Below are 288,358 nucleotides of genomic sequence, written 5' to 3' on the forward strand. Positions count from 1 at the left end.
GGTATGTGATCTTTGAAAATCCCTTCACTCTGTGAACATGTAGGTGGAAAGATAATACCTACCTGATAAGGGTGTTATAAGCATGAAATTCTCCTTTCATTTATGACAACAAATTGGTAGAATGCCTGACGCAGAGCAGGCACTTACTAAATGATAGCCGCCAATATTAGAAAGCCTCAACCACTACCTGCTTGATAATTCATCATTTCAATTCACATCAGTACTAAAAATAGGTAGTGTTTTCTACCACCAATCAATTTTATGGAAGACATCTATCTGTAGATCTCTTAGATAAACATATATATGCATATAAATCTATAGATGAATATCTTATATTTAGTTTTTGATGCCTCGGAAGGTTGCTGAAGGCAATAATATTTGTTAGTGAAACAAAGAGCATGTTGGTGAGAACTAAAAGGGAAACACTGTCAAGAGATCAGAAGTGGATGTGTGGACATGGTGAGCAAAGTCCAGTATGGGCTGGGGTATCAAGAGTGACCTCTTGAGTTCTTGGTCTTGGTCCCTATAGCAAGAGATATATAAAATAATTTACATTTCATCTGAGGATTCCTTGAGGACTATCTTGCCTGCCTTATTCCTGTTGGCCAGATACTTTAAATCCCTACAGACCTGGAGCAGGTTAAAAATCAAAGGACACAGATGAGATTTATGTGACAGCCTCATACATCATTTTTCTCACCTCAGTGACCTTAGTCCCCGGAATGCCATTTTTTTGTAAAGTGCATCAACACTAAAGAATTTAACAGGTTGTCTTCATTTTGCTTATTTCTCCAAAATCCTGCTCTACAAACTTTTTGGCCTTTCAGCTACAGAAATTATATCTCAGGGATACATAAAAGTGTCAATGTTACCAGGCGGTCTGATGATGCATGGCATACTTCTCGCTAGAGCAAAGGCGATGGAGAAGGTATTGCCTTGAATCAAGCACTGACACGGGGCCAAAAATCATGGCCGGTAATACATTCTCCGATGGCATAGGTTACAAACGTGCAGCAAGTTGTGATGATGCATGCGTGAGAGGTACACCACACACTGCGAAGGCCAGGCCGAGCTTTATGATGAGAATTTGGAATTGTTCTCATGCCCCTGAGTTGGACTTTGGAGCTAAAATGCATTGTATCCATGTTTGAGGCACTCAGGGGCAAGAATACAGAAACATATTCCTCCCTCATTTGGCTAATTCCTCTCTATCCTTTAGAGCTCAGCACAGCAATTACTTCTTCCAGAAGCTTTCTGTGATTCCCTGCTGCACCCTTAACACCACTGCCCAGCACGGTGACCACCGGCATCATATTTGCCTCTGTTGCCCACAGCCCCTGTCACCACTGCAGCCTGGCCAGCTTAGGTAATCCTTGGGCATGTGCAATGAGGCAATATCACACTACATTTAATTGTCATCTGCCACTTCCTTGCTAGACTTATTTTTTGGCATCAGGAACTGCTTTTGTTGGACTTGTCTCCCCAGTGCCTAAGAGAGCCTACCTACGGTAGGCACTCTACAGTAGGCACTCAACAAGTATTTGCTGAATGGACGAATAGACCGAGAAACAGAATTACTGTTCAGGAATGCTTGCAATATGGAAGGTCTTCTTTTTTCACAAGTAACTGCCAGATTCTCACAGTGCAGTGGTAACTTCATTAATTCATTCCGGCCGCTAAGGAGCACTAAAGAAGCAATTTACTGAACGATGCTCTAGTGACCAGAAGGAGGTAATGTGGCTAATTCCAAAAGTAATTTTCCGTACGGAGTTTACCCACAGGATAAGTATGGCTAAATACATCTTCAGACCACAGGTTGGGGAATAGTAAATTAAATCAGCAGGTTATGTCTTCCCAGACTCGTTGAAAAACCAGTCGTATATGGTGGGTGTTACCTGTTGGAAGCCAGTTTGGAAAATCTGTCATTTCCCACTCTTCCATTATCTTTATTTGAGACTTAGATGGACTTCCACATATGGACATTCATGCTGGACTCTAACATGGATTGTCAAGCTGCTCGCCAATGACCCTGGAACAATAAAGGAGGGAAATCTGAAGTTACTTTGTTCAGCTCCAAAGGTTGTGTTGTCATCTTTGGAAAACTTGCACCTATTTTAAGGATGATGGAAGGAAAAGAAAAAGTTCGGTGGGGGGGGGGGGCAGAGAGAGAGTTAGGAAGAGAAAAATGGGAAAGCTTTAAAATCTATATATTTATAAACCCAACATCACATCAGTCATTACTGCCAAAACCAGTATAACTTTGAGTCCATATTTTTTAGTAATATGAAACTCACTTGCTCTCTCTGGTCCTAATTTTGCTACTAACTATGTGATATTAAGGATATGACTTTGACCTTCGCTCCTTTTTCCATAATTTCAGAGACTAGTGTTGTTTACCCAAAGGTCCCTTCGTGTTCTGTGATGTTATAAATGTATACAAATATGGGATGCCTGGGTGGCGCAGTGTGTTATGTTAAGACTCTGCCTTCAGCTCAGGGTCATGATCTCAGGGTCCTGGGATTAAGTCCCGCATCGGGCTCTCTGCTCAGCAGGGAGCCTGCTTCTCTCTCTCTCTCTCTCTCTCTCTCTCTCTCTCTCTGCCTGCATCTCTGCCTACTTGTGATCTCTGTCAGTCAAATAAATAAATAAAATCTTTAAAAAAAAAAAAGTAGAACGTTTGGGTACTTATTTGTATAAATTTATTTATTTATTTATTTAGAAGATTTTATTTATCTATTTGGCAGAGAGAGAGAGATCACAAGTAGGCAGAGAGGCAGGCAGAGAGAAAGGGGGGAGCAGGCTCCCTGCTGAGCAGAGAGCCCGATGTGGGGCTCAATCCCAGGACCCTGGGATCATGGCCTGAGCCAAGGGCAGAGGCTCTAACCCACTGAGCTACCCTGGTGTCCCAACATCCTACTTTCTTATCTCTCTGCTTGTCTCTTAGTTAGGGAACCAAAGGTTCATGTAAAAAAGAAAAGCATTACAAACAAGCACTCACCCGGGATCTCAGAGGTTTATTTGGTTTTTGTTCACTTGCACTGGGAAGGTGCAGTTGCTTTATTCTGCTGCCAAGATCAAGGAGAGTTATTGGCACAATAACTACGTTTGAATATTAAGTGCTTTATCAATCAAATTCCCCCAGGGCTGATCTCATTCTAATAACTCACACCCTCCAACAAAAAGAAAATAAGAAAGACAGACAGACCGACGGCATTACACGGCTCTCCTGGCTGTATTGTCACATATACTTTGAATCAGTGTGTTCCCAGAGAAGGGATAAATACAGTCCAGGAAATAAATATGTGCAATAATAAATAATAAAATATGTGCAAGTCTCACCTATCCATTTATTTACCGTCCAGCATTCTATGAGAGAAACTCCGGCCAACCCTCACTGCAGCCCTTTCCTCCAATCAGAGAACAAACGTACAGGAAGGTGAGGAAGAAAGCAAGGATGATTTTGCTTTTCTGCTAAGCATTATGCATAATGCATCACCATCATTTTCTGATTTTTTTTTACTTTATTTTTGCTTTTCTAATCGATGTTATTAGTAAAAGTTATTTCTTTTAGAGTTCCAGCCTATTTTACAGAGCAAATCCTCTTCTAACATCTCAGAAGTTAGGAGCATGGGGGAATGACTCCAGAAGCTGTGCTGAAGACCTTGGACAGTGAAGGAAGTCAGCCCCTGCATTGGGACTGGCTGTGCTTTCCTCACATGGGTGTTCCTTTATAGACTTGCCCTTCAAAGCTGATTTTCTGCAATATATTAAATAACTTAAAACTCCTACATGTAGAACTTTTTAGGCATTCAGTTCCCCTATTAAAATTTGATCAATTGTAGAGTAAAAGTGACAGAATTAGGAAGATATCAAAGCTGTGAGACTTAATAAATTCTTCTACTGGTACATGTATCATTCTCCATAATAATTTTTTGAAATAGAAAAATATGAATACATTCCTGATAATATTGAGGCTTTAAATGTTTTATCTCTAAGAGGGGACGTTTCTCATCCTATCTCCCCAAATAAGCACAGGAACTCTAAGGACCCTTCACGAAAATAATCCAGCAATAAACCAGTGGTATGCTGGTCTACCCTTCTCTGATTTGTAGTATTTGCTGTAAATACTTCTCTCATGGCTAATTTAAAGCTAGCGATAATTTAATGAACAGCTTGCAAATACTTTGTTATTTGAAAATTGACTCTGCAAGTCAGCAAGAGCCAGTACAAGTGGGCTCCCGCACACCAGTGTCACATAATTAAACCGAAAAGTTCTTTGCAGAAAGTAAGCCATTTGTTCAAATAACGTAAGTCAATCAGACCCTCAGTTGTCTGAAATTGTTTCATTAATTGTGGGACAATTTCCTACTTCTAGATTGTTAGATACTGACTTCCTGAAAACGTCTCCAGAACAACCTGTTGAAAGAACAACATTGAGTGTATTGCTTAATGCAGTGCAGGAGGTCACATCTTTGAAACATTTTTAGTAGCACTTCGGAGGGAGGAGAGCAAAGATAGGCCATGCAATGAGGCTTTAGGGTACTGATTTAGGCAGGTTTTTTAATACAGGTAGATGGAGGGGAACTTGATTAGGATAAGTCAAGTTTTTGACATAAAAGTTAAGGATTGGTGAACACACCAAAGTAAGGTTTTCAAAGTGAATCTTGGAGAATAAAGTCATTTGACGTTATCTATCATCCTGAAAATATATATATATGGGTGGATATATATATATATATATATATAGTGAAATAGTGATGAGGATAAATTGAGTAGTCTAGTGCTCAGACTAATGGATTTGGGGAACGTCCCTGAAAAAAACAACAAAGTTATTTGCAATTTTATCTTCCTGGGCAAGAGTTTCCTGAATTCTTAAAATTCATTCTATTGAGTTTGATCAAACAGGAGAATGATGTTCATGAACACAGCCAAATAATAAAGTTCTGTGTGGTTGTATCAGGTTTTGGTTCCCAGAAGCAAAGGTGCATGAACCTGGAGGTTTCTCTGCAAGCAACTGGTGATTTTCTTGTCAAGACTGGGAAGGGGCAACTGGTTCTCCTCACACCTCCCCCACCTCTGCAAGTCATGGGGATAGAAACAGCTGATTACTTTGAAGACACCTGCAGAAGCCTGACAAGTATTCTAGAGCTCCAAAATATAAAAAACATCAGAGTATAGGAAGGTTAGGTATTTGCAAGCCTGCTGGAATTAGAGGATTTACAAGTAGTCCTTCCACAGAAGTGTTTCAAAATATTCTACAACTGCCCTTTCTCCACTTTGTGACATATACTAATCTCCTTTAAAAATACAGATTTCTTGGGGCGCCTGGGTGGCTCAGTGGGTTAGAGCCTCTGCCTTCGTCTCCGGTCATGGTCCCAGGGTTCTGGGATGGAGCCCCGAGTAGGACTCTGCTTGGCAGGGAGCCTGCTTCCTCCTCTCTCTGCCTGCCTCTCTGCCTACTTGTGATCTCTGTCAAATAAATAAATAAAATCTTAAAAAAAAAATACAGATTTCTCAACGCAGAGTCCCATCTAATATTTTAGTGTAATGAGTCATTATTTCATTCATTGGTTCAATCTATTCATCACTCAGTGAAAAAATAAAGTGCCTATTAACTTTCAGACTGTAGCAAGCATGCCATCACCAAGATGAACGCAATTTTTCTTGAATACCTCAGCTAAGAGGGGAAAATAGGGGGTACAGAGTATTACTCTCATGTGTTATAGAATCTCCATTACTCATGAACTTCAAATTTTAAAACTTTTTCATATGTATGAAAAAGGGAAAAGCATGTCAACCTCTCCCTCTCTTACACAATGGTTATAACTTTTATTTTAGAATAGGATACTGCATTTGCATTAGCCATGGTTGTCCTTTTGATTTTTCTTTTTGATACAGGATGATCTATCAGTATGAGTTTTTATGTAGACCTTGTTAAAAATTTTTTGTAGAACTTCAAATTCTTTTTAATTTTATAGGATTACCATCAGACAATATAACTTCAAGGATATCTATTATTCTTTGCTTTTTTTTTTAAGATTTTATTTATTTATTTGACAGAGAGAGATCACAAGTAGGCATAGAGGCAGGCAGAGAGAGAGAGGAGGAAGCAGGCTTCCTGCTGAGCAGAGAGCCCGATGTGGGACTCGATCCCAGGACCCTGAGATCATGACCTGAGCCGAAGGCAGCGGCTTAACCCACTGAGCCACCCAGGCGCCCTATTCTTTGCTTTTTTGAATTTTTAAATATTTTTTGTAGCCAAATACATGATCAATTTTTGTCATTGTTCCGTAGATGAAAAATATTTTCTCCGAACTAGGCATGCTTATTAAGTGTATTCTTGAATTATCTGTGTTCTTATTTCTGTAATAGGTGTATTGAAGTCTTCCACGCGAACGGTGTTTGCGTCTTTAATCTTCTCAAATTTCCAATAGTTTTACTTGCTGCAAAGAAGTTTTTAAGAGCTATGCCTTCCACATAAACTGTGCCTTTTATCAGAGCATTTTCCTGTTTTTAGGTTTAGCACCTTTAACATTAAATTCCACCTCCTGGGGCACCTGGGTGGCTCAGTGGGTTAAAACCTCTGCCTTTGGTTCAGGTCATGATTCCAGGGTCCTGGGACCAAGCCCCGCATCTGGCTCTCTACTCAGCAGGGAGCCTGCTTCCTCCTCTCTCTCTGCCTGCCTCTCTGCCTACTTGTGATCTCTGTCTGTCAAATAAATAAGTAAAATATTTTTTAAAAATTTTATTAAAAAAATTTTTAAAAATCCCACCTCTCTTGTTGTTAATATTCCAGTTCTGCTCCTTTTTCTTTTTTCTTTTTTTTTTTTTTAAAGATTTTTATTTATTTATTTGACAGAGAGAGATCACAAGCAGGCATAGAGGCAGGCAGAGAGAGAGAGAGAGAGAGAGAGAGAGAGAGAGGAGGAAGCAGGCTCCCTGCCGAGCAGAGAGCCCGATGCGGGACTTGATCCCAGGAACCTGAGATCATGACCTGAGCCAAAGGCAGCGGCTTAACCCACTGAGCCACCCAGGTGCCCTCTGCTCCTTTTTCTTTGCATTTGCCTGATAGTCTTTGTTTGTTCTTTATGTTCAACACTCATTTTCCTTAAGGATATGTCTTCTAAGAGTCATGTGGCCACATTTTGGGTTTTAATTCAATCTGATAGTCTCTCTTTTAGTGATAGAATACAGTGCATTTATACTTAAGTCAAATAGCTGATATTTTTATCTTATCTCTTCCAACTTTCTTATATACTTATTACTAATTTTTCATTGATGTTACTTCCTTTTCTCATTTTTTTCTGATAAAATCTTATTACTACTCATTCCACTTTTTCCTTATTAATTTGAGAGACCTTCCATTTACCTGCTCTCATAATCAAGTGCATTTGTCTCTACTGATATTTGAAATCTGATACCAAACATTATCCCCACAAACATGTTCTCCAGCTGAATAAGAAGATACTTCTACACTACTTCCTGTGCCCTCCCCTTGCCCCATGAGACATTTGAAATGCTTTTACTCTGCTCCCTCTAACCTAATTCTTGCTTTTATTGAGATAGTTTGCTAAATTTTAGTACATTTTGCTCAAGACTATTATTTGAATTTTTCTTATAGTAGGTTCCTCCCATTGCAGGAGACCTGATTTAAGCTCTTACATGCTTCCAGACAACCAATCATTTTGTATTTAATGGATAATTTAAATTGGTTCTCACTGTTTTCTCTCTTCATCTTTTCTTATTTTACTTTCAGACGTGGTTTATTTCTTATTTTATTGGAGTCTTTTATCAGGTGACATTTTTGAGAAGTAACACATGGCAGATAACAGTCTTTTTATATAAAACCAAACCTTGTTTATGAAAGGTGGGTATGTCATGCCTGATAGAATGACATTTATTCTCAGATATGACACTACATGTATGGACTCAGTTGCATAATCAATTTGCTCAATATTATTCTGGCCGAAGGAAGACAGATTTTTACTGAACCTATGCAAATTTTTTAACTATATATAGTTTTTTTTCAACACTATATATAGTGTTGAACATGAAATAAAATGTTTCCAAATTTTGAGGGTCAATAAAAATCAGATACCATTAAAATATTTACAACTAAAAAAAACAGAGTTTACTAAATTGAGAGCTAGTGATAATTTATGAACAAAAAGAAAGAAACTGCTCATATATCCATTAAAAAATGGAATGGAAAAAATAATGTTAATGACATTTCCATTATTCACAATTTAACTTTCCATATCAGTTTATTTAGTCCCAAGTAATTCATTCTTGTTCCACTGGACCTTGGACCAAAAAAAGTCTGCCTTCCTCATGTATATCTGCTTTAGGACTAGAAAGAGTCCTGAAATTCCTCATGTTGTCCATTGATAAACTCTGAAAGTTGTCTAAGCAGTGAAAGCTCAGAAGAATATATCCAACTGTCTATTCTTTCAAGTATCCACAGAATACCTGGTACGGTCCACCCCATAAGGCTCTGAAACTGTTCTTCTTTGTTGAAATACATTTTACTAACTAGTAGCTTATAGTAGAGCCTTCAGGCAAATACCTACCAGAAGCTGAAATTTGCTTAATAATGAAGTTGGATGATAAGGGTCAACTAATTACAGTGACCAATAGTATCAGGATGGAGGTAAATAATATTTTTTAATGGGGCACAGTACAAAACTATTTTTGTAAGGGTTTGATCTATGCTTTTCCTGAGAATAAAATTAATGATAAATCTCAAGGGTCTTCTCATAAAATGTACAATTTCTGAAATTTTTATATTAATATTTTATCTATACAAACTTAACAAGAGAAGATGGAGCAAGTCTTCTGATTTGACAATTATTCTCATGTAGTTCTTAAAATAGCATCAAACTAATTGTGAAATATGGAACATACCAAACACTCCTAATTATTTCGAACATTCTTCTTTATATGGTAAAATAATAAAACTTTTAAATTTTCCATGGACCCCTGATTTTCTCAAAGGTAATTTTAGCTGCCAAAGACATGCTGATTTTACTTTTCTGATTTTGGGGTCTGAATTTGGGTAGGTAAAATTGAAAGAATTATTAGAGGAGATTTTATCACCTGGTGAAGATACCATCATAGATTCTGAGACTAATACTCAGTTATCTCTATAATCAAAGTCTCAATAAAGTACCTTAAAACATATTCAACAAGATAACATGCTTTTAAGAAATTTTAGCTCTTTCACAAGTGAGAAAACTTTGCTCTGTATTTTTGCTTTTTAAAAAAAGGAAGGACATCATGAAAGTACAAAGTAGAAAAAATTATTCTAATGAGATATGAAGTCTCCACTATCTGAATAGATTTCACAGAGGGTGCAGAATAATAATTTACTACCCCTTATTAGAAGTTCTTAGACTAATTTATCATTTTAACTAGAAGAAAACTAGAATGTTTTTCATTAAGATGATATTTGGCAGTAAAAACTTCACAAGCTCCTTTTTGTTCCTTAAATTATCATGAATAAATTCTTCAAAACAGGAAAAACTTTGCCAAAATTTTAATACATTACATAGCTTCTTTTCAGACTTAGTTATTATAATTCAAGTCAAATGAAATTCTCTTGCCTTAAATTCTCTACAACTTGCTATACACACACTCAGATTTTATCCCTCACTATTTTCTCTTATATTCTGGAACAAAGTGACATTTAACTTAGGATAAATCACTTTTTTTTTTCTTGAAAAACAGAAGTACTTCCATGACTATATTTCCCTCTCGCTGTGGCTTCCACTATAGTCTCAAGCACCCATATTAATTATAACTTCTAACTAAAATAACTTCTATTTTGCAAAGCAAACTAAAAGATAGAAATCTGAGAAATGTATCATATTTAAAGATTTTATCAGTCTACAAAATTCATGAATACTGGTAACAAAACTTTCTCCAGCTATACATACCTTTCACACCTTCAAAACGGGCAAAAATAAAATGTTCATTAACATGAAGATCACAAAGATATAGCCACTTTTTGGTGTATCAAAATCATATACAAAAGGATATGAACTTGAAATTATGTTTAACAATTAAGGTTTTAGTATCAATACTTATAAATTATCTGTATATCCAATGATTATCTACTGATTAATGGAAAATTTTAATTCCAAGGTTTTAAGTTGCCTACAGATCTTGGAAATGATGTTCAAACATAAGTTCAAAGACTTATAACAAATATAATTATTGCTATAAAAATGTCCTCAGAGATATGAAGACAAATTTACATTTTTATAATCTTAAGTACTATGTATCTGCAATGTTAGCTTATTTGGTTAGTAAGCCAAAGCAGGAAGTTTAGGAAGTTCATACCATTCACATTAAACTAGTCTTCTCATGAGAAAACATAGTCAAATCATCTTTTATATATATATGCTATATTGAACACTGATAAAGAAAATTATTAAACTGGTCTAACTTGTAAAGAGTCACCTTCATTATGTGAGCCTGGATTCTTATTATGTCCTGGGCTAGCAGTTTATATAATGATATTTTTTTCCTCAAAAGCCTAGTACATTTACAATAAAATTAGTTTCAAGGCCTGAAGTCATTTGTTTCATATTTGCCATGGTTCTCACATTGTGGAGAATTCCACAGTGTTTGTTTCATGAAGGTTATATCTACTGCTATTCACCATATTTGCAATTAAGGTGGCAGTTTAGAAAATCCATTTAAAAATAATAAACAGGTCGAGAGTCAAGATGGCAGAGGAGTAGCAGACTGAGATGACATCAGGTCACAGGAGTTCAGCTAGATAGTCTTCAAATCATTCCAAACACCTACAAACCCAAGAGGAGATCAAAAAGAAGAAGAGCAGCAATTCTAGAAACAGAAACTCGACCACTTTCTGAAAAGTAGTACTTATGGAGAAGTGAATCTGAAGCAACGGGAAGATAGACCATGGCGGGAGGAGCCAGCTCCCAGCAAGTGGTGGATCAACAACAGAGCACAAAATCTAAACTTTTAGAAATCTGCTCCACTGAAGGACATCACTCCAGAGGCTAAGCAGGGATGGAGCCCTTGCAGGAGCGGTGTGGTCTCAGCTACTGCAGAGTCACAGAAGGGTCGGGGGTGTCTGAGTGTAGCAGAGCTTACAGGTATCACGGCAGGAAAGCCGACTACAGAGACAAAGCCAAGGAGTGAGCGCTCAGCTTGGGGTTACCTTAAACTGTGATCCACGGCACTCTTTGAGCAGTGATCCCACAAGTAGCAGATCTGGGGAGACCCACCTTCCTCCACCAAAGAGCAGAGCAGCATGAATCTGCTGGGTTTGGAGACTCCAAATGGGGCTATGTGCCAGAGACAGAAACAGTCAGTCACAGGCTGGGTGAGCTCAGAGTGTGGCCAGAGACCAGGGTGACGTGAGTGATTGAGCACTTTTCTCTGAGAGTTCACTGAGGAGTGGTGCCCCAAGCTCTCAGCAACTCCAGGCCAGAGATTGGGAGGTCGCCATTTTCATTCCCATCCTCCAGAACTCTACAGAAAGCATTCAGGGAAAAAAAGCCCCCGAGTGAACCCAAGTAAATTACTTAGCCCGGCCCCTGGCAAGGGCAGTGCCATTCCACCTCCAGCAAAGATATTTGAGAATCACTACAACAGGCCCCTCCCAAAGAAGATCAGCAAGAAAAACCAGCCAAGACCAAGCTCACTGATCAAGGAGAACAGCAGAATTCCAGAGGAGAGGAAAGCAAAGCATGGATTTCATGGCTTTCTCCCCATGATTCTTTAGTCTTGCAAAGGTAATTAAATTTTTTAAATTTTATTTTTTTCTTATTCTATTTTTTAAACTTTTCCTCTTTCCTCTTTTAATGTTTGTTAACTAGTTTATCTTAACAATACCTTTCTTTAAAAAAAAATCTTTTTAAACCTTCATTATCTTAGTCATATTATATCTAACCTTATTTTTTGTTTACATATAGGATTTTTTCTTCTAAAAAGTTTTGGGATACAACTTCTTCTAATAAATCAAAATATACCCTAAATCAAGCACAGGGCTTTGTTCTAGTCTCCAGCCTGAGCAAATTCTCTCCACTTTCTTTTTTTTTCCTTTCCCAATCAACTTATCAATTCCTTTTTTAGAATTTTTTTTATTTCATCTTTACAGTCATATTCTATCCTTTTATCATGTTTACCCTTATTTTTGTGTATTTCTTTCTTTAAAATTTTGGGAGGTAGTTTATTCTAAGAGACAAAAATACAACCAAACAAGTGGGTGGCTCTGTTCTATTCACCAGTCTAATATATATTTTTAATTTTTTTCCCTTTTTCTCCCCCCAATTTTGGGTCTCTTCTGACTTGGTTGACATACATTTTTCTCGGGTCTTTGCCACTCTTGTACTATTTTATTCTCTCGTTCAGATATTCTTATCTGGATAAAATGACAAGGTGGACAAACTCACCACAAAAAAAAAAAAAAAAAACAAGAGGCATACTAAAGGTTAGGGACCTAATCAATATGGCCATCGGTAATATGTCAGAGCTAGAGTTCAGAATGATAATTCTCAAAGTGCTGCCAGACTCAAAAAAGACATGGAAGATATTAGAGAGACACTGTCTGGAGAAATAAAAGAACAATAATCTAACAAAGCTGAAATCAAAAAAGCTATTAATGAGGTGCAATAAAAAATGGAGGCTCTTACTGCTAGGATAAATGAGGCAGAAGAAAGAATCAGTGCTATGGAAGACCAAATGAAGGGGAATAAAGAAGCTGAGCAAAAAAGAGACAAACAACTACTGGATCACGAGAGGAGAATTCAAGAGATAAGTGATACCGTAAGATAAAACAATATTAGAATAATTGGGTGAGATTTCAGAAGAAGAAGAAAGAGAGAGGGGGACAGAAGGCATATTGGAGCAAATTATAGTAGAGAATTTCCCTGTTATGGAAAGGGAAAAAGCATCAAAATCCAGAAGGGACAGAGAACCCCCCTCACAATCAATAAAAATAGGTCCACACCCCGTCATCTAATAGTAAAACTTACAAGCCTTGGTGACAAAGAGAAAATCCTGAAAGCAGCTCAGGACAAGAAATCTGTAACATGCAATGGTAAAAATATTGATTGGCAGCAGACTTACCCACAGAGACCTGGCAGGCCAGAAAGAACTGGCATGATATATTCAGAGCATTAAATGAGAAAAACTGGCAGCCAAGAATACTATATCCAGCTAGGCAATCACTGAAAATAAAAGAGATAAAAAGCTTCCAGGACAAACAAAAACTAAAAGAATTTGAAAACACCAAACCAGCCCTAAGGGAAATATTGAAAGTGGTCCTCCAAGCAAAGAGAGAGTCTAAAACTAGTAGACCAGAAAGGAACAGAGACAATATACAGTAACAGTCACCTTACAGGCAATACAATGGCACTAAATTCATACCTCTCAATAGTTATCCTGAATGTAAATCAGCTAAATGCCCCAATCAAAAGACACAGGGTATCAGAATGGATAAAAAAAACAAAACCCATTAATATGCTGTCTACAAGAAACTCATTTAAAACCCAAAGACACCTCCAGACTTAAAGTGAGGAGTAGAAAACAATTTACCATGCTAATGGACATCAAAAGAAAGCTGGGGTGGCAATCCTTATATCAAATCAATTAGATTTTAAGCCAAAGATGATAATAAGAGATGAGGAAGGACACTATATCATACTCAAAGGTTCTGTCCAACAAGAAGATCTAATAATTTTAAATATCTATGCCCCTAACATGGAAGCAGCCAACTATTTAAGCTAATTAATACCGAAATCAAGGAAACACATCGGCAAAAATACACTAATAGTAGAGGACATTAACACCTCCTACACTGAAATGGACAGATCATCCCAGGAAAAGATCAACAAGGAAAGAAAGGCCTTAAAGGACACACTGGACCAGATGGACATCACAGATATACTCAGAACATCCCATCCCAAAGCAACAGAATATACATTCTTCTCTAGTGCACACAGAAAATTCTCCAGAATGGATCACATTCTGGGCCACAAATCAGGTCTCAACTGGTACCAAAAGATTGGGATCATTCCCTGCATATTTTCAGACCACAATGCTCTGTAGCTAGAACTCAATCACAAGAGGAAAGTTGGAAAGAACTCAAATACATGGAGGCTAAAAAGCATTCTACTAAAGAATGAATGGGTCAACCAGGAAATTAAGAAGAATGAAAAAATTCATGGAAACAAATGATAATGAAAGCACAACTATTCAAAATCTGTGGGACACAGCAAAGTCAGTCTTGAGAAGAAAGTATACAGCAATACAAGCCTTTCTCAAGAAACAAGAAAGGTCTCAAGTACACAACCTAACCCTACACCTAAAAGAGCTGGAGAAAGAACAACAAAGAAAGCCTAAACCCAACAGAGAAGAGAAATAATAAAGATCAGAGCAGAAAATCAATAAAACAGAAACCAAACGAGCAGTAGAACAGATCAACAAAACTAGGAGCTGGTTCTTTGAAAGAATTCATAAAATTGATAAATCCCTCACCAGACTTCTCAAAAAGAAAAGAGAAAGCACCCAAATAAATAAAATCATGAATGCAAAAGGAGAGATCACAACCAATACCAAAGAAATACAAACAATTATAAGAACATATTATGAGGGGCGCCTGGTGGCTCAGTGGGTTAAAGCCTCTGCCTTCAGCTCAGGTCATGATCTCAGGGTTTTGGGATCAAGCTCCGCATCAGGTTCTCTGCTCAGCGAGGATCCTGCTTCCTCTTCTCTCTCTGCCTGCCTCTTTGCCTACTTGTGATCTGTCTGTCAAATAAATAAATAAAATCTTAAAAAAAAAACATATTATGAGCAACGATATGCCAACAAATTTGACAATCTGGAAGAAATGGATGCATTCCTAGAGCTGTATAAACTACCAAAAACTGAACCAGTAAGAAACAGAAAGCCTGAACAGACCCATAACCAACAAGAAGATTGAAGCAGTCATCAAAAATCTCCCAACAAACAAGAGCCCAGGGCCAGACACTTCCCAGGGGAATTCAACCAAACATTTAAAGAAGAATTAAAACCTATTCTCCTGAAACTGTTTCAAAAAATAGAAAACTATTTGGAAAATAATGGAAAAATTGGAAAATAATGGAAATATTTTGGAAATAATGGAAAACTTCCAAACTCATTTTATGAGGCCAGCATTACCTTGATCCCAAAACCAGACAAAGACCACATCAAAAAAGAAAACTACAGATCAATATCCTTGATGACTATAGATGCAAATCTGAGAATTACAGACCAATATCCTGATGAACACAGATGGCAAATCTTGCCATTTGCACCAAAATACTAGCCAATAGGATCCAACAGTACATTAAAAGGATTATTCACACAATCAAACAAGATTTATTCCAGGGCTGCAAAGTTGGTTCAACATCCACAAATCAATCAATGTGATATAATACATTAATAAAAGAAAGAATAAGAACCATAGGATACTCTCAATAGATGCTGAAAAAGCATTTGATAAAGTACAGCATCCTTTCTTGAGCAAAACTCTTCAAAGTATAGGAATAGAAGGTACAAACCTCAATATCATCAAAGCCATCTATGAAAAACCCACAGCAAATATAATTCTCAATGGGGAAAAACTGAGAGCTTTTCCCCTAAGGTCAAGAACATAGCAAGGGTGTCCACTAACAGCACCGCTATTCAACATAGTACTAGAAGTCCTAGCCTCAGCAATCAGACAACAAAAAGAAATTAAAGGCATCCAAATTGGCAAAGAAGAAGTCAAACTATCACTATTTGCAGATGATATGATACTTTATGTGGAAAACTGAAAAGACTCCACTCCAAAACTGCTAGAACTTATACAGGAATTCATTAAAGTGTCAGGATACAAAATCAATGCACAGAAATCAGTTGCATTTTTATATACCAATAGCAAGACAGAAAAGAAAAATTAAGGAATTGATCCCATTTACAATTGCACCCAAAACTATAAGATAACTAGGAATAAACCTAACCAAAGAGGTAAAGAATCTGTACTCAGAAAACTATAAAGCACTCATGAAAGAAATTGAAGAAGACACAAAGAAATGGAAAAACATTTCACGCCCATGGATTGGAAGAACAAATATTGTGAAAATGTCTATGCTACCTAAAGCAATCTACACACTTAATGCAATCCCATCAATTTTTTTTCAAAGAAATGGAACAAATAACCCTAAAATTTATATGGAACCAGAAAAGACCTTGAATAGCCAGAGGAATGTTGAAAAGAAAAGCCAAAATTGGTGGCAATACAACTCTAGAATTTAAGCTCTATTACAAAGCTGTAATCATCAAGACAGTATGGTACTGGCACAAAAATGGGACACATAAATCAATGCGACAGAATAGAGAGCCCAGAAATAGAACCTCAACTCTATGGTCAACTAATTTTTGACAAAGCAGGAAAGAATGTCCAATGGAAAAAAGACAGCCTCTTCAACAAATGGTATTGGGAAAATTGAACAGCCACAGGCAGAATAATAAAACTGGACCATTTGCTTATACCACACACAAAAATAGACTCAAAATGATGACAGACATCAATGTAAGACAAGAATCCATCAAAACCCTTGAGGAGAACACAGGCAGCAACCTCTTCAACCTCAGCCGCAGCAACTTCTTCCTAGAAATATCACCAGGTGAGGGAAGCAAGGGCAAGAATGAACTATTGGGACTTCATCAAGATCAAAAGCTTTTGCACAGCAAAGGAAACAGTTAACAAAACCAAAAGACAACTGACAGAACAGGAAAAGATATTTGCAAATGACATATCAGATAAAGAGCTAGTATCCAAAATCTTTAAAGAATTTATCAAACTCAACACCCAAGGAACAAATAATCCAATCAAGAAATGGGCAAAGGACATGAACAGACATTTCTATAAAGAAGACATCCAGATGGCCAACAGACACATGAAAAACTGCTCCACATCACTGGGCATCAGGGAAATATAAATCAAAACCACAATGAGATACCACCTCACGCCAGTCAGATGGTTAAAATTAACAAAGCAGGAAGTGACAGATGTTGGCAAGGATTCGGAGAAAGGGGAACCCTCCTACACTGTTGGTGGGAATGCAAGCTGGTGCAGCCACTCTGGAATACAGCATGGAGGTTCCTCAAAAAGTTGAAAATAGAGCTACCCTATCACCCAGCAATCACATTACTGGGTATTTACCCTAAAGATACAAATGCAGTGATCTGAAGGGGCATCTGCACCTGAATGCTTATAGCAGCAATGTCCACAATAGCCAAACTATGGAAAGAATCTATATGTCCATCAACAGATGAATGGATAAAGAAGATGTGAAATATATATATATACACACACACACATACATACATACAATGGAATACTATGCAGCTATCAAAAGAAATGAAGGGGCACCTGGGTGGCTCAGTGGGTTAAGCCTCTGCCTTCTGCTCAGGTCATGATCTCAGGGTCCTGGGATTGAGCCCCACATCAGGCTCTCTGCTCAGCAGGGAACCTGCTTTCCCCTCCCCCGCTTCTCTCTCTGCCTGCCTCTCTGCCTACTGGTGATCTCTCTGTCAAAAGAAAAAAAGAAAAGAAAAGAAAAGAAATGAAATCTTGCTATTTGCAACAACATGGATGGAACTAGAGGGTATTATGCTGAGCGAAATAAGTCAAGCAGAGAAAGACAATTATCATATGATCTCCCTGATATGAGGAATTTGAGAGGCAGAGTTGGGGGTTTGGGGGGTAGGGAAGGAAAACATGAAACAAGATGGGATTGGAGGGAGACAAACCATAAGAGACCCTTAATCTCACAAAACAAACTGAGGGTTGCTGGGGGGAAGGGGTTGGGAGAGGGTGGTTGGGCTATGGACATTGGGGAGGATATGTGCTATGGTGAGTGCTGTGAAGTGTGTAAGCCTGATGATACACAGACCTGTACCCCTGGGGCAAATAATACATTATATGTTAATTAAAAAAAGAAAAGACCCAAAGAAGAAAAAGTTAAGAAACCAGAAAATAGTTCCAGGAGTTCCAATAGCCATCTAATGAGAAAACCAAAGAGAAAACAAAGAAAAAGTGGGAGTGAGTGGTTAGAGAAGTGGTTAACAAAGTAAGTAAATAATAAAATTTCCCAGAAAAAAATAATAATAAACAGGTTAACATAAATAGAATTTTAAATTTTAAATGACTCTATTTCTTATATTTTTTCTAAAACCAAAAAATTAGAAGGGTGGAATTGTTTTACAGTTTTGAAAATATCTGGCTTAAATTTTTTTTCTAATTTTAAAAATATCTGGCTTTGAAAATGCCTGGGTTACAAGAAAACAGCTGAGTTTTCATACTTGCTTCTACATTCAATCCGTTGAGAAATGTTCTGATTGAAGCATATGAGGAAAATCTGGCCTATACAGGTTAGGAAGGAGAGGACCTCTCAGAACTCTGGAAGGGTCTTCCTTAGACCACCCTTTAACAACGGCAGATTTCAAACAGTATATGTTAGCCAACGTCATTTTCCCATCCTAATCTAGTACATACGTCACATATAAAACTGAAATAAATATTTCACATAAAAATACTTCCTTAAGGAAAAACAAAATTCATTTTTTTATTTTCTGTGAATTCTGGGAATATTTAGTTTGTATCAGCATCTTATATATGCCTAAAAACCAATAAGAACAGGTTTCTTTTAATTTAATAGACCTGGCAATCTAATTTATTAACTGTCCAGAAGCAAGAAGGTATTTCATAGTCACCCCCAAGAGATAAAGGTTTTTCTGAATCACAAACACACAAACACATAACTTTTGGCCCAGTTGTATGACTTTAGCTGCAGACAAAAGTAAATCCAGAAACACAAAAACTCACCAGTTTAGATCTGAAAAGCTGCTGTCTTTCCCAATGGTCACAAAATACTTTTCAATTTTTTTTTTTTTTTGAGCTCACAAGGAGGCAAACACAAAAAGATGAACAAATCAAATTTATCATACTCCACCCTTCAGAGTCTAAATCTCCATCATCCATTTGACAGAAATCACCAGTGGTCAGAACATAAAACCAAATTCCCAGCTATTGCTGCCACCAATGGGGCATGATTTTATTGACCATGTAGGAACCAGAGAAAAGCAAAACCACAAAATCAATACAGAGAAAGAAAGAAACGAGAAACAGAGCATCAGCCAAGTTAAACTTCCATTGCTGCTTGGCATCTACTCCAGGGGGCCAATAAAAGACAGCCATGAGTGAGCATAAGCAGCTCATAAGGTAACTTTTCCAGCAAAGCAGGTCTTCAGTTGAGTGCACTTGGGCATTTCAGTGGATGATCTCCAAAACTATTACAAGGATCATTTTCAAAATGGTAAAACCATGATTCTCGTGCAAGTCAACATGAGCACTTGTCAGTGATTTTTTTAAACTCCTTAAATAAGGAGAAAACCACTAAAATATGTTTTGTAAGGTTCAATGAGAATTCAAGAAGGTAAGTATATACAGGTAACTTAATAAAGGAATGTTCAGATAAAATTGCTGGGTATATTAAAAAGAAACCTGTTTAATGTCTTACAGTACCCTACACTGTATCCTGTGGGGTTATGTGTTCTATCACACAGAAATTACTTTGTCTCTCCCAAACAAAAATCAACACCTCACCCTCAGCCAGTACAGACATGTAGAATAGCTCAGTTAAAAGAAAGTCAAGCCCAACACTGCATGGAAAAATCACCCAACAAACTCTTCTACCCATTTTCAACTTTAGGACTATTTTTTTCTGACAGTTCACACCATGCCTCGGTACATCCTTTTTTAGGCACGCTACTGGACCTGGTGAGCCCTTTCAGTGTGCAGTTGGCTCTCTTTTTCAAATTTGGGACATTTCATACTACTATTTATTGACTCTCTTTCTTCAGTTCCTCTTTTTCCTTCTGGAACTCCTACAATGAATATAATGGGTCTTATGGATCCAACTTTCTTTTCCCTAATGATTTCCTTTTCTTGATATTTTTCTACAAATTTCTATCTCAAAAATTATCTTCTCCTCCAGATCTGCCATTGAATCAATTTAGTTCTACTTACAGAGAGTCTTGTTTGTGCTACTCTTGCATCTCCTTAAATACTCTGATTTTTTTGTTCTTGCTTAAGTTATCTTCTGTCTCTTCCTACAACTCTGTTTTGCCAAGCAAGCATTCTATTTGTACTGACTACTCACCTTTCTTTTGCAAGATCCCTTAGATCAGCTGTTATTTTGTTATCATTGTTGATTCATTGGAGGTCATGTCTGATGCTCTCCCAGCTTGCTGCCTGGGAAGACTCGGGCCACTCTTTCAGCTAATTCTTGGCCTGCCATGGGCTGGAATATCTGGCATATTTATACAAAGCTGATCTTGAACCTCCTTCTCCCTGTCTGGCAGAGTGTGAGGGACACAGTCCTCTGCAAGCCAAGCTCTTCCCAAGAGCCACTGCTTCATCAGAAGGGTCTCTGGTGTCGCTTTCCCAAGGGCTTACCCAGCCCACAGGGAAGAAAGGCCCCACCCACTCTTCTCACCCGGATTCCCACAGCCCCAAGACCTCACTTGGATCCAGCAACCTGTGAGTTCTACCAACCACGTGGTTCTGGAGAGGCAAACAGATTAGAGTTGGGCATGGAGGCCAAGGAAGTAAGGATTCACTCATCTGAATCAGGATTCAGGATTCAGGATTCACTCCTGATTCTTCTTCATTGATGTTACCTGTAACCCCCCAAAGCTGCTGCTGATGTTAGCCCATGACGTTGTATGTAGCAGTGGGGAAACGGGGAGGAAGCAGTAAGCTGGAGGTTGTTCTTAAAATCAACAGGAAGCCTGGGAAAATTAAACTGTATGGAACTAGGAAGGCCAAACTGTCTTTATTAAGCTTGAAAGAAGCAAAGTGGTCATGTCTAGATTCCCTACATTGCCAAATCTCAGGCTGGCATTAGACACTACCACTTGTGTATCAGTCAATGAACTTGTTAGCTTAGGTTCTTTAGTTATTTTTGTTGAATTTCTACACTTAAGAGGGTAGATTGTTTAAAGAAAGGGTCAAGTCTAAAGCCATACTGAGCCATACTGAGCCAGGACAGACCATTTGGTGAAATGCAGGAAAGTTAAAACAGGCTTGCACAGAAGGAAGAAGCTGTTCTGGATTCATGCTATTGGAATTCTTTTTGAAATTGCTTGTCTTTTTCTCCTGTGCATCTGTTGCAAGAAAAAGGACCTGGGGCTACATCATAATGGACGGTCCTTCTCCCAAACCCCTCCCCCCAGCAACCCACAGTTTGTTTTGTGAGATTAAGAGTCACTTATGGTTTGTCTCCCTCCCTATCCCATCTTGTTTCATGGATTCTTCTCCTACCCACTTAAGCCCCCATGTTGCATCACCACTCCCTCATATCAGGGAGATCATATGATAGTTGTCTTTCTCCGCTTGACTTATTTCGCTAAGCATGATACGCTCTAGTTCCATCCATGTTGTCGCAAATGGCAAGATTTTGTTTCTTTTGATGGCTGCATAGTATTCCATTGTGTATATATACCACATCTTCTTGATCCATTCATCTGTTGATGGACATCTAGGTTCTTTCCATAGTTTGGCTATTGTGGACATTGCTGCTATAAACATTCGGGTGCACGTGCCCCTTTGGATCACTACGTTTGTGTCTTTAGGGTAAATTCCCAGTAGTGCAATTGCTGGGTCATAGGGCAGTTCTATTTTCAACATTTTGAGGAACCTCCATGCTGTTTTCCAGAGTGGTTGCACCAGCTTGCATTCCCACCAACAGTGTAGGAGGGTTCCCCTTTCTCCGCATCCTCGCCAGCATCTGTCATTTCCTGACTTGTTCATTTTAGCCATTCTGACTGGTGTGAGGTGATATCTCACTGTGGTTTTGATTTGTATTTCCCTGATGCCGAGTGATATGGAGCACTTTTTCATGTGTCTGTTGGCCATCTGGATGTCTTCTTTGCAGAAACGTCTGTTCATGTCCTCTGCCCATTTCTTGATTGGATTATTTGTTCTTTGGGTGTTGAGTTTGTTAAGTTCTTTATAGATTTTGGACACTAGTCCTTTATCTGATATGTCGTTTGCAAATATCTTCTCCCATTCTGTCAGTTGTCTTTTGGTTTTGTTAACTGTTTCCTTTGCTGTGCAAAAGCTTTTGATTTTGATGAAATCCCAAAAGTTCATTTTTGCCCTTGCTTCCCTTGCCTTTGGCGATGTTCCTAGGAAGATGTTGCTGTGGCTGAGGTCGAAGAGGTTGCTGCCTGTGTTCTCCTCAAGGATTTTGATGGATTCCTTTCTCACATTGAGGTCCTTAATCCATTTTGAATCTATTTTTGTGTGTGGTGTAAGGAAATGGTCCAATTTCATTTTTCTGCACGTGGCTGTCCAATTTTCCCAACACCATTTATTGGGGAGGGTATGTGCTTTTGGGTAAATTGGAAGGCATGATGAACCATGAGAGACTATGGACTCTGAAAAACAATCTGAGGGGTTTGAAGTGGCGGGGGGGTGGGAGGTTGGGGTGCCAGGTGGTGGGTATTATAGAGGGCACAGCTTGCATGGAGCACTGGGTGTGGTGAAAAAATAATGAATACTGTTTTTTTGAAAATAAATAAATTGGAAAAAAAAATAAAATAAAATAAAAGAACACTCCCTAAAAACACACACACACACAAAAAAAATGGACGGTCCTCATCCTAGAAGGCCTGGGTCCAGATGCCATAGACCAGCACTTCTTCAGGCCTTAGAACAAACTCTTCTCCTCTCTGATTTTAGGACAGTCATACTTGAGTTTCTTTCCTCTTTTTGCCCACTGTGTGCTGAAATCCAGTGAGCTGGTATTAGTGTGTGGCTTAGGGGACACCAATAAGGTCTCTTGGCTATTTCGTCATGGTCGTTGTGGGTTTTGTATTTATTACCATGTATCTCAATGACTTAGGTCTGACTCCTCTGGATTAAAAACATCTCATGACATATTGTGTTACAGCTCAGCTCCCAAGGAAACTAGATTTAAGTTTGGAGTTAAACTTCCAGGATTTATAGGCTTTCTGTACCTGAATTTCTCTCTTGCACATCACCCTTTTCACTCTGATGCCATTAGAAGACCGATCACAAATTATGGTCTACTTAAGATAATAAGCCCTGCTTTGTAAAGGTGGGGAATGACATATCCTTTTGGATTACATAAGGCAACTCTAATGGCCCTTTAAAGATTTTATAGCTCTGTAAAGAAGAGACAAACCTGAAGCATTATCAATATGATTAGTACCTAGAAATGGGTTCAGAGACTCTATTGCCTTGTTCCCATCTGATGTCCACATCTGATTATTCACAGATGCAATAAGAAAACAAACCTGGTTGAATATTTGAACAGTACCTGATTCTGTTTTTCACCTTTGTAAACAGAAAATATTGCTTGTTTTTGTTCTAATTGATTTGCAGCTTTAATATCTTGTTTATAAAGATAGAAAAACAAAGAGAGAATATAAAAGTCACCCATGGTCTCAATAACTAGTTAACCTCTGTTAACATTTGCAGAATTCACTTTTAGTCTTACATATATATATATGTCCAAAGAGCTCATTTATATCTATATTTTCATTTTATTTAATTATCTGAGCAACCTAGAGCTAATTTTTCATTAACAATCATTTTTTTCAAAATCATGTGAACTAATATTATTTTCTAATTATAAAATCCAATAGTGGCATAAATATTAGTTTAATGCTCTTTTATTTCCCAATCTTTGCCAGTAAACCCAAGAATACGCACCTGAAAAATCATGGTATTGTTTTTTGTCCTTTTATTTTTTTGTTTTTGTATTTCATTTGGGTACCAATTTAAAACTATTAGCTGGGCCCCACTTTACAAATGTGTCTGACCTCAGTATTCTCATCATGGTCCTTTAGGACAATCTGGGTTTTATAACCTTGCAAGTAACCTGTTTGTTTTTCTTGCTTGAAAACTTTAAATTGTTTTTATACTAGAAATTCACATTTTTTTTAAAAGATTTTATTTATTTATTTGACAGAGAGAGATCTCAAGTAGGCAGAGAGGCAGGCAGAGAGAGAGAGGAGGAAGCAGGCTCCCTGCTGAGCAGAGAGCCCGATGCAGGACTCAATCCCAGGACCCTGAGATCATGACCTGAGCCGAAGGCAGCGGCTTAACCCACTGAGCCACCCAGGCGCTTGAAAACTTTAAATTGTTTTTATACTAGAAATTCACATTTTCACCAGTATATATGTAAGACTCCCCAACTTCATTTATCCTGCCTGGAACATTTTCCTAGGTCTATAGTATAAGGTAATTTTTTAGATCCAGAAACTTTCTTTATATATCTTTGGTTATATACTTAATTACTGTTTTTACTCTTCTCATTCAGTCTCTTTCTTAAGGGCACCAATTATTCATAGCTTTATATTCTATCTCCCAATCTATCACTTCTTTTTATAGTTTTCTTTTTTTCTACACTACATAAAAGATTCTGAATTAACTAACTCCAATACAGATTTTAATTCTGCAATGGAGTTTTAATTTCTATGGTTTTTTTTTCTTAATTATGGCCGTTCTCTTTTGATCTTTATCAAGACCCCCTTCAAATACTCTTTCATAGATTTTTTTTGTCTTTTAATGACTCAAAGCATGTGCATCCTAAATTTCCTTCTTTTACTATTATGAACATTCACACTTTTTTTATATAACAATACAAATTTATTACCCTTCCAGTTTCTGTAGGTTAGAAGTCTGACATGGTCTCGTGGGGCTAAAATCAAGCAGAGCTGTGTTCCTCCTGGAGGCTCTAAAGGAGAACCTGTTTCCTTGACTTTTCCAGCTTCTAGATACTGTCTGCATTCCTGTCTGCATTCCTGCATGGCTTTTCCATTCAACTTCAAAGCCAACACTGTAGGATCTTCAAATGTCTCTTTCACCATTTCACTGAAATTCTTGCTTCCTTCTTTCTGTCTCTCTTTTCTTAATTTGAGTAGAGTTGACACACAATGTTACACTAGTTTCAGGTGCACGACATAGTGATTCCATGGGTCTATGCATTATGTTCACCACAAGCGTAGCTGCCATCTGTCCCCATACATCACTATGACAGTATAATTGGCTACTTCTCAAGCTGTGACTTTTACTCCCCTGACTTATTCACTCATAACTGGAAGCCTGTATCTCCCCCTCCCCTTCACCCATTTTGCCCAACCCCTTGTCCCCACTTCCCTCTGGCATCCATCAATTTGTTCTTTGTATTTATAGGCCTGATTCTGCTTTTTGCCTATTTGTTCATTCATTGTTGTTTCAGAGTCCACATATAAGTGAAATTATATGGTACTTGTCTTTCTCAGTCTGACTCAATTTCACTTAGCATACTACCCTCTAGATCCATCCATGTTGTCTCAAATGGCACAATCTCATCCTTTTTTATGAATGCCTAAGGTTCCACTGTGTACATATACCGCATCTTCTTTATACATTAGTCTACTGATGGACACTTAAGTTGTTTCCATATCTTGGCTATTGTTAATAATGCTGCAACAAACATAGAGGTGCATTTGTCTTTTCATATTAATTTTTTCCTTTTCTTTGGGTACATACCCAATAGTGAAATATTGGATCACTAATATTTGTTGATATTTCCATTTTTAGTGTTTTTTTTTTTTAGGAACTTCCATATTGCTTTCCACAATGGCTGTACCAGTTTGCATTTCCACCAGTAGTGTAGGATTCCTTTTTCTCCACATCCTCACCAACACTTGTTATTTCTTATCTTTTTATTTTAGTCATTCTAACAGTTGTAAGATGATGTCTCATCGTGGCTTTGATTTGAATTTCCCTGATTATTAGTGATACGGAGCATCTTATCACATACTTGTTGGCCATCTGTTTGTCTTCTCTGGAAAAATGTCCATTCAGGTCCTCTGCCTATTTTTTAATTGGAATGTTTGGGAGGTTTTTTGGTGTTGGGCTGTAGAAGTTCTTTATGTATTTTAGATATGAACTCCCTTATTGGATATATCATCTGCCAGTATCTTCTCCAATTCAGTAGGTTGCCTTTTTGTTTTGTTGATGATTTCACACCTTTCTTTAAAAGTACTTTGTAGCAGTGGGTCTTATTTATATTATATACGACTTTTGTAAAGTTCTACATGTTTGGTGTTTTTCCCCTCTTTACTTACACATCTTGAAAGAGGAGAAATTTTAACCATTTAACCAGGTCTAGTGATCTCCAAGCAGCAGGGGCAGTTTTCCCTTTGTTCCCACTCAGTGTTCCCAGCTCTGACAGTGTCTCCCTGTCAGCCCTTCCTCTGAATGTGGATGAACACAACCTCTCCACATGTTTATCTGAGAGACTCTGCAGAACCTCAAATCCTCTACCTAAACTGTATTAATTCCTGAAGAATACGACCCTGTGTAGGTCTCTTATTTGCACCCAGAGAAAGTGTGTTTGTGTGTGTGTGTGTGTTTGTGTGTGTGTGTGTTAAACCTATATTGAACAAGTATGTTTCATGATGTACTAAGAAGCCAGCAACCACACATTATCCCCTTTATTTAGGGTTTCCATTTTAGTTTCCATTTTTAGTCTCCCCTATTTAAAATAAACTTTTAAATTGAAATGTAATATACATAAAGTTTACAGATTTTAACAGCAGTCTGATGGATTTTTACATACTGGATATGCCCACATATGCACCAACTAGATGGAAAATTAAAGCATCATCAGCACCCAAGACACCTTCCTTGTGCCCTCTTCCAAACATTAATCCCACCCAAAGGTATTACTTATATCATCATGGATTAGTTTCCCCTATATCTGAAATTTACCTAAATGGAAATATGCAGTATGTGTTCTTTTATATCTAACTTCCTTTGCTCAAGATTATATTTCTGAGATTCTTCCATGTTGTAAGTAATCCACGTATGAACATACCACAATTTATTTACCGCCCCCCCATTGATACACATTGAGTTGTTTCCAGTTTGAAGTTATAAATATGTTTTGGGGGTACATATGCCACAAGTTTTATGTATACAGAGTTTTAGCAAATTCTGCCCCAGAGTTTTTGTAAGCAATGGATGGAAGTTTCAGTTACTCCAACTCCTTTCTAACTTTCAGCATTGTCAATTTATTTTTTTTAATTTTATCCATTCTTATAGGCCCATGGTGATATTTCACTGTTTCATTTGCTTATTGACCATTTGAATATCTTCTTTTATAAAGTGTTTATTCAAGGACTTTCTATTTTGAGCCATCTTTTCCTCATCGATGTGTAGATCCTTTTTATATATTTGAATATAGTAAATAGCCAGATAGTTGAATGTAAAATATCTTCTCCTACTCTGTGACTAACATTTTACTCTCTTATTGGAGATTTTTAAAATATTTTATATTGAAATAATTTCAGTCTTCAAAAGAATTGCAAAAATAGAGAGTTCCTGTGTATACCTCATTCAGCATCCCCTAATGTTAACAAGAACATTTAAATAGTTTGATTAGAGAAATCAGAGTCTTAACATTGATTTAATACTATTAACTTATCACAGATCTTTAGCAGAAGTTTACCGAGAGCCCCACTAGTGTTCGTGTTTTATTCAGGATTCATTGAAGACACCAATATTTGGCTATCATATCGTCTGGTCTCCCCTGGTCTGTGACAGTTCCTTAATCTGCCTTTGTCTTTCATGATTTGAAAGTTTTAGAGGGAATATCACCAGTTTTTTTTTTTTCTTTTAATTACCTTCAATTTTGGTCTGATGTTTTCTAATGATTAGATTGAAGATATGCATTTTTTTAAGGATTTTATTTATTTATTTGTTAGAGACAAAAAGAGAGTGCACATAAGCTGGAGAAGCAGCAGGCCCCCTGCTAGGCAGGGAGCCCCACGTGGGACTCAATCCCAGGGCCCTGGGATCATGACCTCAGCTGAAGGTAGACTTTTAACCAAATGAGCCACCCAGACATCCCAAGGATACGCATTTTTGGCAAGAATATCAAAGAAATGATGTTCTGTTTTCTCAGTGCATCACATCAGAAGATATATAAGGTTTGTTCATACCATTGGTGATATTAACTGATTATTTGTCTAAGGAGGTGCTTGCCAGATTACTCCTCTATAAAGTTACTATGTTCCTCTTTGTCATTAATAACAATGTTCTGGAGAGTACTTTCAAACCATGCAAATATCCATCTCTTCATTATACTTTCATCATTAATTTTAGCATCCATCGATGATTCTTAACAGCAATCATTATTATTAATTTCTATATCTGCCAACTTTGTGCATATACATGTATATTACAAATCATCAGTTCATACTGACACTCTGGTATCTCCGATATCCACAGTCTCTTTAGCTTTCTCAAGTAGGCATATGGCACAGTTCTCTTCACAACTGATCCTCTTAAAGCTCCCTCTCTAGGCACAGCGCTCTGCCATCCCCAGACTAGGGGAGGAACTTACACCATTCTGACACATCAGTTTGGGCAGATCTTCAGGGCTCCCTTGGCAAAATCTTGTCCGAAGAGTCCAGGAAACGTGGAATGCCTTATAAATCTATCTCTGAAGAAGCTTCCTCTCACACTCACTGTTGCTGCCCTTAAAATTGAGGCACCAAAAAGCCCAGACCGATGGTTTACACACAGCCTATAGATTTTCCCAAGGTCCTGACTGAAGACAAAGGAATAGCTTCAGTCACATTAGAAAGCAACCATGATCTGGGTCAGAAGGCGTCTCCCGTCTGTGACAGTTGTTTGAGATAGAACACAGCACGTGGACAGCTGCCTTTTTCCTACTACTTCCTTGCTGGTGATACACTGATCAACATTTTTGTTTGTTTGTTTTTCCAAAGAGAGCATTGCTCTGTTTATTTTATTCCATTTTATTTTACTTTGTTTTTTAGTTTTATTTAAATTGAATTAACACATAGTTTATTAATAGTTTCAGAAGTGATTTATCAGTCTATGGCCATACCACCCTGAACACGCCCGATCTCGTCTGATCTCGGAAGCTAAGCAGGGTCGGGCCTGGTTAGTACTTGGATGGGAGAAGTGATTTATCAGTTGCATAGAACACCAGTGCTCATCACATCATGTGCTCTCCTTAATGCCCACCACTCAGTGACCTCATCCCCCCACCAACCTCCCCCTCTCCAGCAAGCATCAGTTTGTGATCACACAATAGAGACAATTCCTCCAGATGTTGCCAAAATCAGAAAATCATTTTTAGGTTTCCACAACACTCTGCCTCAGCAATGGCACGTACTTTCATAAATATCTCAATGGGAAGGTTAGGTGGTAAATAAAATTTAACTAGTTGATCACTATCACACATTAGAAATCTCTATGTATTTTCCCAAACATATATAACTTTTTTTAAAAGGTTGTTTGACGTTGCTGTTTTTAAAGATTTTATCTATTTGACAGAGAAGGAGAGAGAGAGCACACACAAGCAGGGGGAGCTGCAGGGGGAGAGGGAGAAGGAGACTCCTTGCAGAGCAGGGACCCTGATGCAGGACCCAATCTGACGACCCTGGGATCATGACCTAGGTCGAAGACAGACACTTAACCAACTGAGCCACCCAGCTGCCCCTGTTGGAGGTTATTTTTAAGAAACATCTTCAAGATGGAGTAGTATAAAAAGAGATGGAAATAATATCAAAAACAGGCATAATTAACCAGATTTTATTCTCTCCTGGGTAAATTCATCAGACAAAATGTACAACTGGTGGATGCCTGTGTGGCTCAGTCAGTTGAGTGTCTGACTCTTGATTTCAGCTCAGGTCATGATCTTGGCGTCGTGGAATCAAGCCCCACATCGGCCTCTGCACTCAGTGTGGAGTTTGCTGAAGACTCTTTCTCTCCCACTTCCCCTGCCCCTCCCACCTCTCACCTCTCTCTCTAAATAAAATTTTAAAAATATATAACTGTTCCAATTTCTGTAAGTGGTTTCTTGCAACTTTTTTAATTAAAATAAGAGCCAGTTCACTCAATACTTTACCACAAATTAGAGGACAAGTCCCAGTGAGGAGGGGGAGTCGGCTGAACATCTGGGGGCTGTCAGGATTAATAGAATCTCTACAGTTTGCCAGCTTTTTGGTGATGATGGAAAAAGCCTTGTTCCACACAAACAACAAGATAGGATGGCAAACACAGTTACCAGTAACGATTACAAAGGCCAACAGTAATAAGAAAAACTGTTATTGATGATGAACTTTGGTCTTCCTCTCTTCCCGGTGGACCGAGTTGCTAAAGGATGAGCTCAAACTTCTGTCTCCTTAGCTTTTACCTTGATAGACTTTCCCTCCTCTCCTCTAAGCAGCCCCTCTCCCTCATTTTCATCATGAATATGGTGGGCAGAGGAAAAACATTATCTAAGTTGAATACACACAGAGTATATTCTCTTTCTGACTATATTCTTATGCACAAGAGCATGACTAAAAAGCGTGATGTTCTAAATAGAGATGCTAAGGCATTGACGAGCTGTTTACTTTCACATGTCATCAATTATCATAGCCAATAAATCAATTGTACTGATTGGCTCCCTACAGCACGGGGTAGGATGTATTTCTTCATACATTGGTACATTGCCAGTTATCATTACTCTTCAATTATCATTGCATGGCCACTTTCCAGTGCCCAGTGAATTGGCAATGCTTCAAAAGTGAACTGGAATCAAATTTTCCTGTATCTATTTTTTTTATTAATTCACTTAACTAACATAATTTCCATTTACTAACCTTTATTCAAAGAACCCCTGTAGGCTTTGTGGTAATTATATACAGTCCTGGCTTTCATAATAAAACAGAAATAAATATTATCTCAGCTAGTGTTTACAAAATGCTGTGCAAGAAACACGGTAAAATGACAGAGTGATACAGAAGTAGAAATACTTGTTTCTTAAACTTTTTAAGAAAAGTTTCTTAGAGTTCTTAGTATCCAAGCTTCTCTGTAAGAGTAGGTAGATTTTGAAAACATGATATTGGGAGATGAAAGGACACTCCTAGTAAACGGAATAGCATAGAAAAAAAAAATGAGAATATCCAAAGACTGGAAAATGGCTTAATTTGACTGAGGGATGGGGTACGTAAAGACGAAGATGTAATTTTGGAAATGTAGGCCTGAACCAAGTCAGGGAAATCTTTGAACGCCAGCTAATAGGTCTGGATTTTCTCTTGCAGTCTCTTCAGCAAATAAAATCAACTTTCAAACTTTATTTACTTAAAAAATTCTGACTGAAGATTTGCCAACTACTATATCTGAAATTAGTTCTTATTTTCAAGAAAAAAATTGTTCTCAAAAGCTACAGAGTTCATGTCTTACAATACCAACTGGGTGATTTTTTAAATAAACTGTAATCTTGTAGTTTCACCAAGTACATTATATGTTAGACAGCGACACCTAATGGTAGTATGTGACTTTACAGCCAATTCTAGGAATCTGGAAGAACACCAACAAAAGGCAAAGAATGAAGGGTCCTCCCAGCAGGAAGACTGCCCAGGACCGTTAAGTGACGAACTTAGCTAACAACAGTGAGAAGAGATGCAGGGTGATTGGGAAGGACTCAGAATTTCCTGAATTACTAAGTTCAGATACAGCCCCAGTATCCCTCAGCACCTGGGACTCTCCATGACCATGTTCCCTGAATCTGCCAGATGATGACATGCTTAGAGCATTTTTGACTAAGGATGGTAAGAAAGTGAAAAATTCTATTTGGCTCTTGCAGGTCCCTGGGTATCAATGCATGCATGCCAACAAGACAAACCCCAGCGTTCCTTGTTTAATACCACACACAACAGAAATGTATAAGAACTGTCTTATGTTCTTATTACTGGTGTCTTTCTGGGGGAAAGAAAGAAAGAAAGAGAGAGAGAGAGAGAGAAAGAAAGAAAGAAAGGAAAGAAGGAAGGAAGGAGGGAAGAAAGAGAAAGAAAGAAAGGAAGGAAGGAAGGAAGGAAGGAAGAAAGAAAGAGAGAGAGAAAGAGGCCAAGTGTCATAAAATGCTTCAGTCTCTTTGTCACCGTTCTATCACTTTCCAGTTCAAAGGTCACTGCAGCATCTGACTGCCGATGGTCACAGATGTGTGTTGGAAAGCCTTCTCTTCTGATTATGTTGTACAAAAAGTGTGGGGAATGATCTCGCTAGGTTAGACTCTCCCGAGTACATATCCATGACAAATCCAACCTATTAAAGAGGCAGAGTCTGTCACACTCCTACATGACTACGATAACGTTCAAAGCATACGTTCCCTTGCTCACCCTTTAATACTGGCAAACTCAGGAAGAAAATGTTCCCTTGTTTCAAAGAAGGGTAACTTAGTTGTCACTTACTCTTTGCCGGTATTTAATATGAAGATCTGCCATCACTCTGACTGCGACTCCAGGCTGTGATCCAATGTATCCTAGACTGGAGGAGAAAAAGTAAAAGTTAGTGCAAAACATCTAGGTTATTTTAGGTTTTCAGTTTGTCAACCTCACAGCCTTCCACTCACACTTTCAAGCACTACAAAAAAAGGAACACAAAAGAATCCTCTTTGCTTCTATGATTCTAATTGGGTACACTTCATTTCAGCTTTTAGCTCAAGTTTTATAATTTTAGCTCACACAGCTTTGAATTATTTTTCTAATTAAGATACAGCTTTCTGGATATAATTCATTTCTGTAAATGACATCAATTTAATGCCATGTATTAAATATCTGTTCCAGACCACCGCAGACTTAGATCCAAGGAAAAGGCTGACAACAGGCATACTTCGCTTCCAACATCAAATGTTTGTTTTTCCACTGCATTTGCATCTTAAGAAAATACTTTTTTTTTAAAGATTTTATTTATTTGAGAGAGTGAGAGTGAGTGGAAGGGAGAAGGAGAGAGACTCTGAAGCAGACTCCACACTGAGTACAGAGCCCAAGGTGGGGTTCGAGCTCCCCACTATGAGATCATGACCTGAGCTGAAACCAAGAATAGGGCACTCAACTGCCTGAGCCACCCAGGCAGTTTATTTATTTGAGAAAGGATGAGAGTGAGCAAAGGAGAGAGAGAGAGAGAGAGAGAGAGCATGAGCAGGGGGAAGTGCAGAGAGAGAGGGAGAAGCAGACTCCCCGCTTGATCTGGGGACTCCTGGATCATGACCTGAGTGGAAGGCACATGATTAATGGACTGAACCACCCAGGTGCCCCTCCTAAGAAATACTCTTATGCACCTTCCATTTACTCAAATTTCTTACTTGACTTATGATAGATTTGTATTATTTAGTGGCTAAAGAATACTTCCAAAATTTTCAATTCCTGTTGTTGTCTATACCACAATCTCTGAAGAACATACATAAGTGGGGGAAACATCAGAGGAAGAGAAGGTTTCATATACCAGGTCTGTCCTAAGGCATGTGGCCTGAGAATGGACTAGCAACACAAATGGAAATCATGTGTTGTGTCTGGAACACTCTGATAAGAGTAATCAGGGTAGATGAGCCCTGACTGCTTTGCCCTGCCCCCAGAGAGAGGGCGCTAGTGTGGGTAGAAAGACCTGATGTCTCCCACAGGGACCCTGCCTGCTAATGGCCCTGCAGGGACAGGCCCCTCGGTGGGCTGTAAAGAGACTGTCAGGCAAGATAAATTCTCCCGGGGAAGGAGCCTACCAGCTGCCCCACCACTGGGTTCTTTCCAGCTTGTTCAAAGTCAGCCTTCTCCACAAGACAAATCCTAGAGAGACCAATTTTCCATTTCTCTTTCCTGCTTCCCTCACCTCCAGCATAATAATGTTCCCAGTGAGAATCACAGAAAGATAGTGATGCCCTTTGTTCACAAGGCTGTTCATTTCCTTTAGCATGAACCCCAAGCCCAATCTGTATTCTACTCCAAAACCACAGCTTGATAATATCCTTCATAAACTTAGATAATAAGCAGCTACATGAAGTCCATACCACATGACTATCCTGCATCTTCAAGAACTTTGCAATCTTTTGGGGCCACTTTATATGGCATGTATTTCTTACAGAAAACCTATTGTATGTTTTTTAACTCATTCTGAACTTTTCTGTCTTTCAGTTAACGAATGTAGCTCATTCCCATCTTACATGACAGTAGATATACATACTTTGCCCCTTTCGTCTGATTTTAGGTTTCCTATTTATTGTTCTTTGTTATGGATCTATCTGTCCATAGTGGCTTTCCAGCCACACAGTGGAGAGAAGCACCATCCAAAAGAACATTCTGTGATGATGGAAATGTTCTAGATCTATGCTACCCAATTCAGTAGCCCCTGGCCCCAAATAGCTATTGAGCATTTGAAATTCCATTAGTGCAACTGAGAAATTAGAATTTTTATTTTATTTTATCTTGGCTAATTTAAATTTAAATGGTCACGGTGACTGGTGGCTCCCCCATGGGATGGTGCAGACTAGAAGCTTTTGTCAGGTCGGGAGCTACGCAGGAGAACCCACTTCAGAGGCAGATGCCTGGAGTACGGGCTGGTGTGGCTGAGTCCGGCCTGCTTTTTTGGCAGCTCTGGAGCAGAAAAAGGTCTCCAGATAGCAGAGAGGAAAAGAAGATTGCCATCCCGAGGAGGCTCAGAGTCATTTTCCAGGTGTCCTCGCTGCAGATTCATGTCATCAAAAGCACTGAAATGCCTCATATTCAGGACTCTGAAGGTTTCCACAGCACCAAAAAGCTCTCTCTGGCTTCAATACTGTAGGTCCTGGGGAGCCTTCTAAATTTCCTCCTTCAGTAGTTTTAATATTCCATAAAAGAATGGGAAGAGTAGCTCTCAAAGCTGTCCTATTCCAAGACTCACATCCAAGAAATCCTCTGAAAATGTTGTATCTTGGCAATGACTTTGCAAATGACTGCACCAAATGACTAGGAAGTACTAAAGGCTAGGCCATTTTAGCCTGGGTCCCAGAAGCCTGTTCACCCACAGTTGGCCGGAACTTTTCTGAAACTTAGCTTTTCTTACATTCCACGTAAGGTAATCTTTGCCACCTCTAACCGCAGAACCACAGGGGACCAAACTCTGCCCTCTGTGGCACCTCCCCGCCCACCCTCTTTTTTTGTTTTCACTTTTTGGAATATGCCCCATTTATTATGAACATTTTAGAACTACAAAGGGACTAAAGATCTTCTAGTCTAAGCCCCTAATCTTACAGGGGAAGAAAAAGAATCCCAGGAAGGACAAAGAGAAGGCACACACCCTGCCACTCTCCCTTCCCACACGTGTGGCAGAAACCACCATTCAGTTCGAGGAATTTTTTCTACCGAACCTGGAGGTGTCCTTAAACTCGAGCTCAACAGAAGGCTCCAGGCAGCCTCTTCGTATTTAATCACAAACATGATTGGCATCACACATTAAACCCATTTGTGGATGCAGTGTTAAATGATGTCAAAGTAATTTGTGGCAGAACAGAAATCGAGACCTGAACCCGTGTCGCCTGTCTCTCAGGCCACTGACCTTTCTGCCACATCACAGTGCTGTGCCGACGTCCAAATGTCATGCTTTACATTTTCCCAGCAAATATTCCATTTGGGTGTAAATTTCCCAAAAAAACATCTAATCACGTTTTTGGCTTTTAGCTTTTTTTCTTCTTGATTAATATGCCTGCAGGGCTTAGAGACCAAAGCAATATAAAGGCGCACCCCGAGAAGTCATGGTGTCACCCTGCTTCCATCCACCCCATCCCTCCACTTTTATTAGTTCCCTGTTTACCCTTCCAGGGTTTCTTTGTGCAAATACAAGCAAATTGAATATATATTTTCATTTTCTGCCCTGGTATATATATAGTATATACAATTTTAGCACCTTGTTGTGTTGTTTTGTTTGTTTGTTTGTTTTAACTTAATATATTCTGGAAATGGATCTCCCTCGTTTTTGAGCAGGTACATAATCATGTCACCTTTGACATTTAGGTCATTCGAACAAGATCCAATCTGCAGTACATGTCTTCTTAAGCCCCACTTTTGTTTCTGCTAGGATTTCTTGTCTTTCTTCGGGCAGTTCGCACCTGAGTCCTTTCTATTTAAGTGTAAAGATCATTCATGGTCCCCCTCAGGATGTAGGTGAAGTTTTTCTATTATCCATCACACAATATGGCCAACATTTTTTTTTCCAATTTATTTATTTTCAGAAAAACAGTATTCATTATTTTTTCACCACACCCAGTGCTCCATGCAAGCTGTGCCCTCTATAATACCCACCACCTGGTACCCCAAACTCCCACACCCCCGCCACTTCAAACCCCTCAGACTGTTTTTCAGAGTCCATAGTCTCTCATGGTTCATCTCCCCTTCCAATTTACCCAAAAGCACATACCCTCCCCAATGTCCATAACCTTCCCCCCTTCCCCCAACCCCCCTCCCCCCAGCAACCCACAGTTTGTTTCGTGAGATTAAGAGTCACTTATGGTTTGTCTCCCTCCCTATCCCATCTTGTTTCATGGATTCTTCTCCTACCCACTTAAGCCCCCATGTTGCCATTTTTTTTAATTAACTTATTAAAAACACCACCCCTGTTGAGAAACATTTTTTTTTTTTTTTAATCACAGAGACACCTATAAAGTATCATAAGGGCATTGGTCAAAGCTCAGGATTTTGGAGTTGCCAAGTATAAACATGGAGGCTTTGAAATAAATTTTGAGGACTGAGCCCTGGTTATTGGCTGACATGCTGTCCATCCCACTATTAGAAAGCCAGGGACCCCTCTGGCTCTCAGGGCCTTGGCAGAGACCCTTTGAATCTGTGACCACCCTAGAACTGACCCACTTAGACTGGGCTCTGATTAAATGGACCCCAGCGGGCTGGCCCACACTCCTGTGTCAGTTGCCCTAAGTGAGCAGGCCTGATGTATCAGAGGAAAGGGTGCAGTCTGGTCTGGGCCACATACGTGCGCTTGATCTTTATTACCTTCTGTAAAGGTACGAATCACCAGGGTGCTTTCCAATTCCTTTCAACTGCCTGATGATAAGGAATGATCCTCCTGTCTAAGGAAGCCAACATCCCTATGGGAAAACAAATACTGAGGAATTTATATAAAGGAAATATTGGAGGATACAAAGCCTCCTTCCCTTCACAGTACTTCCTTGGATGGCAAATTTCATTGGAAATTTTAGAAAACCAATTTCGGCACAGTGTGGATGGAGACAATATTCTGCAAGACGTTGAAGCTTGCATTTTTGAGGCCAGAAAGGTGGAGACACCATGTGGAGACTATTTTTGCCTTTTTCCTACCACTGGTCCCTGGAGAGTCCTGTGAGGGGACCACACTGGCAATGTTGCCATGTTTGCAGCCTGCAGGGCCCAGGGCAGGGCAGGGCCTGGTTAAGTCCACCTAAATGCTAGACAAGAAAATTAGCCCTAACAGCACTAATTAGTAATTTATTTCTTCCTCATACAGCTGAGCACCTAATGACCCAAATCTCGGCAGGGAATAGGGTAGTAGTAGTTCCTTGCCGGACAATCCATCTTGACTTTAGAAGTTGCTATTGTTTTTACATGACTCTCAAGTATTATCATTAGGTGTGAGCAAAACCAATTTTCTTAATCATCCCCAATCTCCCCAACCTCCTCCACTAGAATAATATCATCAACTAGCTGTACAAAGCGGGCATCTGAGATTTAGTTGAATTAGTAACACCTCAAAGACCATTTAAGGCTGCAGCAATCAGCCTCCAATTTCATCTAATTAGAGAGCAAGATGATTTCCCTAAATCCTCCCTAATATTTTGAGTTGACAAACAATGAAGCCATCCCGATAAGGAGAATAAATGAGTTTCATAAAGCCGCCGCTTTTTTGCTCCCTCAGTAACCTGACCTATATGTCGCACGTGCGTATTTAAGTAGCAAAAACAGAACAGATGAGCATCTGTCACAACAGTCCTTAGCCAAGAAATCTCCAAAGAAACTCCCCTGAATCATCAGAAACACTTCAACCCTGGGGCCGCCGTCCACCAGGAACCTTGCTACTGCTTTTGAGCTTAAGTTCTTAACCACTCAGGGACAGCGACGAATCTCGCTTGGTCCCTTACCATGAGACTACTGAAGTATTTACCAAAGCTAATTTCTGCCAATAAATTACGGCTCATTCCCCAGAGATGTTGTTTCTTGAAGATGCTAAGCAGCATTTAAAAAGAGCGGTCAATAAAATGTTACGGGGAAGTGGCGACCTGACGAAACCTGCTCTCACTTGGTAAATGACAACTTTTTCCATCTGAGACAACATTTGTAGATATGTCTACTTTGAGCACACATAAGGATATTAAAATAAACACAAAATTGTGGACACAATGTTGGTGAGTGTGCTCTATGGAACAAGACGGGAAACACATGCGGGTGGAGAATGGAGACAAGAGCAGAGAGGGACGTGAGCGGAAGGACGGCGGAAATGAAGAGAAAGGTTAAGGGGGAGAGAAAGGGCTGAGGTCGGCCTGACGAATGGCACGTGACCACTTACTGCTCCGCGGGGGAACCTGCTAGGTCAGGGCTTGGGCTGACTGAGTGTCCTGGGAACGTACCTGGCTTTGTCCCAAAGCTCTTCCTGCGGTGACCCTGGCAGGGTCCTTCTCCACCTCAGCTTACCTGGCAACATTCTAGAAAGAAAAGAGAAAACCTGTATTAGAGAAGCAGTATGGAAAGGGGTGTCCAGTAGGATATCGGGAAATGCTGGGTTTCCTCTCCTTTAACAGGACGTCAGGCAGTGTCCCCTTCACATGTGTCCTCAGCAAAATAAAACATGCCACGCAGTCCTGCCACTTGCATCAAAAAGAATACCATGGGCAGGATTTGCAAAATGCTTTCTGGAAGCTTAAAAGTGTCTCATAATTTATTTTCAAGTGAGTAACTCACTTGGAAGTGTACAAATTTCTATTTCCTAGGAAGCTAGGAAAACAACTAACCCCCTTGATTTTCTGAGGACCAGCAGTAAAGCTTATGAAGGCAGAGGTCAGCAAAGCAAAGAGGGCCTGTCTGTTGTTTTCTGCCCCCACCACCCCCAGGGCCAAGAACATCCCAGCAGGAGTCTGCAGACATGTTTGCTTTCAACCAACAAAGGCGATGGTGCTTAAATGGAGGGGCCACATCTGAGCTCCACTGTGTGGCACTCTCTTGGCTTCCACTCTTATTCCCTGCCCTCTAAGCCACACATCAATCAGTCCTCTGATGACTTACTGAACCCCATTTGTCAAATTTCACAGATACTTGAGAAGTGACAAGATGGGGGGCCGGGGGGTCATGCCTTCCTCCTGTTGACGGGAGGCTGGTGGGCTACCCCTGCCTTGGGTGAAGCAATCCCTCACTTGGGGAAACAGAGGATTCATTTAAGAGCTAACCTTGATAAAACACCTTCCCTAGATGCCAACAGTGTTCTCAACACTGCATGTGAATCAGCTCTTTTTAGCACAACTATTCTAAGTGGTTAGCCCTTTTACAGATAAGGAAACAGACTCCTAGAGAGGACAAGTGGCTGAAGGCCTCCCTACAGGTGAGTGGCGGGTGCCTGAGTGTGGACTGTGGCTCGAGCCACAGTCTGCCTGACTTCTCTCTCTCTCTCCTTTCCGAAGCTTGCTGATGTTTCTTTAAGCTCAAAGCCCCAAATACTTGGTTAAAAAATGGTTTAATATATTTTATCATTGTCATCTTCTACTAAATTTGTACTTTTTCCCAAATGTTATCATGTCTTTCCAGTATTTTACTTTTTTTTTTTTTTACTTAAAAAAAAAGGTTCATGCAGGATGCTATAGGATCTCCCTCTTTCCTACCACAACCTATACACATAGACAACCCCAGAGACAGCCAGGACTAAAGGTTTGGGGAGGTGGTGTGCATGATTCTATGTATTTATCGTATTATATCTGTGTACCATCTGTATTTATTTATTTAAATACACACACACAAACCCCCACGCATACACACCTTTTTAAGGTAAAAGGATTACACCCAAGATACAGTTATGCAACTTGTTATTTTCAGTAAACAAGAGGTCTTGAAGTACTTCTATCTCCTCTGTGTGTAGATATGTTATTCTTCCAAGAGAAGCAAATAGTCAAATGTCACCTTATCGGTGGGCACTCCCCACTATCCTATATAAAACAACACCCACTCACCTCAGTCATTCTCATTCCTTATTTGGCTTTGTTTTCTTCTTAGCTTTTGTTAAGCCAAGATGTATATTGCTTTGTTTATTTTCTACCTCCCTCCACTGCGAGAACAGGATGCTGTGTTTTCACAGTTCTATCCCCAACCCATAGAGTAGCACTGCACCTAGGAAGCACTCAAGACATATTTTTTGAATGAATGGTATGAGATGACCCTTCAAAAAGACTTTATCAGATTACATAACCACAATAGTGTATGCATGTCCACTGATCCGCCTAATGTTGCATATTATACAACTTTTTAATTTTTGTTAATCCGAGTTTATTTTAATCCACATTCCCAAGAACTTCTTGAATAAACTACCTGTTCAAATCCTTTTTCCTTTAGCAATCAGATTTGATGTCTTCTTATTTACATGGAAGAGCTCTTTATACACTTGGGCATCGATCTTTTATATCTTATATGCTGAAAGCATTTAGTCCTATTCTGTCCCTATGTGTCCCTGGTTAGGCACAAAAGCTTTTGGCTGGCTCCCCAGGGAGCCCCACTTCTAGGTGGAGACCAAAATTCTAAGGACTTGACACCACCACAAATTGGCTTGTTCTGGATTAACTGGACCTTCCAGAATCATTCAGTCGGTATCCACCATTCACTGAGTCCTACCCTGAATAAGGAAGGTTCCCCAATTTTGCCTCCTCTAAAGCCTCGCACAGTTGAATTAGTTGCTGTCCATCTCTCATCAAGTCAAGATGAAATATTTAAGGAATATGGCTGGAGAACCTGCTGCCCATCCAGGCCTTTATCTATTCTATCCAGCCTAATTATCTGAGAGTTGAATTCTTGGCCTCTGCTCTCCTGGAGTCAAACTAGCTGACCTCCACTTATCCAGCTTGCTGATTAACAGATGTTCCCCTGTTCCCTCTGAAAATGCACCAAGGAAAGCTCACAACCAGCTGAATGCTAGCAGCTAGCAAATCCAGGCATTTCCATCTCCCTGGTTATTTGCTTGCTGGGGCTCAGTTGTGTTTTCTATCAAAGCTATTTATACTAGTTACTTTCATCATTATAATTTAAAATTTGATTAAATATGATATAAAGTGATCAAAATGGGGGTGAAAAGAAATCAGTTGTTTCTGTGAAAATTTAGTTGATTGCTTCGGATACGCTCAGTAAACTAGGTGCTAATAATTGCTGTCATGCTAGTTTATACAAGACAACTGTAAAGAATAGGGAAATTTCCAAAAATGCCAAGTTTGGAATTCAGACTGCATTGTAAAGAAAAATCCCTGACTTTACATCAAAAATAGCTAAATGATGGCACCATTAGTTAGAATAAAATGAATATCGTATGCATCTCTTTCTGATTCCCTGCTTTAATACCTTTCTCTAGTAGCTGACCCAAAGTGCATACTGCAGCCTCAGTGAAGCCTATTAACAATGCAGGACGGCAAGCCCGCCCAGCACCGCTGATTCAGGATCTGCATTTTAATTAGTCCTTCCGTCACTGAAAAGCCCCACCCTGCAGAGTGTTTTTCCTCTGCTTTTATAAGGACGTTAAAATAAATCCGTGGAGGTGAAGCATTTTCTACGCACGGCTCAGCCCATGTCAAAAATTTATTTTAAATTTGATGCTAAGAAAAGCTTTTAGAGCTGGTAGTTTCTTCCCTGCAGACAGTAATAACTATAAAATCAAGCTTGCTTTCCTTTTCGCTTTGACCACAAGGAAGCTCATCCACAGAGCTTTTACTCTGCTAGATCACCTTTTCTCGTGTCCTTTTTTAATTTATACTTCTCCTTGCATGGTAGTTTTTCATTGTGTTTTATTGTTTCATTGTATATGTTCCTTGAAATTTATTTGCTTTATGCTTTCCCTAATATCATTTTTGGAGAAAAGGGGAAGATAGAGAGATAGACACTCCTAAGTCTAGCCCTGAGGAACTGAATTTAACCTGATCCTTACCTACCTTCCTGAACTCAGCAACTGCTCCCCACGCCCCGCACCCTGGACACAAACAGCATATCCTAACCCAACTATTCACCCCTTTCCATTACCCAGACATTGGCCTTTTTTCTTGAACTCTCTGATCTTCCACAGCTCAGCCCAGAATTTACACCTCTCTTTTTAATGGTTTTCCCTGGTCATCAGCAGAGATTTTTCCCCCTCTAAGCTCTAAGGAGCACTCTGTTAGTATCCCCCAATAGAAATTCACACTTAACCAAATATTGCATACATGGCTTACAAGAATACATTAAAGAGAGGGGACACACATCCTTTGGGTACTCTGAAGAGCCTACTGTGTGGTAAATGCTACCTTAATGAATGAATAAATTCTATGTGTAATATAATAAATAAAGTACATATGACAAGAATTTCATTTGGTTTAAATTTTTTTAAAAAATTGACAGAAGTGGAGCACCTGAGTGGCTCAGTGGGTTAAAGCCTCAGCCTTCGGCTCAGGTCATGATCCCAGAGTTCTAGGATCAAGCTCCATATCAGGCTCTTGGCTCAGCAGGGAGCCTACTTCCCTCTCTATCTCTGCCTGTTTCTTTGCCTACTTGTGATCTCTGTCTGTCAAATAAATAAATTAAATCTTAAAAAAGAAATTAACAGAAGTAGCCATTCTGAAAGGTAAAATAACCCATTATTTTTACATTTTCTGATTTATTCATCATCTGAAAAGTTTACTGAATATTTGTGAGATAACAAGTACGAATGATGTGAATTTTAAGTCAAGCCAAGTAGGTATTGAGATGGCCAGTAGAGTGAGTCAGATGTCCAAGTGACAGAAGAGATTTGGATGAGTGCTAGAAGGGATTTCCATTTTTCTCCAACCACACTGCTCACCTGGGGCTTCTGGAACCATTTCTAAAGACTTGAGAGCACTTAGCCAAGAGTTTTAGGGCCAAAAGTTCCCCACAGACTGCCTTACAAGGATCTGCCAGGGAATAAGGTAACGTTAATTCTATGCTGCAAGGCAGAGCAACGCAGCAGCAGACAGACAGCCTGGCACCCAGCCATCCAAGAAAATGGGACATCTGTGTGTGAGCCAAAACATCCCACTGACCTTGAACTGAAGGGATGAGCCTCTGGCAACGACCATTAAAAGGCTCAGGCTCCCTAAGCAGAAAATGAATGGCCCAGACAAGTGCAGGAGAGTGGCCCATGCCACGTTCTCCAGTCTGGGACACAGCAGTAATTAATAAAGTCAACTTACTTAGGGGACACATGGAATAATAAAGTTGATCAATTCTCTCTTCTATTGAGATCAGTGTAGTACTATCTGAGAGAAATGTAATTCAGGCTACAAAAGTAATTTTAAAATTTCCAGTAGTTGTATTAAAAAGTGAAAAAGAAACAGGTGACACTAATTTTAATAATATGCTGAAAATAATAATAATAAGCTATATTTAACCTAATATCCCTAAACTATTAGCATTTCAATATCTAATATGTAATATATTATGAGTAAGATATTATATCCATTTTACATAACAAGTGTTTGGAATCCACATCTTAGTTTGGACTGACCACATTTCAAGCACTCAATAGGCACCTATGGCCAGTGGTTACGATACTGGACAGTGCAACCTTTAGGTCCCAAAAATACAAAAGTGGTGAATTAAGCACCTCTAAACAATGGGAAAGGTCCCGGATTGTAGACCAAAGCTTCTGGCTTTTATTTCTACTCCTTGGCTTATCACTGAGCTCTAGGCTCTGGAAAGGCCTTCTAACCTTGCTGAACCTCTCCTTATCAGGAAAATGTTGATGAATAATCCCTACCTTTCAAGTTTGCTGGGATGAATGTATACAGAGTACCAAGTGTGCCATAGTCCCCCGGAGGACACTCAATAGCGACAATGTACTAATAACCTACCGAGAAGGACTGTAATGCTAACTGCAGTGAGAGGGAGAAACCCCTCTAAAGCAAGGTAGAGCCTCATATTTTTCCTGGTTTAAAAATCACAAGAAGAAGAGGAGTGTTTCATCCTAATTTTCCTTAATTTTAAATTATATTATTCCAATAGATGGTATTCCTTTGATGAAAATACACAGATTGGAGGAATCCATGTGTTGTTAACATTATCATCTTCAAATCAAAGAGCCAAGACATTTGAATGTGCCGCAGAACAATATTTTGGAGAAGTTGAAAAATAAATACTTTTCACCAAGAAATATTTTACCTCATACTATTACTCACACAAAATGATTTCATGATCAAGAAATTTAAAAGACAGTGTCTAGGGTGCCTGAGTGGCTCAATTGGTTGTCTCCCTTTGGCTCAGATCATGATTTCAGGGTCCTGGGACTGAGCTCCGCATCAGGCTCCTTGTTCAGTGGGGAGCCTGCTTCTCTCTCTGTCTCTTTCTCTAACAAATAAGTAAATAAAATCTTTTAAAAAATAAAAATAAGTAAACAACAGTGTCTATTGTCAAGTGGTTAAATAAAATACCTGAAAATGTTCAGTCTTCTTGAGACCCACGACACTGCTAAACTTAACATCTCGTGTGCTTCATTGTCCTTTTGTCTTTGGTCCATCATGGGTGTAATTGGGGGCTTGGGAATTCAATGCACATTTTTACTTATTCAAAAGTAGTATTAGAAAATGTCTCAGAAGAAGGGGAAATGAGTTAGACATTCAGGAATTAGGAGTTATTCTAGAAGTGAAGAGTTTTTTTTTTAATGTCAATTTTAATAAAATAAAATAAAAAACCAGATTGTCAAGAGACAAATTCAATTTCCTGTCCTTAAGCAAAAGTAGAAAAGAACCAATTTGGTAGGTAGAAGTGGAGCTTGGACAATATAGGAATTCACTGTCCTCCAGAAAACTCTAAGGTCAAAATAATTACTAGAGAGCCTGGGGAAGAATATATGTTATGAAATGAAGACACAGGGTGCAGAAGGGCAATTTCTCAAATCACTGCCAGGGGAAAAAAGGAATAGTTTTCAAAGGACAAGCAGAGCCGGAAGGTAAGAATATGAAACTAGAGGGGAGATACCAGGATGTTTTCCTGGAAGGGAAGAATAATTAGAAAATGGCAGCAGTTTCTCTCTTCAGAACAGAAACATAACCCCCGGAATGCATCTAGAAGAAGGAGGGTCAAAGACACTGCAGTCTTGAAGAGGTCAAATGTGAACTGTGGCCGACTGCTTCCACCTAAGTAAATGAAAAAGAGGGGCTGATGGACACTGAAGGCAGAGAGAACAGAACAACATCCTGTGTGGTAAAGCAAAGAGCAATCTTGCTTATGAAGCTATTTGAGACAGGATTCTTATAGGCTGACATCGTTCACTAGTAATTGTTAGATACCCGTTGCATTCCTGTCTCCAGCTCTCCACCCTTCGCCTTGCTTTTTTCTTTCCTGTTGCCACTGACAACAATTCAAGCACCAGCTCTTGCTTCCTAAGAATGAGGAAATTCTACAGACCCAACATATCAAATGGTTAGATTAGAAGGTACTGCTGGTGGAGGGGAAAAAAGACACCTTGGGAAAAATTCCTTCCATTTAGCAAAATTCAAAATAGTATTTCTATAAGATTATTATTTGATTACTTGCCACCTGTTTTGTCCTTTTTTTCTTTAGGAAGTTTTGAACAACACAAATTTTCCAGAGGACTTGTAAAGTTGTTAGCGAGGTTTGGAACTAGTTTCACCACATGACTTCTTGAGGTCAAAAGCAGTGAAGTGTGTCTCTTACAAAGGAACTCATCTCTCCTCATGCTGTTTGGCACAGACCACCATTTCATGCCTCTGCAGCCCCACAGGATGAAGCCAAAATAAACTCCCCATGCAATCTCACTCTGCCAGTGTTTATAATCTACACTCACTACAATGTTATGCGTTTCAAAATTGCCCAGGGTCTTTTTGGCAAGTTATTAGCTATGAGGACATCTGGAATCAGTAGAAGAAGACACCACCTAAATCAGTGGCTTTTAAACCTTTTTTTTTTTTTTTTGCCTTGACCCATGGTACAAAATTATTTTTATATCTTGACCTTGCACACACATTTGTAAACTAGACAAAAATATTCACAAACTGAATCAAGAGACTCATGAAACAATACTTTCTTACCCTGATACACCCCAAAATTTCAATCCCAGCTCTATTTTGTTAAAAAATAAATAAAATGAAATTGTTGCTGCACACTATGTTGAACATTGCCCTTCAATGGGTCATACGCTTGTTTGAAAAACACTAGCCCAGAAGCTGTGACTGCACTTCCCAAGATGCAAGGCCTTTCACAATCTCATCCCATTTCCCTGTTTTATATGAGTTCCCACTTCTCCTAACAAAGCTTTAAAAATAATACGACAGTTTCCTTTTATTGGGCACCTACATTGTGGCAGTTTCTGATTAGAGACTATACATATAGTATCTCTAATACTCATTACCCTATGATGAGAGCATGATTTCCTCTCAAATAACAAATGAAGAAACTGAGGCATAGGGAATTTGATCAAGTGAGTGACTGAGCTAGAACTTGAACTAAACTGGATATAATCCCAGAAGCCCTTCTCTTTTCACAGGAACACAGTGGCCTGTGTGTCTCCCTACAGTCCCTCCGATCATTTTTCCTGGAACCCACCATGTTCATGCTGTTCCTTTACCTGGAAAGCCCTTCCAGCTTCTGCCTCTGGCATTTCACATCTTTCTACTCACATTTCTGGACCTACCTCAAAATCTGCTTTTTCTAAGAAATCACCCAGATGACATTGGCCCATGTTTTACTACCTTCTAATTCAGGTAGATAGTAAATCTCAGAGGTTAGAACTCAAGCACAGGAACCAGATGGCCGGTTTTGAATGCTAATTCAGTTGCATAGAGCCTGGTGATGGTATTAGCCATCTGTGTCTCCATTTTGTCCTCTGCAAATGGGGGAATTACTGCTGCTACCCTTTAGGGGTTTTGTCAAGATAAAGGAGTTAACAGTTAACAGACACAGAGTGATTTTTATAGAAGCTGGTGGACAGTAGGTTTTTAATAAATATTATCATTACTCAGTTGCACCACAATGAGACTTCCTATCCCTTATTTATGTATTCAACATGTATGTGTCTTACTTCTCTGACTAAAATGTAAGCTCTTCCTGGGCAGGACTGGACCACATTTCTATGTACAGTTATATCCCAGAGTTTCATAATCTCCGGCATGCCATAAGCACTTAACAAGTCAGAATTGAGCATTTCAAAACTGACCAATGCCAGATGAAGAAATTTTTTTTAGCCAAGGAGCAGCCAGTGAGGACATGATAGCCTTCATATTTCTGAAGGTAAATCTTGATGACCTTTGGTGATATTTTTTTAAGAAACTCACCAGGACGGTTTTGAAGGTCCCCACGTAGAACAGCTCTTGGGGAGATCTGTGGTGCAGATGCACTGTACCCCATTCAATGACTAAGCAGACATAGATTTCATAGATTATGTCCTGAGACTGAGAGATGCAAAAATTTACATCTTTTTATTTTTCCCAAGCTGATGTTATTTTAGCTCTTGAACTTTTATTTGCATTTCATTAAGTTGACTTTGTCTCTTTAGAGTAAAAACTGTCATTCTAACTGTGATTCCTACCCCCTCACTTCACTTTCTCTCCTTCGTGACCAGGGTAGTCTAAGTTCCTAAGTCCAACTGGGGCAAGGACGGACTGAGACATAGGACAATATATTCTGGATGCTTTTGCCACCTCCAGGCCTTAATGAGCCTGCAAACATGGCACCAAAAGGTCAATGTGTCATATGGGCCTTTGCAGAAAATAGGACATTTTAAATTCTCTCAATACAACCACTTTCTTTGCCCATGGTTTTCTTTTTTAACCTCACCCAATGTGATCCATTCTGCAAACACCTGCCCTTCATAACAGGCACTTTGCTGTAAGGAAATGACAGTTACAGCAAAGGCACAGACCTCCAGCCTGGCTGACTTTAGCTACTAGTCATAATGGAAACACTTTTTTTTTTCCCCCTCACAGAAGTGCAAAACAGCAAACACAGAAAGAGTCACAAAGAGAAAGCCCACAGGAGAAAGCATTAGGAACATCAAAAGAAAATCACATATCTTACTGTATTTATTATTTTTTCCAAGAAGTAACAGTGTGAGATCCCTTAGATATCTGTCTGTAGGGAAAACATTTCTGTTCCACTAACAAAGCCTTTATTGATTTTGATGGAACCAAAACACTGCCCCACCCCCCTTCAAGAATCTCACTTGTTAAATGCTGGTCCTCAGAATGTGGTTCTGCACTCTTGCTCCCATATTTGTTGGCCTGGTTCAAGGAAGATTGGTTCAAGGAAATATGGATAGAAATGACAGCTCCCTGGGAAGCAGCATATTTTTTTTTCTAGAAAGCTACTTGAATAAGTTTCAGCTGAAGGATAAATCATCTTCAAACTCTACCTGCTCTATTGATGGCACACGGAAAGTTCTAAAAAGAGCCTGGACATTCACTGGTTGCTCAGAATTCTTGGAGTTATAAACTTGTCTGACTGACTGTCTGATTTCACTCCAGAATCTTTCAGTGTGTTATATTGCATGTGCTTCTATTGGTGCAAATAAAAATATATAAATCAGGGTACAGTCAGCCAGGTCTGAGGATTTTATAGCATCCTTCAAAATGCTGGTAGCAGACTAAGATTGTAAAATCATATTCTTGGCTTCAACCCAAAGCAGTAGGTACTAAGGTGATCAGGATAGCGCTAAATATGAATTTGGAGAAATTTCTTTTTTTTTTTTTTTGAGAAATTTCTTTTAGGAACCACAGACCCACTTTAGTTTGTGTTCTGAGACTGGTTCTCCCAGTCTTCTAGGGACATCTTTGAAGACCAGATCTGCTACCACAGCCACAAGTTCAAGTGGCCAATCAGTTTGGCTTATTGCAAACCCACTTTAGGGGTCCAGTGGGGCTTATGACAAAGACAGATGTTAAGTACTACATGTTCGTATTACTTACAAAAAAATAGTTATGTTTGTTAAGAAATCATAAATAACATATTTCACTAAATAATTATTTGGTGATAATAAGACAGAAACAAAGAAAACAAAACAGAGTAAAATCTTTCTGATGTACCAACTTTATTCTGATGTCTCTTTCTCACAATCTCCATGTAATTATTTTAAAAGTAAATCCTATTTCCAATAATAAATTAATGTCATCTTTCCTCTACCCTGCTGAAAGTTCTAAAATGAGATCGACCTACAAGTCAGTTTGCTAGTCAGTTTTTAAGGTTTCTAAATAATCTTCCTGTTCCTTCTAGATATAAGTACCTCCTCCTGCAGTAAATCTTTTTCAGCAAAATCATACTTTTGAGATTCTTCTTTTCAAAGCAGAGCTCTCCTTTTGAACTTCCCTTTCCGGGAATTCTACCCAGGGATGAACCAGTGTCTACTCTAAGCCTATTGAAAACTATCCTTAACTTTTACATACCAGAGGCTTATTTTCACGAAATAAGCATCACTGGATATAGAGTTAGAATGCATTATGAGGAAAGAACTTCAGAAGGTCTGCACTGGACCTATTCACTCAAACTTTGGAGCAGGGGGCTGGCTGGGGGGAAAGAAAGGACCTAATTCAGGGAGTTGATGAAATCTGAGTAGCCAGAGGCTATAGTCCTGTGCTCAAGGAAAGTGAGGAAGAAGGAGAACTCAGTGTCCTTTTCCATCTCACTGGGTGTGGTGGAATATTGTCTATCCTAGAACCCTGACCTAAGCTGTTTAGCTCCCTCTGAGAGGTCACAACGGATGAGAAGAAAGAGAGAAGGAGAGTGATGAGACATTCCAAAGACTCAGAGACTACACTTAAGTCAAAGACTAGGTACTCCCCAAAATGGCGCCATGGCCCAGAGATTCTGGGTCAGGTTCAACCTGCGTGAACAACAGCATGTTGGTATGAATGACAAGATGATGTCATGTTACTCCCTGGTGTTCCAGTCTGCAGTGGCTCCCTTTGTTCTCATGATGAATCACCAAAATGTTCCAAGTCCTATTAAACCTGCAGATTTGGCCTTGTCATAGCTCACAGGCTCCCTCTCAGGCGACCTCCCTCTCCATCTTTGTGCTGAAGCCACAGTCAGTTTTCTGATATTCCCACTCAGCTCCTGCTCCTCTCAGAACCTCCTCTGTCTAAAATGCCTATTTCCCCCCAGCCCCACCAACTCCAATATCATTTGTATCATTTTTTCCTGGAAGCCAACCTGATCTTTCATTACCCTACACCTTCTCTTTAGGCACTTGATATATTTGCCATTAAATTATAATTTGTCTAACGGCTGTCTTCTGCATTAGACTAGAAAACAGATGAATGCAGGAAGTAGATCTGCCCTGAATTCCCAGCATCTAAGACAATGCCTGAGTCCCAGAGGGCACTCGGTAAACCTTTGCTGAGAGAACACCTGAGAATGAATGAAGTTGTGTAGAAGGACATGAGAACACTTAAGTTAGTAACATGGTGCATTTCTAGCATTCTGTAAAACCCCCACATTAATGTTTCCTAAATACCCGCTGTAGAGAGATGTTATAAATTATAAACAAAATAGATCTCTTAACTTATAGAATAATTTTAGTCTATCTTCGAAGCCAGAATGTAAAACTTCCATTAACAATCATGGAAGACAAAAAGAAAAAATATGTAGAAAGATTCAAATAACTGTCCCACAATTCATGTGCTATGCCTTTACACCATTTAATTCAGTGGATTAGTGGATTAAGTCAATTTTAGTTTAGTGGATTTTTAAAATTTAGAATTTCATGTGTGCTATTCCCTGCTTTGTTAGTATAGGCAGTACTCATCGCTGAAATGGAACAGAAAAAACTGTCTGGGCCAGAATTCATCATGACCAAGGGACAGGACTGGAACAGGTGTCAGAGTGATCAAAGATAATTACCAAAGTAGATACAACTGATCGATCCTGATTCTTTTCCCTACATGTAGTTGAGTTTCATCAAGAGCAGCACTTCTCAAACTTTCATGTGCATTAGAAAGGGAATCTGGCTAAACAGCAGATTCTGATTCAGTCAATGAGAAGTGAGGCCCAAGATTCTGTATTTCTAACAAGCTCCCAGGTAATGTCTATCCGGTTAGCTCAAGGATTGGGTTTAAGCAGCAAGCAAAGGGCTAGAACGGACAGGACCGGTCACAGGGAGGCACAGGTCAGATGGCACCATCAGACTCTGACGCAAGCGTGAAGTGAGGATTCTCCTCACTGAAAGGTAGTGTCAGAAAGTGCCAAATACAACGTATTTTAGAGGCTAGCTAGGCCACTTGGAACGGTGAAGAGCAAAGACCATCTGTTACCAGCAGAGGGAAGCAGAGGGCAGGGTAAGTGGCACAGGACTCCCCAACAAGCCAAACACCCCTGAGGGCAATTCTACTAATGCTCAGAGACTTAGGTGAGAGGGCACCCAAAGACTCCACAGTATGGAGAGAGGTTCACATGGATCAGAATAAATGCACAGGACAGAGCACTTTGTAGCAATGGAAGCAACACCCATCACTGAGTCAGGAGACCCAGGATTCAATTCCGACAGAAGCTGAAACCCTTTGGGACAGTCACTCACCATCAGCTGGATTCCTTCGTCAGTAAAACAGGAAGGAGTGTGAAGCATGGTCCCTAATGGGCGTTTGCATCCTTCACATTCTGTGATGAGTGCTTCTTATTCAGACTTTGAGGAAACTGGAAGGGTCCCAATCCTATAGGCAAAGGATGGAAGTCTGAGGGAGGACAAAGCCTGTGAAGAAATGGCTGGTCACCGGGAGGCAAGTCCCAAAGGGCACATGGACGGCCAGTGATTGGCTTGGCCTAAAGTTGGGGCTCTGCTGAGTCTGTGGGGGTTTTATTGTCAGTTTTAGATTTTTTGTTGTTGTTGTTGTTTTCTTTTTTTTAATCAAAGATTATGTGTAAATTGGTTTTAAAAAGCCAAAGAAGAGGCATCTGGGTGGCTGAGTCCGTGAAGCCTCCAACTCTTGGTTTCTGCTCAGGTCATGATCTCAGCATGGTGAGATCGAACCCCACATGCGCTCTGTGCTCAGTGCAATTGGCTTGAGATTCTCTCCCTCTCCCTCTGGTCCTCCCTCTGCTCACACTCGCTCACTTGTGCTCATGCTCTCTCTCTCTCTCTCTCTCTCTCAAATAAGTAAATAAAATCTTTTTTTTAAAAAGCCAAATAGGACAAAAAGGCTTATAACCAATAGTCTCTCGTCCACATTATCCTCCTCATCCTTTTCCCCAGAAGCAATGTCTTTTAATTATTTTACTCTTTCTTCTCCATATTTCCAAATAATAGGTACAATATAATCCTGTTATTGACCCAGTAGCTTTTGACTTTTTCCTATGGTGGATTAGGATATTAATTCAATCATACCATCTCTTCCCTTCCATTATTCTCCAAATATAGTATATCTTACTTTTTTAGATTATATCCATGTTCACTGTTTCCATTATTATGACTATATATTATTTAAGTAACCTACTGTGTCAAGTAAAATACTGTGATTATACTTAATATTTTGTAAACTATCTGTTTTTTCTGGAATAATTGTCTTTTTTCTTTTTTTTTTTTTATTTGCTTCATTTCCTGTGACCAGCTGACTAAATTTCCCACACTATCCAACAGCTCTGTAAAATGCCTCTTTCAAAGACAGTTTTCCACATTGGGGAACTGTCAGATTATTCTCAGGTTCACCTTTTTTGTGTTGGATCCTGTTTTGTGAATTCCATCCTTCCTCTTGGGTTTTTTTCCTGTTTTAGTGGAGCATATCCTCTGGTAACATCCACCAACCTTTGTTTCTATGCCGGAGTGCCTCTCTGCGCATTGTGGTTGCCTAAGGCACATTCTCCAGCGGCTTTCTCAGGAAGAACTCACAAGGCCAAGGCCTCTTAAACTATGGTCATGACAGCAGGTCTCAGCTCTTCTATTTGAAGATAAGTTTAGCTGGAATAAAAACTCCTTAGCTTACATTTTCTTTCCTTGGATATCTTTATTATTTTCTTCCATTGTTTACTGGCATCGGACATTGTTCTTGAACAGTCTGATGGAAACCAATTTCCTTTCCCTAACACAGGAATTATCTTCTAGCCCAGACACCCAAAGGATTTTCTTTCCCTCGTTCTTTCAAATTCAGTATGTTTATTAGACTATATATATATCAATGGTGGCCTTTTTTGGGTCAGTTTTCCCAAATATTTTCCCTTTTAATCTGAGGCTTGAAATCATCTTTTTACTTCAAGAAAGTTTTCTTGAGTTACTGATTTTCGTTTTTGTTGTATCCATTTACTTGGTTTCCTTTTTTGAGGATTCCTATCATTCGTATATTAGGTCTTCTTTACTTATCCTTTTATCTGTCCCTTGCTCTCAAATCCTCTCTCTTCATTTCTGATTGATCCATAATTTTTTTCCTTTTCCTTATTCTGTTTCTGTAGAACAGCATCCATTGTGTTTGTCTTTTGTTTTCCTCCTAATTTTGTCATTTCTGAAATTTTTCTTTTGTTTTTACTTCTTTTGTAAGTTATGCTATTTCTCATTTAATGTTCCCTTTCTCCAATTATCTCACTCATGGGTTTTTCTTATTCTGATTGCTGTTATTCTCTCATAATTTCTATCAATTTTCTTTATCTTGTTTTAAAATACTGGTTTATAATTGTCATCTGCTCTGTGGGTATATATATTTCATTGAATGAGGACATTATTCTACTTCTTAATCTCCTTTTTAAAATAACTTTGTATTATTTCACACACAACATTTTTCTGGTGCTCATTTGTCAAACAGATGAATTTTAGGAAGCAGGGATGAGTTGGTAGCTTTTGTAGTTTCATAGCCTTAGAGTTCCTTCTTTGCTGTTTTAGAAGCGATAAGTGCACTGCCTTGAGCTTTCTGATATGTGCCTCCTCTGTGCCCTCTTCCATTTCCAGCAAAATTTCTCGGTCCTTTGTGATTATTCTTTCTATTCTCAATTTGGATTCTACTCTCATTAGTTTCTCCTCAATCCAAAACTTTGCCTCTGAATGGAGCTTTGGGTTTTCAGTTTCTAGACTTGGTAGAACCCAGACTACACTAAATGCTCTCCTGTTAATTACAGCCTTTAGCTCAAGTCACAGATGGAGCTCAGACTCTGCTATGGGAAGTCTAAACACTACTCTTTCCACCACGCCTCCCGGTAAGTCAGAAAGGCATGGTGCTGGTTCCACTCTGTATCCTGTTCCACTCCCGGGGTTTCTTAACTATATGCCACTTTTAAAGGGGAAGTCTGAAAGGGAAAGAAACAAAAGCGTAATTTATGAATCTCCACATAAAACCTGAGAGAGCAACTATTACCCTTGAGTTTTAGGTTCTTACCAGTATTATTTCCAAAATGCAGCAATTCATTGGATCCACTGTTTTTGGATTTCTATACTAGTTGTTCTATCTGAGTACTTGAGTTTGAGGGAGGTCTGTGATCTTGGGCTTCTATAATCCACTATTTCACCATTTGTTAATATGATAAAGAACAATAGCCACAGAGTTATTGAAATGATAAGATGAGGTGATGTGGAATTTGAAGAGATGAAATTGCCTGTGATTTAACTTGATATGTAAAAATTTATAAACTGTAAAATGATGCAGCATTGCTAGCTATTTCAAAATAGATTTATGAAATATGTGAAAACCTATGGTTTTTAACTGCACTGTTTTCACCTTATATGCTACGGATTTCTGTCTTTTCCCACCAGAATGTAAGCTTCATAAGAGCAAAGATTTTTTCAAATTTTGTTCACTACCTAATACAGTGCCTGGTACACCGTAAGCACTCAATAAATACTAAAATGGCTGGTATCCAAGATCTATAAAGAACTTCTCTGGGATAGGGAGGGAGACAAACCATAAGTGACTCTTAATCTCACGAAACAAACTGTGGGTTGCTGGGGGGAGGGGGGTTGGGAGAAGGGGGGTAGGGTTATGGACATTGGGGAGGGTATGTGCTTTTGGGTAAATTGGAAGGGGAGATGAACCATGAGAGACTATGGACTCTGAAAAACAATCTGAGGGGTTTGAAGTGGCGGGGGGGTGGGAGGTTGGGGTACCAGGTGGTGGGTATTATAGAGGGCACAGCTTGCATGGAGCACTGGGTGTGGTGAAAAAATAATGAATACTGTTTTTCTGAAAATAAATAAATTGGAAAAAAAAAAAAAAGAACTTCTCAAACTCAAGAACCAAAAAACAAGTAATCCAGTCAATAAAGGGCAGAAGACATGAAGAGACACTTTTCCAAAGAAGACATTCGAATGGCTAACAGACACGTAAAAAAATGCTCAGCATCACTAGCCATGAGGGAAATACAAATCAAAACCACAATCAGATACCTCCTTAACACCAGTTAGAATGGCAAAAGTTAGCAAGACAGTAAACAACAAATGTTGGCAAGGATGTGGAGAAAGGGGAATCCTCTTACACTGGTGGTGGGAATGCAAGCTGGTGCAGCCACTCTGGAAAACAGTATGGAGGTTCCTCAAGAAGTTAAAAATAAAGCTACCCTATGACCCAGCAATTACACTACAGGTAATTATCCCAAAGGTACAGATGTAGTGATAAGAAGGGGCACATGCACCCCAATGTTCATAGCAGCAATGTCCACAACAGCCAAACTGGAAGGAGCCAAGATGCCCTTCAACAAATGAATGGATTAAGACGTGGATCATGACTTCAATGGACTATTACTCAGCCATCAGAAAGGATGAATACCATTTGCAACCACATGGATGGGAACTGGAGGGGATTATGCCAAGTGAAATAAGTCAAGTCAAGCAGAGAAAGACAATTACCGTATGGTTTCACTCATATGTGGAACATAAGTAATAGTATGGAGGACCACAGGGGAAGGGAGGGAAAATTGAATGGGAAGAAATCAGAGAAGGAGACAAACCATGAGAGACTCTGGACTTCGGGAACCGTACTGAGGGTTACAAAAGGGAGGGGGTGGAGGGATGGATAACCGAGTGATGGGCATTAAGGAGGGCACGTGTTGTGATGAGCACTGGGTGTTATATGCAACTAATGAATCGCTGAACGCTATATCAAAAACTAATGATGTACTATATGTTGGCTAATTTAACATAATAAAAAAGGAATAAAATAAATAAATACTTGATGAACAAACTAATCATTTGTGCTAACTTTGCCTTAAAGCCTATCATGCAGGAGATAAAGCAAATGGGCAAAAAAGACATTATTCTTCAGCTGTTGTTGAATTAGGACTGTGTAACATGCTCTGCCAACCCATTTCCTTCACCGTTTTAGTTTGCTTTGCATTCTTGCCTAAAAATAACACCCCCCTACCCCTCCCACACCCCACACACACCAGCCCCTTCCCACGCATAGGGACTCCATGACACCCAGAGTGCCAAAAACAGTTGCTGCTGAAAACGTGGCAGCATTGGCTTCATGCCTCCATCCTCTGGTCCAAGACATAAAGAAATTGGAAACAATGTGGAGAATAGCTGGGCAGAGAACAAGGAAGAGCATTGTCCTTCTCTCGCTGATGTTTGGAGAAGTCAGGCAGTCTGTTTTTAAGTAAATAGACTTGCTCTAATGGAGCAATCTGTCAAAATAAGCTGGGCTGCTTAGAGGGGATGGGAAGGTGCAGCACCGCTTCCCTCTCCCCTGGGAGCTATTTATTTGCAAGGGATGACAAATGAGAGCGAGGCAGAAGCCTGCGGTAATGACACTCAAAGCGAGAAAAATAATGGCGTGTGGCTTAGGATGGGCTCATCCTAACTCGATGTATAGATGGGTTTTGTGTGTTTAAATAGCTAGCCCTTCCATTTGCATCTCAAATGCTCCAGAGAAGGAGCAGACAAATGCAGAACCATCACCAGGTGGTTTCTAGTCAGTGGGTTTTGCCAGGAGGGAGAGGGGGCACAATGAGCAGATTAATGGTGAGAAGCTAAGTCTCTGCAGGTTGTCTCCCTCTTTACTAATGGAGGGGGGGACACACCAGAAGTTTGCTTCGTCACCACACAGTCCTTGACAAAGGAGTACCATATTTACAACCAGCGGTATATGCAGCAGGGGGTGGGGTGCAGGGGGATGTGGAGGGGGACAATTACCAAATGCTCACATGAAAACTCATATTTTGGACTTTACCCACAATACTCACTGCTGGTGAAACAACACAATGAAAGGGCCAGGTGTAGGTTAACTCTTTTAGTTTGTGCCAGAACCTTGAATTCTCTGGAAAGAAGAAAAGGATTTAATGTAAACTACAAATGCTTTAATCAAGTGGCTTTCTTCGCATACCATGAAAGCATTTTGAAACATTCAAATAAAAAAAAAATTCCCTTATTTTCTGAAAATACAATCTCTTAAAACACCAAGGACGCTGCCAGACCAAGTCCCATCAAGTAACAAGGCACAATAAGAAGCTTAAAAGGGGTACGGATTAAGTTACATTTGTATGAATAAGCTCTTTTTTTGTTGTTCAGGTCTCAATCCTTAAATGATCCTATCTCGTGCGTGGAAGGTGTCTCCTCATTAAATTATACATTTAAATCCTCAGTGTGGGTCTCAGACCCAGAAAGTCCCCAGGGCTCACCAACCTTTGGAGACAAATACCTACATCAATGACTATAATTCAGAGTTTGCTGGCCCATTGTCCCCACTGGCAGGATCCTCCCCTCACCTCAACCAGGTGTTGCTGAGATGCCCAGGACCCGTGTCACATGTGCAGAGGAGAAGCCTGCTCACGCTGCCCGCCCATGAGCACAGAGACAGCCCCACAGTAGGCACCCTCTGTGGGGGCGCCCTTCTTGCCCCGGTAGGGTCCCCAGGTTCTCAAATCCACAAAGCACACCACTGCCTAAAGATGCCCATCAGCTTCAGGCCTCACTGGTCAATGCCATGCTGGCTCCACAACAACAATCTGAGAGGACCTCTCACTCCAGTGCCTTGTCCCGTTTTGTTCCTTGGGCCTTGAAACAGCCTGATGGAGGCCCCACATCTCATAAAAGTTTTTCATGAAGACATCTTCACCAGCTTCTGCCTTCTGCTTTTCTCTCTACTTGTCTCAGATTGAGACCAAGACCCCAGAAATGGATAAACACCACTCTTCCATCCCTCGAAGGCGCCCACATGTCCTCCTTCCCAGAAATATCGAAGTACCCATGTAAACTAATTCCCTGAGGCCTTCCCTCCCATTTTACAAACTCGCCAAGATCTATTTGAACCTTAACATCCTGCTTTACCTTGTCTCTCACACCCCACCCAGGCACCAGGTCCTGGAAATTTTTGCTTTATAAGTCTTCACCCTGATGCTTCCTTTCCTTTCCTTCTTCTCTGCCTCCATCTTCATTCAAGCTCCTCTCTCTCTCTCTCTCTGCTCCTGGTTTACCTCAGAAGTTTGCTAACTGGAATCACTGCTCTGCTAATTCAGCCTAAAAGCTGCTCCTAAAACAATAATCCTCAGATGCCGCCTTAAACACATAAACTTTTTGCTGTAGTTTCTGACTTTCAATTGGCCATACAAATCAGGTACATTACAGTGGAGAGAATGCTAGCCTTGGAATCAATCACCCTGTGTACAAATCTTCTGTGCTTGAATAATTTCCATAACTTTAATTGCTAAAAATTTAAATTTCATCATCTCTAAAGTGTTATATTAGTATGTGCTTCATAGGTCCATTGTAAAAAAAAAAAAAGTTAAATCATGAATATGAAGTTTTTAAAAAAAAATGTGAACTACAAATGTAAATAATAATGTTATAAAAAAAATTCAAGTGCTTCCCTTAGAACTGAAGTCCTCCATAAGCTGGCAACCACCCACTTTCCAACCTTTTCTCCAATGACTCCCATTTCCAACCCTCCTGCATGGACTCCTTTCTCTGTTTCTCATCCTTCAAATGTTTCTTTCACTTCTAGATAATGCTAGTTGCTAGAACAGATAAACCAAAATGTCATTGCCTTAATATGAGAGCAGTTTATTGCTTGCTCACTTAAAATCCAACACAGGTATTCCCACTTGGCATGTGGGTCTCCTCCAAGTGATCTTCAGGATCCTTCTCTCTATGGCCCCACCATCTTTAACATGTGGTTTCCAGGGTCATTTCAAAAGGAAAGAAAACATGGAGAATCACACATGAGAGGTTCTTCTGGGTCAGGCCTGGAAGGGGCTCAGGTTAGAGCTGAGTCACAGAACAGCATCAAATGTGGGGCAGTAGCATGTCCAATAAGAGAGGACACAGATTTGGAAGACAGCCAGCAACTCTGTGCCACTACCTCAGATACACAAGTAGATAATTGTTGCCAGAATGTGTTCCCCAAGTATATCCTCCAATGACCAGTTTAGACCTCACTTCATTCATGAAATCCTTTTAGAGCAATCTAGCAGATCTCGTTCTCCAAACTCAAACTCCTGACACATATTGATTATATTATCCTTTGACTCATTAGCCTCCTTTTTGTTAAATGACAAAGACATTTATCAGATCTCTTTCTTCTCAAACTCTCTGAAACATCTAAATCTGACTCTGACAGATTTAATGAATCTGTCAGAATCAAGAAATGTTGATGACACCTCCCCACATTGATGTCCATAATTTTGGCCCTTCTCCTGACCCCAGGGAGCTCTATGGCTGGCTCAGTTCTTTTTTCCATTGCATAACTGTGAGAGTCTCCCAAAGCAACATTCTTCTGGCGAAAGAGGCTGGGAGAATGTGGTCTGGCCTCAGACCTCACCTCCGGTTGGAAAGAAGCCGACTCCTGCCCAGAGATCTTCCAAAGTATCTAAGACCTCTTCAGCTGTTGAGTTGCATGATGTTAACAACACAGACAAAAAACATGATAGCGTTTATACTTGTTGGTAGCCAATGATCCACGGTAAGAAGTTGGTAATATTGACTATAGAAATAGTAGTAATTAAACATTTAAAAAAGTAAGGTGGGGAAGAATAGAAGATGTAAAAAATGTTTCTGTCTACTTTTTATAGCGTTCATTAGTCAGACAGTAAAGTTTATATAATGTTTTCTCCCAATCAATGGCAACATGTGTACTATCCACCCTTGTCTGTTCTTCATTGGTTGGGGGAACAAATGAGACTCTATGAGATGAAGATAAGAGTATGATTTAGAGATGGAAGAAAATTAAGGAATTCATCAGTAATTGCTTACAGAACTTTGAAATATGAAAAAAAAAATTACCAGAATTCCAAAAACCCACCTGCAATTGTAAAATAGCCTCCAACTCCCTCTCCTCTCCTTCTCCTGGGAGGGAACTCAGACGCCCAGAGCTCCTGGGACCATTTGGAACTCCCTACTGTGAAATCTCTAGAGCAGCTGCTCCCCCACAGCTCTGAACAGCCCCGTGGTGAAGCCTTCGGGTTCTCGGGGCAGAGCAGCGGGCTCAGCCCATCCTTTTGAAGAGACACAAGCCTCACTTCTCGTTCCGCTGGTGACAGCACGGAACGGTGTAAACGAAAGGCTCCTTCACATTTATTCATGCAGCTCAGCTCCTGTCCTGTTGACGTTCCCGAGCAGATGTGCAAGTGCCCAAAGACAATTAAATTATGATTCATGCTCCGGGACGCCTGCTACGGCAGGCTGCCTGGCCCTGAGCGAACACCTATTTTAGCAGTAGCTGATGTTTCCCTTTGGTTGAGGACCAAGTCGGACCAGGCAGGGCTTTGAAGTTATTTCTGTCTCGGTGGATTAGAGGTATCAAAAGAAGCAGCTCCACAAACCTTTTCACAAATATTTACAATCCTGCGCTAAACAACCTCCACCGTACCTTAACCTTTACCGTCTTGTGAAATGCTTGCCAACCTCCCTGCCCAACTCCCGCGCCTGCCAGAGTGGGAAAAGGGGCCCGGCTCGGAAGAAAGCAAGTACAAAACTGCAGGGCGACCGCGCTTTCCGCCCGGGGGCACGCGGCCTGTGGGCGCTGCCAGGCCCAGGAGGGGCCTCTTCCCCGTCCACGCCCCCCATCTCGGAGGGGTACTGCTCTGCCCCTGCGCGAGGGCTCCCCTTCCCGGCCAGGGTGGCGGGAAGTGGTGTATTCACCTCGGGGGAGTCGTGGTGGGACTGCCCTGAAGCCGGTTTGCAAATGTGCCTGAGGGTGGCCGCAGCCCGCCCAGGAAAGACACGACATGGCAGGGAAGCTAGAAGGAAGACGGCTGGGAGGCTGGAGGCCGGAGGCTCTGGGTTTTAGTGGGTCAGAAGGCTACAACACTCCGCGTGGTTTCTAATAGGCCTCCTTCCGTGGGAACGGCTCATCCCAGAATTCTTCAGTTGCTTCCTAAATGCTGTAGGGGTTAATTAAATGGATGACCAATGTTATGGTTTTTTTTTTTTTAATTTACTTGGGACTTCTCGCCTCATAAGCACGAAGACCTCCCAACAGAAATAGATGGAGACCAAAAAGATACCTGAAGGAAGCCGGGGGGAGCGGGATACCACGGTGACCGTAGGGAAAGAGCAGTGGTCCAGTCCCTGTCTTATCTCCATCCTGACTTCCCGGGGGTATCCGTGACACCACACCTGTGGAGTCGGGCCCAAGTCGTTAAAGGAAACTCACAGCACTGGCGAGGTGCCCCAGGTGGTTTTCATCGGCAGCAGAGGCCTCCATCAGAGAAATGAGCCAAGGCAGAGTTTTAGAGAAACTGATGACAGCTGCTGACTTAAGAGCCACCGCGGTTTTGTGGTAAAACCCTGGGACGTGGTGCCCGCAGCCCCCCTGAACTTACCGTGAGACCCTGAAGGGACCTAGAAGAGGCCTCACAGCAGCGACAAAAGCAAGGACACGAAGTACGCGTTATACTGTTCACAGGACCAGCCCAGGACATGCAAATTAGGAGCATGTGAGCTCAGAGGTTTACTGGCTGTGGTCATGGCCAGGCATTTAATTCATTTGCTCATTCATTCATTCATTCAACAAATGTTTATATTTCAAGGCACTGGGTTAAGTGACTGTGTAACAAATATAAACAACGCGTAGGTCTTGCCTCTAAAGGCTTACACTAATCACTACGGTAAATACACAAATAGCAATAGTGCAGGGTAGAATGGGTCATCATGTAGTCAGAGAAAGAGTGTGCATTGTCTCAGGTGGCAGAGAGGGACGATCTCTGTATGGGGGGAATTAGGAAAGAGTTTACATGGGAGCTAAGGGTTGAGGTAAAATTAGTGCATGAGAAGGTGACGCAGAATATATTCTCAAGGAAATGCAGTGTGAGGGATGGCATTGAGAAGGGAAAGCGTGGACTCGCTTAAAAACAAAAGCAAGTTGTTTCACTTGACTGGGCAATAGTGAATAGGAAAGGAAATATTGGACAAATGGTCAGGAAAGCGGGATAGTTAGGAAATGGAGGGCGGAGTATGCCTGCTCAGGGAGTCTGATTTTCAGGATAAAGTCATGGGAAGTCACTAAAGGTTCCTTAGCAAAAGAGTGAGTTGGTAAGATGGGTACTTCAAGAAGATGTGTCTTCTTAACAGCCAAGAAAACTCTTGTCCATAGGGCCAGGGTCACGATCAAACTTTGTGGTAGCTTCTATTACAGTAATACTTAGTAGTATCAACAAGCAAGGCGATCATCTGTTTTTAACCCTAAACTGTGTCCTCCTACTGCCCAGAGTACTTTTTGAGGCTACCAGATTTTCTGTGTGCTTAGGGAGTAAAAATTCATGTAAAACAAGTCTGTGCCAATTAAAATTAGAAAGATCTGCCTGCTGGAGGGAGGGGCAGGACAGATCACAGTGAATAGTTAATGATGCTACTTAAAATGATTCTTACGCACAATTACCAACAAGTGGCACAATCTCCGGAAGCCTTTCTGAATGGCCTACAATCTCTCCTCACCTCAAGTGGATTGAGGGGACTGCTTTCACAGCCCAAAATTTCCAGGTATGTATTCTGAATTTACTCAGGTAACTTATAAAGTTTTTGATGCTCCACCTCATTTCTGAAAATTGGTGAAAATATCTCTTTCTACAGGGTATTTTCCTTGATAATTACATAAAAACAATGGAAATAGCACATAGACATTGGGAGTCTTATTTTTAGGCATTAAATATATGATAAACTCAATACACATTATTTCACCCACTTTAAGAATAAGAAATGGGGGGGGGCCTGGGTGGCGCAGTTAAGCATCCAACTCTTAGTTTTGGCTCGGGTCATGATCTCACCGTCATGAGATACAGCCCCCATGGGGCTCTGGGCTCAGTGTGGAACCTGCTTGAGACTCTCTCTCTCCCATCCTCTCTCTCCTGTCTCTCTCTCTCAAAAAAATTAGTATATCTTAAAAAAAAAAAAGAATATGAAATGGGAACAATGGTCATCACTCTATAGGATCTAGCTGACACCTGTTGGTTATACCCAAAATGATCATGTCTATTTATAGAAAATGCCTCCACAACTCCTACAGCAGCTAATAAATATTTGCTTTTAATTTCAGAATTGAAATAAAATATAAATAAATTGAAATAAAAGTAAGAAGTTAAAAATTAAATGAAGTTGTTTCCTTTTAAAAGTGTAGAAAATACATTATTGTTTTAACAAAATTAGAAAAATATATATAAACAAAATAAAGAAAAATCTTTAATCCTTTAATCCCACCAAGGACAATGACTCTTAATATTGTATATTCTCCTACATACATATGTAAACAAAAGCATATGTGCACATTACTTTGTAGTTATATACTGCGCAATATATTGTGAATATCTTTCTAGGGAAAAATATTTAGTTATGATGTGCAGTACTTGTTAATAGAGAAATAACATCTTATTGTATAAATATACCATAATTCATTTAACTTAAATGTTTTTGTTTGTTTGGATTGTTTCTAGCTTTTCCACTTTAAAGGCAGAACTTTTACAAGCATGTTTTCTAAATATTTGCTTACATTTGTAATCATTTCCTTAGAACAAATTTGTATAAGTCTAATTTCTTGGTCAGAAGATAAGCATATTTTAAAACGTTTTGATAAATACTGACAAGTCTTCCAGAAATCTTAGGCCAATGTATTTATCTTCTTGAAAAGAATGAAAGTGGCTATTTTCTTGAAAACTGGATATTACTATTACACTGTATTGTTTATTCAAATATTTTATAATGCATATTATTCATGTGATTTCTTTCTTTTTGAGTTATGTTATTTGCCCATTTTTAAATTTGTCTATTTGGAATTTGTAATTCTTATGTTTAATAACTCTTCATATTTATGTTGCAAATATCTTTGATATGTTTTAGTTTACCACTTTTTATTGGTTTTGTTCAAACTCTGTACATGGTCAAATCTACCTTTCCCTTTTATAGCTTCTGGATTTGTCCCTTTTATGGCTTCTGGGTTTAAAAAATCTAGCATACCAGATTCTATAAATAGTCATCAAAACTTTTCATACTATTCTTATGAATTTTTGACATTTAAATTTCTTTAATCCATTTGGAATTTATTTGGGCATGTAGTGCAAGTAGTTGTTTGTCCCTTTGCATTTTGCAAGTAGCCCAACACTATTTGGTAAAACATCCGATCCTTTTCACTGTGTCCCCCCTTTAATTACATACAAAATTTTCATAGATGAATGAGCCAGTTTAAGGATTTTCTATTTTTTGAGTCAGAATTCCATTCCTCAGCCAATACTATGCACTTTATTAATTTAGCTTTTTAATACCTTGTAATATCTACTATGGTGTGGTGAAGTCCTCATGAGTGGTTTGTTTTGTTTTATTCAAATAGAAATTGAGCTAGTCTCACCCATTTATCATTTAACATTTTTCATATGTTATGAAATTTTTCAAGCATTTAAAGAAGCATATAGAATAATAAAATTAACACCCATGTGCGCACGGTGAATCTAAAGATTCTTTTGAATCTATTTACAACCTATGTGTGCAGATATATACACTTGTTTCTAACTTTTAATTAAAATCATGCTTTGAGGAAGCCTGGGTAGCTCAGTCAGCTAAGCATCTGCCTTCAGCTCAGGTCATGATCCCAGCATCCTGGAATCAAACCCCATGTCAGGCTCCTTGCTCAGCGGAGACTCTCCTTCTCCCTCTCTCCTTCTGCCTCACCCCCTCTGCTCATGCACACTTTCTCCCTCTCTCTCTCTCAAATAAATAAATAAAATATTTTTTAAAAAAGTTTAAAATCATGCTTTGAATATTATGTCTCCATTTTTTGCTGATGTTGTTCAATATGTTCGTGAAGTTTATGCAACTGACACACACACACACACACACACACACATATATATATATAGCTCTTTCATTTTCATTGCTTCATAATATTCCAATGTATGAATGGAATGTATAAATTATCTATCCATTGCCTTGTAAATGAGGTTTTATGTGCTTTCTTTTGCTGTGAACATTCTCGTCCATGTCTCTGTATGTTCATGTAGGCATTTGTCTAGAAGGAGTACAGACTCCTCCTAGGAGTAGAATCACAGAGTTATGGGATGTGTACCTCTTCAGCTTTGTTCTGGGTATTGTCCTGGTACTCTCCAAAATGGCTGTATATTTACTTTGTTACAATTTGTGTGTAAGAGTATCCTTTGCTCCACAGACTCACCAGATCTTAGTGTCTCCAAGTTTTTAAATTTTCATCAATCTATCAATTTATTCTTCCACATGAACTTCAGAATTGTGTTGTTGAGTTCTAAAAAACCTAGCTCAATAAGATTTTTAATAGAATTTGTAACTCATATATTTATTTGGAAAAAGTAGTACCTCTATATGTAATGGAAACTCTCCCCATCTCAGAATATAATTTTTCTTTCCAGTATTTTCTTTTGCCTCTTTCTAAAGTTTTGCATTTCTTCATAGTCATGAACATTGTTTAAGTTAATTCATATGCATTGCATATCTTATTGCTATTGTGAATGAACTTTTTTCAAAAGTTGTTTTTTTAAGTCAAAATTTATTTTATTCTTATATTGACTTTGAATTTAAGTAGATTAGTGCCCCCAAAAGATGGAAAATATGTTAAGAACAAATAGCTGCGCACATCCATAGCATTATCTAAAATGTCAAATAAAAGGTCAGCACTGAAATTAAACTTCAGTACTATTATAAACACTGCTGGTCCCCTTCATTTGATATGCCCCACTCTCCAGAAGCCCTATTAAAAAAAAAAAGTCACTTTCAATGACTCCTCCTCCTAGCAGACTAGTAACCTCAAAATAATCTAGAATTCATCACATGAAGAAGTGAACACAGAGTAGGCAATTCCTATGGGACACTCCTCTCCAGGGCACTTTGCACCATCTTGCAACATCTTACCAAGTTTCACTAGCAGTTGTAAGGACAATATTTAATCCTTAGCTCTATGTTCAAAACTCAAGGACACAGGGGAAGGTAGGAGTACAAATGGGGGTCTCCTACCTCAGTGCTCCTCCTTACCTCTGTGAGAATCCACCCTATCATCAGGTGTTATCAAGCTCCTGTCTGCACCAAGGGCTGGGTCCAAAGCTGCTGGGGTAAAGGGAGACAGTAGGAAAAGAGCCTGAGGCATATTTCCTATCCTCAAGGGGCATACAGGTCAGCTGGAAAGAGAATTCCTGTGCACACAGAATTAGAGAACAGATCAGAACCTCTAAAGAGTCTCTCATTCTTCACTGCTACACTCGGCAGTATTCAGTAATGGAGATAAATGGATAGATAGATAAACAGACAATATAAAATATCTGGGGTATTTTAGTTTCTCTGTTACTCTGTGAATTGGAACAATGGACACCACTGCAACTGGACAGAGGACCTATTTTAATGCTGCTGTGTCTCATGAGTGATAGCCAGGTACAAAGGATGCCATTACTTCCCTGTGTGCTCATAGTGCGTCCCATCTGCTATCACCACTCACTGGCTCTCCAGCTGTGGGTTGTTCTGAACTACAGCACTTTCCTCCCCAAAGATGTTATGTTGAGTCCCTTGTGCTGTTTAAGCAATCTCTGGTATGAAAGAGTAAACTAACCTGCTTCTCAGAACTTTAAAAGGGGTAGGAAAAAAGTCCAGAACCCTGTGTACTTGGGATTAATTTTTACCTCAGTTGGGGGGGGGGGGAGAGTTCCTCCCTCCATCCCATTGCCTTAGAATGACACTTGGGGGGAAAAAAAAAAAGAATGACATTTGGAGTAACATCTAGCGAGAGAGAGAGATTAGGCTGTTCAATTGTCTTGCATTACGGTGTACAACATTAAAGACCTAAATACAAAAGATATATACACAGTCTTGAAGATTAAAAGTAAATTGCAAGCTATTTTGGTTCTTCAGAGGGAATTAATAGTATCACATTCCTTAATCTTTTGTAGAGGATTTACAAAGTAGTTTCATAAATATGATCTCCTTTAATTCCCACAACAACCCAGTTGAGTAGGTTGAACAGGTAATATTATTCCCATTAAATCCATGGATCTTAAAGCTAGAAGGGACTTGAAGACCTATCCTGAAGATAAGAAAATCTGTTCAGAGCAGCCAAGTTGACATAACTGGTTGAGATGGAACTAGAAAAATCTCATTCTGACCACCAGACCCGTTGCCTTTCTGTTACATCATGATCTCTCATATATGTCAAGTACACAAAGCTGAAAGGGATTATTTAGTCTGCAGATGATCACAAGGGAAGGCAGAAGAACAAGGTGTTCAAGGGCTTCAAATAGTAGAATGTCTCTATTCTATAACCACATCAACTGAGACCCCCACATTCAAAGTTATGGAAGTGTGAGGTACAGAACCTCTTAAATCTCTGAAGGTATATGTGCCAGTGTGAAAGCTGATGAAGCAGCAAAAAGCCCCACATTTAGCCTTTCCAGCCCAAGGGAACATTGGTTTTTAGTCAATGCATCCCACCTGGCTTTCTATCTATCTAGGTCTGAGATTTCAGAATCCCTGAGGAGGAAGGTCATCTCTAAAACTTAAACTATGCTCCACAGGCTCCAACTTTAATCCACAATCTTGAAATCCCATTAGAACAAATTCTACTGAGAAACCAAATTGTACAGTTTCTCCCCACAATCAAAGCCACAGAAAAGCTCCAAAGCAAGGACAACTGTCTAGCCCCTCTCCTCGGACTAACCCTTGGGTTAGCCCATAGATGTACTGACAAGACTAGACAAGGTGACAACCAAGCTGGGAAGGTGGAAAGGGGCCATTTATTTTACAAGGAGACCCTGTATCTATACCTTCATATTCAACAGCTGACAAGGGAGATGCAAGGTGAGACAGGTTGCCCAAGGATTGTATCGCAACCTCCTTGCCCCTTGTGAGGCAGGGTAATGTGTGGCCGCCTAGCTAAGCTCTTTATTTGGCAAGTCACCAGGCATTTGGAACAGACAACTGGGTCACCATGCCCCTGTGACATCAACACTGTTCAGACACTGGAGCAAGTAAGACAGGAATTTGATCCAAAGATTGGTTTTGGACAACCACACTCAGACTGGAAGGCTGAGCCCCTGAAAAAGATCTGTCTCGCCAGCTGGCCAAAATAAATACGTGCGAAAAGAAAAGAAAAGGGGAGAAAAGCAGATTATGAAAACTTTTTCCAGACATGCAATTCTAAACCTTAAGTCCAGATACGCACTTTAGAAAAAAAAAAAAAAATGCCCTAGTCTTTTAAACTATTACATCCCTGGGAACGACCTTATTTTACTTTCTATTTCCTTTGATTCAGAAAATTGACATAGAATGAAATCAAGGATCTTATATGCATTTATGTAGAAGCTTATTATTCTGAGTATTAAAGCACATTAGTACAAGGCTGAAATGCATGTCAGTTGATTACGGCTGATACAAAACATGCATGAATACCTTCTATATCCTGGGAGTGAGCATTGCCTTTTTGTTGCAAATTACTGAAATCCATGTTCACATGTTAAATTGTTTCTTTTCTGAGAGGTCAAATCCACACACACCCCTCCCCCCCCGCATGTTGTTTTACTTATTTCAACAAACACACATCAAATACCTACTTTTTGCTGTGTAATTCATTACTAAATTCAAGTCTTCTTCATTTTTATGTCGCAGCAAGGAAGAAGAGAAAGAAAATGAAGTTCCCCATGGGGAAACAGCTTTGAGACCTGATTGTTCACAATGCTAATCTTCATGCAACTTAGGAAAAGTACATATTGAATTTGGAAAGGTTTTAAGACTTCCATTAAGATGAGATGGGTAGAGTTTTGTTTCCACTCATAACGAATATTGTCGTCTTATTGTATTTTGAAATGGTATTTGTTGTTTCCAATCTCACAGTCTCAAATAAGAACATCATCAGTGAGACAAATTTGTCATGAATAATATATTAATTATTATGTGCCAGAAGTTTAGCAGCAACAATATTAACTAGTAAGTAGACCCTTAAAGTCCTCAATGATAAAGAAATAATCATCAAAATACTATAACACTATGGAAAAGGGAAAAGATATTCCTATAATTAACAGCTGTATTCCCCTGTTCCAGTACTCTGGGGCCTAGGAGAGCAGAATGTTTACAGCTGGTATTAACATTCATATCCTAAATAGCTTTTTAATGACACTGTTCTTCTTTGGTTAAATTATGTCACATAAAACCTCCCAGAGAAATGGAAAAAAAAAAAAAGGAATAAAGAAAGAAAACCACAGCAATGAACAAGACATATAAAGTTCCCAAATTCCTTCCATAGCCTTGCTGATACCTTGCCCATTACCGAGCATGCTTTCAAAGCAGCCGTTCTGACCTTTCTAATAAGTATCTTCTGAGAATCACAACTGTCATAAAAGAAAAGAGATCTTATTAACCAAGAGAGTTCATGTTCCATGTAAGCCTCACACATTAAATATTGCATAATCCTTTCACTAGGGAGCAGTAAAGATCAATATTCTAAGTACGATGATCTTAGATAAGCTTAAAGGAACGTTATTTTTTGTATTCGGATAATAATGACACACTCTAAACCCTAAATTATGAGTAAACATTTGAATGCAAAGCACATAAACACTTTCCCTTATTTTTGACAATCTATTTAAAACTGTTAATTATGCCTTTGATGTCTGACCCATTTATATACAAGTTACACTATAAATGAAAGACAAAGAGAAGATGCCCTTATTTGCGCACCACATAGCATAACTAATTTTCCATATCAAAGGATATTTATTCTTCTTTGGGACAAAATGAGATTGGTTGGCAAGGTGCTCAGGAGTATCAGTCTTTATGTAACCTGCCCGGGGTTAATGTTAAATACCAAATTTCTCTATGCAAATAGCTAAAAATACCTTGTTTTGAAATTCTCAAATCAAAGAAATGTGGATAATAGGGGATGAATAAAACAAAAACGTTCAAAAATAAATCCACTCATGTTGTGTTGATGCTGAATCTATATGCTTCATATGTTTAATTACGTCTTAATATCTGCTTACCCACATCAATCATGTCTGGCTCTGTGGTAAAGCTCAGATTCATTACATTTCTTTAATAGCATCTAGCACAATATGATGCCCCTATAATAAGGACCTTTGATGACAGTTACAAACCCCCAGCTGAACTCCCAGTTACCACAAGAGTATCTTCCAAAAAAATGGAATTTTTTTTAACAAACTAATAATCACCAATAACAACAGAATCTTGCACTGACTTGTCACTGTTCTTCAATACTCTTTCAGTCAGAAGGAAACTCTTCTGAGTAATGCAGTATTTCTCTAACTTGAAGGTGCAGACAGAGTACCTACAGATCCTGATTCTGATCCTGGGGTGAGGCCCAAGATTCTGAGTTTTTAACTGCTCCCTGGTAAGGCCAGGGTTACCAGTCCTGAAACCACACTGCATGTAGCCGGAACAGAGAATTACTTCTAGGATACCAGTGAAAAGCCTCGGTATGCTACTGGAGCATGCTTTGGATTTTCCTATAAACGCGCTCATCCCAAACACTACCTACCTTCTTAGCTAAATTAAAGAACAACTTTCATTGCTGTGACAATAGATCTTTCAAGTGGAAAAATGTAAAGCATTGGGACACCTGGGTGGCTCAGTCAGCTAAGTGCCTGCCTTTGGCTCAGGTCATGATCCCTGGGTCCTGGGATTGAGTCCTGTACCAGGCTCGTTGTGTGGAGGAGAGCCTGCTTCTCCCCCTGCCTGCCACTCTCCCTGCATCTGTTCAAGCACTCTCTCTCTTCCTTTCTGACAAATAAAATCTTTAAAAAACAGAAAATATAAAGTAATAACAGTCTAGCCCTCATTTAAAGGAATTAAACATACCCTTCTCCAACTGAAATATTCATCCATTAATCAAACATCTGTTCAGCATCAATGAAGTGCCACTGCCAGGCAAGGCAGAATAAAAAAGGGCACAAACCTTGTATTTGAGGAGTCTGCAGTATGGTAGGAAAGCTGAAATATCTTAATATCTTCCTCAAACACTGTTAACCGCACCCCCACATAGACAGGAATCTGTCCTCCCACAAGTGGAAAGATGAGGGGGGGTTAAGGAGGGCCTGAGGAGAGAGAGAGCTCAAGGTTGTGTGAATCAAGGATACCTGAAGGGGGTGGGCGTCGCCCTCCGAAGATGAGCTGAGCCGAACATGCAGAGAGTTGGGAGAGTGAGGAATGGTCCCCCACAAAGGCACAGAGAGAAATTTGGGTGTTTTTGTTAATAGTTTTCTTTCTACAACCAAAATATTTGACATTTTAGACCATGTGTTCTTAAAAGGTTTTTTCAGGACTTCAAAGATTAGACTAGAACTTCTCAAAGCTCCGAAGTTCATGAGGCAGGATTTCTGAACCGGTAGCATTAGCAATACCCAGGAACTCCATAAAAATGCAAGTTTTTGCTTCCCTCCTGGGACATACTGGATCAGAAACTCTGGATCAGAGCCTGGAATTCTGGTGAAACAAGCCTACAGCAAAATTGGAAAACCACAGGGCTAGACCTCCTCTGCTTCAGTATAGAAAGGACTCTCTCAGGAGCTTATTGAAATGCAGAGTCCCCAGCTCCACTCCAGAGATCCGGATAATTGAGGTAAGGCCTCAACTACACATTTGTAATAAACATTCTAGCCTATTTTGACCCACATGGACCACAGGCCCCATTTTGAAAAGCAGAGAGTTCTAGTTTCAGAACAGGGTATAAGGGAAGGAAAAAAAAAAGTGTGAAGAGAGTCAATAAACAAACAAAAGGAGAAAAGGAAGGAAAAGAAAGTAAAACAGTTCTGTGTTTATTAGTATGTAACCAGCCAGTAATGAAAGGGTTTGATTCTGAATGCTCTGGAAAAAAAAAAAAAAATTAGATCCAGAAAGCTGATACCTAAGTAACTCACACATTTCATAAAGTTTGATGGACAGTTCTGTGAGGATTTTTCAATAGCGATAAACAATTCCTCTTTTATAACAGAGGTCTCTGAGTAGGGCTCCTCTTGACATTACAAGTGTAGAGAAATCACTCGAGTTCTTCCCTGCTTGATGCCCAAGATAAGCCATTGCTGTTTTTAAAAGACTGTCATTTATTGCTTGTGGGTCACAGGAGAGCTGAATGGCAGAAATTATTCTTAAAGCCTTGTCCTATTTAGAAAGCTAGGTCAGCATTAGCCATTTCTTCTTAGAGCATCCTTTCTTTTTCTCATAAACTTCCAGGGATAAATCTCAGAGATTTATCTTAGTATCTAGAAATAAAAGTTCTAGTGCAGTAGAGGCTACAACCTTATAGCGTACTGAGGTTAGATACTAAGTGTTAGGGTTGAATTGTCCTCTCTAATCTTCCTCATTTTAAAACAAAATAAACAGGATGAAATCAGAGAGGGAGACAAACCATAAGAGACTCTTCTTAATCATAGGGAATAAACTGAGGGTTGCTGCAGGAGTAGGGGCAGGGAGTGGAGGATGGGGTAACTGGGTGATGGACATTAAGAGAGGCACGTGATATAATGAGCCCTGGGTGTTATATAAGGCTAGTAAGTCACTGACCTCTACCTCTGAAATTAATACTATATTATATTATATGTTAATTGAATTTAAATTTTAAAAGGGGGTAGAAAAAGCCAATAAACAAACAAATAAATAAGTAAATAAAGCAAAATTATATTGCCACTTTGGGCCTGGGTTATTGCAAACAGAAGATCAGGCATGGAATTCCTGAAGTCCTCACAGATCTGTGTAGTTTCTGGAGTGTCAACAGACAGTGTTTCCAGGGCACAGATCCCAAGACCTGCAGACCCCTGCCAGGTAACTTCTCTGTATTAGTTGGGGCCTCAGTGTCTGTCCTCTAAGAGACAACTTAGACTTCAATAAAAAGCGAAGGCCCTGGAGGGCAGATTGTTCAACCCCTTAATTGATGTGTGGCGTAAGTAAATTACCTAATCTGTTTTTACTTCAGTCTTCTCATCTGTAAAATGGGCATGGTAATCACAATAACTTCATGGAGCACTTGTAATAATTTAAGAGATAGTACATATACAGCCTTTAGAAAGGGTCTTGACAGTTTGTAAGCACTTAAATGTTATTATTCCACATATTTTATATAGCACAGAACAGATCTAAGGAGACATGAAGAGAGTACTTATATTATTAAAATACAGGTATCACTGAAAGTTCTTTGAGAAATGAATTACTCTAATCAAAAATACTTTCCATCAGAATCAAAAACAAAACAAAACACTTCAAAGAGAGAGGCTTCAGCCTTTTTTTTTTTTCTGGCTTGTATTTTCATTCAAAATATTTCTGAAATAGCATTCCTCAAATTTCTCAGGTTGCCTGGGTTTTGTATTAAGGCTCCTTCCTTAAATGTGGGGCCTTGGTGAACCACCTAATATCCCTGGACCCAAATTTCTCCATCTGTAAAATGGGCCCCTGAGCACGTGCTGCGGAGGGATTCTCAGGAACAGTGTTGCTGTGTTGTGGCGGCAGTGGCCGCTGCTCTCTTGTGGTCCCCAGGAGCACGGGGTGAATGCTGACCTCTACAAGTCTGTGGCACATCTCCAAGCAGCCATTCAAAGGGATGAAATGTCTTCAAAGTCCTTTGTTTTACGGTTAAGATTCATGTGAATTTTTAAAGTTCTATTCCATGATTTAGCGGTATCTTTTTATGTGAAACTGCTTAAATTGCTTTCCTGTTAAATTACTGTAATCTCTCTCTCCTTTCTCCCTTGAACACTCCCCAAGTAAAACTGATATTCTTTGGCTACCCAGTTATTTCCCTCGTGGTAAAAACATCCCAGGTTCAGAACCCTAGAGGAAAGTTCTGTTCAAAACTCACATTTTCACAATCAAGCTTTGACAGGAAGTCTAGTCTATTGAGGTATTTTCTGGATTGCCAAGGATTTTCGGTTCTCAGACATTCTTTTTCCACCTTAACGACTCACCATTAAAGATCCAGTATAGTAAACGTACAGCCTAGGAATTGAAAGCAGGAGATGAGGTCCAGGAGAAGCCAGGGTTCCTTGGAAATGAGAGTGTGCTGCAGAGCTATTACACAACTCATACATTATTCAGGGTCAATTGCATCCAGAAAAATTGTGTTGAGATGTCTCCCACATTTCAAAGGCAGAGTTGTACTACAGAATTTGCAAATTTTCTGAATGGGGTGCCAAGACTTTAATAAAATCATTGTTCTGTTATTTTTAAGGAAAGGAGACCTCATTTCTAGCTTTTGTGTAATAAATCACCTTAACTGAGACACTAAAATTCTTATCTTTCTCTTCAAATTCAAAAGAGAAATTTGTTCCTAGCTTACAAAGCAAACATACATAAATGGCAGTCTCCCACTCTAATAAATTCAGAATATTGTGATTTATAAGAAGCTTTTTTAAAAAAACTTACTACTACGTAATGGTTGTAATGCCATAAATTATGAAGCTAAATTCCCAATTACCTTTTCTTTCTTTAAATAGAAGTCAAGCTAAGTTGATTCATAGACTTCCAAAGGTCTCCTTTGGGAAGGTTATAGAAAAAAAGAAATGTTTCATACAATATAATTAGGGATTTGTTCCTCAGGCCTTAGAGCTACATAAATAAAAATCATACTTTAAAGTATCAAATTATATATATATAATGTAATATATATATAGTGGCAATAAATGGAATTGTCTAACCTAGTAACCAGCTGATGTAACATTAAGGAGAATTTTTTTATCTGGAATGTAAATGATGTTTTTTCCAGTTAGTGATTTATTCCTTGTAAGTCATGGTTATAAAATTGGAAGTATCATCAGCATAAACAACTAGTCAGTTTAGATTCCTTTCTCTATTAAAATTTGTGTCATGAAGTTGACACAAATATGTAGAGGCAAAGTTTTCAGTGATTAAGGATTTTTTATTTTCATCGGAGGCTTCGTAGAGCTTTCTACTTGCAAAGAAACATCACGAGTAAAACAAAACCACCATATGGGTACATTCAAACTAATAACCTCTCCTTTTGCAGATAAAATTGTGGTGCTGGGAAGATAAAAGATTTCAACTCATAGGTTTAAAAAGCAAATTTTCTGTTTTTCTTGGAAATTTAAGCGACTATGATCACTACACTATATGTTTTAGAAGATTTTTTTTTAAGGCTATTTTTTTCGAAGAGATGGTCATGGTGCAAACGTGGACAGAGAAGCTTCGTGAGCAGGACCTGCCTGACGCACATGGACCTCTAAAGGGGACCTGCCTGCCAGCTCTAGCTCAGAGTCCCCTGTGGGCACCCAGGGAAAAAGAGCAATGTGTGTCTTTCATAGTCTTAAGTATTGCCTCAAATAAGCTATTTAACCTAGGGGACAGGGACATAACTTTATATCTTTTCTACTATAAAATCTAGACATGCTCAACAATTAAAAAATAAATCCAAGAATACAGGAGCATCAAAAGTGAAAAATCAAGTTTCTCTTAAATCTCCCACATGCCCTCTACCAACAAAGCCTACACCGGCAATCTGCTCTCCACAGGTACTCACTGTTACAGGCTGGTGTAAAAAATCATTTAAGACTTTTATGAAAATGCAATAGGCATATTTTGTATATGTACAATTTTACAATAAAATGGGATTATACTATAAATGTTTTACACATCCACATGGGAAGCCAAATTATCACTAGAAGGTTTCTTTGCTAGAACAGAAGCTGAAAGAATAGAAGTAGTTAAATTGCCTTGGTGGCTTAGTCGATTAAAGTTATAACAGTGGTATGCTTCATTTACTTTATGGGAATTTACCAGGTCAGGATCCCAGGGTTGGGCTCCCTGCTCAGCAGAGAGTCTGATTCTCCTTCTCTTTCTCCCTCTGTCTTTCCCCCTGCTCCTGCTCATGCACTTTCTCTCTTTCTCTCAAATAAATAAATAAAATCTTAAAAGAAAAAATAAGGTCAAATATCAGAACATTCCTGTCCACTCTCTAGAGCACCCATTCAGCAGATAGAGCTAAGAACACACATGTAAATGTTTGCGGTCAGACCATTCCCTCCCCCATTCTAGGGTCAGTGCACACCATGTCCCCTTGATTATCATAAACTTCCCACAGAAGAATCATAATTAAAAATTTATTATAGTCTCTTATTCATTATCCTTCATTGTGTTATAACTTGATTGTATCATAGCATCACCCAATTATAAAAATTACAATGATCAGCCTGAGATGTTGACAGAGGATGATTTCAGACATTTTGCCCTCATCACCTTGACCAAGATGTTTTTCACCTGTTATTTTTACTGAAGTCTGATCTCATTCATTACATCTGGAGGTTTTCTAACTTCGTGTTCTAAAGCTCTTCATCTTATCTCGTGGTTTTGAGGGTGCTGTGCATGTATGTGTGAGTCAGGCACTCTAAGAGCTGTGGAGGCTGAAGATCTCTCTGCTCACAGAAAGTGTGAAGTAAGAAGAGTAATGATGTCATTGCTTTGACCTTTGAAGAGTCTCGGCTTGCCTAGACTCTCACGGGATGCTCGCTTTATCATAGAAATGAATAGTCCTATGTAGCCTTAGTGTGTTGGGTCATAATGTCCTGCGGGACACAATGTTCAGGACTACCTTTTATTTAAGTAAACTCATCAAGTATGTATGAAGCACCAGCTGTGTGCCAAGAACTGTGGTAAGCATTGGGGATAGAGCAGCAAACAAGGGAGACATAATCCTGGCCCATGCACAGTTTCTGACTAGTGGAGAAGACACCCACTAAAAAAGAGTGGACATATATGAAGCATGTTCCAAAGAGTAGGTAGGGTAGAGCAAAAAGTTCTAAGCTACCACCCCCACCCACAGGAAGGGGAAAATGTCTCTTCCTGAGAATAAATTAGCCAGGCAAAAGTGGGTGAGGAGATAGAGAGATGTTGGACATTGGGAGCTCAGCATGGAGAGTCATAACACGCCTGTTATTCTGGGAGACCAATGATTTTAAGACATTGACTAACATATTTTATGCCATTGGAGAACCTCTCAGAGTCAGACCTTGTTATTACAAAATTCTCAGAATACAGACAGACTCTCAAAGTGCATGATTATGCTGCCTGTCCAGGCACCAATCAGCTTCTGCTTCTGGTTCTTCCTCTTTCCCTCCACTATCTCAACAGGCATTATTTGTTTTCTCCTCCCTCCCTCTGATCACTCTTCCAGATGCTCTCATCAACCACCAGTACTGTGGAATATGGTGTTTCCCAAATTGTAATATGTGTAATACCAGCATAAAAGGAGATTCTTTTCGGTAGAACAAAGACAAACTTCTCATTAGTTACACTTATTTACACTCATTAGTTACATTTATTTTTACAAATTTCTTCTTTTTAAGTAAATTCAGTTAATACTAGTAAGTCTATTTAAAGAAATATAGAGAGTAAACAAAAATGAAACCAAGTTTGAGCAACATCATTACACTAGAGGTACTCTAAATTATTCTTTAACCTTTCTGTACCTCATATTTTTCTCCTATAAATGGGAATAGCAAGACCTGCCTCAGTGACAATGGCGAAATAAAAATGTCCATAAGCCATACCTGAGTTTCTGGTTCCTAATAGGTTTTTAACAAATGATAATTGTCTGTTTCTTCCCTTTCTTACGGCCTACATGTTGAACTTTCTACTGTCATTCCTACCTGGCTTTTAATATTAAAGATAAAATGTTAATATTAAAGATATTATTAATATTAAAGATATTAATATTAAAGGTAAATAAATATTGCCCATTAGACTATATTTCAAATTAAAAGCTCAAGCTAACCTCACCACTATCATGCATAAGTTATCTAAGGCTAAGTTGGGTACGAGTACATAGACACATTGACAAAGATATAAATATATCTTTAGATATATATTTAGATATATTTAGATAAATATATCCATAAATATGCCAGTACAAGAGAAATGTTAAAGACTAGAAATCCTTTTTCTGCACTAATGATCATTAGGCAAAAATCTTTAACTCCGGTATGATAAAGATTAATAGACTATGAGTTAATCTTGTTTGACTTTTCTGTGGTGAAAAGAAGAAGGAAGAGCAGTGAGTTTTTTCAGGGTGGAGTTTGGTTAGAGGGAGAGAGAGAGAGAGAGACTCTCAATCAGGGTCCAGGCCCAGTTGGAGCCTGACACCAGGCTTGATCTCAAGACCCTGAGATCATGACCTGAGCTGAAATCAAGAGTCTGACACTTAACCAACTGAGCCACCCAGGTGCCCCAAGGAGCAGTGGCTTTTAAAGTAGAATAGAGGGAGGAGGAACAAGATGGCAGAGAAGTAGGAGACCTAAATTTCATCTGGTCTCGGGAATTCAGCTAGATAGTTCTCAAACCGTTCTGAACACCTAAAAACTCAACAGGAGATCGAAGAGAAGAAGAGCAGCAATTCTAGGAGCAGAAAAGCAACCATTCTCTGGAAGGTAGGACGTGTGGAGAAGTGAATCCAAGGCAACCTACTGGAAGATAGACTGTGGGGGAAGGGGTTGGCTCCTGGCAAGTGAGACAGCAGCAGAGTACAAAATCAGAACTTTTAGAAGTCTTCTCTACTGAGAGACATTGCTCCACTGTGGGGAGCGTAGCCCTCACAGCGACAGTCCTGTCTCAGTACTCTCAGGTCACAGGAAGACCGGGGGAGTCTTGAATGTGGCAGATCTCCTAGGTACTGGAGCGGGGAGGATGGCTGCAGAGATGGAGCCGAAGAGGGGGCTCTCAGACTGGGCTTACCTTAACTGTGACCCAAGGCACAGTCGGACCACTGCTCTTCAAGGAGGGACCCCACAAGCGGCAGATTTGTGGATCTGGACAGATCCTTCCTCCACTGGGAGCAGTGGCACAGGAGAGTGCTGTGAGAATCGGCTGGGTTTGGAGACTCCAAATGGGGCTGTGCGCCAGAGACAGAAACGCTCGGTCACAGGCTGGGTGAGCACAGAGCACAGCCAGAGACCAGGGAGATGGGAGGGATTGACTGCTTTTCTCAGAGGGTGCACTGAGGAGTGGGGTCTGAGCTCTCAGCTCCTCCAGCCAGAGATTGGGAGGCCGCCATCTTCATTCTCCTCCTCCAAAGCTGTACAGAAAGTGAAAAGTGTTCAGGGAACAAAAGCTTCAGAAAGTGAACTGGAGCAGATTACTTAGCCTGGCCCCTGGCAAGGGCAGTGCAATTCCACCTCCAGCAAAGACATTTGAGAATCATGGCAACAGGCCCCTCCCCAAGAAGATCAGCAAATGGGGCTCCTGGGTGGCTCAGTGGGTTAAAGCCTCTGCCTTCAGCTCAGGTCATAGTCCCAGGACCCTGGGATCGTGTCCCACATCAGGCTCTCTACTCAAGAGGGAGCCTGCTTCCCCTCTTCTCTCTCTGCCTATGTCTCTGCCTACTTGTGATTTCTGTCAGGTAAATAAATAAAATCTTAAAAAAAAAAAAAAAAAAAGGTCAGCAAGAACATCCCTCCAATATGTTTGACCTGATCGATGAGAACTGGTGTTTTGCAGGGAAATACAGCACATAGAATTCATGGCTTTTTTTCCCCCATGATTCTTTCGTCTTTCAAAGTTAAATTTTTTAAGTTTTCACTATTTTTTTCTTTTTTTAAATGTTTCCTCTTTCCTATTTTAACCTACTTTAACTATTTTATCTCATCAAATATCTTTTTTTAATTTAAACTTTATTTTTTCAGTGTTCCAGGATTCTTTATCAATATCTTTTTAAGAATCTTTTCTAATTTTCATTTTTATACTCACATTCTATTCCTTCTCTGTATTTAACCTTATCTTTTATATACATGTAAGTGTTTCTTTCTTTAAAATTTTGAGATACAGTTTCTTCTAAGAGACCAAAATATGCCTAAATCTAGTGTATGGCTTTGTTCTAGTCTCCAGCCTGATCACAGTCTCACCTTTTTTTTTCTTTTTTATGCCAGTTCCTTAGCTTACCAATTCCTTTTTTAAAATCTTTTAAAATTTTCATCTTCACAGTCATATTACATCCCTTCATCTTGTTTACATATATATATGTGTGTGTGTATGTATGTGTGTGTATATATATGTATATATATATATACACATTTTTTTTTCTTTAAAATTTTGGAAGGCAGTTTCTTCTAACAGACCAAAATACACCCAAAACCAAGTGTGTGGCTCTCTTCTATTCACCAGCCTAATCATATTTTTTTTCTTTTTCCTTTCTTCTCCCCCTGGCTTTGGGTTTCTTCTGATTTGATTAGTGTATATTTTTCTGGGGTCGTTGTTTACCCTTTTAGCATTTTATTCTCTCATTCATCTATTCTCTGGACAAAATGACAAGGTGGAAAAATCTTACCCCCCAAAAAAGAACAAGAGGCAGTACCAACTGCTGGGGACCTAATCAATATGGACATTAGTAAGATGTCAGAACTAGAGTTTGGAATGATGATTATAAAGATGCTAGCTGGGTTTGAAAAAAATCATAGAAGATACTAGAGAATTCCTTTCAGGAGAAATAACACCCTTTCCTGGAGAAATAAAAGAACTAAAAATCTAACAATTTGAACACAAAAAAGCTATTAATGAGGTGCAGCCAAAAATGGAGGCTCTTACTGCCAGGATAAATGAGGCAGAAGAGAGAATTAGCGATATAGACCAAATAATGGAGAATAAAGACACTGAGAAAAAGAGAGATAAACAACTACTGGATCACAAGGGGAGAATTTGAGAGATAAGTGATACCATAAGATGAAACAATATTAGAATAATTGGGATCCCAGAATAAGAAGAAAGAGAGAGGGGGGAAGAAGGTATAATGGAGTAAATTATAGCAGAGACTTCTCTAATTTGGGGAGGGAAACAAGCATCAAAATCCAGGAGGGACAGGGAACCGCCCTCAAAATCAATAAAAACAGGTCCACACACTGTCATCTAATAATAAAACTTACAAGTCTTAGTGACAACGAGAAAATCCTGAAAGTAGCTCGAGACAAGAACTCTCTAACATACAATGGTAGAAATACTAGATTTGGAGCAGACTTATCCACAGAGACCTGGCAGGCCAGAAAGGACTGGCATGATACATTCAGAGCACTACACTAGAAAAATATGCAGCCAAGAATACTATATCCAACTAGGCTGTCATTGAAGATAAAAGGAGAGAGAAAAAGCTTCCAGGACAAATAAAAACTAAAAGAATCTGTAAATACCAAACCAGCCCTACAGGAAATATTGAAAGGGGTCCTCTAAACAAAGTGAGAGCCTAAAAGTAACATGAGCCAGAAAAGAAAAAGACAACATACAGTAACAGTCACCTTACAGTCAATACAGTGGCACTAAATTCATATCTTTCAATAGTGACTCTGAATGTCAATGGGCTAAATGCCCCAGTCAAAAGATACAGGGTATCAGAATGGATAAAAAATAAGACCCAGGGGTGCCTGGGTGGCTCAGTGGGTTAAACCTCTGCCTTCAGCTCAGGTCATGATCTCAGGGTTCTGGGATCAGCCCCACATCAGGTTCTCTGTTCAGCAGGGAGCCTGCTTTCCTCTCTCTCTCTCTCTGCCTGCCATCTGCCTACTTGTGATTCTCTGTCTTTCAAATAAATAAGTAAAATCTTTAAAAAAAAAAAAAAAGACCCATCAATACGTTATCTTCAAGAAACTCATTTTAGACCCAAAGACACCTGCAGATTTAAAGTGAGGGGGCAGGAAGCCATTTGCCATGCTAATGGACATCAAAAGAAAGCTGGGGTGGCAATCCTTATATCAGAGAAATTAGATTTTAACCAAAGACTGTAATAAGAGATGAGAAAGGACACTATATCGTACTTAAAAGTTCTGTCCAACATGAAGATCTAACAATTTTAAATATCTATGCCCCTAACATGGGAATAGCCAACTATATAAACCAATTAATAACAAAATCAAAGAAACACATCAAGAATAATACAATATTTGTAGGGGAATTTAACGCTGAAATGGACAGATCATCCAAGCAAAAGATAGAAAATAAAGGCCTTAAATGACCACTGGACCAGATGGATATCACAGATACATTCAAAACATTCCATCCTGAAGCAACAGAATACACATTCTTCTCTAGTGCACACGGAACGTTCTCCAGAATAGATCACATCCGGGGTCACAAATCAGATCTCAACCAGTACCAAAAGGTTGGGATCATTCCCTGTATATTTTCAGACCACAATGCTCTGAAGCTAGAACTCAATCACAAAAGGAAAGTTGGAAAGAAACCAAATACATGGAGGCTAAAGAGCATCCTAAAGAATGAATGGGTCAACCAGGAAATTAAGAAGAAATGAAAAAATTCATGGAAACAAATGATAATGAAAGCACAACTGTTCAAAATCTGTGGGACACAGCAAAGGCAGTCTTGAGAAGAGAGTATACAGCAATACAAGCCTTTCTCAAGAAACAAGAAAGGTCTCAAGTACACAACCTAACCCTACACCTAAAAGAGCTGGAGAAAGAACAACAAAGAAAGCCTAAACCCAGCAGAGAAGATAAATAATAAAGATCAGAGCAGAAATCAATGAAACAGAAACCAAAAGAGCAGTAGAACAGATCAACAAAACTAGGAGCTGGTTCTATGAAAGAATTCATAAGATTGATAAACCCCTCACCAGACTTCTCAAAAAGAAAAGAGAAAGCACCCAAATAAATAAAATCATGAATGAAAGAGGAGAGATCACAACCAACACCAAAGAAATACAAACAATTATAAGAACATATTATGAGCAACTGTACACCACCAAATTTGACAATCTGGAAGAAATGGATGCATTCCTAGAGATGTATAAACTACCAAAACTGAACCAGGAAGAAATAGAAAACCTTGAATGGACCCATAGCCAGTAAAGAGATTGGAGCAGTCATCAAAAATCTCCCAACAAACAAGAACCCAGGGCCAGACGACTTCCCAGGGAAATTCAACTAAACATTTAAAGAAAAATTAATACCTATTCCCCTGAAACTGTTCCAAAAAACAGAAATGGAAGGGAAACTTCCAAATTCATTTTATGAGGCCAGCATTACCTTGATCCCAAAACCAGATGAAGATCCCATTAAGAAGGAGAACTACAGACCAATATCCTTGATGAACACGGATGTGAAAGTTCTCACCAAAATACTAGCCAGTAGGATCAACAGTACATTAAAAGTATTATGCACCACGACCAAGTGGGATTTATTCCTGGGCTGCAAGTTTGGTTCAACATCTGCAAATCAATGTGATACAATACATTAACAAAAGAAACAAGAACCATATGATACTCTCAGTACATGCTGAAAAAAACATTTGACAAAGTACAGCATCTCTTTTTGATCAAAACTCCTCACAGTTTAGGGAGAGAGAGTACATAGGTCAGTATCATAAAAGCCATCTATGAAAAACCCACAGCAGAAATCAGTTGTATTTCTATACACCAAGAATAGCATAGAAGAAAGAGAAATTAAGGAGTCAATCCCATTTACAATTGCACCCAAAACCATAAGATGCCTAGGAATAAGCCTAACCAAAGAGGCAAAGAATCTATACTCAGAAAACTATAAAGTACTCATGAAAGAAATTGAAGAAGACACAGAGAAAGGGAAAAATGTTCCTTGCTCATGGATTGGAAGAACAAATATTGTAAAAATGTCTATGCTACCTTAAGCAATCTACATGTTTAATGCAATCCCTATCAAAATACTATCCTTTTTTTTTTTCAAAGAAATGGAACAAATAATCCTAAAATTTATATGGAATGAGAACAGACCTCAAATAGCCAGAGGAATGTTGAAAAAGAAAGCCAAAGTTAGTGGCATCACAATTCCAGACTTCAAGCTCTATTACAAAGCTGTCATCATCAAGACAGTATGGTACTGGCACAAAAACAGACACATAGATCAATGGAACAGAATAGAGAGCCCAGAAATAGACCCTCAACTCAATGGCCAACTAATCTTTGACAAAACAGGAAAGAATGTCCAATGGAAAAAAGACAGCCTCTTCAACAACTGGTGTTGAGAAAATTGGACAGCCACTTGCAGAAGAATGAAACTGGACCATTTCCTTACACCACACACAAGAACAGACTCAAAATGGATGACAGAGCTCACTGTGAGACAGGAATCCATCCAAATCCTTGAGGAGAACACAGGCAGCAGCCTCTTCAACCTCAGTCACAGCAACTTCTTCCTACATACATCGCCAAGGTGAGGGAAGCAAGGGCAAATATGAACTTTTGGGATTTGATCAAGATCAAAAACTTTTGCAGAGCAAAGGAAACAGTCAACAAAACCAAAAGACAACCAACAGAATGGGAGAAGATATTTGCAAATGACATATCAGATAAAGGGCTAGTATCCAAAATCTTTAAAGAACTTATCAAATTCAACACCCAAACAACAAATAATTCAATCACGAAAAGGGCAGAAGACATGAACAGTCATTTCTGCAAAGAAGGCATCCAAATGGCCAACAGACACATGAAAAAATGCTCCACACCACTCGGCATCAGGGAAATACAAATCACAACCACAGTGAGATACCACCTGACATCAGTCAGAATTGCTAAAATTAACAAGTCAGGACATGACAGATGTTGGTAAGGATGTGGAGAAAGGATAATTATGCAGACACCAAAAAAAAAAAAAAACAAAAAAAAAACACCCACAAGATCTTGCCATTTGAAACAATGTGGATGGAACTAGAGGGTATTACGCTAAACGAAATAAGTCAATTAGAGAAAGACAATTATATGTTCTCACTGATATGAGCAATTTGAGAAATAAGACAGAGGAGCATAGGGAAAGGGAGGGAAAAATGAAACAAGATGAAACCAGAGGGAGACAAACCATAAGAGACTCTTAATCTCAGGAAACAAACCGAGGGTTACGAGAGGGGAGGGTGGTGGGGTAGGGTAGGTGAGGGACACTGGGGAGGGTATGTACTATGATGAGTGCTGTGAATTGTGTACGACTGATGAATCGCAGACCTGTACGCCTGAAACAAAGAATATATTATATGTTAATAAAAAGAAAAAAATAGAATAGGGAGGGACTCTCAGCTCCACTGTTTACACCTATGTGACCTTGATCGTGTAATCTGATATTTTTGTACCTCAGTTTCCTCATCGAATGAAGGCTACTACCTTGTAAAACTGTTAAGAAGATAGAGGCGAGGTATATACCTTGCTTGAAGTAAGTGCTAAAAATCATGACTATTATAGATATTGTTTTCAACTTTGACCCACTTTGACCCATGGCCAAACTATATAAATACCTCATTGCAGAAAAGATTCTATTACTCTGATCCATTCATGAGAAAAGAAAACCTCTCCATTTTTTCTAAATCTTCAAAACTGTATCAGAGTTAAGCCAAACATAAAAGAAGCCATTCTTGAAATTTTAAGCAAAAGGAGTTTTCATACAAAGAGAGGGGTGCTCACATCACTGTTAGAATGTCTATGAAGCGGCTTCTAGATTGAGCCATCAGAAGAGCAACACAAAATTGTCCAAACTTGGGGAATCTGCTCTGCCATAAAGAGAAAGGTAGAAAATCAAGAAATAGGCACAGCAGTTATTGGCTTCAGAAAAATGTACAATTCACCCAGGATCAGAAAGCCATGATTATGAGGGTTGGCTGCAGAGCAACGTTGCTAGGTAAGTCAAAGGACACCCAGTTAAATTTGAATTTCGGATCAAGAACAAAACATTTTTAGTGTGTGTCCCATACAATAATCAGGACATATTAGACTCAAAAATGTGTTGTTGACCTGAAATTGAAATTTAACTGGGTGTCATGCATTTAAGCAAGAATCCTGAATTACCCCTTCTTTATTTGAAATTAAAATTAACCAGGTGTCCTCTCTGTTTATTTGCTAAATCTCAAGTTCTGCTCTAGAGACACCCATTGTCTACTGCTTTAAGACCAGCAGAAGGGGGTCTTGCATGGTGCAGCTTCAATTCAGTCTCATGCGATTGTGTCAGATTGGCAGAAACTAAATCACATCAGGAACTCTGGCTGCAAGGATATTTGGGAGACATAAGTCTTAGCTTTTTAGTCTCTGTATTATGGCAGGCATGGAAGAAGTGTGAAGAGGCATGTGACAAGCCAACAATTCGCCGGAATAGCTGCACAGTAATATTGATTCATTGCATTTGTAATTTGTTTTATTTTGACAGACATATGTTGGACATCTCTTCTTTTTTGGTCAGTATAAGTAGTATTAAGGATATGGCACTAAACAAACAAACAAACAAAATAAATAAATAAAGTCTCTGTCCTCATAAAGCTTAGATTCTAGTGGAGAAAACAAAATAGATTAACAACAACAACAACAAAAACACTAAATTACAGAAATTGAAAATAAAACTGAAAGTAAAAGCCACTTGTAATCCTACTAGTCTTCTTCGAGCTTTATGTAACAGCAAAGGTTAAAAAAAAAATCTCCTTACTCTTTTCTCCCTCCAATTTTATTTCCCAGAGTTTATCATCAGTAGTTGTATGTGTGTGTTTGCATGTTTATTATAAATAAGTTAAACATGATTACTAAGCCCCATGATGGTGGGAAGGATATACGTCAGTTCATCTGCTGAAAAGCTCAACATTACTCAAGCTATTACAAAAAAGACAGAATCCAGGAATCTCCTTCTTCCTGCCTTGGGGTCTTCTGTGCCTGATTTAGCTCCAGTAGTTTTCTGGAAATCACTTTCTCCCTTCGTCTTCATCCTCTCTCCATTTTGCCTCTATCCTGCTGGGTCTCCTTTACCTGCCTTGATCTTCTCAGAAAAGACAGACTCACTTGGAGTCAGAGTGGAGCACATACAACACAGGGTAAACCTCTCTCTGGAGAGATCTGATCAATTTTCATACGTCCAGTTTTCATCCGGAGATGAGCAAATGTCCCTGTACATTAATGTGAGGATGGATGGAGATGAAGGGAATGAAGGGAATAGAAACCTGTCACTCTCCCACCCCACCCCCATCTTATACCCCACTCATAGTTAAGTCTTACTTAACTCCTCGTTCTGTCTCCTTCGTCTAGCATGAAAAATTCTTCATGTCTGACTCTATGTGAGCATGGTTTCCTGCCACCATTTCCTGACAAAGACCCTGCTCCAGCCACTCTCCAAACATGCTTTATTTTCCCATTTCTGTCTCTGTCCTGACATTCAGTCTGTATGGATGGCCTTCAATCCAATATTTCTGCCCATGGGCACTGACCTCTGCTCAGGTTCTGGCTTCAGTGCCTCTTCCTCCATGATGCCGCCTTAGATTCGTTCCTGCAAAAGCTGACCTTGAGACCAGGATTCGAGGACAGAGGTTTATTAGGAAGGGGGTTCCAGCAAGTTGGTGTTGGAGAAGAGAGAGTGAGGCAAGAAAGAGGAAAACCAACAAAGAGTATGTTTTGAGGAGGCTGTATGGTCAGCAACAGAATGGCTGGGGGGGAGGGGCAGCAGTGTTCAAGCCAAAAGCTGAAGTGCTTATCCCCCACCTTCCATCGGTGATTGCTGAAGTGGCTCTTAGGGACGTGAACTCGCCGGTCATTCAGACCTGGCCTGTGAGTGGACTGAGAGAAATGCCTCAGGCAGAAAGTGCAGGTGCGTGCAGGAGGACACTGCCAGCGTGCACAGAAACTGGGGGCCAAGGGGATGTGGACAGGGGGACGTGTAGCATTTTGACCACTTGGACATGATTTGGGCCATTATACTATTATGGCCTTTGGTTTATATCAGTCCTGCCTCATGTTATAAGTGTTTGTGTGTGATCAGGAAAAAACAAAAAACAAAAAAACACATTTAATTACTCATTGTCTTAGCCTGGTTTATCCCAAAAAGCAAAACCAGAGGCAAATGCTTCTGTGCTATGACTTTATCAAGAAATGCAAACTGGGGAAAGGAGGAGCAGTGGTGAGAGGGAGTGAGGCAGGGAAGGCAGAAGCGGGGACACAAGGTATGTTTTGAAGGTGGCGGCTGGGAGCATCCTCAGGGGAGCTATATATGATGACTGTCTCAGGACACCCCACCAAGAGGAGGGAGGGAGAAGACTCTACCCACCAGTTCCTTTCTCCCATCATGAGAGGTTCATTTGACAGGGATTTAGGTCCCTGCACGCCCACAGTACAGTTGGGGAAGTGCTGGCAGCATCCCGCAGCAATCCAACACCCCAGCACCAACACAGATGCCCTGGGGCAGGGGCCACGTGAAGCATGAGGCAAGGGGCTGTCTGTGGGGACATGCACTTGGTCTCAGTCTCATCTGTGGCCCGGGTTGGGCCAAAACTGTCTGGAGACAAGTGAAGGCAAGAGATCCAAAGTGGCTTATTAAATGTGTCTGACTCACCAACAGAAACAGCTCACTAGGGGTGACCCAATCCTCATGTGGGCCCCACACATCATGCCTAGAAGATTATCTTCAAATAGTGTGAAGCATCCCCACCGAGGCTTACAAATGAAAATCAACCTTCTATTGTGAAAATCTGGTACATCAAAATTTTTAAAAAAGGAAACTGAGTGGATAGAGGTATTCTTTCCAAAATGTCTGATCTCTGGGAAAACAAGTCTCTGAGGAACTAGAGATGTACTGGAAGAATGAAACGAAGAATGAACATCAATGAGTGAAGCAAATGTGGATGAAATTTTGTTTTTATCAGTAAGATAAAGAAAAGGGGTTCTCTGGTTCACCCAAGGATCCTTTATAGACATTCTATACAGAATTTTTAGCGGTCTTTAATTTTTACTCATTAACTTCTTTGAAGCACTCATTATAAATGTATACAAAGTTTTTACATATGTTTATGAAACTTTCATCAAAGGGGTAAAAAGAACTATATCGAGGAAACGGGAAGGTCAAAATTTTTATAGGTGCTGTGTTGGAAGGGAGGAAACGTGTAAAAGAGAGACGTGTTTATCTGGTGGAATAACACAAGTACCAGGAAAAATAGGGACCTGTGTAGACATTGTTTACAGGAAGAGAGAAGAAATGTATTTAATTTACTTATAGCCATAAGCTCTGCATTTATTTTTTTTAAACCTGGATACTGTCAACTACATCATGAGCAGGTATTGATGAAAAGATCAATGATAAATCATGAAGATTATAGTGTTTCAAAAGAAATTATTTTACTTTAAAGAAAACATTTTAAATGTTAATATTCCCAAAGAAACATTCCCATTTGAAGTCTGCACCTCATGAAGAAATTCAGTTATTATTAGTTTTTTTAAATGCACAGAAAATGATCTAGAGGTCTTAGAATTAATATGTAAATATATTGTTAAAATGAATTAAAGGGTTATACAGGTAATAAAATATAATGAATGCAATAATGAAAATAGTGCAACCTTTGAAACAACAAATAAGTTTCAATTTCAGGAAGAAGAGCTGTGTAGATTGCTACAGAAACCATGGTCCCTGTAATCATATCCCTGAGGCATATTCTTGAAGGTTGAGTGCTTGAATATAGTCAGCCACAGCTTCCTCAGTCAGACCTATTTTACCACGAACCTCAGCTCTAAGTTTATACACTAGAGCATCGTCAGGCGTCAAAGACAGGGCTGTAAAAGGAAAACATTTCAAGATATGTTTTATAATGACACTGGAAAATAGTCCCCTATTTTAAAAATAAAAATTTTCTAAGAACTTTAGCACTGCTTATTTGAAAGCATTTTTCTTCAAATGTAAATGATTATTTAGTAAAATTAAATATTAAACCTTTCTAAGAAAACTAACTTGAGGAACACAGTACAATGTCTTTCCTTGGATGACTGGCATTGTTTATGTCCGGTTTCCCTGATGATTTTCCGTTTCTCAGCTTATTCGCACTTTAAGTTATTCCATAAAGGAATCTATATTGATGGCATTAAAGATGAGATAAATAAAAGCATTAATTCTTATGTAAACTTACCAAGACAGACAGACCTGGTGATTTTCTTCTTTTATTGTCTAAAAACAAATATACCAACCACTGTGATTTCCCCCCAAAACTATAAAACAAAATACCTTGACTTAGGTCTTCCTCAGCTAGTTCGTATTGCTTTAAACAACAGTAGAAGTGTGCTCTATTAAAATATACTGCGGCCCAGAAGGGACAGCTTTCAACCACATGTGCAAAATCTTCTTTGGCTTCTTTGTATCTCTCTAATATTGTATTTGCAATAGCTCGATTCATGGTAGCATATTCATTTTCTGGATCAAACCTTAAAGCTTTTGAGAAGTAGTCACTGGCCTATAAAATGTGAAGATGACGATAAGTTGAATATATTTTAATTGGCAGCTATATAGCGATCTGAAGCACTTTTGATTCATTTATAAAACTGGTTAAAGTGTATTTGAACTTCTTTCTTTCTTTCTTTCTTTCTTTCTTTCTTTCTTTTTCTTTGTGTGCCTGTGGTTCTATTTCCCTGGAACTGGGGACACATTAGCTGGGCAAATATTTCATCTAAAATGTGTCCAGCCAAAAGTCAGTTTGCTTTTTGTTATCACCATGTATTGGCAAATCTCAATAATGTCAGTGATAAAAATGCTCCTCTACTTACCCCTCAAGTCCCACACCTTTACACAGTACCAGAAAAAGGTAAAATATAAATCGGAAAAGGTCACAACATGATAAAAATATGTTAAAAATTAACATTTTTCATATACAAGCAGAGTATCTAAGAGCTAAAAAGGTAAATGAATTCTCCAAATAAGATTCTAAACCATACCACCAGGCTCACCCACCCCCCCAACTCCCCATGGAGCACTGGGTGTTGTACGTAAACAATGAAACTTGGAACACTGCATCAAAAACTAATGATGTATTTTATGGTGACTAATATAACGCAATAAAAAATTTTTTAAAAGATTCTAACCCATACCAAAAAGGGATAAAAACTTAGTGATACTATGAAAGTTATGAAGAAAGAAGAGTGAAGGAAAAAATCAACTTGTCAAGAAGATGGAAGACTCTAGATTATTCTCTACTCATCATCAAGCTGAAAAGAACCCTTTCAAGTGTGGTCTGTAGATTGGTTTTGGGGTCTTAGTCTGAGAAATCATTTCCTACAACTCTGTAAAGAGATTAAGTACAGAAACTATGAGTAAACCATTAGTAACTTTTATAGCACTTCAACATAATTATGACATTCCAGGACATGAACATATTTCTAATAACTTGTTTATATTGTGTTTTAGCAAAATATTGATGAATAATAAGTTAGAATTTTTTAAATGGTCTCTCACCACAAATAGCTTCAGACGATGCTTAGACATCCAACTAGACATCTCTTCTCTAATTCCATGAGGGTAAAAATTTGGTTCCTACTTTAAAATTTACTTCACTTAAAGGAAAAGTCATTTTTTACAATACAGGTTGCTCTTTAATTTTTTACCATTCAGTTTTTCCCAACACACCACAGTCTTGCTTCTATCTCTCTTCCCCTATTTTGTGAGTTCCACTCTTGCTAAGGCTGCAGATGTCCTCAAGCCCAATGGACATTTTCTAGTTCCTTACTTTCAGGACATTTCTGTGGCATGGACGCTCTTGATCTCTCCTTCCTTTGTAAAATTCTCTGTCCTTGGGACAGAGCATCTCTCTGGTTTTCTCTTACCTATCTATCACTTTCTCTGTCTCCATCACTGAACTACTTTTCTCTATGTTTCCCAGGGATCTGACTTCAATTCACTTCCATCATGAGTGAAATGGAACACTGGTAGCATGGTGGCCAAGAGCTCAAACCACGGAGCTAGATTTCTAGGTTCAAATCCTGGCTCTACCACTTGTTATCTCTATGTCTTGGGTGAATAGATAAAGCTCTTTTTGTCCCCAGTTTTCCTGTCTGTAAAATGGAAATAACAACTAGAACTCTACTTCCAGTTTTGCTTTTAGGATTAAGTGAGGTTAGTATATGAAATATATACAAAATATCCATCTATCCTAAGGCAATTCTCCATGAATTTTGCTGCCTCTGACTTCTAAGAGGCAATTCATTCAAGATTGTGTAACCCATCTCATTTTTGGATGGAACTATTCAACGAGCCAGTGAAGTGCGATACAAGGATCTGTTAAGGGGATGGCAGAACTGACATCCTCCTGTGAAGGTCTTAAAGAGAATTCACTCGCAGACAGAAGACTGGACTCAGAATCATCAGAAATGAGGCAAGGAAATGACTCCAAGCAGGGCCAAGACTAAAAAGTAATTTAGGCTTCTTTTTTTTATTAATTAATTTATTTTCAGCATAACAGTATTCATTATTTTTTCACCACACCCAGTGCTCCATGCTAGGCTTCATTTTAATTAACCAGTAGATGATCAATAAAGGCCACACTATTCTACATCACAAAACCAGGACTTCAATCAGGTAGGAGTAAGTGCCTACCTCAGCTAAGATAAAATTCAGTAACGCACAATAATGTGCCTGTGAACAATGTAAGTTTCTCTTATAGCTTCCAAAATATATTGCTGAGAAAATAAAAGCCTATCCATTTCATGAAGTAACTTGAAGTATAGGAGTAATGGTTGTGATGCAGTTCAAGTCCGAAGACACCTACCACAATGATGGTCTTGATTTTTTAACAATTGGACTAACGCCCTAATATCTGTAATTAATTAAAAAGCAGATCCAGTTATCTTTGTATTGTCACTCATAGTTCATGATGCATGCACATGGCTCATCCAAAAGTGATTTAAAATTATTAAGTCACTAACTAATGCTGAAAGAAGCCAGAACATATCTAGGTTTGAACCCTCTAGAGATTATTTGATGTATTGAGGGACCCTTCTTCCTGCCCCTAAATCTTCCTTCCAGAACAGTTAGAAACGAAGGTTGAGGAGGTGGGGAGCAGGGGACAGAAGCCATTTTCTCCAAAAAAAGTTCTGTCTGCATTCAACTGTGCCCCAAGTCTCTGCCCTTCCCCCACGGCATAATCGATAATGTGTCCTGTTCCCTTCAAAGACCACCCCAGAAACTTCCAAACTTTAACCTCAGTTCTCTAAGATTTTGATTCCAATCATCCCTGCCACTTTCCTTCCATCCCAACAATTTCTTCTTTTCTATTACATTTTTTATTAACACGGAGCATGAATCACTATCCTTCATATTTACAAAATTAAGAGAACTTCTTACCACACTCTACCTCATTTCACTACTTCTCATTTCATGACTTCTCTTCACAGGACCTCCTGACCAGCTGAACTGCTTAATTCTTCACCTCATATTTCCTCCACAACCTTTACCTATCTAAGTCTCTGATTCACCACGGCCGCAACAACATTCTTGCCAAAATCATCAGTGACTTCCTCCAACACCCTCTTCCTTGACTTTCCTTTTTTCCCAGCCACGCTTGACACAGGACACTTTTCCCTTCTTAAAGCACGTTATTCTCAAGGTATTATCATACTGTCCTGCTTTTCTTCCCATCCACCTGGCTGGATGCTCTCTTCTCAGTCTATTCTCTGGCATCTCCTCTCTGTTTCACTCTTAAACATTGGTGTTATCCCCAAAGCTTGCTCCTTAAACTGCTTCTCTCCACCTATACTTATCTATCCAGGCAATAGTCTCCGTCCCGCACATATGCTCACACTAATAGAATCATGCTTCTGTGAGACTGCCTTCGATCTTCGTCACTACTACTATTTTCTTGTTTGTTTTCTATTTGTTCCTCCAATAAGAAGTAAGTTCCATCAGAAAAAAAAAAGTCTATCTTGTTTAACTCCATACTCTCAGGGTATTATTAATGCCTCATACATGGCAGGTACAGCATAAATATACGGAGATTGAAGGAATGAAGAGCTAAGTGGTATAAGGTAATATTTGCTGAACTTTTCCAGCAAAATAAAGACAAGAACCATAGCCTCTTGGTACATAAAGATGACTCAATGGATCATTTTATTAAGGTATCTGGTGGCAGTATTGGTGGCACAAGAGAACACAGAGGTTACAGGTCTCAGAAAATGCAAGCAAAAAAAAAAAAAAAACAAAAAACAAAAAACCCAAGCCTTTTTAAAATGTGTACATCAGGGGTGGTGCTTGGGTGGCTAAGGCAGTTAAGAATCTGCCTTCAACTCAGGTCAGAACGCAGGGTCCTGATATCAAGCCCTCCTTTGTGCTCTCTGCTCAGCAGAGAGACTGCTTCTCCCTCTCCCTCTGCTGCTCCCACCACCTTTGTGCTCTCTCACTCCTTCTCTGTCAGATAAATAAATAAAATCCTTAAAAAATAAAAATAAAATAAAATGAATACATTATCTTTGAAGGCAAGGATTGTGGAAAGTTCTGAAAAACACAGAGCTTGTGGTGGAAGCCTTCCCAGACTAGCTAGGCTAGAGAGGACATTTTGTAAAGTCCTTTGCCATAGCATCAAACAGAGCACAGGTTGGAGTTACCATGGCTCATCACCCTGCTTCTCATAAGAATATCTGCTATTTGACAAGGAACAAAATTCATCTCATCCAAATGTAACAGAAAAGTAATTTGCCTGCCTTCATTTCAAAAACAAGGATGAAAAATCATAGCTTAATTTTTGGAAAGAAAGTAAAAACTCACCGGATAAAAAAAGTATTGCTACAACATAGATAAAAATTATAATATAGCATTTCCAAATGAACTAGAAAAAAATTGTCAAAGGAACAAATTGCATTTGAGAAAAAATAAATCAGTAATGAAGGATCTTGTCAGAAATGAGGTGGCCAGGAAGGTTTGACATGGGAATGATGTGAAACTAGGGGGAAAAAATTTTTTTAAGAAACCTGATCTATAAAGTCCACAAGGGATAATGGAGATTTCAGAGAACACAGGAGAGATTTAGAAGAGAGATGTGAAAAAGGCAAACAAACAAAAAAAATGAAACAAAAACTAAGAGATAGAAAACATTAGAAAAAATAATTGGTATATAGAAGTCAAAGGACATCTTAGATATAATAATTGGCATTCATTCCCAACGAAGAGAAAAATGAAACAAAAACATTTTATATTGAATTCAACAAAACTTTTCTGAAATCTACATATTGAAAATGCACATTGTGTACTATGACGTACTTTGGCAAAATTTTTTACTTAAAAAAAATCTTTGATGATCTTGACAAAAAGAAGTCACGGTTAAAAGAATTGAAAGTCAGGTTTGCAACGAAAAGATCATATTTTGACACCAACATACACCAGAATATAGTGAAACAATACTTAAGACACTCAAGGAAAGAAAAAGTGAGTCAGAATTTTAAACCCAGACAAGCTGCCTTAAGTTGTAAACACTGCAGGCAAACAGCTATGAACATAAAAAAAAATTCAAGGAATATTGTTCTCATGAGCCCTTTCTCAGGACTCTGCTAGAAGATCAGTTTCAGGCAACTGAGAAATGAGTGGTCAGGAGGGAAACTTTGGCAAAAAGCCTGGTGATGAGAACTGAATATACTTAACTGGAGAATAAGACTAACATGTGAAATAAGGGTAACAAAATGGTATGCAAATATTAAGTCCTTTGGTGGTAGAGGAATAATGAAACTCACAACAAAACGGGAGAGTAGAGACAGAATAGACGGCTGGCACCAACTGACACTGTAACACATTAAGAATAAAAATATAAATATTATTTTTTTAAGATTATATATATTTATTTGACAGAGAGACAGCAAGAGAGGGAACACAAGCAGGAGGAGTGGGAGAGGGAGAAGCAGGCTTCCCGCTGAGCAGGGAGCCTGACATAGTGCTCTCCCTGGGACCATGACCTGGCCAAAGGTAGATGCTTAACAACTGAGCCACCCAGGTGCCCCTAAAAAAAGATAAGTATTTTTTAGAAAAGAGAATATTATTAACTAAAATCAACAAACAGATGAAAGGGAGGAATAAAGGAAGAAAAGATTAAATGATTATTTTATTGTTGTTTGTAATAGAAAAACTAAAGAAACAAGGAACTAAGAGTATAAAGATTACCTTTATAAAGGTAATCATTAAAACAAAGCTATAAACCTTCCTAAATATCAGAAATCCTTTAAAAATAATTAAATAAAGTATTCACCTCCCCTTCCAATTTACCCAAATTCCCTACTCCTCTCTAACGCCCCTTGTCCTCCATGCTATTGGTTATGCTCCACAAATAAGTGAAACCATATGATAATTGACTCTCTCAGGTTGGGGTACCAGGTGGTGGGTATTATAGAGGGCACGGCTTGCATGGAGCACTGGGTGTGGTGAAAAAATAATGAATATTGTTTTTCTGAAAATAAATAAATTGGGAAAAAAAATAATTAAATAAAGTAAACCACAGAAAAAAATACATCAAATATAAGTATACTGTGACATTAAATAACAGAACTAAATCAACCATGCCAAAATTATTTTTTTATTATTATTATTAAAAGCTAAGTATTTTCAAATTGCCATCTAAAGCAAAATGTAACTGTATGCTGTATAAAAGAGACACAAGCTGTAAATAAAGTATTCTGAACATTAAAAATAAAGGGAAGGGCAAAGGAATACCAGGCAAAAGCAAACCATTTGAAATCAGAGGTTATGATCTTTGTATCAGATGAAAGTGAATTTATACCCAAGAGCATTTTAAAGAAACAAAGGGCATTTGAAATGCATTCACAATGCATATGTAATGTATTTGAATATCTGTACATAAAATAATAATGTGGCAGCACTGTTCATAAAGCAGAAATTACAAGAGATGTAAAGAAAATTATAGAGGGCACACTAATTGAAACTTTTCCCACTCTAAAATAAACCAAATGGAAAACAAGCATGAATATAGGCTAAATTAAAAACATAATTTATAAGGTAAGTCTTATATGGATATTTTTAACTCTATATCCTTATAGTAGAAATTCTTTTTTTGAAAAGTCCCCTGGAGTACTTTTTTTTAAGTTGACATGTACAAGAACACATTAAAACTCAATAAACTCCAAAATTGAAAATGTAAAGCCTTTCTACCTGGACATTTTAAGTGTCCTATTAACTTATTCAAAGGGGAAATAACATTTCATATGTAACATTTTAGGAAAACAAAAATAAAAAACATTACAGACCGAAATACGTAGGATACTGCTAGAAGCAGTAGTTAGGGAAATGGCCTAAACTTAACACTCATCACAGTACAAATTAAAGAGTGACAATAAATGAATTAAACTTCTGACTAGGGCGCCGGGGTGGCTCAGTGGGTTAAAGCCTATACCTTCAGCTCAGGTCATGATCCCAGGGTCCTGGGATCGAGCCCCACATCCGGCTCTCCGCTCAGCGGCAAACCTGCTTCCTCCCCCCACCCCCCCACCTGCCTTTCTGCCTACTTGTGATCTCTCTGTGTTGATCAAATAAATAAATAAATAAATCTTAAAAAAAAAAAAAAGATTTAAACTTCTGACTCAAGGATAGACAAAGAGCAAGATAAGTTGAAGATAAAGAACAAAAGAGTGAATATAAATAAAAAGTTGAAGTTGAGTTTGAATTATATAAGTGCATTACAGCTCAAATAAAATAAATTCAAAATATAAAAAATATCTAATAACCCAATAGTTTCATTTCAGACATTCTGAAAAGATTAAGATGTTATATAATCAGAACTGATATCCTTACCTCCTCACTCCCAGTCAAATGTTCATGTGACTGAAATTTAGAAAATGTTAGCAATTAAGATGAGTTTGATAATCACATCAGTGAAAAAGAGTCTTGAAGGAAGTCTGAGATCTGTCTAAGTGGGGGCACAGAGAGAAAGAATTTTAGGCCAGAAGCTGACAATAATGGACAACAAGGCAATGGCCCACACTTGGGGAAAGTCCAGAACAATGTTTACTGGACAAGTGTTGAATGGTTGATGATAATGAGGAGAATAAATCCATAGAAATGTGAACATGTAATAAATAATCACAAACACTCTTAGGAAAAAGAACTTTGTTAAAAAGAGCTAATAAATGATTAGCCTGTGATGTAAGGATTGCTCTTTGGAAATTATATATAACAAAGAAAGCATTTAGTGTCAAAAAGAAAATGTTAAGGAAAACACATTACCTGGGAAAACTGCCTGTGGTGAAAATAGATATTTCCTGCATTAAAGTAAGCCAGTGAATATGTGGGGTTTAGAGAAATTGCTGCTTGATAGTCTCTCATTGCATTCTGTTTTTGACCCATAAACTCGTGAATCACACCACGATTTGTTAAGAATTCTGCTGTTGTATTGATCTGCAATATAATAGTATGATTATTTAGCATCTAGGAACAGTATTTATCTCCAATTTCATGTCTGTAAAAATGAATGTTATGAAATCTACTTGTAGGAAACGAGTAATTTTATAGTGCTGGTGAAACCCCATTAGAGCAAATATTTTGAGAAAGGGCTTGGTGTGAAGTTGATTCAGTGTCAACCCTTTGTTGATTTGGCTGCAATAAAACAAATAATCTTACTGCTATACTCAGTTCCTTCCGAAAGGATAGACGCGGTGGGCAGGAAGCTTATCTGTTTGACTCAGTGATACTAGAGAATAAATTAAATAGTTAACATGCTTATTTGTCCTAGGTAGTAGCAATCATCTTTCCATTCTTTTCTTTTTTTGGCAAGTAAAAATTACAAAATCTGCCTATTCGTACAGAAACAGAATCCAAAAGCTAGAAGAAAAGGTTTTCTGTCACTGTATATAAAACCTGAGGCTTTTGTGTTTTGCATTCATTTTTATGACAAAATAATATTGATGTCCCATGAAACTATAAATTACATTTACTGAGAGGAATCAACATTTATCATGAGTTTGTATTTCAGATTTTAAATGTACTTAGGTTATAAAATTGGCAAGCCATAAAAATTATTTATTCTGGGAATCTCCTGGAAAAAATACAAATATTATTTTCCCTACAAGTTACTTTAAAAAGTTACTGAGAACTTATGAATGATGCTATTCATTAATGGTGTTAATTGATGCTAATGGTAATATCATCTAAGGGGATTTTTACCTTTATGGCAGCATTAATGTCTTGAATTGCAGCAAAATTATCACCCATCTGAAGACAGACCACGGCTCTTCCTTCATAGGCTAAATAGCATTTTGGATCAACTTCTATGGCAATGGTAAAGTGATTCCAAGCTTTCTGGAATTTTCCTTGGGCCTAGAAAATTTTTCATTTACATAAAGTAGGAAATTGTCCATAACATGACAAATGTTTATGGTTCTAACCTAATCAAATAAAGCCTTTAGTAAGGGTAAATTTATATTGTGCTAAATCTAACCTATTTTAAACAAGGAAGTAGACTGTACTCTGAGTGCATTCAATTGACTAAATTACCTCTGAGTATTTATGCTAAAATTTTAATTAATCAAAATAAATCTAATTGTCAGAGTCATCTCTTATGCCAGTCTTGGACAACATAAAATCATGGCCACCATAAAGTCATGGCCACTATATGAAACACCGATGTTTCTGACAATCACAACCACAAAATTTACACTGAACTCCATGCACATAGGTAGAGATTGTATTTATTGCCTGGCATTGAATCTCCAGTTAAACATTTCATATACATATATAATGTTTATATATATATATTGAATATAATAAAATAAATGTGTTTAATAAATAAGAGAAAAAATAATGGTTTAAAACCTATTTTGATAAACTGTACCAGCATCTGGAATTTTAGGGTACCTATACATAGTCCATGGAAAATGCATTTAAATCTGCCAAGTTTCTGTATATACAAACTTTAGCACCAACTGGAAAACAAGAAAAAAGTGAGGAGAGGGGCACTGTTAATTCAAAGGTATCTGAGTATTTCCTAGAGAAGACCAGGTAGCAACTAAATACCTCATCAGTGTAAGGTAGTGAGTTGATAAATGCACTGAGTCCAGAGTCTGTCCTTTATATGCATAGGCTAAAAATCCAACTTACCAGAATCTCAGAAGCTGAGAAGCTGAGTCACATTAACCAAACAGAGCCCAGTGACTCTTGCATAAAACTAGTAAGATAACTACACACTGTTCTTTAACTGGCAAATCTTCTCCCTCTGGGCGAATTACGTGAAAATCAACACTGCCATAAGAAATTCAGTGGAGAAACAAGGGATATAAGAATATTAAGCTGCAAACAGCCTCACAATGGGATACCTGTCATCTGTTCCTGAAATCCTTTTTGGCTAACCTCGATATCGCTAGTATGAGGCACATAGTAGGGAAATCTGTAAGAATTTGTTGAACAAATGGTTAGTCTTTCCCTTGGGCAGAACTTGGATGAAACTCTCTAACTCTCTTTTCTCAGTCCTTTCTTTCCTGATTCAATCCTTCTTCCTACTGAGTGTTTCTCAGTCTTCTTTCAGGTTGATACATACCAAGTGACATCTTCATAAAACAAAAATCTGATGTCATTGCTTTGGTTAATTATACTGGCATTTCTTTTATTTTTTTTTAAGATTTAATTTATTTATTTAACAGAGAGAGAGAGAGATTACAAGTAGGCAGAGCAGCAGGCAGAGAGGGGAGGAAGCAGGCTCCCTGCCAAGCAGAGAGCCCAATGTGGGGCTCAATCCCAGGACCCTGAGATCATGACCTGAGCCGAAGGCACACAGGCTTAACCCACTGAGCCACTCGGGTGTCCCTATACTGACATTTCTAACTGGTCTGCAAAGCCTTCACCTCCAGTCATTTTCTACTTTCTAGCCTGTCCTACAACACTCTCTTCTTGTCCATAACACTCCAACATTTGGGTCTTCTCTTTCATAAGACATTCGAATGGGTTGTTCACTGGGTCTTAGCCCCAACTCTTAAGTCTGACTGATTACCAGTCTGTCACACTCAATTTAAATGTTAATTTATCAAAAAGTTCTCTCTTCCCCTTAAACAAATCTGAGTTTCCTTGTTACAAGTTGTTCTAAAACCCATCCTTTTCCTTTGTATCACGAGTATAATTAAATAACTTCATATGATTGCTTGATACTCATCTCTCTGCTAAGTAGTGAACTCTTTAAGAACCAAGTATATTTGGTTCACTGCTGTATCCCTAGGCCCCTATCTTAGGGGCTCAGTAAAATGCCTACTGAATGCAATGAATGATGATGTTGACACATTTCATTGGATTGCAGTTAGCTCTTACAGCTTTGGGAGTCATCCTGTCTCTTCCAATTGACTTTATAAATTTCTACTGTGATCTAATAATGGCTAATTTTATGCTTAAGTCTCAGAGGGCGAACAAATTATTTCCCTTATTAATGAGTTCTTGGCATACCTCACTATAACCACCAATTCTAAAAATCACCTCCAGCATTATTGGATCAGCCAAACTCATTTTCAAATTTTAAAAAAAATCAACTTTAATTGCAGATTATTAACAAAAATTTCTGCAGATTATGATAATTTGAGCACATTTTTTGCCCATTGTCTAAAATTTTAAATATTAAAAAAAGAAGATTTAAAATTGCTCAGTTCCTCCTCATGGAAAATATAACACACTTAGCACTTTATTCCAAGACTGTCACTACAAATTTTATTAATGCAAATAGGTTGGTGAGTGCATGTGTCAGGTCAGAGTGTTCAAGAAATCACTCAGAGACCTACTTGGTAACAGAGTAATGCTCTCCCGTCTTGCTGAAAGGACAAACACCTGGTCTCTTGCCTTCCCAGGATAGGCTCCCTGCCATCTGGAAGATGACCTAAATCCCTGTACAGTGGTTGTCTGACCCAGTGCATGGCTAAAATCCACTTCAGAACTTTTGTACAGTGTTTATTCTCTCTAGCTTGTCATTAATTCAACAGGACAATACCTATGGGGCCCAAGTATAAGTTAGTGAAACAAATGTTAGCCACATTCTCATATGTGAAACTCATCAGGCAAATTTCAAAAGTTGTCTGTAAGTGTGGGGGTCAGGTAAAGCATTAAGAAAACTCGGGTTCAGAGGGTCCACACTTCACTAGTAGTTCAGGTCCCTGGATATGGTCCCCAGGCAGTCTCCCTCTAACTAATAAACCCTTTTGGAAGCTCTGATCTGGATACTGATAGTAAGGGAAAGGTAAAATGTACACAACCAAAGAAAGAATATATATCCCTATCACCACTAAAGGGCTAAATATAGTCTTCCTCTTGTCCAAAAGGTGTTTTTATGGGCCAACATATTGTTATATAACGTTACCTGCAAATTATAACCCAGGCTAATTCTGGCTTTTATATATGTTGGATTAATGTGCAATGCTTTCAGAAAGTCCTTCTGTGCTTGTTTGGTGGCTTTCTCATGATCATATTCCATGTAAGTATTTCCCCGTCCAACATAAGCATCCAGAAAACATGGATTAATTTTAAGAGCCCAAGTGAAGAAATCAACAGCTTCTTCAAACTCTTTATTTCTGAAAATAAATGAAAATATTGATCCTTTCTAGTGAATTTTATAAGTACTTTTCTATACATAAGTTATTCATGAAGATTTGCTTTGACCCTTATAAAAAAAAACTTTCACTTTTTTAATTATCTATCATAGGAAGTAAGTTCATATAACCTAAAAAAGTCTGACAGCGTCTTTGAAGATTTTGGTGACAGGAAAGAGGGAGGTAAGAGCCATTTTTACAACAGAATGTGTTGGGATGATATTTTAGAGTTCTTTTTTCAGAACTATAAATGTCTGAATAACATTCATGAACTTATTTGATTGATGAAATATACTATTTAAATCAGAATAAAATAAGTGCATTTATGTATTTAATATTTCCTTATACAATGAAAGGAACCAAATTTTTATCATATAGGAGGCCTTACTTCAGATCTTTTATAAAGGCAAACACTTTTTGTGGACACCAGGAAAGGAGAAAAGAAAAAAAGGAAAATGCATTTGATTTATTAAGTTACGAATAGATGTGACTAAATAACTCTCTCTCTCTCATCCTTATTATTCTCTTGGGGGGTGAGGGCTAGAGAACAAAACAATCATTTGCTCATGGCCAGAGAAAGTCACTTTTCCATCTTGTATGTGTATCTAATAATTACATTCAGTCTCAACTGGCATGGAGAACATCTAGGATCTTTTTTAAAAACTAGAACAAGGGAGCTAACACTGAGTAACTGCTAACTTACCAGGTACTGTGCTAAATGCTTTACGGTAACTATGCTCTTTCACTCAATCCCTCCACCAATTCCTAAACTAGTCACACTTTTCTATGTTTTATATATTGAAAGACAATGGCTCAGAAAATTCGCACATAGAAAATAACACAGTAAACGGCGTAGTGAGGTTCAGCAGTGTACATATCTAAGATTCAGACTCGGGTCAACAACTCCAAACTTCACGATTTTCCACACAGTCATCTCTACCTCACGTTCTTCACCTTTGACATGCCTGCAGTTGGTGCGCAAGATTTTATATCTCAATAGTGTAGTCAGAAGGAAGGTGTGACGCTCAGAGCTAAACCTGAATGTGCAAATTAATCCTAATTGTTCAAAGCTGTTATGAGAAACAAATGTGCATGAGTGAAAACCATTTAGTAAAGAAATGCTCAATAAAGATTATCATCTTTCTCCCACTCCCTTCATTACTTTCTCAAAAAGGCTTCAAAATTTAACAAGATGCATCACTACTTTACAAATTTTTCCTTTATAAAATACATGGAACCAAGGGAAACTGTTCTAGAGACTGTCATCTCCTAGATATTATTCAGAAATATTCCTTAAAGTACTGTTTCCCAAACTTCAGCCCCTCCTTATTGACAGTTGCCCTATGTTCTACCTATACTATCATTTACTGAATATTTTTCTTTAAGTCAAATCACCATTTTACTTATTTCAAAAAACAATTTCAATCCCATAACTATAAAATTATTTATTTAATACCATAAACAGAAAGCAACCATAAAAATAAACAACTGTTGATGTTGGATACTACAGTAGTCTGTAGAAAACTGAACCTGAGGGCTGGACCATCTCTTAGAAAATGTAGCAAAGACAGAAAGACTAGCTTTTAGCTGAGACTTTCTTCTTGACATATTCAGAAGGTTTGAGAAAGAACTCATTTTGAAATTGAAAAGCACTCCAATATCTCACAATGTGATTGAATATTTTTAATGCCTGTCTAAGCCATGAAGAATAATTGAGGTACTTACGATATTTATTCCATGTTTTGGCAAACACTACCCAAAGGTGGGGCATCAAGTGTTCTGCCAGAAAACTATACAAGAAACAGCAGTGAAATACCAGGAAAACTTGGCCTCTGATAATTCAGACAGGCAGAAAGTGAACATTCATGTATATGAGCCAGTTGTATCTGTTAAGTTCTCTGTGGATTGTTACTAAGGAAACAGGTTTATTTCCCTCAGTAGCTTAGAGTGAAACTGTGCTTCTCTCCTGATAACTGGCACTAGTGAAGAGGTGAAAGTTCGCTAAACAAGAGTAACAATGCCTGAGGTTGTGCTCTGTTTACAGAGATCTTTTCCTCTGTACCTCTGAATCCCCTTCACCTATTTCTCTCATTACCCACCCCTGTCCTCACTGGTAGCCACCAATCTATTCTCTGTATTGATGAGGATGTTTCTGGTTTTGTTTGCTCATTTGTCTTGTTTTTTCAATTTCCACATTTAAGTGAAATCATACCCTATTTGCCTTTCTCTGTCTGATCTATTGGACGTAGCATAATATCCTCTAGGTCCATTTATGTTGTTGCAAATGGCAAGATCTTTTCTTTTTTTAATAGCTGAGTAATTCCATTGTGTTCATGCTTGTGTGTTTGTGTCTGTGTGTGTCTGGGTGTGTGTATTGTATCTTTACCCATTCATCTATCCAAGGGCACTTGTGTTACTTCCATATCTTGACTATTATAAATAATGCCACAATAAACACATGGTTGCATAGATCTTTTCAAATTAGTGCTTTCATTTTCCTTGGGTAAAATAATGGAATTACTGGATCATACAGTATTTCTTCACTGGTTGCACCAGTTTACATTCCAACAGTGCACTAGAAGTTTCCCTTTTCTCCACATCTTCACCAACACTTGTTACTTCTTGTTGTTTGGGTACCAACTAAGATGACTGGTATGAGGTCATTTCTCCTTGTGGTTTTAATTTACATTTCCTTGATGATCAGTGATGTTGAGCATCTTTTCATGTACCTGTTGCCATCTGTATGTTTTCTTTGGAAAAATATCTATACCAGTTCTCTGACCATTTCAATCCAGTTATTGGGGGGTTGGTGTTGAGTTGAATAAATTCTTTACATATTTCAGATATTAACCCCTTGTCGGATATATCATTTGCAAATACCTTCTCCCATTCAATAGGTTGCCTTTTCTTTTTGTTCATAGTTTCTTTTGCTGTGCAAAACTTTTTATTTTTGTGTATTCTCCATAGTTTGTTTCTGCCTTTGTTTCCCTTGCCTGAGGAGACATTTCCAAAAAAAAAAAAAAAAGTCACAAGGCTGGTGTCCAGGAGATTATGGCTATGTTTTTTTTTTTTCCTTGGGACTTTCATGGCTTCACGTCTCACATTTAGGTTTTAATCAATTTTGAGTTCCTTTTTGTGTATGTGTAATAAAGTAGTCCAGTTTCATTCTTCTGCATGTAGCTGTCTAGTTTTTCCAACAGCATTTATGAGAATCTGTCTCAAAAACAGACTGCCTTTTCCCCCACTGTATATTCTTGCCTCTTTTGCGTAGATTAATTGATTATACAAACATGAATTTCTTTCTGGGTTCTCTATCCTGTTCCATTCATCTATGTGTCTACTTCTGTGATAATACCATACTATTTTTATTACTACAGTTTTGTAGTATAGTTTGAAATCTGGGATGGTGATACCTCCAGCTTTGTTCCTCTTTCTCAAGATTACTTTGGATAACAAATTCTTTATCAAGAATAATTAGACAGCAGTGATTCTGTATAAAATGCATTTAGCGGATAGGTTGTTGTGCTCAGTATTTCTATCTATGTGTAGCAGCAAATTATTTACTTATTATGCATACCTATGGTGATTATGCAAACTGAAATTTCCACAGCAATCTCAGTTCTCTCATCTTTTTCTTTTTTTTTCTTTTTTTTTTATTTTTAAAGATTTTATTTATTTATTTGACAGACAGAGATCACAAGCAGGCAGACAGGCAGGCAGAGAGAGGGAGAGAAGGAAGCAGGCTCCCTGCAGAGCAGAGAGCCCGATGCGGGACTCAATCCCAGGACCCTGAGATCATGACCTGAGCCGAAGGCAGCGGCTTAACCCACTGAGCCACCCAGGCACCCTCTCATCGTTTTCTTATATATCATTGAAATGCTTCTAGTGTATTGACATCCAACTGCATCAAACACACTGCCCCCACTCATACCCAGACGGAAATTAAAAATCTTTGTGAGTACATATACCAATATATGGTTTATAAAATACAGTATCACTTTTTGTATAATCAATTTTAAAAGAAAAAAATAATACAATAATTGAAGCTATTTTTCTATACCTATCTAGTTTTCATGCCTATAGTTTTTTGTTTTTGTTTTTTAATTTTAGTTAACCTACAGGGCAGTATTGTTTTCTGGAGTATAGTTCAGTAGTTCCTCACTTACATACAACACCCAGGGCTCATCATACTGAGTGAGTGCCCTCTTTAATACCCATCACCCATCTAGACCATCCTCCACCCACACCCCTCAATCAAGCCTGTTCTTTATCATTAAGAATCTCTTATGGTTTGTTTCCCTCTCACCTTTTTTCCATGTGCTCATCTGTTTTATCTGTTTTGTTTCTTAAACTCCACATATGAATGAAAGCATATGGTATTTGTCTTTCTCTGACTTATTTTGCTTAGATTAATATACTCTAGAACCATACATGTTGTGCAAGTGGCAAGATTTCATCTTTTTCATGGCTGAGTAATACTCCTGTGTGTGTGTGTGTGTGTGTGTGTGTGTGTACACCACCTCTTCTTTATCCATTCATCAGTTGATGAACAAATGGACTCTCCATAGTTTAGCTATTGCTGACAATGCTGCTATAAAAATCAGGATGTATGTACCCCTTTGAGTCTGAATTTGTGTATCCTTTGGGTACATATCTATTAGTGCAATTACTGGATCATAGGGTAGTTCTTTTTAACTTTTTGAGGAACCTTCATACTGTTCTCCAGAGTGGCTGCACCAGTTTGCTTTCCCACCAACAGTTCAAGAGTGTTCCCCTTTCTCTACATCCTTGCAAAAACCTATTGTTTCTTGTGTCGTTAATTTTAGCCTGACTGGTGTGAGGTGGTATCTTATCATGGTTTTTATTTGTATTTCCCTGATGATGAGTAATGTTGAGTATCTTCTCATGTGTCTGTTAACTATCTGGATGTCTGCTTTGAAAAGTGTCTATTCATGTCTTCCACCCAATTCTTAACTAAATTATTTGGTTTTTGGGTGTTGAGTTCAGTAAGTTCTTTACAGATTTTGGATACTAATCCTTTATCAGGTATGTCATTTGAAAACATCTTCTCCCATTCCATAGGCTGACTTTTAGTTTTGTTGATTGTTTCCTTTGCTGTGCAGAAGATTTTAATCTTGATGAAGTCCCAGTAGTTCATTTTTGCTTTTTTGTTTCCCTTGCCACCAGCAACATGTCTAGAAAGAAGTTGTTACAGCCAAGGTCAGAAAGATTTCTGCCCATGTTCTTCTCTAGGATTTTGATGGATTCTTGTCTCACATTTTGGTCTTTTCCTCTCGTTTTGAATTAATTTTTGTGTATGGTGTAACAAACTGGTCTAGTTTCATTCTTCTGCATGTTGCTGTCCAGTTTTCCCAATACCATTTGTTGAAGAGACTGTCCTTTTTCCATTGGATAGTCTTACCTGTTTTGTCCAAGATTAGTTGACCATATAGTTGTGGGACAATTTCTGGGTTATCGATTCTGTTATGTTGATCTATGTGTCTGTTTTTGTGCCAGTACCATACTGTCTTGATGATTACAGCTTTGTAATATGACTTAAAATCAAGAATTGTGATGATTCCAGTTTTGTTTTTCTTTTTCAAAATTGTTTTGGCTATTCAGCATCTTGTGGTTCCATACAAATTTTAGGATTGTTTGTTCCAGCTCTGTGAAAAATGCTGGTGGCATTTTGATAGAGATTACATTGAATGTGTAGATTGTTTGGGGTAGTATAGGCATTTTAACAATATTTGTTCTTCCGATCCATGAACATGGAATGCTTGTTCATTCCTTTTTGTCCTCTTCAATTTCCTTCATATGTGCTTTGTAGTTTTCAGAGTACAGATTTTTTACCTCTTTAGTTAGGCTTATTCCTAGGTATCTTAATGTTTTTGGTGCAATCGCAAATGGGACTGATTCCTTGATTCCTTTTTCTGCTGCTTTATTATTGGTGTATAGAAATGCAACTGATTTCTGTGCATTGATTTTATATCCTGTAACTGCTGAATTCATGTTTGAGTTCCAGCAATTTGGGGGTAGATTCATCTGGGTTTCCACACAAAGTATCATGCCATCACTGAAGAGTGAGAATTTGATTACTTCTTTGCCAATTTAAATGCTTTGTATTTCCTTTTGTTGTCTGATTGCTGAGGCTAGTACTTCTAGTCTATATTGAACAATAATTGTAAGAGTGGGCATATCTGTCATGTTCCTGATCTTAGGTGGAAAGTTTTCAGTTTTTCCCTATTGAGAATGATATTTGCTGTGAGTTTTTTGTAGATGGCTCTTATGATACTGAGATATATTCCCTCTATCCCTACACTGTGGAGAGAGTTTTAATTGAGAGGATGCTGTATTTTGTTAAATGCTTTTTTGCATCAATTGAGAAGATCGTATGGTTCTTGTCCTTTGTTTTATTAATGTGATATACCACATTGATTGATTTGCAAATGTTGAACTACCCTTGCTGTCCAGGGATAAATCCCACTTGGTCATGATGAATAATCCTTTTCATGTCCTACTGGATCCTATTGATTAGTATTCTGGCGAGTAATTTTGGTATCCATGTTTGTCAGGGATATTGGTCTGTAATTCTCCTTTTTGCTGGGGTCTTTGTCTGGTTTTTGGGATCAAGGTAATGCTGACCTCATAGAATGAATTTGGAAGTTTTCTTTCCATTTCTATTTTTGAAACAGCTTCAGAAGAGTCCTATTAACTCTTCTTTAAATATTTGGTAGAATTCCCCAGGGAAGCCATCTCTCCCTGGACTCTTGTTTTTTGGGAGCTTTTGATTTCTGCTACAATTTCTTTGGTGGTTATGGGTTTGTTCAGAGTTTCTATTTCTTCCTGTTTCAGTTTTGGTAGTTCATAAATTTCCAAGAATGCATCCATTTCTTCCAGATTGACTAATTTATTGGCATATAGTTGTTCATAATATGTCCTTAAAATTGTATTTCCTTGGTGTTGGTCATTATCAGTAGACATGGTGTCAGCTAGTTATTTGTGCTGGTCCTCTAGGAGAGAGGTCTGTTGTGCTGATTCTCTGGCTGAATTGTTTCAGTGGAAATGTGCCTCCAGGGCATGGGAGTGGGAGGAAGGGGGGGGCTTGGTGTAAGGAGCTCCAGCCTCCTCAGGGTGGCATTGGTTTGCTCCCTGAAGGCTAATGGTGCTGTTGGGCAAGATGAGTATGGCAGTGCCCTGATCTTTAGCCTCCACGCTGAAAGTCTGTGCCCCTACTTTTCAGTGCACCCTCATGGAAGAGCAATCAATCACCCCTCTTGTGTCCCCAGTTTCTCTCAGAACCCTGTATTCATTCTGCCTGTGTCCAAACTTCCCCACTTCTATGTCTGGGAACAGTGAAGCATGTTGGAGCCACCCATTTTTCAACCCAGGAATCTTCAGACTATGCTTTCAGTCCTGGGATTCTACCCCACTTTGCCACCTGAACACCTTTAAGCCAGGCATGTCCTCCATGGCAGTGGACTACTAAATATCCAGATTTTGCACTCCATGGCTTCTAATACTTTGTGGTAGCCTCTATAAGTAGTCTCCCTCCCCACAAATATATCCACAGCCATATCTCCCCTAAGTCAACTCCACATTTCTTACTTTCTAAAGGTGGTCACTTTGCTACTTATGGACTTGCAGTTTTTGTTTTCACAGACCTCTGATTGATTTCTTGGATGTTCATGATGACTTGATAGCTATCTAGCTGTGTTCAAGGGATGAGAGAAGCTTTAGGTCACTCTACTACTCTGCTATCTTAACTCCTCTGTAAGCACTAAAGTTTAATGAGCACCTAATCTATTCAGACTAAGTAAATAATTATTAAACCCTAAAGTTAGAAAGAGACCTTGAAAGACACATAGCGATCTCTTCAAAGATGACAATGACAAAAATCAAGTCCAGAGGAGGTGACATTGCCAAAACCAGAGACTTCCCCGCCCCCTGTACAAATAGAAAGAAAGAAAGACAAACAGAAAGGCAACTTAGAAAAAGCAGTCTCATTTTTTTGAATATGTAGATATCACACAAAATCCTAGATTGAAGCTTTTGTTAAACAATCACATGGCAGTTAAAGAACAGAGGACATGGTCAAGTATCTATAACAGGATATATATTCAGCCAAGACATAAATTATTAAGCATCAATTACAAATATAAAAAATTTAAAATTAGCTTTTTTTAATAAAATGTGTTTTGATAAATATAAAATAATATGATCACTGAGAAAGGTGCATGATTATCATTAGAGTGTCCATAACTATGGACCATGTGCTGAGTGTGCAGGCAAGGCCACAGACATAAAAGCCCACTGCATTTTCCAAATTAATCACATACGTGACCAGATGTGCCCTACTGAGTTGTACAAATAAATCATAAATACCTTCCAATACTAAAGAATGTGGCTTGCAGAGTCAAAGTTTCAAAAATACTTTATGCAAATATAAAAAGAGCAAAATAGACATTAAATAGACATTCTGGGATAAAAAGTGGCTAGGACGTGTAACTGAGTAAATCAGGCTCTCCCTCTGTGGCATTTTTTTTTTTTTTTAATCTGAAAGTGCCTTTCTCAAAGAGATCTAAAAATTAACTCTACCATAACACTCTTAGTGACCAAATTGGACAACAAGTAGGATATTCAGCCTAAGGAATGTTGTCTCCTAGCAACCACAAGAGTGAGAGCCAGATATATACAAAGGCATACTTCAAAAGTCTGCAACCCCATGAGTTCAAAGATCAAAGTCCTAAAATTTAAAGATTTATTCCTTTTTTTGAATTTTCCAAATGGGAAAACTTTTACTTTTTCCACTATAAGACATCAATAATGAATCTCAGTACTTAGAAACCAACCTGCTGTGGTATAAGCATATTATAGCTTACCTTGAAAAGCAAAAATACTTTTCCTGGAATAAATATAACCAATCACTAAACATTCCTTATTGCTAAATTCAGTAAAACTTAAAACACATGGAATTGGGACTGTGAGTTATCAGGGCTTTACTGTTGATTTAAATTCTACTTTTATTAAAGGACAATAGAGATTCCAGTCGGCTGATGAAAGTTGGGTTATTTGGAATTGCAAAGCAGTATCAGCTTAAGGAGGCTCTGCCATATAGACCCAGTGATTACATTTCATAAAAGAGCTCAGGAACTGACACAGAGAGAACTTTACTGTCTCTAATAGTTGCTAAACATAAGAATGAGGCTGAGAGAAATTTTGGAGTCTTTTTTTTTTTTTTTTTTAATTTTAAGAGAATACAATGACCTCAGACATTTTTGGTCTGCACTCACCCACCAAAACAAACACGTCAGTCATCATTATTCCATCTCTTTTTAAGAATGACAATTACCTAAAGAGATGAATTGTACAAAGGTTCCTGGATTAACATAGACAATGGTGTGACTATGTTTTGCTTTCTATATAAAATTAAATGTCTGAGACCCGTTTAGGCTTTTTACCTCAATGACACCTTTTACAAGTAGCAATTATTATATTACTATGTTCATAAAATTAAAAGTCTGACTCTCAAAGAAAAATGTAGCTGTACTATCTGTGTCCTAAAAGGGGGAAAAAAAGAATGCTGATTTCCTAAATAATTCAAACTATGTTCTATTCTCTATAAACTGGATATTTACACAGCCTAGCTTACATAATTTATGAATATCCAAGTTTCTCCTCCAATTAATTGCTGTTGTTTCATGAAAAATAGTACTGTAAACTATTACTTAATCAAATATATCTCATCCTACCAAAAAATCTTCCTGTGCTAAATCTCTATGCTTTTTAAAGCAAAATGACCAGAAACTAAGTTTTAGATGCCAAATCTATATGTAGAAACATAAACACTACTGTTAACAAAATCTACCTACTCTAATATTATCTGAGTAACTTTTAAACCGATTGTCATCTATATTTGAGCCTTTTCTTCTCTCCCCTTCTCTAACTTACTTTTTTTTTTTTTTTAAGTAGCCCTCAATACAGCCCCCAACACAGGGCTCAAACTCATAAACCTGAGATCAAGATCTAAGCTGAGATCAAGAGTCAGGATGCTTAACTGACTGAGCCACCCAGGTGCCCCATTACTTATTTTTATAATAACCCCAGAAACAGGTAATAATGTTTTAAGTAATGAGTTTTTTATAGATTTTCTTATATTTTGGGGATATTTACTGGTATTGTTGTAATTAGTTTTAGATTCAATACTACGTTTTCTAAATGCAAAATTTTCTTGAGAATATGTTTTGAAATCTCTCTCTCTTCCAGGAAACAGGCTTTATAAAAGTTAGTTCCATTTTATGAACAAAATTAATTAATTTTATTTTGTTCTTAGCTATTTCAAGCTATGCATGATTTTATTCTGTATATTACCAAGGTCCTTTCCAGTAATGGGGTTGTATCAGATGGGTTCCCCAATGCCATGATGCAGGTATTTCTTGAAGACTTGGCTAAATCATTTATTATAATGACACATTCAGGGGGGCTCTTCACTTCTCTACAGGGAATCTTTGTGTCTCTCCCCATTTTTACACTCTTAGTTCTACAACATTTTCCTGTTTCTTCTATTCTTCTATCATTATAAATATGATGGTTCTACCTGCTTTCACATCAACATAAATTGCACTCCATACCTGTGATAGCACATGGCAGTTGCTTGACAAAGGCTCACATTAGTCTTGCTTATCAGTGCAGCTTGTTTAAAATCCTGAAATAGTTTTATAAGTTTTTGTTAATTTTGTAACATTATCTTTTGTGCTTTCTTAAACTTCCTTCTAACTTTGATTCTACCATGAATATACTTAACACAAACATTAAAATATACATCTTCCTAAAACTTTATTTTTCATTTTAGTATCACAGCTAATGAGAATGGATGGAACAGAGGAAACCCATAACTGAAAAGTCACTCAGAATCTTGTGCTACTGGTTTCCACTTTCCCTGTGGCTTTGCCCTGCTCTGTGTAATGAGTTATTTCATCTGCTTTCTTTTTATTGTTTTTTCCCAGTGCACATCACCAGAGACTTCCCCTTCTAGATAGAAATGGAAATTCACTTGGAGATAAGTTTTGGCAGTGTATGTTTAGAAGACAAACAGGCACCTAGGCCCAGGAAAGTGTGTAACTGGGTGGTTTGTGTGGATTGACTAAGGCTGCTCCTACTTTGGAATCCACACTTCTGGGAAGAAGTATGTCATTTTGTCCAGAGATCCTAGAAGCTCTTGAGAGGAAGCAATGTAAACTCTAACCCCAAGATTTTGAGGTAGAGAAGTCAGCTAGGATAGACCTGAATGGCCCTGGGGAGGAGGAGGTTAAGAAAATAAAAAGTGCTAAGCCCACAAAAGGTCCTGACTTTGTGGCCCTAACACTCACTGTCCTCCCTTAGGCACTGAAGAGGAGCTAACCTTAATAGGTGGTCTCCCTCTCCTTCTCCTTCTCCCTTCTGCTTTCCTTCTCTTTACTCCTCTTTCATCCACCAACCTTCCCAGGCTGTGTCACAGGGAGGAAGCTGGCTGTCTTGTGCGGGTAAAATGAGATTTCTGCAAATACTGGTGTGAAAGAGGGAGCAATAGGGTCAAATTAACACTCTATGAGCACCTCCTAGGACTCTAGGAGGGTATGAGTCACATAGACCAATCTGTGACTGCAGACTCCCCATTTAGATTCCTCAAGTATATTTTGATATTAAATGGAAATATTTGGGAAAAAACAATTAAGTTATTGTCTACTCAAATATAATCTAATCAGATATGCTGCCGGCTAGCTGCCCTACAAAGATTGGTTTTGCTAAAATGGAGGCAAATTTACAAGGGTGGGATCCATCACAAACATTCTTATTAATTTGAGGGCTGTGTGGAGTGACCACTAACTTAAAAGATGGAGAATATCAAGTTTTATTTTGTAATCAGATATAACTTACAAATGTCAACTTGACTTTACATACATAACTGTTATTATGCTATATGGTAATTAGGCATTAATTATCAGCAATAGACATAAATGATCACTGTTAGCATTACTTAGAATAAAGCTAACAGAATTTTTATGGTTTTTCTTGTCCGCATGAATCTTTTCTCTAATATGGAGATCATAAAAAACAAACCACGCGAAGTTACTCACATACAAAGCGAAATCCCAACTCCTATTCCCTCCACTGATGAGTTTATTTGTAAAGACCTTCACCCACACTGTCTCACTTTCTGTGTCAGAAGGTGGACTCTTGACTTTATTCCTCCCTGTCTCCTCTGGAAACTTGCTCCTCCATAGTCCTGCTGCTTTCTCTATCTTTAATCATTGGCTCACTGCCCTGCCCTAATGTGCCTTCCTTCAATCCTCCCTCCCCAAAAACTGCACTTGGCCTTGTCATTCTAACTCTTGTCACTATCAGTCCTCTTGAAAGCATGGTCAACACACAGTGGCCATGTCCCCATATCCCCTCAACTGATTGTTCTTGTTCCATAAGGCCAACTTTATTTTGTAATTGGTAAACTGTCTCTAAAGGTATTGGTTCTTTATTTATTTTTATTCTTATCAAAGTAAGCTTTATATACAATGCATGGGGTCTAATAAAACTCGAAAATGTACAAAGCTTAAAAGGAGCCCCACTCCCCCTCTTGCTCCTCCCTCCCTGTACCCAAGTCCACTGCACAAAGACAATTGCTTTCACAACTTGCTAGGTTTTGTTCTGCTATTTACCTTCACATTTCTAATAACATGAGTATTGTATCATGTTTAACTTCTGACATAGGATAATATTTAGCTATCTTACACCATCATTTCATACACCTCCCCTTCTGCCACTATCCCATATACCTATGGCAATGCATTTGTTTGTTTTAGTCTCTGTTTCACTTCCCTCAAATGTAGGCTCCTTGGCTACCCATTCATTTTTAAGTTTGAGGTATTAAAATCTTGAGTGGTAGTTTTGGTTGCCCCAAAGAGCTCTTCTCCACTATCTTTAACTTTGTGGAATTATATCCTTTTATTCCTTTACTATTTTCCTGATAGGTTTTCAAGAGGACAAAGAGATAAACAAATGTTCTCAAGCCAACCAGCTTAACCATTAACTTCCTAAACAATGCCAGTCTAAATGCTGCATTCTACTTCCTGGTCAATGTGTTCCTATGAAGGTAGGACATACAACTTTCAATTAACTAAAAGGTTTTCAGTGTTTGTCCTACTTAACCACACTATTTATCAATCACTCCCACTAAAAATTTTTCCGTATGCAGGTTTTAAGACTCTGCTTTCTCTTTATTTTTTTATCTAGCCCTCTTAATATTAAGTCATATTCTTTCACTGGTTCTTCCTCAACCTGCATTTTTTTCTTAATTTAATGTTTCAAATTAATAGTTTCAAATAAATATTTTTCACTTTACTTTGAGAAAAACATCTTTTTTTAAACTTTTAATTAGTGTTTGCCTGGCATGCTTTTTTTTCCAGACTTTTTCATTATATTTAAAGTATGTTTCCTAGAGTCAAGATATAGCTAGGGCTTTTTTTTTTTTTTAAGACATATTTATTTGAGATAGAGAGGTGGGGAGGAGCAGAAGGAGAGGGAGAGAGAGTCTTAAGTAAACTCCACACTGAGCATGGAGGCTGACTTGGGGCTCAATTTCTCAACCCTGAGATCAAGACCTGAGCTGAAGCCAAGTCAGACACTTAATTGTGCCACTCAGGTGCCCCTATAGTTAAGGTTTTTTTAAAAATTCCAATCTGATATTCTCATTATTTTAGTAGGTATATTTGACTTTCTATTTAATGTAACATTGATATGGTTAGATTTAGGTCTAAGTTTTATTTTTTGTTTTCTTCTGGTTTCCTCTGTTTTTTGTTCCTTTGCTTTCCCTTTCCAGACTTATTTTGAGTTTATTTTAATTTTTTTTAATTCCATTTTAATCGATCTATGGTCTTTTTGACTAAGGAGGCCAGAAATCTGGCAGAAATCTGAAAGGAAGGGAAGGTATGAACCACAAACAGATCAGTGGGAAGAGCATTCTATGTTTAAGGAATAGCTTGTAAGATGATTCTGAGGCAGGAAGGGAGCCTCCTTCCAAGGAGGCATTTCCAAGGAATATCAAAAGGCCAGAGTGGAGTGGCCATAGTAAGAAAAGAGGAATATATGACAATGAAGTCAGATGAGTAAACAACAATCAGATCATGTAGGGTCTTGGCTGGCCATAGTCAAGAATTCTGACTGCAAAAGATAAAGAAAAGAAAAGAATCCAGATTGCATTCTAAATGTTATAAGAAGCAATGGAATGTTTTGAGCCAAGGAATAATTCGACCTTCTTTATGTTTTTAAGAGGTCTCTCTGGCTGTTGTATAAGAAACAGCATGCTGGGGAACAAGAACAAAATCAGAGAGGCCAGTTAAGAAGCTACTACAGTAGTCCACAGAGGAGAGATGGTTGTGACCTGAATTAGGAGGACAGCAGTGGCAAAAATGAGAAGTGATGAATTCAAAATGTGTTTTGATGGTAGAGCTAACTGGACTGTTGATGTGGGGTAAAGAAAAGAAAGGGTTAATAATGATTCCCACTAGACCATGAGCTCCTCAAGGACTGGAACTCTGTCTTAATGATCTCTGTGATTTTACCACCAATGCCAGTTACTTGCCTGGTGAGAAAGAACATAAGATTTGGAATTAAGAAAGATCTGAGTTCAAATCTTGCCCTTCCTAGTTGAAAGATTTTATTAAGTACTAAATGGTATATACTTGTTAGATAACACAGGGCCTGAATTTAATTCTCCAACAGCTGAAGTCTTTCCCTCTCAACCCCCATTTTCCTCACTTGTTCCGCTCAAATACTGTGACCCAGAGTTCCATAGCTCACTTGCCTATCCCAAAAAAGTTCTTTAGCTTCTTCTACCTGAGGGAATTCTAAATGGTATATCTCAAAACCAAAACCTAAAGGAGTTCAACTCTTAAAATTATATTTCTTCATAGTATAAATTCCCTAGAACAAGATTTTTCAGACACCTCCTTAATAATAAGTATTTCTGTGTGAGTAGAATCTCTAAAGTTAACTCTAGGACACAGAAAAATAATACAAGCCATCTCTAAAGGGTGAAAAAATTAGGGAACACTAGTTACATTCTTGTTATTCTGTTGTCATTCCTCAGAAACACAAAAGCAAAACTACCATTATTTAACCACCAACTTCAAATTACTATTTGATTTTTGCCTCATATCTCTTAATCTTAATTCCAAAGTTAATTTAAAATAGACAATACAAATAAGATAAAAATGAGAATGATGAATTTTGTTAATTATAATTAATAATAATTAATTACTAAAATACATTTTAAACAACCTATTCCTCTTTTGATACACTGCAGATGCTCTTTTATTGCAATTCTGAATGCCTGTTTCCAATAACTTAAGTTTATTCCCAGTAGCCTATTTTTAGCAGCCATTTTCTGCCCTATGCTAAACAAACAGATTTATTTTTATATATTTTCAATGGGGAATGAGGAAAATTCTGAATGAGGAAGAATTAGCACCGAGCTGCAAAATAAACTGATACATAAATCATTTTATTTGCCAAATAATTGAGTTTTATTTGTAGCCAAGATACTCCATGAGAGAAAGTGAATGTATTGATAGTTCATCAAATCAGAAACACTTTTTTACATATTAACTGTTTACCTGTAATCAAAACAAAGTAAAAATACACATTTTTGAGCAAAGATTGTATTATTCATTCAAAGTACTTCAATACCGTTCTTGCTAAGTTTTTATTGCTTGTTAATATTGCCATTTGATACCAAGAAAAATTTGTTCACTAGTTTTCAGAAGAGAATGTGCAAAATCAAGTGGGTTCATTTTTACAAGTAAACAGGAAGGAAGGTTTACCTCCAATGCGAAACTATACTGCTGTAACTCTACGTAGATGAGTCCACGATTAATGAAAGTATTTAAAGTCACAGTTTCTCCAGCATCAAGAAGAAGCACAATTCCATAATCTATTAATGCCTAAAAATAAAATAATCACTTACAATATAGATTTAACTCTCTAGGGCCTTGCCACATTGGCTATGAACAAATGTGTTTATGCCCAAATTAGGACCTAACATGGATTCTTTAATGTGACTTACTTTTATGGTCAAAAATAATCATTCAGATGTAAAGGGTCCTGTTAACTAAATATTACAGACACTGCTATGTTTTAATAAATGATCCACACTGTGCTTGCCTTTCACATGTATTCTCTGGTTCATCCTAAGGATTTTTATTGTATATGGTTTGGAATGGTTGAGGGTGGGAGATGCAATACCCTTCCCCCTCTCAGTAGTTTCACCAAATGACTTTTGACATTAAAGCACAACGCTTGTTACCTTTTAAAATTTAATTCCTTTTTAGTGTTTTATTGTTTTTCCCACTGAAACCTAAGTTTTATGGAGGCAGAGTTTATCTATTTTGTTTACCATTGTAAAGCCAATAACTAACTCAGTGCCTGCCTCTAATGGCAGTAGATAAATTTTTGTTGAATGAATAAATCACAAATCAATGAAAATCGATTTTAATACACTAACAAATAAGCACTATTTGGAAAAGTACTTCAAAATATTTTGATAAGCATACTTGTATTTTGAAAGACACTAATCTAAACTAAGAGTTATCAATTCATAGGACCTTTCTCCATTACTTTAATCTTTTTTTGTTTTTTCCACTGACTCTATACCAGGTACTAAGAATAGCATAAATCTGGGTTGGAACTTAATCTCTTATTTTCCTACTGAACATTTTGTCCAAAAGTTCCATATGGATTTCTATGATGTTTAAATGGGGTATCTCTCAACTGGATGGGGGTTCCCAGATATAGGGCGCTGATGGGGTGGAAACTGGTGGCATGGGCAGTGATAGATTTCACCTGAAGCAAAACAAAGGCGATAGAAGTTTATCAAATACATAGCAAGTGAGTGGGCAGGCAGGCCAGCAGAGGAAAGGCTACAAGGAGGTAGTGGGTGGACACTGTTTTTAAAGAGGGAGGGTGAAGAGGTATGCCAAGTTTGGAACCTCCTCCTTTTTTAGTAATTGTGTCAGGTTGTAAAAAGTCCTTTACTTAGTTAAGGCCTACAGATATTTTAAGGTGGGTCACCTGATTGGGCTTTCTATTCAGGCAGGGGGTAGCTGTGGGCCATTACTACCTATCATCGCTCAAACCTGTTTGCCTGAAAGTGGCCTCTACAGTTTCATCAGAAAAGGGCCAAATCTTCTATGCCTGTAGCTCAGGCTAACTTAAAATACAAATAAGCATTTTACTATTTGCTCATTGGTCCTTCTCCAGTATTTCATTACCAAACACTCAAGTGTCTAAAAGAACTGTACAATTAAAAATCCTGTATGTGCATTGTGACAAAATTATAAGCAAACCTCTGGCAGAGCTGTAAAAATAATTCATAATATGCATAAAACAAAACAAAACTAGAATGTTTGCAGTTTTCCTGTCATGGAATCCCAGAATGTAAAACCTGTAAGATGCCTTAGAGATCCACTAAACAGCTGAATAGGTGACACAGGAGGAAACAAAAGGTGGGAAATGAGATGTCATGAAGGTCAATGAGCAGAATTTGGATCATGCCTCTGCTATTATTACTAGATCTTCAGTCTTGGGGAAATTACTTAACACTAAGCCTCACTCTACTCACATATAAAATTGGAATATTAATAACATCATATTGTTGTAAAAGTCCACTTAAAAAATATTTTGATTGTATGTTGGTAAAGCATATAGCTCAGTGCTTGTCACCCAATAAGCCCTAAGTAAGTGGTAACAGTTATTTATATTAAAATGAGGTGGTAGGAAGCAGAATTCCCCTCTTCTTAATTTTTTATGATAGCATATCTTAGAAGAATGTCTAAGTGCATTTTCTGCAGAAAGGTACTTGGGTTTTCTCACTCTAGTCATGGCAAGAATGCTGAGAAACAGGTGGAGGGAGACAAACAGGGAGGGGCAGACACTGTTAAATGACATCCGGTCCACATGCTGGAGGTCAGCTGGTTTTACAAAGCCACCTAAAGACTGTTAGCCAGAAGCAAACAAACCTGTGAACGCCAATACAGGTTTCTACTCTGTGTGACTTGGATATGTTCCTAACTTCTCCCTGCTTCCATTTCCTCCTCTGTAAAGTGTCTCAGTTGGAGGAAATGTGTGAGCTGGCTGGCAGCTCTAAGATGACCAATATGTCATTATTCTAGTTAGATCTCCAGGTAGTTTCTCATTTTAGAACACTGAATTAGAACACTGATTCTGCTAGATATCAGAGATAACAAAAATGGGAGTTCCCTGCCCCCACCCAGTCCATTGTTTGTGGCTTCAGAGTTACCCAGAAAAGGCAGGAATGGGGTGGGGAGGGAGCCGGTCAAAGACGCCTGCTGTGCAGGTTACTTGATAAATGATCCTTTAATTAGCTTTTAGAATCTTAACAACTCCTTCGTTAAAAATTAGTTATTCGTTTGTCAAGATTTCTGGAGGAAACCTGACAGACGGGCTGCCAGGAATTCTACAGTCTCTTAGGTAGGAACAATTGTTCTCAACTTCTTCCTTTCCATAGCAAATACCTCTCTAAATCTCTGAACGTCTTAAACAGATTTCACTGTCCAAATTTCAAGGAGGTTGGAGGAGAACAGTGGGAATGCGAGGTAGTCTCTTAGAGGAAAGCTTCACTAACTGTGGAAGTAGAGAGAAATGAGAAGGGAAGACAAGCAGACAACAGAGGAGAGAAGCGAGAGGGCGGGCAGGGCAATGAGAGGCCAAGTCCAGCTGGCCAGCGAGAAATCTTGACTGGGAAAGGACCAGTCCTGCAGGGGTAGGGAAGAGAAGGGTAAGATTAGAAAACAGAAAAGACATTCTGCCCAGGTAGAAGGTGGATCAGGACAAATAGAGGAAAAAGTTTTACTGCAGCCATCATTTGGGCTTCAAAATACACAGGCGATGCTCGTCACTGGTCCCAGACCTGGAAACCATAGTGGAAAACTCCCTGCTGTGTCTGTGGTCTGAGTACTGTACAAAAAAAAAAAAAATCCCTAAACAAACTTTTCTAGCTAATGTTGAGATTTTGAAGCAAAGATATTGTTAATGATCACTGCCTTAAAAATTCTGCAAGCAATGTGCTTCGGTGAGTGCTGTGAAGTGTGTAAACCTGGCGATTCACAGACCTGTACCCCTGGGGATAAAAATATATTATATATTTATAAAAAATTAAAAAAAGCATATTGGAAAAAAAATTCTGCAAGCAGTATATCAGTAGAAACATTCACTCAAATGAGAATTGTGAAATATATTTTAATTTGTAAATACCTTTAAATGCTTATGAGCATTGTAAAATTAATTCTCATCTGACATTGCAAAGATTGTATAAATATATTTGGTGAGGACCAATAAAACCTTAAATATTCTTTGAAACTGTTCTTTGGTTTCTCAAGTTTGTGTGTGTGTTTATGTGTGTGTATGTGTATTTCCACAGGAAATACTTTTCAAAACTATAACAGAAGAAAATGCTTTACACTTGCTTTAAATGTGTTTACAAATGTGTAGTTTACTAAAATGGTCACTTACCATTTGAAGTTCGTTTATCTTGGTGTAGCATAATGCTCTGTTATAAAATGCTACATAACTGTTTTTGTCCATATTGATAGCTGTAGTTAAATCTGTAATTGCTAGCTTATAAGTCTGCAAAGAAAAAATAACTAGATAAGAAGGATCAATCATAATGGACTGAAATTTAATTGCAAAATAAATTCTCAATTCTATCAAATTTTTTGGAACATTCATTTACCCATTCTGTGCATCATCTGTGAAATTAAGACAATTAAGCTAATCTTTCACAGAGTTAATTAAGATCTCTTTGTAGGAATTATTTATAATAATGTTTCTCCTACCCACAAATAAAATTCAATATATAATTTAATTTAGATGATTATCTTATTGCCAATATTGCTATAAAGCAAAAAGAAGATTATACTTCTTATTAGTAAAAGAGAAGCCACATTCATCCAGCAAACATTCACCAAACCTTGCTTGCTTTTGTCACTCATACTGTTATGTAACATAATGGTCATGTTTTCTACCCATGGTCTCTTTCACTTCCTCTTTGATGCTTCGCTGATAACTTAGATCATTCATTTCTGTAGATAGTAATTTTCATGGACTTAACATGTAATACAAGGTCTTACCTTTGCCTTAAGGTATTATTTGCAAAATATTTCATATGAAATAGTTACAAAGAAAGGTCAGAAAAGAAAAGTAGGGAGAAACAAAGTATTCCATGAAGTATCAGATATCAATGGGGCTGCCCACACCATTTGATCCAGTAAGTTCCATTTAGGAGTCAATCATAAATTCCAGCAATGGCTTTGTTCTCAGTGTGTGTAGCTGTATTATTTAAGACAGCAAAATGGTAAAACAGTAAAATGCCCAACAATAAAAATAAACTATGGTAGAATATTATTCAGTCTTTAAAAATGGTATCTTCAAAAATTGTGAGAAGCAAGGCACAACAAATTTTTAAGTAGCATAATCCCAGTTTTGGAAAATACATATCATATTTTCAGGAAAAAAAGACTAAATGTAAATAAACCAAAATGCTCTCGGGAATTTTCACTTGATGATGGGGGTAATAGGTGATTTTAATCTTCTTAATTCCCCTATGTAATTTCCAAACCCTTTGCAATGAATATACGCTACTTTCTTAATAAGTAGTAAGTGCTACTTAAAATATAAATATAAAAAGTAAATATCACTATTTTGTGCAAAATTATGAATTGAAATCCCTTTGATGTACTGTGAAAGCATAAAGGGTTCTATGCAGTTGTGCCCTTTATACCACGGGGATTCTCCCCCACAGAGGGAAAAAGGAAGCTAGTCACAACTTGACAAATCTGAGCATCCACGCACTCTAAAATCTCACTTAACAAGACAGGAAACAGCCCTACCTTGTTGTAGTATTTCAGAACTCCTCTGTAGATATAGGCACGCACACTCTGAGGATAAATTTTGATGGCCTCATTACAATTCAAGATTGCTTTGGAGTATCTGCCTTTCAAACCATAAAAGGCTACTCGGCTTAAGTATGCCTTTTCAGGAAAAGAGCAGAGGAAAGCAGGAATGAGTATTTTAGTAAAGCATCAATTCTCCCAAAAGATATAGTTTGAACAAAACCATGCCATCCAAAAACGGTATAAAATATAGTCTTTTTTCCCCCACTCTCTTTTATTAGAAAATATTTCAAACAGGCACCTGGGTGGCTCAGTCCTTGAGCATCTGACTCTCGGTTTCGGCTCAGGTTATGATCTCGGTCGGGGCTGGGTCCCACAGGGGGGGGATTCCGAGCTCAGTGGGGAGTTTGCTTGAGATTCTCTCTCCCAGTCCCTTTGCCCCTCCGCCATTCATGCACACACTTACTCTCAAATAAATAACTCTTTTTTTTTTTAAGATTTTTATTTATTTATTTGACAGACAGAGATCACAAGTGGGCAGAGAGGCAGGCAAAGAGAGGAAGGGAAGCAGGCTCCCTGCCGAGCAAAGAGCCTGATGCGGGGCTCGATTCCAAGACCCTGAGATCATGACCGGAGCCGAAGGCAGAGGCTTTAACCCACTGAGCCACCCAGGTGCCCCTAAATAACTCTTTTTAAAGTAAGAAAGTATTTTGAACATAGAGAATAATTTAAAAAATAGTACAATGAACATCCATATAACTACCATGTGGATTCAATGATTATTATTTCACAGTATTTATTTTATCTATTTTTCTGAACTATTTGAAAATAAGTTGTAGACATCACTATACTTAATACATAATACCTGGCGACCTCCAGGCTTTCCATTATGCAAACATTCTCCTATATAAGCACACTATCATTATATATCTGAGAAAATTAACAGTATTCTCTAAAATCATCTAATATTTAGCATATTCAAATTTCATAGTCAAGCTTCACCTATTGAATTTTGTGTTGTCTGTACAGCCTCTTAAAAGGCAGGAATAAATGTGATAGCAAAAGATGAAGTAAAAAAATTAATAACAGTATATGAATCATAATGGGTACAATAAAATATTAACAGTATTTATAAACATCACAATTCATGAAGCACTTTTACATAAAGTATTACTATTATAAACAAAATTTTTATTTCAAGGGGAAATACAGATACAGGAATTATCAAAACACAGCCAAAAAGTAGGTATAAGTAACCAAATCTTGCTAATTAATAATAATGACATATGAAGATTTAGTAGTTTTAACAAATTTGACACATTCTCCAAATCATTGAAATTATTCATTTAAATACCTGGTAATGTTTTGGATTGAGGGTAATTGCACGATTAAAATCCAGGACCGAGCTATCCTTGTGGAGTTTTACTTTACAAAGCCCACGTTGATAAAAGCCTTCTGCAAAATCAGGATTTGCTTTCACAGCTTTTGTAAAACAATCAAAAGCCTAGAAGAGTATTTTGTTAAGTAGTGAGTAGAACAGAGTGAGTAGAATATATTAGTGAAGATAAATAAATGAGTAGAATATATTAATTTAAAATGTTAATAAATTATAGTGTGTAACAATCGTAGAAAAGTTTTCACTTATCTTTGGTCACTTTAAATTTATTTTTCCCAGTGAACTTTGTTAAGAAAATAAAAGTAATATAAACAGGCCAGGTTTATTACTGTAATTTATAGGTCCCTTTACTCCCAGAGTAATGTCAATATAACCCATATTGTTAGATGACAGTACTTCTGGAAGTACAATTTTAATTGCTATTCTTCATATTGTGTTTATTCAAAGTACAACTTGTACATTTATTTTTCATGAGGTTCCAAGAACCATAGCAGTATATAGTTATGAAATTTCTTAACAGTGGAACTCTAAAATTTTTTCCAACATTATAAAGCAAAGATAGGTTTGCTCTGGTTGTCCAAAAGGGCTAAAAACACAGAAAAGATTTATAATTAATCTTATATTTTAGGGGATTTCCTAATGGAACTACTAATCAAGTGCAACTCTTTTTCAAGTTTATGGAGTTGCAAGACCCTATGAATACAGAGACCAGAATGGTGTGTGGGTGTGTGTGCATGACTATGTGTGTCTGTGTCTATATGTCTGTGTGTAGAGAAATTAAATTATGAAATACCCCATGTTAGCCATTATAAAATAACAATTATTTTGTCACATCATCAACAATTTTAAAATGGAGTCTACTTGAGATTCTCACTCTTCCTGTCCCTCTGACCCTCCCCTGCTCACGTTCCCTCTCTCTCTAAATAAATAAATAAAATGTTTTTTTAAAATAAAGTACTTATAATTTAATAAATAAATTCATATTGTGATAAAAATATTATGCTATAATAATTTCTTACAGTTAGATTTACTGTTTTGGTAGGAGTCAGACATTAGTCTTTGGAATACTGTGAACAAACAAGCCTCAAATAAAATGTGTTGAATAAGTAAAACAATATAGTAGGCATTGCAGAGTGCACACTGATTGTAATAAGCCAACCTTTATAAGAAATTTGGTCTAGGGCGCCTGTGTGGCTCAGTGGGTTAAAGCCTTTGCCTTTGGCTCAGGTCATGATCCCATGGTCCTGGGATTGAGCCCTGCATCAGGCTCTGCTCAGCAGGGACCCTGCTTCCCCCCCCCACCCCCTGCCTCTCTCTCTCTCTCTCTCTGCCTGCCTCTCTGCCTACTTGTGATCTTTGTCTGTCAAATAAATAAATAAATAAAATCTTTAAAAAAAAAAAAGAAAGAAAGAAAGAAAGAAATTTGGTCTAGTCATTCACTGTATAGGTCAGAAAAGGAATTGAATGCAAAGAATGATTTTCTATAATCACAAATAATCTATGCTCCTAAACATACAAAATACCATTTGTATGTTGCCTTCTTCCATGTAACAAAGACCCAAGTTATACAGACAGTCTGCTGAAGCTGCTACCGCATTTGGTCCTTTATCAGAATGAGAAAAGATGTCCAACGCCTTTTTAAACATTCTCACAGCTTCCTAGAGTGATTAAAAAAAAAAAAAAAAAAAGACAGACAAGAATATTTCTTTCTGGTATTTATTTAACTTGATGAACAAGACAGCTTAAACATTAAAGGGAATCCTGAGTGCACAGCCTGACTCACATTTCACCCTAGGCACACAGGCCTGGTAATGACACAGGCCTTGTCAGTGCACTGCCAGACAAGGACCCCGGCAGGGAATCTGATGGCAGGGAATCCCACCAAGGTGCCTCTTCTACAATCCACTACTTAAGCAGGCTTATACATGCTCACTTTGAAGCTATAATTTCTAAGTTCTAAAGGTTATTTTCTCATAGTCTAAAATCAACTTAAATTTATAGACTAGTTTATGGCCAATTCTTTAGAAATGTTCCTGGAAGAAATACTAGACAGCAATTAGATAGTAAAGGATTTCCAATGATAATATCTGATGTGGTTTTAATCAACCTGTATTTTGTCCTACTGTCCTCTTATGGGATTCTGCTGGCACCAGGAAATGAACTAACATCAAAAATCACCCATTTAAACTATTTAGTCAAAATAGTTGAAATTCATTAATGAAAAAAATTCAATTTCTCAGACGGAAATGACTTTTTATAACAAACTAATAGGTACACTTATCTATATGGAAATACAAATATTTATGACTCTTTAGCCCATTTTTAAAATTATATTAGATTACTAAAGACACCATGAGATTTAGCTTGGATATGCTAAGTGTCCTCTGGGCCCCCCACTTAACTTTTACTTCATATATTTACAGCCCACCTTAATGTCCATCTTTCCACCCTCACTCTCAGATGTGACCTTGCTGTAGAAAAAAAAGATATCACCTTCTTTCTCCACTTCCTTCCTTTTTAGTTTTCAATGTATCTTTATTTTCCTTCATCTCCATCTTTTTTCTCTCCTGTCTTTGACTGGTTTCCTTTCTTTTCCTTTCCAGAGCTAATTCCTCAAGCTGTATCCTTGACCCCAACTCCTTCTGCCCCACTGGAACATAAGTTATTTCCTGCCTTTTCTGAATTACTGCCCCTTCACTATCTCTTTGAGTCCATTGAGTCTTCCATCCCATTTAAAATTAAAGTGAACACATCTTCACTTCCTCCTGCTTCCTCTCATAGTTGATGTCCTACCTGTCACTTCTTCACAACTCTAAAAAAGTCTCCTAGGGAAGCTCTGGAGGGGCTTGCAGGTAAAGCATATTTACATTCTAAATAGTATACTATGTCTGTTGTGTGGATAAAAGCTTGGAAGAGAGCAACACGGTTGCTATCATTCTAGCAAAATAAATGTGTGCTTTGGACTAGGATAATGACCACAGAAATAGAGAAAGGAAGTAGAATTGAAAGATATTTAGAAAGAACCAGGTGAACATCACTATTGATTGGATAGAAGAGGGCAAAGGTAACCCCTAGTTTCTACAGAGCAATGGGTAGGGGCAGAGAAGGTTAAAGTAAACAGAAGAGTATTCCAAAAAGAAATTCGATATCATAAAGATGTCAATTCTCCTTACAATAACTTAGAGTTGACAGAATTTTTAATGGATCTTGACAAGCTGAATTTAAAATGTATATAGAAGAGAATAACCAGGAGTTTCCTAGATAAAAATATGGTGTAGGGACTAGCTCTACCAGATATCAAGAATTATAATAAAACTATAATAATTAACTATCATAATAATTCAGACATTGTAGGGGCACCTGGGTGGCTCAGTCAGTTGAGCATCCTATTCTTGATTTCAGCTCAGGTCATGATCTTGGGGTCATGAGCCTGCACTGGGCTCTGTGCTCAGCAGGGAGTCTTCTTGAGATTCTTTCTCTCTCTTTCTGCCCCTCCTCCCCCTGCTCTCTCTCTCTCTCTCCCCCTCTCTAAAAATAAACACATAAAACTTAAAAAAAAAAAAAAACAAAAAACTACACTATTGGGCCAGGGATAAATAAAAAACTGACCAAAAGAACAGAATAAAGAGCCCAAATTCAGATCTGCATATACATGAAAACTAGATGTACCTCTTCAGATCTTTGGTTTGAGAGAACATTTCAATAAATGATACTAGAACACCTGAATATCCATATGGGGAAAACTGATATTTTATCACTTATCTCACACTCAAAGAAATCAATTTAAGTTAAAGTCTTAAATGGAAAAAACAAAACTTTTAAGCATTTAGGAGAAAATATGGAAGAATACCCATATGACCTTGCGGTAGGGAAAAATTTCTTAAAACAAGATTTTTTTTTAAAGCCATGACAATAAAATAAAAAATATATTAATTCTACTACATTAAAATTAAGAACCTCTATATAAGACCAGGCACACATCCAAGAAGAAACATGGCACACATAACTAACCAAGAATTAATATACAGAATTTATTTTTTAATGCCTAAAATCAATAAGAACAAGATAAACAAACAAAAAATAAGTTTAGGATATTGATGAGACAGGAAATATGAGTGGTTAAGAAAATATAAGATAGTCAATCTGTGCTCAAACAGAAAAATGGGAATTAAGATCACAATGAGACATCAGTTTTTATCTTCTAAGTTGACAAAAATAAAGTCATAACTAGTTACAGTAGAGGATGGAAATGAACAGGCACACATGTACATGACAGGTAGGAGAATAAACTGGTACAACCCTATGTAATAATGTGTCACTTTCTTGAAAATTAGATATTCACATTCTCTACACACCAGCAATTCCACTCTCTAGGAAAATATCCTAGAAAACTACTCCACATGTTAACAGAATACATGAAAAAGAATATTTATAGCAGCCCTACCCTTAAGAGGAGAAGAAATAACCCAAATGTTAATATAAGAATCAATAAATAAATGTTATAATTTAGTTTTATTTAAAAAAAGTATGTGAGCCTTCATGCTAATAAGCACAATATAAAATCCCTGTTAATAGGGATTTTTCACCTTGTTTCTCTTGGCCTTCATTTGGGCTTTTGCTAGTAGAATATACATGGTGAGCTCAGGCCTATTCAAAGTGACTCTATCCAAGACCTGGATGGCCTTGTCATGGTTTTCACAAAATGAATAAATGAGTGCTTGCTGTATAGGACTCAACTCAATGAGACCTAAAAGGAAAAGAAAGTTTATCAATACCTTTACCAAGTATCTAGGATTAAATTATTTTAAAGAAGTCAAGCAATTCAATAATTTATATTTGAAGTATTGATTAATAAATCAATACAATACTAAAATCTGTTTACCACCAACAAAAATAAGACATTCCAATTACAAACAACAACAAAAACAAAAAAATAAAAGTATAACCCTGGCATCTCCTATAATAATCTCTCACAAGATTCATTTCATTATGAAGCATTTAATAGTTGACTATGTACATATGAAACTGAAGATACAAAGTTTCAAAATCTATCTTTGATTAGAAATAAACCTTTCATGTTATCTATATATAACTATTGCAAACAGTATAAACATTTTTAGGAGGTATTTATTTTTAAATTAAGACAATTTTAATTTTGCATTGATTATATTTACCTTTGTTCATTTCTGCTACTTGATAAATAGTAAACTTTGCAAGATCATAACATTTCATCATAAGAAGATATTGTCCTCTGGAAGAAATAATACCTTTTTAATTCTAAGCAGTAAAAAATAATTTTTCTAAAACAAAACGACTTATAATAAGTCACTTACATTTTTGTAATTATAATACTTTTATTCATACTTACATATGTATGATAAAAACAATGAAAAAATTATAAATATTTTATATAATCTAAATAGACCAATTAACATGCAGATGTGATGAAAAACAATTTAGGAAAAGTGAAGCTGAAAGAAAAATACTCAATTTTTTTCAATGATCTGTATTTTAAGTTTTTTACTCTAAACCCACAGCTAACATCATACCCAGTGGTGAAAAACTAAGTTTTCCACTAAGATCAGAAATAAGACAAGAATGCCCATTCTTGCCACTTTTGTTTAACATAAAAGTCCCAGCCACAGCAATCAGACAAGAAAAAGCAATAAAAGGCATCCAAATTAGAAAGGAAGAGGTAAAACTCTCACTATTTGCAGATGACATGATACTATATAGAGAAAACTCTAAATAGTTAAAAAAAAAAAACTATTAGAACTAATAAAAGAGTTCAGTAGAGTTGCAGGATACAAAATGAATATAGAAAAATCTTTTGTTTCTATGCACTAAATAAGGAAAGATCTGAAAGAGAAATTTTTTAAAAATCTCATTTATAATTGCTTCTAAAAGAAATAAATTCCTAGGAATAAATTTAAACAAGGAGGTGAAAGATATGTACTCTAAAAATTACAAGGCATTGATGGAAGAAACTGAAGTTGACACAAGTCAATGAAAAGATATTCAGTGCTTATAGATGAAAAACTATTATTATTAAAATGTCCACGCTATTCAAAGCAATCTAGAGATTCAGGGAAATCCATATCAAAATACCAATGGCTTTTTTCATAAAGCTAGAACAAATAATCCTAAAATTTGTATGAAACCACAAAAGAACCCAAATGTCCTAACCAATTTGAGAAAGAAGAACAAAGCTAGAAGTTTCATACTCCCTGATTTCAAATTATTCTAAAAAATTATAGTAATCAAAGCAGTATGGTACTGACAGAAAACAGAAAACAGACAACGGAAGAGAATAGAAAGCCCAGAAATAAACACACACTGGTATGGTCAGTCAATCTATGAAAAAGGAAGCAAGACTATGCAATATAGAAGATACAGTCTCTTTAATAAGTGGTTCTGGGGGAAAATAGACAGCTACATGCAAAAGAATGAATTGGATCATTTTCTTACACCATACACAAAAATAAACTCAAATGGATCTAAGACTTTATCTTATGTAAAACCTGAAACTATAGAACTCCTAAAAGAAAACATAGACCAAAAACTCTATTATTGGTCTTAGCAATATTTTTTTTTGGATCTGTCTCCTCAGACAAAGGAAACAAGAGCAAAAATAAAGCAATGGGACTACACTGAATGAAAAAATAATAAGTCTTGCACAGTAAAGGAAACCATTAACAAAATGAAAAGTCAACTTACTGACTGGAAGAAGATATTTGCAAATGTTATATCTGATAAGGGGCTTATATCCAAAATATATAAAGAACTCATACAACTCAATACCAGAAAAAAACAAATAATCTAATTAAAGATGGGCAAAGCACTTGAATATTTTTCCAAAGAAGACACATGGATGGCCAAAAGATGTTCAACATCATCAGGGAAATGCAAATCAAAAGTACAATGAGATATTACCTTACACCTGTCAGAATGGCTATTATCAAAAAGACAAGAAATAACAAGTATTGATGTGAAGAAAAGGGAACCCTTGTACACTGTTGATAAGAATGCAAATTGGTACAGCCATTATGGAAAACAGTATGGAAGTTCCTCAGAAAACTAAAAATAGAAATACCATATGATCCAGCAATTCTACTTTTGAGTATTTATCCAAAGAAAGTGAAACACTAATTCAAAACAGTATATGCACCACTATGTCATTGCAACATTATTTGCCACACCTAAGATATGGAAGAAATCTAAGTGCCCATCACCAGATTATTAAGTCTGAAAAGACAAATACTATATGATTTGTATCATATACAAATACTGTATTATTGTCTGAAAAGACAAATACTGAATGATTTCACATGTAGGATCCGAAAGCCAAATGAATAAATAACAAAAGCAGTTTTTGGATCTAAATGATCTAAATGATCTAAACCAAATGAACAGACTACAAAAGCAGAAACACCCGTAAATACAGAGAATAGTTGCCAGAGGGGAGGGGGAGGTGGGTAAAATCAGTGCAGGAGAATGGGAGGTATGGGCTTCCAGTGATGAAATGAATAAATCATGGGAATGAAAGATTCAACATAGGAAGGAGAGTCAAGAGTATTAGTATTATTTAGTTGGTAACTACACTTATGGTAAGCATGAAAAACAAGGTAAAGAGTTACTGAATCACTATGTTGCACACCTGAAAATTATGTAGCATTGTGTGTCAACAACATTTCAGTTTTTAAGAAGATATGGTATAGGGTGCCTGGGTGGCAGTAAATTAAAGCCTCTGCCTTCCGCTCAGGTCATAATCCCAGGGTCCTGGGATTGAGCCCCGCATCGGGCTCTCTGCTCAGCAGGGAGCCTGCTTCCTCCTCTCTCTCTCTCTCTCTCTGCCTTTCTGCCTACTTCTGATCTGTCTGCCAAATAAATTTGAAAAAGAAAAAAAAAAGAAGATATGGTGTATATATATGCAACAGAATATTGCTCAGCCATACAAAGTTCACCCATCCCCTCCACCAACCTCCCCTCTGGTAACCCTCTGTTTGTTCTCTTAATGAGAGTCTGTTTTTTGGTTTGTCTCTTTGCCGCCCCCTCCCCACCTTGTTTTGTTTCTTAAATTCCACAAATGACTGAAATCACATGGTATTTGTCTTTCTCTGAGGGGCTGGTTTATTTTGCTTAGCATTATACCCTCCAGATCCATCCATGTTTTTGCAAATGGCAAGATTTCATTCTTTTTGTGGTTGAGTATATTCCACTGTATATATACACATCTTCTTTATCTATTTATCTACCAATGAACACTTGGGCTGTTTCCATAGTTTGGTTATTGTAAATATTACTGCAATAAACATAGAGATGTATATATATCTTCAAATTAGTGATTTGTATTCTATGGATAAATAACCCAGTAGTGAGATTACTGGATCATAGCATAGCTTAAATAGTTGTATTTTGAGGCAAGGATAGAGTAAAGGGGAAATCTGATTATTTCATAATATAAATTATTGTACAATTTAGTAAATACAATAGCTATATCTGACCTGTTAATTAGAAGAAGGCCATTACTGGGAGATTGAATGCAAAAAGAGGAGCTAGAAGGATCAAAAGGGAAGTAAAGATCTCAACAGCTGGCTCATGTGCTAAGTTATCCAAAGAAGAACTCCATATCTATGTTCATACCTTATTATATATAATTGGATTCCATCTGGCTGAAGGTGGATAGCCCGCGATAACTCTCTTACTGCCTCTTTCGGTTTATGTAACTGTTGAGTGATAAACAGAAACTTTCCTTATAATACTGATTGCTTCCCTTCTGATGTTTCCCTCCCACCAATCAGTATGGAAATTTTGCAAGAAAATCTCCTAGTACACATTTTTTAAGAATCATCAAAGCAAATAAGATACAGGAAATTTTTTTTTAAAGTTTATGATGCAAAGTCTTTAGTTCCTTAAAACCACATAAATGTGGTTATATCACAATTTATAGTTTGTTTTCCCTTTTCACTTAGCTTTTTGGTTTTTTTCCTTTAACCAGAACACCTTTTCCACCTTTTCCATGCTAGTTAATAAACTAGCATGCAAAGGATGGTAAAATAAAAACTACAAGTAAATTCTACTTAAAAATAGGGGAGGAAAGCAGTGCCTGGTTGCCTTAGTTGGTTAGTGAGCAACTCTTGATCTCAGTTCAGATTATGATTTCAGGGTCATGAGATCAAGCCCAGCACCAGGCTCCAAACTCAGTACATGGAGTCCACTTGAGATTCTTTCTCTCCCTCTCCCTCTGCTCCTGCCCTTGCTTGCACATGTGCACTCTCTTTCTCTCTGAATAAATAAATAAAATCTTTTTTAAAAAAATAAGGGAGGAATAACAAGTTTGCACTTAATAAGTAAGTGAATGAATAAAACAAAATACAATAACAGTGGAAATTATATGTTTAAAATCAAATATATAATGTAAACATTGATTATTTCCTTAATACAGGTCACAGCATAATCTAGGTTTGTACAAATGTGGGGGAAAAAAACCTACTATCACTGGGAGTATCACAAAAGGAGGACTATAGAGACTCCAGCAAAATGAACCTGGGACATCAACAACTCCTCTTACAATGCTGACATAGTGATACAAAGAGGAGAATGCACAAAACTAATTTGTGCACAGAAGTAGGCAGCATCTGTTGAAATATACAAACTGTCTGGAGGAAATAGTGGGTGGAGTCAAAAGAAGGAATCCAGAAGTAGGGAGTATGAAATGTGTTTAAATAAATTTGAGAATTTCCATAGAACTTCAGTGCATCTCAAGCTGATCCTGCTCCACTTTGTGTAATTAATAAACCATCTAGTTTCATCATGTCTGCATTGTTCCACCTGTTCCAATATCTATGTACTGAAGAAACCCTGTTTGGAAAAGAGGGAGGTTTACGGTCTGATCTTTATAAGCTGTCCTGGGGTAGGACTTCTCCAGGCAGCCTTAGATTAGATTCTCTTTGTAGGCTGAACACACATAGTAGGCATACACATTCTTCTATGTACAAACACAGGGTTTGATTTGCAATTGTTTTATTTACATGAGATCATGCTGTGCACACTTAACACTCTTTTCTGAATCTTGCTTTTCTTATTTGACAATACTGGTATCATTCTAATTACTGTTTTTTATTGACTACATAGTATTCTATGGTATGACTCAACACAATTTATTCAACCATTACCACATAGACTTTTTCCTCCTAAGAATAATGAGACTTTGAATATATGTCTTTATACCCTGATATCGTGCTGGTGCTTTGGTATGTAAGTGTGCCCAGAAGGAATTCCAACTTCTCCAGAAGCCTTCAGCTCCCTTAACATGGAGTTAAGCAAAAAGACCACACACCAGAAGTATGTCCATCCCTTCCCCAGCAATAGTGAAGAGCAAACTTTCCCTGAGGCAATACTAAGTCTGCCCTGGTTCTTCTACCTCCATCATCAGGGAGAGAAGGACTTTGTGTGGGACTCCAGTCACACTGGGTCCTGAGATTGGACAGTGGAGAAGACCCTCTAGCCAACTCTCAGTGGACAAGCAGTATGAGCAAGAAATAAACATTTGCTATTTTATTACAGTGATTTTTTGTGTTTTGGAGATTTTTTTTGGAGTGTGTGTTTATATGTGTTAGTGTATATGTGTTTAACCACAGCACAAACTAGGCTATCCTGACTGAAACCAGTGTGATTAGAGGACTTCTAGAAGACAAGGGTAGAAATGTAATAAGGAGCCAATTCCTGTGGCTCTTGCAGGCCTTTGGCTTCTGCAGGATTTGGCTTTTATTCTGAGTGCAAGGGAAACTATTAAAGGATTTTGGGCAAAGTGAAATAATCTGACTTATGTTTTAATAGGATCATTATAGCTGCTATGTTGAAAAATCCATCAAGAAGTAGTAAAGAACAGAAGCAAGAAGACCAAGAGGTCCCTGCAGTTATCTTGGTGAGGAATGACAGTGTTTTGGACAGGATGGTTAGTGGTGGAGTGGTAGACAGGGATATCTATCTTGAAAGGTAGAAACAGCAGTTAGTAGTGTTTATCACTGGAAAGTCCGATTTGATTGTAATCAGAGAGGACTTTTTACTATTTATTGCATTGTTTGACTTCATAACACTAAAGATAAATTACACTTTTTAATTTAAGTAACTTATAAAATTTAAACAATATTAAAGGTAAGCATGAATGAGTAGGATCTCATTATATGCCTGGATCCCATTCTACAAACCCACCTGCTCACTATACACACACACACACACACACACACACACAGAGTCCAAACAACAGACTGCAAAACATTTAACAGCAGTTGTCTCTAGAGAAAAAAATTATGGATGATTTTTAACTTATTTACATTCGTATATTGCATGAAATAAATATATATTATTTTTTAAATGAAAGACAAAAATTCATGCCTCATAAGTAGAGTTTTTATGCATAGGTAATTATAGTTAACTACTTCTATGTAATATTTATTGCTTGAAAATGCATTAGTCTCTATAATTACCTGAGAACAAGTACATTAATGGCTAAAATTATATTGAACAGGTAGATATCCAGAAAATTTTTGAAAAATTTTTAAATCAAGGTTTTCAAAACCTAAATACCTTCTGATAGGTTTCTGCTTGACAAATATAGCTTTGAATATATAAAGGATCAAGTCTAATAGCCTCAGAAAAATGCAAAGTGGCTTCAAAGTAGTTATCCAAGTATAGCAGATGTATGAGGCCGATATTTATGTAAGCCAAAATAAGGGTTCTAAAAAAAAAATGAGAAAGCAAAACCTTGTTAGACATTTTAATTATTGCAAATGTTTTTCAGTTTTGAATGAACCTAGTGAAATACATACATCAATAGATAACAGGTTTTTTTTTAATGTTTTACTAAAGCAAAGTAAATCAATTAACTATTCTCTATTAAAAAATATAAACACTTTTATAAAAATCCTTAGTAGAGAATCAACATTTGTAGAAAGTATGCTAGGAACAGAATTCCTGAAGTCCTCAGGCAATACTTTACTCTTCCTTGACTTAATTTTGACTTATCTTGAATTACAAGTGTAGTTTTTCTCAATTTAAAATTTTCACTTCAGGGTATATTGTATTTGCCCTGAGTAACAGAAACAGTAATATTCCCAAAGCCTGGGGTTAAAAATCCTCTCCACATATGTATAACCCAGCTTCTTTTCTATATCAACTAAAAGTATTATTTTCTCTCTTAGAATCCAAAAAATTTTAATATATAAATGGTCTTAGAAATTACTTGATCCAATGCCTCTATTTCAAAATGAGGAAAACTACATATTCTATAGCCCAGCTTCATTAGAAGCCTAGACCCTTTGCCTAAAAGATATCAGAGTTTGTACTGCCCATTTTTTGGCCTCTTTTCAACCTAAACTCTTTTCCTTCCCTTCCTGGCTCAAAAATATGCAAAAGAAAACTACCGGGGCCATTATGGAGCCATTTTCTACATTTTCTGAGTCAAATTTAAAATTTACCTTCTATAAGCTAGGTAAACATTCTGCTAGCTGGCAGTTGGCATGCTGTTACTTTTTTTGGACACCTTTCATTTTAATGAATGCTTCATTGAAAAGAAAGGAAAGTAATTAATTCTGTGATTTAGAGCTGAGGCTTCTGACTAGTGTGTGCAATTCTCAGTCTTTGTTTCTTCCTGAACCTACATTCTAGTGGAATTGGGTTTTTTCTTTTTGCTTTGCTACGCAAAATGAAGTCAGAAGTTCTAAATAGAGAGTTTCTTCCGATTGAGTCATATGTTGTGCATAACGGTATCAAGCAGAATATTTTCTCATTATTTTTTTTAAGATTTTATTTATTTATTTGACAGACAGAGATCACAAGTAGGCAGAGAGGCAGGCAGAGAGAGAGGAGGAAGCAGGCTCCCTGCTGAGCAGAGATTCCCGATGCGGGGCTCGATCCCAGGACCCTGGGATCATGACCTGAGCCGAAGGCAGAGGCTTTAAACCACCGAGCCACCCAGGCACCCCCTCATTATTTTAAAAGTTGGTGATAGCTTTTCATGAAGTTAACTTCAAAAACCCCTAACGTGGGCATCCCCACACTGCTGTTAATAACTTTGTATTGTTATTTGTGAATTGGACTCCTCTCACATGCATGCAATCTCTAAAATTTACAAAAGTATCTGAGGCAAACCAATGTTGGGAACAGGTCTTATTTTAGAAGCCATCTTATTTTCAGAAGTAGTATTCTGTTTCTAAGATGGCTTTATAAATATCTCATTTTACAAGGTTATTAATGATGAGGGGAAAGGGCTTTTTTTCTTTCATTCTTTTCTTAATTTTATACAAATGTGAAATCAATAAGAATAAAAGGTAAACATACCTTTCTAGAGAAATAACAGTTTCAAAGTCACAGATTGCCAGCAACCAAAGTTTTAGTTCTGCATAGAGTATGCCCCGATGTAGAAAACAACCAAGATTCTCATAGCCATCGTTTATGAGAGCTTAAAAATAAAAATATATAGCTTATTCAGGTTCTGAACAAAAATATCTGAGTTATATTTTTGTCTTCACCCTACTTATTGCTTATTCTTACATTTTAACATTTTATAAAACAGGTCTGTGATTAATATATTTGGTGAGTAAGAAGTAACATTCACATAAAAATGTATGTGTTTATATGTAAAAATGTGCCTATCTGACTATCAAGGTTCGAAAACTCATTAAAACTGGAAGAAATCCTGATGGTAATCCAGGATAGTCCACTCACTTCATAGATGAAGAGATTAAGTGCAAAGGAGCAAGGTTCATTAACCACAGTCATGTTGCAAGTCAATGGCAAAGATGGAACCTCTGAGTCACATTAGTGGATGGCAGATAGAAGAGCACCCTTGCCCTTGATGACCTGTTCATTATCAGGAGGGCATTGCTATTGGCCATAAACAAAGGCTCTGGTACAACCCCAGACTGGAGTAAATGGTAGAGATCAGGTTACTACTCAACAACACAGAAGGGCAACTCAAAGCGGCTACTCCAAGGCCAGCAGAGCTTGGAGTTAAGGCAGGCAACTTGACTATGCATGTCCCAAATAACAGGAGTGTGGGGCGAAAAGAATCTTCTCTCAGTTCTCCAGGTGTGTGTCTCTCATCTGTAACTGGTCTAGAGGACATCTCACATCTCTTCACTTACTAATTTTCCCTTCACTTTTTCAAAAGCAGGTTGGTGAATTATATGGGTTTTCCACAATATTTGATCCATGTCTTCTAAGCTTCTCAAGCCCGTTCTGACCAAGAAGGGAAAGTTTTGCCAAAAATGTGCATAGTGCTTAGTCTGGAACACAATCTCACAGTACTAGATTTTGGGAAGTATATCTAGTGTAAGCAACGATCATACAGATTAAATAAATAATCCCATGAAGGCAGTCTGACTGCTTCATTCACGGTATGACTGGCTGACAAAAAGCAATTCAACTGCAGTTTCAGGGTTGCCCTATGAAGGGGAAAAAAAAAATACTAGAATTACTTCACTTCTCTGGGCCTCCACTTCTTCATCATGGATGAAATTAACACCTACCTCATAGCATTATTCTGCATATTGATTGAAACACCATATATAGCATTTAGAATAGCATTTGGCAAGTAGTCAAATGCCGAATATATGTTAGATGTTATTACTACTTAGAAAACGATCTTTAGGGTCCTTTTTGAATGTGGAAGATAAAACTCTTTAGGCTAGGCTGCAGACAAGGATTAAAGCCAAAATCAAGCTGGTCTGCTCTGAACAATTAAATGACAGGGATTTTGTATTATTATTGTGATAGTCTAGAAAAGAGGGAGTGAAGATTCCACAACTTGGAAAAGAGAGAATTATGAGAAAGAGGTTTAGATGACTGAAGAGAAAGGAGTCTGGCCAGGTGGCAGATGGACAGGGCTGACAGAAATAAACTTGAATAGAAAGGGGTGCACTTGACCTTCAGATTTAAATTGTTTCTGTTAAATTTGTCCTTTGAACCTCAAAATGTTCATGAACAGTAACCACAAGAATTGTGTGGATGAACAAAAATGGAGAATCAATCAGAGAGCAGAAATTAGATGCAAAGATTACAAGAGAATTAAATAAGACCTTAACTTAGTGTTCCTTTCCAAAAGTCCTTAGAAGGGAGAACACCAGAGTCCTTTCAGCACATAAAATGGACTTTTGTGTTGTTTTATGTGAATATTCATGGGAAGGGTGGCCTCAGAGCTGTGCAATTCTCTCTATGAGTCTAGTTGTCTCTTAATCTCTAGATACTGCCTTGTCTAAAATGATAGGGTTCTAGCACTTTGCACCCAGGCGAACACAGCCACGTTTGGAATGTTGGTCTCTGGCTATAATTATCCAACCAAAATGGGTTAATTTATTTAGCTGGGGATGTTTACTGAGTGTTTACTCTATGCCTAGAATTGTGCTGGACCTATTGATATACCAAGAATACAATGATACAGGGGAAAGTGGAAATGGTTACCTTTAGCTACTGGCATCCTAACTCTAAGGATTCTTAAAGCTCATTTTTATGTAAGGGTTAAAAAACTCTGAATTTGACTAATCAATGGGCTGGGCTGGACCTATGGAGTAGGACACAGCCCACCAGGAAAATTTGCTGCAAGCTGACTAGAAATAGGCCTGGATTTCCAGAAATAACCTCAGAATTCAATATATAAAAAGAAATTTCTTTGATATGATATTCTCCCATTGCCAAAGTTACACACCCATGTAAGTACAAAAACATTCACATTCACTAACAGGGCATACTAGGAACACTTCAGTGAAACCACTGTAGCTTGTAAATATATATAAAAATACATATTACATAAATATATATTAATATATAAGTATATCTAACTACATAAAAATACACATAGTACATTAATCCTCCCATATTAGTATTACATTTTCTGAAAGTGAACTGGTGAACTTCAGATCAAATTCCTATATATGTGTACTTGAAGGTGCAGTACCTGAAACACTATAATCCTGCAGTGCTCTAAGGGGGCTACTCTTTCTAAATAAGCAGGCTCTGTAATACAAAGCTAACCAGTTATTAGGATCTAAGTGAATTGCTACAGAAAAATCTTGAGTTGCTTGTTTATAATATTGCCGTTTAAAATATGCTCTTCCTCTGTATGTCCTAGGAAAAGAAAAAAATATCATTTTAATATGTATTGCAAAATACACATTTTTCTTTTTTTATAAACACAACTAATTTTGTATTTGAATAACAATTTGTGATTATTTCCACTTGCTTCCCAAAAAAGTTGTGATGATGCTAATAGCAAAAAAAAGAGAACTTCTTACAAATAATCAATTGTACTTTATTGTATATATAATTACATGCTTAGAAATAATATGCTATATGCTAATTATATGCTTAGTAACTCTATTATATTTTTTGCACTTATCAGAGAGATGTGTCAATAAAATAAATGTGAGATTTATTTTAATTATGTGAGTACCCAAAATGTTTGACTAATTTATACAACATTATTCTCTAGAAAAACCAAATAATTCATTTTGAAGGAAATGGGTCTCAGTGAGTGGAGTTGTTAGATTTTTCTCTGGCATTGTAGATACGCCCAAATAAATGGGAGTCTGTTTTACATGGATGAAATTTCATCAGTTGTGTTATTGGATTTTATCTCTTTTAATTTCTGACTCCAATTTTGAAATTATCATGAAAATTCCATTTTCAGTCATTTACTAATGTAAAGCAAATCAGCTTTTAGAAATAAAATAGACAATAAGGAAAAATAGGAATAATGAAGTTATGCTATGAAGAAGTTAAATCCAGTATAGGGGGGATAAAGAGATGTTCAAGAAAGTTATAAAATCAGGGGTGCCTGGGTGGCTCAGTGGGTTAAGCCGCTGCCTTCGGCTCAGGTCATGATCTCAGGGCCCTGGGATCGAGTCCCGCATCGGGCTCTCTGCTCAGCGGGGAGCCTGCTTCCTCCTCTCTCTCTCTCTGCCTGCCTCTTTGCCTACTTGTGATCTCTCTCTGTCAAATAAATAAATAAAAATCTTTAAAAAAAAAAAAGAAAAAGAAAAAGAAAGTTATAAAATCAATGATAATTTGGAGAAAAGAGTGCAGCAAGTATGTTGGCAGACTGGTAACAAAGGTCTTTCAAAAGCACTAAGCATCTAGAGGGGAACCCGCATGGCTCAGTCAGTTCAGCATCTGACTTTGGCTCAGGTCCTGATCTCCCATCGAGCCTCAAGAGGCCTCAGCTCAGCAGGGAGGGAGTCTGTGTGTCCCTCTTCATCTCCCCCTTCCCCTGTTCATGCTCTCTTTCTCTCTCTCAAATAAATAAATAAAATCTAAAAAAAAAAAAAAAAAAACCTAAAAATATATTAAAAATAAAAAAGGCACTAAACATCCTGAAACCCAGGATATTTTATCCTGCAGTAAAACAATTTTTGTCCCATCTTTAAGACATGTCTTGTATATTTTCTAATGACTACAAGAATGTTATATTTATTTTAATTACTCCTGTTTCCTAAGAATAATCCTAATATTTTTCAGCATATACATAATTCTGAACTTAAAATTTACAGAATAATCCTTCAGTAATATTTTTGTAAGATATCATTAAGTCACATCAATTCTTCAAACACAATGACTTTTATATCCTTTCCTTATTTTGCTTCCATTGCCTCATACTTCAGATCCTCATCCGCTCACACCTATGCTACGATTTTACTCCATTCCTAGCTCCAGAGTAATAAGATTTATCATCAGGTAATAAAAATGTCTTTTCTCAAAAACTTTCAGCAAACCCCTATTGGCAATGGAAGGAGGCCAAATTCTTCAAAATGACATATAAGGTCTTCCATAAGATAGCACCACCTTACAACGCCTTGAACTAATCTTGTTCTTCTCCAACTAATTTGATGCTGTTTGGTACAAGAGTTCTAGCACCAAACAGCCAAGTTGTGAGTACAAAGGCAAAGTTCTTGAAGGAAATTAAAAGTGCTCCTCCAGTGAACACAGGAATGATAAGAAAATGAAACTCCCTATTGTTGATATGGAGAAAGTTTGAGTGGTCTGGATAGGAAGCAAAACCAGCCACAACATTCTCCTAAGCTAAAACTAATCCATGGCAAGGCCCTCACTCTCTTCAATTCTGTGAAGGCTGAGAAAGGTGGGAAGCTTCAGAAAAAAAAAATTGATGCTAGCAGAGGTCAGCTCATGAGGTTTAAGGAAAGAAGCCATCTTCATAACATCAAAGTTCAAGGTGAAGCAGCAAGTGCTAGACACAAAAAGAATATCACCACATGCTTCTACTTATATAAAATTTTTTTAAATGGCAAAATTAAATTAAGAGTGTTTAGGAACATATACTTATGTGATGAAACTATAAAGAACTACAAGAAAGTGATTAAAATGGAATCCCAGACAGTGGTTACCCTCTGGGGGAGGAAAGGCACAAAGAGGTCTCTCAGGTGCTGGAAATGTTTCTGGACCAGGTAACAGCTATGCAGCTATTTAATAGTGATAAGTCATTAAGTTGTGTATTTGTATACTTTTCTGGATGCACGTTTCATGCTACTCTAAAAAATTTCAATATTGAACAAATTGTGAGTGAAAAAATGAGAAAGTATGACTTTTTACACATTTTAAATCTCTTCAAAACAAAACTTAGATTGAAAGAAAAGCAACAAAACAAGAACTGTATTATGTACCACAAGTCTGGAAAAACAGTTTATTACTCAAGTTATAATAAAGAAATCTAAAGAAAAAACATGGGTCAATATTTTAAAAATTGATAATGTAGGGTCCTGGGATAGAGCCCCACATTGGGGCTCTCTGCTCAGCGGGGAGCCTGCTTCCTCCTCTCTCTCTGCCTGCCCCTCTGCCTACTTGTGATCTCTGTCTGTCTAACAAATAAATAAAATCTTAAAAAAAATTGATAATGTAACTAGCATTTAGAAAATACAAATGAAACAATTCTAAATTTTATGCCTATTAAATTAAATTACACACTACGGTTAGGATATAGGTAAAGATTTTCATTCACTGGTAACCATGAAAATGGACTTCACTATTTCTAAAGAACTGTCTGATGTATTTCAAGCAATTTTCTTTTCTGGGAATGTATTTCTAAAAAATGATAATTTCAAAAATCACATCTAAAATAATTCTTACCTGGCTTGAGAATTTTGGGGATCTATATTTAATAGAGCTGTAAAATCTTGTATGGCTGAAATCCAGTTTTCATTTTCATAGTAAAACATCCCACGTTTTAATAACGCATCTGTTCTTTTGGGATCATAAAAAATACACTACATGGTGGATAGAGAGGATGCACAAAAACATATCACATAATGAAAAAACAAAAAACACAAGTATATAATCTCATAGTAAATTAAATGGACTACAACTACATGTTTTTCAACTTGAGATTACATAAAAGTGAACTACTTTAAGATGCCTAAACTTTCAAATTTCCATTTAAAGACAACATCTTTAGGGGTGCCCACGTGACACAGTCCATTTAGCATCTGACTCTTGTTGTTGCTCAGTCATGATCTCAGGGCTGTGAGATCCAGTTCCAAGTGGGGCACTCTCTCTGTCTCTTTCCCTTTCAAATAAATAAATTTTTAAAGACCATGTCTTTAGGAAGAGCATTTATCATCAAATTCTAAAAACAGGAGGTTTTCTGAGGGAGGAAAAAAAAAAACAGCATATATAAGAAGCCAAGGATTTTTTGCCTGCTGAAATTTTAACTGATAAAACTTCTTTGGGGTGCCTGGGTGGCTCAGTCAGTTAAGTGTCCGACTTCTGATTTCGGCTCAGGTCATGATCTCAGGGTCTGAGACCAAGCCCTAGACCAGGCTCCACACTCTGTACAGAGTCTGCTTAACACTTTCTCTCTCCCCTCTCCCTCTGCCCCTCCCCCTGCTCTTTTGCTTTCCTTCTCTCTCTCAAATAAATAAATAAAATCTTTTTGATAATAGAGCACAGCATTTATCCCAATTAAAGATGTTACGTATTAGACCACATCAAGGTTGACTCAATCAAATCAAATATGTATTTATCTAGTCCCTAAAATGGTGAAAAGAAATAAATTGGTCTTGGTTTATTTATTTCACATTGACATACAAGGCGAGAGCAAAGAGACAAAATCATTGTATACTCCATTATAAACTCATTGCCTATATAGTGATATGGGGGTGGGGGGAAAAGTAAAGCAGAGGACTACTAAGTATTTTTAAAACAGAGGGAAAAAAAACCCGAAAAACTCTGAAGCTGGTTTGACCTCAAGTGCCCACATTAGTCAATGCAAGGAGGAAATGAATAGGAGTAGGTATCTAATAATTTCAATATTTTCAAAAGAGACTTTTGGTCACTTCTAGACTTTTGGTCACTTCTAAAGTAGAAGTTAAATATTAATAAATTAAAACATTATCTTGAAGCAAAAGAATATCATGTATGTGGTTATCATGGATTAAGAAACAGGGCAGTTGGGAACATGGAAAGCTAAATTATTTCAATAACTTCTAAATTCTCAATTGTACTACAAACAAGAATTTTAAATGAAGTAAGGAGATAGTACAATTCTGTTGCAATTAGGGGAATATTTTGCCTGACTCTAGCCTCGAAGTATAGTTCGACTGAAAGTTTACTTCTTCAAGGGAATTCCCTGATATTCCCCAATATAAATATATAAATATATAATTAAATATCCATTTACCCACCCCACATCATCTGTATTTCCTTCATGGCACTCATCATAAATTATAACTATGCATTTATGTATGTATTTATGTCTTTAATATCTGTCCTTTAAACTATAGGCTCCATGTAGGCAAGAAACATAATTGTTTTATTCACCAACATTTGTCTACTACATTGTACAGCACCTTAGTCAATAAATATTTGAGTGAATGAATGAATGAGCCAATGAGCACAGCTTCCTTAAGATCAGAAAGATTTGCTGCAGAAGAGAATCAGCCATGTCTCAAGAGTAAGAAGGGGAAAATCATTTTCTCTTTTGTTTGAAGGGAGGAAGCAATTTTCAAAAGTTTCTCTAACCACTGTTTCATGTTTCAAGAGGAGAGAGCTAGAAAAGTCATGCACCCTCCCTCCCAGAGTTGTCTCAATGCTCCCACATGCAACTCTTTGACATAAATTCATTCATTCACTAATAATTTTAAAAAATTATTACATAGTGTTAATATCAATTCCAGTACTGAGCACTCTGGGTCCTAACATATAAAAAATTAGTTTTGATTATATAACATATATGAAGCAATTTCAATGATTTGCTATAATATCAGAATGAGAATATCATGATCTAAAATATATAAATGTCAGCATTCTATGTAATAGAGCTTACTCTAGAGAAGTCATCAATGGCCAGTACTTTGTTTCCTATTTCATGCATCTCACCCCTCCTGAAATATATATCGGCATCTGTGGGCTTGCATTTAATTGCCTGGGTATAGTTTAGAATTGCTAAAGTAATGTTGTTTCTTCTCCTGAAAATTTCTGCCTTTGACAAATATGCCTCTAAAGAAAATTAAAAAGATAAAATTTAGTGATACAGTCCTTTTATTACCTATGAAAATTTTAATCCTTCTCCCTCTAAAAATGTAGTCTCAAAATAATTTTTCTCTATTACTTCCTTAACTATTTCATTTAAGGTTTTTTTTTCCTATTTCAACAATGCAGAACATGCCCCAAAAGCTGATAAATGCTCACTATAGTTAAAAGCATTTTCTTTCTCTTTTTTTTTTTACATTAGTAAAATCAAGGTTTAATTGTTTCATTGGTCAAAGTCATTTTCAATTTCAATTTTAAGTACCAAAAATTACCTTTTACCTTTTTGTGTATCTAAAGTGTTCTGTACTCTTTCAATGTTTAGAGTAAAACAAAAATTTATGGACTTTGGCAAAAATAGGCATAGATCAAAAAATATTTAGAAAGCTCAACTTATATTCTAGGGGTATGTTATGCATGCTGGGAATACAAAGATGAATGTGACATTTTCTCATTCCCAAAAAATTCTGTTTCCTCATTCCATTCAAGCTGGCTAGAGGATGGTACATAAAGGCAATGATACAGATTCCATCCAACTAAGAAGTCGTGGAATACTGCAAGGCTTCAGAGATTTGTGGTCAAGAAAGGCTTTATGAAGGGGCACCTGGGTGGCTCAATGGGTTAAGCCTCTGCCTTTGGCTCAGGTCATGATCTCAGGATCCTAGGATCAAGCCCCCATTGGGCTCTCTGCTCAGCAGAGAGCCTACTTCCCCCTCTCTCTCTGCCTACCTCTCTGCCTACTTGTGCTCTCTCTCTCTCTCTGTCAAATAAATAAATAAAATCTTTTTTAAAAATAAAAAATAAAAATAAAAAATGAAAAAAAGAAAGGCTTTATGAATCACTTCTATAACTAAAATTTTTAAGTTCATATCCTTCTTGTGGGATGAACAGTAAGGAACAAATTTATTGTAATATACACAAGGACATTAACATTTCAAAGCATGTATTTTGAAAACAGTATAGGATCATATAAGTCCAATATATACAATATCAAGAGTAAATTTAACTTTTAAAAGTTACAATCATTTTTGGAGACTTTTATCTGTTAACTCATATATATTTATAACAACACTAAATGACCAAAACTTAGGTAAAAATATAAATAATACAACTGCCTAGACAACCCACCTCCATTATTTTTATTGTATTTATTTATGTAATTCAAATCATCCAAAGCTTCATTAATTTTGTCTTGAAAAAGATAAATGAAATGTCGGTGCCAGTAGGCATTGAGAAACAATGGCTCCAATAATATAGCCTAGAAAATATATGTATAAATTCAATTAAAGTTGTTTTATTAAAGGAAGACATACTATCGAATAAATTTTGCAAATTTATTTTTCCCAGTGTCTTTCTATGTATATAGTATAAAATGATACCTCCCAATCTGACAAAATATAGTGGTTTTAATATCAATTATTGAAAATGCCAATATTTATAATTTCATAATCCCACATGTATACTAAAATATTTGTGTTTCAAAATTTAGTAGAAATTATCATATAATTTACATAGAGGGTTATATAAATTACATAGAGGATTATAATATCAATATAAGTGTAAATTGTTAATATTGTTATTTCAATTAAATAAGACTTACTTCCTGCAGATCTTTCATAGCACTCTGTAACTTTCCTAGTTTCCTATAAATAGCTCCACGCCTACAATATGCAAATGCAGGGTATTTTTTCTTAGCATTTATTTCTTTAGTCAGGATCTCCACTTCGGATTCGTAATGTTTAATAACTTCTGGAGAAAGACTAGACTTCAAAGAATCACTCAATTCTATTTTTGGCGGTTCTTTTATTCTTTCAGATGAGGCTTTCTGGATAGATATTTTAACAACTTTCTTTTTTGTGGTCGTCTTCTGATTTTTATGATGAGAGAACATATCAAGAGCCCACATTCGAGGGTCACAATTTTCTGGAACTCCTCCCTTACTTTGGACAAATTCGTCAAAATTTAAACACATAGGTAGACTGGGACAAGGAAGTTTACGTTCATATAATGGAACTTTGAGTAAATATTTCTTCTGTCCAGGAAGGATTCCGTGAGATGTTGATCTAGTTATTAAAAGAGTGATTTTTAAATCATACAAATATAATTATTTTTATAATCAATAAATCAATTCAGCCACACATGAAATTACTTTTTTCTATTATTAAAATAAAATTATACACTATTTTTATGCAAACCAAGTCCTGTTCTTTCATCAAAATTGTAATACCATATGAAGAATTTATTTATGAAAGCAGAAGATTGTTATCTAAAGATGTGGCCTTCTTACAGTACTGAAATAAGGTGTTGATGCTCCTTTCAGATTTAATTTATACCCCTGTCCCCCCCACAACAGAAATTCAATGAGGAATTGAGAAGGTAAACTGATGTAATATAGGAAATGCCATCCAAGAGGTTGGAGAGCACAGGAACTTGAGGAAATGGGAAGAAGGAAAGATTTGACTAGACAGTAAACTACCAAATTAACAACCCAGTCTTCACCTTTGTTATGTAGACTATGATACTTTGCTTTCAATAGACATTTCCGCCTCTACATTCATCTCTACCCTCCTCTACTTTGCCCTCTGCCCAAGAGACTAGTCTGTACAGACTACATCCATGAGATCCTTTGTTCTCTGTCTTCTAACTGGGTATGTCCAAATAGAAATCCTGAAGAGGAAAAGAGGAGAGCGAAGTCCAGGTATTTATTCCTCTGGCTCCCTCCTGAAGGGTCACCTCAAACTGGCTGTAATCTTTGACCAAAGATCACTACTTTTTTTAGGGAAACACTTTCTACACAATTCCTCTTGAAGGTTCTAGTAATCACTCCTACTTTTTGTTCTCTCAGTCTTAGGGATAGAAAATGGCTCTGTTGTTTTTGACCCTAGGATACTACAATATCATGGTATAATTTGTACCTGGCTGATAAAATAATTAGCACCAGAGGTAGACTCGGGAAATACACACACAGAAGGATCCTAGGTAAACTTCCTGCCAGGATAAAATAGGACACAAATAATCCATGGTAGGTGGTGCTATCAAAGCTCCTCAAATTATCACCAGTGTTAGCAGGGATGGTGTTCAGGTGGAAGGCAAGGAATTAGGAAATCAAGTAGCTACCAATTACTCACAGGGACAACAGTAATGATTATAAAAACTGTGGAATCATTTTACTTTGGACCAAAAGAGAAGAGCAGTACCTATTAAATACCCAAATTCCCTAAACCTTGTATACCAAGGTAATGAAACTTCTAAAAAAGGAGTAGGGAACTGAAATATAGGATGTGAATATTTGAGCAAGCATGAATGAGGCTGACAATTTTGACTCTCCAAATTCCACTCATCTTCTCTTGATAGAAGAGATTAGTTGAGGGACAGTCAGATTCCTTCATCTGAGAAACTCACACCTCTCCCATATAAATATTTCGATGACTACATTGAGACATTGGTTCATATGCTATATCAAATATACTTAGGCACACCCCAAAATCACTCAGCTGGGGCCTCCTGAACCCTCTCATGGAGCTACAGCTACTACCCATCAGCCTGCTACATACCTCCCCCACATAGGTGGTCTTCGATCCATAGCTGTTAGCTCTAGCCAGTGCAGCCTTGTTAGAACATCCTACCATACTCTGAGTGATCCCCAAACTTTAGCATCAGTCACCTGGAAGACTTGTTAAATACAGATTTCTGATGTAGATTTCTAGCCAGATTTGGTAGACAGACATTTTTTTTCAAGAATTATTTATTTGAAAAAGAGAGAGAGAGGAGGAGAAGGGGCAGAGGGAGAGAATATCCAATCACACTCCTGCTGAGTACAGAGCCCAGTGTGGGGTTTGATCTCAAGACCCATGAGACAGGGCCTGAGCCACAACCAAGCGTGCCACGCCTAACCAACTGAGCCACCCAGGTGCCCCAGACAAAACATGAAGTTACAGGGATCTGTGGCAATAACTAAATGACTGCAGGTCCTCAGAAAGTAAGGTAGATGGGCACCCAGCTAAGGTGTTTTTTGACTTAAATGAATGAAAAACCATTAGGTCTTCTGAGAATAAGCCTAACCAGCCATAATGGGGTTTTACAACCTCTTATGCAGCTCTCAGACCCTAGCCAGCTCATACCTAAAATCTCTCACCTGACAGGCAAGCCAGACTGGGTCCTGTTGAGGAAGGATCTTGCAATGTGGTCTTGATGTTTTTAATGATTTGTTCCCAAAAGTTTCAAAATTTCTAGGAAAAAGGAAACACCCAAGCCTCCTGGGAATTATTAGATACCCTAAACTTATGCTGATCCAGATACCTATTGTAAATGCCACTGAAGTCCAGAGCCAAATTAGGAAATTATGAAGATCAAGTGATATAAAGTATCTTGGCCTAAAACCATCTAATGAAATCTAGTGAGACATGGACCCATCCTGAGATAATTTCCTTAGTTCCAGAATGTGTAGTGGGAATGAATCAACTTAATAACTGCATAAACTATACACTGAAGAGGATAATAGTAGTACGGATCAAGTGGAAATCTCTATAACTGCCCCAATTCCATCTTATACCACCATCCACCAAGATAGTATATCAAAAGCAATACCAGACCATGAGGGAAATTACAGATTAATAGCACAAGAAAAATACGTCATCTCCTGCTTGTGAGGGAAATAAATTCTGCCTCTGTTGGTGGGGGGGGGTGGCAATAACAGCAGCAAGATGGGCCAAGAAAATCAGACCTGAGACTACCGATTCACTTTCAGTAGCTAGTCAAGTTTGGAAGTTTTGATAGTGGAAGTCAGGACCATGGCCAGTTATTCTAGAAAGGGAAAAAGGTAATGCATTCACAGAAATCAGAGAGCCAATAGGAAAAAGGCTGGCCTGGATCTCAGATCAAGTATGTTATTCAGTCCTGGAAGAGAGAATACTGGCAGAGATCTGAGAAGCTAACCGTTTACAGAAGTCCAGGTCAGATAGAAGCAATGAATACAAGGGAGTCAATGTGGGCCAGGAGCCATCAACAAACACAGCTTCCTGCTGTATCTGTGAGCTAAAACTCTGCCAGTTGCTCACTGGCTGGTCCACCAATATAGAGCTCAGAAACCAAAGCAGAGGGAAATTTCCAGAGAAATGGTGAAGAAACAAAGTTTCTGCGGACACATGGCATCCTTCCATGACCTAGATGAAGGGGCAAGCAATGGGGGTAACCTATAGTAATGGGACTGATGGAAAACACATGGGTCTGGGTTTTTAATCAGCTCAAATACACTTTGGCATGAGTTACTTTTCACAGTCAAGCTTTGGCTTGATATATGAGTGTACATACAAAGTCTTCTTCTAACCGTTCAAGGGAGCCAGCAAGAATGAGTATAATTAAATAAGCTTACAGGTCATATATAAAATGGTAAGGATATTTCTGTGTGAAACACATTAAGATTAGTGGGAAAAGATCTCAAACTATAGGAATAAGATTATTTTTTAAAGTTTTCTCCATAAACTTGTTTTAAAATAACAATTATTTCATGGCTACAATTTTGCACTAAATTAGTTTAGATTAAGATTTTTCTAAAAAGAAGTTAGGCAAGCTATACTAATCTATTATCCTAGAAAAATACTCCCATAGTTGGTTTTACTGCCTCCACCAAAAGGCGCATCCTATTACCTCTGTTGGCAATACATACAAATTTCAAATCCAGTTGTTAAAAGGCAAATAAGTCTCTTTAAATGGTGAAACTTTATAATCAAAGTGATAATCAGTATGCAGTAAAATACTATACCAAAACAGTGTTTCACCTGCTTATATCCTTTCTAGAGATAGAAGTAGAGATAAAAGTCACTTAGGTCATGGCCAAAATGGTGCAGTGTTATATCCTCTCTAGGACTGTGAAGATTCATATGCTTTGAAATCAGCAAATGTTTCAAAAATGCATAAGCAAATGTCTGGTTCTTGTCAAAAACATTTGTCAACTTAGGAAACACCTATCTGAAGTCTTCTAAAGATGAGCTAACAAAAACAGCTCCACATTTTTTTGCAGGCAAAACTCAAGCATAAGTAGCATGCAGGAACTCAGGACTTAAATGGCATATCCTCCCCCAGGGTTAGTCTCTGTTCCACTCTGTCACTGATGCTTACATAGGCTGTTCCCAAGGCTTTCCAGGGACAGTAAGTCACCACACCAAAACATCATTAATTTAACCCTTTTTCAGAACCAGCAAGTTTTTATAATAATGAAGTAAACAAAACACTTATGACTCTCTCATGAAAGGAAAGTCTTTACTTTTCAAAGGGAATAAATTTAATGAATTTTGTCATCTGAGGATATCTAAAGAGAAATAAAGCCCAGAGCTTTTTGCAAACTATTTTGCACAACCCTTCAGTTATAAGAAAGTTGCGCTCTGAACACTTAAATACGAGCATACCTGGAACTTCCATTGCTGTCATCTTAGGTCCATGCACCTTGGTTTAAAGAGTTATTTATTCACTTTAGATAGACAGAGAGAGAGAGAGAGAGATTGCACAAAAACAGGGGGTGAGGGAAAATCTTAGGCAGACTCCCCGCTAAGTGGGGAGCCCAGCACTGGGCTCCATCTTGCACCCCTGAGATCATGACCTGAGCAGAAATCAGGAGCTGAATGCTCAACCCACTGAGCCAGCCAGGGGTCCCATGTCCTAGCACATTTTTAAACATGCTAGATACTATCACTTTTAAATAAGGAGAAAATTAATTATTTCTATGTATTGATCCCTGAATAAGGGCTCACACAGCATAAAAAAGTTGATTTAGATTATTCAATTCATTAAGTTCAAATTTTAAAACAGTTGAATTTCAGCAATTTAATTGAACTTTTGAATGAGTGATATTTGTTTTGAGCAGAGGTGGTTTTTTGGTGTTAAATCACTTCTGAAAAATAACTTAGCAGATTTTATTTCTTTCCATTGAAAGATTTCATTTAACTATCAAATTGACTTAGTTTTACTTCATGTCCTTAAGTCAGCCTCAACTTTAAAATATAGTTTAAACCAGTCATATATTTACACTATTGAATACCCATATACTAAAATGTAAGGAATTCTCCTTTAGCTAAGACTTTAACATATTTTCAATGGTGAATAAAATAACAACTTCGGTTAGTGGAATTACAAGATTAAGGCCAAAACCAGAATACATTTCATAAACTTTAACAAGTACTGATTAAACAAGACCTTTTAAGCACTTTTGGAGGCTTGGATAATTCATCATACACAGCTGTAAGTTTACTGTGCTTCAATCTTTTCTTCAGTCTCGTCTTCTTTTTCTTGGGATAAACGATGTAACTAATGCCAGCTTTTTTAGATGCTTCAATGAGAGAGAGAGACAGATCTCTCAAACTGCTTCTGTCTTGAATGTTATCTAAGATGGTATCTATATTTTCTTTCTCAGGGGGTTCTTCAGTTTGATTTTGCTGAGCCGTCCAATCTTCCAACTGCTTTGCTTTCTGAAATACAATGTCTTTTATATTGCTTTGCATGTCATCCTTAATCTCTATTGGCGTTGTGACCTCCTCCTCCTTCTTCAATTCAACTGCAGATTTTACTCTCTTATTAGCAAGGAAACAAAGATAGAAAAACTTAAAATCAATTTAGTTGCTAGATGCTTTAAACTAATTCAGTTATAATTATTATTCATGTAGTTTGGTCACTTACTGAAAATTTTAAATTGTATTCTTGATGTTTTTCAAAGTCAGCTTATAAAGTTAATAATAGGTTGGTTAAAGCAAAGTATAATAACTTGGTTATGTGCCATTTTGTTAGCTACATAAAAATAACACTATAAAGTAGATATACATTAACTGTTTTTTATATAAACTGTTATTTTATATATTCTTAATTAAAAGAGAATGCTCTTTACATATTCAAATAAAGTACATACTCTTTTAACTAAAAAATTGGTAGAATGGGTAAAAAATATTAAAGTGCTTTATCCTATAAAACCAATTTGTGGGCCTATTTTCAAAAGCATTTTAACAACATTGAATTTCCATACAACAGTATTCAAGTATTTTCTAAAATAATTTTCGATACTTACAAGCTTAAGAACAGAACTCCAGCCTAATATTTCTTTTATCTAATCATCAGAGAATCAACTTTACTTTTAATATCAATATAATAATATACCAACAATTATAAATAATTTGCAATAACCATGTATTAGGACTTGAAATTCTAAAAACTCATTATTAATAAGAGATTAGTTCCAATCCTTTGATATAGCATTTCCATCTTATTGAGCCACTATCAATAACTTAACTGCATTTAAGTTTGTTAGTAAATAATAATTTGCTATACAAATGTTTTTCTTTATTGTGAAGTTAGGCCCAAATTCCAAACATAACAATTTCACATAAGCTACTTGTATTCTTTAAGATACCCTAAGGTATAACAGAAATATTGACCCTCTATAACTTACCATACTTCCCCCATCTCAAGAAACTATATGTAACTCACTATGTAATTAAAATAGAGAATAGGGTTATACATAGACTATAGAATATGTGTATGTATAATATAGGTATATATCAAGAAATACAGACACATATGTATGTAAGTGTGATATATATATAATCAATCTGAGGAAAACATGTGCCTGAAAAAGAAGTAGAACATAAGATACACATATTTCCCCTTGCTGACTATATATGAATTACACAGAGAGGCCATATGCAGCTCTGTCAAACACTCAGGAAGGAACCACTGACAGAATCTATAATTATAAAGCAGAACTACCAGAGTGGGTTTGGGGTTCTTTCCCACCTTTACTAAAATATTATGTAAAATATTATATAATGTTATGTTATATTTCATAATACTATGTAATATTTGGGTTTGGGGTTCTTTCCCACCTTTACGGAAATATTATGTAAATATTACATAATATTATATTATATTACATAATATTATATAATAAAAATATTACAAAAAACATATGTAAGTTTAAGGTATACAATGTGATGATATGATACATGTGTATATTGTGAAATGGTTACTACGATAAAGTTAGTTAACACCTCCATCCCCTCACATAATTACTATTGTTTTTGTGTGGTGATAGCACTTAAGATCTATTCTCTTTACAACTTTCAAGTATATACAGTGTTGTTATAGTCACCATGCTATACATTAGAACCCCATAATTTATGTGTCCTATAACTGCAAGTTTGTACCCTCTGACCAACATCTTAAGCCTCTCCTTTCCACTATAGCCCCACTGTCCATTCTATGTTTCTGTAAGTTCAGCTTTTTTAGATCTCTCATATAAATGAGTACAGAAAGTATTTGTATTTCTCTGTCATGTTGCATAGTGTCCTAGGGTCCAGCCATGTACTAACAAAAGGTAAAGTTTCCTTCTTTTTTATAGTTATATTCCATTATTTATATATGTGTATTTAACACACACACACACACACACACACATGCACTACAAGAAAAGAGAACTGTAGCCCAATATCCCTGATTAATAAAACTGGAAAATACTAGCAAATGTAATTCAACAGCACATTAAAAGGATCATGCAACACTGATCATATGGGATTTATCCCTCAGATGCAAAGATGATTCAACATCACAAATCAATAAATGTGACATATCATATCAACAGAATGAAAGATAAAGACCATGTATGATTGTTTTAATAGATATAGATAAAGCATTTGACAAAATTCAACATTCTTACATGATAAAAACTCTTAACAGATTTGGTATAGAAGGAATATACCTCAACATAATAAGGTCCATATATGACAAACCCACAACTAAAATTAGGATGAGCAGTAAAAGACTGAAAACTTTACTGCTAAGATCAGGAACAAAAATACTCACTCTTGCTACTTAGTATTGGAAGTCTTAGCCAAAGCAATCTGGAAAACAGGCATCCAAATTAGAAAGAAAGTAGTAAAAACTGTCTCAGTTTTACTTGCAAATGACATAATCTTATATAGACAAAACTCCAAAGACTCGACTTTATTAGAACCAATCAATGAATTTGGTAAACTTGTAGGTTACAAAATCAACATACAAGTCAGTTGCATTTCTCTACACTAACAGTGAATTATCTGAAAAAGAAATGAAGAAACTCCATTTATAATAGCATCTAAAATAATAAAATTAGTTAGGAATAAATTTATTCAAAGAGGTGAAGGATTTGTATACTGCAAATTAGAATACAATGATGAAAGTGAGGAAGACACAAATAAATGAAAGATATTTCATCCTTATTAATCAGAAAGATTAGTCTTTTAAAATGTCCACACTACCAAAGCCATTAATAGATTCAATACAATCCCTAACAAAATTCCAATGTCACTTTTCACAGAAATAGCAAAAATAATCCTAAAATTCATATGAAACCACAAAAGACACTGAATAGTCAAAGCATTCCTGAGAAAGAACAAAGGTGGAGGTTTCACAATTCCAAAATTCAAATTTTATTACAAAACTATAGTAATCAAAACAGTATGATACTGGCATAAAAACAAACACATAGACTAACGGAACAGAATCAAGAGTCTAGAAATACCCCATGCATATATGGTCAACTAATATTTGACAAAGAAGCCAAAATACTCAATGAGGAAATGACAGTCCCCAATAAATTATGTTGAGAAAACTGGATATTCAAATGCAAAAGAATGAAATTTCCTATTTCACAATATTCACAAAAATTAATTCAAAATAAAGATTTAAATTTTAATTCTTAAACAATAAAACTACTATAAGAAGACACAGGGAAAAGTTCTTTGATATTGGCCATGGTATTGCTTTTTTTGCTATAACACCAAAAGTACAAACAGCAAAAGCAAAAATAAGCAAGTGGGACTACATCAAGCTAAAAAGCTTCCGCACAGCAAAATAAATAATCAGTAAAATGAAAAGGCAACCTATAAAATGGGAAAAATATTTGCAAACCATCTATTTGATAAGGGATTAATATCCAAAATACATAAGGAATTCTTATAACTCAATAGGAAAAAAATTTAAAAATCCAACTAAAAAATGGTCAGGGAAACTGAATAGGGATTTGTTTTCAAAAGACATATAAATGGTCAATGGGTGTTCATAAGAAGATGTTCGATATCACTAATCATCAGGAAAATGCAACTCAAAATCACAATGAGGGGGCACCTGGGCGTCTCAATCGGTTAAGTGTCTGCACTTAGGTCAAGTCATGATCCCAGGGTCCTGTGATAGAGCCCTGCATCAGGCTCCCTGCTCAGCAGCTTCTCCCTCTGCAATCTGTTCTCGCTCTCTCTTGCTATCTCTGTCTCTGTCTCTCTCTTTCCCTCTCTCTCTCTCAAATAAATAAAATTTTAAAAAATAACACATACACACACAGTGAGAAATCACCTCAAACCTGTTAGGATGGCTATTATAGGGAGGGGTTCCCATCCAAGACGACAACACAGCAAAACCCTGAACTAATTTTCTCCACAGAACACACCTAATTATACCTTTTTACAGAATAATTTCTCCTGAAGAACTGAAGGTCATCTGAACAGCTTCTGAGTAATCAAAGACAGAATAACAAAAAAAGAATAGCAAGAGAGCTAGAGACATGGTAACGGAAGGACCCTCCACCCCTGATCCTGCAAACAGCAGTGGAGAGGGATAATACTGAGGAACTGGAAACAGATTCAACTCTCCTTGGACACAGGGAAAAAAAAAAAAGCAAAAAAAAGCCATGGTTTATTTTTTTTTAAGATTTTAATTATTTATTTGATAGCGATCACAAGTAGGCAGAGAGACAGGCAGAGAGAGAGAGAGGAAGCAGGCTCCGCACTGAGCAGAGAGCCTGATGCGGGGCTCAATCCCAGGACTCTGAGATCATGATCTGAGCTGAAGGCAGAGGCTTTAACCCACTGAGCCATCCAGGCTCCCCAAAAGCCATGGTTTAAAAGAGCAACTAGCATATAAGACAACACTGGAACTCTGCCAAATGGAGGAGGAGATTTGGCAAGTTCTCCACGTCAGAGGAACTAGAGAACGACACAGTTTCCATCCATCCTCCACCTTAAAAGCCAGTCCAGGAGCGGAGTCTGGATACCATAACTGATGAGTCCTGTCATCAGTTATGGTATCCAGACTCCGTGAGTTTATTATCTCAGTAAGCCCAAGACCCACAAGTCCACACCAGCTCCTGTGGTGCTAGGGAACAAAAAATAAACCAGGATTTTTGTTTGTTTTAGTTTTTTTTTTTTTCATTAATTTTTATCTTTTTATCATTTTTTATTTGTCTCGTTTTGCTTTTATTTTTGTCCTTTTGGGGTTTTTTCCTTCTTTTTTTCTTCTCTCTTCTTTTTTCTTTTGTTATTTTATTATTATTTTCTTCTTTCTGTAAAAAGCCATGGTTTAAAAGAACAACTGGCATATATAGTCACAGATACAGCCAGCCAGCAAAAGCCACCAACCCTACAGAGTCAACACAGGGAACACTGTATACAAGACCATTCCTTCAAGTTTAGAAGTAGCTGTTCCATCTAGTCCATAGAAACAAAAGCAGAAAGTCAAGCAAAATGGGGAGACAGAGGAATATGCTCCAAAAGAAAGAACAACAACAACAACAACAACAACAAAAAACCTCTGAAAAATAAATAAATGAAACAGAGATAAGCAATATGCCTGATGAAGAATTTAAAGAAATGATCCTGGGGCACCTGAGTGTCCCAGTTGTTAAGCCTCTGCCTTCAGTTCAGGTCATGATCCCAGAATCCTGGGATAGAGCCCTGCATCAGGCTCCCTGCTCAGCGGGAAGCCTGCTTCTCCCTCTCCCACTCCCCCTGCTTGTGTTCCCTCATTTGCTGTGTCTCTCTCTGTCAAATAAATAAGTAAAATCTTTTTTAAAAAAAGATATAAGAATATTATGAAAAAAAGATGTAAAATATAGCAACTTATGCATAAAATGTACAGGAGGGAGTAAAAGGGGAAAAGAAAGATGTTATTTTTCTTTTTCTGTTTTTTGTTTGTTTGGGTTTTTTTGTTGTTGTTGTTGCTTTTCCAGAATGTGCTTGAAATTAAATGGCCATCAAATTTGTATAAACTGCTACTTACTTTGGGTATTATATATGAACCTAATGGCAACCACAAACCCAAAACCTGTAACAGATACACAAAAAACAAAGAAGTAGAATAGCTAGTATAAAAAAGACAAGGGAGGGGCGCCTGGGTGGCTCAGTGGTTAAGCCGCTGCCTTCGGCTCAGGTCATGATCTCAGGGTCCTGGGATCGAGCCCCGCATCGGGCCCTCTGCTCGGCAGGGAGCCTGCTTCCTCCTCTCTCTCTGCCTGCCTCTCTGCCTGCTTGTGATCTCTCTCTGTCAAATAAATAAATAAAATCTAAAAAATAAATAAATAAATAAATAAATAAATAAGACAAGGGATACCAAGTGCTGGCAAAGCTATGGGGAATAGGGAAAATTGTACACTATTGATGGAAATGTAAATTGGTATAGCCACAGCAGAAAACAGTATGGAGGTTCCTCAAAGAGTTAAAACTAGAACTACCCAAATCCAATCCCACTTCTGGGTACACACCCAGAATATAGCAAAGGAAACAAAGTCAGGATCTTAAAGAGATATCTTCACGCTCTTATTTCTTATAGCATTAGTCACAATAGTTAAGATAAAGAAACAACCTAAGTGTTCATCAGTGGATGAATGGATAAATAAAATGTTATATATATATATATGCACATACACACACACAATAGAATATTATTCAGCCATTTTAAAAAAGGATATTCTGCCTTTTGCATTAACATAGATGGACCCTGAGGATATCACGTTAAGTAAAATAAATAAGTTAAATAAGTCAGACTGTGAAAGACAAATACTACATGATCTCACTTATATGCGGCATCTTAAAAACAAAAACAACTTGAGGTACATAAAATAGATTGGTGCTTGCCAAAGGCCAGGAGTAGATGATGGATTAAATGGGTAATAATGGCCAAAAGGTACAAAATTCCATTATAAAATAAATAAGTCCTGCAGGTGTGACTATACTTAAAATACTGTATTGTATATTTGAAACTTGCTAAGAGAGTAGAAGGTTCTCATCAAAAGAAAAATAAATGTGTGACTGTGTGTGGTGGTAGATGTTAACTAAACTTACTTCAGTGATCATATTGCAATACATACAAACACTGAATCATTATGTTGTACACTTGAAACTAATAAAATGCTATATGTCAATTATGGGCCAATAAAATAATCTTAAGGATAGTGTGATTGTACAGGGATATAAAACAGAGAAATCAAAAGGTCAGTAAGAAAATAGAATGTCAGAAATGACATAGGAAGCAGGCTAACGTGAAGCAGGTTAAAAGCAAGTTACAAGCAAGTAAAAAAGAATTTAAAAGATTTATAAGATTTCAGAGAGAAAAAAAAGCCGGAAGCTAGTTGTCAATGCCATGGAAGGTAAGAACCAGCTTCTTTAAAAAGCCTGTGGATTATTGGTGCAGAGGAAAGTACATTGCATTTAGTAAGGGGGGTGTGGGTCGAAGTTCTAGTTCTGCCATTTATCACTTTCTGACCTTTGCTTTTTCACACATAAAACAAGGATAATATCTGTCTTGCCTTCCGTCTCTCAGAATGTAGTGAAGCTCAAGGCCAGACTGGAATAGTGTCCATAAAAGTGCTTTGAAATTGTGAGCCCAATACAAATGTAGGTCAGTATTATAATGACTTGACTTATACCAGGTTAAGTCAAACTATGAACATAAGATACTCCCAAGAGCTGCCAACAATCTCAAGTTGGCACCACCAAACCAGTTTTACAGGAGCTACCAAATACACACTTGAACCCAAACTTTTCATCAATTCTGAATGAATCAACTGACTACATTATTTCAGGAAAGCAAGCAAACAAACAAAAAAACCATCAATAGTGACTATTACTGGAAATATAAACATTTCTCTTGAATAATAAAAACTAAGAATTATCATACCTTTAATTGTGGCAATGGTGTACTGAAACATTTTTGAATATTTTCAAAGGATGCAGATTTTCTTAGGAAAAAAAGCTGAAATAATCAAATGATAAAAATTCATTGACTATAGATACTATTTGGTAAAGTAAAATATCATATGACAATTGATTAATGATAACTGCTTAGGTAAATTAATGAAATGCAGAATGCTAATTAAAATATACATTCTAGGGCGCCTGGGTGGCTCAGTGGGTTAAGCCGCTGCCTTCGGCTCAGGTCATGATCTCAGGGTCCTGGGATCAAGTCCTGCATCGGGCTCTCTGCTCAGCAGGGAGCCTGCTTCCCTCTCTCTCTCTCTGCCTGCCTCTCCGTCTACTTGTGATTTCTCTCTGTCAAATAAATAAATAAAATCTTTAAAAAAATAATAATAAAATATACATTCTAATTGATTTTGAAGTCACTGACTTCACAGAGAGAAGCAGAACTGAAAATCCATCAATTAATTAGAAAACTGTATAATAATAGAAATTATCTTATTTTTTAAAATTCAACTTGATACAACAAAACTTACCGAAGTGTTCTGATTGGTGCAAGTAGCACAGGTATGTATAAATCTGCCATGAATATCCTGACCCATGAATCTCCTTAGTACTGAGGCTACACTAGTGGGACATGAAGCAGCTACTGTCCTCTGAAAAGTCAGCTCTAATTATGAGCAACCTCAACATTTTACTCCACCAGACCATACAAATACCATCACTTGTTATGAGAGGTATTATACTGAAAGAGCTAGGAAATACTACTTTACTAGATAGTGTAGAAAGTACAGGAGGAAAAATTGACATGTCCCATGTCCTCAACCAATATAATGGTGGAAACAGAAAGAATAGAAATAACTGTAATCCAAAGCAGCTGTGACACTTACTAAAGATGGCATGAATGGATCTGGTGTGAAGAGAACATAGGGGAGGGAGAAATCAATTCTCAATGGGATGGGACCTCAATAGACTGGCAGGAAGAGGTAGCACGAGGCTTGCCTGTGAATGGTAGCAACATTTCCGTAGACTGAGAAAGAGCTGAGAATATTCCAGGCCAAGGAAACAGCCTAAACAAGCCCAGAGAAATGCTAAAAGGCAGGGGATTTTAGTCTCCAAAGACCTGGGTGCAGGCAGAGTAGAGAGTATGTGGAGGTGCCACAAAAGCAGAATATAATGGGAGGTAAGATAGAAAGTATAGTTGAGGCCATGTTATAAGGCTCAGTGAAGCACCTGACTTTATTTGGGAGGTGGAGTTACTCAGTTTGAGACATGAGTGACATAGGATTGGAAGAATTGGAAGAAGCAGCTACTAGAAATGAGAATATGTGACAGGTAGGTGTGAGTAGTGTTACTACAATAGTGCAGAAAGTATAAATGGCATTCCAAACTAGAAAGGGACATTCATTGGTTCAGTAATTTTTTTATACAATGGTTACTGCTTTAGGTGATATGGATAAAACAGTGATGAAGAATGCTATGATGCCAGGCTGGTGAGGAATAAAAAAGGTGAAACACACTTAAAGACGAATACTTAGTAAGTAAAAAAGTGATCTATATTAATTAGAAACATTAACCCCTCCCCCCAAAAAGTATCACCTAACTGTATGGGGGATAAAGTAGGGGCATAGACATCTTTTTAATCTAATTAACTGACTAGAATAGGATTTGATTTGTCCCATGGCACTGAGACTGTGCCATTCAGCATCCCAAGATATCACCAAGGGGAGCAGAGGTCTGAAGGCACTAATGAAAGAAAAATAAAACTATTTATTTGTCTCCCATAAAGTTCAAGACACATATTAAACCAGTTATGTATACTTTATACTTTACTTCTCTCAATTTCTCTCAATCACTATCTCTTTACTCTCCGATTATGTTTATTACTTAATTAGCTTACTTGATTACACTACAAAGATAACAAAGCCATGAGCATGAGTCTAATCACCACCTAGAAAATCCAGTTTTACTTTTTCATGGCCAAAACCAATCAGTTGGGTCTAAACATTCACAGACATGTTTCTTGAATCATATAAGACCTAGGCAAAGTACAAGTCCAGAAATCTTCAGAATTTTAAGAAAATCAGATATTCTGCTATTACTTAGTAAATAACTTCTTCTAAGGGTCACAAAGCCAACAAACGTACTTGAAAAAGAGGATATATGTCCTCAGCAAAGATACCAGTAGTGAATGTTCTGAGGCATTTCCCTAAGGAAGCACCAAGAAATAATTTTCAGAAGTACTAGAAATAATCTATCTGAGCTATTGGCAGATAAAGCAATCAACCCACAATTTAGAATAAAAATTGTACATACCCTAGTACTTCTGCTATGCTGATTTAAAATAACGACACTTTCCTTGCTTTCAGCTGAAAATCTCTCAGTTAAAATTCTGCTTGTTTGAATACTCTGTAATAAAAAGATAACAGTTTTAAATTATACTTTAAAAAGCTTATGATCATTGTTACCTCATAGTGCCTTTATTACCAAAAGAGAAACGTATGGAAAAAGTAGAATTATAGACAACACTTACCAGAGATACATCAAAAGTTCAGTTATAATAGGCTTAGTATTTAGCCCAAAACCACAATTTGGCTTTCATGTTGGCCATTAGCCAAATAGATACTTCTACCTTACTTCTGGTATCACTAATCTTAGAAGCAATCAATTATACCGTGATCTCATAGCTTAGCATTGAATCTATTTAGTATATCAATATTGGAATTATGAATAAGACTTATTTGCATTCATTGTCAATATAGGACTATTTACTGTCAAATACAGGTAATCATTCTAAATTTTTATTGGAGTGAAAATCTCACTAAATGTTTATAATTCAAACTCACCAATTAAGTTATATATGTATATTTATTGTTGTAAGGGTAAACTGCTGCAATCATTACAATTATTATTAAATGTGTTATCCTTCTATCTTATAATCAGTAATTTGGATATATAGAAACAACTAGAAGATCTAAGTTTGACATCCTGGTGTATTTATGATGAATTAAATCATGCTGCTACCTTGCTTAAATGTTTAGGTCTCAAACTTGCTTAAATGTTTAGGTCTCAAACAAATAACATTTCAAATTTAAAAAATATTTATTCAGTAGGAAATTAGCTTTTAAAAAATACCATGAAATTATCTGAGAATGGAATGGATATGGAAAAGGATGTGGGTAATTTAGGAATCACCAGCATTGATTTTTATTCATGTTCTATTATATTTTTATAATGTAGCTATAGCGCAGTGTAAGGTAAGACAACTATTAAAGCAGAAGGATACTTGGTCACCGCTATTCTTCAAAGATAAACTACGTGACTCACATGAGATTTTGGAACTATTTTGTCATATGTTTACACAAAATATTCAAATATGACAGAATAACAACTATTGTATATTTAAGGAAATGCTTTTAACAATAAGAAGGACAAAAGTCTTAATACTGTATTTTGCAGATATCAAAATAGCAAAACATACTAATAATCAGTGGTCACTTTTTTCTCTTTCAGTTTCTTTCTTTCTTTTTTTCTTTCTTTCTTTCAAGAGAGAGAGGGAGAGATAGAGAGGGGCGGAGGGAGAGGGAGAGAGAGTCTCAAGCAGACTTCATGCCCAGGGCAGAGCCCATCGTTGAGTCTCAATCTCACAACCCTGAGATCATGACCTGAGCTGAAATCAAGAATCAAATGGTTAGGGGCACCTGTGGCCCAGTGGGTTAAGCCGCTGCTTTCAGCTCTGGTCATGGTCTCAAGGTCCTGGGATCGAGCCCCACATCAGGCTCTCTGCTCAGCAAGGAACCTGCTTCCCCTTCTCTCTCTGCCTGCCTCTCCACCTACTTGTGATCCCTCTCTCTATATCAAATAAATAAATAAAATATTTTTTAAAATTATTTAAAGAATCAAATACTTAACTGACTGAGCCATCTAGGTGCCCCAATTGTTGCTTTTTTAAAAGAGAACATGGTTCATATGGTAGGTTCCTGGAACCTACCAAGATATTGGCCAAACTAATGTGTCTTGAGAGAGAAACTATTGTTTATATGATATCTGATGTAAAAATCCTCCCGCTCTACTCCAGAGATACTGCAAAAACTGGTATGCACCCAATAAAAGTTGGGATGCAGGTAGAAATGGAACCAGTTTTGCTACTTTAAAAGCCTATTATGACTCTGCTTCTAATTATGGCAGACTAAGTAATTCTACTGAAGAAAACTAAGAAATCTACTTATACTACAAAAAATACAATCTTAAAAGCATCAAAAAGTTAACATGATGATGAAGAAATAGTAAGCCAAAATCTAAGAAAATTCAAGAACCTGGAAAAGTAAGCCCAATATTCAAGACGCTTTTGTTCTCATATTTACCAAAGCAACTGCAAGTCTGAGCTGCGAACTGACTTCTTGGGGCAAAGGTGAGAGAAATTGAAGCCCAGAACCTACCTAAGGTATGGAGACTGATTTACTTATATATATTTACATATATGTAATATATTGTATATATAAAAATATGCAAGTATCCAAGGCTACAGGGATGCTACACCCCCAGATTCACCCCCAGCTATTCCCCCAAGAGTGAATAGAAGTAGGCATGCCTTGCTGGCTTAGTCAGTAGAGCATGTGACTTGTGACCTCAAGAGATCAAGTCCTGAGCTCAAGATCCATGTTGGATGTGGAGCAAATCTCTAGGAAAAAAAAAAAAAAAAGAGTCAGTGGAAGTAAACCAACCTTTGTGTAGACTTTCAACCTGAGTTCCATCACAAGGGTGGCCAAAGAAACTCAAGTTTCAGCCTTTGACTAAGACTATTTCTGAATCCTAAGAATCCCAGGTTCTAACAAAAAATTTCTCTGAAGAAAGAAATTGTCATTCTTGGTCTCAAATGTCTCCTAAAAGTAATGTTTTAAATATAATAATAAAAATTTAAAGACAGACAGGTACATAAAGAAATAAAATGCCAGAACAAAACAGATTTGGAAAAAAAATAAGTACTCTAAAAAGAAAAACACAAAAGTAAATTAAAAAATAGAGTAAACAAGTTTAACAGTAGCTTAGACACAACTGAAGAAAGAACTAATTGACTTGAACTATAAGATAGCTCAAAAGGGAAATTATCCTGTATCCAGCATCAAGAGGAAAAAGGTAGCTAATACTTATAGATTAAAGTCCCAAAAATTGAAAGAGAGAATGAGCAGAGGCAACATTTGAAAAGATAGTGATTAAAAATTCTCCATAGTTGATGAAAGACATCCAATCACATATTCAAAAATCCCAATGATTCCAAAGCATAAATTTAAAAAAAAATCTTCAGCTAGCCACATCATAATGAAAATAGGGAAGAAAAGAGAAAAATTTAAAAGTAGCCAGTTTGGGAGGAAGAAAGGAATCTACTCTCCTTGAAAAAAATTCATATTTAAGACTTACTTCCCATGGGCACCTGGGTGGTTCAGTGGGTTTAAAGCCTCTGCCTTCGGCTCAGGTCATGATCCCAGTCCTGAGATCGAGCCCCACATCAGGCTCTCTGCTCAATGGGGAGCCTGCTTCCCCCACTCTCTCTGCCTGCCTTTCTGTCTACTTGTGATCTCTGTCTGTCAAATAAATAAATAAAATCTTTTTTTAAAATTTAAAAAAAAAAAGACTTATTTCCTAACAGCAACAGTGGGTGGTGAAGTGGAGAAAGACAACTATCATATGCTCTCCCTGATATGAGGAAGTGGTGATGCAACATGGGGGCTTAAGTGGGTAGGAGAAGAATCCATGAAACAAGATGGGATAGGGAGGGAGACAAACCATAAGTGACTCTTAATCTCACGAAACAAACTATGGGTTGCTGGGGGGAGGGGGGTTCGGAGAAGCGGGGTAGGGTTATGGACACTGGGGAGGGTATGTGCTTTTGGGTAAATTGGAAGGGGAGGTGAACCATGAGAGACTATGGACTCTGAAAAACAATGTGAGGGGTTTGAAGTGGCGGGGGGGTGGGAGGCTGGGGTACCAGGTGGTGGGTATTATAAAGGGCATGGCTTACATGGAGCACTGGGTATGGTGAAAAAATAATGAATACTGTTTTTCTGAAAATAAATAAATTGGAAAAAAAAAGAATATTAGAATATCATTAGTGTGCTAAAATAAACTATCTGCAATATACATCATACCCAGGTAGAATCTCTCTCAAGAATGAGCTAATTAAAGACATTTGAAACAGAAAAACCAATATTTTCACTAATTGCAGACTTCCCACTACTCTTAAAACAAATTCTAAAGTATGTTTCAGGCAAAAAATAAAATGATTTCAGACAATGTTCTGAAATGCTAGGGGGGAAAAAAGAAAAGAAAAAAAGAAAGGGATAAGCTTATGGATAAAAATACAAGAAATATTGTATAAAATGATAACAACAATGTATTGAGGGTTTTTAAAGATAAAGATCTAAAATATAATGAAATAAAAACATATCAAGTCAAGAAGGGGTAAATGGAATTGAAAGGTTTTAAAGTCATTGTATTTTCCTGGAAGAGTGCAAAGGTACTGATGAACATAAGATTATAAGTTAAAGATGTCTATTTAGGGAAACCACCATAAGAATAAGAAATAGTATATATACTTCCAAAATAGGGATAATAAAACACAATTTATCAAAATAGTTGAAAAATTAAAAATAAAACCAGAGTATATTATATTTAGACCACTGATTTTTTTTTTAAAAAAGGAACAACAAAAGTTAAATTAAGAAAAAGAATAAAACAAAGGCAGTGTCAATAAAAAACATGAATAATATGTCAAGATAAAATTAAAAACACTAGTAATCACAATATATATAAACATGGTAAATTTACCTTTAGAACATAGGGCACACAAACCATTTCCCATTCAAAGGAAATTTTGAACAAAGGATTCTTTGAACAAAAGTCTGGTTCCAGTTGGGATGCATGAAAAGGGTCCTGGGCCATCTTTTTATGCCAGAAAGTCCTTTTGGATCTTTTTTCCTCTAGACCTTAGGTACGAATAACCACCAGCAGTGACTTACTTTTGGACCATCTTTCTAATGGGTTACTCCATCACCACCAGCTGTAACCACTCCCAATTATAAACCAATTTTAGTACTGCTACGATTCTTATTTCTGTTCAGAAACTTCTGTCTACTCTCAATTCCCTGTACTCACATTTTCTAAATACAAACAGAGAAAAATACATGCTTCTACTTTATAAACATAGGGTTTGGAAAATATTGCACTCTTTACAGTATAATGAATAATATTGCATATTACTTGTATTGCCCCCCAGCTGGGCCATTTCCATTAGAAGAAGATACAACCAGTGGAGGCTACAGAGAGAGGAAGTTGTAGGAAACCTTCAGACCATGATGTAGTCTGACACCTGTGAAAGGGTAAGATAGAGGAAGGAGTGAGAAGGAAGAGCTTCAGATCACAAAGCAGTTCTGAGATTCAGCCAGACAGATGGAAAGTTCCTGAGCCAAAGCCTCCTGTTGAAACAATCCCACATCAAGGAGGTATGGGTCCTCTAGCAAACCCCTTGTGCTCACTCATTGGCTAGGAGAAGCCCAGAGGGAAAATGACCTTAGAGTGAATGCCTTGATAGATCTACATCCAGAAGCTGGAGGCTGGCAGTCGGGTATGCTTATGTCAACAGATTCTTGAAGGAGATGGGAGCATCACATTTGCATGGATGCCATACCTACTTCTGCAAATTAGTATTCACCAATCTTAGACTAAGGCAATCTTTTATATACTTTACATTATGAACCTTTTCATTTTAGCCCACTACATATTTTTCCCCAAAAAACATTATCTTCTCAAATAAATAAAAGGTTTAAGCTATACTTAAGTAAAGGAAATGCAAATATACACAACAACTGTTCAAGACTTAAATTACACATGTACTTTGACCAAGAATTCTAAATAGAAAAATATACATATGTATACAAAGACATATGTGCACATATGGTTTGTGGAAAGGTTGTCTTTCTTTTGTTTTTTTGTTTGTTTTATATGATGCAGCCTCAGCTGAGATCCTAACTAAAACCACGTAGAGCTATTGAGCCAGAACCTCCCAGTTAGTCTAGAAACTGTGGATTCCAGATCCTCAGAAACTGTTGTGTGATAATAATAGTTTGCTGTTTTAAACTGCTAAATTTGGGAAAATTTGATTTGCAGCAATGAATAATTAATATACCCTTTAAAACTGGGTTAGTGGCTTTTAGCACCAGGAAGAAGTAAGGAAAAAGGGTAACAGAACAAATGGGAAAAAGGGGACTTTTTCTGAATGGGGACATAATTAGTACCTCTCTGGGTTTGTAGGAGAGTCAAATGAGATAATACACATGAAGTGGCTGGCACAGTGGCTGGCTCATAGTAAATAATAAATGAGAATCGAAGTATGTTTTAAGCAAAAAAACTCAAGATACAGAATAATATATATTATATTATTCCACACATGTAAAAACATTAATTTCCCCACACTTGCATTACATAAATGAAAAAAAATGTCTGAAAGGATATACACACTGCACTTAATATTAGTAAACTTCAGAGAGAAGAGAACTGGGAAGGGACGGCATTCAAGGGAGGGAGTGCTCTCTATGTCATGTACAGCTGTATCATTTGAATTTTTTCTACACTTAAGTATCCATATATTACTTGTGCAAGTTCTTAAGTAATTTTAATTGGCCTTGTTACTCAGAACAGCAAAAGCAATAATATTGCTAAAGAAATTAGTAGTGGTTTAACAAGAGGGAGAATAAACAAATAAAATTTTTAAAAGATAGAAACCACAAATTAATAATAATAAGTAGTAGTAGTAGCAGTAGTAGTAAATAGTAGTAGTAGTAGACCAAATTAACCATATACCACTTACACAGCTCCTCTGAAACCAAATAAAAACAGCAAAGGATTATAATGGAAATATTTCTGAATACAACCAGAAAAGAACACAAGGCTAGCCATATTACAATAGAATTCCAGCATTAAAAGAGCCAAAGTTGGTCCTTTAAAATTGATGAGACAATAAATAAAATCTTTAAAAAAAATAAATAAAATAAAATAAAATTGATGAGACAGAATTCATAAAAAAGGTAAAACATTACTAAATTCATAATAAGGATAAAACAGCTTCTAATCACATAAAAAAACTACTGGTAACACGTGAAGAAATAGGTAAGACTCAATTGCTAAAAATCCCGAACAGTGTTTTGTATTTTTATTTTTTTAAGTTTATTTATTTTTTAGTAATATCTACATCCAACGGAGCTTAAATGCACAACTCCAAGAGCAAGAGTTGCATCCTCTTCCAACTGAGCCAGCCAGGTGTCCCTACATACACAGTGTTTTATAGATCAAACAAAAGATGAAGAGAGCAAGATGGCGGAGGGGTAGCAGACTAAAATGACATCAGATCCCAGGAGTTCAGCTAGATAGTTATCAAACCATTCTGAACACCTACAAACGCAACAGGAGATAGAAGAGAAGATGATCAGCAATTCTAGGAATAAAAAATCGACCACTTCCTAAAAGGTAGGACATGCATAGAAGTGAATCTGAAGCCATGGGAAGATAAACTGGGTGGGGGAGTGGACAGTGGCTCCCAGCAAGCAGCAGAGCAATGGAGCACAAAATCAGAACTTTAGAAATTTGCTCCAGTGAGGGACATTACTCCAGAGGCTAAAAGGGGGTGGAGCCCTTGCCGGGACATTGTGGTCTCACGTCCCGCAGGGTCACAGAAAGATTGGGGGAGTCTGAGTGTAGCAGAGCTGTCAGGTATCGGAGCAGGGAAGCTGACTGAAAAGACAGAGCCAAGGCATGAGCTTTCAGATTGGGGTTACCTTAAACTGTGATCCAAGGCAGTCGGGTCCCTGCTCTTTGGAGGAGGGTGAAACAGGTGATGGGGATTAAAGAGTATATTTATTATATCTATATATATATAAAATATATATAATATATATTAAATAATATATATATTATTTATTATGATGAGCACTGAGTAATGTATAGAATTGTTAAATCACTGTATTGTACACTTGAAACCAATATAACATTGTATATTAACTATACTGAAATAAAATAAATATAAGAAATAAAATAAAATAAAAATAAGAAATAAAACAAAAAACACTGAACCACCCAAAAATTAGAAAAGAAAAAATGCTTTTTTCAATGAGTTAAGCATAAATTATTCCAATATTCTTCTGTACATATGTTTGTAAACATTTACATCATAATGAAGATATACTTGAAAGCATATTATACTCAGTGTAGTTTCAATAAGCTAAGCACAGGATTCTTTTTTTTTTAAGTTTTTATTTAAATTCTAGTTAGTTGACATACAGTGTAATATTATAGAAAAGAAAAAATTCTAATTGTCAACTAATTACCTTCGCAAATGGTTCAAATATTCCACTGAGTTGTTCCATATTTTCTAGATTATTTCTATGTTATATTAATTTCAGAGTATTTTTAAAAAATGAAATATTACCCAATTAACTTTTTGAAGCAAGAATAAGCCTAATAGGAGGATCCAGTGAAGGAAAAAAATGGTATTACATACATATTTTACCATGAATATATATTAAAAATAAAATATTGCCTAAAAGAATTCAACATAATATTTAAGCATAAAGTACCATGACCAGGTAATCTAAAAAATGTAAAGATGCTTCAATATTAACATTCAGAGTAGGTCAAATATGAATGTGATTCCATCCATGCCTTGGTTGCAAGGAAGGTAAGAGGTAAGTTGATTTTCCATTTCAAGCAACAGCATATATGGACAGAAATTTTTAATTTAATTTTGCCTTTGACTCTATTACACTATTAACTTTCTCATATTCTGCCTATGACTTCCTCAACTACTTGTTTTATTGTTTTCTAATATGATTTTTAGTAAGCTGCCTTAAATCCCATGCATATAAAATAACCCTAAGTACCATTAAAAGATTATGCACAATAATGTTCATCACAGAACTGTTTTAAGAGGAAAAAAAATAAAAAGGAAAAAGAAAGAGGGGAGAGAAAAGAAGGAAGAAGAAGAAAAAATTTTAGCCATAAAAGAAAATGGCCCAAAAAGTGGGCCGTAATTGCCTTGCAGAAATTCTTCACCAATAATAGGTGAATAATAGGTGAATGGTTTTCATCTCTTGATTTTTCTAAGTTTTAAAATAATCACTATAACATAAACTGAGAGAAAACACTGCTTAAGGAAGGAAGAAAAAACAGTGATAATCATATTGGGTGATGTTAAGCTTTTTTTAACATTAAATTAACTAAAAGTTCACTTTAAAAACCAATGACATGAAGATCTTATATATCTTGGAACTTTAGTCAAATAAAATATTTTTTCAAAAAGAAAACAGAACAATTTTCTTGACTGGCTAAAGTAATATGGATTAAGTATAATACTATAGTACCATCCAGTCATTCTTAATTATGCCAATAGTTGTCTGACAATTTCCATAAAACTATCCAGTAAAATTTAATGTCATGATCAATTACACCATTTAATTATTAAACAACAATAGAGAAAAGTCATTCTGCAGGTTACCTCGTATTCTGGATATAGAGTTTCCTTCATAACAGATACTGGGGCAGAGAATTTGGGTGAAGTTAGACTCCAAAACAACTTCGTACATCCTGGATAAGCAGACACCTTTGAAAATAAAATAAGTCTATTAGAAACTAACAAACGTTCTGTAGTTTAAGAACCCAAACTCCTATCAAAAGTATTTCTAGTGGCCCAGATAGTGAGTTGATTGGTTCCACAGCCTCTGAAATTCTGGGAAAGACAACTTTTCAACCCATCGGATTAGCAGAAATGTCAAGTTGGCAATTCCAATTTATGCTGAGAATGTGGGGAAACTGCTAGAACCACACGGGAGGCAAGCTGGCCATTCCTAGGAAAATAGAAAATGTGCATGCCATATGAACCAGTAACTTCACTTCCAGTTATATATTCTAAGAAAATTTGTATACATTTTCATGAAGAGACATGTACAAAAATATTAATATAGGGGCACCTGGGTGGCTCAGTGGGTTAAGCCTCTGCCTTTGGCTCAGGTCATGATCTCAGGGTCCTGGGATCAAGCCCCACATTGGGCTCTTTGCTCAGCAGGGAGGCTGCTTCCCCCCTCTCTCTGCCTGCCTCTCTGCCTACTTGTGATATCTATCTGTAAAATGAATAAATAAAATCTTTAAAAAAATTAATATAGCTATGAAATAGCAAAAAACAAAGTCCAATCTAAAGGTCCATTAATAAAAAAACAGATGAATAAAATATGACATAGCCATATAACTAATACTACAGGGCTTTTCAAGCCCCCAAATTACAAACCATAGATGGATCTTAGAAGCCTAGTATTGACAGCATAATAAGGAAGTTTTAGAAAGACGGAAACAAAATAGTGTCCCTTATCTAAATATCTCTAGAACACACAGAACTACAGTATTTATTGTTTAGTGTCACAAATATATCTATTAAAGTATAAAATCATGGACGAAGAAGACCGGAATTATAACAGTAACTGCCCTTAAGTAGGGAAGAAGAGAAAAAGAATTAGAAAAAAGTACAAAAGGACTTATTTTTCAGGTTTACTTTAAAAATCTAAAACAAGTATGACAAAAAGCATCAGTTCTTGATGAAGTGTCCCCAAGTGTACGTTAGTTTGGTTTCTATAATTGTTTGTTTATTCAAACTTTTTCAAAATAAAACTTAATCAGGCATAGGTGAATTTTTAGGGAGGTGAAATTCTTCTTTTTTTTTTTAAGATTTTATTTGTTTATTTGACAGACAGAGAGGCGGGCAGAGAGAGAGAGAGGGAAGCAGGCTCCCTGCTGAGCAGAGAGCCCAATGCGGGACTCGATCCCAGGACCCTGGGATCATGACCTGAGCCAAAGGCAGCAGTTTAACCCACTGAGCCACCCAGGCGCCTCATGGGAGGTTAAAATATTCTATTTGCTACTGGAATTGTGGCTATATAACGCATTTATCAAAACTTACTGAACTTTAGAGCTCAAAGAGAGAAACTTTATGTATGTAAATTTTTTTTTAAGATTTTATTTATTTATTTGAGAGACAGAGATCACAAGTAGGCAGAGAAGCAGGCAGAGAGAGAGAAGGAAGCAGGCTTCCCGACGAGCAGAGAGCCCAATGCGGGGCTTGATCCCAGGACCCCGGGATCATGACCTGAGCCAAAGGCAGAGGCTTTAACCCACTGAGCCACCCAGGCACCCCCATGTATGTAAATTTTAAAAAATCATTTAGGAAATCAAGAGGAATCCCAGGGTAGAATGCAGAATGTAACAACACAATCTAACTGTATTAGAAATGTATGAAACAACCTCACTGAAGAGGTTGTGGGGAGAGTTGTTGAGCTTAGTAGCTTTGGAAAAGAATATAGTTTATAAGAGTAAAGACAAAAGAAATTGTACATAACACTGAATTTAGTTGTGAAATTGTATCTCGCAGAAATGAGGGTTAATAATTCTGATACTTCTCTACTGGAATTGAACAGTTAAGTAAATTAGATGGAAGACGGTAGAAGCCAGGGTTATCGTTATTGGATTGGGAGTTTAAAGAAAAGCAAGGGAGGAGGTTGGAATGATCATGTGGTAATGGATTAGAGTTGAAGACATCAGTATAAACTCTTACTTATCTTAATTTAGACACAGATGGTTACATATAGAAATATTTACAGGAGTTATACCAAACATATTTCCTTGCTGTGTCAGCTGAGGAGGCCTGGTACCAACAAGCACACCTAATGCCTAGATCTTAGTTTCTAATCACATTCTCCAATAAAGGCAACTAGGGTTTCTTATATAACTGGCTGAGTCTATGGACTAGGGCAGGAAATATATAAGAAGAGTCTGGTTTTTTTTTTTTTTGTTTTGGGTTTTTTTTTTAAATTGTGTTATGTTAGTTGCCATTCAGTACATCATTAGTTTTTGATGTAGTATATAATTCATGTTTGCATATAACACCTACTGCTCCATGCAATCTGTGCCCTCTTTAATACCCATCACCAGGCTCACCTAACCCCGACCCACTCCCTTCTAAAACTCTCAGTTTGTTTCCCAGAGTCCATAGTCTCTCGTGGTTCATCTCCCATGATTTCTCCCCCTTCATTTTTCCCTTCTCCTAACATCCTCCATGCTATTCCTTATGTTCCACAAGTGAAGCCACACAATAATTGACTTTCTCTGAGCCTGTTTTTGAAAGAAAAGTATTTTAAAAATCCCGCAAGGGGAGCCTGTGTGGCTCAGTTGTTAAGCGTTTGCCTTTGGCTCAGGTCATGATCCCAGAGTCCTGGGATGGAGCCCTGCATCAGGCTCCCTGCACTGCAGGAAACCTGCTTCTCCCTTCCCTACTCCCCCATGTTTGTGTTTCCTCTCCCACTGTCTCTGTCAAATAAATAAATAAAACCTTTAAAAAAACAGAATAAAAATAAAAATAAATTTTAAAATCCCACAATAATGGGATATGTTAGAAGAGACAAAGGAGGGGTGCCTGGGTGGCTCAGTGGGTTAAAGCCTCTGCTTTCGGCTCAGGTCATGATCCCAGGGTCCTGGGATGGAACCCCACATCGGGCTCTCTGCTCAGCAGGGAGCATACTTCCTCCTCTCTCCTCTCTCTCTGCCTTCTTGTGATCTCTATCTGTCAAATAAATAAAATCTTTAAAAAAAAAAAAAAAGAAGATACATAGGAGTCAACTGAAGGAACTCTTAATAACCAAAGCTCAAAATATGTTAGCAAAACAATAATAATAGTAATAGTAATAAAGTATTATTAGAATATAACTTAAAGTACAACAAAACCATCCATGAGTCATACTGATACAAATAATTGAATGAATATAAGAATAGACAAATCTGTACAAATACAGATTAAATTTTTTGTTATACTCTACCCTCAGGAAGGTAGAGCACAACTCCATATTCCAAAGACTGCAATATGGAAACGGAGAGAAAAGGAGACTACATGATGAAGAAACTTGGCAAACACTACCTTAGATCATTAACATCAGAAGTGATAACACAGGTTGATAATTTGCACCTTTCATATGATGTGATCAAAATGGCACTTTACCTTGGTTGTCTTAATTTCAAAATCACATCGGGCAAATCCCAACTGGAGGACATTCTACAAAATATCTGACAACTACTCCCCCAAAGTGTCAGAAACTGTCACAGCCGAGAGAAACCTAAGGCAACTAAACATGACAACTAAATGTGGTATCCTGGATGTGATCCTGGAACAGAAAACGGACATTATATAAAAACTAAAGAAATCCGAATGAAGTATGGACCTTAGTTAATAATAATGTATAAATACGGGCGCCTGGGTGGCTCAGTGGGTTAAGCCGCTGCCTTCGGCTCAGGTCATGATCTCAGGGTCCTGGGATCGAGTCCCACATCGGGCTCTCTGCTCAGCAGGGAGCCTGCTTCCTCCTCTCTCTCTCTGTCTGCCTCTCTGCCTGCTTGTAATCTCTCTCTGTCAAATAAATAAATAAATAAATCTTTAAAAAAAAAAATACGGGGTCATGATACTGTCAACTGTATTAGTCTCCTAAGGCTGCCATAACAAATTACCACTGGGTGGTTTAAACTAACAGAAATGTACTCTGTCACTGCTCTGGAGACTAGAAGTCCTAAGTCAAGTTGTAGGAAGGTCCATGCTCCTCTGAAAGCTCTAGGAAATGATCCTTTCTTCCCTCTTTCGAGCTTGAAGTGATTGTCATCAGTCCTCGGCATTCCTTAGCTTGCAGCTGCGTCATTCTAATCTCTGCCTCTGCTGTCACATGTTCTTCCCTGTGCGTTCAGGTGGCATTTTCCTCTTATAAGGACCCTGTCCTATTGGATTTAGGGCCCACTCTAAATCCAGGATTCATCCCCAAATCCTAAATTATATATGCAGAGACCCTATTTTTTTTTTTATCTAAATGTGGTTTTGATTTGAATCTCCCTGATGGCTAATGATGATGAACATTTTTTCATGTGTCTGTTAGCCATTTGTATGTCTTCTTTGGAGAAGTGTCTGTTCATGTGCAAAATCCCTATTTTCAAATAAGGTCAAATGCACAGGTACTGTGGGTTAGGACTTAAATATAGCTCTTTGGGGTCACTATTCAATCCAATATTGTCATGTTAATAACAGAGGAAACAGAATGTGTAATATATGGGAAACCTCTATACCTCTGTAACTTTTCTGTACTCTAAAATAATTCTACAAAATTAAGTTCATTATCAATAAATAATAATAAAGCAAACAATAAAAGACAAAATTATTTTTAAAAATGGTCAGAGGCATTGTGGTGCCTGGATGGCTCCACAGTTGAGTGTACAACTCTTGATTTTGGTTCAGGTCGTGAGCTCAGGGTCATGGGTTTAAGTCCCATGTTGGGCTGTGCACTTGGTGGGGAGTCTGCTGGAGATTCTCTCCCTTTTCCTCTTCTCCTCCCCCTGCACACACATGCATGCACTCTCTTTCTCTCTCAAATGAATAGATAAATCTTTTCTTAAAAATAGTTGACATCAAAATCTAAGGTGTGCTGTATGGTGACTAACAACATAATAAAAAATTTATAAAAATTAAAAAATTTAAAATGGAGGCATAAAAATAATCAGGCATTCATGGCAAAATGTTCAAGAAAATGTGGTAAGATTTTAAAAATAATAGCTGCTTGAATGCAGGGTATTATTGGTAATAACATTTCCACTGCCTTTTACACTTAATTGGGCTATTCATCTTCCCTAAAAAGATTTTTCAAGAGAAAAATGACCTCAAAAAAAGAAAAAAAGAAAAATGACCTCAAATAATTTTAAAGCATCAGTATGTAAGCATCACTGCAGCATTAACTATGAAACCTTAAGAGGGACATCTCCCAGAGTATGGATGTTACAGACTTTTTAGAGTAATCTACAAAGACCTAAACACAGTAAATAAAGATCCACAATTATAAGGTGACATTGAGCCTTGACCACTTTTATTTCTAGTCAGATATACGTCAACCATTCCATTCACTTCATCACGTTTTCTATCTACTGACAGAGTATTTAGAGAAAGGCAGATTTTGCAGTTGTCTGGTTAATTTGGTCACCATACGAATTCAAAATTAAGTTTCCATCTCGTTTGTCCTCTGTTTTGCTGGGCACGCTGCATCATTTTATGCTGTATAGACCTAGAGCCACGAAGTCATTACTAAAAAGATGAATAAAACCTTCCAAAATCAGCTGACAGCTCTTCTTCCAAAGATCACCTAGAAATTAAGAATATTTCAGGCATTCAAATGATAAGACATACACGATACAGTAACTCCTTCCATGTGGTAGATAGACGTCCAGCAGCATAAGCCTCCAGAATAAAACGATTCCCCTAAAGTAAGCAAGATACAACCCTCCAAGTGGGAAGAGAGGAAAATGTCTCACTAAGCAAACAGCAACTTTGTTATCAAGGAAAAGCATAGGTGCACCTTCAGGAGAGAATTTATCAAATTAAACCAGTGAAAAAACACTCATCGTGGTAAACTGATTTCTTTTGCAATGCTCAGAATTTTCTAAGAGAAGAACTAGGAAAATGGTTAGAAATGATGGGTTGGTAGCTGCCAGTACTTAACAGGAGGATAGATACTACAGAGCAAACTGAATTATTATTAAGCAACCAGCTTGACTTAGTATAATAGCACCTGCACAACCCCTAAGGGTACTATGTATATTACAAGCCAATACAATAAAATTGTATTTTCCTGACTTTTCCAAAGTCGGGAAATTCCGTTCACAAAGGGAGAGAGACGTGCAAATTAGTTCCTAGGGGTAAATTAAGCTACATATAAAGGAAACATAAGGATGAACAAGACTTTTCAAAATGTGGTCTGAGACTCTAAAGAGCCGAAGACCTTTTCAAGGGTCCTTCCAAACTTTTTCAATACCTTTCCACACCTGAAAACTATTCACTCAATAATATTTAGAGGCTACTTGCCTCTCCTCTGCGTTGAAATTTGCAGTGATAACGCAAAAAAAGGGGGGGGAGCAAAACTGATGACAGCTTGGCGTGAATCAAGGCAGCTGCACCTTAAAATTGTCCACCAGAAAGGAGGAAAAAATATTAATTTTATTATATCTCAATTTTTTTAAGATTTTTATTTATTTATTTGACAGACAGAGATCACAAGTAGGCAGAGATTCAGGCAGAGAAAGAGACAGAGGAAGAAGCAGGCTCCTTGCTGAGCAGTGGGGCTTGATCCCAGGACCCTGAGATCATGACCCAAGCCGAAGGCAGGGGCTTAACCCACTGAGCCACCCAGGCGCTCATAACTCAACTTTAAAACACATCTTTTTTTTAAAGTACACATCAATGCAACTGAATGAGAAATACACATGAAGTGCTCCTGCGGCCACAGTGAAGTAGGATGCTGGTTGTGAGGAAAAACACATGCACTATTGTTAGAGTTGTGAACTGAACTAGCCACCATTTTCATCTGAAGGAAAAACATCGAACTATTCATACAGATTTGAGTACTCGGCAAACATTTTCTTGAAAATGAATGAAGCAATTGTGTCATTTCAAATAAAAACATTGAGAGTAAGTGTGCCAATGAAAAAATTTAAGTTTTTAGCAAAAATGAAAATTCTGGGAGATGTGTGTCTCTCATCACATAGAAGGACTCTCTCACCATGAGTCTCACTTCCCAGTGTGGAGGAGTGTTGACAACACTGACTCCATTTTTGGCTCTCCATCTTGTTCATGCCCATGCAAAGACCTCCCTCAGTGCCACATGTTCCAGGACCCATGGAGGTTAATGTATACCCTGACAGGGAGGTGAAAGGGCTTATTCTGATCTCAGCGCACAGAAGGCTCCACTTTCAATAACTGGTTGAGATGACTGGTGCACAAATGGTGTCACTTGAGATGACTGCCCTTTGAACTCACCTCCATGTGCCTCACTCTATAAAAGTTAGGGGTTAAGGTCCAGATTGGACAGAGATTACCTGCATCATACCTGGGTCATTTGTGTGCCCAATCCCCCCTTGTCAGGAAGTTACCCTGAATAAACTGTGTGAATAGTATGGGGTGGTTTGCTTCATTTTCGTCTCAAAGTGCCTCCTAAGTCTGGAGGATATTTTACTGTCCCTCCTCCACCTTCTAACACAATGCTAAAACCTTTTTCTAGTAATATTAAAAATAGATATTTTGATATTGTCTAGTGAAATGTATCAAAACTTAAGAACTACATAACTTGAATAAAAACTGATGTACAATGTTACAAATCATAAATGGATTAAAAAAATCAACTCAAAGTACAAAACAATAATTTTTTTTTTCTATTGACATATAAAGTATTATTTACTTCAGGGGTTCAGGTCTGTGATTCATCAGTCTTACACAATTCACAGCACTTACCATAGCACATACTCTCCCCAACAACCATCACCCAGGCACCCCATCCATTCCACTCCCACTCCCCTCCAACAACCGTCAGTTTGTTTCCTGAGATTAAAAGTCTCTTATAGCTTGTCTCCCTCTCTGATTTCATCTTGTTTAATTTTTCCCTCCCTTCTCCTATGGTCCTCTGTCTTGTTTCTCCAATTCCTCATATCAGGACGATCATATGATAATTGTCTTTCTCTGATTGACTTACTTCGCTTAGCATAAGACCTTCTAGTTCCATCTACGTCATTGCAAATGGCAAGATTTCAGGTTTTTTGATGGTTGCATAATCCATTGTATATATTTATATATATATATTTATATATATATATATATATATATATATATATATACTACTTCTTCTTTATCCATTTGTCTGTTGATGGACATCTAGGCTCCTTCCATAATTTGGCTATTGTGGACATTGCTGCTATAAACATTCGGGTGCACATGCCCCTTCGGATCCCTACACTTGTATCTTTAGGGTAAATACCTAGTCATGCAACTGCGGTCATAGAGCAGCTCTATTTTCTTCTTTTTGAGGAACCTCCATGCTGTTTTCCAGTGTGGCTGCACCAGCTTGCATTCCCACCAACAGTGTGGGAGGGTTCCCCTTTCTACACATTCTCACCAACACCTGACATTTTCTGACTTGTTAATTTTAGCCATTCTGACTGGTCTGAGGCAGTATCTCATTTCGGTTTTGATTTGTATTTCCCTGATGCCAAATGATGTTGTGGGCTTTTTCATGTGTCTTTGGCCATTTGGATGTCTTCTTTGCAGAAATGTCTATTCATGTCCTCTGCTCATTTCTTTTTTTTTTTTAATCTCCCTGAGGGCTAATGATGATGAGCATTTTTTCATGTGTCTGATAGCCATTTGTGTGTCTTTTTTTTCCAATTTATTTATTTTCAGAAAAACATTATTCATTATTTTTTCACCACACCCAGTGCTCCATGCAAGCCGTGCCCTCTATAATACCCACCACCTGGTACCACAACCTCCCACCCCCCCGCCACTTCAAACCCCTCAGACTGTTTTTCAGAGTCCATAGTCTCTCATGGTTCACCTCCCCTTCCAATTTACCCAAATTCCCTACACCTCTCTAACACCCCTTGTCCTCCATGCTATTTGTTATGCTCCACAAATAAGTGAAACCATATGATAATTGACTCTCTCTGCTTGACTGATTTCACTCAGCATAATCTCTTCCAGTCCCGTCCATGTTGCTACAAAAGTTGGGTATTCATCCTTTCTGATGGAGGCATAATACTCCATAGTGTATATGGACCACATCTTCCTTATCCATTCATCCTTTGAAGGGTATCTTGGTTCTTTCCATAGTTTGGCGACCGTGGCCATTGCTGCTATAAACATTGGGGTACAGATGGCCCTTTTTTTTCACGACATCTGTGTCTTTGGGGTAAATACCCAGGAGTGCAATTGCAGGGTCATAGGGAAGCTCTATTTTTAATTTCTTGAGGAATCTCCACACTGTTCTCCAAAGAGGCTGCACCAACTTGCATTCCCACCAACAGTGTAAGAGGGTTCCCCTTTCTCCACATCCTCTCCAACACATGTTGTTTCCTGTTTTGTTAATTATGGCCATTCTAACTGGTGTAAGGTGATATCTCAATGTGGTTTTAATTTGAATCTCCCTGAGGGCTAATGATGATGAGCATTTTTTCATGTGTCTGATAGCCATTTGTATGTCTTGATTGGAGAAGTGTCTGTTCATATCTTCTGCCCATTTTTTGATGTGTTTGTCTGTTTCGTGTGGGTTGAGTTTGAGGAGTTCATTATAGATCCTGGATATCAACCTTTTGTCTGTACTGTCATTTGCAAATATCTTCTCCCATTCCGTGGGTTGCCTCTTTGTTTTTTTGACTGTTTCCTTTGCTGTGCAGAAGCTTTTGATTTTGATGAAGTCCCAGAAGTTTATTTTCGCTTTTGTTTCCTTTGCCTTTGGAGACGTATCTTGAAAGAAGTTGCTGTGGCTGATATCAAAGAGATTACTGCCTATGTTCTCCTCTAAGATTCTGATGGATTCCTGTCTCACGTTGAGGTCTTTTATTCATTTTGAGTTGATCTTTGTGTATGGTGTAAGAGAATGGTCGAGTTTCATTCTTCTACATATAGCTGTCCAGTTTTCCCAGCACCATTTTTTTTTTTTAATAAAGATTTTATTTATTTATTTGACAGAGAGAAGTCACAAGTAGATGGAGAGGCAGGCAGAGAGAGAGAGAGAGGGAAGCAGGCTCCCCGCTGAGCAGAGAGCCCGATGCGGGACTTGATCCCAGGACCCCGAGATCATGACCTGAGCCGAAGGCAGCGGCTTAACCCACTGAGCCACCCAGGTGCCCCATTCCCAGCACCATTTATCGAAGAGACTTTTTTCCACTGTATATTTTTTCCTGTTTTGTCAAAGATTAATTGACCATAGAGTTGAGGGTCCATATCTGGGCTCTCTACTCTGTTCCACTGGTCTATGTGTCTGTTTTTATGCCAGTACCATGCTGTCTTGGTGATCACAGCTTTGTAGTAAAGCTTGAAATCAGGTAAGGTGATGCCGCCAGCTTTATTTTTGTTTTTCAACATTTCCTTAGCGATCCGGGGTCTCTTCTGATTCCATACAAATTTTAGGATTATTTGCTCCAGCTCTTTGAAGAATGCCGGTGGAATTTTGATCGGAATGGCATTAAAAGTATAGATTGCTCTAGGCAGTATAGACATTTTAACAATGTTTATTCTTCCGATCCAAGAGCATGGAATGGTCTTCCATCTATTTGTGTCTTCTTCAATTTCTTTCATGAGTGTTCTGTAGTTCCTCAAGTACAGATCCTTTACCTCTGCTCATTTCTTGATTGGATTATTTGTTCTTTGTGTGTTGAGTTTGATAACTTTTTTGTAGATTTTGGATACTAATCCTTTATCTGATATGTCATTTGCAAATACCGTCTTTCCATTCTGTCAGTTGTCTTTTGGTTTTATTGACTGTTTCCTTCGCTGTGCAAAAGCTTTTTATCTTGATGAACTCCCAATAGTTCATTTTTGCCCTTGCTTCCCTTGCCTTTGGTGAACAACAATAGATTTTTAATGTATCAAGGCATGAAAGTCATTGATGTGGTTTTAGCTGTGGGAATTATCACTTAATATATTCTCTTTTAGCTACACAAATTATCACTCAAGATTACCTTTATAACTAAGTTCAACTGCTTTTTTTTTCACTCTAATGATCATAATTTTTTATTAAATTTTTTTATTTTGAGATAATTGTAGATTCACATGCAGTTTTAAGAAATAGTAAGAGAGATCCCACCTATCCTTTACCCAGTTTCCCTCAAAGGTAACATCCTGCAAAACTATAGTACAATATAACAAGCATATATTAACATCAACAGTCAAAATACAAAACATTTTCATCACCACAAGGGTCCCTCATGTTGTCCTTTTACAGGCACACTCATCCAATGCCCTCCCATCCTAAAACCCTAGAAACCACCAATTGCATTTCTATAATTTCATTTCTATAATTACACCATACACAAATTGCATTTCTATAATCTTCCATTTCTATAATTTCATTACTTTAAGAATGTTATATAAGGAAACCATACAGTATGTAATCTTTTAAAACTGGCTTTTTCAGTGTAATTCTCTGAAGATTCATCCTTACTCCTGCATATATCAAGAATTCCTTCCTTTTTATTGCTGAGTGACAATTGCATTTTCAGTTTAAAGAAAGGTGGGGAGAGCACCTGGGTGGCTCAGTCAGTCAAGTATCTGCCTTTGGCTCAGATCATGATCTCAGGGTCCTGGGACTGAGCCTGTGTCCATTCAGCTCTACACTCAGTGAGGAGTATGCTTGTCCCTCCACTCCTCCCACTGCTCATGCTTGCTTTCTCTAAAAAAAATAAAATCTTAAATATATATATTATATATAATATAGGTATTTAATTTATATATTTAATATATAAATATATATATGTATTTTTTAATCTTGAGACTTTGTCATCAATGCACAGGTACTTCTAACTTTATTGTTTAGCTTCCAAATATTTGGAGATTTTATTTCTTATCTTTGTTATTGATCTCTAATTTGAGCCCATTACAGATATGTTCTATCTTAGTATATGTCCTATGGGAACTTGAAAAGAATATTTATTCTGCTTTTTGGGGGTAAAATGCTCTATAGTTTCAACTAGATTGGTTAATGGAATTTTGAGTTCTCCTATAACTTTGCTGATTTTCTAAGTGTTTTTATCAATTATTTAGAGAAGTGGTGACATCTCCAAAAGCAATTGGGGAATTGCTTATTTCTCATTCCAGTTTTTGCTTCACATAGTTTGTAGGTCTGTTCTTTGGTGCACAAACTTCTCAAGATTGCTATGCCTTCCTGGTTGGTTGACACTTTTATCATAATACAATGCCCCTCTGTCTCTGATAATTTTCTTTGCTTCAAAGTTTGCTTTATCTGATATTAATGATATTAATATTAACTAATAATCTGCATTTCTTTATGTTTGCGTGATATACTTATTTTATCTTTTTTAAAATTTTTAAAATTTTTTGATAAACATAAAATGTATTCTTATCCCCAGGGGTACAAGTCTATGAATCGCCAGGCTTACACATTTCACAGCACTCATCATAGCACATACCATCCCCAATGTCCATATCCCCACCACCCTCTCCCATCCCCCACTCCCCCCAGCAACCCTCAGTCTGTTTTTTGAGATTGAGTCTTTTAAGTTTTGTCTCCCTCCCAATCCCATCTTGTTTCATTTATTCTTTTCCTACCCCCCAAGCCCCCCACATTGCATTTCCACTTCCTCATATCAGGGAGATCATACGATAGTTGTCTTTCTCTGATTGATTTATTTCATTAAGCATAATACCCTCTAGTTCCATCCACATCGTCATAAATGGCAAGATTTCATTTCTTTTGATGGCTGCATAGTATTCCATTGTATATATATACCACCTCTTCTTTATCCATCCATCTGTTGATGGACATCTAGGTTCTTTCCATAGTTTGGCTATTGTGGACATTGCTGCCATAAACATTCGAATGCACGTGCTCCTTTGGAGCACCACGTTTGTATCTTTAGGATATATACCCAGTAGTGTAATCGCTGGGTCATGAGGTAGCTCTATTTTCAACTTTTTGAGGAACCTCCACACTGTTTTCCAGAGTGGTTGCATCAGCTTGCATTCCCACCAACAGTGTAGGAGGGTTCCCCTCTCTCCATATCCTTGCCAGTATCCGTCATTTCTTAACTTGTTAATTTTAGCCATTCTGACTGGTGTGAGGTGGTATCTCGTGATTTTGATTAGTATTTCCCTGATGCCAAGTGATGTGGAGCACTTTTTCATGTGCCTGTTGACCATCTGGATGTCTTCTTTGCAGAAATGTATGTTCATGTCCTGCCCATTTCTTGATTGGATTATTTGTTCTTTGGGTGTTGAGTTTGCTAAGCTCTTTATAGATTTTGGATACTAGCTCTTTATCTGATATGTCATTTGCAAATATCTTCTCCCATTCTGTCAGTTGTCTTTTGATTTTGTTAACTGTTTCCTTTGCTGCGCAAAAGCTTTGGATCTTGATGAAATCCCAATAGTTCATTTTTGCCCTTGCTTCCCTTGCCTTTGGCGATGTATGTAGGAAGAAGTTGCTGCAGCTGAGGTCAAAGAGGTTGCTGCCTGTGTTCTCCTCAAGGATTTCAATGGATTCCTTTCTCACATTGAGGTCCTTATCCATTTTGAGTCTATTTTCATGTGTGGTGTAAGGAAATGGTCCAATTACATTTTTCTGCATGTGGCTGTCCAATTTTCCCAGCATCATTTGTTGAAGAGACTGTCTTTTTTCCATTGGACATTCCTTCCTGCTTTGTCAAAGATTAGTTGACCATAGAGTTGAGGGTATATTTCTGGGCTCTCTATTCAGTTCCATTGATCTATGTGTCTATTTTTGTGCCAGTACCATACTGTCTTGATGATGACAGCTTTGTAATAGAGCTTGAAGTCCGGAATTGTGATGCCAACAACTTTGGCTTTCTTTTTCAATATTCCTTTGGCTATTCGAGGTCTTTTCTGGTTCCATATAAATTTTAGGATTATTTGTTCCATTTGTTTGAAAAAAATGGGAGGGATTTTGATAGGGATTGCATTAAATATGTAGATTGCTTTAGGTAGCATAGACATTTTCACAATATTTGTTCTTCCCATCCAGGAGCATGGAACATTTTTCCATTTCTTTGTGTCTTCCTCAATTTCTTTCATGAGTACTTTATAGTTTTCTGAGTATAGATTCTTTGCCTCTTTGGTTAGGTTTATTCCTAGGTATCTTATGGTTTTGGGTGCAATTGTAAATGGGATTGACTCCTTAATTTCTCTTTCTTCTGTCTTACTGTTAGTGAAAAGAAATGAAACTTATTTCTGTGCATTGACTTTATATCCTGACACTTTACTGAATTCCTATACAAGTTCTAGCAGTTTTGGAGTGGAGCCTTTTGGGTTTTCCACATATAGTATCATATCATCTGCAAAGAGTGATAGTTTGACTTCTTCTTTGCTGATTTGGATGCCTTTAATTTCTTTTTGTAGTCTGATTGCTGAGGCTAGGACTTCTAGTACTATGTTGAATAGCAGTGATGATAACGGACATCCCTGTCGTGTTCCTGACCTTAGCAGAAAAGCTTTCAGTTTTTCTCCATTGAGAATGATATTTGCAGTGGGTTTTTCATAGATGGCTTGGGTAATATTGAGGTATGTACCCTCTATCCCTACACTTTGAAGAGTTTTAATCAGGAAGTGATGCTTCACTTTGTCAAATGCTTTTCAGCATCTATCGAGAGTATCATATGGTTCTTGTTCTTTCTTTTATTAATGTATTATATCACATTGATTGATTTGTGGATGTTGGATCAACCTTGCAGCCCTGGAATAAATCCCACTTGGTCGTGGTGAATAATCCCTTTAATGTACTGTTGGATCCGACTGGCCAGTATTTTGGTGAGAATTTTTGCATCTGTGTTCATCAAGGATATTGGTCTGTAATTCTCTTTTTTGATGGGATCCTTGTCTGGTTTTGGGATGAAGGTGATGCTGGCCTCATAAAATGAGTTTGGAAGTGTTCCTTCCATTTCTAGTTTTTGGAACAGTTTCAGGAGAATAGGAATTAATTCTTCTTTAAATGTTTGGTAGAATTCCCCTGGGAAGCCGTCTGGCCCTGGACTTTTGTTTGTTTGGAGATTTTTTTTTTTTAAAGATTTTATTTATTTATTTGACAGAGAGAGATCACAAGCAGGCAGAGAGGCAGGCAGAGAGAGAGGAGGAAGCAGGCTCCCTGCTGAGCAGAGAGCCCGATGCGGGCCTCGATCCCAGGACCCTGAGATCATGACCTGAGCCGAAGGCAGCGGCCTAACCCACTGAGCCACCCAGGCGCCCCTGTTTGGAGATTTTTGATGACTGTTTCAATCTCCTTACTGGTTATGGGTCTGTTCAGGTTTTCTATTTCTTCCTGGTTCAGTTGTGGGAGTTGATATGTCTCTAGGAATGCATCCATTTCTTCCAGATTGTCAAATTTGTTGGCATAGAGTTGCTCATAGTATGTTCTTATAATTGTTTGTATTTCTTTGGTGTTGGTTGTGATCTCTCCTCTTTCATTCATGATTTTATTTATTTGGGTCCTTTCTCTTTTCTTTTTGATAAATCTGGCCAGGGGGTTGTCAATCTTATTAATTCTTTTAAAGAACCAGCTCCTAGTTTCATTGATTTTTTTCTATTGGGTTTTTTTGTTTGTTTGTTTCTATTTCATTGATTTTTGCTCTGATCTTTATGATTTCTCTTCTCCTGCTGGGTTTAGGCTTTCTTTGTTGTTCTTTCTCCAGCTCCTTTAGGTGTAGGGTTAGGTTCTGTATTTGAGAACTTTCTTGTTTCTTGAGAAAGGCTTGAACTGCTATATATTTTCCTCTCAGGATTTCCTTTGTTGTGTCCCACAGATTTTGAACAGTTGTGTTTTCATTATCATTTGTTTCCACGGATTTTTTCAATTCTTCTTTAATTTCCTGGTTGACCCATTCATTTTTTAGAAGGATGCTGTTTAGTCTCCATGTATTTGTGTTCTTTCCAAATTTCCTCTTGAGATTGAGTTCTATCTCCAGAGCATTTTGGTCTGAAAATATGCAGAGAATGATCCCAATCGTTTGATACTGGTTGAAACCTGATTTATGACCCAGGATGTGGTCTATTCTGGAGAATGTTCCATGTGCATTAGAGAAGAATGTATATTCTGTTATTTTTGGGATGGAATGTCCTGAATATATCTGTGATGTCCATCTGGTCCAATGTTTCATTTAAGGCCTTTATTTCCTTGTTGACCTTTTGTTTAGATGATCTGTCCATTTCAGTGAGGGGAATGTTAAAGTCCCCTACTATTATTGTATTATTATCAATGTATTTCTTTGATTTTGTTATTAATTGGTTTATATAGTTGGCTGCTCCCATGTTAGGGGCATAGATATTTAAACTGTTAGATCTTCTTGTTGTACAGACCCTTTGAGTATGATACAGAGTCCTTCCTCATCTCTTATTATAGTCTTTGGCTTAAAATCGAATTGATCTGATGTAAGGATTGCCACCCCAGCTTTCTTCTGATGTCCATTAGCATGGTACATTGTTTTCCTCCCCCTCACTTTAAATCTGGAGGTGTCTTCGGGTCTAAAATGAGTTTCTTGTAGGCAGCATATTGATGGGTTTGGGTTTTTTATCCATTCTGATACCCTGTGTCTTTTGATTGGGGCATTGAGCCCATTAACATTCAGGGTAACTATTGAGAGATATGAATTTAGTGCCATTGTATTGCCTGTAAGGTGACTGTTACTATACATTGTCTCTGTTCCTTTCTAACTACTACTTTGAGGCTCTCTCTTTGCTTAGAGGACCCCTTTCAATATTTCCTGTGGAGCTGGTTTGGTGTTTGCAAATTCTTTCAGTTTTTGTTTGTCCTGGAAGCTTTTTATCTCTCCTTCTATTTTCAGTGATTGCCTAGCTGGACATAGTATTCTTGGCTGCATGTTTTTCTCGTTTAGAGCTCTGAATGTATCATGCCAGTTCATTCTGGCCTGCCAGGTCTCTGTGGATAAGTCTGCTGCCAATCTAATGTTTTTACCCTTGTATGTTACAGACTTCTTTTCCTGGGCTGCTTTCAGGATTTTCTCTTTGTCACTAAGACTTGTAAAATTCACTATCAGGTGACGGGGTGTGGACCTATTTTTATTGATTTTGTGGGGCATTCTTTGCATCTCCTGGATTTTGATGTTTGTTCCCTTTGACATATTAGGGATATTCTCTACAATAATTCTCTCCAATATACCTTCTGCTCCCCTCTCTCTGTCTTCTTCTTCTGGAATCCCAAATATTCTAATGTTTTGTCTTATGGTGTCACTTATCTGTCGAATTCTCCCCTCATGGTCCACTAGCTGTTTGTCCCTCTTTTGCTCAGCTTCTTTATTCTCTGTCATTTGGTCTTCTATGTCACTAATTCTTTCTTCTGCCTCATTTATCCTAGCAGTAAGAGCTTCCATTTTTGATTGCACCTCATTAATAGCTTTTTTTATTTCAACTTGGTTAGAGTTCAGTTATTTCTCCAAAAAGGACTTTTATCTCTTAGGAGAGGGTTTCTCTAGTATCTTCCATACCTTTTTTGAGCCCGGCTAGAACCTTGAGAATCGTGATTCTGAACTCTAGATCTGTCATATTACTAATGTCCATATTGATTAGGTCCCCAGCCTTCGGTACTGCCTCTTGTTCTTTTTTTTGTGGCGAGTTTTTCTGCCTTGTCATTTTGTCCAGATAAGATTTGCTTTCTCCTACTCCAGAATTCCACTGTTCTCCTTGGTGAGTGAAGTTGGTCTTGGCTGGATTTCTTGTTGATCTTCTGGGGGAGGGGCCTGATGTAGTGATTCACTTCTCCGCCAGTCCTACCTTTCAGAAAGTAATCAATTTCCTGTTTCTAGAATTGTTGCTCTTCTTCTCTTAGATTTCCCAATGGATTTGTAGGTGTTTGCAATGATTAGATAAGCTATCTAGCTGATCTCCTGCTACCTGATGTCATCTCAGCCTGTTACTTCTCTGCCATCCAGACTCCTCCCCCTACCTTTTTATTTTCAATCTCCTATGTCATTATATTTGAAGCCAGTTACTTGGGCCATGTTTTTTAATCTACTCTACAATCTCCATTGCTTAATTGGTGTACCTAGACAATTTACATTTATCTTGGGGATTTGCTCTGCCATTTCATTTTTTGTCTTGTTTGTTCTCGCTGGTATCTTTTGTTTCTTTGTTTTCATTTTCTTGCCTTCCTGTTATCTGGAATATTTTTAAATTCTACTTTTGTTTATCTATGGTGTTTTTCAGGGTGTCTCTTTGTATAGCTTTTTAATTTTGATCTAGGAATTATATTCTATAAAGATAATTTATCAAAGCCTACAAATGTCATCGTTTTACCAGTTCAAGTAATATGAAACCTCACTTCCCTTTATACCTTTCCTCATTTATAACTATTTTAAACATTTCCTCTATATACAGTTAATAACATGATAATTTCTTACTTCAACTGACAAACACAATTTAGAACATTCAAAAGGAGAAGGAAACTTTTGCTTTAATCTTATTTTTGTTTTACTTCTTTTTGTTCCTTCTAGATACTCCAAGATTCCTTTTATTATTTTCTTCCTATTTAGAGAACTTCCTCTGGTCATTCTTTTAAGTGAAATCTGCCAGCAACAAATTGTCCTGGTTTCCTTTTCCTCTGAAAGTGTCTTGAATCCCCTTCATTCCCAAAGGATATTTTCTCTAGATATAGGACTAATTTCTGGCCTCCCTAGTTTCTGATGAGAATGCACTGCTACTCAAATGTTTTTCTCCTATAGATAACATATAGTTTCTCTCTTGGTACTTTCAAGGTTTTTTTCTATCATTATTTCTCAGAAATTTGACTATTATATGGCTTACTACAAATTTATTTAGATTTTTTCTTCTTGGGGTTTGTTCAGCTTCCTAAATATGTCTTTTTCCAAATTTGGTAAATTTGGAAATTTTTTTTCTCCTACACATTTTCAGTCACCACCACCTCTTCTTTTTCTTCTCCTTACAGGAATGCAATAACACAAATGTTAGATCTTTTACTATATGCCCACAGGTCCTTAAGGGACCTGCCCCCACAAGTCTGTACATTTCAATCTATTTCTCTTTGTTGTTCAAACTGGATAAATTCTATTCGTCTATCTTCAAGTTCACTGATTCCTATCTCCTCCATTCTACTTTTGAACTGGTCTACTGAGCTTTTTATATCAGTTATTATATTTTTAATCCTAAAATGTTTGTGTTTCTTCCCAATATTTTTTATTTCTTTCCTAAGATTTTCTATTTCCTTTCTGTTTATTTTTGTTATTGAAGTATAACTGACATATAACATTATACTGGTTTCAATGCAATGATTTGATATTTTTATATGTTGCAAAATGATCACCATAATAAGACTAGTTAATATTAACTAGTTAATACTTATCACCATTACCTGTACCTCTGGGGCAAATAATACATGTTAATAAAATACAATGTTAATAAAAATAATTAAAAAAATAAAAAACAAACAAAATATTCATCACCATATATAGTTACAGAATTTCTTTTCTTGTGAAAAGAAACTTTTAAAATCCACTCTCTAAGCAACTTTCAAATACGCAATGCAGTATTGTTAACTATAGTCTCCATGCTGTGCATTACATCCCCAACATTTTTATAACCAGAAGTTTGTACCTTTGACTCCCTTCCCCATATCTCCCACCTTCCTGCCCCTCATTTCTGACAACCACCACTCTGTTCTCTGTATCTCTGAGCTTGGGTTTTTTTTGGGGGGGGGTGTTTTTAGATTCTGCATGTAAGTGAGATCACTTGTCTTTCTCTGTATTGCTTATTTCACTTAGCATAATGTCTTCAAGGTCCACCCATGTTGTAACAAATGGCAAGATTTCATCCTTTTCTTGTGGCTGAATATTTCTGTGTGTGTGTGTGTGCACATGTGTGTGTGCATGTATGTGCTGTCACATTTTCTTTATCCATTCATCCATCAATGGACATTTAAGATGTTTCCATATCTTGGTTATTGTAAATAATGTTGCAATGAACATGAGTGGGTTGCATATATCCCTTCAAGTTAGTGTTCTCATTTCCTTTGGGCAAATATCCAGAAGTGGGATTGTTGAATCATGTGGTAGTTCTATTTTTAACTTTTTTAAGGAAGCTGTTTTCCATAGTGGCTCTACCAATTTACATTCCCATCAAAAGAGCATGAGGATTCCCTATTCTCCACATCCTCATCAACACTTGTTATTTCTTATCTTTTTGATGATAGCCATTCTAACAGGTGTGAGATGAAATTTCCTTGTGCTTTCAATTGTATTTCCCTGACAATTACTGATGTTGAGCATCTTTTCATGTAACCTTTGGCCATCTGTATCTTTTCTGGAAAAGTTCTACTTAGATCTTCCCATTTTTTAATTGGATTGTTTTTTGTTTTTTGGTGTTTTTTTGTTTGTTTTTGCTACTGAGTTGCATAAGTTCTTTATGTATTTTAGATATTAACACCTTATCAGATATATGATTTGTAAATACTTTCTCCAACTCAGTAGGTTGCCTTTTCACTTTTTTAAAGATTTTATTTATTCATTTGAGACAGATAGAGAGGGAGAAGCATGAGTGGGACCCTGGGATCATGACCTGACCCTGGAATCATGACCTGAGTCAAAGGCAGACGCTTAACCAACTGTGTCACCCAGGCACCCCAGTTGCCTCTTCATTTTGTTGATAGTTCCCTTTGCTGTGCAGAAGCTTTTTGGTTCGACATACTTGTTCACTTTTGCTTCTGTTGCCTTTGCTTTTGGTGTTAAATCCAAAAAAATCATTGTCAAGACCAATGTCAAGGAACTTACCATCTGTTTTCTTCTAGAAGTTCTATGGTTTCAGGTTTTACACTCAAATCTTTAATCCACTTTGAGTTAATTTTTGGGATGGTGTAAGATAATGGTACAGTTGCATTTTTTTCCATGTCACTGTCCAGTTTCCTTAACACCATTTATTGAAGAGACTGTCCTTTCTCCACTGTATATTCTTCATTCCTCTATCATCAATTAACTGACAATGTATGCACGGGTTTATTCTTGGCTCTCTATTCTGTTCCATGGATCTATGTGGCGATTTTTATGGCAATAACATACTGTTTTGATTACTAGAAATTTATAATATAGTTTGAAATCAGGGAGCATGATACCTCTAGCTTTGTTCTCTTTCTCAAGACTGCTTTGGTTATTCAGTATCTTTTGTGGCTCCGTACATATATCAGGACTGTTTGTTCTACTCATGTGAAAAATGCCATTGACTCTTCATCTTATTTAATGCTTCTGTTTAGCTGATGCTCCACAAGGCATCTTCTGATACTATCACAGTGGGGAAGCGGAGCTGTGGTCATTACTACTACTTGAGGATAGAAGTCCAAGATCCCCATATGGTTGGCACTGACAATATGGAGGGTGAATCTCATTAATCCTCTGTTAAGATGAAATTCCCAGCTCCACATTCAACCTTTTTTGATTCCACCCTGGGAGGGATATAAGAGTACCTCATTACCTTCTGGCAAGAGTAAAGTTTCAATTTCCCATTAGGCTTTTGATGGTGGGGTGGGGCCAATTTTTTCTGTGGTATTTAGCTGGAATGGAGCAGTTACAGTCTAAAAATTTTTCTGTCTTGCTAGGCTGCCCTTTCCTGGCTCTTTGGCTAAACAGAGCAGGCTTTTGTTGGAGCTTTTCTTCCTTTGCTTATTTGTTTCCAGATTAATAGCTTTCTCAGCTTCAAGTCTAGTATATGTGTAGTAAAAAAGAAAACACAAGGAACTAACTCACTGCCCTGTCATTTCTTGGGTGTCAAAGTTTCTAGTTAATGTGTTTTGTTCTCCACTTTTCAAGAGTATTTTATGTTTGTAACATCCAGCATTTTTAGTTGTACTTAGCAGGCAGAAGAGGGAGCGATAAAAGTACTTTTTCTCCATTTTCCCTAGAAGTACAAGACTTGTACTTCTTGAAAGTACAACTTTCAAGAAACTATTACGTGTTAAGTTTTGGCATATTATCAAAAGAAAATATCCATAATTATATAAAAAATATATTAAATAATATTTTCCAACTACACAGCTGTGTGAGAACAGCTGTGTAGTTGGAAAATATTATTATTATATATTTCAACCAAAACAACTTACCACAAAATTGAATGCAGAAGCAGACATGAGAATTCAGCCATCTTCTACTAAGCCACATATTAAAGAGATTGCAAAACGTGTAAAATAACCCTAGTTTTCTCAATGTTAACATATGTTAACATATTATTTTGTTACTGTTATTTTTAGTAAATAAACACTTAGTGTCTTCTCAGTTTTAATTCCCAATATTTGTAAATGTCAATAGATATAACTCCTACGGGAGCACCTGGGTGGCTCTGTTGGTTGAGCATCTGCCTTTGGCTTAGGTCATGGTCCCAGGGGCCTGGGATCAAGACCACATGTCAGGCTCCCTGCTCAGTGCGGAGCCTGCTTCACCCTCTCCCTCTGCCCCTCCCCCCAACTCATGCACATGCTTTCTCTCCCTCTCTTAAATAGACAAACAAAATCTTGAAAAAAAAAAAAAAAAAGATACAACACACATTAATCATTGTTGAGATCCTCAGTGATTCTTAAGATTATAAAAAGGGTCCTGAAACAAAAAAGTTTGGGAACCATATGATAGAGAGAAGTAAGATTTAAAGGGTGTTCTTACTTCTTCTCCCAAGAGTTGTAGGTATGGTTTGGGAGCAAGTTGCCTAGTTCCTTGTGTCAGCTGAGGTAATACCACTGGTGGTAGTGGGAGGACTGGAACATAGTCTTGATTGTGATCCACAACAGGAATTCCTTGCAGTATTCTATAATATAATAAAAACAATAAATTTGTTTTTTAGATCACTGATGAGTCTCATTCCATATCTCTGCTGAAACAAACACATTAACATGTGATGTCTATACTAGGCAGAAATTGTGCAAAAGTCAGATGATCAGAAATAGGAAATGATTCAAAATAATTTATCTCTGGTTCTATATATATTTTAGCAGTAACCTTTAGGATGGTTTTATTTTATTGTAATAATAAATTCATACTGTGAAAGCCTAATTATAAAAGAAGTAAAAAGGTCTCCACTTTCTGATCACTAACCTGTTCCCACTCCAAGCCCACAGGAAATGGTGTCATGTTTTAGAGTGAGGTGAAGTGTCAGCTCAAGCAGAACTGCCTTCTCATGGTAAAGTTTTCTCTTCTTGAATCCTATCTTGCCAGGATGAAGCAAAACACTATAGCATTAAGTTTTCCCTTCTAGGCTACATATGTATATTAGGATATCTGTGAGATACAAAACTTATAAATAAAAGTCTTAATTAAGCTAAAGAGATAAGCTAAATGAAAATCTGAAGGCAAAATGTGTTACTTAGGACTGACTTACAAACTGCTTTAAAATAACATTAATTATGTATTAAATTTTGTATTAATTTGTGCTAATTTTTGCACTTGCTATAAAAGAACTATAAAATGAGTATAAAATGGGCCTGCACAGACTACGGCTGTATCAATTTCACATGGAAGTATTTAGAGCCAATGTTCCTTCCTTCTTTTGGATATACCATTAGATGAACAGACAATCACTTTATGAACCATCAAATGTGAAGACTAAAGTTTGCAAACCACCCAAGTAAGTATTATACTTAACTTAATAATATGCTGAAACCTCAAATCCTGTCATACCAGCTCTTAAAAAAACAGGCCCACCCAAAGTTAGGCTCATGGAGATAGGGTTTGCCAAAGTAGAGTCACAGAGAACAGCCTCCTATCTCAACTAGTCAAAATATTTAAATTCAAAGAGAAGATAAAGTTCAACTGCCATTATGGTGAGTATAGTAGACTGCCCCTCAACTCCCAAATTATCCTCCTTCTAATGTGCTTTCCTGAGCTACTGAGGTAAAACTCCCCTGCAGCCAGTGTCTTAGATGTGATTTAGGATCCTCTTATCAAATGCACTCACTTAACAATCTAGAGGACAGAACGTTCCCATGTTTTTATTGGCAAATAGTCATGGCAACATTGAGCTCTACTGTAGCAGCGTTTCAGTTAATAGTACTTTGTTTTTAGGTTGTTTTTCTTCTTTTGGTAGTGGGGAAGGGAGGTGGCAGTGAGCATATCAAACAGAAATACTGTGGTTCCAGAGTCAAAAGCTGTGACAATAGAGGCCACTGTATCCCTGAATCACAACTAAGGTGGTGTGTTGCCAGTACTGACTTCCAGATTTACTACCTTCCTGACTATGCTAGAAAGAGCAGCTCCCTTGGCAGCCAGTTAAGTGTGCTGTGTGAGTCATCTCTGGAAATCCTCCTACCTAAAGCCCATTTTCCCAATCTTTCCCCTGATTTTATAAGCATCAAATTCTCATTACTAACTCCTTTTTTGCTTAAAATAGCTGAAAGTATTTCTGTTTTCTGAAACTGAATCCTGACTGATATATACAGAAAAAAACAAAGAACAGGGCAATTAAAACCACATTGAGATATCACCTTACACCAGTTAGAATGGCCATAATTAACAAAACAGGAAACAACATGTGTTGGAGAGGATGTGGAGAAAGGGGAACCCTCTTACACTGTTGGTGGGAATGCAAGTTGGTGCAGCCTCTTTGGAGAACAGTGTGGAGATTCCTCAAGAAATTAAAAATAGAGCTTCCCTATGACCCTGCAATTGCACTCCTGGGTATTTACCCCAAAGACACAGATGTCATGAAAAGAAGGGCCATCTGTACCCCAATGTTTATAGCAGCAATGGCCACGGTCGCCAAACTATGTAAAGAACCAAGATGCCCTTCAACGGGTGAATGGATAAGGAAGATGTGGTCCATATACACTATGGAGTATTATGCCTCCATCAGAAAGGATGAATACCCAACTTTTGTAGCAACATGGACGGGACTGGAAGAGATTATGCTGAATGAAATAAGTCAAGCAGAGTCAATTATCATATGGTTTCACTTATTTGTGGAGCATAACAAATAGCATGGAGGACAAGGGGCGTTAGAGAGGAGAAGGGAATTTGGGTAAACTGGAAGGGGAGGTGAACCATGAGAGACTATGGACTCTGAAAAACAATCTGAGGGGTTTGAAGTGGCGGGGGTGGGGGTGGGAGGTTGGGGTACCTGGTGGTGGGTATTATAGAGGGCACAGTTTGCATGGAGCACTGGGTGTGGTGAAAAAATAATGAATAATGTTTTTCTGAAAATAAATAAATTTAAAAAGAACAGGGCAAAGTTGCACTATTGGCTGCAACAGTGAGCCGAGAGAAAACAGACATCAAGATCAGTAAAGTACTTCCAAGATCAGGAAGGAGAGGTGTGACTTTAAGAAGCCATCTTGAGACACTGCCGTGTTTTTATCAAGCTCTATACCAAAAACAAGGCAGTAAGAGTCATTCCCATCTTATTGTCTTGTCACATTCCAAATGTGCACTAAAGAAATAGGCCTAGTGGTTGACAGGAAGAGAAGTGAAAGAAGTTATTGGACATCTTAGAGTGCATAGCTCCGGCAGACATGTATGGAGGACCCTACTGAAAGCCTACGCAAGATTAGCCACTGTTTAGGTATGACAAAGATGAATCATTTACTTAGAAATTTTTCTCCAGACTTTCCCTACTTCCTCCTTTATTTCCAGAGAGAAGAACTTAATTCTTTCTAGAGTTCTCCCCCTTTGGAAAACACCATTTCAGGCTAAAAATCTCTTCATAACCAACCTTTCCCTCAAGTCCAACAGTAATCACTCATTCTGCTCCTTCTCCTTCCATGATGTCTATCCTGCCCATCGCATTTTCTCTCATCTGAGTCCTATGATATCATCTTCACTGGCCCCTTACCTTAGACTCTCCCTCCTCCAATCCATGCTCTATCCCCTGCCAGAGTTGCCATCTGTCACCCCCTTTCCAAATACTTTAATGACTATACACACTGTATAAACTCAAGCTCCTGAGCCCCACATTCAGGCCTCCACAGTCTGAGCACCATCTACTTGCCAATCCCACTTTCCTTCCCTAACTCCTGACTGAACCTACATTCACTATGTGAAAGGTGCTTAAGGTGCCCAGATTACTAAGGAGCTGCAGGGAAGACAGGAGAACCAAATGACAGTAACAGTGTGGCTATAAAAATCATGAAAAGGCAGCCTTCAGATTGCAACTCCCTCATCACACCTTTATAAATTTCCCCCTACCCAGTCAAAATTCACCTTTCCTTCCCTAGTTTTCCTGCTGCATTTGATCTGATCTTTCATTGTAGGATATGCTACTTCTTTTTTTAAAAGATTTTATTTATTTACTTGGCAGACAGAGATCACAAGCAGGCAGAGAAACAGGCAGAGAGAGAGGGGGAAGCAGGCTCCCTGCTGAGCGGAAAGCCTGATGCAGGGCTCAATCCCAGGACCCTGGGATCATTACCTGAGCAGAAAGCAGAGGTTTTAACCCACTGAGCCACCCAGGTGCCCCGGATATGCTATTTTAGATTCCGTGTATCTTTTTCACAGTAAACATAGACTGGTCTGAAGAGAAAAGTGATTCTTACTCATTTTCTTTCTTCTGTGGATGTAAATGCAGTAGATATTGAATAAGTATTGTATTTCGGCTCATCAAGAAAAGTGTCACAACCAAAGCCAGTCCTACACTCTGTCCTGGGGAACTGAGAATCACAGGTAGAACAATGGTTCTCAAAGTGTGTTCCCAAACCAGTTCATTAACATCACATAAGAACTTGCTAGAAAATGCAAATTCTTGACCCCCATCATACTTAATGAATCAGAATCTCCCGGTAGACCGGGTCATCTCTATTTTAAGCAGCCCTGCAGAGGATTTTGATGTACAGTGAAGTTTGAAAAGCACTGATGTACTGCAATCTTTCCTAAAACTGCCTGATCATAAGAATATTGTGGGATTTTGTCAAATCTATACCTTTGCAGATTCCTCCTCTAGAGATTCTAATTCAGTGGGAATAGAGCTGAGGAATTGATACACTTACCATAGACTCTAGATGGTACTTTTCCAGGGGGAAGCTTAAAATTCATTGATACAGTGAGAAGAGCTAGCTTTTGGAATGAGGCTAGAAACCAGGATTTTAGCCCCACTTTGGCCTCTTGCTGTTCTGTGTGGAATAGGTCACTTTTGCTTCCAAGGTCTGTTTCTTCATCTATCTATAGCAACAGTGATCAGGTCTTTCAGGTCTTCTAATGCTTAGAAATAATACACATGAGAGTTTGCACATAGTGTACGCTCAGGAAGTGGTAACTATTACAATTATTATTGCTTTTATTGAGGGTATCGAATGAAGAAAACATGCCCACCTCTCTCAGAGTGAGTTAAACCTCTTTCCTTGTCTCTCATGGACCAGGGATATAAAGTGTGTTTTTTGTTGTAGATTGTTATCAAAGAAGCTTGGAAAACGTTTGCTCTAAGCTGGGAGTACTATTTTAAATCTCTGCATACATCCTCTATGAATTATATAAAAGTGAACATGACCTCCATCCAATGAAGCATACAGAAAGGTTCTCCCTGCAATACCCTTCTCCCCTCCTTGGTACTACCCTAATAGAGAAGGCCTACCACATCTTTGCTATCCCTTCCTTAGTGAATTTATCTTGCTTCTTGGGGGACAAAACCTGGAAGAGGTTTCACAGGATAAAGCTCACAGTTGCTTTTATACAACTCAAAGAAGACATATATGGGGATATTTTAAGAGTGCTCATGTATAAAAGTTTTGCCACAATAATACTTATATGCAATAGAGTATTCTATTCAACACAACAGTTTTTTCAAGTGCTTGTAGCAAGCCACTAAATTGATTTCACAGCCCCTTATTCAGTCACAATCTACAATTTAGGATATAATAACTTACAAAGAATATTGCTTGAGAAGCAAATCCTAGATCTAGAAAAGACTTTTAAGAGTTTGTCTTCTTGAAGATTACAGACAATTTTCTTTAGTCTTCAAAATTTGTAGTAGAGGTAATGAACACTGAAACTTTTTTAAAAATTCAGGGAATGTAAGCTTAATAAAATAATAAATCTAAAGAAGAATAAGAGTATAACTATATAGATTTTCACTTTTTTACAAAATATGATTAGGGAAGTGGGGGATTTTATTTTTAATCAGTTTAACTTCATTGTTACATGCAAACAGTGACATCTGGTGGAATGACATTGCTTTGCTTTAAAAAAAAATTCAGCTTTCACATACTGAGTTATGAGATCAGATAAATGTCCAAATAATTCCTGTTTTAATACTTCCATATAAAATAAAAAATACACTAATCTAATATACCATCAAACATTGATAGTGCAAAATAAAATGACTTCTATAATCTCAATCTGTATTTTTTAAATATGCTTAAGCCTTACTTAGGTATAAGGGTTATTTATTAAAAATGGATATAATAGAAGTCTAATTGAAGTTACTGTTGATTCTACTTCTAACTCTGCTACCAGCCATGATTTGGAGTGTGAAATTTACCCTGTTTCCTCATCCATAAATATGAGAAAGTTAGACTAGGAGAAGGGTATGATCTCTTACGGCTCTAAAACATGTGCTTCTGTGACATATCCCCAGCTAGACTTCAGACAGGAATTAAGTCTTATGTGCTTTGTATATCTTGGGTCATTGCCTGGATTACACAGCAAGGAACAAGGCCAAGTAAGGGATGGGGGTGGGGCCAGGATTAGACTTAACCATTGAGGAATGGAAGACAATGCAGGAAATGAGGCATAGTGAGGGAAAGTCAGGTCCAGATACCCACATTGTAAGGAAATATAGACCAGAAGATAGAAAACAATATTCCAAACGTAGTATGACAGACCACAGGTGTAGTGCACTAGAATTGGCATCAGAAAGTTCTGGCTTGGGACCATGGCACGTTCTAGTGGAGGCGGGGTGGGGGGGTGGTCAACTGGAAATGGGGAAAACAAAGCCAGACAGTATTCAGTGAAAGCTTTCAGCAATTAAGTAATTAATATCAGGAAAGTCTCCCACAGTTAGCAGGGCCCCTGCTCTGGCCTAGTACTCAGAAATAGAATTTCATTTGTTAAGAAGGAACAAGCAATGTAAGGACCTCCACCCTAATATAAGCAGAAGCCCTGCTTCCAATGTTGGGTCACAATGAATCAACTATAGAACACCAGGGTTAAATAAAATATGCATATCTAACTAGATCTTCTCAGATTCTTTCTGGCTTATATCAAGATTGGTTCTGAAAACAAGATAACAAGTATTCAAAATGAAGCATGAAAAAAAAATGAGAGGGTCTTCACAAATTCACAAAACAGTGGGATAAAATAGAAACCACATTTAGAATAGGGGAGCTCTAGTTCTGAATCTTAGCTTTTTTTACCAGCCCTATATACATGGGGTAGTCACCGAATCTCTGAATTGCATTTTCTTCATTTGGGAAATGGAAAGGCTTTTTCCATTTATATGCAGATATTGTTAATACTAAATTATATAGGGGTGCCTGGGTGGCTCAGTTGGTTAAGCATCCAATTCTTGATTTCAGCTCAGGTCATGATCTCAAGGTCCTGGGATGGAGCCCCATGTCAGGCTCTGTACTCAGTGGGAAATCTGCTTGAGGATTCTGTTTCTCTTTCCTTCTGCCTTTTCCACTATTCACTTTCTCTATTTCTCTCAAATAAATAAATCTTTTTAAAAATATTAAATTATATAACAAATCCATCTCAACACATTTCCTATTAAATAATCTTATTTTAATATTCAAATACCACTACAATATTTAGAAGACTCAGATAAAATCTTTGAAATGTCAGCATACTTTATATAGTTCATTTGTAAACCATTAAGTAGTAGAGATAATAAGTCAAAATAATTACTCATGTGTCTATATTTCAGTTTTAAAACAAGAATCCTCAAAGGAACATAAACTGCAAAAACAGCATCTTCAATATCATTTTTGTAAAATGTATGTATATATAATATATGTACATGCACAGAAAAAAAATCCTGGAATAATCTTCACCATATAGAAAAGCCAATGGAAAAGGCCAGCTTCTAGTATAATAGTTGACAATCACAGAAGAAATATGTAGAGGCAAAATTCTCAGAACCTGGTCCATCCAACCCCAAACACCTTTCAGGATTCTGAATGATTGCATTAATTATATAAAAATGCATCTTCTGGTGCACCTACTTAAGATCTAAACATAGTATTCTAATGCCTCCAAGATGAGTAATCAAGAAATGCCAGGTAAATCTATCTGATATTAACTTTGGGCAACTAGAAATGACCTATCTTCATTCAAGGTGAATACACACAAAAATCAAACATAAATTCTATGAAGACAGTCTGAAGTGTATAAAAAAGAAATATACCATCCAAAAGTTATATGAAGAACATTCTTTTGAAAAAAATTTATTATAGAACTCAAAAAGTATTTTTTTAAGATTTATTATTTGAGAGAGGAAGAGCATGTGAGCAGGGGAGGGGGAAAGAAACAGACACCCCACCGAGGTGGGGGAGGCCTGACTTGGGGCTCAACCCCACCACACAGAGATCACAACCGAAGCCAAAATCAAGAATCACTGTTCAACCAGGTGTGCTCTCTCTCTCTCACTCACTATATCTCTTTGTCTCAAATAAGTAGGTAAAATCTTTAATACAAAAATAAATAAAATGGTAGTTAGAAGAAATTTTTAAAATTTATACCACAGAAAATGAAACAATTGATTTGGAACAAAGGTTTGAGACATGAATGTAAGCAAAATAATGATAAATGTAGAGGATAGATAATAAAGGTCCAACATATAGCTAATTGATATACCTGAAGAAAGTCATTAGATAAATAGAATGCAAATACTACTGAAAATAAAATAGAAAAAGTCCTAAACTGAAGAAGCCTGGAATCATATATTTAAGAATGTAAACAGTACTATCTCTGGATGGTAGTAAATTAAGGCGTTTTTGTGTATCAGGAAAAATTAATTAAAAAGCAATCCACTCCCAAACATGTGCTAGTGACATTATTTAAGGCAAAATTTAAAGTCCTAGAAGCATCTAGGAGGAGTGGTGAGGAAATAGATTACGTGCAAATAAAATAAAAACAGGCTGGCTTCAGATTTCTATCTCATAATGGTAGATATCAGATAATGATACAAACAAAAAAACACATGTACGGGCGCCTGGGTGGCTCAGTGGGTTAAGCCGCTGCCTTCGGCTCAGGTCATGATCTCAGGGTCCTGGGATCGAGTCCCGCATCGGGCTCTCTGCTCAGCAGGGAGCCTGCTTCCTCCTCTCTCTCTCTGCCTGCCGCTCTGCCTACTTGTGATCTCTCTCTGTCAAATAAATAAATAAAATCTTTAAAAAAAAAAACAAAACACATGTACAAATATTGGCTAACATGATAGATTGTAAGAAAGAGCAAGAAAAGAATATAAAGTAAGATGACAAGAATAATATCAAATATATCTAAAATAACAATTATTAAATGAATAAGGGGTGATCCAACCCATTATAAGAAAAATTTTGATTGGCTTAAAAAATATTCTAGTCTAAGCAATCTACAAGGGACACAACTAAACAAAGGTTAAAAATCTAAGGGCAAACATATACCATATAAAGCACACAAAAAATACAAACGTATTATTTTTAACGGAATTAGTGTACAATCTATAATGAAAACAAAAGAACCACAGTTAACGGTTTCTTCCTTCCACACACACAAAAATTTGTATACAAATCTGTTTATATATTTAGTTATATATAAACAAATCTGTTTATATATTTTTATATAAAATCTGTTTATATATTTAGTTCTACCTCCTTTATATTTAGTTCTACTTCCTATATATTTAGTTCTATCTCCTTTCAGAATACAGAGCACTACCTTATTCTTAAAGTTTGCAATGCATCCCATCATTGAATGTGTCATAAAAAAATCTTCCATTGATAAAACACCCAAGTAGTTTCCAGTTTTTAATTATTGTAACAAAAATGAACATCCTTTTGCATGTATCTTAGTAAATGACAGCATCAGCATATAGATGGTATTTACAGCCATGATCACACCTTGGAAGTTAGGGGAGAAAAGGGATCCCAGTATATTTGAGTAGTCCAGTGTTTTGAAGTCAAGAGATGAGGAGACACCAGCAAGAAAGACTTGAGAAGACATAGTCAGGAAGACAGAAAGAGAACCATAAAAGAGTACAGTTCCAACCATCAAGAGATTAAAATGTTTTAAGGCAAAGTTAATGCAACTGCGCAAAATGCTACTAAAAAGTCAAGTTGAGGACTGTGTATCTTACAGCAAATCTGATGATGTCATTCTTCCTCAAAAAAACTCTATCAATGCCTTCCCATACACTGTGAATAAGAATTTTTCCCCCAAGGCTCCATACACATGCCCTCACACACACATACAGGGTATCTGTGAAATCTTACATGATCTTATTCATGTCTCCCCTCAGCCTCCATTGCACCACTGCTCCCATTCTCCAATGTTAGACTTCTTTCCAGTTCTTACAAGAGCTCCAACTGTCCACAGCAGGGACTCTCAAACTTCAATATGCATTTGGGACGCCTGGGTGGCTCAGTGGGTAAAGCCTCTGCCTTCAGCTCAGGTCATGATCTCGGGGTCCTGGGATCGAGTCCCGCATCGGGCTCTCTGCACAGCAGGGAGCCTGCTTCCCCCCACCACTCTGCCTGTCTCTCTGCCTACTTGTGATCTATTTCTCTCTCTCTCTCTCTCTGTTAAATAAATAAAATCTAAAAAACAAAACAAAGCTTCAATATGGATTCAAATCATCTGCATTTCTAACAAGTTCCCAAGTGATGTTGATTCACTCTTCAGGTTGCAATATAAGTAACATTTCCTCAAACCTCTGGAGATAATCAGGAAATCTTCCAAGTTTCCACAGCACCCTGCATATCTGCATATTAATGGTTACATTCCTGATAAATAAATTACCACTGTTCCTTTCTGCTAATCTCCACATTCCCTGAGGGCAGGGATTACGTTAGCAGATGTTTCCCTAGTGCCTAACTCTACGCCTGTCACACCGTAGGTACATAAAAAATATTTGCTGATTGATTTAAGTGATTATTCAGATCTGTTTTCCTTGACATGAAAAGATAATTACAACACAGTTTAAGAAATCAGGTTACAAAACATTAGGTACATAGCATTATTCCAGTTTTGTTCTATGCTGTTTATTTGCATACAGAAAATTCTGGAATCATATATTTAAGAATGTAAACAATACTATTTCTTGATTGAGGGGTTTTGCATTTTCTTGCATATTTGCTAAAGTGTTGTTTTTATTATTACTTTGTAACAAAATAATAAATGAAATTAAACACCAAATTCTGACAGTTAGCCTTTGGTTTTCCAATTGCTGCAGTTGCCACTGTTTTAACGTATAGAAGTAACAGTCTGTCCACATTTTTTTCAAAATGTGACTAAGAATATCTCTTGTAATTTGAAGCCAAGTGGAGTGTTGGGTCTGGGATCTCTAGCCTAAGCACGGCTTACCACGAGGAAGCTGGCTCTAAGGTGAACCTGACTTGAGAAGGTCAGCCAATGTTTGTAAGACAGCATTTTTTGCCAGCTCTCTCTTTATTGGTGGTGGATCAACAAAATACACAAGCAATTTTACATAGAGAAGTCAGTAAAATAGAACATAAGTCCATAAATAAACTAAGTAACACAGTGGAATTTAAGGTATGAGAAGCTGGCATTTCAAATTAGTGAGGAAAGAGGATTTGTTGAATAAATGATAAGCAACTGACTAGTCACTTGGGAAAAAATAATGCTTATCTATCAAATTAATTACAGATGGATCAAGGAAAGCTATGAAATTTCTAGAAGAAAATATGAGAAAATACATTTAAATTTAAGTGTAGAAAAGCCCTTTCTAAGAATGATACAAGACCAGGACACATGGAGAATGATTACTATAGTTTTTACTACATAAAAATTAAGGCCTCGGGGCGCCTGGGTGGCTCAGTGGGTTAAGCCGCTGCCTTCAGCTCAGGTCATGATCTCAGGGTCCTGGGATCGAGTCCCGCATCAGGCTCTCTGCTCAGCAGGGAGCCTGCTTCCCTCTCTCTCTCTCTCTCTCTCTGCCTGCCTCTCCATCTACTTGTGATTTCTCTCTGTCAAATAAATAAATAAAATCTTTAAAAAAAAATTAAGGCCTCTGGATAGCATAAAACGCCATAAACAAAACTAGAAAAAAGCAAACAACAAATTAAAAGGAAAAGTCTACTATCTAAGAAAAATAGTTAAAATCTTTAATATAAAAGATCACTTAGGAGTGCTGGGATGGCTCAGTGGATTAAGCCTCTGCCTTCAGCTCAGGTCATGATTTCAGGGTCCTGGGATGGAGCCCCACATTGGGCTCGCTGCTCAGTGGGGAGCATCTTCCCCCTCTCTCTCTCTGCCTGCCTCTCTGCCTACTTGTGATCTCTGTCTGTCAATTAAATAAAATATCTTTTAACAAGATCATTTATAAATCAATAAGGAAGAAATGAATGATGACTCAAGAGAACATGAATTGATAATTCTCAAAAGGAGAAAAATAGCCAAAGACATCTAAAAATGTGCTCACCCTCACTAGAAATCAATAAAAATATAATAATAAAGAGATGTGTTTCCTCATCAGATTAGGAAAAAATCAAGAAGATTGACAATTTGTTGTCGGATAAGAGTGAAAGGAAATGAACAGCATCATAAATTATTGAAAGCAGTGTAAGTCCATATAATTTTTCTGGAGAGAAGTCTGGTAATGTGCATCAAAAACATCAGAGCAAAAAAAAAAAACAGAGCAAAAGTTTAATAAATTATTCCACATTTGAGGTCTTCTTACATTGCAGCTTGGTTAAATTAGTGAATAATATTTAAAATATTTAAATGTTCACACATAATCTTGGGTGAAAAATCCGTCTATAGAATGCCATACATGGTTTAAACACCTACACATCCAAGAGATGTTAGAAGAATATTCACCAAAATGTGAGCTTAATCTAAGTGTTTAAACACTTTTAATGATTTACCTTATTTTAAAACGCTAAATCTCAAATTCCATGCTAATGCTAAACAACTGTAATCTTCTCTTTAGAATACAGAAAATTTAAAAGCAAAATTATAATTAATATGAAACATTTTTATGGTTCTCATCAAAATTGCTACCTAGCAGGTTAAATATAAGTTTGAACAATATATTGTTATTTTAAATAAACTTAAGTATGTACCAATGCTAGTCCATTAAAATATCCTTGGTGTTTGCTACAAATAACAATTACTATATGCAGAATTAGGAGAGCATTAAAATATACAAGCACAAACATTGTTATGCTCTGTAGTTAACTGTTCATCTTACAGAAAAAACAAAAACCACCAAATGAAAGGGTATTCATTTTGTGTTTACAATCACCTTTCTTGAGAACACTTATTAGTGCAGAAAAAAATCATACATTTCTCCGAACTTGTAGGCTCAGCAGACAGATATATTTTGAAAAGGTTAAGCTATGTTTAGCAAGGTAATCCTCAAGAGATGGATGCCAGAGAATTAAATATTCAGTACTTAAATTAACTTCTTATTTGGTACTTAGGAACAAATTGCCAAGAATTATCATCATCAAATAGAACATTTATTGACTCTCTTGGAAAAAGAATGATCTACTTGAAGAAAAAGAATTTTAGAATTGGAAAGAAACCAGTATTTTTAACACTTTGCTTGACTAACAGAAGCTATAACTCTTCAGAATGTTGCTTAGCTTACAGTGCTAATGGAAATTACTCAAAATGGTAGTTTCATGATTACTAGATTATGTTTATATCTTTATTTTCCACTCTCAGCTTTAGCTTTTAAAAGATATTCCTAAAATGTCATATAGAACTGTTACTTTCTACCAGAGAAGCAGGAAGTTTTGAAATTTCCAAAATTCTTCACATACAATTTATTTCAAAAATTTCAGAACACTCACCTTATAAATCAAAACTAAGAGACTTGGGTGTATAAGATTATGAATAGCAAATAAATCCTTGAAAAATATTTTTGCCTAAACAGAAAATAAATATGAGAAGGACCCTCTTTTAGGAATTCAAATCGAATTTCATTATGGTTACTAAATGCAGAGAAATTAGATGATTTTAAATCCTGAAAGAATGCAGTAAAGTGTTACAGTTTTTACTAAAAGTCAAGTTTGAGAAAATGAGCTCAGCATATACCATGAAAAGAATGGGTAAATTACTTATAATTCTGTGACAGTTCATGTAATTAAAAGTGGTCTTTTAAAATACTGTCATATTTTAATGAAATACTTGAAACATAATACTTAAAATGTTTCTATTTAAATCTAACTAAATATTCAATATTCTCAATATTTTCAAATGTGTCATAGATACTGTTTCAGGATTCCTATCAGCTCTTCTGAAAGACAGGAGACTTATGAATATACATTCTCAATGAGCAAGTGATTTCGCCCCCAAAGGGCTGAAAGTTGGTGCTTGGGGAGGAGGGTGATGAGAGCTTACTCTTTATGTATATGGCATATATATGAACACACACACATATATGTATATGTATACATACACTTATGTATATGTATATATGTATGTGTAAATAGATACAGCACCATAAAGAGATACAACATATATCCAGGATATGACAATTTAATGGGGAAGGGCAATTAGGAGGAAAAGCCTTTTAAAAGCCTTCCTTAAAAGGGTGACGGTGAAAAGAAGTTTGAGGAAAAACTGTGTCAGACACATCTGAATTTTTATCACTATCCAAAGATGGGAACTTGGGCAAGCAACCCAATATTATGGAGCCTAAGCTTCTTCAAGACTAAAATGGAAATTATGACTTCTTGTAGTTGAGGATTTAAAAAGAAAAGATGCAAAGCACACTACACAGTGCTAGGATTACAGTTTCTGTTAAATAGATGTGACCTCCATTCCCTTTTATCCTCTCTTTTGAGGATGCTATAAATAACATACTTTCCAGTAAAGAATGCTCAGATGCCAAAGGGGAATGAGACATGAAGAGAAATGGAAGAAACTCCAGAGGCATGTATAAAATGAATTTTATACATGATCCCTGGACTCAGTATGCCCAAAGGAGGTGTGAAATCTACAAGACTGACTTGGAATCTCAAATCTGTGATTTTCTTAATTGTATAAGCCTAACAATGTGGTTTGATTTTTTATGAACCTCAATTTTCACATCTTTACTCCACAGAATTATTACAAAGAACAAATACGCTAATGTATGTGACACTCTTTGGTGACACTAGACACCACTAAACTAAAGTTACCAAATAAGCCATGGTTCATGCTGTTAATAGCAGGAAATGAAGATGTTGTCCTAGACTGTATATGTACTGGGAAGGAAAAAAAAAAAGGACAAAAACTGCTCCTCTCTAGTGTCTAAAAACAGAATTGAGTCTTCAAAATCTCAACCTCAAAGACAAGATTTCCTTGACAGTTTAAATCTGGTTTAAAAGAAAATTACCGGGGCGCCTGTGTGGCTCAGTGGGTTAAGCCGCTGCCTTCGGCTCAGGTCATGATCCCAGGGTCCTGGGATCGAGTCCCGCATCGGGCTCTCTGCTCAGCAGGGAGCCTGCTTCCTCCTCTCTCTCTGCCTGCCTCTGCCTACTTGTGATCTCTCTCTGTCAAATAAATAAATAAAATCTTTAAAAAAAAAAAAAAGAAAAAAAAAGAAAATTACCAGAGGAACTCTTACCTGTCTCTTCGCTCTTCATCTGTTAAGTGATTATCTAAGAAAGAGGTTCCCAATATCGTAAGCAAAGTATTGTGACCTTTCTTGTCAGCTGTATGGTACACTCGAGAAGCCAAGTGCAAGTTAACAGGCAGCTCCTGGGCTGGGACAGTGGTGCACAGATCATGAAGGGTTGGAAAGTGGTAGTCTTGCAGAATTCTGCAACGGAGAAAAGAAAGTGGACTTCTTTGATCATTTGTGGTCTTTTCAATATAAAATACATTGATGTTAACAATTTGGGCTCTAAATAGGGTGTCTAAATGTATAAGATTTAAAGCTATAATACTGGTTTATAACAAATTTAATACCACCATTGACCAGATCTTCAAAGTTATATATCCAGCTTTCTACTGAAGATCTCAATCTATGTGACCTATAGATACCTCAGAAGCAACAGGTCAAAAAGCAAACTCATTGTTACCTCACTCCAAACCTCTTCTGCTGATTTCTGTAACTCAGTTGAGGATACCATATCCAACCATCATGCATTATGTCTTTGCTACTCTGCTCAAATGTTAATGTCCCTGAAGAAATAGAACAATGTAGCATATTATCTATTAACTAACATCAATGGAACCAGGTCTCTAAAGTTTACGCAGCATCTTCCTTCCCACTCTGCTAGAACTTGCCTCCCCAAAGTAGACAAGACATGAAAATCTTTCTTAATTCCCACTGTCACTCACCATCCAATCAACAAATATGTGTAGAACACCTACCATGTACTACTACTACTACTACTGATCTGTACTAGGCTCTTTATATACATTCTCATTAACTCCCACAAGGAACTTATTATATGGGAGATATTATTATCCTTATTTTATTATCCTTATTTTAGAGCAGGCTCATTTTGGAGAGGTCAATATATTGGTAACTACTAGGATCTACATACAATGCTGCTGGCTATAATCCAATTTTTTTTTCCTAGTACTGCCTGCTAATGACCCCTGAGGTGGAAGTGGACCCTATCCAGTATGATTCCACCTCCGCCTCCCTACTATAACTACACCAGTAGGTTAAGCATCTGCCTTCGGCTCAGGTCATGATCCCAGGGTCCTGGGATCAAGCACCGCATCGGGTTCCCTGCTCAATGGGGAGCCTGCTTCTCCCTCTCCCTCTGCCTCTGACCACCAACATCCCTGCTTGTGTGCTGCTATCTTTCTGTCATAATAAATAGATAAATCTCTTTTAAACTGTTTTTAAAAATAAATAAAGTTATACTCCTACATTAACCACATGATGTCCTTTTCACCAAACCAAATCAAATGAACTTTAGATCATGTTCTCTAGGACCTTATCGATGACCTTCCTGAAATTTCAAGCTTTTTTAAACCCGTGCTGTCCCAGCTCTCCATCTCTCTCTCAAATTCATCATGATTTGATTTAGTCACTGTTTTCTTTCTCCATCTTCCAAACGGAGGATGACTTCCAAAGTTGAACTCCCCTTTGTACGTTGGAAAAGTAAGCTGCAGTGTTTCTATTTACTCTTGTGCTGAGACCTCCCAAATTTCATCTCCAGTATCACTATCTCACCTAGATTCCTGGCCTCTAAGATATGAAACACTGAGCCACCTTTGACTCCTCTTTCTTTCACTTGCACATCCTATGAAAAATTGGGGCTTTCTGCAGCTCGGAGCTGCTCCTTCTCCCCCCTCACTTCCCAAACACTCCAGTACAGGTCCTCATCACTCCAGCCTGAGAGTTGGACTGAGCACCGCAGCCTCTGTCTCTTCCTCTCTTCTATTCTTCCTGCAAACTTCTATCACACTGTCTGTAAATACTCCTTTGCCTAGCACAACAGTTTTCTGTCTCTTGCTGCATTCATCTACCTTCCTCTCTCTAAGTTTTAAGGCTCTTCAAGTCTGACTGCACTTCTAACACAGGGGTCAGAGTCAGGCTGACTCTGTTCAAATCCTGTTTAAAATTATCACTAGGTCATAAGCAAGTCAATTCATTTATTTATACCCTGGAAAATTGGAAATAACAACATTAGCACCTCCTGGATAAAGCTACTTTAAGAAAGAAAGGAGATGAGAACAAACTGGTGTTTGCCAGAGGGGAGGCAGTGGAGGAATGGGCAAAGTGGGGAAGAGGAGTGGTAGATACAAGTTTCCAACTCAGGAAGGAATAAGTCATGGGCATGAAGGGCACAGGAGAGGGGATATAGTCAGTAGTATTGTGATAGCATCGTATGGTGCCAGGCGTTAGCTGCAGATATAATTCAGAATTGTTGAATCATTAGGTTGTACACCTGAAATTAATGTAACATTGCATGTCAACTCTACCGCAATACAAAGAAAAGAAAGGATTGAATGCATTTAAAATAGTTTCACTCACAAGGCAGATATAAGCTATTATTATCTGTCTCCAGGACAATTCATGGGGACAGAAACACCGGTCAGTTCCTTCAGTTACAAATCAAGTGCGCCTATCATTTTGTCCATGTTTAAATATCGTTCAAACAATGCCTGAAGACAAACTTCTCTGCAAAATTTACTGTTCTTTTTTCCTTTTGACAAATACCTCTTTTCATACATTGCCTTCTTCTTGTGCCACCCCTTCTGACCCTTTATCTAATGGATTAATGCTGATCTGTCTACCTACTGCTCCTTGTAGTCTAGATAGGAGCAAACTATAAAGAATTTAGACTTTAGAGTTGGCTGGGCCTGGATCAGAATCTTAGTTCTAACACTTGTAAGCTATGTCACTAGGTTCTCTGAAGGTCTTCTGTAAGATGAAAATAAAATCTCTAACTATTAAAAGAAATCCCTAACTACTGTATTTGTATAATTGATGATAATAAACAGTTCCTGGCCTGTGGGAGTTTCAAGAAATGCCTGTTTTATTTTTTTTGCTATTGTTATTAATTTGTATTGGACAGCACTTAACCCATCACTAGGCACAATATGAACATTACTGAATCACTAATAGAGAGCAGTTTATATCATTTCCAAAACACCATAGGACTCAACAAGAACAGGGCATAAAATCTATACATGTTTCAGTAGGGCAGGGGTTGGGGGAGGTAAAACCGAAGCATTTAAAAATGCCTGAGACAAAGAAACCTAACTAGAGGAGTGAAATTGGGTGTCCAGGAGGCCAGGGATCCAAAGAGAGGACTTGGGACAGGGGAAAAGAAAAAAAAAAAAAAAGAGGAGAAAAAAAGGTGAGCTCTTGAAGTCAAGCTCATCTACATCATCATTCTGTCTAGAACAGGTCCTGGCTAGTGGAATGTACTTGAGATTACATTACGAATTTTTTTTCCTTGAAAAAGCACTACAACCAATCTGAATTCCTATGCTCCCATTATACTCTAATAACAGATTTGCAAGTGAATCTCCCTAGGTCATTGAGCTAACTAACATTATGTTTCCAAGAAATGGCTGAATTTCCAAGAAAATGATTTAATTTGGGGGCTGTCACTGGTGAGAAAAGTTAGGTTAAAAAAGAAAAGTGTTTAAAGAAAAAGGAGTCGTGAATAAAAGATTTTCAGATTTTTCTAAAATTGTCTTTCATTATGCAAATTTCTTAACTATCAGCTTTTCATTCCTCACCATCTTATTCTTAATTCCCTCTAATGAAACTTCTCATTTCAATTTTAATGAATTAACACAGTACTAAATATATCAAAAAGATCTACAAATATTTTTGGCATGCTCGAGAAAGGCTGTATGTTTTTATAGCACACTCTCCTTAAACAGGACTATTTGTCATTCTTTGAAACACTAAGACATAAAAAAGAAAAGACTCTGACTCTGTGTGTGGCCATACTACTTTGCTTAATGCACTAAATGCAAGGTTTTTTAAGGGAAAAAAATCACGAAGTTTCTGCTTCATTGATAATCTGACAGTAACTATTTATTGAAGGTAAAATACTTGTTGTCTGCTGTCACTATTTGTTTTAATACATAATCTTGCTAACTAAATGAGCTTAAAGCAATGCAGATAAGCAATGGCATGTACAGGGTCACTTAAATGCCAATTCGACTCTTTCATAAACTTTGGAATTCTTTTCCCATGAGTCTATTCTCAGCTACTAAATTGTGAGTAATATCCATTTACAAAGTGTAGGCTGGCCATAAAAAGGTTGTCTTCCATGTCCAGCACACCTTTCAGTGCCCTAAGCAACAACAAAAGCTAATAATTAAAGCTTCTTTAAGCCCCAATAAAGAGTCAAATGAAGAAGAATCTAGAATAAACCAACTCATAAAAGCGTAGTGGTAAAATAAGGAGAAAACCAGTTTCAACAAGGTGATTGGCAAAAGAGAAACCCATAAATCTAAATTGCATTTACACATATTATTCAAAATTGTGGTACCCTTGCATAATAAGACCCTCCATTAAAACTTGGGGGAGGGAGGATAAAACATGAAATGAAAGTAGAGAAAAATAAGGTCATCTAAATTACTAAGTTGATTGGCCTATGAATATTTTGTGTTGGGTTGAATTTTATTTTATTTCATCATAACAAAATAAACCAACATACTTAGCAGTTAATCCAAATTTGTCATTTTTGTGACCAAAAATATCAGATCTAACATGTTAACATTTAATTTTCCTTAGTCTCACAAAGAGCTATTTTTATTCAATTATATCATTGTTAAATCATTAAACTAAGTACATTGGCCAAAACAGTTATGGAAAGAAGTGTGAAGTAGAGCACATATATCCCAACCATAATATCTGACACCAGTTCTTCCTGTGGGAAAGTTTAGCTTAGATCTCATATATATGAATTTCTAAAACATTAAATTTTCCTTTAAAAGTTCATTTTCAGGTATCAATGCTATTAAATAACTTCTCTTCAGGCAGTAAAATTTGTAAACTTAAGGAAGTTACTTTTTTTTCGGTAGTTTTTGATCCCACGAGGGTTTTGAACACCTTCCTTGTCTCTGTTGTGGAATTCCTAATTTACTTTTTTGTGTTCGCTTAACTTCTTTTCCTCTAATTTGCAAAAATTCTGATGATTTCACCTTCAAGAAAATATAAAGGAGGCTATTAAGGAAAGTTGTAACATGAGAATAGATCTTTCTCTCATATTTAATGGTCTTATATTTAAATTCCTAATTTCTATGTATATTTTATAACATAATATAAATACTAAAGGTGAATCGATATTTTCCTCTAAATCCTTTTCTAAATTTTTAAATATACACCTTCATAGCAATAAAAATATTAGTATCATATTTATCTATAATATTTTATTTATTGCCTGGGACACCTGCGTGGCTCAGTCAGTTAAGTGTCTGCCTTAGGCTCAGGTCATGATCTCAGGATCCTAGGATCGAGTCACACATCTGGCTTTCTGCTCAGTGGGTCGTCTGCTTCTCCCTCTCCCTCTGCCGCCTCTACCCCACCCCCACAAACACTCTCTCTCTCTCAAATAAATAAAATCTTTAAAAAACATATTTTATTTATTGCCTTAATACTATTAGAAGAAATACAAGATTTTCCCCTCCATGGCCTACTCTTCTTGATTGCTTGTTTTTTTTCCTAAGATTTTTTTTAAGTAATCTCTGCACCCAACATGAGGCTCAAACATAAAATCTTGAGATCAAGAGTCACACACTCCACCAACTGAGCCAGCCAGTCTCCCCTTCAATGGTATTTTTAATAGAATTTTCCCTTAGTCTCTTAAAAGTTTGGCATGACTGGTTGCAAGCAGAAGCCAAAATGAACTTTAATCCTTTATATAACTGTTTTGAGCAAAGTTTACCAATTTGTACTTCTTACAGTTGTACTGTTTTCTATTTCTACTGCTTGGGGAAAATCAAATGCATTTCTGTCTCTTAAATAATTGTCTTTTAATCATTACAGGTATTAAGAGTATCATTTTCCTAGACTTCCTAGAAAATTTGCAGAATTCATGGTATGAGGTCATCAAAATATATTTTCTCTGTGGGATGTTCTGGGTTTTTGTTTTGGTTTGTTTTTTTTTTTTTTTTTAAGACTAGATTTAAGGAAGAAAGCAGGGAGGCTTTCCTTGGGAAATGCAGAGATATGGTTGAATAAATAGAAGGCCAGATAAAGGGAAGTTTTTATAAATTAGGTAGAGGGTTTAGGCTCCCAGCAGTAGAAAGGAGAGAGCTATTGTGATTTCTTAAGTGAAGAAGTGATGATAAGTAAGGAAAGCTCAGAGTACAGACCATTCTATCTCACCACCCCATTAACGTTTGAATTTCCCTTACAGTTTCTCCACCAAATGGTCATCCATCCTGGCTTGAACATGGTGGGGAATGGAGGACTTCGATATATCCCAAGGCAGCCACTTTCTCTCTGAAAGTCCCGCAGCTGTTTGTTTGTTATAGAGCCTAACAACTTTCATCCACCAGTCTCAATTCAAACCTCAGGATCATACAGGTACAGTCTAGCTTCTTCCTTCTGACTGGCAATCAAATATTTGAATACAGCTGACTCTCCTGGGCCTACTTTTCCCCCAAATAAACCATGCAGTCCCTTCAACTCTACCCTATATAATATGTTTCTGAAGTACTGTGCTTTGTCATCTTGAATGCTCTCTTCCAAATGGTCTCCATTTTGTCATTTTTGCTCCTGGGATTGTAAGCCCAGATCTGAACACGACATGTGAGGTGTGATGGGATCTGATCAGCCAGGAGAAAGATGATCATCTTTTATAGTATTCATCAATCAGCGCAAACTATGATAATTACACTTGTCTTCCTCTCACAAAACAAAATCATGGCCTAAATAAAACTCTGAAGTTTTTCACATTTGCTCTGAGTCATGTCATCCCATATCTATGCAATTAGCTTGTGGACCCAAGGGCAGAACCATAGACATATTTATTCCAATTAAGTTTCATCTGAGGTTTGACAACCAAATCTTATCAATGACATTTGGATGTTATCTACCAATACAATCAGTAATTTTCCATATTCTCATTCAAATTATTAGGAAATATGCTACAATGGACACAGCCCTCTCACAGTCCACCAGGGACATTCATGGCTAGCTGTGCATCATTTGCAGAACCAATTACAAATCTGTCTAGCAGTTCACCTGATTGCAGTCTAGTCTACGAAACCATCATTGGGAGGCTTGTATAAATGGATTGCTGAAATCCAAAAGCTATTAACAATAACTAATGTTTAATGAGCTTCCTTGTGGCCAAGCTCTTCACCATGATAGCCTTTCATTGAACTCCAGGCCTGATACTTTTCTGACACTCAGTCCAGTAAGTCTAAAAAAGAAATAAGGTTGGTCTTCTGTGGTTTGTCCTTAAGAAACCCATGCTGGCTCCAAACGAGACTGCTTCCTCTTATAAGCTGTATATAAAGGGTTCTTCTAAAGTTCTCACAGCTCTTTTAATGAGTCATTTTATCATTCCAGAATTCTGTCATCTGATCAATGCATACATTACAGAAACCATAACCCTTATCCTTAAAAAGATCAATCTCAGATTTGCAGTTGACGGACCCCAGGCTTTGAGCTCCCCTCCCACTACAGCCTGTCCTCAAAACTGCTGTGGACAGGGGCACAACAGGCTTCAACCCATCTGTCTGAGCTGACAGGCCCAGGTACCTTAGTTACTCTTAAAATCTTTTACCAATCTTGGGCTTCAAGTTTCTTTTATCACTTCTTTTCCCCTTCTTTCTAAACTAAAGATTATTCTCCTTGTCAGATTTAAGAGAAGCAAAGTACAAGTTTATCAGCTTCCTTTTCTCTTTGTCATATTTCTAAACAGAAACCTCAACCTTTTTTCAAAATTAAATTAAGGCAGCTTTGTCATATGTTGTCATCACACCATTCATCCATAATGATGGGGTTATCCTTCCTTTTTTCTCTCTCTTTGCTCTTAAACTAATTTGAAAAAAAAATAATTTTTTATTCTTAGCATGATTCACAGGTCTCAACCCATTCTGGATCTTAGGCATTTTGATATAATTATTATAGCCACATGACAATTTCATGTTTATCTATGGATGTCTATTTCTTCTTTCATCTTTATGTATCTTTAAAACTCTGAATGCAGTAGATCATTTATAACTGCTTTTGTGAGAATTTTTTTTAAGATTTGTTTATTTACTTGACAGAGAGAGAGAGAGCAGGAGGAGAGTCAAGCAGAGGGAGAAGGAGAAGCAGATTTCCCACTGAGTAGGGAGCCCAATGATCCTGGGACTCCAAGATCATGACCTGAGCCAAAGGCAGTTGCTTAACCAACTGAGCCACCCAGGCATCCTATTTTTGTGAGAATCTGAGGAGTTTTAGGGCATCCTGCATCTCTTAAACTTCCTTCCATTTAGAATCCCAAGACATGTAATATCTATATTTTTACAGACTTTTACCCATTTCCCTCCTAAAATGTTCAACAATCCTCTTGCAGGCCCTGGTGTCAGTCATTTCTTCACGGACACCATTACCTCATTTCTCTTTTTTATTTAATTTATCTAAGTCATGTTGCTCATGAATAAGGAGAGAGTCCTAACAATTTTTATTATATTAATGAGCTTCTTAGAATAGAAATGGTCATAAAAACTAATCAAATTATCTGCTTTTCTGCTGAATGAGACCTCTGGCATATATCTGAGCAGTGGAAGTCCTGCACTACTCCTTTAACACATCTCTGTGCTAGCTCCATTTTCTGTGTCAAAACAGGTCTTCTTGTCCCCCCAGTCGGGTTGGCTTGCTGGAGTATATTATTCCTCATTCTTTTCTTTTTTTTTTTTAACATTTTTTTATTTATTTATTTGATAGACAGAGAGAGATCACAAGTAGGCAGAGAGGCAGTCAGAGAGAGAGGGGGAAGCAGGCTCCCCGCTGAGCAGAGAGCCCGATGTGGGGCTCGATCCCAGGACCCTGAGATCATGACCTGAGCTGAAGGCAGAGGCTTAAACCACTGAGCCACCCAGGCGCCCCTATTCCTCATTCTTGTACCAGAGATGCTAGAGACTAAATTTATGCCTTCAGATGTCCAAAGTAAAGTTCATGGTTTATAACTGATCTCGACATGATAAATACAAGATACTTGGTGGGACAAGTCACAGGACTACTGCCTTTCTATGGCATTACTAACATGTCTCACACTATGCCAAAAAATACACCATCAAGTCTTTGATGGTTTTCTCTTCTTGCCCTCTTGAAACATTTCTGGTTCTAGTTTAGAGCTCTCTTAATCCATTCTCCCAAGTCTTTCTTGTCCAACCATTCCTTCTAGTTTCATGAGGACCACTCTATCCTGAATCATTATTGTAATGGAGAATTTCCATTTATACTTAGCCAGACATCTGTTAATTGTTGTTATGAAAGAGCACTGTTGCAAAGAGGTAAAGAGTAAAGGTTCCAGAATTAAACCATCTCAGTTCAAGTCTTGCTTTTAAAACCTAACTAGATATTTGTACTTGGACAAGTTCTTTATGTTCTTTCTTTATTTAATTTTTTTATTTAAAAAATTTTTTATAAACATATAATGTATTTTTATCCCCAAGGATACAGGTCTGTGAATCGCCAGGTTTACACACTTCACAGCACTCACCATAGCACATTCCCTCCCCAATGCCCATAACCCCACCCCCCTTTCCTGACCCCCCTCCCCCCAGCAACCCTAAGTTTGTTTTGTGAGATTAAGAGTCACTTATGGTTTTTCTCCCTCCCGATCCCATCTTGTTTCATTTATTCTTCTCCTACCCCCTAACCCCCCACATTGCATGTCCACTTCCTCATATCAGGGAGATCATATGATAGTTGTCTTCCTCCGATTGACTTATTTTACTAAGCATGATACCCTCTAGTTCCATCCACGTTGTTGCAAATGGCAAGATTTCATTTCTTTTGATGGCTGCATAGTATTCCATTGTATATATATACCACCTCTTCTTTATCCATTCATCTATTGATAGACATCTAGGTTCTTTCCATAATATGGCTATTGTGGACATTGCTGCTATAAACATTCGGGTGCACGTGCCCCTTTGGATCACTACATTTGTATCTTTAGGGTAAATACCCAGTAACGCGATTGCTGGTTCATAGGGTAGTTCTATTTTCAACTTTTTGAGGAACCTCCATGCTGCTTTCCAGAGTGGCTGCACCAGCTTCCATCCCCACCAACAGTGTTGTAGGGTTCCCTTTCTCTGCATCCTCACCAGCATCTGTCATTTCCTGACTTGTTAATTTTAACCATACTGACTGGTGTGAGGTGGTATCTCATTGTGGTTTTGATTTGTATTTCCCTGATGCCGAATGATGTGGAGCACTTTTTCATGTGTCTGTTGACCATCTAGATGTCTTTTTTGCAGAAATGTCTGTTAACGCCTTCTGCCCATTTCTTGATTGGATTATTTGTTCTTTGGGTGTTGTGTTTGCTAAGTTCTTTATAGATTTTGGACACTAGCCCTTATCTGATATGTCATTTGCAAATATCTTCTCCCATTCTGTCAGTTGTCTTTTGGTTTTGCTAACTATTTCCTTTGTTGTGCAAAAGCTTTTGATCTTGATGAAATCCCAATAGTTCATTTTTACCCTTGCTTCCCTTGCCTTTGGTGATGTATGTAGGAAGAACTTGCTGCAGCTGAGGTGAAAGAGATTGCTGTCTGTGTTCTCCTCAAGGATTCCAATGGATTCCTTTCTCACACTGAGGTCCTTCACCCATTTTGAGTCTATTTTCATGTGTGGTGTAAGGAAATGGTCCAATTTCATTTTTCTGCATGTGGCCATCCAATTTTCCCAACACCATTTATTGAAGAGGCTGTCTTTTTTCCACTGGACATTCTTTCCTGCTTTGTCGAAGATTAGTTGACCATAGAGTTGAGGGTCTATTTCTGGGCTCTCTATTCTGTTCCATTGATCTATGTGTCTGTTTTTGTGCCAGTACATGCTGTCTTGATGATGACAGTTTTGTAATAGAGCTTGAAGTCCGGAATTGTGATGCTAACAACTTTGGCTTTCTTTTTCAATATTTCTTTGGCTATTCGAGGTCTTTTCTGGTTCCATATAAATTTTAGGATTATTTGTTCCATTTCTTTGAAAAAAAAAAGGATAGTATTTTGATAGGGATTGCATTAAACATGAAGATTGCTTAAGGTAGCATAGACATTTTCACAATATTTGTTCTTCCAATCCATGAGCATGGAACATTTTTCCATTTCTTTGTGTCTTCCTCAATTTCTTTCATGAGCACTTTATAGTTTTCTGAGTATAGATTCTTTGTCTCTTTGGTTAGGTTTACTCCTAGGCATCTTATGGTTTTGGGTGCAATTGTAGATGGGATTGATTCCTTAATTTCTCTTTCTTCTGTCTTGTTGTTGGTGTACAGAAATGCAACTGATTTCTGTGCATTGACTTTATATCCTGACACTTTAGTGAATCCCTGTACAAGTTCTAGCAGTTTTGGAGTGGAGCCTTTTGGGTTTTCCACATATAGTATCATATCATCTGCAAAGAGTGATAGTTTGACTTCTTCTTTACTGATTTGGATGCCTTTAATTTCTTTGTGTTGTCTGATTGCTGAGGCTAGGACTTCTAGTACTATGTTGAATAGCAGTGGTGATAACGGACATCCCTGCCATGTTCCTGACCTTAGCAAAAAAGCTTTCAGTTTTTCTCCATTGAGAATAATATTTGTGGTTGGTTTTTCATAGATGGCTTGGATAATATTGATGTATGTGCCCTCTATCCCTACACTTTGAAGAGTTTTGATCAAGAAGGGATGTTGTACTTTGTCAAATGCTTTTTCAGCATCTATTGAGAGTATCATATGGTTCTTGTTCTTTCATTAATGTATTGTATCACAATGATTGATTTGTGGATGTTGGACCAACCTTGCAGCCCTGGAATAAATCCCACTTGGTCGTGGTGAATAATCCCTTTAATGTACTGTTGAATCCTATTGGCTAGTATATTGGTGAGAATTTTCACATCTGTGTTCATCAAGGATATTGGTCTGTAATTCTCTTTTTTGATGGGATCCTTGTCTGGTTTGGGGATCAAAGTGATGCTGGCCTCATAATATGAGTTTGGAGGTGTTCCTTCCATTTCTAGTTTTTGGAACAGTTTCAGGAGAATAGGAATTAATTCTTCTTTAAATGTTTGGTAGAATTCCCCTGGGAAGCCATCTGGCCCTGGGCTTTTGTTTGTTTGGAGATTTTTGATGACTGTTTCAATCTCCTTACTGGTTATGGGTCTGTTCAGGTTTTCTATTTATTCCTGGCTCAGTTGTAGTAGTTTATATGTCTCTAGGAATGCATCCATTTCTTCCAGATTGTCAAATTTGTTGGCATAGAATTGCTCATAGTATGTTCTTATAATAGTTTGTATTTCTTTGGTGTTGGTTGTGATCTCTCCTCTTTCATGATTTTATTTATTTGGGTCCTTTCTCTTTTCTTTTTGATAAGTCTGGCCAAGGGTTTATCAATCTTATGAATTCTTTCAAAGAACCAGCTCCTAGTTTTGTTGATTTGTTCTATTGTTTGTTTGTTTGTTTGTTTCTATTTCATTGATTTCTGCTCTGATCTTTATGATTTCTCCTCTCCTGCTAGGTTTAGGCTTTCTTTCTTGTTCTTTCTCCAGCTCCTTTAGGTGTAGGGTTAGGTTGTGTATTCGAGACCTTTCTGGTATCTTGAGAAAGGTTTGTACCACTATATATTTTCCTCTCAGGACTTCCTTTGCTGTGTCCCACAGATTTTGAACCATTGTGTTTTCATTATCATTTGTTTCCACGAATTTTTTCAATTCTTCTTTAATTTCCTGGTTGACCCAATAATTCTTTAGAAGGATGCTGTTTAGTCTCCATGTATTTGTGTTCTTTCCAAATTTCTTCCTGAGATTGAGTTCTAGCTTCAGAGCATTGTGGTCTGAAAATATGCAGGGAATGATCCCAATCTTTTGATACCGGTTGAGACCTGGTTTATGACCCAGGATGTGATCTATTCTGGAGAATGTTTCATGTGCATTAGAGAAGAATGTGTATTCTATTGCTTTGGGATGAAATGTTCTGAATATATCTGTGATGTCCATCTGGTCCAGTGTGTCCTTTATTTCCTTGATGATCTTTTGCTTGGATGATCTGTCCATTTCAGTGAGGGGAGTGTTACTATTATTGTATTATTATTGTATTATTGTGTACTATTATTGTATTATTGTATTGTATTGTATTATTGTCGATGTGTTTCTTTGATTTTGTTATTAATTGGTTTATATAGTTGGCCACTCCCACATTAGGGGCATAGATATTTAAAACTGTTAGATCTTCTTGTTGGACAGACCCTTTGAGTATGATATAGAGTCCTTCCTCATCTCTTATTATAGTCTTTGGCTTAAAATCCAATTGATCTGATATAAGGATTGTCACCCCAGCTTTCTTCTGATGTCCATTAGCATGATGCATTGTTTTCCACCCCCTCACTTTAAATCTGGAGGTGTAGACAGCATATTGATGGGGTTTTTTTTATCCATTCTGATACCCTGTGTCTTTTGATTGGGGCATTGAGCCCATTAACATTCAGGGTAACTATTGAAAGATATGAATTTAGTGCCATTGTATTGCCTGTAAGGTGACTATTACTGTATATTGTCTCTGTTCCTTTCTGATCTACTACTTTTAGGCTCTCTCTTTGCTTAGAGGACCCCTTTCAATATTTCCTGTAGAGCTCGTTTGGTGTTTGCAAATTCTTTCAGTTTTTGTTTGTCCTGGAAGCTTTTTATCTCTCCTTCTATTTTCAATGATAGCCTAGCTGGATATAGTATTCTTGGCTGCATGTTATTCTCATTTAGTGCAGTGAATATATCATGGCAGTTCTTTCTGGCCTGCCAGGTCTCTGTGGATAAGTCTGCTGCCAATCTAATATTTTTACCATTGTATGTTACAGGCTTCTTTTACTGAGCTGCTTTCAGGATTTTCTCTTTGTCGCTAAGACTTGTAAATTTTATTATCAGGTGACAGGGTGTGGACGTATTCTTGTTGATTTTGAGGGGGGTTCTCTGCACCTCCTGGATTTTGATGCTTGTTCCCTTTGCCATATTAGGGAAATTCTCTACAATAATTCTCTCCAATATACCTTCTGCTCCCCTCTCTCTTTCTTCTTCTTCTGGAATCCCAATTATTCTAATGTTGTTTCGTCTTATGGTGTCACTTATCTCTCGAATTCTCCCCTTGTGGTCCAGTAGCTGTTTGTCCCTCTTTCGCTCAGCTTTTTTATTCTCTGTCATTTGGTCTTCTATAGCGCTATTTCTTTCTTCTGCCTCATTTATCCTAGCAGTGAGACCCTCCATTTTTTATTCCACCTCATTAATAGCCTTTTTTATTTCAACTTGGTTAGATTTTAGTTCTTTTATGTCTCCAGAAAGGGCTTTTATCTCTCCAGAGAGGGTTACTCTAGTATCTACCATGCCTTTTTCGAGCCTGGCTAGAACCTTGAGAATCGTCATTCTGAACTCTAGATCTGACATATTACCAATGTCTGTATTGATTAGGTGCCTAGCCTTTGGTACTGCCACTTGTTCCTTTTTTGTGGTGAGTTTTTCCACCTTGTCATTTTGTCCAGATAAGAGTATATGAAGAAGCAAATAAAATACTGAAAGGGTGGCAAAACCCCAGGAAAATCGCTTTAACCAATTCATAAGAGACCCCAAATCATGGGAGGGGGAAAAGGGGATAAAAAGACGTTCAGAAAAAAATACAATAGGGGCGCCTGGGTGGCTCAGTGGGTTAAGCCGCTGCCTTCAGCTCAGGTCATGATCTCAGGGTCCTGGGATCGAGTCCCGCATCGGGCTCTCTGCTCGGCAGGGAGCCTGCTTCCTCCTCTCTCTCTCTCTGCCTGCCTCTCTGCCTACTTGTGATCTCTCTCTGTCAAATAAATAAATAAAATCTTAAAAAAAAAAAAAGAAAAAATACAATAAAATAAATTATTTTTAAAAAAAGAAAATAAAGAAAAAATATATAGATATATATTAGATATATTAGATATTATATATAGATATATATATTAGAAAGGGGGATAAAAAGATGTTCAGAAGAAAAATAAAATAAATTATTTTTAAAAAAGAAAATAAAGAAAAAATATAAAAAAGAAAAAATATATAGCCATATATATAGATATAGATAGATAGATAAACTAGTTAAAAAATGTTAAAAAAAGAAAAGGGTAAAAGTTAAAAAAAATTTAGCAGAAGAAAAAAATTTTTAAAAAAATAATTAAATTAACCGCAAGACTAAAGATTCATAGGGAGAAAGCCATGTGTTCCGTGCTTTGCTTTCTCCTCCACTGGAATTCTGCTGCTCTCCTTGGTAGGTGAACTTTGTCTTGGCTGGATTTCTTGTTGATCTTCTGGGAGAGGGGCCTGTTGTAGTGTCTTTGCCGGAGGCAGAATTACACTGCCCTTACCAAGGGCCGGGCTAAGTAATCTGCTCAGGTTCGCTTTCAGGAGCTTTTGTCCCCTGAACGCTTTCTGTAGACTTCCAGAGGATGGGAATGAAAATGGCGGTCTCCCAGTCTCCAGCCCAGAAGAGCCAAGAGCTCAAGGCCCCACTCCTCAATGTGCCCTCAGAGAAAAGAGCCCAATCATTCCCATCTCCCTGGCCTCTGGCTGTGCTCCAAGCTCACCCAGCCTGCGACCAGTTCAAGGTAACCCCAAGCTGAGAGCTCACTCCTCGGCTCTGTTTCGGTAGCCAGCTTCCCCAGTCTAATACCTGCAAGCTCTGCGACACTCAGACACCCCCGATCCTTCAGTGACCTTGCGGAACCTAGGGCCACGCTGGCCCCACATGGGCTTCACCCTGGTTTAGCCTCTGGAGCTATGTCCTTCAGCGGAGCAGACTTTTAAAAGTCCTGATTTTGTGCTCCATTGTTCCGCCGTTTGCCGGGAACTGGCCCCTCCCCTCCTGTGGTCTATCTTCCCATCGCTTTGGATTCACTTCTCCGCTGGTCCTACCTTTCAGAAAGTGGTTGATTTTCTATTTCTAGAATTGCTGTTCCTCTTCTCTTCGATCTCCTGCTGGATTTGTAGGTGTTTGCAATGGTTTGATAAGCTATCTAGGCGATCTCCTGCTACCTGATGTAGTCTCAGCCTGCTACTTCTCCACCATCTTGACTCCTCCCCCCAGTTCTTTATATTCTTTATGACAGTTTATTCAAATACAGTCTTGTTAAGAAATCTATTTTTAGAAGTAGGATAATATATGCAAAATACTTAACAAAGTGGATGAACGCAACTAGAAAAGAGAAAGAAAACCTTACAAACAACAATGTTAGGAGGAATCTAGATCTTGGAGACTCATTGTGGGTTAAAGGCAAGGGGAGGGGAGGTCACAGATAAACCCAAGGTTTCAGAGTTGGGAATTTTGGATCCAAGTTAAAGAATGGCCAATTGATGTGGGTGAAAAACATAGCAGGAACATTGTCTTCAATAGGAGAGGGTACCCAAAAGGAGAGGGAAGGTTGTTTACCTTCCCATTTGAATCAGCTAGAGAGAGGATCCATGGTGATAATAAGATAATATTTTGTGGTTCAGGGAAAAGTGGCTTTTTTTAAAAAGATTTTATTTATTTATTTGACAGAGATCACAAGTAGGCAGAGAAGCAGGGAGAGAGAGAGGAGAAACCAGGCTCCCTGCTGAGCAGAGAGCCCGATGCGGGGCTCGATCCCAGGACCCTGGGATCATGACCCGAGCTGAAGGCAGAGGCTTTAACCCACTGAGCCACCCAGGCACCCCGTATTCTAATAAAATGTACCCATTTTAAATAAATTCATTAAAGTCAAAAAGGAACTCAAATTAAAGAAAAGTACCAAGTGAATAGTAGTAAAGCAATATACAGATATGGTAAAAAGTTATTTAAATTATACATAGATAAAATGAATCTGAGAAACATTCTCACAACAGGAAAAGACTTAGGGTTAGGATAAACCCAAACAGGGCAAAGTTATAAAACATACAAAATTCACCCAGTTCTGTTCCCTGGGTTCCAGTTTCTGACTCCCTCAAGATGGTAATGGGAGGACTTTGGGTCAATTTCTGAAAGCCCTGAGTTTCCTTCCCTCTTTCAAAATGTGTCTTCTTCCTGGGTGGCTCAGTTATTAAGTGTGTGCCTTCCGCTCAGGTCATGATCCCAGCATCCTGGGAGTCCTGGGATTGAGGCCCCATATTGGGCTCCCTGTTCGGCAGTGTTCTGTCTCTTGCTATCTCCCTCTGTCATAAATAATTTAAAAATCTTTTTTAAAAAAATATGTCCAGAATTGTGATTAGGGTTGAGACAAAAAGCCCTCAATATACAGATATCCCCTTTTCCCAAATGAGCAATTTACAAGTAGAAGGCCCTTTTTCAGGGCGAATCCACCTCCACGCTATGGCCCTTGCCTGATCCATTTCTTCACACTTGTACATCCACACAAATCATAACTGTTTTCAACACAAATAGTGTTTTACCTTTAAAGATGCCTGTTTGGCTGCTCTGGAATCACCTGTGAGCTGTTCGTCTTTCAAAGATTTACTTGATTCATCTGCTGGCCGAACTTCCAGAGTTTCCTGAGATTTACATACTGTGCTTCCTGCTTCTGAGACTCCCCACTCTAGCATATCTTCTTGCTCAAGCTGAAAAATACTTGAGATAGCTTTAGGAAGTTCCTCAAGCATATTCTGTAGGAAAACATAAATGTACAAGAATGTTCTTCTTATTGATCCTCCCAAAGTTTTAAGTCACACAGTGCTTTTTTCTAACCACAAAATGATAATAAAAATGCATGACTGAAATTAACCAAAGGTAGTAAATTTCTTCTGAAGATTTAAAAAGAGAAATTCAAATTGACTTAAGAACAATGTAAAGCCTAGCAAATTATTTTCTCTGGTTCTTGTCTCAGAAAAATATATCTACCCCACAGTAATTATGCACCAACTCTAAGGAAACCATGAGACACCAATCTGACCCTGACTTCACCACATACTCATGCAGAATCAAGGCCCACTGAAACATCTCACCTCTGAGGTTCATCAGTCCTGAGAAATGGGATTTCTGCTAACTAGATGCTCTTCCAGAAGCCTGACTTCAGGTACTCAAGGTCAGAAGAGCTGACCCAAAGGCCCAGAGGCCTCGAGAAGACTACCCAGACAGCCCCACTCCATTGCAAGCCCTAGTGAAAAGCCCTCACAAAATGTCACTCTTAAAACTATTTTGTGTTCCTTAAAAATATCTCATTGATTTAATCTGTATTTCACCAAGTCTTAGGTAAAGTATCTTTATAACCATATTTTGATATTACCCAATTTTAAACCAAAACTATTTGGGATTATGGAATACTGGCAATTAAAGCTTCATTGCCTCAAATTAACAGATGGATAAAACCAGTCTGATTTATACAAAAGTCTGAATTCTAGAGAATGACTTGAAAATGCAATTGCATCACTTTGTTCTTCAAAACATTTTCATTTGCTAATAAGTAAAATAAAGGATAAAGATGTCATACAGCATCAAATACTATTTATCTTTATTATACAAAAAGGATGGATAAACCAAGAAATTTCTGTTTGTAAAATGAAACTTTAATCTGGAGTTCATATTTCTATAAAACTATTTATTGGATGGTGCAATCAAAAGAGTAAAAGTTTTATAACTAGATGGGACATTATTCTAATCCTGGATCTGTCAATTAATAGATGGGTGATTTTGGTCAAGTTACTTAATTCTTTTTAGCCTCATTCTCCTCATTGTAAAAAGGGGGCTTAATAAAATCTTTTTCATAAAATGGCGGAACAGATATGCTCAGGTGATGTGTGTTATGGGCCTTGTGCTTTCTATGATAAGCTCATTCGTTCCATCCTCTATAGATTTGGCATGTGAATCACTCCCTTTCTTTTCAATTTCTCTTCTCCTGGCTTCAACACATACTCCCGATTCTGGTTTGGGAGACTGAACAGATGAAGATACCACCCATCAAAACAGAAAATAAAGAAAGAGAAGCTTGAGGAGAGGGCAGTGACAATCCTGTAGCTGCAACTGACCCTCTTCAGGACTCTGCCGAGCCTTCCCTTTGCCACCAAACCTTTACAGACCGTGTCTGTATCCAGTGCCCTCCTTCTGTTTCAGCCCGCATCACACTGTATTGTAGTTGTCTAAGTAATCATTATCATAATCATAATCATCAACATACATGAGCATTATCTGATTTAAGCCTAATCTTTACCACAACTCCACGAAGCAAGAACTGTTTGTAACCCCATTTTCTGGATGAATAAACTGAGGCTTTCAAATGTTAAGAAATCTCCCCAAGGTCACAGTGAGAGTGAGTAGCAGTGCTCTGTTTGAACCTAGACAACCTGAATCCAAACTTCACTCTCTTACCCTCTTTCTCCTACTCCCAATAGACAAGCACTCAAAGTGTGGTCCACAGACTCCTGACAATCTTTGAGACCCTTTCAGGGGACCTGCAATTTCAAAGCTATTTTCATAATAATACCAAGTCTTACTTGCCTTTTTCACTGTGTTGATGCTTGCACTCATGATGGAAAAGCAGTAGTGGGTAAAACAGTGAGCACAATACTTTTCATATGATTAACATGTGAGCTTACAAAAGCATGCAGGGGTTGAAGAGCCATTCAAAGAACAAGGTAGACCAATGGATGTTAATGTAAGGATATACAATAAGTTACTTTATCTTGTTTCAGATGCCTCATTGCAACTCATCTTTAAGACACTACCACTTGTAGAGTTTTGGTATATTAATAAAGAATAGTGGCCATAATTTTGTTAAGAAGTTGTTAAAATATTATTCCTTTTTTAATCTGTATGAGACTAGGCTTACCTAATATATTTCAACTAAAAAACATACAAAACAGATTGAATGTAGAAACAGATATGAGACTCTAGCTCTCTATTAAACTAGTTATTATACAGATACGCCAAAAAAAAGCTCTTGCTAAAATTTTTTGAGATATTTTTTCTAAAATGGTATGTTCCATGTTCATATGTAATTGGCTTATTATTATTTTAAATGAATGGATAAATATTTTATATTTTTCTCAGTTTTAATTTCTATTATGGTAAACATTGATTGATACAATCCATAAAAACAAAAACTTCTTTGGATCCTTAAAATATTTTTCAAGAGTTTAAAGGCATCCTCCAGCAACTGGGTGATGGACATTAAGGAGAGCATGTGATGTAATAAGCACTGGATATTATACAAGACTGATGTATCAGAGCTGTACCTATAGAACAAATAATTCATTATATGTTAATTAATTAAATTTAAAATTTTTTAAAAAGAATATTTAAACTGTAAAAAAAAAGAGTTTAAAGTCATCCTGAGATCAGAAATTTTAAGTACTTTAAAACTTAAAATCTAAGAAAACAAAAAAATAAATCATATCTTACCTATCTCTATATCTCAAGAACTTAGTGCATTTATACCATCCCCAATTATTTGTGAACAAATAAATGAATAAATGAAAGAAAATTATATCAATTTTTTCCTCTGCTATGTAGTCTTTATTTAGAATATTCATTAAGCAGTATTGTACTTTGTCTCTTTATATATTGGTCTACTCCATAAAATGAGTTCCTCAAGGTCAAGAACTGTCTTTTCTATCTTTATACTAACCATGTCTAAAACAAAGCCTACCACGTTGTAAGAAAAGGAATGAATAAATAAACTCTTTGATTTTTTTTAATAAGTATGTGAGGAAATTATTCTCCATGATGATTCAAAAACTATTGTATTTGAAATGGTAGGTACTTAAAGAAAATAACTTGCATCAAAGAACTAAGAGATCTCTGACCTGTGGCACTGAGATGTTCACAAGTGAGGCCGCCATGCTCTGAGGGTAGGATGCAGGCACAACCAGATGACAGCATGTTAGCCAATGGTCCCCAGATAAATATCAGCCCAGTAAACTTCTAGAAGCCTAAGGGACAGGTAGGATGGACAGATAGAGTTCTGCTCTCTGGCAGAGTGTCTGAAATGAAATATATCACAGAGGAGCCTTTTTACCATGACCAGGTATCGAGTTTAAAGGTATTTTCTAACTTAAAAAGCCAGTGGCCAGGAGTGCCAGGGTGATTCAGTCAGTTAAGCATCTGATTCTTGGTCTCCGCTCAGGTCATGATGTCAGGGTCATGAGATCAAGTCCCACATCAGGCTCCATGCTCTGTTTGGAGTGTGCTTAAGACACCCTCTCCCTCCCTCTGCCCATCCCAGCATGCATGCACACATGGGCTCTCTTTCTCCTTCTCTCTCTAAAATAAATAAATAAATCTCATGAGGAAAAAAAAAAAAGCCAGTGGCCAGAAAAAGTCCAGTGATTGCTTGTAAATGTCAAAACTGAGAGAATGATTCCCACAGAATTACAAAGAAATCAATATTTTTGTTTAAATCTTTATTTTAAATAGTCAAAGTGATATCTAAGCCAAGGACCTGATATTGGGCCCTTTTCATATTTTCTTGAAAAATGGTATCTTTTGTTATACTTTACATGAATGCAGCAAATGGTTTTAAGTCAAATGGTATTAATTAAGAATTTCTATTTTTCCATACCTGACTAACCTTGTATTTTCAGTTTATAATACCCATTGGAAGCTTATATATCAGTGGTTTCGATATCTACCTATAAATGGTGTTCCCTAGAGAAAGCTACCCTAAATATCAGTTTTAAGTCCAAAGCATATGTGGGAAGGTTTCAAAATTGATATATCTACATATTAGCCTTACACATGTAGGGTCCTGGGTAAGAGATAAGAATACAAAGCAGAAAAAGGCATGGTCTCAATCCAGAAGCATTTCAGACTCTGGTAGTTCAATCAGTTGTAGAAACTCTAACATTATAAGATCCATGACTTTTGTGGAAAGAGTCCATATATTTTCTAATGATAACATATTATGATAAAAATGAAATGTAATCTGAATCTTTTATGTATGTGGACTCATTTTCAGGAACTAAAGGAGCTTGCTATGTAACAATATTTTACAAATCCTTTATAAAGGAAATGATCATGGTGTGCAATGGTTTGTTTTTATGTAACTGTAGATTTCTATAAACAGGGAGACATGTCCTATCCATAGGGAATGTATTCCAAATTGCTTTGAATCCTATAAATACTTTGTCAGTGATAGAAGAAAAGGAAGCTTTACTTCTGAAACAAATTTCTGTCACCAACAATCCATTATTTCTCTACCAAACTTTTCCCTCATCAATGCTATAAACAATTTTTTCTAGCTAAATCAAATATATGATGATGCTTCTTAGAAGCTAACAACCTTTAATTAATTCTGCAACAACTTTCTGAATATAAATGCCTAGGCCATAGGAATTGTTAAAATCTTTCCCTTCTGGAAAGAGTTTTGGGCCTTAGCTCAGAAGGTCTATGATAGGCAGCAACGGTGAGCCAAAATAGCCAAGACTCCCAATGTGATATTGGATTAGATGTTCATATGGTTAAACACACCTCTAAAATGAATGAAGGGAGGTTGTTTGTTTGTTTTTTTAACTGTCTAAGCAAGCATTCAAGCAACAAGAGACAAACCACTACTTCAGTATAGGCAAAGAGGATTTTTTATTAAAAACTTTACCATTTGAGGTTCCTCAAGATTTATCTGTAATCCTTGCTCTGCTTGCTCTTGAGATGGCTTGTGCCAGTACACTTTCCCCATTAAAGATATATCCTTGAAGAAGGAAAAAAAAAAAAAAGATTAAAATAATGCCAGTTTTTACATCATAGAGGTATATTATTCAATGCAGTAAAATTCCAGTCATTTAATCAGTGAAGAATATATAAAAGAAATTTAAGCTAAATATTATGCAGTAAATAGGAAACATAAAACAAAAGTTACAATGAAAATATTTTATCTATTATTCCAATTTCATGGCTTTTTAAGTTATTGATATCAATAGATATAACATCAGATTTAATCAGACAATTAGGTATAGGTACAGATTTTGTAAAACACTGCTATTCAACGGCTGTACAAGGAAAATATATTAAAAACTAAAATTTAATCTAACTCAAAGCAAGAAGGAATATGAGTATACTTTAAATTTTAATGAGTATAACTGTTAATATCATTTTTATCATTACTAATGCTAATTGTTATGATAAAATCTCATTCAGCTGAAGTGGTAAGAAGATAGCACTACAACATCTAACAACAAAGAGAAATAAAGAAACGCAGCTCCTGCCCAAACTGCAAAGTCACAGACCAGGTATCAATAGGCAAGTTACTATGTTCTTCCTCACCTCAGTTCTATCATCTTTAAAATGGGGATTCAATTCAATTACATGACTTTTGACAGCCCATTTCTCCTCTAGACTTTAATGACATCAATAGCAATAAAAAAGCATTCACTGTGCTTTAAAACATGCTGAGTGAAATAAGTCAAGCAGAGAGAGTCAATTATCATATGGTTTCACTTATTTGTGGAGCATAACAAATATCATGGAGGACAAAGGGTGTTAGAGAGGAGAAGGGAGTTGGGGTAAATTGGAAGGGGAGGTGAATCATGAAAGACTATGGACTCTGAAAAACAATCTGAGGGGTTTGAAGTGGCGGGGGGGTGGGAGGTCGGGGTACCAGGTGGTGGGTATTATAGAGGGCACGGATTGCATGGAGCACTGGGTGTGGTGAAAAAATAATGAATACTGTTTTTCTGAAAATAAATAAATTGAAAAAATTTTAAAAAACAAAAACAAAAAAAATTACCTTTTCTTTGCTTCATCAAAAAGATACAACTTAGGCCATTGGCTTCTACTTCAGCCTTTCTATCACAAATAACTATAAAATTGGACAAAATATAAGAGCAACTCTTTTAGGACTGGGCAATAAGCAGTGCACTAAGATAATGGAAACCAAAAAAGGTCAAGAAGCAAATCAATCCATATTTCTGCCTTTCACAATTTCCAGACCACAACACAAAATAGAGGAAATCCAGGTATCTCACTAAGTTGAAGAAAGAGAAATTAGAGTAAGGGGAAGACAAAGAGGGTAGAATTTGTTAAGGCATAGTATGGAAAGGAAGGTACAGCATAGAAAAATAGCTCCAGGAATCTGAATCAGGTATTCGGGTTATTGACTGAATACCAATACCAATCTTATTACAGTAGTAAAACCCATGAGGGCAGACATAGATAAACTAACCCTCCCCAGGGTGGGGAGAACAATTACCAAAGAGCTATAACCACAATTCCCAAAGCTCACACAAGACTAGGAATCATCAGTTCTCCCACCAAACATGCTGAATACGTGGTATATTCATTAAAAACCTCAGAAGAGTCAGACATTAATAGTAGTTCTAAATTAGCTGTAGGGCAAATGCTTCTTAGGACTTTAACAACATTTTTAAAATAATACTTGAAAATATCAAGCTGATCTTCAGGTAGTTTAACAGACTATTTGAACAAACTCCAACACTTTTAGAGGAAGACAACAAAATCTTATATTCCACAATGTAAAATTCACAATGTTCAGGAACTCAATCAAATTTTACTAGTCACATGGAGAAGCATAATTATGTAGCACACAACCAGGAGAAAAATCACTAGAAAAAGACCTAGATATGATAGATATGTTGGAATTAGCAGATAAGGATCTTAAATTTTCTAATTTAAATATTAAAATGTTCAAAGATGTAAATATAATAAGAAACAACTGTAAGATATAAAAACAGAATCAAATGGAATAAATAGATAAAACATTATCTGAAATAAATATTTCACTGTGGCATTAATAACAGAGTAAAATTATAGAGGAAAATATTTGTCAACTTGAAGACACAGCAATAGAAACAACACAAAATGAATCACAGAGAGAAATAAAAACTGAAAGAAAATTAATACTCAGCCTAACATAATATTTAATTAGAGTCCCAGAAATGGTAGTATGAAGGGAGCAGAAAATATCTGTACAAAAAATGGCCAAAATTTTCCAAATTTGATGACAACTATAAACCCATTGATGCAAAAATTTTCATGAATGCCAAGCAGAAACACATAAAGAACATGATGCCAACCACATTATAATCAAAATTAAGAAAACTAATAATAAAGGAAAAAAATCTTATAAGCATCCAGAGAAACATTAACTACAAAGAAACTAATAATTACCGACAGCTAATTACCACAAACTAACATTGCAGTCTTCCTATCATAATTATGTAGTCCAGAAGACAAGGAAGAAATGTATTTAGAGTACTCATAATGAAAAAAAATACCGTCCACATAAAATTCTATATCCAGCAAAAATATTTTTCAAAACTGACAGTGAACTACTTTTTCAGCAAACAAAATGTGTAAAACTTCATTATCATCAAACCTACAAGAAATGTTAAAAGAAATTCTTTGAGCAGAAGCAAAATGGTATCAGATCAAAACTTGAATGCACACAATGGAAATAAGTAATAGAATGATTTAAAATTGTGTGTAAATAAAAAAGACATTTTCTCTTTTTAAAGATTTTTAAAAAATATAATGGATGGTTTAAATAAAATTGATAATGTTTTGTTTTATACATAGATATGACGTATGCATTAATAATGACACAATGATGGTAGAAAGGAAAGGAAATATACTTCTGTAAAAGTTCTTATATCATATGTGAAATGGCATATTATTTATAGGGATATAAGTTAAATATGCACAATGTAAACTCCATAACTCCTACTAAAACAATAAAGAGATAAATAAGCTATTAGTCCAAAACAGAATAAAATGCTAAAAATATAATTAAAAGAAGGCAGTTAAAGAAGGGAAAAAAACATAAACAAACAGACAAATAGACAATAGAAACCAAATACCAAGATAGTAAATATAAACTCAACCTTATCGATAATTACATGTAAATGGCACTTCAGTTAAAAGACAAAGACTGTCACTGCAGAAAAAGACAAGATCCTGCAATATGATTGCTATAGGAAAGAAACCTGCTTAAAGTATAAAGACACAAATAGGTTAAAAGTAAAAGGATGAAGGGAGTTATACAAACATTAATCATAAGAAAACTGGAGTGGCTATATTAATATCAGAAAAGGCAGACTTCGGGGCGCCTGGGTGGGCCAGTGGGTTAAAGCCTCTGCCTTCAGCTCAGGTCATGATCCCAGGGTCCTGGGATCAAGTCCCGCATTGGGCTTTCTGCTCGACAGGGAGCCTGCTTCCTCCTCTCTCTCTCTCTCTGCCTGCCTCTCTGCCTACTTGTGATCTCTCTCTGTCAAATAAATAAAATCTTTAAAAAAAAAAAAAAAGGCAGACTTCACTTCAAACAAGAAATATTAGCAAAAGAAAGATCATTTCATAATAATACAAGAGTAAAGTTTGTCAGAAAACATAGAAATAGGCACTAATGTCAATGCTTCAAAGGACATTTTTTTAAAAACTAACAAAACTGAAAAGAGAAATAGAAAATTTCATTATTATAGTTAGGAATTTCAAACCAAGACTAACTGGCTCCTGAAACTCAGCTCTTCATAAATATACTAACTAAGGGTGCCTGGGCAGCGCAGTCAGTTAAGTGTCTGACTCTTGGTTTTGGCTCAGGTCATGATCTCAGGGTCCTGGAACTGGGCCCTCAACTGAGCTCCACACTCCGCATGGAGTCTGTCTGAGATTCTCTCTTCCTCTCCCTCTGCCCCTTCCACTTGTGCTCTCCCTGGCCCCCACTCAAATAAATAAGTAATTCTTTAAAAAATAAATAAATAAAATAAATACGCTAACTAAATAGCAAATGTGAAATCCTGCAAAAAAAAAAAAAAAAGTTCTTTACAACCTTTTAGGTTTATAAATATACCATTCAAGTATAAAAACCTGACAATAATGAACACGAAATTCAGGATATTGTTCACATCTGAGGATGGAGAGATTGATTGGAAAGAGGTATAAAAGGTATCTCTACCCAATCTGAAGTGAATATGACAAAAACATTAAATTTTGAAAAATCTGAGCAATGAACATAATATTTCATAATAAAGAAATTTCTCAACACATTTCATGTAGGTAATGTACCAATATCAAAGATAGGCTAAAAATAGCTTAATAAACCTATAGTTTACCTCACTTGTGAACAAAAATACAAAAATCCCAGTTAAACTATTTGCAAAGGAAATTAATGAGCATATTTAGAAACAATAAAGCTTGACCAAGGAAATTTTTCCTATAACTTCATGGATAATTCATTACTAGTTTATAACATTAACAGATTACCACAGAAATTCATGTTATCAACTCAGTAACTGCTAAGGATAACCTTCAATAAAATTCAACACCCATATCTGAGTAAAGAGTAAACAGAAACAGAAAAAAAAAACCCACAAGAGGTTTTTGCAGATTCCTGCACCAAATATATTTCATAATAAAACATTAGGTAGATGAGACCCAATGCAACATGAAAAGAAAGAGTACATGTATAAATAACACAAGGGAGAAAACCAAAATATTACTATTAATAGATTATGTAACCATGTAATTGGTGAAAAAAAGAAAGTTAACTGAAAAAAAACTAGCAGGCCAAAGCAAATCTAACAATTCAACAAATAAAATTTCATACTGGCAATAACCAGTTAAGGTTGCATTCTTAAAATAAAAATGAGCCACTAATATACAAAATGCAAATCTCAGAAACACTATGCTAAGCAGGAAAAGCCAGGTTAAAATGGCATCAGAATAGCCAAAAACGGCATCTCCAAACCACCCAAAAAAGTAAATATAAAGTTAAAAATAGATGAAAACTTAAAGTATTTGTCTAGTTAAAGTCCAATGCCTAGGCTTTTTCAAGAATAGTTTTTTTTCTTTTCTATGGGTCATACTTCCTTCCTTTATTTGTATGCCTCAGAACTTGCCCTCTTCCCATAATCTGCTGTCCAACTAACCAGTAACTTCGAAAAATAAAGATAACAATAAAATAAATATTTTAGTAACTTTCAGCTATGTGAATGTGTATTGGTTGTTTAGGGTCAGTCTCAACCTATCAATAGTGATGTTATCAACTGGAAATGCCTGTGGGGAACCACCTGGGCCCACACTATTTGTGGTAGGTCCCCACAGAATTTCCCAAGCCACAGCAAATATTACGGCTGGACCAGTCCTATAGTTCTCATTATGAATATAAAATGTACCTCAGCAACAACTATCAGGGAACTTTGAAACAATAAGGTTTACTACTCATGAGTTCTAAAGGGTACATGGCATGCCCATGACCCCACAGCGAGTTTGTGAGGATAGAGAGAGGGAGAAAGAGTAAGTGTATGGACCTGGTTCTGACTTCATTATAATTGAGGTTGGGATGCCCAGGGTTTAGCAGGTTCACTCCTTATCAGTGAATTTAAAATGTAAGTGTGGCAATTAAAGCAAAGGAAGGAAAACGCAAGCAGCAATCAGTCAAATGATTAACTAGGTAACCAGAACTTTCAAAAAAAAGGAACTTCATGAGAAGCGTATCCTTCTTTATCCAGGTATGTGGTTGGCAATGTGTTTATTCAAGATGGATGTCTTTGAAATGGATTCCTCAGCAATCAAAAACTTAACATCAGGTACTTACATTACAATCAAAAAAAGCCAATTGTCAGGTGACTATTCTACATTGATATGCATACCACAGGCTGTACACATTCTCAGAGGAGACTAGAAGCTTTAAGTTTTCACCTCTGACAACACTGAGGTTCCAGGCAAGCTGGAAGTTAGGACTAATGCAGTATTGTAAATTGTCTGCCTGAGTACTAGGGTATGTCCCAACACACAAAAGAATCCCTCAGCAAAATCTGAGAGACACTCGTTCCAGGCATTCAAGAAAATCTATATTCAATTATTACCTGACCATTAAGCTAACCAAGGAGACTTCAGCAGCCACACACAATAAAGAAGAGACTTTACAAAATTAGTTCAAGAAAGTCACTAATTCTTTAAATGACAACAATAAAAATAAGAACAACAGAAAACAGCAATAATAATAAACCCTGGGGGAAAAGAAGGATCTATTTTCACAATTATCACATTACATAATTTTAAATGTCCAGTTTAGGGGTACCTGGGAGGCTCAGTCAGTTAAGTCTCTGCCTTTGGCTCAGGTCATGATCCCACAGTCCTGGGATTGAGCCCCACACTGGCCTCCCTGATCAGCAAGGAGTCTGCCTCTCCCTCCCCTTTTGCCCCTCCCCACCAGGCCCATGCTCTCTCTCAAATAAATAAATAAAACCTTTTTCTTTAAAGATTTTATTTATTTATTTGAGAGAGAGAGAGAGAGCACAAATAGGCAGAGCAGTAGGCAGAGGGAGAGGGAAAAGCAGGCTCTCTGCTGATCAGGGAGCCCAATGTAAGACTTGATCCCAGGACCCTAGGATCATGACCTGAGCTAAAGGCAGCCACTGAAATGATTGAGCCACCCAGGTGCCACAAATTAAAAAAAAATTTTTTAAAGATTTTATTTATTGGACAGAGAGACACCAAGAGAGGGAACACAAGCAGGGGAAATGAGAGGGAGAAGCCAGCTCCCCACTGAAAGGAAGCCCGATGCGGGCCTCGATCCCAGGACCCTGGGATCATGACCTGAGCTGAAGGCAGACACATAACAACGGAGCCACTCAGGTGTCCCCCAACAAAATCTTTTAATAAATAAATTAATGTCCAGTTTATAACAACAACCGAAAATATATGACACATGCAAAAAAATAAAAAAGCATAGCTCAACATAGGAAACAAGACAATCAATAGAAACCATCTTTTACAACTATCATATGATCTTCCTGATATGAAGAAGTGGAGATGCAATGTGGGGGGTTTGGGGGGTAGGAAAAGAATAAATGAAACAAGATGGGATCGGGAGGGAGACAAACCATAAGAGACTCTTAATCTCACAAAACAAACTGAGGGCTGCTGGGGGGAGGGGTTGGGAGAAGGGGGGTGGGGTTATGGACATTGGGGAGGGTATGTGCTATGGTGAGTGCTGTGAAGTGTGTAAACCTGGAGATTCACAGACCTGTACCCCTGGGGCTAAAAATACATTAAATGTTTATTAAAAAATAAAAAAAAATTATTATTAAAAAAAAGAAGAAAAGAAACCATCTTTTAGAAAGCCCAGAGATTGGCTCTATTACACCAACACTTTAAATCACTTTTTTAAATATGTTAAGAGAGCTAAAAGAAATCATGTCAAAACAAATGAAGGAAAGTATGACAGTAATGCCTCATCAAATATATAATACCAATAAAGAATTAGAAGTTATGAAATGAACGAAATAAAAATTCTAGAGTTGAAAAGTTCATTAACTGAAATGAAAAATTCCATAGAGGTGTTCAGTGGTAAATGTGAACAGATATGGAAGAAAAAAATAGTGAGCTTGGAAACAGATCAACCATGTTATCTAAATTGAAGAACAAAAAGAAGAAATAAGAAAGAAGAAACCTCAATAGAGCCTTAGAGACCTGTGGAACATCATCAAACAAAATGGCAGTCCCAGAGGAAGAGGGAAGTACAGAAAGGATGCCAGTAGGAATAATGGCAGAAAACTTCCCAAAGAACTCTGTATATCTCCTTTGCAGCGGGGATCACATACATACCCCACAGAAAACATACCACACATATATTTATGTTCTGGAAAAATTATTTGACGATGCAATTAACAGCTCCAAAGTGGAAAGTTAAAGTATAAAAAATAAATAAGTAGAGATGATATGCAATGACACTGTTTAAACGTAAGTAATAATCTAAATAATTTTAAAATGACTCACAAAATTGAGTGTGAATGTCAGGAATTCTGTTTAAAAAGACAAGTAAACTGTTAAACCTGATCCATGAAAAAGTAGAACATTTGATCAGACCTGTAACAAGTAGAGAGATTGAATCAGTAATCAAAAACCTCCTTACAAAGGAAAGTCCAGGACCAGATGGCTTCCCTGGTGAATTCTACCAAATATTTAACATCAATCCTTCTTAAACTTATACAGAATATGAAAGAAGAGGGAACACTTCGTAAGTAATTCTATGAAGCCTGTATAAGTCTAATATCAAAGCCAGATAAAGACACTGCAAGAAAAGAAAATGATAGACCACTTGTAGGGGTAACAAGTAAGAGTAAAAAAAAAAAAAAAAATGCTTCATTTAACTTTAGGAAATACATGATTTCATAAGTCAAATGAAAAAAATATATAGTAAAACAGTTGCTTCAGTTAACCATAGGAAATTTATCAATTTATAAGTCAAAAAAAGAGAAACATATAATCATATCCATGGTAGTCTCCAGTGAAAAATCACACGGAAGGCAGCATGATAAGGTGGTTGCGCGCACATGCTCTATAGTCCAATTGATTGGATTCAAGTCTTGACTCTGTTACTTTAGCCCCAAAAGAATCTATTGCAAAAGTATTAGAAAAAATGTTATTTAGCAGTAAATCCATTACAAAAAACCTAATTTAGGAATTGAGAAAGGCAGTGGGAGGTGCCTGGCTGGCTGAGTCAGTAAAGCACGTGACTCTTAATCTTAGGGTTGTGAGTTAAGTCCCACATTGGGCATGGAGCCTACTTTAAAAAAATAAAAATGAGAAAAGGAACAAAATCACAAAAGCAGCAAAAAATTATAAACTACAAAAAAAGTGCCTTAAGAAATGTGAGAAAAGGAGCACCTGGGTGGCTCCGTGGGTTAAAGCCTCTGCCTTTAGCTCTGGTCATGATCCCAGGGTCCTGGAATCGAGCCCCACATCGGGCTCTCTGCTCAGTGGGGACCCTGCTTCCTCCTCTTTCTCTGCCTACCTGTGATCTCTGTCTGTCAAATAAATAAATAAGATCTTAAAAAAAAAAAAAAGAAAGAAAGAAAGAAAGAAATGTGAGAAAAACTAAAAAAAACTTTACCAAGATACAAAAGTGGACTTGAATCAGAAATCTTGGATTTGGGACTAAAGAAAAAACCACAGAAAATTTTTAAAAGAAATATAATTATAGTAGTCCCTAACTTATCCATAGGGGATATGATCCAAGATGCCTAAACCATGGATAGTACCTAGATATATATGTTTTTCCTATACAGATATACCTATGATAAAGTTTAATTTATAAAGTAGGGACAGTAAGAGATTATCAGCAGTAACTAATCATCAAGTAGAGCAATTATAACAATATACTGTAATAAAAGTCATGTGTATATGGTCCCTGTCTCTGTCAAAAAATCTTACTATACTGCACTAACCTTCTTGTGATGAGATGATAAAAGATCTATGTGATAAGGTGAAGCGAGGTGAACAACATACACACTGAGATCCAGCATTAGGCTACTACTGTCCTTCTGACAATATGTCAGGAGGATGATCTGCTTCTGGACTGTGGTTGACTGTGCGTAATTGGAACTGCAGAAAGCAGCCCCAGAGATAAAGAACTACTGTTGTCTTTTGCCTAACATGTACAATTAATTCTATCTTGTCTCCCTGGGTCAGAAACGACAATGTATAACATATTTCTCCATCACTCACATGGTCTATCACCGTGTTGAGCAAATTTTTAAAAGCTAGAAACAACTTGACGATCCTGGATACATTTTTCATGTGTTTCACAGAGCAGTTTCTACCTCTGGTGTCTCACTTAGAACCCAGAATTCTAGAGCTGGAAGGAACTTGAAAGATCAGTGAAGTCTGAAGGAAGCCCAAATTTCAGCCACTGAAACCAGAGCTCTGAGCCCCAAAGTGCACTGTGTAGTATTCAAAACAAACAGAGTCCATGGTCTTTCCCCTAAACTGCTTCAAGCAGATGGACCAGCAACAGAAGCAGCAGTGTCTCTCTGGCCTGTTAGTTACGCAGGCTCAGTATTTTTTCAATCATCTTCAAAAGAAGAGAGGTGGGGACAGCAACTTCCCACCCCCACCCCCAACTCTCCCTCATGCAATTCAAAGGACACTGGCTGCATAGATGTGGACCAAAACAGTGTTTTTAACATATACCTTTTCATGATTTCATCAGCACTTATTCAAGGTGCCCTGCCTTTAAATAACTTACTATGAAGTTCAAGTTTCAGAAAGAAGGAAAGAAAACACATTTTTATGGCCCTAAACAAATACTTGTCCACACAGGTTATTCTCCTGAGAAACTGCCCTGATTTGCATTGACTTTTTCTTGCTTCCCGCAGGCAAAACCCTGCCGGCATTGGCCTGTAGAATCCTGCTTACAGGCCCAAGAATGTGTCAAGGCTGCTTTGTAATCATTCTCAACCACATTTGACTTTTTCTTTTTAACATTTTATATGATTGTTCTGAATGGCTGGACCCTGTATTCAGTAAACTGTCAGTTCTGAAAAACATGATTAAAAAAAACAGGAATCCGAATGGCTGCCATATAAATTTAAATTTCAAAATTGCCACAGACACTATCTATAACTGAATATGTTGGTATCTTTTCCACAATGTCCGAACAGAATATAGTAAAATCCTTAAGCCTATTAAAAAAAAAAAAACTACAAATATTTCCAGAATCATTGTGTTTCAAGTAGATGTATACTTTTTATATCACTTTTCTGATAGGTGCCCCATGATACAAAACTATATAGAACTTTTAGAAAAAAGTTATTGAAACATTCATGAAAAGCTTGTTAAATTCAGGTCGTCTAAAGCAGATGTAATCAGAAAATATTTCCAGAATATGATCAAGCCTGCAGTCAAACAATGCACTATCCTTTACTCCTCGATATTTATACCGAGGAAGGCAACACTAATCTGGGCTTTTTCTTTCAGAAACCTATAGATAAATTTTAGTGACTGCCTGCTTCTAGGTTATGGTATCTACCATATTAGATATGATATTCCTTTGAATTAAGCACTGACTATTTGGTGAATTAGGATGAGCTATGTGATCACCATTTTGCTATAGTGCTTTAGGGCCAGGAATCCAAGAGAAATATGAAGCAAGGTTCTTTTCCTCAAGAAGTTTACTATTTAATTAGGGAAATTAAAATAACAGCTTAGAAATAATATGTCTTTAATCCCAAGCAATGTATTCAAGCAAGCATAATTATTATGTGTAGGATCCAAGTTCAACAGGGATTCATTCAGCTTATAAAGAGAGATGAGGATAAAAGCATAAATACCAGAATAGGCACCAGTTCCAATTATGCCACTGAAAAACAAATTTGGGGAAGAGATCAATTGGTTTTTGGGCTAGGGGCAGAGAAAGAGGGAAAGAACAGTGGTTCTCATTTCATATCTTAACATAAGACCCCCTGAATAATTATGTGCCTGTGTCAGTTGACTTTGAAATTCTTATACCTCTTTTGTTTATTTAGTCAACAGGAATTTGTAATACTAAAACTTCCAAGACACAATCTAAAGTAGGATTAAAATGTTTTTCTTATGCCTTCTCAAATGACACTAAATCTAAGAAACTCTTACTAGATTTTACTGTCTCTAAATCAAGTAATAAGTTCAATTAATTTTCTTAAATATCTTCTACCATAAAATTATTCAGAACATTTAAAACTCAACAAGTTAACATAAACTAACCTATCCTAATATTCAACAAAACATTTGCAGTAATAGCTGCAGATCTTATTACAAAAAAGCTCAGGTAGCCAGTGTCCAAGATGGTCCCCGGTGGTTTCCACCTCCTGGTATTCATTCCCCTGAGTAGTCCCCTCCTCAGTGAATAGGGCTAACCTGTGTAATCAGTAATATATAGCAGAAATGATAGTGTATGGCTATGTCATAAAAGATACTGCAACTTCTACCTTGCTCTCTCGTAAGGAGAAGCCAACTGTTGTGTTAACACTCAAGCAGGCCAATGAAGAGGCCACATCATAAGAAATTGAGATCTCCTGCCTACTACCAGCACCAAATTGTCAGTCTTGTGATTGAGATCCTTCAGGCCAAGTCAAGTCTTCATATAATGGCAGCCCCAACAAGATCTTGATGACAACCCCATGAGGAACCTCAAGCCAGAATCACAGTGAGGAAGCTCCTGGATGCCAGAACCACAGAAACTATATGAAATAACAAATGTTCATTATGTTGAGCTGCTGTTTGGGGTAATTTGTTGCAAAGAAATAAATAACTGAAAAATTTTCTAAAGGTAAAACTCTAGCTCTTCAGGTATTTCATGACATTTCCTGGAGAACCTAAAATTTTAAAATCACATACCAATTACCATTTATTTAGGCAAGTATGTGATTTCTTCATTATTACCTTTATTACATAATTTTTGTTAGCTTTTTTGCTTAAGAAAGTCCATTAAAAAGTGAAATATTTTGTGCTGGATTTTTAATCAAAACAAAAATATGTGCATTAACAATATATACTGTGAGATACTTAATATACCCTTGTTTGTCCCACATAATTATTCCACATACACTATGTAATATTATCATCTTAATATTTCATTACATATGTCAGCAACTTTAAAAGACATATGCCATTTCACCTCATGCCTGTCAAAATAGCTAAAATCAACAACACAAGAAAAAAACAAGTGTTGGCAAGGATGTGGAGAAAAAGGAACACTTGTGCACTCTTGGTGGGAATGCAAACTGGTGCAGACACTCTGAAAAACAGTATGGAGGTTCCTCAGAAACTTAAAAAGGGAACTACCCTAAGCTCCAGCAATCTCACTACTGGGTAAAGAATACAGAAACATTAATTCAAAGGGATACACACACCCCTATGTTTATAGTTGCATTCTTTATAATAGCCAACATATAGAAGTGGCCATCAACTGATGAATGTATCCATCAACTGATGAATGGATAAAGAAGATGTAGTATATACAAAATGGAATATTATCCAGCAATAAAAAAGAATGAAATCTTGTCATTTGCAATGTAGATTGAGCTAGAGAGTATAATACTATGTGAAATAAGTAAAAAAAAAAAAGGCAAATACCATAATGATTTCACTCATACATGAATTTAAGAAACAAAACAAGGGGAAAAATTGAGAGAGAGAGAGAGAGAGAGAGACCAAGAAACAGACCCTCAGTTACAGAGAATAATCTATGGTTACCAGAGAGGAGATGGGTGGGGGGTGGGTGAAACAGATGATGGGGATTAAGGAGGGCACTTGTGATGAGCACCAGATGATGTATGGAAGTGCTGAATCACTATATTGTACCCCTGAAACTAATATAACACCATAGGTTAACTAACTGAAATTAAAATTAAAACTTCTTAAAAAACACATCCCATGAACCATTGCTACAGTCATTGTAAAAACTACTGAATCACAGAGAACTGAAGAGCTTACTAGAAGCAGGTGTCATAAGCCCACACCAAAAAAGGGGGTTTTTGTTCAAAGCCAATGAAGGAAATTCTGTAATTCCCCTAACACAAGTCTATGAATAATAATATCTAATCTGTGCTTATATTCTAGGCAATACACACAAACACTTTCATTGGTTAAGATGAAGAATAACTAACATCACCAATAAAGGAGCATTAATTATCAGCCTTCAGTTATCCTTTCTCCACACTAAATTCTAGCTCCTCCAAAATTTTCTTGTATAGTCAGGGAATAGAAATGATAAATTTTCAGAAGAACCCATAAGAATATTCTTGAACCCTCCTAACCTCACACATGATTTAATAACAAATAAATACTTCAATTATAATATTCAGGTCTCCAAGAATAAGCATTATTTTAATTTCTATCATTCAACAAATATTTATTTAAGGAATGACTACTAAGTCCAAAGAATTATGCAGGATAATGTGAGGAATAAAAAGGCACAAGATAAATAATCTTGCCTCCAGGTTGTTTATGATCTGATAGGACAGATTCAGCATTCATTTGATCCATCCTACTAAAAATAGAAAGACAAGTAGGACTTGATACTGATCACTTAGGTATTCACAGCCTGGACAAACATATATATTGGTGTGTACATAAATAACAATAATAGGACATAAAACACACAAAAAGTAAATTTGCCCCATGGAGTTGGAGAAGAGGGCAGATTAAATAGATTTAAAATAGAAGGCAGTACTGCCATAAAAATAGGCCTTAAGAGAAAGGTAGCAGTTAAAATTGCCCAGTGATACAAAAGGCATTTCATGTGGAAAAAGACTCCGTGGTCATATTTTCAAGTCCTTTCTCTTCCCTCAGGGGAAGTACACACATGCCCCTTACTGCAGATAGGTAAGGTGAGGATGGAAGGTATCTTCCTATTTGTCCCTTCACTCTCTACACCTAGGTCTGCTTCCAAAGGGTGGTGATGAACCCTACGTCTGTGCATACTTGCTTCTCTCAAATAGCTGTACTGATGATTCCAATTTAAAGGGGAAAATCAGGGCGCCTGGGTGGCTCAGTGGGTTAAGCCGCTGCCTTCGGCTCAGGTCATGATCCCAGGGTCCTGGGATCAAGTCCCGCGTCGGGCTCTCTGCTCAGGAGGGAGCCTGCTTCCCTCTCTCTCTCTCTCTGCCTGCCTCTCTGCCTACTTGTAATCTCTGTCTGTCAAATAAACAAATAAAATCTTTAAAGGGGAAAATCATTCTATTCATTTGATTTCTGTGAAGTTGTGATAACTTGTACCACATTGCCTATGTCCTTAATTTCCCTCCTCTCACTTTTTAAAGCAACAAAGTTCATCTCTGGGTGCAAGCAAAGAGCTTATCCAGATCTTCAAGTGATTTGACCAATGTTCTCAGTTGGGAGCATCAGAAAAAGACTCTTCTCATGTAGGTGGCTTTGAAAGGCTGGCAAGACTCATAGAGCCAGTGGGAGAGAAACCAAAGGAGTCACAGGATTAAGAAGCAGGAAGCATCATAATAATGTTATAGCAAGAACAGACTTGCCAGCCTTCTTCATGACACAGGGCTCAGAATGAATCTTTACAATCCCTTTCTCAAGCAGACATGGTATGTTCAGGAAGTTTTAAAAGTGTAGTGGATGGCTGGTGTGTCAAATCATACTAATGGCCTCAATTCTTCACCTCTCACTCTTTTCCATGTAAACTTTCAGTTTTCCCATAAAGAAGCAAAGCATATTTTCCTATCTCTCGACTCTAAATTCATCTATGTGATTTACTTTGGCCAATAAAATGAGGCAGAAGTAACGATATGCCAATTCTGAGTTTAGAACTCAAGAGCTCTTGCATGTTGTTCTCTTGAGCTTCTGTTGTCACTATATATTTGTGCCTGGGGGCACCTGGTGACTCAGTCACTTGAGTGACTGACTCTATTTTGGCTCAAGTCATGATCTCATGGGTCCTGGGATCAAGCACCTTGTCAGGCTCTGTGCTCAGTCAGGAATCTGCTTGAGACTCTCTCCCTCTGCCTCTCCCCTCATTCATGTGCTCTCTCTCTCTCAAATAAATAAATCCTTAAAAAAAAAAAGTATGCCCTTGTCAAACCAATGGTTCCAATGGTAAAAACACACATGAAAGTACCTGGTCCATATATTGGTTCCAGAGGGGAGACACATGAAATAAAGCTGCCCTACCTAAAGACTCCAGCTGAGCCAATGACACATAAACAAGCCAACCGACCCACAGACACATGTGCAAGCAAGGAGAAGGTTTTAAAAAATATTCCTTATTGGGGTTCCAGAATGGCTCTGTCAGTGGAGCATCTGACTCTTGATACTCTTGATTTTATTTTTTTTTAAAGATTTTATTTATTTGACAGAGATCAGAGTAGGTAGAGAGACAGGCAAAGAGAGAGAGAGAGGGAAGCAGGCTCCCTGCTGAGCAGAGAGCCTGATGTAGGACTCGATCCCAGGACCCTGAGATCATGACCTGAGCCGAAGGCAGCAGCTTAACCCACTGAGCCACCCAGGCGCCCCGATACTCTTGATTTTAGCTCAGGGCATCATCTCAGGGTCACAGGACTGAGCTCCACATCAGGCTCCATGATAGTCATGGAACCTGCTTGGGATTCTCTCTCTTCCCCTGTCCCTGCTCATGTGTTTCTGCTCGTGCTCTCTCTCTCTCTCTCTTTCTTTAAAAAAAAAAAAAAAGCATATTCCTTAAAGCTATTATTACAGTTCAAAGGAAAAGAGTAATAAAAATAACCCTCAAGTGTTTGATATATAGGTAGTCACATCTTGAATCTAAATGGGATTCGGATATATTTGAACATGTTTGGCAAAGTTTAATGGGATAGACTTCCCAAAATCTCATTTGCATAAATATGAAGAGTTACTTGGGGAATGAAGAAAAAAAAACCTAGGAAAGGGAGAGCCAGGCATGATACATAGAACCCCATAAGAAAGACTTGGTCTTCTGAGAGAGGTGACAATTCTGCCTCTCAAATTTGTCTTCTGGTCCAACCCAGTGGAACTCATTTCTGATGCATAGTAGTTATGTGATGGGGGGTTGGAAGGCTCACCAGAAAATGGGGATGGATGCTATAAGTAAACAATAGAAGAATTAACTAACTTAACACATCCCACTAAGGGACAAAGAAGGGTACTCCTCCCCCAACCGAATCTTCTTGCCCTAATCAGGGCTGACTTATCCAGTAGACTCAGTGCTGGGGGGAGCCAGGCATGATATTTGAAGGACCTACAAAGATGTTTTCACTTTAATTCTCTTAAAATCAGAAGAAAAAATAAATATAATTGTGGTGAACATGTGATAATGAAATCAGCCTTTAATGTTTTCTATAGCATAAGTATCCAAAGGCCAAAGTACATAGGGCATACAAAAGTCATAATGCAGCTCTGGTGCCACCACAGTGTAACTCTGGAACCCTGAGAACCCTGAACTATGGTAGAGATTACCAGGATGGGGGTTGGATAATTGTCCTTCTCCCCACCTACCCTCACAGGAGACATGAGTAGTGAATTAAAAGGCAAGAGTTGGACAGGGAATTTAGCAGATTGAAAACTAAGAAGTTGGGGTATCTTTTCTTAATTCCTCTCCCTATCTGTCCTAAGGAAGACCCTGCCCCACAAGAAGGCATCCCATTAGTGGTTATGACAAGAAAGCCACCACCTGGGGCGCCTGGGTGGCTCAGTGGGTTAAAGCCTCTGCCTTTGGCTCAGGTCGTGATCCCGGGGTCCTGGAATCGAGCCCCGCATTGAGCTCTCTGCTCAGCAGGGAGCCTGCTTCCTCCTCTCTCTCTGCCTGCCTCTCCGCCTACTTGTGATCTGCCTGTCAAATAAATAAATAAAATATTAAAAAAAGAAAAAAGAAAGAAAAAGAAAGCCACCACCTGAGAGAAGCAAGAAATCAAGTAGCTTGAACAGGCACTCCACGTGCACTGCTTAAGAAAAGGCTGTGTTGTTAAAGGAACAAGAGAATTAAGACTATCAGAAATAATCTTTAAATCAGTGGTTTTCAACTTTTTAAAAGCAGAATTTTTTTGTCAATTTTTTTAACAAACTCAATACTTAGAGCTTCAGCCTATAAAGTAGATCAATAGGAGATGTTGCAGTAGGGTAAGTGTTGATGAGAGGACCAGCATCCTGCCCACTCAGACCTTCACCCCTCTCCATAGGACCTCAAGATTCTCTGGAACTCCAGAAATTGTTGCTTGTACTAAGTTAATAATATAAACAGGCTCATCTAAGAACAAATTTACATCTGGAACTCATTTCATTTGTAAATCACTTTGTAATCATATGCTCATTTAGCTCCCCAAAAGTCAACTAGTTACATGGGGAAAAGGGGAATAAAAATAAATAATCTATTTAAACCAAGGCTCTGGGGGAGGGGGCCAAGATGGTGGAGGAGTAACAGACTGAAATGACATCAGGTCCCAAGAGTTCAACTGGATAGTTATCAAACCATTCTGAACACCAACAAACTCAACAGGAGATAGAAGAGGAGAAGAGCAGAAATTCTAGGAACAGAAGATCAACCACTTTCTGAAAGGTAGGGCATGCAGAAAAGTGAATCCAAAGCTACAAGAGGATAGACTGTAGGGGGAGGGACCAGATCTTGGAAAGCAGTGGAAGAGTGGAGCACAAAATCAGAACTTTTAGAAGTCTGCTCCACTGAGGGACAGTCACTCCAGAGGCTAAGCGGGGGTGGAGCCCTCACAGGGACAATATGGTCTCAGGTCCCACAGTGTCACAGAAAGATCAGGGGTTCTGAGTGTGTCAGAGTGCCGAGGTATTGGAACAGGGAAGCCAACTACAGAGACAAAGCTGCAGAGTGAACTTTCAGACGAGGGTTACCTTAAACCATGATCCAAGGCACAATCGGACCACTGCTTTTCAAGCAGGGACCCCACAAGTGGCAGATCTGGAGAGACCCCCTCCTTCCTCCTTCAGAAGGAATAGCACAGGAATGAGTGGCAGAAATCTGCTGGGTTTGGAGACTCCAAACAAGTCTGTGTGCCAGAGATAGAAACACTTGTCATAGGCCAGGTGAGCACAGAGCATGGCCCGAGACCAGTGAGATGGGAGTGACTGACGGCTTTTCTCTCAGGGTGCACTGAGGAGTGGGGCCCCAAGTTCTCAGCTTCTCCAAGCTGGAGATTGGGAGGATGCCATTTTCATACCCGTCCTCCAGAGCTCTATAGAAAGTGGTCAGGGAACAAAAGCTCCTGAGAGCAAACCTGAGTAGATTATTAGCCTGGCCCCTGGCAAGGATGGTGAAATTCTGACTCAGGCAAACACATTTCAAACTCACTGCAACAGGCCTCTCCCCCAGAAGATCAGCAAGAACATCCAGCCAAGACCAAGCTCACTGATCAAAGAGAACAGCGGAACTCCAGAGCTAGGTGAAAGCATGCATAGAGTTCATAACTTTTTCTCCATGATCCTTTAGTCTTGCAAAGTTAACTTTTTTGTTATTTTATTTTTTCCTTATTCTATTTTTTAAACTTCCCTCTTTTAACATTTTTTAAGTATTTTATCTCAATAATACTTTTCTGAAAAAAATCATTTTAAACCTTTATTGTTATAATCATATTTTATCCCTTCATTGTATTTAACCTTATTTTTTGTATACATACAGGGTTTTTTTTTCCTTTAAAATTTTGGGATATAATTTCTTCTAATAGATCAAAATATACCCTAAATCTAGCACATGGCTTTGTTCTAGTCTCCAGCCTAAACATATTCTCCCCTCCTTTTTTTTTCTTTTATTTTCACAACCAACTTATCTTATCAAATCCTTTTTAGATTTTTTAAAATTTTCATCTTTATATTCATATTGTATCACTTCATCATGTCCACCCTTATTTTTATATGTATGTAAGTTTTTCTTTTTTTTTAAGATTTTATGTATTTATTTGACAGAGAGAAATCACAAGTAGATGAGAGGCAGGCAGAGAGAGAGAGGGCAGCAGGCTCCCCGCTGAGCAGAGAGCCCGATGCGGGACTCGATCCCAGGACCCTGAGATCATGACCTGAGTCGAAGGCAGAGGCTTAACCCACTGAGCCACCCAGGTGCCCCATAAGTTTTTCTTTCTTTAAAATTTTGGGAGGTAGTTTCTTCTAAAAGACCAGAATACACCCAGAATCACCTGGGTGTGGCTATGTTCTACTCATAAATCTAACAGATATAGATATAGATAGATAAATGTTTTTATTTTTATGTCTTTCTTACCCCTTTGTTCTTCCTCTGGTTTTGGGTCTCTTCTGATTTGGTTAGTGTACATTTTCCTGGGGTCTTTGTCATACCTTTAGTATCTTATTCTCTTGATCATATATTCTTATCTGGATAAAATGACAGGGAGGGAAAAACTCACCACAAAAAAAAAGAACAAGAGGCAGTACCAACGGATAGGACCTACTCAATATGGACATTGGTAATATATTAGATCCAGAGTTCAGAATGATGATTCTCAAAGTGCTAGCTGGGCTTGAAAAAGGCATGGAAGATATTAAAGAAACCCTTTCTGGAGAAATAAAAGAACAATAATCTAACCAAGTTGAAATCGAAAAAGCTACTAATGAAGTACAATAAAAAAAAATGAAAACTCTTTGTGGGGCATAACAAATAACATGGAGGACATGGGGAGATGGAGAGGAGAGGGGAGTTGAGGGAAATTGGAAGGGGAGGTAAACCATGAGAGACTATGGACTCTGAAAAACAACCTGAGGGTCTTGAAGGGGCGAGGGGTGGGAGGCTGGGGGAACAAGCTGTGGGTATTAGGTAGGGCACATATTGCATGGAGCACTGGGTGTGGTGCAAAAACAATGAATACTGCTACGCTGAAAAGAAATAAAAAATAAATACATACATACATATATACATACCAAAAAAAAAAAAATGGAGGCTCTTACTGCTGGGATAAATGAGGAAGAAGACAGAATTAGTGATATAGAAGATCAAATGATGGAGAATAAAGAAGCTGAGCAAAACAGACACAAACAACTATTGGACCATGAGGGGAGAATTCAAGAGATAAGTGATACCATGAGAAGAATATTAGAATAATTGGGATTCTTGAAGAAGAAGATAGAGGGGGGTGCAGAAGGTATATTGGAGCAAATTATTGTAGAAAATTTCCTTAATATGGCAAATGGAACAAGCATCAAAATTCAGGACACAGAGAACCCCAAAATCAATAAAAATAGGTCCACATACCATCATCTAATAGTAAAACTTACAAGTCTTAGTGATAAAGAGAAAATCCTGAAAGCAGCTCCCAATGAGAAGTCTATAACATACAATGGTAGAAATATTAGATTGGCAGTGGACTTATCCACAGAGACCTGGCAAGCCAGAAAGAACTGCCATGATATATATTCACTGCACTAAATGAGAAAAACATGCAGCCAAGAATACTGTATCCAGCTAGGCTATCACTGAAAATAGAAGGAGAAATAAAAAGCTTCCAGAACAAACAAAAACTGAAAGAATTTGCAAACACCAAACCAGCTCTACAGGAAATATTGAAAGGGGTCCTCTAAGCAAAGAGAGAGCCTAAAATTAGTAGACCAGAAAAGAACAGAGACAATATACAATAACAGTCACCTTACAGGCAATACAATGGCACTAAATTCATATCTTTCAATAGGTACCCTGAATGGAAATGGGCTAAATGCCCCAATCAAAAAACACAGGATATCAGAATGGATTTAAAAAAAAAACAAGACCCATTAATATGCTCTCTAGAAGAAACTCACTTTAAAACCAAAGACACCTCCTGATTTAAAGTGAGGGGGTAGAAAACCATTTACCATGCTCATGGACATCAAAAGAAAACTGGGGTGGCAATCCTTATATCAGAGAAATCAGATTTTAAGCCACAGACTATAATAAGAGATGAGGAAGGACACTATATCATACTCAAAGGGTCTGTCCAAACAAGAAGATCTAACAATTATAAATATCTATGCCCCTAACATGGGAGCAGCCAACTATATAAAACAATTAACAACAAAACCAAAGAAACACATCAAGAATAATACAATAATTATAGGGGAATTTAACACCCCCCTCAATGAAGTGGACAGATCATCCCAGCAAAAGATCACAAGGAAAGAAAGGCCTTAAATGACACACTGGACCAGATGGACATCACAGATATATTCAGAACATTCCACCCCGAAGCAACAGAATACACATTCTTCTCTAGTACACATGGAACATTCTCCAGAATAGATCACATCCTGGGTCACAAATCAGGTCTCAACCAGTACCAAAAGATTGGGATCATTCCCTGTATATTTTCAGACCACAATGCTCTGAAGCTAGAACTCAATCACAAGAAGAAAGTTGGAAAGAACTCAAATACATGGAGGCTAAAGGACATCCTACTGAAGAATGAGTGGGTCAACCAGGAAATTAAGAAGAAATGAAAAAATTCATGGAAACAAATGATAATGAAAGCACAACTGTTCAAAATCTGTGGGACATAGCAAAGGCAGTCTTGAGAGGAAAGTATACAGCAATACAAGTCTTTCTCAAGAAACAAGAAAGGTCTCAAGTACACAACCTAACTCTACACCTAAACGAGTTGGAGAAAGGACAGCAAAGAAAGCTTAAAACCAGCAGAAGATAAATAATAAAGATCAGAGCAGAAATCAATGAAATAGAAACCAAAAGAACAGTAGAACAGATCAACAAAACCTGGAGCTGGTTCTTTTAAAGAATTCATAAGATTGATGAACCCCTGGCCAGATTTATCAAAAAGAAATGAGAAAGGACCCAAATAAATAAAATCATGAATGAAAGAAGAGAGATTACAACTAACACCAAAGAAATAAAAACAATCATAAGAACATATTATGAGTAACTATACGCCAGCAAATTTGACAATCTGAAAGAAATGGATGCATTCCTAGAGACGAATAAACTACCAACACTAAACCAGGAAGAAATAGAAAACCTGAAAGGACCCATAATCAGTAAGGAGATTGAAGCAGTCATCAAAAATCTCCCAACAAACAAGAGCGCAGGGCCAGACAGCTTCCCAGGGGAATTCCACCAAATGTTTAAAGAATAATTAATACCTATTCTCCTGAAACTTCCAAAAAAATAGAAATGGAACAAAAACAGCCAAACTCATTTTATGAGGCCAGCATTACCTTGATCCCAAAACCAGACAAACACCCCAAAAAGGAGTATTACAGACCAATATCCTTGATCAACACAGACATGAAAATTCTAACCAAAATATTAGACATTAGGACCCAAAAGTACATTAAAGAGATTATTCACCATGACCAAGTGGGATGCGCTCCAAGGTCGATTCAACATCCGCAAATCAATCAATGTGATACAATACATTAATAAAAGAAAGAACAAGAACCATATGATACTCTCAATAGATACTGAAAAAGCATTTGACAAAGTACAGCATCCTTTCTTGATCAAAACCTTCAAAGTGTAGGGATAGAGGATACATACCTCAGTATCATCAAAGCCATCTATGAAAAATCCACAGTGAATATCATTCTCAATGGAGAAAAACTGAGAGCTTTTCTGCTAAGGTCAGGAACACAGCAGGAATGTCCATTATCACCACTGATATTCAAGACAGTACTAGAAGTCCTAGCCTCAGCAATCAGACAACAAAAAGAAATTAAAGGCATCTGAATCAGCAAAGAAGAATTCAAATTCTCACTCTTTGCAGATGATATGATACTATATGTGGAAAACCCAAAAAACTCCACTCCAAAACTGCTATAACTCATACAGGAAGTCAGTCAAGTGTCAGGATATAAAATCAATGCACAGAAATCAATTGTATTTCTATACACCAACAGCAAGACAGAAAAAAGAGAAATTAAGGAGTCGATCCTATTTACAATTGCACCCAAAACCATAAGATACCTAGGAATAAACCTAACCAAAGAGACAAAGACTCTATACTCAGAAAACTATTAAGTACTCATGAAAGAAATTGAGGAAGACACAAACATTCCATGCTCATGGATTGGAAGAAAATATTCTGTGAAAATGTCTATGCTATCAGAGCAATCTACACATTGAATGCAATCCCTATCAAAATACAATCAATTTTTTTCAAAGAAATGGAACAACAATCCTAAAATTTATATGGAACCAGAAAAGAGCTCGAATAGCCAGAGGAATGTTGAAAAAGAAAGCCAAAGTTGGTGGCATCACAATTCCAGACTTAAAGCTCTATTACAAAAGCTGTCATCATCAAGATAGTATGGTACTGGCACAAAAACAGACACATAGATCAATGGAACAGAATAGAGAGCCCAGAAATAGACCCTCAACTCTATAGTCAACTAATCTTTGACAAAGCAGGAAAAAATGTCCAATGGAAAAAAGACAGTCTCTTCAACCAAGTGTGTTGGGAACATTGGATGTCCACATGCAGAAGAATGAAACTGGACCATTTCCTTATACCACACACAAAAATAGACTGAAAATGGATGAAGGACCTCAATGTGGGAAAGGAATCCATCAAAATCCTTGAGGAGAAGACGGGCAGCAACCTCTTCGACCTCAGCCACAGCAACTCCTTCCTAGGAACATCATCAAAGGCAAGGAAAGCAAGGACAAAAATGAACTATTGGGACTTCATTAAGAACAAAAGCTTTTGCATAGCAAAGGAAACAGCCAACAAAACCAAAAGACAACTAACAGAATGGGAGAAGATATTTGCAAATGACATAGGGCTAGTATCCAAAAATCTATAAAGAACTTATCAAACTCTACACCCAAAGAACAAATAAACCAATCAAGAAATGGGCAGAAGACATGAACAGACATTTCTTCAAAGAAGACATCCAGATGGCCAACAGACATGAAAAAGTATTCAACATCACTCAGCATCAGGGAAATACAAATCAAAACCACAATGAGTTACCACCTCACACCAGTCAGAATGGCTAAAATGAACAAGTCAGGAAACTACAGATGCTGGCGGGGATGCAGAGAAAGGGGAACCCTCCTATATTCTTGGTGGGAATGCAAGCTGGTGCAGCCACTCTGGAAAGCAGCATGGAGGTTCCTCAAAAAGTTAAAAATAGAGCTACCCTACAACCCAGCAATCACACTACAAGATATTTACCCTAAAGACACAAATGTAGTTATCCAAAGAAGCACATGCAGCAACGTCCACAACAGCCAAACTATGGAAAGAACCTAGATATCTATCAACAGATTAATGGATAAAAAAGAAGTGGTATATATATATATATATATATATATATATATATATATATATATACATACATACATACCATACCTCATAAGATAAAACTTCACATTAACTTTCATCCTGCAATTCTCTGATTTTCAGATGGTCAAGAGTGGTACAAATGCCACTGTCATCTCAAGCCTTTATCTATGTTAATACCATGGTAATCATGTCTGAACTAATTAGCATAAATAATAAAGTAAAATGGTTTTGATTTGATAATACAAGTAAGAGAATAAAGAATTTGGATTAACATTTGAAATCAACTTGTAAATCTTGGTAATTAAATCATCATATAATTTATATTTCAAAGAAAAACAAACTGCACAACACAATGATTACAGCTTTGTGAGACTAATATCTAAATTTTAGAGAGGAAACAGAGATATATTCTCAAAAATTTCATGAGTTTCCACAATCATTTCATTTTACCTACATTTCAAAAGTGGAGCTAAAGTAAGGACTTTTTGGACATTTTATTTATCTAGGGCTTTTGTAAGAACAGAAAGCCAAGACTAAACCAAAATTACCTCCACCAGAGGCTCCACCATCTCACATACACTTTCAAATAACAATGCCCAAGGTCTTCATGTTCTCTCTTTTATTTTGAAGAGGAAAATATGATCACATAAAATGACTGACACACTTTCACAACATGATATAAATCAAGAGTTTGCAAAGGATGGCTTTCCAACCATATCTGGCCAGCTACTTGTTTTTCTTTGGCCCATGAACTAAGAAAGGTTTTTAGATTTTTCAATTTTTTTTAAGATCAAAAGAATAATATTTTATAACAAGTGAAAATTATATGAAATGCAAATTTCAGCATTCATTAATATCATTCTGAATTTCATCAATAAATATTTGTGGAAATTTGTCTTCTCTCATTATATAAGTATCTACATACTATCCTTGATTTTTGCCTCTTGGCTTGCAAAGCTTAAACTATTTACTATCTAGTCCTTTACAGAAAAGTTTGGTAAACCCTGATGTAAAGGACTGATAAGTAAGAAGAAATCACCATTCTGTGGGAAAATGCATTGCTAAAGAAGACCAAAAAAATGAATTTTTCACTCTGGAATTTCAGACAAAATAAATACTGTTAAGAGTTGGTACATATCACAAAAAGAAATCAAACTATTTCCTTACGTAGAGTTACATGGGTTACACTGATTTTATCACCTCATTATATACCATATTGTCTGAAAAGCAAGATAAAGTGGGATATCCTCTCAAAATTAGTTCATTGAAAATTTAAGCCTAGAGGTGCCTAGGTGGCTCAGTGGTTAAGCGTCTGCCTTCAGATCAGGTCATGATCCCAGGGTCCAAGGATCAAGCCCCAAATCAGGCTCCCTGCTTAGCAGCAAGCCTGTTTCTCCCTTTCCTCCCAACCCCTGCTTGTGTTCCCTCTCTGGCTATCTCTCTGTCAAATAAATGAATAAATAAATAAATCTTAAAAAAAAAAATAAGAAGAAAAAGTTTAAGCCTAAGAATTCAGCAACCACTCTATTTTATCCTTCCACTTTAACGTAATAAGATTTTTATTAATGAAAATACTATTTTACAAAATTAGTATCTGTGAAAACTCTACTTACTGGCAGGTAATGTATCATATAATTTTCAATTCATAAAGCATACCAATAAACTTTGTATTTTTCTTTATAAGTTGTTCAAATCATTCATACTGGAATAGCTTCCCAAATACACCATGCCCTTTCTTGCCTCAGCACCCTTACTTATGCCTGTTCCATCAGGAATTATCTTTCCAAATACTCTCCTGCAGTAGCTTTCTCCTGGTAGCATAAGTAGATGAGCAAGATATTTTGGAGTTTGTTGGGGGAAAGGGGAGTGGTCTTTTTTTTTCTAATTTGATAGCTTCCAAACTTTCTAAACCTTTTGAAAATTATTTTTTACTGAAATACCTCTCCTCCTTGAACACTTACTCAGGATTCATTGTCCCCACAATACATTATTTATATTTCTATTTATTATTTATGCCATTCTATCCAACTGGAATGTGATTTTTGAATCAGCCATCTAGTTCTTTACAGATTTCAAGAAGCTGGTTATCTTCTAGTGTTCCTCATCTCTGGGATGGCACTGTCAAGGAGCAAATGCCAGATAGGAGGAGCCATCTTTGACACTTCTCCCTTCCCTCACCTCCCAAATCCAATACATCATCAAATCCTTAAATTGCTACCCGAATATTTCTGGAACCCCCACTGTAGCCTCTTAACTATTATAAACCACAACCAATCCAAACACCACCCACTACAGCTGTTTCTTCCCCACAGAACAGTCAGAAAATCCTCTCAAATCAACTGTCATAGATATACACATATCCTGTTATCCCTGATTTGTTCATTTAATCATGGTCCAAGCAATCATAGCCCCATGTGGCTTACAAAATTATATTAGAGTTTGAAGCCTGCACTCCCACCATAAGTGGATCATAAGTGTATAATGTGTATACAGTAGCTGCTCAAAGATGTTTCATGATTTAATTAATGCTGTACAACATCTTTTTATTCTTTGTATGCTCCAGGTTGACAGCTACTTTACAGGGGTCCATTTTGGAAGTTCTACCACTTAATTCTATGATTTTTGGAATATCTTTTAGAATTGCCTTTAGAGAAAATATACCCTCCACAAAAGAAAACCTGTCTTTCTTCTTCATTGCTACACCTAGATCTTTGACAAAGAGTGGTTTTACTCCAAAGTGTTCACCACTTTTACTCAAAAAACACTGCTTGACATTTGGTTGTTTCAAAAGATCCAACCCATCCCTGAAGGCCAGATAGGTAACAAAAGATAAACAAATTAATGTTCTATAGACAATGAATGCTAACAATTACTGAATGCTTACAGTATGCCAGGCATTGGTGAATATTTTCCAAACATTATTTCACTTAGTTCTTACCCAAAAAACCATATGATAATAGTTACTATCATTCCAACTTTACAGATTAAAAAACAAAAACATAAGATGTACCAAACATTCAATAAACAGTTAAAAGCTATTCTCCTAGATTATTCTAAAAAATAGAGAAAAGAAAGCTTTCTTTTTTTTAAGATTTTATTTTTTATTTGACAGAGAGAGACATAGTAAGAGAGGGAACACAAGCAGGGAAAGTGGGAGAGGGAAAAGCAGGCTTCCTGTCGAGCAGGGAGCCCAAAGCAGGGCTTGATCCCAGAATCTTGAGATCATGACACAAGCTGAAAGCAGGTGCTTAACAACTGAGCCATCCAGGTGCCCCAAGGAAAGCTTTCAAATACACTCTATATGGCCAATATTATCCTGATTCCAAAACCAGATAAAGATACTACAAAAAAAGAAAACTATAAGCCAATATCTCTGGTGAACATAGAAACAAAAACCCTCAACAAAATATTAACAAAGTGAATTCAACAACACATTAAAAAGACCACACATCACAATCAAGTGGGGTTTATTCCAGGGATGCAAGGATGATTTAACATTCTCAAATCAATCACCGTGATACAAGATATTAACAAAATGAAGGATGAAAATCGTATGATAATTTCAATAGATGCAGAAAAAACATTTGACAAAATTCAGTATCCATTCATGATAAAAAGAATATCAACAAAGTAGATTTAGAGAGAACATACCTCAACATAAGAGAGATCTTAATGAAAAACCCACAACTAAGATCATATGCAATGGATAAAAACTGAGAGCTTCTTCTCTAATATCAAGAACAAAGATGTCTACCCTTGCCACTTTCATTTAATGTAGTATTGGAAGTTCTAGCTACAGCAATCAGAGAAGGAAAAAAAAAAAGACATCCATATTGTTAAGGAAGATGTAAAACTGTCACTGTTTGTGGATGACATTATGCTAAACATAAAAAAACTCTAAAAATACCACCAAAAAAAAACATTAGAAGCAATAAATAAATTCAATAAAGTTGCAAAATACAAAATTAATACACAGAAATAGGTTGGTTAGTAAAAACCAATAATGAGGCAGCAGAACAAGAAGTTAAGAAAACAATTCCGGAGACGCCTGGGTGGCTCAGTTGGTTGGGCATGTTTCTTCAGCTCAGGTCATCATCCCAGGGTCCTGGGATCGAGTCCTGTGTTGAGCTCCTTGCTCAACAAGGGAACTTGCTTCTCCCTCTCCCACTCCCCCTGCTTCTGCTCACTCTCCTCCCTTGCAAACAAATAAAATCTTTAAAACAAACAGACAAATAAAAACAACTCCATTTACAATTGCTCCAAAAATAATAAAATACCCAGGAATAAACTTAACCAAGGAGGTAAAAGACCTGTACTCTGAAAACACTGATGAAAAAATTGAAGACAACACAAACAAAGAGAAAGACATTCCATGCTCATGGATTGGAAGAATTAATATTGTTAAAATATTTGTACGTCCCTATGAGATCAGATGCTGGGAAGATCATGGAGTAGAAGGACACTAAATTCATCTCATCCCAAGTATACAACTAGATAACTTCATGGAATAGTAGGCCAGATGAAACAGAGGAACAAATTAATGATTCTGTCTTTGACAGAGTAATGGAAAGTAACCAGCTTGAGCAAATGAGAGGGAAAAAATTACGTAAATTGAGAATAGTCTTAGGGAACTCAGTGACTCCATCAAGCATAATAACATTTACATTAAAGGGATCCCAGAAGAGGGAAAAGGGGCAGCAGAAAATTTATTTGAGGAAATAATAGCTGAAAACTTCCTTAATCTGGGGAAGAAAAACAGATATCCTGATCTGGAAGGCACAGAGATCCAAAAAATAAATCAGCCCAAAGAGGTCCACACCAAGACACATAGTAATTAAAATGGCAAAAAGTACTAATAAAGAACAAATTTTAAAAGGAACTAGAGAAAAGATAGTTATGTACAAGAAAAACTCCATAAAGTTATCAGTAGATTTTTCAGCAGAAACTTTGTAGGCCAGAAGAGAGTGGCATGACACACTAAAAGTGCTGAAAGGGAAAAATCTGCAGCCAAGAATATCCAAGGCTATCATTCAGAATAGGAGAGATAAAGAGTTTCACAGACAAACAAAAACTAAAAGAGTTCATGACCACTAAACAACCTCTACAAGAAATATTAAGCTTTTTGAATGGAAAGAAAGACCATAAGTGAGAGTATAAGAGTAAACACAAAAGCAGTAAAAATAAGTATTTCTGTAAAAATCTGTCAAGGGATTCATAAAATAAAAGGATGCAAAATATGACACTCTATGCCTAAAACATGGGGGTGGGAGAGAAGAGTGAAGAAAGGGTTCAAACTTAAGTGACCATCAGCTTAATGTAGACCGCTATATGCAGATGTGATATACAAATCCAATGGTAACCACAAATCAAAAACAGCAATAGTTATGTAAAGAATAAAGAGAAAAGAATCCAAGTGTATCACCAAAGAAAGTCAAAAAACCATGAAAGAGCAAGAGAAGAAAAGATCAGAAATAAACTACTGTATGGTGACTAACATAATTTAAAAAAAGAAAGAAACTACAAAACAAGTGACCAAATGCTATAAGTATATTTCTATTGATAATTACTTTGAATGTAAATGGACTACAAAAAAAATTTTTTTCTCAGAACTAGAACAAGTAAACTAAAATTTGTATGGAACCACAAAAGACCCCAAATAGCCAAAGCAATTCTGAGAAAGAAGAACAAAGCTGGAGAGATGTACTGGAGAGACATACTACAAAGCTGGAGTAATCAAAACAGTATGGTACTGGCACAGAAATAGCCACAATGGAGCAGAATAGAGAGCTCAGAAATACACCCACACTTTTATGGTCAATTATTCTATGACAAAGGAGGCAAGAATATATAGTGGGGGAAAGACAGTCTCTTTAATAAATGATGCTGGGGAAACTGGAAAGCTGGACAGCTCACTACATGCAAAAGAATGGAATTGGAACACCTCCTAACATCATACACAATAATCAACTCAAAATGCATTAAAGACCTAAGTGTGAACCCTGAGACCATAAAAATCCCAGAAGAGAGCACAGGCAATAATCTCTCTGACATTGACCATAACAACATTTTTCTAGGTATGTTTTCTAAGGCAACAGAAAATTAAAGCAAAAATAAACTACTGGGACTACATCAAAATAAAAAGCTTTTGCACAGTAAAGGAGACCAACAACAAATAAAAAAGCGACCTATAGGGCATCTGGGTAGCTCAATGGATTAAGCCTCTGCCTCTGGCTTGGGTCATGATCTCGGGGTCCTGGAATCAAGTCCTGCATTGGGCTCTCTTCTCAGTGGGGAGCCTGCTTCTCCCTCTCTCTCTGCCTGTCTCTCTGACTACTTGTGATCTCTCTCTGTCAAATGAATAAAATCTTTAAAAAAAACAAAGTGACCAACTGAACTGGAGAAGATATTTGCAAGTGATATATCTGATAAGGAGTTAATATTCAAAATACATAACAATTTATACAGCTCAACACCAAAGAAAAAAGAAAAAACAACCAAAAAATGGGAGAAGACATGAATAGACATTTCTCCAAAAACATAAAGATGGCCAACAGACATGAAAATAAGCTCAAGATCACTAATAATTAAGGAAATGCAAATCAAAACCACAATGAGTTATTATTTTACACCTGTCAGGATGGCTAGAATAAAAAAGGTAAGAAATAACAAATGTTGATGAAGGTATAGAGAAAAATGAACTATTGTACACTGTCCATAGGAATATAATAGATACATGCACCCCTAGGTTTTTTGCAACATTATTTACAATAGCCAAGATATAGAAGCAACCTAAGTGTCCATCATTAGATGAGTAGATAAGAAAGATGTGGTTTATATATATACAATAGAATATTACACAGTCATTAAAAAAAAGAATGAGCTCTTACCACTTGCAACAACATAAATGGGCTTAGAGGGTGTTATACTAAGACAGTAGTATTATATTATATATTATATATATTATACTAAGACATTAGTATACTAATACTAATACTAAAGACAAATGAGTTCACATATGTATGGAATCTAAATAACAAAACAATCAAAAAGAAAGAGACCTATAAATAGAGAACTAACTGATGGTTGCCAGAGGGGTGGGGTAGCAAGAGTGAATGGACAAAATGGTAAAGGGGAGTAGGAGATACAGACTTCCCGTTATGGAATGAATAAGTCATCGGAATAAAAGGCACAGAATAGGGAATATAGTCAATAGTATTGTAATGGTTTTGTGTGGTGGCAGTTGGTAGCTACACCTAAGGTGAGCATAGACAGCATAACAGTAGACCTGTTGAATCACTATGTTGTAAACTGGAAAATAAAGCAACATTGTGTGTCAATTCTACTTCAGTTTAAAAAAAAAAAAAAACTGGAGTTCAGAGAGACAGTTCAAAGTCTGAAGACAGGCAGCCTTCAGCTTTGGACTCCAAAGCAGAACAATGTTATACTAAAGTCCCTTATAAATTCCCATAAAGGGGCACCTGGGTGACTCAGAGGTTTAAGCCTCTGCCTTCAGCTCAGGTCATGGTCCCGGGGTCCTAGGATCGAGCCCCACATCGGGCTCTCCACTCAGCGGGGAATCTGCTTCTCCCTCTCTCTCTGCCTGCCTCTCTGCCTACTTGTGAACTCTCTGTCTGTCAAATAAATAAATAAAATCTTTTAAAAAAATAAAAAATAAATGCCCATAAATAAAATATTGAATGGTGGTTTTATCTGTCAGATTAATGTCTGTCTTTGCATTTCCCGGGAATCCATAGTCTTACTTCCTTATCTCTTGTTGCTCTCTCTTCAAAGTATTTGGGGTCCTTCATGATGCTGAATCATACTGAATAAGCCTCGGAAGAATTGTTAGAAAAAGAAAAACCTAGGACAGGCATATCACATACCTTCATTATAGATATAGTAAATGGTTAAAGGGAAAAAACTGACTTCAGAAATTGACACTAAGGTGGCTCTGGAAGGAAAGACAAATCCTGGTTGTTTATTCATGTTCTATAAATTCAAGATATCATGTCTCATACAAATAGCATGGTAGCAAAGTAGCAATACAGAAATTAAAACCAGAGGTTTTATTTTAAAACTTCTGGAAATATTATAAAAATACAAAAATTAAAGTGAAAATAGAATTAATATGAGAAATTATGCATTCTAAAATTTTTCTTGTTTTCTAGTCTTTGCTCCTCTGGGTATCATTCAGGTTTTCTATTTAGATAAACATTTGTCAGTTTGTTTTACCACAAATATTCTCCTTTAACAGTATCAGAATTCATCGGTGGTGTTTGGCCATAGTTCTTGCTTTTCCAACCTTTATGTCAAAATCTCTAGAACTGCTGCACTAGACAAGAAGTGGTTTAACAGCTGGGGGTAGGGGGAGGGGCACAATATGGGGGGGCAGTGTCAGTAAAGGTAATGCGGACCCTAAAAACAGCCCAAACAGTTCACTCATAGAATTCACAAACCAACCCACAAGATGAAGCTGAATCATATACTCAGTATATGATTCAAAAGTTATTTAGGAACTAGTTGATTAATGAAAAAGTATAATTTCCAACTAACATTAATAGATTACAGTCAAATCTAACGTCTAGCATCATTCTCTGTGGATTAGAAAACAAAATTTTTCAATGACCCAAGTACCTGACTTATCCCTATTTCTGGAAGCACTATTATTCCAATTTAACTTTTGTCTAGGTATCAACCAGCCTTTCAAAGAAAATTGTTATAGATCTTCTTCCAGACTAAATAAAACAGGAGAAAAACTATCCCTGAGCTGCTTTATTCCCTGACAGTTCTTTCAGTCCAGCTTCATTTTCTTAAAATTATTTTCACTATCTTCTCAATCAAAAGAGGATTTCTAAAAAGTATATGTAGAAAAAGTTAAAAGTTATCTAAGATAAGCTTAACTATAAAAAGACACTGCTTTTAAATAAAGTTTTTCTAGTTGGGAACAAATATAGTAGAGGAAGTTTACTTTGGACATGATTTGATAGACCATAAGAACCTCAAAATATATTCTATAAGACATTTATTATTATGTCTCACTATTATAATGCCTATAGTTAATTGCTAGTATATAAATGTGTTATTAAAAACAGTAACAATGATAAACTGACACAAGAATGTCTTGTAAATATATTATTTTTTCATCACAAACTCTCAATGAAATGCAATGACATTTTACAAAAATAAAAGCCTGTATATACCATGGTGGGGGTATAGGGCATTAGTAGTAGCAAAAGCACTAAACTGTCATGCTCCATAAAGGAAATCGATAAATGCTATCTAGTATAAAGAGAAATCCAAAATAGAAGAATTTTAAAATGATCTAGAAATATAAAGATATATATAGATATATAAAGTGAGGCAGTGAAAAAGTTAGATCGTAATTTTCTGTGGGGAGTCAGAATGGGAGGTATGGAAAGGTTTGCAAAGGGAATGCTGTTAGAAGCTTAGTCATGCTATATGACCTTCTAAAGTATATTTATGTCTCATTTTGACCAAAACTAAGTTAAAAATGAAACAAAACAACATTAAACCCATTTCTTCTACCTTCGATCCTTCTCTCCCCTAGGTCTTTCCCCTCAGCACATAAACATCTTTTCAAAGAGAATCTTTATATAACTTCTTCCAATATAGTCCAATTTCTTTTCTTTCCATCACAGCCAATATCACTACAAATTATTCCCTAATCAGGTCCTCACCATCACTCCTCAATCTGCTGCAACAGACTAAATTGAACCATATGAAAGGTTGATTTGGCCATTTTTTTTTTAACCTATGAAAAGAGCATCTAATATGGTTCAGCCTAGTGGTTTGCTGCCATCACCTCCACCAAATTCTGAGTCTGTCACCTAATATGTATTGCTGTCTATTTCATTTATCCCCTACCCTCATGCCTTAATTAACTCTTCATTTCTTTCTGAGTTAAGGCTTCAGCCCCATAACTCTTATCTCCCATCAGTCTACGCTGGCACCTTTGCCAGAACGGTCTTTCTAAAACATTTATTATATCGTGTCACTCTCCTGCTTACAATTCTTCAGGGCCATCCCAATGCCCTCAAAATGAAACCTAAACTCTTTCCAGTGGCCACAAGCTGACCACTACCTGCCTCCCAAGCTTATCTACCTCTAGTTTCTACATCCACAATTCCTTGACCCCAACCTTGACCTTCACCTTAATGTAGAATTCACCCCAACTCTCTACGTGAGTCACATTATACAACTTATATGCAGAAATGTTCCTTTGATCTTTATATTTTTAAATATATATGATTATATATCACTAATACTTAGCACTTCAAAAGCATTTGATAAATATGAAAGAAAAATTCAGTGTTTTCTTAATGATCCAAAAATTAATCATGGTGAAAAATATATAAACATTCAATTTTTTCTAAGGGCTAAGTGAGTATTGAAAAGGCTGGTGATGACCAGAGGGAGGGGAGACAGGTAGGCAGATGGGTGAAATAGGTGAAGGGGATTAAGAGCACACTTACTGTGATGAGCACTGAGTAATGTAAAGAATAATTAAATCAATATATTGCACACCTGAAACTAACATAACATTATATGTTGACTATACTGGAATTAAAACAAAAATATTGGGGTGCCTGGGTGGCTCAGTGGGTTAAAGCTTCTGCCTTTGGCTCGGGTCATGATCCCAGGGTCCTGGGATCAAGCCCAGCATCGGGCTCTCTCTCTGCTTGGCAGGGAGCCTGCTTCCCTTCCTCCCTCTCTGCCCGCCTCTCTGACTACTTGTGATCTCTGTCTGTCACATAAATAAATACAACCTTTGAAAATATATTTTAATAAAAAATAAAAGGCTGATGATGTTTTCCTAAATATTCAAATGCATAGCGACAAGAAACTAAGAAGAACTTATAAATTGTATCAAATTGAGGAAGAGAGAGGATAAAAGAAAGGAAGGAAGGAGGAAAGGAAGGAAGGAAAGAGAAAGAAAGAAAGAAAGAAAGGGAGGGAGGGAGGGAAAGGGAGGGGAAGACAGGAATCTGGAAAAAAAATAAGTGTTACCTCAATTTTACAATGTAACTACTACAAGAAGAAAATTCATAAATATCACAATTAATCTGTATGCAGAAAATTGTTCTTCATTTTCCAAAAAGTGATATAACCAGGGCCCTATGGTTAGATATAAAGAACATATACACTAAGTATTAGTACTTCTATGTGTTTTCTGGTGAAAGAATTGCATCATTAAGTTTTAAAAGCTGTCCAACCAGTTCTCAAACTAGCACCCCATCCAACAAAAGTTTAATTAGGCTGGAGTTTTGTTTAAACTGACAGCTGTGGTTCAAAAAGCCCCCAAGGTCAGGGTATAGTTTGCATCTTAAATAATCAAATTGCCCAAAGGAATTCTGTGGTTCTGTGGTGGTTATTTTTTATTCCGATTTGCAAAGAATCTAGTTAATAGCTCTCTTCCACGAATATGGTTCATTCAAATGTGAAATATTTTTACATTATCTCTGAATCAATAAAGAAAAAAAAGCAGTTATTCCTCACCTGTTCACCTTGCAGACATCCTGCAACCTCACGGATCTAGCAGACAGGAAGCAGGATATAAGCAAAAAAGGCCTTAGAGCAGGCAAAAGGGATGTCAGCAAAGGCCCACACAGAGGAAGCTCACACACTTTCCCATAGGAAAGCTTTTGAGGCCCTACCTTGGAGGCTATTTACTCTCACTTTACAAACAATATTACCAGGCTTATTTATCTAGTTTCAAAGCCTAGGGCAGAATAGAAATGAGATATTAGGAAGAGAGCTGTGGGAGAGGGGCTACTTATAACACACTGAAATACTGACTGCAAAACAGAGACAGCTGTCAGCCTAATGGGAAGGAGGAAACAAAAATCACAAAAAGAAAACAAAAGAACTCAAAGCACAGCTGAAAATAAGGTGTAGGGCAAATGCTTCACTCACCCGGTAAGACCTTGGGCATCACTGTATCATAGGCTAGTGAAAGGAACTGACCTCCAAAATGGGGTCCTTTGTCCTCAAGAAAAAGAATCAGCTTAGCACCTGAGCTAGGTAACTGGAAGGAAAGGAGGAACAAGTCACTCCTGCTTTTACAAAAGTAAACAGTATAAAAGGGTTTCTTCTGAGAGAGTAAAAATTAACAAGGGCATATTTTGTCCTTAAAGGATCAAACACATAGTTATTAAGAAAATGACTCATTTGCTAAGGGACACTTATGATGGCAATTATAACATATTTAAAAATCTAGGTGAAATAACTATTGAGTATTTCCCCAAAGAAAATGAAAGCGTTAATTTCAAAAGATATATGTATGCTATGTTTATTGCAGCATTATTGACAATAAACCAAGATATGGAAGCAACCTAAGTATCCATCAATAGGCAAATGGATAAGAAAGATGTGGGGGTGTGTGCCTATGTGTGTGTGTGTGTGTGTGTGCGCGCGCGCGTACGCGCGTGTGCGCACATGCATGTGCACATGTGTGTACAATGGAATATTATACAGCAATAAAAAGGATGAGATCATGCCATTTGATTCAGCATGATCTAGAGGGTATTATGTTAAGTGAAATAAGTCAGACTAATAAAAGCAAATACCACAGGATTTCACTCATATATGGGATCAAAACAAAACAAAACATGAATAAATAAGCAAAAAGCAGAACTTGACCTTTAGATATAGAGAACAAACTGACAGGTACTGCAGGGGAGGAGAGAAGGGCACTGGGCAAAACAGTAGATGCAGGTTTCCAGTTACAGAATGAGTAAGTCATGGAATAAAAGGCACAGCATAAAAACTAGAGCCAATGGTATTGTAATAGCATTGTATGATGACACATGATACCCATACTTGTGAACATAATATAATATATAAAATTGTCAAATTGCTATGTTGTGTATCTAAAATTAATGTAACATTCTGTGTCAACCATACCCAAATTAAAAAAAAAATCTAGGTGAAATATATATTGGGTTGCAGAATTTAAACTCCATATGTGTTTCTTAAAACATCAAAGAACACAAGAATGGGGTACTTGCATGGCTCAGGAGCATCTTTGTGGCCCAGGTGATAAGCATCGGACTCGGTTTCAGCTCAGATCATGATCTCAGGTTGGCAGGATCAAGCCCTGCTTTGGGCTCCTCACTCAGCTGGGAGTCTGCTTCTCCCTCTCCCTCTCCCTCTGCCCCTCCCCTGCTCATGCTCACTCTCTCTCTCTCCCGCTCTCCCAAATAAGTAAATAAAGTCTTTTTTTAAAAAGAAAAAAGAACAGTAGAGTAGTAGTTAGTGTATCTGGAGTTTGGTCTCTCTGCTCTACCACAAACTGTATGGGACCTTGGCAAATCAGTTATTTCTCTGAGACTGTCTCTTCTCCTGTCAAACTAAGGGTCTGGAGAGATAGTTTTGAAGTATTCACTGATGTTTCCCTCCAACCCACACTCCCAATATTCTCCCTTTACTCAGCTTGGCCGTTCTGGGCCCATGGTTTTGGGTAAAAAGTGCCATCCCAGAACATAAAATGATAAAACAAGAATCTTTTTCTGGCTTTCAGGTTTCAAAAGCCTTAGAATCTTTTGGAACCAAAGAACACTGAGCAATGACAATTGGTCTGGTAGAAAATAAGAAGAGTTTATTTGAGTGATAGCCTCACTCTGAAGCTAGAAATGAACTGAATTCCTGGGCCAGAGAAAGCTGGTAGGGAGGTCATGAAAACATAGATGCTGCTGGGTGGCCCTGTGAGGTCTCATACTCAGCTCTCCACGGCTAAGCCCCTAGGAAGCAAAAGGGCAGTGTTTTGGAAATGGAGAGAAAAAAAAATTGGGGACCATTTACCATGGAGATTCCAAGAAGCAGCAAGATCCCAGAGAAGAAGTGCCCCTGTGGGAATGCTGAGGGAGATGGAGCGTTGCATAACCTTGCAGAGTTTACCAGGCCCCAGCAAATCTTGAGACTAGCAAAATGATTTATGTATGTCCAAGAGTGGCAAATGCATGTGGGACAGCTGGGGGAACTAAAGGAACCCTAGAGATGGGAACAAGAAGCAACTTAGCAGGGACCTGTGTGGACAGACAATGGAGTGGACACCTATGGAGCAACTGGCATCTGTTGCCTGTCACCAGGAATAGAAGTCTAAGTAATTTTAATGCTATGTCTTGGTATTAAAGACACTGGAAAACAACACAGTCCAGCTCAGGATGGAACAATGTTATATAAAGAAGACACAGAGCAAGATCAGCTTTAGAAGTAGCCATCAGTCCATCCCGGCCAGCAGGTCCCTCCCAACAGCCAATGCAAGACTTCCAACCCACTGGCCTTCACACTCCCCTCCTATAATCCAGAACTAAGGGCCTCATCCTCTCCCTATAGGAGACAGATATAGTAAAGGGACTGGCCAGATGCTATATGACACTCATACTAAGCAAAACGAAGAAGCACACGTTGAATCTGAAACAGGAAAGCATATTTCCACAAAAGGCTACCAGCCCAGCACTAGCGATAGGTACTCTTTATCTCTTGGTAAAGAAGTGTTCCAGCGGAGCACTGGGTGTGGTACATAAACAATGAATCTTGGAACACTGAAAAACTTAAATGAAATTTTTTTTAAAAGTGTTCCATGCCTAAGGCCCATTTTTATGGGCCAAGTGAGGATCAAAAGACTATATGCACGAGACTTCCTTTCCCAACAAGACCTAAGTGGACTTCCAGATGGAAGTATGAATAATTCAACAGAGGTCAGCATGGCACATGACCTTAAGGAACTCTGTAAATATCCCAGGGATAGAGAGGGGAATCCCCAAATTGCCTAAGACCAAATTTCTGTGGTCCTGATGGAATGGAAACTCCAAATAAAGACTAAATTGAGTTCTAGAGAAATAAACATATTTCTTGCACATCTGTGTTTGGAGACTGAGATTCATGCCTATTACCCACTGAGACAGACTCCACAGCTATGAAATCAAAAGATTAAGCAAAGAATAAGAAGAAATAATCTATGAATAACATCATGCCAATAAATGTGGGAAAACTTGAATAAAAAGAGTTATTGTCTGGAAATACATGTCACAAAATTGACCTGGGGTAAGAGGGGATCAAAAGCCTGAAAAAATTAATAATCATTAAAGAAACTGAGATAATTTTTTAAAATCTCTCTTTATCCAAGTAACCAGCCTACCAACATAACAGATGAAAATTACCAAACTTTCAAGGCTCAAAACAAGTTTATACAAACTGTTTTTAGGGAACAGAAAAAGAAAGAATCCAGTTTTAGTGGTTGGCACAACCTTGATACCAAAAATGAACAACCACCAAAAAAAAAAAAAAATGGACAAGCACATTAGAAGAAAAAAATAGTATACACCAATCTCATGATCTCATGTATAGACACAAACACAAAACCCAACTAGAAATCCTCAATATATAAAAACATACGTTAACATAACCAAAAACACTTCTCTCAGATTGCAGGGACAGTTCAGACAGATCAAAATTATGACAATAGATTTAAAAAGCATAAGAATTCAATGAAATTCAACACTCATTCATGACTTAAAAATTCTTAGCAAACTGAGAAAGGAAGTGAACCCAATATAGAAATCTATCAAAAAGCTATAATAAACATCATACTTAGTGGTGAAATTAAGAACCAAGCCTTTGTTGTTGTTTTTTTTTTCAAAGATTTTATTTATTTATTTGACAGACAGAGATCACAAGTAGGCAGAGAGAGTGGGGGAAGCAGGCTCCCCACTGAGCAGAGAGCCCGATGCAGGGCTCGATCCCAGGACCCTGGGATCACAACCTGAGCTGAAGGCAGAGGTTTTAACCCACTGAGCCACCCAGGCGCCCCACCAAGCCTTTGCTTTAAATCCAGGAATAAAATAGGGACGCTCACTACTACCACTTTTATTCAGCACAAATTTTCTTAAACAAGAAATTTTACAGGCTAACTATTGGCACAGATAGGAGAGTTCAGAGAGATTATAGGATAAATGGTCAATGCATTAAACACAATATGGTAATAAACAATTTGAAAATGTAAATAGAAAAAACCATCTCATTCACAAAAGCAATAAAATCTATGACATAGGTATGCGTGTGAAGTTAAATATTATAACACTATGGTTACACCTTAGAAATCCTCATCTTACTTGATTTAGCAGGATTTGACACAGTTTTCACATCCTTCTAGAAATACTTTCTTCACATGGTTTCCAAATCACCATACACCTTCCCGTACTTGTACTCCCACACCTAGCTTTTCTTCCCGGTCCCTTTGTTTCACTCTATCTCTTCCCTCTGCCTCTAAACAACGATGTGCCCCAGGCTCCTGCTCCTTAGATTTATCCTCCTTTCCAGCTATACTCTTCCTCTTGGTCGTCTCTTCCAGTTTAATGAATTTTAAACACCGTGTTGTCACTGATGACTTCAATCTTTCTAGCCCTAACTTCCCCACTCAACTCTAGATTTATAACTAAACGCCTGTCTAATATCTCCACTTGAGAGTATATTAGGCATCTGAAACTTAACATGTCCAAAATGAACCCCACAACCTGGCTTACCTATGGTCTTCACCATCTCAGAAACAAACAAACAAACTATATTCTATGTTAGCTACAGCCACCAAAAATGATGGAATCATACTTGATTTCTTTCTCTCTCCACACACACACACACACACACACTCAACTCATAAGCAAATGTATGCTGAATCTGACTATCTCTCATCTCCTTATCACTATAGTTGGGCCAAGCCACCATCATCTTTCACCTGGATTATCATAATACGTGCCTAACTGGTCTTCCTTCCCTCCTGTAAAATCCATTGTCCACACAGAAGGTAGATGCTAATTCTAAAACCCTCTGCTCAAAACCCTCCAATGTTCTCCACATCACTCAGAGTGAAATCCAAAGTTCTTATGAGGGCTACAAGATGACACATCAGCAATTCTCAGCAGGGACAGTACTGCTCCCTAGGGAATATTAAGAAATTGCCTGGTGGGAGAGGACAGCATTTTTGGTTGTTACGTTGGGAACATGCTACTGGCATTTATTTAGTGGGCAAGAAAGGGAAGGTCCTAGGGTATATTAGACATCCTGTACTTCCTGGGACAGTTTCACAGAACAAAGAAATATCCCACATTAGCTTGAATATCAAATATCTTAAAAGGTTTTTATGTGGGTGAAAGACATTTTACAAATGTCTGAGACCAGGATCTAATTTCATTTTATATGCTTAAATATAAAATATCCCCCCTCATTTAACCCATACTATATTTTCTAGGAATGCAACTACTGTGTGAACAGAAGGAAGACTACTTTGTCTTCTTCAGAAATTCAACAAGAGTTCCTTGCTATCTTAGAGTACCAATTCAACCAAGACCACTGTGCTAGCAGTTTGCCCACCAAAACAACACACCTGCTTCATTCTGTGTTGGTAGCAGTTGTCTGCAGATTTCAACAGAGGATATGAAATCCGTGCCATTAACTTTGAACGAAACACAATAAAGCAGACACATGTGAAACACAGGAATGATGAATATTATGAAGGAAATATTTTTGGAGCGCCTGGGTGGCTCAGAGTTAACCCTCATTACGTGATATAATGTGCGTGGGGTGTTATATAAGACTGATGAATCACTGACCTCTACCTTTGAAACCAGTAATACATTATATGTTAACTAATTGAATTTAAATAAATATTTCAAGGTAAAATAAAGTATTAAGCCATGTATCCTCTTCTGTGATTCTATGCTGGAACTGGGTCTTTCAATTATTTTTTTTAAGATTTTATTTATTTATTTGAGAGAGAGAGAGAGTAGGAGAAAGCATGAGAAAGCATGAGAGGGGAGAAAGTCAGAGGGAAAAGACTCCTGTGGAGCTCAGAGCCCAATGTCGGACTCAATCCCAGGACTCCAGGATCATGACCCAAGCCAAAAGCAGTTGCTTAAACAACTGAGCCACCCAGGCACCCTCAATTACTATTTTAGTCCTGGTCTGACAACACCGAGTAAGAAAATTTCTATTATGCTAATGTCAGAATCAGGCAAACATGCACTAAACATAAGCTGAAACCCTTAAAATGTTGAGAAACAGGCTTTGTCTCAAGTAGTATTTAGTCTTGAAAGAAGAAATCAGAATTCATGGGGCACCTGGGTGGCTCAGTGGGTTAAAGTCTGTGCCTTCAGCTCAGGTCATGGTCTCAGGGTCCTGGGATCAAGCCCCGCATCAGGCTCTCTGCTCAGTGGGAAGCCTGCTTCCCCCTCTCTCTCTGCCTGCCTCTCCACCTATTTGTGATCTCTCTGTGTCAAATAAATAAATCTTTAAAAAAAAAAAAAAGAAAAGTTTGAACTACATTATTGCCAATGTGTATGATTTTTAAATGTTTTAGCAAAATAATAAATTTGTCATGGAAATTACATATTAAAGTTATTTAGTTTTGTTTTGCTCTCAGATTGTTTACAGAGGTTTGTTTCTCCATATCTTCTTGGATCACTCTTTTTTCTGTAGTCTCATCATCTATCAAAGGACATGGCTTCCAAGGTCTTTTTAAGTTCCAAAGACTGAAGGTATTCTGACATATGTGGAGATTTCAAGCAGGAAGATATGGGGGGGGAGGGGAGCAGTTGATACATTTTCACCTTGTTCCATGTTGAAATAGGGATTTATTTTGACACTATACTTATGAAGAGGCTTAGCTCATTTTCTCCATTTCAGAAGTCCTTAATTGGTCTTAACGTGCATCCCTATTTCACTTGTCATTTCCCATTTTCTTCTATCATATACACAAAGGTCTAATCTGCTATTTTTTATCCTAACACGCAGGCTAGTGCCACCCACACTGTGTTTCCATTTGCCTGTCCTCCTTATACATTATAGCTGCTTATATTCTTATCAAGAGCACATTCATTATCAGTAGACAAAAGCAGCTAACAACTTCATTGTATCTTCCAGAGTAGTTGTTTATAATTATGATTCAATTATAAATTACTCTCATTTTTTCTTTATGTTACAAATAGGGCATTATATCAATGCTTGATATTACATGGGACAGGAGATAATAATTATCTATGAATTTTATTTCAGGATAGTCAAAAGGGCAAAATATATGCAACTTATATACAGTAAAAAAGGAGCCCTGAGTCTGGTAGTATCGAGAACCACTGTCCTGGCTGACTGGGCTCTGGGCTACCTCTCTGACTCCTCTCCTACCATACCCTCATTCACAGCCCCATTCAAACTCCACAAGAACATTCTTCCCTTGGAGATTGGCAACGTTACTTCCCTCTGCTTGGAATCACCTTTTCCTTTATAGGAATTGCACTGCTTGCTCCATTCTTTCAAGACCTCTGCTCAAATGTCCTTTCCTGACCATCTGATTTAAATCTCTCCCCGCCTCATCACTCTCTCTCTCCTACCCAGCATTATTCTTTTTTATGTCACTTATCGCCATCTGAGACATCAGTGATTTGTTTATTCTCTATCTCCTCTCTTGAAAACGTAAACTCCGAGAATGAAGGAACTTCATTTTTTGAAAGATTTTATTTTATTTTATTTTTTTTGACAGAGAGATCACAAGTAGGCAGAGAGACAAGCAGAGAGAGAGGAGGAAGCAGGCTCCCTGCTGAGCAGAGAGCCCGATATGGAGCTCGATCCCAGGACTCTGGGATCATGACCTGAGCAGAAGGCAGAGGCTTTAACCCGCTGAGCCACCCAGGGGCCCCAGGAACTTCATTTTTTCATTGCTGTTTCCCCATGTCTGGTACAGGCACCCAATAAAACTGAATGGAAAGACAGATATCTTCATGGACAAAGAGTGCACTGATGTGAACCTGGATCAAGCAGGTAGGTTCCAGGTCCCTCATTCTCCACGGAGATGCTGCTGCCACGATATTAAATGCTTGGGATATTTAACATTCATTGAATATTTCATTTAAAGAAAGTTTCCCACAACTGAAAAGTATTGGGAAGGCACTGGCCTTTCAAATTAGTATAGACTCAAAAACATAGGTGGCTGTGGGCTGTAGGGAAACAGGTGGGGATTTAGGTGGTTCAACCTTACTGAAAGGCAATGTGAAAGTATACACTAAAAGCCTTTTTAAAATGCAGCATATTGGGGTGCCTAGGTGGCTTATTGGGTTAAAGCCTCTTCCTTCAGCTCAGGTCATGATCCCAGGGTCCTGGGACAAGCCCTACATCGGGCTCTCTCCTCAGCAGGGAGCCTGCTTCTCCTTCTCTCTCTCTGCCTGCCTCTCTGCCTACTTGTGATCTCTGTCAAATAAATAAATAAAATCTTTTTTTTAAATGCAACATATTTAACATGTGTTGTCTTATTTAAGGTCATTTTACTTCCACAGTATTATAAAGCAAGCATAAACTCTAAGTTCAGGGATGAGAAAACTCACATGTCAATAATTTTAAGAAACAAATAAATTACAAACCAAGAATCCCTATCAAGGTCATCAAACTGCAATCCTAAGGCTTTCTCCACCATTATTCATTGTCAGCTAGTTCTCTTGTTATGTTACCTAACTGCTTACAGCTAAAAATTGGGTCACAAATAAAAACTTCAAATTCTTAGTGCCTACTACAATGCTAAACACTGCAGGTGCTCAATAAAACTTTGTTGGAAAGATCAAGTCTCCATAAAAGTCACATCACACATACAGACTATGGCAGAAACTGCCCCAATACCTCCCTTATCCTCTTCCCTGGTAGTAGTATGTGAATCTTGGTACACAGCTGCCCAGAATAGTGACTTCATTTCTCGTCTTTTTTTTTTTTTTTTTTTTTTTTTTGTAGCTAGTTGTGGTTATGTGGCTACGTTCTTGTTTTATTTACACCTTTCTGCTGACTGGAATGTAGATGTGATGGCCACAGCTGCCACACTGGACCCTGAGATGACCTTGGTAATGAGGGTCACAGTCAGTGAAGCTGTAAAATGGCAGGAGGATTCCTGACTCTGCAGAACACCATATCAGTCCTATGTTACCTTTTACATGACATTTTATAAGGGAGAAATAAACTTCCATCTTATCTACGTCACTATTATTTGGGGTTTTCTGATTATCTTTACCCATTAGCTTCCCAGAATAAGTTCTATTAGGACTGCTACTTATTCCCATTTCCTTGTTACTTGATATTTGGCTAAACTAATTCGGCATTGTACTGGTGACAGCCTATATGAATTATGCATTCCATTTAGCACTTTCAAAGATTCCATTGTAAATGGATATTTAATAAGCTTTTTCACTTAACCCTAAAGAGCAACAGAATAGTCATACATAAAAAGCCATAATTTAGTGAACTGTTTAATAATCACTTTCCAAAGTAATAATTGATTGTCAAAGACTGTACATCTAGGCAGGTCTCAACAGCATAACGAAATCAGAATGATGAAAACTGTCTCAGCTCTCTCAATCTTTCATTTCTTCAGAACCTTATTTCAAATGATTAAGAGATGAAGAGCTTGAAACTGGAGATGTTCTTGAGGGGAATCTGGCTGAAATGATGAGGTCTAGCTTTATTATAATCTTCTCTTGTATGCCTAATAAATTTGCAGTAAGTCAAGCAAAGAATAGGAATTTTATTTACTGCATTATCTGTGAGATCTACAGAAAAGACAGACTACAAATTTAAAAGATGCAGAATGGGTGGAGGGTGCAAGGGTATTTTACTTATTATCAAGACTGGTCAAATTTGATGACCAGTATGCCAATTAATACTTAACCACGTGATCATGGCAATCCTACATCCTTACGTAGATAATATCCAAAACATCGGCTCTCTGTCCTGGCTTTCAAGGGAATTCCTGGTAAGGCAACTGACACACTTCATTCTCTTAAGTCAAGGGTTCTCAAACCACCACCGATAATAAAATATCAAATATGTAAAACGTTCCCCAAAAGGATGGGACTCCACCTATGCCCACCGGGCTAAGAAGAGAAAGTATCTGAGGGTATTTGAATAGCTCAGAGTTAAAAATAAAATAAAATAAAATACAGAGAATAAGATGAAGGAGAAGTGGTTCAACCTGTGTGTGCGTGTGTGTGTGTGTGTGTGTGTGTGTGTGTGTGTGACCTGTAATTTATCCCCCCTCTATCCTTTAATGTTATGACTCAATATGAATCATAGGTGTACATTCTGAGCCCCATCCCACAGTCACCATCTCTACCATCACCACAGGGTTCTGTGAGCAGCAAATCCTTGCTTCTTGATCTAAATGTGCTATGCTCAGAGGTGACGAGGGTGACCATTCCTGAAAATGAGAGTGTGATGGTCCTCCCACTGATGTATTCATCACAGAAATCTGAGAAGGGAGAAGTCATGATGAAAAAAGATTCTGGATACCTGGGGTCTAGGTCTTATAATAGTGAAGGAAAAAAAGAAGGGACCACTGGGGGAAAGAGAAAAAGGAAGTGCTATCAACATGACATAGTAAGAATAAAAACAATTCTTGTCTGCCTGGCAGAACTAAGGGATCCAGTCTCAACTATGCTAATTAGCTATATGGCCTTGCAACAGTCACTTGCTCTGACTGGGTCTCAGTTTTGCTATCTAAAATACATAGTTAATTAGGTTGTCTTCGAGCTCCAAACACTATTTGACTGAAAAATGAGAGTAAGGAAACACTATGGAAAAGTTTATCACCAAGACTCTAAAAGTTCTTTTCCAGGGACGCCTGTGTGGCTCAGTTGGTTAAGCAGCTGCCTTTGGCTCAGGTCATGATCCCAACATCCAGGGATCCAGTCCCACATTGGGCTCCTTGCTTGGCAGGGAGCCTGCTTCTCTCTCTGTCTCTGCCTGCCACTCTGTCTGCCTGTGCTCGCTCTTGCGTGCTCTCTCTCTCTCTGATAAATAAATAAAATCTTAAAAAAAAAAAAGTTCTTTTCCATAAAATAAAAACACAAAGTAAAACATGTCAGAGAAAATCTATTAAATGAGAATATATTATTTTCAGTTGCAATGCAATAAACTAAAAATTTAACCTTTTTCTGTTGTGCTCATAAGAACTAATAAAGAAATAAAGATAATAAATATGACAGATTTTGTCAAGCCATCCTTTTCCACTATGGTGGGACCAAGATTCAGTGCATTTTTCAGGGGACTAGGGAAACCACGTACTTATAAAATAATATCTCTCTGAAATGAAATATATATATTTGAATATATAAATATATTTAAAACCAGGTACTTATAAAATAATATCCCTCTGAAATTAAATATATATATATATATTTATTCAGTACTATATATATATACATATATATGTATATATATATATTCAGTACAACTGGATAATGTGCTACACAGTCTATTAGGCTGCCTTGATTTGGGATGAGAGATGTTCAGACATGATTGTGGTTTTCCAGTTCTCAAGGTTTCGATTTTACTGTCAAAACTATTATCTACCTATCCTTAAAACCCAAATGTTTGTGCTTTAAAACAAACATTTGTAAAGAGTATACATAGGTTGTATAGCTGTATAGCTGCATAGGTTGAGGCCGTTTAAAAATACAGAATAATGGGCTTAAATCACAACAAAATACTATACTTCTCAGTAATAAAAAATAAATGTCTTCCATGTGTGATAAATCTATATAACTTAACTGAGCTATTCAGTTAGCTCAGTTTTCTGTCAAGGCAGCCATATTATGCTAAGCCCTGATATCAACATTAAATTTCAAAAAAACTATTTAAAATTATGTAAACTCTTTTCCTCTCATTTTACACAAAATAGATGAAAATCATGACTTGAAGATATCATAAGAATTACCCTTAAAGTGGACTAGAACTCTACAATATTAAGGGGGCAATTAGTGCTGGATTTTATTTTATTTTTTTAAAGATTTTATTTATTTATTTGACAGAGAGAGATCACAAGTATGCAGAGAGGCAGGCAGAGAGAGAGAGAGGAGGAAGCAGGCTCCCTGCAGAGCAGAGAGCCCGATGCGGGACCCGATCCCAGGACCCTGAGATCATGACCTGAGCCGAAGGCAGCGGCTTAACCCACTGAGCCACCCAGGCGCCCCTAGTGCTGGATTTTAAATGTGCAATTTATCAGAGAGTGTCCACCTCACTTCCTTCTGAAAGAGAGTCTAAGCCCTTGAACCAGTCCTTAAAATTTTAAAGCATTAAAAAGGCCTACATTAGGAAATCAAAATTTTAAATTGAGTTTTGTATTGAAATAACAATCTACAGAGGGGAAATACTTTTATCCTAAATATCCAAATAATTATACATGAAAAATAGCAAGAAAAGGCAATTATTTTGCCAACTTATTTACTATTTCTTCACTTTTCCTCACACGTCCTTAAACCCTGGTATATGTGAAAATGGATCACTTTCAAGATTCAAATGCATTTGTCCTGCATGGTCTAAATTAAGGGACATTATTATACAAACAGTCAAAAGAAAAAAATATTGCTGAGGAGCATCTGTGCTAAGAATCAGAAAATAACATCTGAATTCTACAATAAGTTAGCATTTCATTTTCAAAAAACTTCATATTTCAATCTTGAAAGAAAATCCTCATGGAAAATAAACTTCACTTATATCCAGAAAGAATAAGTTTATTTCAAAAGAATAATTTCTAAGTTGGTTCAAAATTATTACCGTAATCAAAATGACTAAAGGAATTTTCCTTCAAAAACTAATTTAGTATTTTCCATCTTCTAAAACTGAATGTAAATTAAATACCTAAGCATTTGGTATTTATTAAAACTACCCAAGTGTTATCTGAGATTTTAAAACTTTACAGAAAAAAAGGTGTAAATCAAGAAACCTCTTAATCATTATTTCATTTGTACTAGCTTAAGCTGTTATGTCTATGAGGACAGAAAGTACTGCACAAAGGGAATGTGTAAGAGAAAAATGTAATAAATGTGTCTGTCATTTTGAATAGAAAAGATTTGTCCAAACTAGTCCCTCCCAATTGTATTATGTCATTCAAACAATATAAATTGCTTTTCTTGGCCCAGATCCTGGTAGGTTCCTTAATTTATACCTCCAATGAACAAAAATTTATTCCTAGGATAAAGAAAAATAGAATTTGAAAAGCAAAGAGCCAAGAAAATGTTTAAATATTAGGAAATAATAAGCAGCTCTTTATAGGAACAACTTAGAAGCTATACATATTAATATGTGTCACAGAGTATGTGGCAGAATAATGTATACCATATGTCCTTATCTTCGTAAAGAAAAAACACAGGGGGCGCCTGGGTGGCTCAGTGGGTTAAAGCCTCTGCCTTCAGCTCGAGTCATGATCCCAGGGTCCTGGGATCAAGCTCCACATTGGGCTCTCTGCTCGGTGGGGAGCCTGCTTCCTCCTCTCTCTCTCTCTGCCAGACTCTCTGCCTACTTGTGATCTCTATCTGTCGAATAAAATCTTTAAAAAATAAAGAAAAGAAAAGAAAAAACTCAGTGTGCATGTATGTATACATTTGTACTAAACTATTAAGTATAGAAGGATAAACAATAAGCATTGGTTACTATGGGGAGCTAAAGAGGTCTTAGAAGGGAATATATTGCTTCCTCATGTTTCTTCTTATAACTTATAAAAAGAAACACATTTTTATAAAGAATCTGATAACATTTTAAAGTTTTTATTTTGAGATAACTTTAGGCTCATATTCACTATTGCAAATAATATAGAAATACCCTAAGTACTCTTCACCTGCCTTGCCTACATGGTAATATGTTGCAAAACTATAATACAATATCACAACCAGAACACTGACAATGATACAGTCAAGACACACACATTTCCATTACCACAAGAATTTCTCATCTTGATTTTCTCAAACCACAAACATTTACCTCCTACCTTGCCCTACCCCAAGCCTCTTCTTATCCCCTGGCAACCAAAAATCTGTTCTCCATTCCCATAATTTTGTCCTTCTAAGAATATTATATAAATGGAATTTTACAGTATCTAATGTTTAGAGATTTTTCATTGCTGTGGTGGTGGTGGTAGTTTTGTTGTTCTTGTTAAATTTTTGTTGGTTTGTTACCTCAGCATAATTTTCTGGAGATTCATCCAAGTTGTAGCAGGTATCAATACTTCATTTCTTTTTATGGCTAATTAATATATCCATTTACTCCATGAAAGACATCTGGTTTGTTCCTTGGTTTTGGTTATTAAATAATAAAATCTGCTATGAACATTCATCTTGGATTTTTATTTGAATATAAGTTTTCATTTCAGTGCATAAATGCACTGCTTTGTGTCCCACAAATTCTGACATGTTGCATTTTTATTTTCACTTGGTTCAATGTCTTTTTTTTTTTTTTTTGCTAAGACTTCCTTGTTGATGTATGGGTCATTTAAAACTGTATTGTTTAGTTTCCAAGTGTGTGGAGATTTTACCATTATTATTCTGGTATTAATTTCAAGTTTTGTTCCATTATGGTCAAAGAAGACACTCTGTATGATTTCAGTTCTTTTAAATGTATTTAAACTCATTTCTATGCTCCAGATACATACAGTCTTAGTATATGTTCCATGGACAGTTGACAAGAATGTGTAATCTATTTTTGTTGGGTGCAGTGTTCTATAAATATTGAGTAGATCCTGATGGTACTAGTATTGTTGAGTTCTTCTATATTCTTGGGGGAATTTCTATCTAGTTTTTCTACCAATCATTAAAAGAAGGATGTTGAAGTCTTCAACCACAATCATAGATTTTCCTATTTCTCCTTTCAGTTTTTATTTCATATATGCCTCAGCTTTATTATTTGGTGCATACATAGTTAGGATTGCTTTGTTTTCTTGATGTATTGACACTTTTACTATATTATAATCCCCTCTTTGTCTCTGGTAATTTTCTTTGTTCTGAAGACCACTTTATCTGAACTTAATATAGCCAATGCTGCTTACTTTTAACTAATGTGGGCATGATATATTTCTTTTCATCTTTTCTTTTCAACCTGCCTATATCATTATATTGGAAGTAAGTTTCTTGTAGACAATATATAGTTGGGTTATGTATCTAATCGCTTGTCAATTTTTGTCTTTCAATTGGTATATTTAAACAACTTATATTTACTGTAATTATCAATATGCTAGAATTTAAAGTGGTCACTTTATTTTTTGTTTTCATTTTTCTGTTTTTCATTTCTCTGGTTTTTTACCTGCCTTCCTATGAGTTAATGGTTTTTATGATTCTATTTTGACTTATCTATAGTGGTTTTTTAGTGAATCTGTATAGTTTTTTTTAAGTCACTGCTCTAGGCATTATATTATATGTATTCATAACTTAATCACAGTCTACTACTATTGTCATTTTCCAGTTAGAGTGAAGCATAGAAATGTTATCTTCCTTTATTTCTGTTTACCCTCCCTTGTTTATAATTGTCTTAAATTTCCTCTATGTACATTTAGAACCACATCAGACAGTGTTATAATTTTAGCATCAACCATCAAACACAAATTAGAAAGCTCAAGAGGAGACGGAAAATCTGTTGCATTTAGCCATAGTTTTTGTTTATTGTGTTATTCCTTCCTGGTGTCCTTTTTTCTAATAATTTCCTTTCTTTTTAGATAACTAATTTTAATTAATTTTAGCCATTAAGGTATAACTGCTATTGACAAATTCTCTGAGAATGTCTTGATTTCCCCTTCAATTCTTGAAAAATAATTTCACTGGATACAGAATTCTGGATATACAGTGCCTTTCTTTCAGCACTTAAAAGATATTGTGCTTATTCCTTCCGGCCTCCAGAGTTTCTAATGAGAAATCCATTTTCACTCAAGTTCTTTTCCTCCATAGGTAACACACTGTATCTCACTGCTTTAAAGGCTTTATTGTTTTCTTTAATTTTCAGAAGTTTGACTTTTCTATTTTGGTGTGGATTCTTTTGGGTTTCTTTGATTTGGGGATCACTCAGTTTCCAGGCCCTTGATGACATAAAGTTGATCTTTTGTGATAGCCCCATAAGTCTCTCGGGTTTTATACATTTTTTTTTTTAACTTGGTCTACTGTCTTTGTTGTTCAGATTGAGTAGGTTATATTGTTCCATCTTCAAATTCATTGTTTCTTTCCTCTGGCCTCTCCATTCAGCTGTTTAGCCATCAACTGGGATTTTATTTCATTTATTGTATTTTCAGTTCTAAAAATTTCCTTTAATCGGACACCTGGGCAACTCAGTCTGACTCTTGGTTTCAGCTTAGGTCATGATCTCCACGTTGTGGGATCAAGCCCTGCGTTGAGATCCATGCTCAGAGCAGAGTCTGTTTGGGATTCTTTTCCTCTTCTTCTCCCTCCCCTTTTGCCCCTTCTCCTGCTCACATGAACATGCTCACACTCTCTCTCTCTCAAATAGATAGACAGACAAATAGATAGATAGATAGAATCTTTAAAAATTTCTCCTCTTTGTATCTTTGATTTTTTTACTGAGACTTTCCATTTCCCTGTTAACTCTTTCTATTTTTTTCACTGTTTCAAATGTGCTCATATTGCTTAATGAAGCATTCTCTATGAAGGCATTTTAAAATCTTTGTCAGATAATTCTAACATCTCTCTCATTTCAATGTTGGCATCTATTAAGTATCTTTTTTTCTTTCAAGTCAAGATATTCCTGGTTCTTAGCATGACAAGTGATTTTCTACCGAAACCTAGACATTTGGGTATCATGAGAACCTGGATCTCTTTTAAACTTCCTATTTTAGGCAGCTTCCTATGGCATTATTCTAATAGGGGTAGTTGGGAGAGGAGATTACTACCAGGTAGAGGTAACAGTACAGGTTCTAACTTGGTCTCTCTTGGCACCAGAAGTCAGGGCTTCCTTGTTATTACTGAGTGGGAGAAGGAGTTCTTGGCTCCCACTAGGTCTCTACTGCCACCATCCTAGTTGTAAGGGATAGGGTTATCTCCTACTGTCCCCCACATAGGCTCCAGTGACACAGGGAAAGTGAAGAGGGTAGCCTCTTTACTGTTGAGCAGTGTTGAAAGTCTTAACTTTCCACTGACATCACCTCAGTGGGGAGAAGTCTTGGGTAACTTGTTACAGTCTGGTGAGACTAACAGTCCAGGATCCATCCCATCTGGTGGGGTGGAGATGGGGCCATAGATTTTTTTTTTCCTGCTTTTTCTGGCTTGAATAGCACAGTTATTGACTAAAAGTTTTGTCTTTATAGTCTGTCCCTTTCTTGATCACTTGGCTAAAGAGAGCTGCCCTTCACTGGAGCTTTTTCTGTATCCATTGGCATTCCTAGCTTGCCAGCTTCTTTATCTCCAAGTCTAAAGGATAGGAGGAAAAAAGAAAGCCCAAGGAAGCATCAGTATGTGATTCCTTGGAACCCAAAGTCCCTAAACAGTCTGTCTTCTTCTCTCCACCTTTTGGAGTATTCTCATATTTTTCTTATATACAATGAACTTAGCTGTGGGGAAGAAGTAGGGGAAAGTACATCTATTTCATTTTCCCTGAAGTTTAAGTAGGTATAAATTTTATGTTACAACATTTGTGAGCTATACATTATTTGTTCATGGGAGGTCTTGGAACATAAATTCTTTCTTAGCTAGGTCATGTTAAGCCATTTTTCTTTTGAGGTCTGTGGCAAAAAGCAACTACACATGAAAGGAGCAAGATTGGGCTGGTTCCTTCATCCTCAATTAATATCTGGAAGGTAGTCTCTGAATTTTAGTCTCATATAATTAGAATGTATTTTGAGAATAATTGATTCCTCAGTAAAGCAAACATAGGACCAAATAACATTTCTATACTTCCTGCCATGGTTTATTCATATTGTTTAGGCCAGTGATTCTCAATGTGTGGAGGGAGGGCACCCTACTCTCCAGGGTCTCATTTGGCAACATACATATATTCTGATTGTCGTGACTTGGGCAGGGGTAAAGAAGTAAAAGGACTGTGCTACTGTCATTCACAACCTACAATTCACAGATCAGCCACCCCCGACAAAGAATTTTTTAACCCAAAATGTCAGTAGTGTTATGGATGAGAAAACTTGGTTCGTATGTTTGACGTACATTTGACAGCTAAATTTAATCCTCAGGTATTCTAAGCAACTTTTGGCCTATTGTTTGTGAAACTCTGAATGCTAGGTCGAGAATGGCCTTGCTCAAGCTCTAAACAGAGATAACACATCCTGCCAAGATTGTCTTTTCCTC

The 288,358-nt window shown here is 37.2% G+C and overlaps 1 protein-coding gene and 1 long non-coding RNA gene across 3 annotated transcripts; both read right to left on the bottom strand.

Moving 5' to 3' along the window:
* Positions 1-1,930: 1,930 nt before the first annotated feature.
* On the bottom strand, positions 1,931-38,550 carry LOC122893454. Its single transcript, XR_006381634.1, has 3 exons — positions 38,508-38,550; positions 32,341-32,416; positions 1,931-2,029 (listed from the first exon to the last, which is right to left on the bottom strand). It is a non-coding gene; the product is annotated as an uncharacterized LOC122893454 (long non-coding RNA).
* A 51,220-nt stretch (positions 38,551-89,770) lies between these two features.
* TTC6 (tetratricopeptide repeat domain 6) lies at positions 89,771-233,411 on the bottom strand. 2 transcript variants are annotated; one of them, XM_044231166.1, is made up of 31 exons: positions 233,381-233,411; positions 228,249-228,458; positions 215,712-215,845; positions 210,837-211,031; positions 195,806-195,947; positions 173,061-173,165; positions 163,843-163,927; positions 163,558-163,582; positions 161,502-161,562; positions 153,729-154,102; positions 148,141-148,603; positions 147,669-147,798; positions 146,338-146,510; positions 144,144-144,280; positions 140,962-141,131; positions 138,348-138,468; positions 136,596-136,746; positions 133,650-133,732; positions 130,181-130,257; positions 129,593-129,753; positions 126,530-126,664; positions 124,965-125,114; positions 123,608-123,748; positions 122,232-122,345; positions 118,526-118,645; positions 113,303-113,376; positions 102,443-102,653; positions 99,280-99,432; positions 98,344-98,514; positions 90,367-90,592; positions 89,771-89,921 (listed from the first exon to the last, which is right to left on the bottom strand). In XM_044231166.1, exons 1-31 carry the CDS (start codon positions 233,381-233,383, stop codon positions 89,785-89,787), a joined length of 4,632 nt encoding a protein of 1,543 aa, XP_044087101.1. In that variant the 5' UTR covers positions 233,384-233,411; the 3' UTR covers positions 89,771-89,784. The 2 variants fall into 2 exon arrangements, with proteins under 2 accessions (XP_044087101.1, XP_044087102.1); XM_044231167.1 differs by lacking the exons at positions 123,608-123,748; positions 124,965-125,114; positions 133,650-133,732; ... (15 more) ...; positions 228,249-228,458; positions 233,381-233,411 and having other exon boundaries at positions 130,181-130,241.
* Positions 233,412-288,358: the final 54,947 nt, after the last annotated feature.

Source organism: Neovison vison, chromosome 13 (genome assembly GCF_020171115.1).
Source record: "Neovison vison isolate M4711 chromosome 13, ASM_NN_V1, whole genome shotgun sequence".
Lineage (NCBI taxonomy): Eukaryota > Metazoa > Chordata > Mammalia > Carnivora > Mustelidae > Neogale > Neogale vison.

What these genes read in the sequence shown, in the direction of transcription:
- TTC6 (XM_044231166.1), bottom strand. An exon ending in TGGACTTGTACTTTGCCTAG is followed by an intron (nt 161,563 to 163,557) that starts GTCTTATATGAT and finishes TTTTTTCCTAAG; the next exon opens with AAAATCTGCATCCTTTGAAA. An exon ending in CACCATTGCCACAATTAAAG is followed by an intron (nt 154,103 to 161,501) that starts GTATGATAATTC and finishes CTTGCTAATAAG; the next exon opens with AGAGTAAAATCTGCAGTTGA.